The sequence below is a fragment of the Larus michahellis genome, chromosome 4, assembly GCF_964199755.1.
Source record: "Larus michahellis chromosome 4, bLarMic1.1, whole genome shotgun sequence".
In the NCBI taxonomy this organism is placed as follows: Eukaryota; Metazoa; Chordata; class Aves; order Charadriiformes; family Laridae; genus Larus; species Larus michahellis.
In genome coordinates, this window is record NC_133899.1 from 52,628,015 (window position 1) to 52,847,473 (window position 219,459).

The 219,459-nt window shown below is 43.2% G+C and overlaps 5 protein-coding genes and 1 long non-coding RNA gene across 8 annotated transcripts; 4 read left to right on the plus strand and 2 right to left on the minus strand.

Moving 5' to 3' along the window:
* The first annotated feature begins 17,185 nt into the window (after window positions 1-17,185).
* Window positions 17,186-81,439, plus strand: MAP3K9 (mitogen-activated protein kinase kinase kinase 9). 3 transcript variants are annotated; one of them, XR_012586717.1, is made up of 12 exons: window positions 17,186-17,742; window positions 23,317-23,730; window positions 46,610-46,790; window positions 54,214-54,362; window positions 57,861-58,036; window positions 60,537-60,777; window positions 61,948-62,070; window positions 62,926-63,079; window positions 67,876-67,988; window positions 68,612-69,427; window positions 70,698-71,493; window positions 73,865-81,439. XR_012586717.1 is itself a non-coding variant. In XM_074584812.1 (11 exons), the coding sequence occupies exons 1-11, from the start codon at window positions 17,442-17,444 to the stop codon at window positions 71,177-71,179; spliced, it is 3,150 nt and encodes a 1,049-aa protein (XP_074440913.1). In that variant the 5' UTR covers window positions 17,186-17,441; the 3' UTR covers window positions 71,180-81,439. The 3 variants fall into 3 exon arrangements, 2 of the variants coding, with proteins under 2 accessions (XP_074440913.1, XP_074440915.1); XM_074584812.1 differs by having other exon boundaries at window positions 70,698-81,439; XM_074584814.1 differs by lacking the exons at window positions 23,317-23,730; window positions 46,610-46,790 and having other exon boundaries at window positions 70,698-81,439.
* A 30,865-nt stretch (window positions 81,440-112,304) lies between these two features.
* TTC9 (tetratricopeptide repeat domain 9) lies at window positions 112,305-142,200 on the minus strand. Its single transcript, XM_074584815.1, has 3 exons — window positions 141,705-142,200; window positions 118,658-118,840; window positions 112,305-113,465 (listed from the first exon to the last, which is right to left on the minus strand). Exons 1-3 carry the CDS (start codon window positions 142,072-142,074, stop codon window positions 113,386-113,388), a joined length of 633 nt encoding a protein of 210 aa, XP_074440916.1. The 5' UTR covers window positions 142,075-142,200; the 3' UTR covers window positions 112,305-113,385.
* A 20,688-nt stretch (window positions 142,201-162,888) lies between these two features.
* Window positions 162,889-174,599, plus strand: MED6 (mediator complex subunit 6). The gene is made up of 8 exons (XM_074584817.1): window positions 162,889-163,078; window positions 166,907-167,066; window positions 168,094-168,185; window positions 170,764-170,846; window positions 171,550-171,658; window positions 172,129-172,244; window positions 173,021-173,048; window positions 173,654-174,599. The coding sequence occupies exons 1-8, from the start codon at window positions 163,057-163,059 to the stop codon at window positions 173,782-173,784; spliced, it is 741 nt and encodes a 246-aa protein (XP_074440918.1). The 5' UTR covers window positions 162,889-163,056; the 3' UTR covers window positions 173,785-174,599.
* Window positions 174,600-180,174: 5,575 nt separating this feature from the next.
* LOC141742458 (disintegrin and metalloproteinase domain-containing protein 20-like) lies at window positions 180,175-182,871 on the plus strand. Its single transcript, XM_074584816.1, is given in 2 exon segments — window positions 180,175-182,664; window positions 182,666-182,871. Coding segments are annotated over 2 exon segments (2,439 nt in total). The 5' UTR covers window positions 180,175-180,306; the 3' UTR covers window positions 182,747-182,871.
* Window positions 182,872-183,816: 945 nt separating this feature from the next.
* LOC141742463 (uncharacterized) lies at window positions 183,817-187,211 on the minus strand. Its single transcript, XR_012586718.1, has 3 exons — window positions 186,939-187,211; window positions 186,268-186,402; window positions 183,817-186,179 (listed from the first exon to the last, which is right to left on the minus strand). It is a non-coding gene; the product is annotated as an uncharacterized LOC141742463 (long non-coding RNA).
* Window positions 186,981-195,640, plus strand: SYNJ2BP (synaptojanin 2 binding protein). Its single transcript, XM_074584820.1, has 4 exons — window positions 186,981-187,419; window positions 191,405-191,541; window positions 193,071-193,166; window positions 194,152-195,640. Exons 1-4 carry the CDS (start codon window positions 187,350-187,352, stop codon window positions 194,290-194,292), a joined length of 444 nt encoding a protein of 147 aa, XP_074440921.1. The 5' UTR covers window positions 186,981-187,349; the 3' UTR covers window positions 194,293-195,640.
* Window positions 195,641-219,459: the final 23,819 nt, after the last annotated feature.

The following is a 219,459-nucleotide window of genomic DNA, read 5'->3' on the forward strand; positions in this document are numbered from 1 at the left end:
GATACCCAAAATTACCATTTTTAAATTAGTTATCAAGAGAATTCCTAAGTTTTATGAGAACATAACTTAGATAATTAGGACAAGACACGAAACAAAGTTAAAAAGAATAAATTTCACCCAATTTAGGCAAAATATTATGTCCAGAAGGAGGCTTATGACTGGCACTTCCTTGTTTTTTTTCGTTACAGTAATCATCACAGTATGATACCAAGCTGTAAGTAACTAATAAAACAATCAGCAGAAAATAAGAAAAACACTGATTTACTGACTTTACAATTATGAAGGCTAGCACTTCTCTCTCCACGCTGGATACGGCGTTTGTTTTCAGATGAAGATTGACAAACTAGGCCTCGGTGGCTCACTACCAGCTTTTATTTACTTCTTCCTATTGATTCCTTGTCTCAGGATCTATAGTTAGACAGCAGCATTTCAGCCCCAATTTTTAAGATCCTGCTGACACATACTACTTACTGTGGATTGGATACAGTATCCTAAGCAGCAACTTTGGCTCCAACAAGAAAGAAAGAAAAAGACAAAAAGCAATTTTCTATGCAATTGATCAGCCTATGAGAGAAGTACACCTGCTTTTTGATTTCCTGAAGCAGCAATAGTTAAAATACGTACTTGGTACTTGGGCATTAAGAGCCTTTGCATAATTTTAAGTCTTGACTTTTTTTTTTTCCACCATTCCCCTGTAATTGCAACAGGCTTAAAACAGGGTTTAACTGAATTCAGAACATTTTTGTAAGTAGCGATAAATGTGTTTTATTCTCTCATATGAGAATTAAGAAGTAGACTTATTTACAAGGGTGGTAGAAAGCAGAAATTCATTCTACAATAATATTTGTTAGCCTAGTTTCACTGTAAGATAGCTAATTTTCTTATAAAACCTGTCAGGTGGTTGTTCTGGATTTGTTTTTAATTACTGTAGAGTGGTTTTTGACGACTGCAGGACTCCGCTGAACATGTTGCCATCAAGTTAACATCTGACGGCAGCTTATCTGCTTATTCACACAGTTTTTAAACAAACATCTAAACAAAAGCCAGATCCTCTCACAGGCCACACTCCCTCTTCTAGCAGGGAAGTCACACCAGATTCAGCCTCACACACTACAAGATTGCTATGAAATTGCTCTGTAAAATTCATTCCTGCCTTTTACCCCTACTTCCAACTAGAACACAGCCTTTACGGACAATGAGAAAAACAAGCCTGTTCTCTTGTGCTTCAGTACGGACCAGGCATGGCTTTACCAGCAGGAAGGTTACATGGCAGGAGACCTCCTCTCCCTGCTGTACTGGTATGTTCACTGCTCACAGCACATGATGCAGCCCCAGCTGTGTGCCAGGATACAGCCCACATCCACCTTTTATCACTGCCTTTATCACTGCCACGGCACCAAACACGCTCCCAGATCCACCTGCCCTTTTGGGATACACCCTGCTCGTGGGGCAGGCCAAACTATTCCCTGTCTCTCATCATGGGACAACATAGTTCTTGGCCTCACACTCCAAGGAAAGGGGAAGAAAGGTTTGGGTTGTTGGGGTTTTTTGTTTGTTTTGTTTTTTCTTTTTTTTTTTTAACTATCCCTTTGACTGATAAAGCTCTCCATATTACTTTATAGTGCTGCTTAGGGAGAGATCAATTCACTGGGTGGAGGATGCTAATTACTGATCTGCAAACAGCTGAACCATGAAGCTCACAGTCCCATTAATCCTGCCGTTGCAGTTTGTCTCAGCTGCCTGCTGCACCTCTTGAGTGTGTAAGCTCTTTTCTTATGCTCTCAGAGCCCTGTGGTTTTCTCAAGACAAAATAAGCAGACCAAAGCAAGATTCTCCCCGAAGAAGAGCACTTACATAAGTTTCTTATTATCAGGGAGTGCTGAAAGGGGAAAACTGTTTAAAATAGATCCGTGCAGACAAAGATGTCCCATGACAGCTAGGAAAAAAGAATTCTTACCAACTTGTTGATAGCAACCTTCTGTAACTTGCCACTAGAGCAACAGCATCTTCAACTCCCCTCGTTTTCTTTGTTGTCTAGAAGTTGTCTCTATACAGCTTTCTGCGCTACATTTTTAGCAGCTACATGGGCCCTGGTCTCCCTATCCTAACCTCTTGTAGCTGTTTCAGCATGGCTGAAAAATCAATTGGAATGGCTTAATGGTCCCATTGCTCAAGACAGAGTGCAGTTTTAAGATGAACTTTCCTCCTAAAGATTGTTCTGTTAGTGTTTCTTGCAAGAAAATTGCGACGGCATCATCCACTTCCACATTACAGGACCTAATTGTCTGGACGTGTCCATACAGAAATCACACAGAGAAGTGTCATCGGTGTCCCGGTGACCACAAGGTCTCTGTGATAAGGAGGAATTTGCTAGCATTGCTGGTACAAGCATTGCCTAAAACCACCATGGAGATGAAACATAATAAACAAGGCTAAAATTAGAATATCCAAACACCAAGCTGACAGTATTTTAGCAGCATTTATACCACATTCTTTAAAGCACAGCACAGTGGTGCCTTACTGTAAGAAATTTCTGCCAGACAATGATTCACGCTGCCAATGGGATAAATTCCTATTGAAGATCTTTGTTCTCTGTTAAAACTCTGTCTGAAGTAGAAAGCTCCCGTAGCTTGCAAATGAGTCCCCAGGACCCTCTTCTCCATTTTGAAGGATTTCCTCTCTCTTATGGCTCTTTTTAGCCATTTTTCTAAGAAAGTTAAGCCTTTTCAATTGGTTAGCCACTGTGTGGGAGAGAGTTTCAGTTTCAAGTACGTTGTCAGAGGTGGAATTTTAACAAATATTCAACGCCTGCCAATTTCCAGGTAATGAGAAAAGGCCAACATTAGGAGGCCCAAAGGGGAAATGAACGCAGAATCTGGAGAATAGTCTTAAACTGGCTGGCTTATCAACAGGCATGTAACGTCATGTTATCCACAGCATGTGCCATGTCTTGCACAGTTAGCAGGCCAAAAATGTGTAGACAAGGAACGTGGGTCGGGGAGATTATCATGGGGATCTGTGGAGGAAGCTATGACATTGTGGTGAGGGCCTGGGAAGAAGCTGAGTGTAATGTATGTATGCAGGGACCGCGGGAATCTGTGGAATAACTAGTGGCATTGCAAAGCAACAGCGTTGTAGGGGATGTCAGTTGCAATTTCATGCAGTTGGAGTTCATACGAGAGTCTGCTTGGGCAGATGAGTTCAGAGGCCCTGCTGCCTTGGCAGTTTCCTTAGATCTCTCTTGGATTTCAGCTTCATTCTGAATAAACAGAAGACTAACTTTATATTTCTGTCTGATTTCAACTCCTTTGCTAACTGTGTATGTAAGACTCCTCACTGAATACAGCCTTGTCTGAAGTGGAATATGGCAGTGACTGTGTGCTTTAGTAGGAGGTGTGAAGAATAATTTTGACATTCAAGACTATTGGAAACAGTATGTAATTCATTGCCTTGAGATGGAATGTGGCCATAGTTAACAACCTGAATTTGAGAAAAGAACTGCAGAATCTCAGTTTTAAATCCCTTTTGGAAGATAGCATCTCTAGTCACACCCTGCTTCAGCAGCAATATAGGTCGGTCGCAGCAGAAGTAGTGCTATTTTTTAAACAACCAAGGTTTAAATTCCTAGAGATGTTCTATGATTTATACTGGCAAGAAATCTCAGCTGCCTCACAAGATCTGCCCCTTCCTGTATCCTTTCTGTTCTCTGGAGGTCTCACGGATAAATATTGAGCAGGTCAGACCTGCTTAGTGTAGAAGATCTGATGAAATCATGCCCTGAGGTGTTGTGACTACTATTTTTGTATTTGCTTGAATTGGCAGTGCCTGAAGGTACAGTTGACAGATTTCAGAATGTGAAAATGATTAATCTGGGGGGAGTGCCCTGAAACACTGCCACTTTATGGCAGATCTAAAGTAACTTGGATTCCAGCAGCCCTTTAAAGAGCTATTTAAAAAGAAAACCCATATGAGCTACCCAGTGAGTAACATTCCAGGAATCACAGAGGCACAGACCCAGGCTGTCCCAGACAATCTTTCCTTTTCTCTAGGCCGTGTTTTTTCTAAGCACTGGTTTAAGAAAGCCATCGTCCTACAGCCATACCACTGCATGAACCAAATGAAATCAGGCACAAGTACAGCAGAATGAGGGAAGCCTGAAGGAGGTGTGATGCGAGCTTTATTAGAGAGGACATATGGCTTTTAAAGAAAGGGTCTTTGGCAGCCAGCTGGAGGTGGCATAATTATTTGTCAGGAAAACAAATGTACAAAACCAAACTTTTTTGTACAGCTACAAAGATCTTCTTCCTCCCCTGCCGGCTGAATGGATTTGTTGCAGCCATTCAATGGGCAACTGGTTTTAACCTACCCTCCCTAAACAGCATTGCATGTTAAGCTGATTTAGGAGGAAGCTCTTACTGTAAAAGAAACCCATAGCTGTACAGTAACACATATGCACATTCAACTCAGCCTCTCCTTGCAGCCCCTGCTTTCAGCTAGCTCTTTGCTATAACCCAGTGAGACAATTCCTGTGAACACAGAGCACGCATATGGATGCATACAGACCCATGTGTTCGTGCACACATATAGATACACCACAGGTTCTGAAACTGCATAATTTTTCATGCAAATATTCTTTCAGCTGCATTAGCTGATAGTCTTCAGCCTGATTTTACATCAGACCATGTTCCACTTTTTATATTTATCCTTGTGTCCATGAGGTGTGTTGTCAGAATTCTTTGCCCTCATCCATATGGGTAAGGCCTGATGACTCTCATCAACAGCAGGGGCAGGGTGGCACCTGAGTAGGGAACTATATGCAGCCATGATAAGTGGACTTAAAAATAGATTCGGTTCACTTTTTGCAACTCCATATTATCTGTTAAGTGGCACTGATACCAATGCATGTGTTGGATATAGTTTTTTCATCTGTGGATGAAAGCAACTTGCAAAGGAGTTATCCTTAATTCCTTTGTACAGGTGTTAACAGCATTACAAAGTGAGTGATTTACTCTGGTTCATGAGGTAAACCATTGACAAAGCCAGCACCCAGATCTCCCAGGTCCTGAACCATTAAACAGAGTGATGTTTAACACAAAGAGCATCTGTACGAACTGTCACAGCTTCTGCAGAGTCGGTACTAGACAAGTGAGCTTTTTCTTGGTTCAGAGACAAGGCAGTGGGATGAAGCTAAGGCTATTCATTCCTCCATATTTATTTATCACATGAGATTGTTCCCTGTTTCATTTGAAGAGCAGATACTGAACAGCACGGTAGCAGTGGAGTTCTCAGATCAGAGAACTGCAGGCAGGTTCATTCCAACTCTCAGCCAGCCTAAAGGTTTTTCTTTAAACACTGCTTGTTGATCCATCCTTTCTGCGGAAAAACCCACAGGAGACGCTCTGAGAGGGTGGATCCGTTAGCAACCCTTTGCAGAGTTTCTTCCTGATCTTTTGCTCAGGAATGAAGGATTTTGCCCACCATGGAGCAGCCTGTAAATCCCTCATGTCAGATTCTTAGGGATCTTGAGGCATCCAGAGGCATCTGCGTTTCCCAAGGCCACTTGTGTGGATGCCATGTGCAGCTCCTAGGTTCTTGGCTCCAGGTTTGGCTCCAGATCACTGTCCATATTAACAGCATTAGTCTATTTATTTTGTTGGTGCATTCTTTATCAGTCCGCAGCATGGAAAAATATATTCAGCCCCTTGGGAAATCTTTAGCGGATTAGGCAATGAAAATGAACAGGGAGGAAACTGTTAGAGAGCAAAGGAATTAGATATAGGTGTCTGATGCTGATGACAGACATATATTTCTGACCACATCTGCCAGAGAAACATATAACCTTCACCTTTTCTTAGGCCTTCCCAGAACAGGGATGACAGCAAAATGGCCTGGAAGCACTTTTCTGGAGATAAACAATGGAAATGATCTAACATTAAAAATAATCCTAAAGGCAAAAAATCAGAAATGACTTTGAAACAAAGGAAGGGTGGAGTAAGCAACCCTTTTGGAGAGATTTATACTCTGCTTCATGCTGCTTATAGAACCCAGAAATGCCAGCGAAGATTGCATCAGAAATCTGTAAGCTATATGCCTATAGCTCTTATATAGTGTTATAAGCACTATAGAAATTGGTTGAACCTATTGCAAAATTTGCAGCATTTAAAATTAGATTGGAGTGATTTATCTTTTTTCCATTGTTTCAGCATGTGACGTGACATGAAAAGAGGAGGTTTTGTTGCAAACAGTATTTTAACCACAAAAAGCTATTTTGCAGTAGAAAATGTACTTCCAAGATTTAATTCAATACGGAGTGTTACACAAATCATATGAAAAACAGTCTCGCTGTGGTAACAGCAGAATTAAGCACAGGTGGCCAAAGTATTTTGACTCTTGGACTGAATTTTGAATTTCTGGTACACACTACTGCTTCGCAGTTATGTTGGTAGCAATGCAACTAAATGCTTTCTTGTAAGTCTTTAAATGGCATATCACGGAAACCAAGCAAAACATTTTAAATTTTTAAAAAAGATATATAAGTCAAAGCTTTAGGCATAATTTTGCAAGCTACGTATTGAAAAGCATCTTTATTCACAACTATTACTTCCACTGACATCAGGAAAACCGCACACAACTTAGGGTTTTTTTAAGGCAGAAAGTCTGTAGGATCTGGATCTTAGAAGTGAACAGTTCAGAGCTTATAATAATCCAACTTTTCACTAGCCTGCCTTCTGCCTTACTCCTAACAACAGATCTAAACAACACATACTTTCTCAGAAAGATTTCTATGTGATTGGTGGGCCTGGTAGGAACTTCTGTTGGATGCTATTCTCACTAGCTAATTGCATCTCCTGGTTCTATGAACCTCATCATCTCATAAACTTTAAGAAAAGTGCTTAAATTGTCAGATTTGCTCATAAATACAACAGAGAAATTATGAGAGACTGAGTTTAATGGCGTGATGGGAGAACATCAGCTCCAGGCTGAAAGTGTTTAGTAGGAGTGAGAGTGGTGTCTCCAGAAAATCCATCAAATTCAGTTAGCTGGAGTGACCTTCAAGCAAATTCAGTAGGAGGTGGCTGCACAAGCAATGTGTGTGGCCTTGTGTAGTCTACAGGAAAAAGAGAGATTTCATTACTGAAAGCTTATCCTTTATAATAACAGCTCGTCTTCTTCCCACTGATGAGATAGCAACAGCCATTGTCTTTGCAATCCAGCTGTCTTTCTAACACTCTCTATCCAAAATAAGGGTAAAAGTGTGCTGAGAGTTAGTCAGTCTCCGTGGGTAAAAACCTGGAAACTGTCACGTTCGCTGAATCGGTCGGTAGCAGAGCTGAGGAAGAAGCCTGGAGTCCTAGATGTGCATGTACAGTTACATTTGAATTAAGACTAATTCAAACTTTAAGTGAAAATTAGTTAACCTGCCTCACCCTTCTGGACAGTTTTTAAGAAAAAGGAACAAGATTACATCCGAAAAGCACGTTTCTTTTTTCTCACTCTTACAGCACCCTCGGGATTTGTAATGGCACACGTTAACTCCCATAGAAGATTAAAAAGAGTAAACTGGAGGGCAAACAAGAAAGAACTGAAATCAGCCCCGGGTTCAGAGAATAAAAGGAGCTGTTCTGAGGGGGAATCTGGAGGAAAAGTATGGTAAGAGTAGTATGAAGCATGGACCATGAGAAGGGGCCATCCAAGGAGGAACCGGGTGTTTAGAGGAGCCTTTGGACCTAAGTCTCCCAAACCTCGAGGACGTAGATGAGGCTGGGTTCAGTGGTGTCGGCCGTAATAAAACGCAGGTAAAGAGAGTTTATGCCTCTGCTGAGGGCAACCATGAGATCATTTCTCGTATATGCTAGGAGATGAACTATTCTATGATTCTATGACTATACAAATTTCTATTTTCGGTGCTATACCCCTGGCTGGGCTCACTGGCTGTGGGATGTAAATGGCAAACTCCCTCCTGGATGGGTGAGAACTCAGAGCAGATGAAGTGCTCATGGGCGAGATGACTCACACTACCTCATTCCTTCACTATTACGCAACTTGCTTTTTTTCCAGAGTAAGGTTTTCTTCCACATTCTTGCTGTGATTTTTTTTTTGAAAAAAAATTTTTTTTTTTTTTTCCTTTCAGTAAAAGCGCCTGCCTTTGTCATGATTTCACCCTGAAACGGGCAGGGGATTCAATAACGCGCCCTGGCAGGGTATCAAAGGCCCGTTTTCTCAAGAAGAACAGGAAAAGGTAATAATGGTTGGAGGAACTGGGGAACCGATCTGCCCCGCGCGGACTACAATGGTTTCACCTCGCTGAATAAAAACAATGGGCTTTGTGAGCCCGCAGGAAACCGCGCGCGGCTCCAGGCGGGACCAAAAATAAACCCCGGCGAGAATTTCTTCATTGTCGACCGCAGAATGGAAAAATAAAGCCGCTTTTTACAAGGCGGCGCTGGCGCGGCGGAGGCGGGAGGGGGGAGATGGGGGGGTGGTGGGCGGGGGGGGTGGGAGGACTGTCAGCAGCGCGGCGCCCCCTGGCGGCGCGGCGGGCCCTTCCCCCACCGCGACCCCGCTGCTTCCCCCCGACCCCATCCTCCCCATCGCGGGGGGCATCCGCGACGCCCGCCCCAGGGAGGCGGGATTCGTACCCTCCTCGGGTCAAAGGGTTCGTCCTTCTGCTGTGTTAATTGAGAGCGATGAGAATATCAGTGCCAATTAGTTCCGGCTCCTGCTGGCGTGAGGTCATCTCCCTTCTCCTTCCCCGGGAAGAAGGAGCAAAATTAAGCGCTGGAAGGTTACTGTAAATGTCATGTTGTGGGTTGTATCTCCGGAGCGGGCCTGAGGAGAAGAGAGACTGCCCAGGGCTGACACCGCAGCTCCTCAGCATGGGTGACATTCCCCTGGCATAGCCATAATGAGACCTGCCTCGTTAGAGGTCCTCCTCCCCAGACAGCTCTGGATTTGTTAACCTTTCCTTTTTTTTTAATTAAATTATAGAATCATAGAATGGTTAGAGCTGGAAGAGACCTTGAAGGTCATCTAGTTCCAAGCCCCCTGCCATGGGCAGAGACACCTCCCACTAGACCAGGCTGCTCAAAGCCCCATCCAGCCTGGTCTTGAACACCTTCAGGGATGGGGCATCCACAGCTTCCCTGGGCAACCTGTGCCAGTGTCTCACCACCCTCACAGTGAAAAAATTCTTCCTAATATCCACATAAAGAAATTCTGGCACAGTATTGGCAATTCAAGGATGGATACCTTCTACTAGGGTTAAGTAGGCAAAACAATTTGTACACTAAAATTGGATAGAAGGAAGCATATTTCTTTCCTGGTAGTGAAGCAGCTATGCTATACTAGAAAGGATAACTGTGTGAAAATGGGGAAATGAACTTTTTTGTAGCCATCAAAATAGTCTCACTGTAACACGTTTTACATATGCATTCAAAATAATGTAGGCAAATAGCGTGCTAGCTTTTCCTGGAGCTTGTTAGCAAATGGTGGGTTCTGTTCAGTGCTTCAGTCCCACTAGGTCCCACCTCCCTGCAGTCCCAGAGAGGTGCTCGCTTGTGTTACAGGCTTCGGCCCTTTAGACTCCTGTAAGAGCACCATGGAGTCTAAGGAGAGTAGGTATTGTTGTGGAGTAGTGGAATGGCTCTGCTGGTGTGAATTAGAGGTGAACGTTTAATGAGCTGTCAGTGAATTATGTAGCTCACTCTGTTGAGTGCTGGTTCATCGTTACCCCATTCCTCATTAGCTTGAGGCAAGGTAGAGAAAAATAGATGTAAAAAATATCTGAAAATTGCAAAACCTTTTATTGTGACTTTTTTTCAAATCCCCTCTTCCTGCAAAGCCAAGCGTCTTTCTTGTTTTGAATACAAGGGTCAAAACTGACTTAAAGAAAGATCTGATTATTACTTGTCTGTCCATAAACGTTGTAGGTAGACTCTTACCTGAGACCTTTTGGGATCAAAGCTGAGGCTCTCCACTTCCCAGTGATAAAAAATTTCAGATTCTACCAACAGTGGAGCAGGAAGACTTACTCTAAAGCAATATATATGTGCAGAAAAGACTGTTACTCACACACTAACATATATTGCTCTTACAGGCCCTTTCAGCAGCGTACTTTGGAGGGAAAATACCATACCATGAGAAAGAAGGAGGCATGTATCCTTCAGAAGTTAATTATGTTTAATATTATCTTTTGAAAACATCTCAGGTACCAATTAGAGTCAAAGACACTCCACAGTCTGCAGTCTGGGGCTGTTCTGTGTAGGCTCACTCCATGAATCACACTTCCCTCTTTCTACAAAAGCTTCAGCTGCACAGTGAACTGTACGGTGCCTTGACGGTGCACAGGACCAGAGCTCACCAATTAAGACCGCCAATTAGGGAAAGAAAAAAAAGTAAATAGATAATGCAAATTAATTCTGGAGTGTAAAGGCAGACTCCTTGAGATGGTTGCAACAGCGTAATATGAAATCCCTCCTCAATGGCTCGGTGTCTCTGGCTGTCGGTGGATCTGGTGCTGCCAGTACTGGGAGATGGCATCACAGTAACAACATGATGTGTCTCTCTGCCCACACTTAACTAAAAGATCAAAACAGAGTTAGGTCCGTTTCCACGTAAGTACAAGGAAATCCACCTTCCAGTTGCCTTATGAAATATCGAATGAATACAGTATCATATTTGAGCTTAGTCACCAGGCATAGAGTAGATGCTATATGGGAAAATCAAGACAGAATATTTTCCAGTAGAGAGTCATGCATTTTTTGAAAGAGGCTCCTCTAACTAATTCTGGTAAGGATTTAAACTGTGATCGCAAATAAAAGGAGACAGCAGGCAAATGTTGCCTATTCCCTGAAGACAACATGGAAAAAAACAATTATTACTGCACTGACCTAGTTGGTCTTATTTTAGATTGAGGTTTATTATTCTGAATAGTAAGTTAACTTACTAAATACAAATTAGAGAAAAAAGACATCAGCCTCAATCAACAAAAGGATTATTTTATTCCAAATGAAAAATCTATCTATTCTATGTCCTTAACTTTGTATTGACAGATTCAGCAGAGTTGTGATTTGGGTATAAAGCTATGATTTGGATGTGAATGCTGGTATCCAATGGATGTTGTATGTCTCTGTATGTTGTAGGAATAAAGTTTGTGTCTGCCTCCTGTGGCTGGAGTTCAGATGCAGGATTCTTCATTTTTGGGTTGTATTTCTGAAGGTATTCAAGTGTGGCTTCAGTGACATGAAAACTGGCCCAAAAGCTTTGTTTGACAAACTTAACACCTAAACAAAACCATGAACTACCTAGTATCTTGTTTTCCATCTTGCTTTTGTTATTTCCAAACAAAACCTCATCGCCCTCACCAACAAGGGCAACTTGGTCATTCCTCGGGCAGAGGCCTCAAAGGGAAGCCGAGGTGCTGCAGGCGATGCAGAACACTGAGCAAGTGCTGCGCCATATGATGGCTCTTGCACTGAAGGATACGGTGCTGCTGCTTCATTTTTTTCACATGAAACATAAAAAGGAAGACTGAAACTACCAGCACCTATAAAGATTTCAGAAACCCAAGAGGTCTTTGCTAAACTCTGGTGGGAGCATTTGCATTGAACTAATCTCAGTTCCTCTATTCAAATAAGTTAAATTTTTGTTCCACAGACTTACAAAACTATGGCACAATGTTGCCGGTATGGCAGTGAGGTTCTGGTGTTCCTCTACGGGAGCAGCAACTCAACCAATGACAAATTAAACAAGAGCTATAAATGTGGCTTGGATTGAGATAATACACAGTATGCAAATGGAAGTCATTACTAAGACAAAGATAAACATTATTTCTGTTAGCTGTATATCTTTCAGTGTAGGTGGGAATCTCATTTGAAGGTCTTCCTTTTTTAATTTTCTTATACAGTTGCTGATAAATGTATGAATGCTTCATGTTACATGTGAAATTATACTATGATCTGTAATAATAGTTATGTAATCACTGTTATATTTTATTATCAGAACAAATTAAAACTAAATTTAAAAGCCAAATCTGTCTGTAATCTACTGGAGGCTCTCAGATTTTGGCCCAGGATTTCCACTCTCCAGTGTTTTTAGTCTTCTTTTATTTTCCAGGTCATCTGTTCTACGGAGAAAAAAAGATCTAGCCATCTGGGAGATTAGCATATATATTTTATGAAGCGGAGTAGAGCTCTCTCTTTTACTGACTCAGATGCTAAAGACCCAGATTCGCAGCCTGCCTCCTAGCTAGTACAGCACAGTTCATAAAGCTTCTGTTGCCGGTGGCTTACCTCTCTCCCCTGCATGAGGAACAAACCTACACTAAAGTGATGTTGGCAATGCAGTCTGTTCTGAAGTGGGGAAAAAAAAAACCACAATCCAGCTTTACAGCCATGCAGAGAGGCAATTTGTAAAGACAGAAGAACGCATTTGTCAGTAAAGTTTACATTGTTTGAGGAGAGATTATCAGCAATTGATGAAACAAATCTGTCTACTGGCACGAGATACATCTCCAGAGTGGTATATATGGTTATATCTGTGGGTATAACCACGGAACACAGCTGAGAGATCTCCTCTGAAATGTATAAAAGCCAAATGAGAGCATTAGTGCCGGGTTAATTTGAGATGCAATATAAATTACCATGGGATGTAAAAGGAGTGAGCTGCACTAAGCAGATCTGCCAAGGAGCATCTCCTTAATCTTTTATACTTTCTTACTGTGCTGGTAGAGATGTGCTTTCATCGTAGCTATAGTTGGAAGTACAGTGGTTTTCTAGTACTGCAGTGTAGTTGCACTGTGCTGGTACTTTTTCTTCTTTCTGTATGTTCCTCTTCCTTTTTTTTTTTTTTCCTTTTTTCCCCAGTATTCTGTTTTTTCCCCCCACAGAGCCCAGACACTAGGAGCACCACAGAATCACAGAATGGTAGGGGTTGGAAGGGACCTCTGGAGATCATCTAGTCCAACCCCCCTGCCAGAGCAGGTTGACCTAGAGCAGGTTGCACAGGAATGCGTCCAGGCGGGTTTTGAACGTCTCCAGAGACGGAGACTCCACGACCTCTCTGGGCAGTCTGTTCCAGAGCTCTGCCACCCTCAAAGTAAAGAAGTTCCTCCTCGTGTTTAGGTGGAACTTCTTATGCTCAAGTTTGTGTCCATTATCTCTTGTCCTGTCACTGGACACCACTGAAAAGAGCCTGGCCCCATCCTCCTGACACCCACCCTTTAGATATTTATAAGCATTGATAAGATCCCCCCTCAGTCGTCTTTTTTCCAGACTGAAGAGACCCAAATCCCTCAGCCTTTCTTCATAAGAGAGGTGTTCCAGTCCCCTAATCATCTTGGTAGCCCTTTGCTGTACCCTCTCCAGCAGTTCCCTGTCCTTCTTGAACCAGGGAGCCCAGAACGGGACACAGTACTCCAGGTGCCAACATTTTGATATCCAGTGTAGATTTATAACTATGGACTGCCACAGTGGTAACATGTTGTTATAGAACTGCTAAGTCCAGTGGAAAGATAGGAAAGGCAGCCATTGAAAGAGAGAGTACTAGTTTAGTAGTCTGTACAAACACCTAGAAAAGACAGGGCAAAAGCTGAGATTATCAGCCTGAATTTATATGAATAGTAGAATTGAATAAACAGAGTACTTTCCATAGCTTCTTAAAACAAGGGCTGGGGATAGACTGGCCTTTTTGTTTATCCTCTAATAATTTGTTAGGTTTTTTTTTAAATGTAGATACAAAAATGAGCCTGGATTAAAAATCCTTGGTCCAAAGTTCCCAGTTTGGAGGAAGTTTGAACTAAATTCAGAATATCATCTGCATTTTGCAGATTAGACTCTCCTTTTAAGACATGTTATAACAAAATCTGTATCCAAACTTCGGGAAGCATTGAGTGTGTATTCAGATACAGACTTCAAGAACCAGATATGTTATATCTAGAATCTAATTCCCATTATTCAAATCTGCTGAATAATAATGGGAACATATACATACGTATTAGAAAATGCATAAGGAAAAAACCTCCAGTGCAGCATTTAGGCTATATGTTCACCAGAAAGACATGCACCATTTCAAAAGTCTTTCTGTATCTTGCAAAGGCTAAAATGTCACCTTTCACAGACTGCACACAGAGAGTCTTTAACGTGCTTTTCTTCTGTCTTTTGCCAGTTACTGAAATATGAACTTAACATGTACCGAAGCTTCTATTTACCTTGATCCTAAGAACAGCCTTCCCAATCTGGCCAAATCTTTTCATTCAGAAACCAGTCTCTGACATGGCTGGTAAAAGATGCCAAGAGAAGTCTGTGAGAATGGGAAAATCCTACCATGGCTTTTCAAAGCATTTCCCTGGACGCTCTCCCAGCTCCAGGCACTGGCTGCTCTGGGCTTCCTGAGCCAGTAACGCCCTGGATCAGGTGATTTCACACATCATCGGTGAAAAAAAAAAAAAAAAGGAAGAACAGAAAAAAGCAAGATATCTTTGAGAAGCAAAGCTGACTGTGTACTTCAATATCAAGGCCTTCCACAAGATGGCAGGGTTCTGTTTTGGCAGGTCACCACAGCAGGCAACCTGAGCCTCTACAGAAGTCATTTTTCTCCTATCAGAGTTTTCACTATTGGTAATACAACTTTGTACTTTAAAACTCAGTGCTTTACAGCAGTGGTCAAAATAAGTGCCAAACAGCTGAAAGACAGGAGGCCTCTATTTTCTTATGTCTCAGTCAAATGTTTTTATATTTACAACTTTTAAAGCACAATATTCACATAAAGCCTAGTAATTCCCCACTCTGTGAATGAAAGCATTTTTTTCCTAAATAAAATTGGACAGAAAAGTATTGCATGCAACTGAGGCTGTTTTGACTAGGGACGTTAACATCAGCCCTTCAGATTCCATCTCAGTCATCTATTATTTGAACTACAAAAATCATGAATACAGCTATTTGCTACCCCTCAGCTTCGTGATCAAGACAAGGTAACCTAACTATGGGCGTTTGCTGAAAGACCTGGGTCTGCTGTCCCTTTCACCTCTCTTGCTTCCTTACCTTGTGCTGGCTTTAACGACTGTGCGTACAGTCCTAACACAAGTCAGATCAACCTAAAAAGCTGATTGAACTAGCTGCTTTTACTTGGCGGCTTAGCTTTCAGTTAGATAAATGAGCTGAAATGACTCTCCAGCCATGCAGTCACTACTGCTGCAATCAGGAAAGCGGGTCAAGCATGTGACAAGGAGCAGGAAAGTCCCTTTCAGCAACAGAGTAACATTGGATAAGCCTACGCTAATTGTGAAAACACACCCTTAAGTAACAAAAGAGAGGATGGAGAGGATGCATCCTCAGCTCTGCCCTCACTGGGAAGAGGACATGGAGGTACAGGAGGAAATCTAAAGCTCATTTCTTAGACAAGTTCAATTGAAAAGTAGTGCTGCAGCATGCCTAAATCCTGCGTGTGTCACATTGAAATATTAGTTCTGACCTCAACTAGACATATTTTCCTCTTTTTTTGTAAAACAAGGATATTCATATACCAGCTCTAGACAAGGTATTTTTGGTTTCCGTAAGAAGTAAAGGCTGTGGAGTTTGTGGGCGAAAAAAAGAGAAAGGAACTAGAAAAAATTAATTTCCCTGTAGGGTTCGCTGCAATACTTGTTACTGTGTTTCAGTTGGGCGGAGGTGTGTTCCCAGAAAACAGACAAGCAAATTCAAATATTTCACAAACAACGATAAGGATTTTGAATGACATCTTCAACGCAGAGCACACTATTCTTAAGGTCTTAATCATTCTTTTTAAAGTCTAAATCCTGGTGTTCCCTAAGTGCAGCAGCATAGTGCTAACACAAGGATAGACAGATCAATAGACAACACCCCACTGTACAAAATTTAAGAACTATTAGCAGTTACTCTGTACATAAAACAAAACAAATGCCTCACTAGGGAATGGAGAATTTTTTAAAAAAATCATCAATGTGTAACCCCATTTACAAAACACTAAAGAAAAACCAAGCACAAGATTTTATGTAAGCGGGAAGACAGCATGTGTGGTCAGGGCACCTGTGATTCTCCTTTAGCACCAGTGGGCTTTGTTATGATGTTTCCAGTTTTACCACTGAAAATCGAATGAGGATTTTAAAGGTAACAACTGAAGTGAAATGGAAAGAAAATTTCCCTTTTATATCACTAAGTATGAACAGATTCTGTTCACGAGATCTGGTATCTTCACAAGCTGTAAAAAACGTTGGTAGCGGGGAGAAGGAATTTGTACTTTCAGGACCAAGAAGCTATACGCTGATTGCAAGAGTGAGAAGTAAATTCTGTTGTCTTAACTTTTAATAAAGGCATTCAGCAGGGATGCATCCATAGTAACCTTATACGAAAATCACCTCACAGCGTAGACTGAACATGGAAGGAGTAACTGAAAACAAAGACTTTCCTGGCCCCTTGCTTTCATCTGGTTTCCGGCCTGAGCCCCTGTTCCAGGCTACTGCACCGGCGCTGTGCCTGTGCCCCAGGGAGCGGGAGGGACGGCGGGGCGGGGGCCCGCTCCGGTGGCCCAGGAAGGGCGGAAGGCACGCCAGGACAGGCAGCTCCGGCTTCACACCGCCATCGCCCTAAACCCCAGCCGCTGGCCCCCGCAAGAGGCCCGGCCTGGCTCGGCACACCTCGGGAGGCGCGAACGGGACCTCGGCGGGGCGCAGGGCGGCGGAGCAGCCCTCGATGCCAAGGGACGGCGGTGTTAAGAAGTGTTTCCGCCGGGACAGCGGAGATACTCGGCGCTGTGGAGGGAGTAGGGGCGGGGGGGGTGGCGGCGGCAGGCCAGGCCCGGCCCGCCCTCAGGTGCGCCACCTCAGCGCAACGGGCCAGCGCCACCCCGCCGCCCCACCCTCTCCCGTGTCATGCCCCTTCCCCCAGCCAATGACAAGCGGGGGAGAGGCGGAGCTTGGTGACAAGCGCCGCGAGGCCCAATGGGAAGCCAAGGCTGACGAGGCGGGGGCCAATTGGGGGGCACACCGGTGTGTGCGCGACTCCGGGGCCGGGGCGGGGGCGTGGCCAAGGGGTGAGGGCCCTCAATCAGGTGAGGGCGGCGCTGACGGGCGGTAGCGGCGGCCAATGGCGACGAAGGGGCGGAGCCTCCCCTTCCCCTCCCGCCGCCGAAGCTGCCAGAGAGTCAGGTGGCCTCCGGGATGCGCGGCAGCGGCAGGCGGAGGCGGGCGCCGAGGAGGTGGGGGGAGATGCGGCGGCAGCAGCTCGGCGGCACCCGCTGCCTGCCCGCGCCTTTTCCCGCGCTGGGCTGAGGCGGCTCGGCTCCGGCCCCCCCCCCACTCCGGGCGGCGGCGGCACCTGCTGCCGGCAGGCGCCGGGCCGCATGAACAATAGGCGGCGGTACCGGCCCCGCCGCCCCCCGCAGCGCCCGGCTGCCGCGGGCGCCTCCCCCTATGGAGCAGCCTCGCCATGGAGCCCCTCACAGAGCTCAGCCAGGAGGGCGCAGGCGGCGGGGAGCCGCCGGGCGGCGGGCCGCTCTGGACCGCCGTCTTCGAGTACGAGGCGTGCGGCGAGGACGAGCTGAGCCTGCGGCCGGGCGACGTGGTGCAGGTGCTGTCCCGGGACTCGCACGTGTCCGGCGACGAGGGCTGGTGGACGGGCAAGATCGACCAGCGCGTCGGCATCTTCCCCAGCAACTACGTGAGCAGCGGCGTGCAGGGGGGGGGCCCGGAGCTGCGGGCCCGCTACCCGCCGCCCCCCGCCATACAGCGTAAGGCCACGGGGCAGGGGGCTCGGCGCGGCCCATCGCCATCACCCAGCGGGAGGGAGCCGGGGGGAGAAGCTCGGTCCGGCCCTCGCGTGGGCCTGGGGGTGCTGGGACGGCCATGGGCGGGGGGGTGACCGGACCGGCGGGTGGGGTGGGGGGAGCCCTAGCCCGGCCCTACCCAGGTCCCTGAGATGAGGCCTGGTCCGGTGCAGTCCGGCCCAGCTCTATCCGTTGTCCCTGAGGGGAGCCGGGACCGCCGCGGCTGGGGAGCGGCGGTGGGAGGCGGCGGGGCCCGGCCGGCGGCGGTCAGGGGCGAGTGGGCCCGCGGTGGCCCTTGGCTGCGGCGGCCCGGCCTCTCACGCCCTGGGGCTGTCCCAGGCCGGCGGCCCTGCTCGGCTGGGCCAGGGCCGCCCCGGCCCCGTTGGCCGGCCCGTTCTCTCTCCCACCCGCAGCCGCATTCCTGCTGCTCCGGTGCCCTTCTGTCTTGCAGGCTGTCGCTCCTCGCCAGGCAGGCCGAACCCGGCTCAGCGTGTTCGCGTTTCACTGGCGCCGGGAGCAGTTTCCCGTTGTTAAGTGCAGTGTTTCCAGGAGCTGATAAATTTTCACCAAACGGCCGAAGCTTGGTGGCTTGTCAGTGGTGGGGTCACGGAGGCTTCGATGACTCTCCCTTTAAGAATATCCCTAAGGAGAGGTTGCTGGATAGGCAGCAGTTGCTTTCTGCGGTGTTTATTCACTGCTAATACTTGTTCACTATCTTCCTTTCTCCTAACCAAAAGCTTATTATTTCTGACTTGAAAATTCCTAAGTTTACTTGTGTTACCATGTTCTTCCATAGGCTTTGCCTTCTTAAAAATTCTGTTCTAAAATACCTGTGAAGGAGTTTTATACAAGTTTGGATATCTGGGCCTACCTGAGGGTTTTTTGACTAAGTTGTGATGCTGAAGGCACGAAGGGATTGGTCTGTTTCTGTGAATGTCAGTGCAGTTTTGAAGCCTTTGTTGGAGCCAGAGAATAGAGCCATTTCACCTCTACGTCTTTTTTTTTAGTCACTATGTACAATTGTGGAAAGAGAAACTGTGGAATGACTGTTTCTAGATCCTGTTATCTATCACTATTGACAATTCAGGCATGAATAAAGCTTTTTTTGGAGGGGCAGAGAAAAATCTTCAGACTAGTAGACCTTTCTGGAAAGTAAAAGGAGCGAAAAGATGCTTTGTCCTATCTAGGACGTACCTCCAAGGAATACAACTAATAGCTTTTTTTCTTATTCCATGTTCTGCCTGAAAGCATTTAGGTAAAACCTCTGTAATTCATAGTATTGCCCTTGGGATTGTGAAGGGACTAGGTTGGGCAGTGGTGGTGCTTTCTTTCCTGCTGGAACAGTATAGATAACTCCCTGCCCAATGCAGAAAATACTGTGAATGCTTACTAGGTTTTGCCTTTGAGATAGTTAAGAGAACCATTTCTACAGAACTTCTTGAAGCCTCAGCTCCCCACCTTTTTTGACTGTTCAAGTGCAGCCTTTGTAACTATGGATTCTCCTCTCTCATTGCACTTTCTATGGTTTGATAGTTCAGGAACAGTTGTGGAGTTGCACCTTCCCCCTCTATCCTTGTCTTACCCTTGTAGTGCCACAATGGGACTATACTACTTCTGTTCTTTCAAGTCATTAACAGTGTGTTCATGACAGTAGAATTTATTGCCCTCTGATACGTTTTTAATATGCTAAAGGAGTATATTTCTCTTTGTAAAGGAATAATGCAGTTTGGACAGGGGGTAAAGTTGGTTGCTGTTGAATTGGATTTTAAAGTTTAATGTTAGAATGATACCCACTTTTAGAGCTGGTGATGTTAGTTTAATAGCTGTTTGCAATAATAGTCTACTGTTAACTTATTGGACTGTGAAGTATTACACTTTTGCAGGAGTAATGCAAGGTGTCATTCCAGATGTGCACTTTGGCACAGGAGCTATTTTTAGTTTTTTTCCTAAACTTTGTCTTCATGTCTGATGAAGGTTTTGGAGTGTAAGTCCTAGAGATTCTGCTTCCACTGAGTGCTGTAGTAGTATAGCTAGTAATTGCATGCTCTCTTTCTGCCATCCACAAAGTGTGCTTGAATCTTAACTCAGTGGGGGTACCATGAATGATAAAAGTAGCCTATTGAGGCTGTCAGCAGTGGGTCAGCTTGAAGGACCCTCATCTGCGCTATGGGCTCTTACACACTATGGGCTGGATTAAATAGCTTAATTGTATGGTATAATAAATGCTGATTAAACAGCAACTACTTTGCAGTTGTCAACATGGCCACTGGTCCATGGTATACAGGCTCTATAATTCCTCTGGTCCCCAGAGGAATGACAGCACTTAAGTTTTTAAATTCTAAGGCGAAAAATGCATGTTAAACCTTTCCGTTGCCCTTGCAGTCCAGTACAGCATGTCTGCTAAATTAAACTGGAGTCTAGAAAAGGGAGTTAGTATGTTTGTAAAGGTGAAGAAAAGCAAATATTTTGTGCACTTATGTAGCTGTATAACTAAGTCTGTGAAAATGAATAAACTAATTCAACACAAACACCTTAAAAAAAAAAAAACCACACAAAAAAAAAACACAAACAAAACCAAAACCCTTTTCTAAAGATGAGTTGTTTTGGTTTTTTTTTTCTGATTAAGCTACCCACGAGGGTCAGCTGGCCAGTCTGCCTTAAAGAAACATACACTTTTAAAGTAAAGCTAAGGTGACACCTGCAAATAAAAGAAAACTTTCTTTGCGAAAGAACTTGCAGTGTGACATCTTAACGTTCACCTGGAAGCATAAATCTCACAGTTTTACGTCCCAAACTCTTAATTTGTGCATCCGGCAGAGGCATGTTTTGTTGTTTTTTCTGAAGTAAAATGTGTGAGAGCACACAGAAAGAGTTTTGCTTTCTGCGCCCTTGGTTTTCCTTTGCCCATCTCCTTCATCTGCCTGCCACCTTCCTGTCGCATGTCTCTCCTGCACCAGCAACTCCTGGGCGAAGCTGGGGCGGGCTGCCCGGTGGCTGCCCGGTGGCTGCCCGGTGGCTGCCCGGTGGCTGCCCGGTGGCTGCCCGGTGGCTGCCCGGTGGCTGCCCGGTGGCTGCCCGGTGGCTGCCCGGTGGCTGCCCGGTGGCTGCCCGGGTCCGTCCCGCTGCCGTCCCGCTGCCGCCGCCGGCGGAGCTGTCCCTTCAGCACCGCGCCGCGGCGGGCCGGACCGGCGGGGCGTGCTCGTTCTAATGCCTTCTGCATCCTTGAAATGCCCGAGGAAGGAAGACGCCTGCCCGTGAATGCCACCAGAAATGGTGCGTGTCGTGAGTTTCCGGGACGGTCTGTCGATCTTGCTTTGTGGCTTTTGTGTTGGTTCGTTTTAATTGACCTTGTCCCGAGGAGCAGGTTAAGTGAGCGTTCTACCAGTGCTGAAATTCTACTGACTGAAAGTGGTAGGACGCAGCATCTGATTTCTTTCTCTCTTTTATCATTGAGAAATACCAGAGAAGCTCCTCTTGTGTATTCTCAGTGTCAGGGTAGTCTCATATCTGAAGTTATTGTCGTTACAGCCTTGCTCTAAAATTTCAGCGTTCCTGGTCAGATTCTACTCCATCATTTTTTTTTTTTCTTCTAATCTGTAGTTCATGAGCATTTGAACACTGAGGCTGCTACTGTAGGAGTGAAACCTTCTCTGTTGTGTAGGTCCTGTGTTACCCGAAAGATGTACTCACAATAACAGACAAATTCTTTTTGTGTTCTGGACTGGAAAGGGCCTTTCCTCCTTTTGGAAGACTTTCCTGGTCAGTTTTCTATCTTGCTTCCCATTAATCTTTTGTCTACGTAACACTAGGAAAAAGAGCATAGGTGTCCTTATTACACTAACGAAGGTTTTAAAGGTATTGGCTGTACTGCATGGGACAGTGGTTGATGTGATCCCTATATGTAGTCAACTCCTAGCACATAGGTTTGACTGACTCACAAAAGTAAGCCAGACTTTTAAAAATCACATTCAGGGAAGACAGAGCTCAGCCAAAAAAAAAAAAAAAAATTCTGCAGCTGTGGACAGCGGAGCTCATAATAAGTCCATACGGTTTTGTGACAACTTCTTGTACTATAGGCTTATACTTATAAAAGATACTTGATTGGAATAAGTAAAATACTTTACTTAAGTGGTATCTAACCTGCTCCCTTGCCTTGTATGACTATGTAATTTCTTTTAAAAACAGTGGAGAGCTTTATGTATACAATCAATAACTACAAAACCCAGTAATATGATATGGTACTCTGGATTAATACCTACCTCAAGCAAGTCCATTACAGACTTAATTTCCTTTCTACTAGACAAAGCAGGGGAACCATGTCAAATTTGGGATTTCAAATGCAGGAAAGTATTAAAGTCTTGGTGAATTTCTCCTTAAATTCTTGCATTGTGATATTTTTCATTTAAAACTTTTAAAAATTTCTTTGACTGCAATTGGTAACCACCAAAACATCAGACAGGATAGCATCAGTGGTATCCCACCAGTGACCTACCACTACTGTAAATTTAGCCACTTTAGCATGTTTTCATTGGTCAGTATGTTGGTTTTCCATTCTACATGAGTCAGTATTGGATGGGTTCTTTTGGCCATCTGTGAGCATAAGCTATGTTTAGTGTATAGTTGTACAGGATACATTGTCTGGCCGCTTTTGCTCCAGATGCAATTTATATGCTGAATTAAGGCATCTGTAGATTTTTACTATATAATGCCAAGTACCCACCAGTTCCTGGGGCAGCCTGTAGAGTATAGTTGTGAGTGCACGGGAATGGAAAATGATGATTCTGTTAATTCATATAGTTTCTGCAATAAAAGTGCGTTATGTCTTAGTAAAAAAAAAGTAAATGTTTTTCTTATTGCTAGCTCTGTATATTCAGTATGTGGTCTGATCCATCTGTTTGTCACACTATTATCAGTAGTGTCAGAATTGGTTAATAGATCTCTTGTGGGGAACGAATCTGCAAAGCTTGTAGAGATGTGGAAGAATAAGTGTGATTTGGGAAGGACTAAAAGATTGTTAGTAGCGGTTGAATAAAAGTCATTCAAATAAGGGACAAATGCAGGAGTAGACGTATTTTCTGTTGAATTTTAGCTATGTCACATTAAGCACTGTATAGCAAAGTCAGTGAAGAGTAGCCTCTGGGTGCATTTTCTTTTTTGGAATCTTGTACTGTCATTGAAGACAGGAAATGAGGGTTTGTCCTTAAGGGTGTGTCAGTGTTATAAGGGTTTAAGTTTGTTAAGAGACGGCTGTTTTATTAAGTGTGTCATTCACCACTGTTAGGTCAAATGCATCGCTGTTCACAGTGAGTACTTCATACAGGTCTTATGATACTGCAAGATCTGTTTTACCACACTATTTGGGAATGAAGGGTTGTCAGAAGGGGCTACCGCTTTAATTTGTATTGCTTAGGAATGAAAATTGGTCCTTTCTCCAAGGGTAAGGGTGAGGTTGGCCACCACGGACCTTTGGCTAATGTAAATGGCTGTGTAGTTGCTAAATGTTTACATCTTTTTTTTTTTTTCCCCCTCTTTCCCTAGTTCTGGAGATCGACTTTTCAGAGCTTGTTCTGGAGGAAATCATTGGCATAGGGGGCTTCGGAAAAGTATATCGAGCTGTGTGGATAGGAGATGAGGTTGCTGTCAAGGCAGCTCGCTATGACCCTGATGAGGACATCAGCCAGACCATTGAGAATGTCCGTCAAGAGGCCAAGCTCTTTGCAATGTTAAAGCATCCCAACATCATTGCCCTCAGGGGTGTGTGTTTGAAGGAACCTAATCTTTGCTTGATCATGGAGTTTGCCCGTGGAGGATCGCTAAATAGAGTTTTGTCTGGTAAAAGGATACCTCCTGACATATTAGTGAACTGGGCAGTACAGATCGCAAGGGGAATGAACTACCTGCACGAGGAAGCGATTGTTCCCATAATTCACCGTGACCTGAAGTCCAGCAACAGTAAGTGCTACACAGAGAACAGCTGAGGTGTTGGGATATGGTTTTGGAAAGAAATCATACAAAGAAAAGAGGAGAGAAATGTTAACTTAGGAATCCTTTCTCTTGTGAACCACTGTATCCTCTAATTCAATCCCAGAGGGGTTTATTTTTCTACACTATGGTGTTACAGACCACAGGAAATACGTAAATGCTTTCACTTTGTAGAAGCAACTTAAATGATTGGATGCAAAAGCAACTGTAAATGGAGCAGGCTTCTCTAGTAGCTCATGCATATACAGTGTCTCAGTTTTATTAGCATTTCAGCAGCATCCTGCATGTTGGAAAGTCTTGTTGAACTTAAAATGTGTAATCTCTGTCCACTTGTTGTCAGGATAAATGCTCCTTTGGAAAGATGAAAGCTTGGGAGCATTTATTTTACTTGCTAAATTTTGCTGTGTAGATGAGATGCAAGCCTGTTTTCCTTATGGGAGATTTAAGCCATCCCTGCTGATTGGATCTTCTCTCTATCCCTCATAGAGCTGGTGTTGACAGAAACATTACTCAGGTAAATTAAATATCCCAGTGGGTGCCCATGTACACCCAGGACTTCTGCTGATGTTTCTGGTGCTTTACATGGGATGCAGCTGACCCATTAGAGCATGGGGACTGAAGTTTTCGTAGTTGTGATGCTGGAAATCATGGTGAATAGCTACTCTGTAATACTAATAGCATTATTGTCTGCCTCCTGGATATTGTTTTTGTAGCGTGTCTGTTTTCCCAAACTTGAAATTGCCTTTAAGTCAAACGCATGCATAGAACATTATTTATGAGTATGGTAGCAAACTGCTGCAATAGTTTACAGATCATCATCTCCTTTCCTGATGCCTGCATGCAGCTGTTTAGCCTTTCTCTCTGCTTGTCTATGTCTAGATGGCAAGAGCAAACACGTATGTGCATGTTGGCTGCGGTGGTTTAGATAGGTGTGTTACTATGAACTCATTTTCAGTTATGGCTTGAGTTAAAAAGCGCTATGAACTCAGTGGCTGGGATGCAGGCATGTGTCCTCTTTTGCTTTGAGGGCAGTAACATCTAGCAAAGAGGTCTGACAGATGGGAATTTTAATATCTTAAATAGCTTCACTAGAGCTAGCATTAACTATTACAATGCTGTAAATTTCCAGGCCTTGCAGAATCTTCCTGTGTTTTTTTGGCCTCAAATCTTGTGGCTGTGAATTTACATATTTTGTTGGGGGGCGGAAGGGGGGGAAGTATTATTAACTCTTGTTTGTGAGTTTGAAAATAGGAAGTATGAGTGCTTTCAAATTAGTTTCTATAATATTATTCTTGTACTATTCAAGTTTCCCTTTTTGTTAGAGTAAGGCAATCTTAATGCCTACAAAGATTTCTTAATATCTAAACCCTTCCCTTACAGATGGCAGTATACCTGGGCATATTGATAAGTGCTGTAAAATGAAGGATTGGCTTGATTAATGGATGACTGGCTGCATCTGTGAATAAGACATAGTTGCCTTTAAATATTGTGCCTTTCCTCCTTACCTAAAAAACCATTTACTTTCTTATTTTGCTAACAGGCCATTAAGACTTTATTGCCTAATGCTATTTGAACATTTTTGACGTTTAGAATGAAAGTTATTTTTAAGATAAAAAGCTGCTAGCTCGTGGTATTTCACTGTTTTATTCAGACTACAGCCTGCTAGTTGTTAAAGTGAAGCTTGTCAACCAGAGAACCAGACCAACTGGAGGGACACCCGTGCATGGTGTCACAAACCAATCACAGATACGGATGCTGGAAAACATCTGTACTGTCAGCAGCAAGAGTAAATGACTCTTGTCACAGTGAATCAGCAGTACTTAATTGTGCTGCACTGTAAACTGTCAGTGAGAAGCTGAGGGTTTTGCTAACTATATTACTAGAACTTTCCTTATTTGTGCGGAAGCAATAGTAAAGGAAGAGGAAGGATGAGTGCTAATGCCTGTGGAAGGATTCAAAGACGCCCTGTGTTTGGAGGGGAGAGGTACAGAATTTGCGTGGTGATTTTGACCAAAGATACTGTCAGATTTAGTACAGAAATGATGGCTATAGGAAAATTCTAGCCCAGCTAAGTCTGCAGAAAGCAGTATTACATTCGTGAAACTAAATAAATGTAGGAGCTGGTACTGGAGGGAATGACTTCAGATATTTTAAGGAAAACTCATTGTTTTGTAACTCTGTTTTGAAATAAGATGAATTGGCAGCCTCAGGTATGGGCTTGACATATTACAACAGCTGTTTGCTTTAGTTTGGCAATACAGAGTTCTTCAGTCTGTGCTGTGTGGTGGTAGAGAAATTTTTTTAAAAGTATATAGTATGTTAAACATTGGAAAATACATGTTCTTTTCTGGGTGTATCTATAAAGCAAGTATAAATATTAGATTATGGCAAGGGAGGGGGGACTGTTGGTCTTTCTTGTTCGTGGTTGTGTGTGTCCCGTCCCCCCCACCCCCCCCAAAAAAAAGTGCATATACATGCAGGCAGGCTTAACTCATGGCTATCTGCAGGACAAACAGCTTTGGACTGCCAAAGTCATGTCTTTCCTGAATACTCTGTCGCTGCATTGCTGAAACAGCTTTTCCATTATATGTAATAAGCATCTTGGAAATGTCTCTGCTCAGTTTTCTATAGAAAGCTTTTTACGAGTTTTGTAACTATTAGTGGACTAAGTATGTTATTGCATCCTGAATTTATGTATGGCTTGCGTTTTCTGTGTTCTTCTGATGTACTTGGTTTTCTCAATTACTGTGGGTAACTGAGAACAGACTATTTTGTTAGCTTTGTGCCTGTAGAATTACAAGCTTGTACCATTTTCTTTGCACAAGTTACCACCCACCAACTGATAGGCAGTAATGTGTCTCTGGAGAAGGAATAGCTTCTGCTTGCAAGAACTTGGAAAAGACTCTTGCAGATGCATTTCTTTCATGTACTAAACATCTACAAGTACCGTAGAGCTGTCATGGGAGCATCAGCTGTATTGATCTACTGATTGGTACTGCCTACGCTTAGTAATAGACAGTGATTCTCATACATCTCATCTTGCCTTCGAGCACCAGCTGGGACCTGCACTATCCATCTGAAGCTGCAGGATGAGTTAGTTGGGGAATTAGGGAACAAGATGGGGGAAGTGGGAAAGAACACAGTTGCCTTATTTAAAACCAAATTTTCTACTAAAATAGAAGAAAATCAGAGAATGCCTTGCTTTCAGATGTCTGCCTATATTTAGGCATAAAGACATTACTTCATGATGAACCTTCTTAGAAGGTCACGTTACATTTTGAACAGTAAAATAAGTGGGCCCCTTAATACAAGTCTGAGAAATTATCCCATTATAGATGTATAATGATTTTTAAAAAATCCTGTTTTAATCTAAACTACTGCAGCTTTGTGGACTCAAGTAGTAGGTACCAAACCAATGCTCAATGTAGTTCTTAACATTTTTGATGGCATAGTAAAACACATTAGGTTTTGATTACTTCAGGAGGTAACTTCATCTTATATAGGGACTGAACTTCAGGGGGTTATTTGAAGATTCCAGGAGGTGTCTGTTTCCTGAGATTCTCCTTGTCAAAAAGCACTCTCCAAACTAATTGTCTGTTTTCCTTCTTTTATCCAAAAAGATAGACATTTTTCTGTTCCATCATTTTTCTTCTTTTTTTTCTCCTTTTCATTCTCGTAACTTTACATTTAATGCTAAAACAGTTAGAGTGTAGGAAAAGTGTCCTCTATGTTTTAAGTACCGTGTGTGTTTGAGGCAGATTTGTATTGTAAATCTTGGAGGTTCTGAGGGCTGCTGGTTTCATTGCTATCAGGAAGTGAGTACATAAAGATCTTTACAGAACAAATTGCACACCTGTGATTTATTTTTAGAGACCCTGAAATTCATTTTCTGAGTGTTAGTTCAGTTGGCAGTGAGTCTGGTAGGCGAGTATTCCAGTGGCATTAACAACTCTTGTGTTAGTTGTATAGCTACACAAGAGAAAGAAGATAACTGAGGAAAGCTATTTGTTCTTCTATGTGAGGAGATAGGTATTTATATTTTTTTGGCATTTGATTCAAGAGATTTAATTTATTCCATATGAAAATTAATCTTATTAATGTGACTGAATCCTCTTTGGCTTCTTTTTCTTCTCTTCATCTGGTGATATTACTAACTTTTCCCTCTTCAGCTGCATATTGGTGCTCCACTGAGCATATGTTACAGAATTGGTAGTAGGCCTCTCCCAATGCGAAGGCTCCTAAATAATCAAAATGCTGAGCTATAGAAAAAAAGCAACTATGGATGCTTACTGAAGTCAACTGTGTTTAGGACAGGTCTTTGAGTTTTCCTTTCTCTTATCTGTGATCTGAGTCTCGTTTCCGGCCACAGAAAGATGCTTGGGATCGAAAAGAGCAGTCCTGTTGGTTTTAGCAAAGTATTGTAAATAATGAAGCTGGTCCTGTTTGTTTCTATTTGTCTGTCAAGTTAGATATGCCAGCACTACTGTAGGAATAATGCCAGTTAACTAATGCTGCAGAGAACTAGCAAAAGCATATTTGCTCTTTTTTTTTTTTGGACTGGCTCAGCAAAATACGTTTGTTATTTGCACTACATTGAAAGATTTTGCTGAGGGTGTTCGTGCCAGTTAGCAAAGTGCTTTATAAAAAGTCACCGTGTTTGTGTTCCACAAAGTGGCACAGAAGATCAGCAGCAAAGTCACCTTGTCCAAGGTCAAAAAAAGAGGTAAGGACAGAGCTCAAAATAAACCCCAGTAATTCTGATTCAGTTGTCAGTACTCCTTCCTTTCTAGTTCTTTGAAGGTGTTCAGCTGTCTTACTTTTTGGACCACCAAGGTAAGCTTGTGGTATCCCGAGATTCAAAAGCTTTAGCTTTCTAAAGAATTCCAAATTCTGCTATAGCTTTGCTTATTTATTTTATGCGGTTAAGACTCTTTCTTTCGTGAAGATGCTAATAGAGCTGACTTTCACATGGTCTCTGGACAGTTGTTGTAGGACTTATGATATTCTTTGCTTTTTTTTTTTTTTAAAGTATAGGCAGAACTTAGAAGCAGGGTTCCTTGTGACTAGTTCAAATCCAACCCAAGAACAACAGGACTTGAATGTTACATATCTTGATAACATGTGATTAGTTATCTCGTTCCTTGTTGCAGTATTCACATCCCAATCTGTTCATAATTGACACTCTTCTGTTGGCCTCTTCAGAGAAGGAAAAGTACTTAATGTAAACCTCTTCCTCCATGTTGTAGAGGAGAGCTCTTCCAGGGTCTGCTTAAAGTGGGTTGGAAGTCTGTCAGTTTGGAAGTCTGCACTGTTATTGCTGCTTCAGGTAATTCAGGGTAATTTGCTGACTAACTCTCCAATGTTGTACCTTCTATCAGAATGGATTTCCTTTGTCTGTGCAATTAAATGAGTGTGAGTAATGCTTCATGTTAAGTATAGTGAAACTATTTCAATGGCATCTGATTGCTTTACATTGGGTGAATAATTGATCTGGCCTTCGTTGGCCCTTTAAGAAGAAAGTGATACAAATATGAGATTTGGGGTGGGGGTGCGTGTAAACAGACGGACACAACAGCTGTGAGATTAGTCTTATGCAGATGTTCTCCACTTCAGTTCAAGGAGTGAAAATCAGTAAACCCCTATTTTTATTTTTTTAGATGTAGAAGTGTGTACAGTAGAAATCAAGCCTTTCAAACAGCCTGAATATATTCCTAAGGGTGATTAAAGATGACTTTTCAGGTTCTGCCCTTAAGGAATTAACTGATTCTATGTGATATTGCTAACGGCGCATAACTCCTCGTTCTGGTTACTGTGCTTATACGCTGTCTCCCTAGAGTATCAGCCTTTGTGCTGATATCCTGGTCACTTGTATTGTGGCTTAAAAAAATTCCAAATAGCTGTAACTTTTTGCATGTGGCAATTTGACGATGAAATTCTTGACAGTAATACTACAACTGTTTGTTGAACAGAATGAAAAAGAAAATTAAATTCATGTGTTATTAGTTTAGAAGATAAAAATTAGCATCGCTTTCAGGTATAATTTACAAGTTGCTGAGGCACCAGGGATTTACAGAAGTACGGTGACAGTTTACTTTGTGTTGTGGTTGTTTTTTTTTTTTTCTTTAGCTTATCTAAATTAGTACGACTACTTTCCTCTCTGAGAAGTTTGACAGATGCTTTCATGTTGCAGTCTTATTTTTCACTACATTTTAGTAGACTTCTGAGAGATTCAAAATGAAAATACATCTCCTGTAAATGGTTTGTTTTAGTTCAATGTGAATTGATGTCTTCCCTGTTAATTGCAAGTCAAAAATAGAAAGACTTTATGAAATAAATCTGATGTCCATAAGAACACTTTGCTATTCTCCTGTCCACACCAAGTAGCAAAAGGGCAATTTCACAAATGGATTCCCTTATCCTTGTAGACAAGAATAGGAAGAGTTCCTCTCATTTTTAAGAAGTGGATTTGTGTCTATTACTTTTAAAAACCCAGCTAATATCCTTTTCATGTCTTTGTACCACTACATATATTTTTCTGCAGGGTTCTTTCTGCTCCTAAGAAAAAAAAAAAATAACCAAGTGCTTATGACACTAAGCACTTTGTCCAAGTTGTGCATATGGAATTGTAGAACAGATACAAGCAGACCTGAGCACCATCATGCAAGAGGTGTACCTGGGCATCTGTGTGCCACTTCCATGAATTCACTGTCTGGTCATCTGTGACAGAGTTGGGATAAATCTGTGTTTTTCCTGAAATTTGTAAGTAGCAAGTCAAGAGTGAGAACAGCCTTGTTGTGGCATTTCCAGGAAGCTAGAATAACTTTGAGCTCCACATTGTTGGGGTTATTTTTTTTGGTGTTGCTCCCACATCAATAACCTTAATTTGAATTTTGAGAGATTTCTGTCAGCATCTTCACTCTTGCTTTTTTCATCAAACACTTCCTTTCAGAATTTAAATGTATCTGAAACAAACAAACTCACTCTTGAAGCATCAGAAGTTAAGCAGTCTTGCTCTTTGAAGTGATGATTCATCACCCAAGATGATTCCTTAATTTTAAGTAATATCCCATTTCGAAGATGGTGCATATTCCCTTATAACAAGACAAGGAAAGCCTTAAGCTGTTGGAAAGAATACAGGATATAGCATGTGACTAGCTGCTTTTTGGTACATATTTACTTTCTGATTCTAGGATAGTTTCAGTTAGATTGGTATGACTTTGATTTCCAAAAGGTTGCCAAAGTTGACTGGCATATCTGATAATTGCTTCTTAATTGTCTGACTGCTAATGGAAAGGTAAATTCAGCCTTCCTCAGACCTGAACTTTTTCTAGATATGAAAAAGAAATGTGAAAAAAAAATGAACCTCATGCACTAAGAAGAGAAACTACCACAATGTATAAGGATTTATAACTGTGCTGTTTGGTTTCATCAGTGTTTCTTAAAATCAGGGAGAAGAGGGCCTACTTGCGTGATAGTAAATCTTTGGGTACCAGCCTGTAGAACAGTCATTATGGTGGTGATGACAGGATGGTGCTGTGTCATTCAGGGTTTTCTTCAGAGGGAAGCAGCCAGGGGATAGACAGCCCTCCCATGAGCTCTTAGTGTTACTACCACACACAGCCCTTCCACTCCGCTTTCTAAAAGCATTGTTATATTACTCAAGCATTTATTATAATTCCATTTTTTGTTAAAAACAAAGCTACCCTCCCAATCCACCAAACTTTATCTAATGCACACATAGATTCCAAATTATTGCTGTAATCCTGTATGTGCTTTGAATGCTGTGCTGCTTAAGTCCTGGATGACTTTCAGAGCTACAAGCCAAGCTCCTAGTTACCACTACAGTATCTTCCTCTGATGCTTCATCAAACAGGCTTCTGGAATTTGCTTTGGCAAATCCTAAGTTTTGCTGCTTGTATTACAACTGGAAACCTTCATTTAAAATGTGAGCATGCCTTCAACCTTGCTGATTTATAGACCTGTTGTTCAGAGGTGTAGCAAATAATAGTGTGCCAACAGCTCCATTTACTAATAACAGGTAAATAGTTCTGCCACTAATATTTTGCTTATTGCAACAATTGATGTGCTTAAAGTGGGGGTTCCTTGGGGGTTCTTGGGGTATTAAGAAGTGCTAGTATGGATAATTGCTGTAAAGATAGTATGTGTGAGGGCAGTGGGGTGTATGTGGATCAGGCCATGTGGTCCACCTGCCACAAACATATTACACATTTTCCTGTTGTTTCTCTTCTTTGAGTATGGGCCTAGGAAAAGATATTAGAGAGAATGGTCTTTAGTTGCTTTTGACTTGTCATTGTTCAAGGATTCTGAAAATAACAACCACATAACTTTGATTAATAGCACTTGATATGCCTAATTCTGCTTGTTGAAGTGTTGTCAATCTTGCCCTTGGATTTATTGATTTGGTTTTTCTTGTCTGATATGATCAGTCACATAGTCTGTGGCTTTGATGTGACTATGGTCATCTGGTAACTGGGGGATACTCCTAATGCTTCATCAGGGTACTGTGTAGTCTCTCTGATCACAGAGTAAGATGGGTCAGAAAACTAACAGAAATTTAACACATCAAAAAGTGAACAGCTTTGTGATAGCTTCACTGCACGAGCTGTTAGCTTGGATGGACTTTCATGTGCAACAGTGCAGGACTACCCTCTCTCAGCAGCTGGCAACTTGTTCTGCTCAGCTTGGGGTAAAACTCTGCAGTATTCAATAAAGTCTAAATTTCACTGTTGTCAGCTGCAACTTGGGTGTTGATTGTGCATCTCAGAGCCTTTTAACATTTGTTCTGATGAATGGAATTGCACTTCTCTTCCTTTTCTTAAGGTATTTCTAATTAAATCTCATTTTAAAAAAAAACAAAACAAACAAAAAAAAAACCAAAACCAGAAACCACCAAAAACCCCAGCTTCTAGTGTGAAGTTTCTATGTTTTCCTTACCTTCTAGATTATGGAGTACCAGCCTGTTCCAGAAACGAATAGTACTTCGTGTTATTGACTGTTTCATAGAGATGTCTTAATTGAAGCCGGAGCAAAACAATTCTGCGCTACTTTTTTCATCATGAATTTCATGTTTCTATTTGCCTGGAAATGGCTCCCACCAGCAGCATTATTAAATCCCTTTTCAGATAGTCTCTTGAGTGACGATAAATGAATGCCATTCATGTGATTCTACTCTTCCCTTCCCTTTTTTTGTTGTTGCCTAATACAGTTCTTGATTTGGTGCAAGCTTTCAAACGGATATGATTTGGTGAAGCATTGTGTTGGACACAGATGTAATTAGTTTTTTCCTTGGAGCATTTAACTGATTATGAAGAGTACAATAATCCATGCCTGAGCTAGAAGGTTGTTCCAATGTAATCAGTATGGGAGGATTTAGTCTGAAATGAGAGCTGCCTAGCTCCATTTATTTATTTATTAGGAAACTCATCAGAATGTTCTCCAGGAGTGTTCAAAGTGTTTTGTACCGGATCACTAAAGCAACAAGACTTTTTTTCAGCTCGGTTAGGTGAAAGGATCGATTCTAAATATATTGCGGCTCTGGAGGCCTTTCCTGTCCCCTCCCCCATTATGCATTAGCTCTTTAGAGTTACTGTACTGCACGGCTTAAAATCCAAGAACTGCTGTGCTGTCACATCCATCACCTCCTCTAGCTTGATCGAAGAGGACAGTCGGCCAGCTTTATGGATTTGCTGAACCCTCACGTGTACCCAATAATTAAAAAGCTTTTGCTTCCAAGGCATATATATTTTTTTGAACGTGTTGTTGCTGGATGGTTAATAACAAGAGATAAAATATTTGCTCATTACTGAAAACAATATTTGTATTCCTTGTGGGTTTTTTTTTTGTTCTAAGGTGTGAAATTTTGAGTGAGTCTTAAATTCTGTGCTCTACAGGATCCTAGGCAACATTTAGCCTTCTGCACAACAAATATTAGAATAAAGATGCAGTCCTACTGAAATGAACAGCAGAATACTCAACAGAAGGTAGGTAAAGGCTGCATGTGGAAAGCCCGGTCTCGGTCCATGTGCAGATCTGTTAATCACTTTAAGTACTTTGAATGCAGGATCAAGAGCAGATTGCTCATTATCTGGATACTTGTGAAGCAAAGCTGTGCAGGCTGACTATGGAAGGTAGAGCTAAAATTGCAAATTAGATTTTTGGCAAACTGCTACAATATGAGGTCTCATTTTGGAGTGACTTTTTGAAATCCTTTCCCAAAAGCTTAGTTCTGTCCTCGAGACAGTGTGTCTGTGTACTGCCAATAGGAACTAATGATTAAAAAAAAGGAACACCTGGCAAGCTCAGTCCCTTGTCCCCTTTGCAATAATGTTGCTTTTTTGACTTTAGGCAAACTGCAGACTTACTAGCTAGCTTCTGACTCTGAGACCATGACTCATGCAGCAGCATGAAGCAATATATTAAGACTATCTTTATATCTAACAACCAGTATTTCCCACCACCACCATCTGAGCTGAAATGTATCTTGGGAAGTTTTGCTTATTCATGGGGGGGGGGAAAATGGGATTGGAACAATCATAGTAAGTTCAGTGAAGCCACCTCCTATGTAAGAACATTTTTGTTTGATCTATGGAGACTTTTCTCCTTCAAATAAGGACAGCTTAAAAACTATAGGACTATCGTTAATATTTGTTATTACTACAGTACCTTATAAATAAGAACCCTGAAGATGTCAGTATGCATAGTGTTTCTTCAGAGTACAGTGGGAGTTTTTATTCATGTTTCAGATAAAAGCAAGTATAAAAAGTAGTAATTGGCCCATGAAAGAGGCAAAAGATGCTTATCTCATTTTTCTGAATTAGTCTCCATTTAAAAAAAAAAATGAATCCACATTTGCATGAATTTCACAGCCTCCTAGTAGTTGAAAGTGTTTGGGCTGGAAATAGATCTAGAAGGCAGTCAAAGGGAACTGGACAAAGTGAAGATTATACCTAGATTGTGGGGAGCTAAGTACAAAAGAATACTGTGAACTGAAATCGGCTGGCCCAATTGTGAAATTCCAGGGTGTGTGTGGCAGGGAAGAAATTCAAATTTAAGTGTAGTACTAATATTTCAGTGTTCATGGACCTGCTGGCTAGGAGTACAAGTTCTCAGAAAGTGCCTTCAGAGCTGTACTAGCTCGGATAAGTTTATTCTGTGGTCTGAAAAACAAACCCTTAGAAAACATATGGGGTTGAGTGAGGAGATTCTTTGATCAAGACAAGTTGAACAGATTGGCTTGATTTTGGACACATTCTGCCATGGGTGGGTGGGAGAGTCTGGATCCTGTGATATTAATCAGACTTTTTTCCGCTCTGGCACACCTTCAGTTTCAGGAAGCCTTTAGCTGACTTCTGAAACTTGTGTGAAGCAATTTTTTTTATAAATTTGGAATTGTTCAGAAATATTCTCTGTTTCCTTCAACTCTTCCACTCGAGACTTCTGCTGTATGGCTGGCAGGGAGAAGTTTAATGGTAACACCTCCTCATACAGGTCTGGATTGCTCTTAAATCCTACTGTGGAAAAGACTTGCAGCTTTTAGAACTGCAACCCTGCTCATGTTTTGCATTTAGGGGTCTAATAGTGAAAAAATACTGGTTTTCATAAAGGTTTTACTCTGTTCTTTTCTTTGTAAAGCTCTTAACACCTGGGATTTGATGGACTTGGTATCTGCTACATCTCCTTAAAGTACTTGAATTATCTAAATGGAGGAAGTGGATGGGCTGATGCTTATCCACTATCTGACAAAACTTTTGCCACTTTGCTTTTTGGTAAGCGGAGTCACAGTAAGTTGTTCTGTTTGCAGGATGGAAGAAGAAATAAAATGTGTCCAATATTCCCACTCACAATGAGTACTCAACAGTAGCAGTGGTCTTTCACATTCCAGGTATGACAGGGTAAGCATTAGTTCCCCTCTTTGTACCTGCCTGTTGACCTTACTGCTGTTGAAAACAGTGATTGTACAGTAACAGATGAGCAAAAGCCTATGGGTAAACAAATCTGGTACTTTGCAGTTGTAGCCATAGGTGGTTGAGTTGGTCTGGAGTGATCTGCCAAAAACACTCAACTGTAGCAAAAATGCATGTTATTATTCTGGGAAAGAAAAGTTAAGTTAGGTGTTACTACATGTGAGTTTGAGTTCCTTTGCCATTTTTCAGCCTCCGACATCTTAAGTAGTGGTCTTCACAATTCTCTTCCATCTAACAAAATAAAAATAGATATGGTGAAGCACTGGGACCAAAGGAGTAATCTAGTTGAGAGTCCAGGTAAGAATATGGAAGACTGGTGGAGAAACTTGACGTTAAGTCTGCACAGGTAGTTAAATGGCTACTAATGATTTAAATACTAGAATTAAATGTTTCTACACCAAGTAAAATAACAAAGATGACGTATTTATCCTATTTATAGTCCTTCCTCTTCTCATTCTCACCCACCCATTGCTGCTGCCACCATCTAGCTTTTGGACTGTGTGGAATCATAGAATTGTTAGGGTTTGGAAGGAACCTTAAAGATCATCTAGTTCCAACCCCCCTGCCATGGGCAGGGACACCTCCCACTAGACCAGGCTGCTCAAAGCCCCATCCAGCCTGGCCTTGAACACTTCCAGGGATGGGGCATCCACAGCTTCTCTGTGCAACCTGTTCAGTGCCTCACCACCGCCACAGTGAAGAACTTCTTCCTAATATCTAATCTAGATCTCCCCTCTTTCAGTTTAAAACCGTTACCCCTTGTCCTATTACTACATTCCCTGAGAAAGAGTCCCTCCCCATCCTTCCTGTAGGCCCCCTTCAGGTACTGGAAGGCTGCTATAAGGTCTCCCTGGAGCCTTCTTTTCTCCAGGCTGAACAACCCCAACTCTCTCAGCCTGTCCTCATAGGAGAGGTGTTCCTCTGCTGGACCCATTCCAACAGGTCCATGTCCCTCTTGTGCTGAGGACTTCAGAGCTGGATGCAGTACTCCAGGTGGGGTCTTACTAGAGCAGAGTAGAGGGGTAGGATCACCTCCCTCAACCTGCTGGCCATACTTTTGATGCAGCCCCGGATGCGGTTGGCTTTTTGGGCTGCAAGTTTGCATTGCTGGCCCAGCTGATGTGGCTCTAAGGAGACAGAGTACAGCACAAAATAATGAGAAGGGGCTCTTGTGAATGGGTGTGAGTGGGATGTCCTTGCAGGCTAAAACCTTTTGCTGGAGTTTTTCCTCATGTGGCTGCTTTCCTCATTCCTGGAGTCTTGGATGGCAAAGCATTCGACCCACAGTAGTGTGCTAATGTTGGTGAAGACTGAAATAGAACTGAAGTGTGCTGAGACTTACAAGTATTCAGATATTTTCACCACCTTTGGGTTTTTCAGGCCTTCTCAACTCTACATCATCAAGTTGCTGTGTCTGTTTAGTAGTTTGTTATCAGGGCCTCACCTGGGACCACCACCACCTGTGTCTCTAGGTCTAGGGGTTCCCTTTAAGCTCAGGCTAACTTGAAGTACCTTCACAATCAGATTTTCTTACGTTTCTGACAAACAAGCTTCTGATACTTTCTTAAGATTGTTCTCCTAACTCTCCAAAGTGTTTCAAAGCACGACTATCCACCCTAGCACACTAGAAACACTGTTAACAGTAGGTGACTCTGAAGAATTGATAAAGGTTCAAAATATAACAATAGAACACATGAGTTAACGTTGCTTTATCACTAGGTAGTAGCCCTCTTGTTTCACGGTCTGCCTAGAACTTAAGTATTTAACTAAAAGAATGGCAGGTATTTTGACACTAAAATACTGACTGTATTCTCTCAGTTGGTGAAAAATTATATGGAAGTTAAATGTAAAGCCAGCAGTCATCGATCAAGTCAGAGATATATCCTGGTGTACCACAGGCAACAAAATCCATCTTTTTCCCCTATAGTAGGGATCCTTGTCTTCTAGCCTGCTCCCTCTCCATATTTCTTCCTGTATACTTTCAGTTCTCATTGCACTCAGTGCCTCTTATTTCTTTTTTATTCTTCCTTTACTTAATGATTGTAATCATTTCCATCAGGCTTAGTGTTCATTAGCTAATAGATTTCTTTTACTGCGTGCCAGACTTACTGAGTAGCATCATGCGCAGGTAAATGACTTGGCATGAACTGTAAGCTGGACCATACAAGAGACTGTCTTGTATGTTTTTTTTTTTTTAGATTTCTTTTGTGTTTCTTAATATACAAACTCATACTCTGGACTGGGAAAGGGAGCACGAAGTTGCTGATACAGTTGCTGTAATGAAATATAGGGGTGATGGGCAGTTTGGTGGTTAACTGTTGTGGTGGTATTGCAAGGTAATCTTGCTTTCCTTGGTGTTCTGTTGTTATCAATTTTTGCCTCTTAAAGTCAGGAAGTTCTTTATTTTCTTGGTGTGCTGTCTGCTAAATAATTTGGGAATACAACAGCAGAGTGGTTGAAGAAGCTGAAGCCAGTACAGCCAGAAAATTTTGGTATGCCTGGCTGTTCATACTATTTTGTGCATCAGACAGCAGCCCCTTTCCTGCTATAAAAAAATACAAAAATGGGCTATTTTTGCTGTGGGTGATCATGCTGTAGTAGTCCCTTCTTGAATGTTGTTCTGCCTCTGAAGTGATGAGTCAGCTTTTAGCACAAACAAAGGAGTATTCTGTTCAGCACTACACTATGCAGATAAACCTAATCCTTTCTCTAGGCTGAGAAACAAGGAAAAGGCAATTATATGACCATATTTTGCTGCTTTGTCAATTAATTTGACAGTGAGATGAAATGAGGAGCCGCTTCCTACCAGTTCTTTGATGTTAGTAGCAGCTGAATCAGCATGGGTTAAAGCGTTTACATTTCCCTACTTGCTCTTTCCCACTACTTTGGCCCACTGGAGATTAAGAATGCTGTCCTAACTGTCCAAAAATGTAGCTGAAAACTAAAACAACCCCACCAAAAGAAACAATCAAAAAATCTGATGGTGTTACTGGCTTCTAGGGGAAGTTTGTGAGAGGAAGTTATAATGTATTTTCTGTCTCTGGTGGTGTAATACAAGCCAAAAGGAGGATTAAACCAGCGGCTGTTAATTTTGTTGCCAAAACAAATTTCTTGATTTCCTTTGTGAAAACTTGCATTCTGTGAGAGTAATCTACCTCTTTTAAACTATCTTTTAATGCATACTGGTTATAGTATGGTACTGGATGAAAAACAGGAGGTGTATTACTGAGGTTTTATAAAGTGACCAACTTAAAACTTAAATGTGATAAAGTTTTACTTTAGTGATTGGATTGAAAGATTCAGTGCATATGGTTTATCTGTGTAGGGTAGTGGAGTGTGTTTGGAAGAAGAGTAGGTGGGTTTGAGAAGAAAATTAGATGAAAGGGATCCACACCAATTAGTGCTTCTAGCATAATTGGAAAGAGGAAAAATCATGTAATAGAAATAAGTTGAGTTAAACAGAATGAAAAATATATCAACAATGCAGTTATTTGCATTGGAACACTATAATAAAGGTGAGGATATTCCCAAAACAACGTTTGTTCAGCAGTTTTAAACTTCTACTGCAATGGCTAAGAAGCAGGAGTGATACTGGCACATTAGATGTGGGTTACACAGCTCTCCTAGGGTGTATTAAAATGTAGATACAAGTAGATCAAAGGATGTGCAGCTTTGTACCCCTATCTTGTCATGGTGTATTTGTAGGTCTGGTCTCATGTTTTTCTGGTAGATGCATGAGTAATGAAAATACAGCTGTTTAATATCTGGAAATGAGGCCTTCCTTGCAGTAGGGCTTTGGGTGTTAGTCAAAGATATTCACCATTGACTTTTCAATTGATTCAGTGATCATTAAGGTGAGTGGTGCAAGACATAATAAAGTATGACCTCCAGCTGCCTTGGTGGGCCAAGGGACAGTTTTATTTAAGACTGATTTAACAGTAGTACCAGTTTGACTTACATTAGTTGTCCCACTAATAGAACAATATATTTCTGAAAACTTAATTTAAAAAAAGGTTCAGAACACTGAGATAATCTTGCAACTATGGCTAAACTGATTTTCACCAGATGGCTCTCTAACATCTGGTGTGTTGGGGAACATCTCTAATTGAAATTTCTTACTTATACCAGACCACAGAGATTCACGTGGTTTGAGTACTTAGCACAGATGTGCCTCTAGTCAAGTGGGGCTCCTGTAGAGAGTGATTCAGAGGATATTAGACTTATGCTTGGAATCCCCTTCTCGAGCGGCTTTGTCTTTTCTGGCTATGTTTGGAGTCTAGGAAGACTGCCTTCCGAGATGCTGTGAGTTTGTTTCGTCCAATCCAGCTTTCACTGCAATGATCCATGAGGATGGAGGAGTGGGAAGGGGAAGATACCTTTTGAACATGTGAATCTGTGGTAGGTGTGCATGTATTTAATGCATGCAAGGCAGAATTTCATCTCTATAGAAATATGTATCACTTGTATCACCTGCCTCCAGGGCAACCCTTCTATAGTTTTTTCTTGTAGTTTGTGGCAGAATTGAAACTTGGCTAACATTTAATCTGTTAATTTTTTTTCCTCTGGTCTGTATTCCCTCAGAATTAATTTGGTCCTCTGTTTTGCCTGACTAGAAATAACCAGTAGCTTTGGGTACTGGATGTCTGCAGTAAGAAAACTTTAAAGCTGCAGGTTTCAGTATTTTCACTGCATAGATTATTTTTTTTTTTCCTTCTGAAAGGACATAGGTATAGTCCTTCTGAATAGTCCTAGGTATCTATAGTCCTAATCCTACACATGCAAGTTCATAAGTTGCTTGTGAAAGTTAAGTGTTCTAACCTGAAGCTCCACCTCTGGAACCATCCTTAAAGGTAAACCAAACAGCAGCCTTAAATCTGTCCTTTTATTACATAATTCTGCACTGTTTAGTGCCCCACAGTTCAGGCATCTCCATAATGACTATTGATGACAGGACAGAACTGAAGATCCAGTAGTAGCAACTACATGAAGGCTGAAGGATGTAACGGTATCTTAGAAATCTTAATCAGGTTGCATTTTGTATTGCTTTAAATACTAAGGCAGATGTTTTTGTCTTTCTAGTAAAGCATAATAATGTGGAATAGGGTGGAGCAGGAGGAAGCGCTGACTCAGTATCAGATACCATTGTGTCAGTCATACTTCAGTGGGTCTGTTTCTGTGAGATTTATTTTCACAGCAAATCTTTGTTTAAAGAACAAAAGCATCTGAGTTGGCCCTGTCTCTAGAAAAAAACCCTCATTCTTCTTGATGTCACTGATATACAACTGTGACTCATGAAACTGAGAATCCATCCTCTTTGGGATCTGTTATCACTGGGATCTGTATACTTCTAAAGACTTGATTACTTTCAGTAAGACTGACATGGGATTCTGTCAAAAGCCTGCCAGCTATTGATACACACAGAGTGATACTTAAACTGGAGAAGGTAAACTGGCTTCACCTGACCTCAAGAAGTTGACTTCCATCACTTCCAGCTCTGCTAGAAAAGCTGCTAGCTCAAATCACAAACAAGGATAAGAGGTTCTTGGGTACATCATCAGTTCTTTTCCCCCCACCCATACTAACTAAGAAGCCATCTTTAAATGGTACCAGCATTGACTGAGTTAACTCCCCATCACTCTTTATGCAGATTGAGGCTGGAATGAGAAAATCCAGTTGTATCAGGAAAGTCTCTAATGAGACTTCTGTTTCAGCATCTGGTGTTGCCTACTAACTGAAGATCTGGTTAATCGCCAGCATTCAATGATGTGCAGAATGTACTGAAGATGCTCTTTGTAAACTTTATCAGTCTCTTTGTCTCTGGCCTCTTAACTATTGTTTGAATAGTCAAAACAACTAAATCAAACCACATCTTAAGCAACTGAGCTTGTTCTCATGGAAAATTATACTGTTCCACATTACTGTGATTCTGAAGGGGTAAATGCCAGCACTTGTTGACTAAGGATAATTCTCTGAAAATATGGATCTTGACTGCTGAGTTCACTCATGGCAACAAAGACAAATTAAAGGACACAATTAAGAAAGGCTGTTTAGTAGCTGGGATGGCCTTACGGTCCTGTGTGCTGCAGTTACTGCTGTGAGCATGATGGTAATTGTCCATGAAGTATCAAAGTCCCAAGCATAGGGTATCCTAAATCTTCAGAGACCGGGCTAACAGCTGCTACCTGTAGCTCTGAACTAGTCGGAGACGACTGAAAAGGCTGTGAAATTAGTGATGAAAGTAAGCCACTCCGTGCTTCCTTTCCTCTTTGTTACTGCAACTTGTTTTGCCCTGAGCAGAAGCCAAAGCATCACATAAATGGAAATGTGTTAAAAAGTACTGAAAATATAATGATGACAAGTTTTCTCATCTCTAGCAATACACAGTTGTTAGTTTACTTGCTGTAATGTCAGACAGTATGACTAAGGACTGCACCAGACTGAGTCTTGTCAAATGATCTTTGAATTCTGCCTTATACTTTTCTGCTAGTTATTCTATCTCATCATCAAACCATACGTGTTGACCTATTGCCTTTGGTTACCTAACCCACCCCTTTGTTTATGTGGTGCCTACTTTCTCTGTACTTCAGGAAGCTTTCTCACAAGAGTCTGATATGAAAATATCCTCGATGCTTGTTGTAAGGCACCAAAGATGTTCTCAAAGAATTCGGAGGAACCTCAATAGACACTTTCACTTCAAAGAAAAAAGACTGGTCTTTATCATAACCTAGGTAACAGGAGGCCCAGTGTTTAATTTCTGCCTCTGTATCTCTAATCTCAGACCTAATGTCTTGATTGACTGTTGTTTTTCAGCACTTGCAATCTACTTGGCTCTCAAGAAATTAAACAATGAGGCTGAATCATTACCAGAGTCCTTGTGGTAATAAAGTTCTTGGTAAATTCTTAGTAGTTGAAATTACACATCTAAATCATATGTACCTATATCTGGATCACTGCCTGATCCAGGGAAGGTCTTGCTAGGAGATACCAAGGTCTATGAGGATCATATCCCTTTCTTGTTATCTCAGCTGGGACATCTTGAGATATGGAAGAGCTGTCTTGCTAGACAGAATTCATCTGAGCTGCAATTAATTTCTCATTGTCAAATGCTTCTCTTCTGGAGTACAAGGAAATGTATGTGAGTACTTCTGGGTTATTACTCCTGTATGCTCATCTGTTTGTGATACCGTTCACCTAAAGTTGCTAACAATTTTTAATGCTAGTTTAAGCCACTATGCTTTGCTTTGCACTTGCAGTATGCAAAGAACATGGTACTGGTGACTTGCTATATTAAACTGTCTTACTGTAGCAGTTGGATCCTCAAAGCTGTCTGAATGTGCTTATAATCCTTGGTTTGCTTCATTGGTCCCTTTTACACACCGTCAGTTGGCCCCTACCCATGCTACTTAAGATCAACTTCTAGCCTGTGCTACAGACAAAAAAAAAGATGGTTTAGAGTTGATAGGAGCAGTGGTGCATAGCACACCTTCATCTACAACTTGGCTGGCTCTGTGTGTGCACACAGGAAGAGACTTCTTGTATGGGCCCTGCTGGAATGAGGAAATAGTGACCCACCACTAACAAGCTGATGCACATTCTGCATGTTCCTGCTGATTCAGCTCTCATTTTTCCCTGCTTACTTGAAAACTAGGCCTAGTATCTTTGCTGCCAAATAAATTCTCTTTTTGAGGCTAGGAATGTGAAAGATCTTCAATTCAGTTTTCTACCTTTTTTAAACCTCTTCATCTCTTGCAGATCTTTTAAATCAACAGACCAGATTGAGAAGACTTACTGCCTTGGTAGATTAGTTGTGGTTTTGGTGTAGGTGCTCTGTATTTGTGTCTGAATTTTTTTTGTTAGGCTGATCATCTGGCCTCTGTTAGCTCTCTCTTGAATGATCGTATCTATGCAAAGATGGAAAGGTATGTTAACTCTGTAAGTGTAGGAAGTTTGTTGCTTGGTTGGTTTGTATTCTGGTAGACTGCAGAAGAAATAGCACTTGCAGAAGAGAGCTTGCACTCGAAGTATTAAACAAGAGGCAATGACTCGTTGTACACAAAGCAAGTGAGACCGTGTTGACTAGCATGAGTAAAATACATTTGCAGTGTCCTAGCAACCTGGCATATGTTCTCCATAGAAGAGATTTTTAAGGAGGAAACTGAAAGGAATTTACAATTCGCCTATTTACAAGATTATTAATTGAAATCTGAGTAAATGTAAGAGGGAGAGTCAAGGTTTCCAGTGTGAAAATCTGGCAGATGGTCTAGGGAGACTCCTAGCAGTGACAAGTGAGCCTGTTGATACTGACCAAGATAAGCAGAACTGAAAGAGATGATGGAGAGAGTTACGATTCTTAAAAATTAATTTTTATAATTTTGGGTTGCAGGATTATTATCCCAAGCAGTTATTACAAGGAAATAGGAGGGGAGCCAAGGATGTAACTAAGGAATCAAGGACTTGCAATAAATCCAGCTCTTTCATTGTTCGTCTCTGTGGTCTTTTGTCATGGTAATTTATCTTACTTAGCCTACATCTGACAAAAGAACAAGTTCATGGATACAAAAGATCTGTGTAAGTACTAATTATTTTGTTAGAACTTAATACAAATCAAGGTAATTAGATTTAAATAACCTCTCGCCAGGAAGGTATGTACAACCAAACTGTGATATCGGGCACTCTGTCCCGCTGTTGAGCTCATTCAGACAGAATATGATCTACCTTGTGAACAACAAATTTGCTTGTTGCTAGTTGTACTTGCAGACAGAAGCAAAAAAAACCCCAAACGCATACTTTCTTGTATATCTATATATAACTGCATTTAAACTTAAAAATAGATTTTATTATTCTGCCAGTTTTAGGCAGAGTGGGTGCATGCTGAAAGAAGAAAGTTAGTATGTATATTCTAGGAAGTTTTTCACTCTTGCAATCAAAAAGCGACTTGTTAGCAATTTCTCTTAGCAGTTCATCTGCTAGAAAGAAGGGAAAAAAGTTAGGCTTGCTAGAAGAAGAGGGACAAAGGAAGCCTTCTTCCGTACCTTTGTTTCTTGTGGTGGTTCTGTTCTGCACTGAAGTGTGGCTCTAAAAATACATACACTTTTGCCCAAATGAAGAGAATAGTAACTTTAGGCCTCAAACTACTCCTTCCTCTGCAATTAGGAAAATGGAGTATTCAGTAATGTTAGAAAGGAATTTTACAAAAGAAACAAGAACCAAGAGCTTAACCGTAAGTCTAGTTCACTCACAATTTGAGTTGGCCCCTAAAAATCTTTAACAAAGAAGTATTTTGTGAATTCTGAAGCATTGTAGAAAGGGTAGCTGATTATTTTTTTTTAAATTTTCAGAGAACAGGCTGTTTGTTTAATAAAAGTAAATGCAGTATTTTAACATTTAGATGTGTATTACTTATTATGCAGAAGGGTTCAAATAACACTTTTGGCTTTTATTTCATGGGAAATCCCATTTTGAATACTGGAGGGAAGTATAAGAATGAATGTAAGATTCTTTTTTTTTTTTTTTCCAAAAAACCCCAGTGTTAGCTTGAGACTGATACTTGAGTCTTTTCCTGGACTGCTAAAAATGATCCTGAAGACTATTTTTAAATGTACTGTGATTTTTGCAATGCTTTTGGCGTTTATAGGTTTCATTATGATCCATGATTGTTTCATTGTGAGTTTGGGTATTTTGTTTGGTGTGTTTTTTTTTTTTAAATTCACACACACATACATAAAAAGGGGAAAAAAACCCATCTTGTTTTCTAAGAACCCGTAATGACATTAAAAACAGAGTAGCTGCATAATGATGGTGTATTAATGGCTTGATGCCTGTTGCTGTGAAGTCATTGGACTAACGATAATACAAATATTTTTTTCTTTGTGGCTCTCTACAAAGGGGCTGAAAAATCATTTCACAGGCTTATGGCTATGTTAGTTATGGCATTTTAGTGGCCTGTTGTATTCTGTTGCTTGACACTACATTGCTGCTGCAACTTGTGTGGTCACTTTACATTAAGGTAAAGAAAGAGGATAATGAGGTGCTGCTAAAGCATAGTGGATGCTTCTGGCATCTGGTTTACACTCATTTCACAGTGGTGTGACAGTACAGCTTTCTGGGTAAAGAGGCATATGTGCCTTATACCAAAGCATTCTTGAATTCTGCCTCAAGGGTTTTTTAAGTTCTTCAGTATAGACTCCTTTGCCACCGAAACATGGTAGAAAATTTGGCAGCTTAACTAAAAAAAAATAATAATAGTTTCATAATGCTGGGGAGGGAATCTGAAACGTGGTGGTGAATGTGAAGTCTTGAATTGGGTATGTTGGTATGGATCGTCAATCTTTTTTTTTTTAATTGTGACTTAAAAAAAAAATAATAAAAATCCATGTACATAGAGCTTCCACTCCTAACACATTTACATGAAGGGTGTATCCAGCCTCTGTGTATATCTGGATTTAAAAAAAAGTCCTCTAAGCAGTTCAAGAAAAAGATGCTATTACTGGCTTGCTGAGAGAGGATTAATTAGGAAATGTCTTCCCTTATCTGGATTTCTAGAAGTTACAGTGGTTCACTTCCTCTTAGCAGAGAATTATTATACAGAATGACAGTAGGCACTATATTAAATAATTATGTTATTATCTATTTGTTCTCTGGGGCTCAGCATTTTGGTTAAATTTGAAGTTATTTGCTAGACAGCTGCTCACTTGTCAGAGGAAGGATCAGCTTGAAATAACTTGTAACAGAGTGTGGTATGTTTGAATAACTAAAAGTTAGGGACAATCTTGAAATTTGGGAGATCTCCAGGAGAATCTCTTTTGCAAATACTAGCTTTACTCTGCATACCTTTTATTCCCCCCCCCCCCTTCCCTTTTCTCTAGTACTGATTCTCGAAAAGGTGGAAAATGGAGATCTGAGCAACAAGATATTGAAGATCACGGATTTCGGCTTGGCCAGGGAATGGCATAAAACTACCAAAATGAGCGCAGCTGGGACATATGCCTGGATGGCTCCTGAGGTCATCCGCTCCTCCATGTTCTCCAAAGGCAGCGATGTGTGGAGGTATTGATTTGGCGTTAAGTGGTTGGATACTAAAGAGTAACTAGATGTGCCAGGAAACCTCTTTTACGTTTAAGAATGATTAATGGTGAACCAAATATTAAAATTCAGGTCTTAAGAAAACTTTACCCACCAGCTTTCCATCTGTCAGACTCTCAGACTACTTTGTATTAATTGTAATTTTTTTTTTTACTGCAGAAGTGGTGGACCAGCTCCTGCATGCCTCTAAATTTTTGCTGTTCTGTAAATTTACGTTCAGGTTATCCTGGGATTCATAATCCTGATTCCTTCTGCTTAATCTAAAGCAATCTTTTTCTGCCTATTTAGCTATTGGCTGACATAATCAAAGTCCATAAGGCCATAAAACAATCTGTGAGGTAGTTAAAAGTACTACTTATTTTTACTGTTTTACCAACACTAAGATCACTTTATATTTTATTAGTAATCTGTCACTGATGTATATGTACAGAAACGCACTGTGCCTAATTGAATTCTATGTGCGCTTTCACCCTGAATACAATGTTTTTCACTTTCATAATAATATTATGAATTATTTCCTCCCTTCTAGTCTTTCACATAAAATAATCTCTTCTTTAGGTCCATCTGAGTATGTAATCCATAAGTAGTATTTGTATACTTATATTATTTATTCCATTCATGCACTGGGATTTTTGATAATAGGAGCTACTTTGATGGGGAGGAGTGTAAGGGTTGTCCCACAGACTTCAGAAATTGAGTTTGAATGCTACCACTAAGTGAATTGGTAAATCCAGAATTCAGTAAATAGCTCTAAGACAGTGACTTCTCTGGATGCTGTGGGATGTATAATTAGTACTGAACATCTGAAACAGATGAAGGAAACGTAATTTTGTTTTTCCTGTGGGGAGAGAGGTATTGAAATGTCAGGGTGACTTTGTCTTTAGAGCAGTAAGATTCTGTTGCTGGCCAGTAATGCTCCCACACAAGTGCGTGCATGCTGTGAAATCTGTCAGGATAAAGAAATATCCCAGCTGGCAGAATTTTCTGGCTGTTATGGCAGAGATTTGGTGTGGGGATTTTAATTTTCCTTATCCAGTTTTGCTGAATAGATAATGTATTGCTTTGTGATAAGCCTGTGAACTTGTATTTTGCACACTAATGGTGTGGATAAAATTCTGACTCTAATTAAATGTGGTAGCCTCTGTAGTTTATCTGAGCAAGATGAGCAGGCTTTTATTCTGGGCGAAGTCTGGCAGAAATGAAAACCTCAAGGCTGTGCACCTTTTCTGGGCACATGATGACAGTACTGGTTTGTACACAGCTTGTCAAGCTCAAACTTCAATTTTCTCTTCTCTGAAACACTGCCAGGAATGGCCTTTAAGGGTAACCTGAGGGAGAAGGGAAGAGGGGAACAATTTCCCTGTGATTGTAACTCTGCTAATCCACGCACACTGTGAACAGATCAGTAGGTGTTCTGCACCGGTATGACCTCATTTTAAAAAAGACTTAATAGCTCAGTTAATGATTTTCATGAAGGTGGCTCAAGTGCCTCTATACCTGTGCAAAAATACTAGTTTAGTCATTGATTTAAGGACTGTGAATCGCTTCAGGACTTAAGGATTGTAAATAACTTAAATGATTTGTTAGTTTTTCAGAATACTTCATTTCTATTTTTAAGATTCCCTCATCGCTTTCTCTTCATATAGTTACCGGTCTTCCCCTGAAAACAGGTTGAGTTCTTCTCAGTGCTCTTCCTTAAACAGAGGGTTATCACCATTAAGAGACCTGTTACACTGACTCTGAACAAGCCTTCTCTCTCTGGTGGCCAAACCTTTGAGTCCCAGTTAAATAAGCTGAAAAGAATACGGTGTTTGAGGCATGTATGCAGAGGAGAAATACTTCCCAGTGCGGTCACTACGAGTGTGTCAATGACTGTAAGCACTGCATTTTACAAAAGCAGTCACGGACATGTGTAATAAATCCTGTCCCCACCCAAGGATGCAACTTGAAATTCTTAACAGGATGAACGTTTTTATCCTATTAGACTCGCCCCTCCTCTTGCCCACTTCAACCTCTTGGTTAATCGCTGGAGTTGAGGGAGTTTTTTGCCTGACAACTTCCAGTTAGCCTGTGCGGCATCAACAAAATCGGCTGTCTCTGTCTCTAACATTCACAAACCCCTTTTATTTCAACAACTTTTTCTTTAGAGCTTATTAGAATAATACTGCTGGCTGAATTGTTGCCCTGCCTTTTAACAAGAATCTTGTTCTGCTTATGTTCTCGCCACACAAACAGGCGAAGAAGATGCTTGCCAGGACTGAAATTTCCTGAGTCAGTCTTATCTTGTCATAAATAACTGCTTCATGCAATTCCTATCAAAACATGCATCAAGCTCCCTTTTTAAAAACTCAAATCTGTTTGTATGTTTGGTTGGTTGGGTTTTTTTGTTCCCCAGTCTAAAGGAGGGTTGGCAAAGAACTAAAAGGCTGAGGAATGCCCCCACACGCTGGTGTCTGTCACCAGTGTCTGTGCCACTGTAAAGCTTGTTGATAATAACAGTACTTAGTACATCTTGCTAGTGAAAATTTGTTGCTATGAATTTTGCTGTGCTGCTCCTGTAAGCTTTAGATATACAGCAGAAACATTGTGCTTATATTGCAGAGAGGACAAAGAAGCCATGGTTTTATTTAAGTATGTCAGTTCCTGTAAATCTGTTTATGTGTTTGAGAGGAGAGTTACGTATTTGCTTTGGATTTACAGGGCTGAAGTTGAAGCACAGCTATTGCAGCTTATCCAGTACTGTACAGCAAGCTAATGTTAGTAGGCATATAATTCAAATTTCCCTGACACTTTAACTGCTTAGATGTATTTCTTGTTTGCTGCACACTTCATTTTTGACTTGTGCTGCTTAAAAGACAATCATGTTGTCAATATGATTGATAGGCATAATATAAAGCCAACATACAATCTTCATCTGATTCCCTGTGTTCCTTATTTTAGGTGCTTTTAAGATGTATCTACTCTGAGAATTTAATTTTCATTTAGGAATGGAATACCAGAACTACCTAAAACCATCTGATTAGCAGATCAGGATGTTTCAGGCATTCAGTGGTGGGTGTAGGAACTTCAGTCATTTGAATATTTCATTTGAATTAAGTGTTGGCAAGCACTTCCATCCACAACTGACTGCTTGCAGGCTTCTGTAGTCTTCTGTGTGTAATGAAGCACTGGCAAGACTTCAGTACCTGGCAGATAAGTGTTGACTAGCAATATTGGTAGAAGCTCACATGGGAGAAACATAAGCTTCTGACTGTTGTGAAATAAGCAGGAAATGTCATCTCTGGAACTGCCAGTCTGATAACATGCAAAATGCTAGCCGTTAATAGCCATTAAAACGTAATTAAGTTTGTTTTCTTAACAAAAGTAATATTCTAGTTTCTGTTTCTGGAATCTCCTTGTTGTGCTGAAGCTAGGGAGATGGATAAGATGAGCCAATGGTACAAATGCCATTGGAAAATAGCAGTGAGAAGAAATTACTGGTTTTTTTCTAACTTCACAGACTTAGAAGGGAGGTGGCAAAATCACATGTGAAATCCTGCAGACCTCCAGCCTCCCTCTCCCTGAAATGAAAATCCAGTGTGTAGGATTGAACCTGATGTTAAATGGCTTAAGGGATTACTGGATCACTGGGAGATGGTTAATTATTCATACAAGTGTCAGTTGATTTGGACGCATGGTCTGTATCACATGGTTCATTTTGTAATTAAAGTCCAAAAATTACTATTGGGTGCTGGAAAAATAAATGAACTTGATCAGCTTTCCTTCCTCCCTGTTGAGAATGATGAGAGGCCCTTGATTCTTTCTGCCTTTTTTGTATAAATCTCTTCTGTCTCTGGCTTTTTCTTTTGTAATTCTCAATTCCCTGCCTGAGAGTTAATGGAAAGCACTCTGTTCATCACCTCTCTTGCTGTTTAATCACTTGGGATGATTGTTGTTCAAATGCCACAAAGCAGTGTTTCCGTAGTTCTGTGGAAGCAGTATTCTCAGCAAAGAACTGTAAGCATGTGAGGAAGAGGTAGCATTCAGTTATGTCAGAAACTGACCTTTCCTGCAATGTATACTTCCAGTGTCACTTTAGAAGAAACACCAGTCTGTCCATCTGTTTGTCTTTTAAAAATTACCCTGTGGAAGAAGTGTTTGAGATGTGTTTGAGCACATCAATAGTGCTTTTCCTAACCATTCCATTAAGAGAATATTCCTGATACATATTTTACCCAGCACAAGTGGTAAAGTAATAACACAACTCTTTGGTAGTTTTTCCTACCTTTTGATATCAACACTTCCATCCAAACTGAAGAGTAACGTGAATGATCGATCAGATTTAGACAGGCTAAATATATATTCAGTGAAGTACTCATTTTCTTTGAGTGTCTTATGAATCCTAGGAGGCCAAAAAGAAAATGGGAAATCCTTAAACTTTATTTTTTTCAAACGAGGCTCTTGAGACAGCAAGAAATTGAGAACCTTGATGGGAATAAATAATCAATTATAATTATCATTATAATATCAAGAGTATGAATTGCATAGGAAAAATGCAAAATATTATATAGGTGAAGAGATACAATATTTTGCTTAATAAAGTAAACTAGCTGTGTTAGCAGCAAAGGTGAAATCTCAAGTGACTGAAACTCCATATCTAAATAGGAAAAGTAGTAGTGAGACTTGCCCAACTAAGGTGGCAGCAGTTGCAATGAATGTTAAAGACTTGATGAGGTGGAGAGGAGATTGCAAGAGTACAGGTTGTGATAATGGAAGTTTTGATTACTCCCAAATGGATAGGGCAATTCTTGCTTTGAAACAAGAAGAGATTAATCTTCTAGCTTCAGAAATGACTGCTTTGTGGAGCAGGGAGCTTTTAGGAGGAGAAGCAGTTTTTCATTTGGTCTTCAAGTGTGCTTAGGAGGCTTTCAGAATTGTATGATAAGACCATGGTCAAACTGTATGTATACTTAGATTCAATATCTTTGGAAGAGCAATTAAGAAAAGTTAGTCCATTACAGTAGTGCTTAATCTGAAGGAGATTAATGACATCATTGAGGAATTTTGTGTAAAACAACAAAAGGGGACCATGCAACATAGATATCTTTTAAGAACACTATGTTATAGTTCAGAGTGAATGCATAGGAAAGACTTTAAATGAATGAAAAAGATGATGTAGAAGAGACTACTGGAAGACACCCTTCAAAAAGTTGAACCTGTATTCAAATGAGGAAAATTAGGCATGGAGTTAAGTGCTGGCAAGTTGAACGTAAAAAACTCAAGAAGATTAAAAGGGTTTTGAGGAGGGTCTTGCAAAAAGCATAAAACCAAATAAATTGCTTTCAAATGCAGCACAGGTGAGAACCCTGCAGGCGAACATACAGCCCAGAGGTGACCAAGATGTAAAAGGGCAAAGAAGATAAGGCTATAGCAGAAAAGACTTAGTAAGTGACTTCTGGCTGCTAGGATGGAGCAAAGAGAGGCTTCTTAAGCTGAAAATTTCTCTTTAAGGGAGCCAAGCTGGAGGACATCTCATACTGAAGTACTGTCCACAGACGTGTTAAAATTGACTGATAAAATGAAAATTGCTAGGATTTACAGTAACACCCAAGATTTCTATAGGAACATGAGAGAGCCAGCTGAGTTAACAGCTGTGCTTTGTAATCTGTTGCTTAAAGCTGCCCTGATACCAGAGAAATGGAAGACAGCAAACATGATGAAAGAGCTTCCCGAGGATCAGCAAGTCTGATTTTCAGTTCTACTAAATGGCAGAAACAGCGCTAAAGGGCAGGGAGCTGGTGGACATATGAGCATATCTTGGGAAGAGTCAGCTTTTGTAGAAGGAAATCATATCTTGTGGAAAAAATGAAAATTCTTGAAGGAGTTACTGAGCACATGAACAAGTAGTAAGATTGCTTTATACCATGTTTGGATTTAAAAAAAAAACTTTCAACAAAATCTTTCATCAAAAGCTTTTAAAGACAGTAAATTGGTGTGGGAAAAGCGAACCAATCTGTTTCCCATCACTTAGTCAATTCTTAATTACTAAAAGAATAAATCAGTTTTCTTGGAGGGGAATTGTGTGCTCAACATAATCATAAGTGATTTGAAAAAGCAATCAATGTTTAGGTAACATTTGTTGATGATACCAAGTTACTTGGGATAAGAAAAATTAATCTACTGCAGAGAGCTGAGGAAAAGTTTTACTATACTGAATGATGAAATGGTAATAAATACAAAGTAGTACCCATGGGAGAATTTCACGGGTACAGTGATAGGCTCTAAATTTAACTATTATGATTCAGGAAAGATATTGGAGTTTCTGTGGGTAACCTAGCTCATTTTGTAGGGAGTCAGAAAGGCAAGTGGCAAATTAAAATTTAATAGGAAAGAAATAAAGAAGAAAACAGGAAATACTGTGCCTCTCCCATATCTTTAAAATTTTATGTGGTTTTGGTCATTTGAACATAAAAGGCTTAAATAGAATGAGATTGTACAAACGATGTCAAGGTCAGTGAAAGATATGAAATGGCTTCTGTTCAGGAGAGTAACTAGATCAGGATTTAGCTAGATTAGGATTTTGGGGTCTGGAAAGAAGATGATTTAGATAGGATGTAGTGGGAGCCTGTGAAATCATGGATCGCATGGAAGGAGCTAATAGGGAACATATGTTCATTCTTCCTTGTATGGAAGGGAGCTACAAGGAAGCAAATGAAATTACCAAGTGACAAGCTCAAAACACACACGGAAGTATTTTTTGGCAATGCATCATTAAATTTGTGGGACTCACTACCACAGAACTTAGCAGACAGTAAATGGGTTCAGAAGAGATTAATGGAAGAAAAAACTGTCAGGTCACTAAGTATGAAGAAGCTAACTCTGGCTCAGGCTTCCTAGAAGCAGAGGGAATATTCTGAGGATATATTGTTTGTCGTATACCTGGGAGGATAATGGTCTTGGAACTGTTTCTATAACTTCATAGTTAGCATTTCATAGAATGTCTTAAGAACAACTTAATTCTGAAGGAGTATTTTTCATTTACTTCTAAAAACCACAACCCACCAAACAACCCTCCTTCGCATTTCTGAGAGTTTCACTGGGTTCTGGTTTGAAAATTGCCGAATTAGTTTGAAGCTGCACGTTAATGTTTTTCAGATTGTTGCCAGTTTCCAGAGAGGAAATTTTTTGCCTAAAAGGCAAAAATGGCATCTTATTTCAATCTAATTTAAAAAAAGCAGGTAAAATAAAACACTTCACCAGCTTGGCAACCATGATGAGATTGTCCAGAAAACTGGAATTTCTTCAGAGTACCAGACTCAGCCTGATAGGTTCAGGTACTTTCTTGTTGCTTAACGAAGAATGTGTTAAAGTCAAACACCTATTCTCTTTTCTCTTTTCTTCCTGGTAGTTATGGCGTACTGCTTTGGGAACTGTTAACAGGAGAAGTACCATTCCGAGGAATTGATGGTCTTGCAGTAGCATACGGTGTTGCCATGAATAAACTTGCCCTTCCAATCCCTTCCACGTGTCCAGAGCCTTTTGCCAAACTCATGGAAGGTAAGCCAGCTGTGGTGTGAGTATGGTTTGTGCTGTTTCTAGAGTGCTGTTGAGCATTGCTTCCTGGTGTTGGAGCACAGATTTCTCAAATGGCTTGATTCAATGGTGCAAGTTATTATGGGAGCTAGGCTTGGCTGTTAGTGTGCTTTGACAGTTACTCTATTAAAAGAGTAGTATGTGAAAGAAATTTCCCTGCCATTTTTTTAATCAATTGGCTTTATAGGAAAATGGGGGCTATTGCTGTTATCATCTAGCTTGTTGTTTTCTAGTAGTGAAGACTCGCTAACACAAAAACTTCACCTATTTTGGTCTCGTTTGAAGTCTTCAACTTGTTTTGAAATTCATAGCTTGAACATTTTGCTAGGTAGTGTCAGATTGATTTGGAATGAAACGTTATCCTACTGACATTTCAGGGAGAGGGTTTATATGTGTCTTTGACACTTGAAAACAACACAAATTATCAGTCAGAATGATGTGACTTTCTGCTTTGTGTGTGGAAATAGTTCATGCCCAAGGTGGGATACATATGGAGGAAAGGAATGTAGGAGTTTGTCTTCAGAGCTGCAGTAACATTAAAAAGGATTCCATGAGGTAGCTTTTGGGTTGCACCAGTGTGACCTGCTCTGCTGGCTATTGCAAGTACTTACATATCTCCTAAGCTTCAATTGTTCTTCTCTCCCTCTCTCACGGTAGTACCTTTAGTGTTTTATTCGGTGCCACTATTCCCAAGGATTTCCAGGTGTTTATATGTAGTAAACATTTTTCTACCTATCTGGTGGAAAGAAAAACAGGTAACAAAAAAATCAAACAGGTTTTATAGTCTTAGTGAGCAAAGAATGAGTCTGAACATAGAACTGACATTTTGTGGCCTCTGGTGGTGTTTTTAGCCCCAAGAAAGAAATTTGATTCATCGTAAGAAAATGTTTCTGATGGATTTCTCTGCTTTTAGAATACTTTTGCGTTTCTCTGGTCTTTTCTGTAGGTTACAGGCTTCAGTTAAGTTAAAGTAGAAAATTTCACGTACTGTTGTGCTAAAAAAGAAATATTCTACAGGATAGTAAATAGAAGCAGAGTTGCAGGTATAGTAGCTTGGAAGTAATGTAAAGCAAGAAACTGCATCTGAAAGACTTAATGGAACTACCAGCTCAGTGCTGTGCCAGAGCAGTTTATTTTGACATGGTTCCCTAAAACAAGGACCCTGGATTTCTTAAATGTGAGGTATTTGCTGCTTGGATTAAAAATAATGCCCTCTATTGGGGAAGTCAGGTAGAGGCATATGGCCTGTGCTTGAACCCGGCAGCGCAGGGGTGAGCACCCACATGGCTTTGGAACGCTTGGCTTCTCCATGTGCAGGGGGAAGAAGAGAACAAGAAAACAATTACTTTCTGCCCCTTCACCAAAACTGTTTTTCAAGCAGGCTGTTTCTTGTCTGGGGTGAACTCTTGTTCAGCTGATGCTGCTTTTACGTTTGAATTACTGCCCTGGTGGTCTTCACTGAGACAACAAAGCTGAACTTTCCCTCTTCACAGAAAAGACTTGTATGTTACAACTGTCCTCATTAGTGCAAATAATGGCAGATCTAGGCCTGGGAAAATAAAAGCCACGGGCCACCTGCATAGTTATCCTGTTCACTCACTCATGCGTTTGGCTGGCTGCAGCATTTTGTTTTACTTTGGGTCATGTTTGCTTTGCCATGCTTAAAACCTGGGCTAAAGAGGCAGGGATTATGGCACTGACGGTCCAGCTGTATCACCCATTGCTGCTAATTGGTCAGCAGCAGGGGACCTTCAGAGCACTCTTTAACATCCTCAGTTCTCTATTTTGAGAAGAGAAGCAATTTGAAATCCATAAACACAAATGTGTTCCAGCTTATGCCTCCTGGAACCTGATCAGATGCTTAAATACCAGCATCTTGATACCAGCAGTTTTGAAACCAAAGCTCCCAAAAGCAAAATCTCAGTAACGCGAAAATCAATGAAAAGACTTGCAAAACCAAGCCTCAGCAGTTGCACAGATTTTGGGAAGTGTTATTTATCTTTAATTACAGCTGCTCTTTGATGTATTTCAGTCCACAAAACTGGTGAATGAATGTCTTTTAGGACATCACCACAATTTTTTTAAGACTGTTTTCTTTTTTCCAACTGTAAGGTCTAGGAAACTTTAGAATATTTTTATAACTCTTGCCTCATGATGCAGTAATATGTGTCTTAAATTCCGTGACCATTTAGAGGAATGATCATGTGAGCATATTGAGAGAGACCCCTGTGTTAGTTTCTTCCATTCATGCACGAAAGCTGTATGCCCTAGAAATATACTTGAATGCTAAGTTTTTCTGTTTGGTTCTTCTCAAATTTTGGCAAGCAGGACTCTAGCAATACTAAACAGAATAAGGATACTTGTTGAACAAGAACCTGTATAAGTGGTAGTATGGGACAATATAGAATGAGAAAGTGATGTTTTCTGTGGGAGTAGAAATAAGGATGAAGTAAGAAGAAGGACTGAATGAGTAAGAATTTCCTATTCAAAAGTGTTAAGTCAAACATTTCGACTTAATTGCTTTTTAAAAACATGTTCTTAATGATTTCGAGGCTTGAGGTGTTACTTCATACCATTTTCTATTTCCATTTCTGTTTTCAATGTTCGATTCCCATCACTGTAAAAGGAGTACCTTTTTGTACTATTGATAGTTGAGTTGCCTTGTGGTAAGATGAGTACCTTAAATTCTGCGTTTTTAGAGCTCTGTAATTGGGTAAGTCGTTGCATTAGACTAAATGAAAAAGCTTGTTTATCTGTGGCTTCTCTTAAAAGCAAAAGAAAAAAGCCTGATCAAACAATTGTGTCTCAAATAATAAAAAAAAAACCCTTAAAAATAAGGAAACTCCAAATGTGCTGCTTCTTGTCATTATTTACTTGAATCTCCTATTTTCAGTCAAATTATGCCTAGTCGTCTTTGCAGGAAAGATTTTTTCAGTTCTGTGGAAGACATTCATAATGATTCAGCTTAGTATTAGAGTTTGGTGTTAGAAAGAACTCGTAGATGTCCTTCTGCTGTATGGCTGTTAACTCTGCAGTGTAAGTGTGATAAAGAACTGTTTGCAAGAGTCTTAGCATAGTATCTCCATTCTGTGAGCGCATACAACTTAAAGTAAATAATTTAAGTTAGTTATTTATGATGTTTTAATATTTGCTTGAAAATGTAACTTTCTGTGAAATTAGCAAGCCTCTATTTTACTTGGCATATTATTGCAGTAGAACTTAAGAACTTGAACTACCTGGTCTCTAAGTGATGTTGGATATCGTATAAGCATGAAAGCATGAATTCCATGCTTGAGTTATGATCAGACAATAGTCAATGCAAGTGGGAAATGGGAAAGATGGGGTAACACAGATAGTGTGTATACCACTCTTAGCCACTGGGGATCAGTAAAGTACTACTCATCCTCCCAAACCCCCATACTAAGAGATGCTTAACAGTTGCTTGTCTTTGCCCTGTTCTAGATTGTTGGAACCCTGACCCACACTCACGACCTTCCTTTGCCAGTATCCTAGACCATCTCACCGCCATAGAAGAGTCTGGTTTCTTTGAAATGCCCAAAGATTCCTTCCACTCCCTGCAGGAAGACTGGAAACAAGAGATCCAGGAGATGTTTGATCAGCTCAGAGCCAAAGAAAAGGTAAGTAGAGAAAAACACTCCATGCTTGTGCTCTCTGGGTTACAATTTTCCCATTTCGTAATTCAAACAGGGATAATCGTTCAGTGCATCCCAGAGTTAATTTTGTATGTGCTTTACTGGAGCTTATAATAAGTCCCCAAATCAATGGCAGGTGATGATACACATAAGGGCAGAATCATGAGTAAATATCTGCATCCTGAGCTGTTACTCTTTCTAATGTTTTATGGAGCTTCCATTATACACTGTGTAAACTGATATGATGAGTTGTCTTCATTGTTTAATGCATCTGATAACTATTTCACTGTTAGCATCTTAATTGAGAAGCTCAATGGTAACTGTTATTAGTAAAAGCAGGAGGGATAGTTTCAGCATATATGTACTCTAGCAGTCATTGCAGCTTTCTTTCTGTCAGGTCTGTTTACCAGGTTTTGCGCACAGCCAAATTGGATAGACTATATTAAACATGAGTGCTACCAGGGGAATGGTCCAATAACTGTTATAATTGAAGTCCATCTGGGTAAATATCAGGAAACAAAAATGCTATCAGGAATAAAAGGAAATTGTGACTATCAGTCTCAAAGAGAAGTGAAAAACCTGAACTTTTCTTCAAGCATACTTGCAGAAATCACAGCTTGCTGGATTTATGTTAAGGTCCTTACAGAAATAGTCTTTACAGTTGTTGGTATGAAATACTGCAGTGGCGTCACTAAAGTAATAATATTTTTTCTAAATTCACTGTCTCTTGCCTAAAAATAAATCCGTGATAAGCAGGCAACTTGATTTGGGCTCAGAAGTTGGGTTTAGGAGGCAGAGAGAAAGAAAAGGAGACCTTGGGGCAGGGGAGAGAAGTCCTACAACAATACTAACAATACTTAAAACACTTAAAACGCTTCTATTCATGTATTATAATAGCTTTTGGGAAAAACAAAATAGCTAATATGCATTTCCCTGCTGCTGTTGTCCTGTGGTGTAACTGTTGGAACAGTTTTTGAAAAACAGAAACTTCAACAGACAAGCAGAAGACCAACCAGTAGTAGCTAGACTGCCCTCAGGTTTTGAGTACTGTATTCCTCTGTAGAAATGAGAAAAGAGAATTTTATATCCTACTCACCACATGAGTGGAACGTATCAAACCTCCATGGGGATGGGACAGGTAACAATAATATTATTTAAAAAAATAAAAATCTGAACTAAAATCTGTCTGATAATCTATCTGAAGTTTAACTTGAATTCTTCAGTTTTTACCTTCTGCAATGGAATTAGCCAGCTGGAGATAATTATTCTGAGTGCCGAATTCTTTTGTCCTTGTGGTGAGAGGAGAGGAGTGCAGTGAGAAGACATTTTAAGATCTCAAGGACAATTTCAGTTGATTCATTTTGTCAACAAGGGAAAGATTGAAAAGTTTGCATTATGCATCTTTATGCCTAAGGAGCAGCCATGCTTGGTGGAAAATGATGGGAATGACCTCTTGTTGATGTTTTCTTCATTCATTTTTATGTTAGAGCTCTGTGGTTTGCTATTTTATGATGCATGAGATGGCAAGGTTATTTTTAAACAGTTGAAGTCAATAATGAAGTTAACATATGTACTTACTGAACAGGAAAGCAAGGATTAATTCTTTCAATATTATGAATAAATATTCCAAAATGGATTCCATATGCATGGTACTCTCCAATGGCTCTTGTAAACATATTCGTGTCAGATATCCAGCGTATTTTCTCATGACACTGAATTTAGGATTCGGCATCTTTTCACGGACTCGCAGAATAGCTGAAGTTGGAGGGACCTCTGGAGGTTGGACCATGTGGTCCAACTCCCATACTCAATCAGGACCACCTAGAACCAGTTGCCCAGGACCATGTCCAGATGGCTTCTGAATATCTCCAAGAATGGAGACTCCACAACCTGTCTGGGCAACTTGTGCCAGTGCTTAGTAATGCTCACAGTAAAAAAAGTGTTCAGAGGGAATCTCCTGGGTTTCAGCGTGGCCCATTATCTCTTGTCCTGTCACTTGGCACTGCTGAAAATAGACTGGCTTTATGTTCTTTGCACCCTTCCTTCAGGTTTTTATATACACTGATAAGATCCTCCTTCCCCCCACCCAAGCTTTCTCTTTGATAGGATAAACAGTCTCATTTCTCGCAACCCTTCCTCATAGGAGAGACATTCCAGTCTCTTAATCATCTTTGTGGCTCTTTGTTGGACTCTCTCCAGTATGCCCATGTCTTTCTTCTACTGGAGAGCCCAGAACTGGACAAGGATTCCAGGTGTGGCCTCACAAGTACTGGTGTCCAAATTTTAATACTGATATGAAGGGCGTTGAGTGGCAAGCACAGAAGTTCTTAAGGATTGTTTTAGGCTTTTGGCTTTCATCTGAGCCTTTAAACTGTGGCGCTAGCAGTGCTGTGAGCACAAGTCATTGCTGTCTGCCTTCAGAATAGGTAATCTTAATATTAATCCACAGGTCACAAGGTACTTCTCCTTTCTTATCTCCCTCTAGGAGCTGCGCACGTGGGAAGAAGAGCTGACTCGTGCTGCTGTTGAACAGAAGAACCACGAGGAGTTGCTACGAAGGCGGGAACAGGAGCTGGCAGAACGCGAGATTGACATCCTGGAAAGGGAGCTCAATATCATCATCCACCAGCTGTGTCAGGAGAAGCCTCGGGTGAAGAAACGCATGGGGAAGTTCAAGAGGAGCCGGCTCAAGTTAAAAGATGGCAATCATATCAGCCTGCCTTCAGGTTGGTGACATGTTAGGCTGTGTCAGGTGAAATGGAACAGGTGAACCTGTAGCTTTAGTAGCTCCTTTCTACTTAGGCATTAGAAAGTATTGGTTGTACTTTGGGAAAAACATGCCTCTTTGGGATCAAGAAACTAAATTTGATGCTCCTGTGGCTAGCGTTCCCCAGAGGTCCGAGTATGAAGGCCAGAAATAAATTTGAGATACTACATGTTTGTTGGTCTACAGCTGTATATGGTTCAGAAAAATGTTGGTATTGCAGTTTAACATGTTAATACTCAAAATGATCAATTTAATAAAAGATGTACATAAAAAAAATATGGATGTTCTTGCTCTGGGAATATTTTACATAATGCTGCAGCAGAACCCATAATCTACTGGATTTCTTGGTGCAGGAATCTAAAAATTATCAAAAATACATTGATAGCTGCAAGAGTACAAGTGCAAGAGTTCACATATATGAACTCATACTAACACACAAGTGATTTCTAATACCACCCTTCTGGAAGAAATGTTGAATATTGGTGAGGTGTCACAGAAGCCACTCTTAAGAGCGAAGACAGTGACTTTCAGAAATACTGAATCCTTAGCATTTCTGCTGTGGATTCTGTATGGAGATTCAAATTTGTGAAAGAACAAAAGTGTGGGTTTTATAAATCGCCTAAGGCTCATCATTACTTCAAGGATGATGGCTTACATTATGTTGTCTGTTTTCTGAGAGAGATTGGCTGTTCAGAAGAGCAATGATGATAAAATGTGCATGTTAACTATGCCTTTGTTTAGGTCTGTAAACACCTATTGCTGGTGGTCTTGCTTAGCTTAAGAAACTGAGAGATAAGGTGAAAGGAATTTATACAGGGATATACTTTGGCATAAATGTCAGTCAACACATGAGAATCCATGTGTGTATGAATCTCACATACACTAAGAAGATATATCTTCCTGAGTGTGAGCTCACATCTTTGTGCTGAAGTAACTGCATGTACAAGTGCAGTTACAAGAAGGGGATTAGCTGATTAATTAATTAGCTGATTAACTTCATTTCTACATAGGTCCTGTAAATTGCCCTCTTTGAAAGTTACCATAAACTATTATTTCTTTTTCCTATATTAAAAAAAGAATTTTAACTGTGTCTTTCTGCTTTTGTTTTGTTTTTTCTTTTGGTAAACAGATTTCCAGCATAAATTCACTGTGCAGGCTTCTCCAACAATGGATAAAAGGAAAAGCTTGATCAGTAGCTGCTCCAGCCCTCCTGCAAGTCCTACCATTATTCCCAGACTCAGGGCCATACAGTGTAAGGAGCTCAATGTAGTATTGAATTTGGGAAATGTGCAGTCTGTCAGCGTGGTAAGATGCCAAGATTCCATATTTAGGACAGGACTGTAAAACAAACAAACAAAAAAACCCAAACAAACAAAAACCCCAACCAAAAAAAAAAAAAAAACAAAAAAAACCCCAACCAACCAAACAAAAAACAACCAAAAGAAACCCTCACCAAAACCACCAAAAAACCCCAAACCTAGAATGTTTGCCTTATGCCCTGTACGTATGCATTTAGAGAGGAAAAATGGAGTGTGGTGGTGATGGGAGGCAATATCACCTTCTTTGGAGTCCAAACCAAGTTCTTGAAATACTGCTATTTGATTGTATAGAAAATGTGTGTGCAGGTTAATTTTTAAAAATACTAGTTTGCAGAATAGATCTGTGAAACATTATTGAAGTGGGTTAAGTTACTTTTGGAAGGAAAGGAAAACAAAAGTGCTTGTCATGAAAATAGCGTTCGCATAATAAGAGAGAATTAGGCAGACAGGCGCGTTTTAGAAGTATGAAAAGAATGTTAATAAATGTGTAGTGTTTGTATTGGATGTCATGACATTTGTGTGTCTGGTATCAAACTGGTGGTTCTAAAAGAGAAACCAGTGATGGAATAAAGCTGTGAAGTCCATCTATACTAATTTTGAAGGGATACAGTTGTTAGATCTGTGTTGATAAATAGCCAGAATTATGAGAAAGAAGCCTAAATGGATGTTTTCATTGCTATTTCTGTTCCAGCCTATGTTTTATTCTTTATGTTGCTGTGGAACCAATTCTCTAATTTGCGTATCTGTTTTTTCTTTCCTGTTTTCCACTGTTCTTCCCACTTGTGAAGTGACTCCTGCTGAAAGCAGTAAAACATGGGGACGAAGCTCAGTCCTTCCAAAGGAGGAAGGAGAGGAAGAAGAGAAGAGAGGCCAGAAGAAAAAGGGACGCACTTGGGGACCGAGCTCACTTTGTCACAAGGAACTAGGTGCAGGAGAAGATAGGTAAGAGAGGACCTGGAACCAGACTGGTTTCCAGGTTATAAAACTGGTTATGAGTTGGCTCACAGGAGATTTGCCTGTCCTCTTGCAAACACTTTTCTGCTTCCAAACTTATTTGCTGTACCAGAGATGTCAGAGATTCAGAACAGATTACAAAACTGCATTGCATTCAGTCCTGTGCTAGAGTGATGCTTTCACTCTCTGCTTTACCTTGTTATGTGTATTTGTAAGGAGTATAACTTCTTATCTGTGCTAAATTATTTCTCTAGTAGCTTTTCTTTATTTTCAGGCTCAGCTTTCTGTAGCTTCGTATCATATCTGAAACTACTTCTCTTTTATGATTCTCAGCTATGCTTTTTCTTGTCTTCAATGCTATTATTTAAAAAGTATCTGGTAGAACCAGGCAAGTATCTTTTCTTCAGGCTTTTGAAAAGGACATGTACATTGAGTGAATACATCCTGAAAGTGATTTTTGCAGACATACAGGTTGTACCTCTATTTTTATAGATTCTTGTTCTGTGGCCTTTTTTTGCGTGTGTGTGAATTATTTATACCAGGACTCTAGTGGATCATCGCCAAAATGTTGCTTTAAACATAGAACTATTCTGATCTAAGAGGTTTGAATGCCTTGTGATTTTTATTGGAGTTTGAAGCTTTTTCCCCTGCTAAATTGATACTTTGACTCTTGCCATGTTTTTTAGCAGGGAAAATAAAATAACGGGTTATAATTATCTCGAGTATTATGTGCTCAGGTGTGAAATTCCTGGAAATTAGATGTTTACATAATGCATCGCTATTGCAGTACTCTGCAAAAGGGCCTGGATCCAAGTGTTCTAATGAAATTAAAATATGTTCTCCCTTAAAGGTACTCTTGACAGGCTAACACAGCGATGTGGAGGAAGCTTCTTTGACTACTGCCTATGCTTTGCCTGTTCTATAGATGAAGTATGTCATTCTATAGAATTAAAATAGTTGTCACACTTTCCAGTCATTAATTATATAAAAGGGCAGGAGATCACTCAAGCTGGTAGAAAAACACTTCTACTTTGAAATCATGTTCTTGGAACCCTGGGAATAAAGCTCTTCAGTTTTCTGTTCATTACTGTATAGTCTGAAGCACTAAATTGCTTCTGGGCACAGACAGCTGGAAAGGAGTTGCTTGCTAATCATACTTGCTCTTAAAACTATCTTGTTTTCTCTACAACTGAGATGTTCTATAGTATCCATCACCTTTTCCAGGGAGACTCAATACAGCTGTGGCATTTTGCAGAGTATCTGAAACATGATAGTGTTGCTGAAAAGGCAGTGTGGTTAACACACAATGAAGTACTGCTTTTTGCTGAGATCCTGCCAGACTGCAGACTTCAATTTAAAGGGAGCAGAGTTGCAGTAAACATTACTGACTCAAAAGGTGGAGTGCTTGATATTTTTAGTATTTTTTAATTGTAGTTTTAGAGGTAGGGGGATAAAAATTGGGGTAAAGTTAAGACCTAAACTTTAGATGGAAAAGTTCAGTTTAAGTTTTCTCCATTACATTGTTCTGGTAGCAGCAGTGCTGCTATTCCAGTTACTTACATGACTCTGATCAAGGGAACTTGAAGATTCATCTTTTTTATCACTTTCCATGTGTTCTGCACAGGAGGTAATTCCAAATTTAGGCAAGACATACAGTGGGAATTGCAGTGAAATTCTCTAGCATGAGTAAACTGACCTATAATTAATATCAAGTAAAGGCAGTCATGAAAAGATTATACAGTGATTATTCACCCTTCTGCATTTATCTTTGAGCATAAGGAATGAGGACAGCAGCAGAAGGTTGCTGTGCTGAATTGAAGAGACTGGATGAAGCTTTATGTTGGACTAGTGTTGTGACAGTTCCATTGTGATCTTATGGTGTGTTCTGAAGGATATATGGTGAAATCTTAATTGTCTTTAAACTTGGCATTGATTAATCTCAGAGTGTTACTATGGTATGGGTTATGGTGTTATTGATTTTCCAGAAGGTGACACTGGATGTGGGATAAGCATAGTCCTTTAGCAGTTATCTCTTAAAATCTTGCAAGCTAAATAGGGGGTGAGCCTGGGAACAGACACTTTTTATTCCTGACAGTATTGTATCAATGCCTCAGCATGGCATTACAGAACGGTATTGAGACACCGGAGATGCTGTCTTAGAGTTTTAGTGAAGTTTTCTGCAATTTGCTGAGCCTTGTCACCTTATCACTTGTAAAGAGAGAGGTGCTTTTGACTTCCCAATAGGAAAAGGCAACAGAGAAGTAATTCAACCATAATACAACACAGTAATAGCCGCCTTATTATTTAATCTAAGTAGATTACAGGTAAGAAGTCTTCAGGGTCCTGAATTGTCGTGCTGGTGACTGAAATACATAGTTTTGCTGCTAGTGCTTTCAAATCGTTCCAGTTGCACTTTCTTTGGAGCAGTAACAGACAATACTGCTGTAGTAGGAATGTACTTTTAAGTTGGCATGTTCTGAATTGTTTTCAAATGAACAGTAGTGTCTAACTAAGAGGTTGTGCAGCTATCCTCTGCACAGGTCTTTGAGGTCTGCTTGTAATTTGTGGGAGAGAGGGAGAAGAGGAGTGAAAAATAAAAGGTAAGGATGAGTATTTTATAACCTTGAGGTAGACGTAGCGGGTCTTGAAATTATTCTGGTAGCTATTTATCTTTCTGTCCAGATTGAGCTGTGCTTTTTCAGTAACAGCAAATCTTTAGTCTGTTTTTTGCAAGGGGTGATTGCTCTGAGAAGTCATAAGGAAGCAAACTAAGTTGATGTGTCCTGCTGTACAATAAAGGGCAATTCCCAAGACCCTTCAGATAATTGTGACTGTAAAGTGAAGGCTAAACTGAAGATTACTGCTGCCAGTCACTTACAACTTTGCTATCTCTGCATGTAGAGAACATAGTATATGTTTTTCTAGCTCCATGGAAATCTCCCCTTCCTCAATAGTTGTCTGCCCACATTGTAAGAGCTTTGACACTTATTTTTGGAGGTAATAGCACTGCTAACAGGATTCATTTTCACCCAGGAGTTTTCCCTTAACTTGCTGCTCTACTTATAGTATTTATCCTAACTATGCATGTTGTACACATGAATAACTTAAATATAACATACATTATTTGGTGGGTTGTGTTACCTAGCTGAGTATAGTATGGAGGGAGTAAATCAGAACAGACCCACACACTGAATTGCATCTCGGTTGTAAAACCATCTGGTTGTCTGTCTTGACAAGTAGCATTAAGCATTGTGCTGTCCAGATTCAGGTTCATAGCAGAGTACTGCATGTGCTGGAATGATTAATGGGGGGAAAATGATGGACTTTCAAGACAGCTGAGAACTGCACGGGATACTTTTAGTGTAATGCCTATAGCACGGTCATCAACTAACCTAGACCTTGTGGCCTTGCTATAGCAGCATACTTTGGTGACAAGCAGGGAGTCCCAGTTAGGTAGAGAATAGAGGAAAAATACAGACCAAGGCAAAAAAAATCTTGATACGATAAAACGTAGAAATCCTGCAATGGAAGCCATTTCAGAAATGCGGAGTGATTCTGGTGGAAATTAAGAATCATGAGAGACAACTTCTATATGCTCATATCCTTCTTTCTCTGTGAGGGAAGGGTTATAATGAATTGCACATCGTATCAAAGAAAAATGCAAGTTAATAACAGAGCTGGAAGATGTCTCCTAACGTCTCCTAACATCTCCTAAGTTTTCTTTTCTTTCAATAACAAGTCGATGCTCTTGTGTGTCCAGTTAAGATCGTTCAGAGTATCCACAGATCTTTTTACCCCTTTCATTCAATTTCTGTCTATCCTAAGTGTGTATTAACTTTTCACCAACACTACCACATGTTTCATGTTGGAGTTTGGAGAAAGGCACCAGAAATCTCCAAGTTCAGGTTTTATTGTTAAGTTATCAATACAGCTTTTCTGAGTGTTGATGTGTCAGAAGGTTGTGCTGCTTACTAAAGTTGTTTCTGATGTCATGAAAGTGCTGTGGGGAACAAACAGGATGAGGGTAGTGAATACCTATGAACAGGGACTACTAATAAGCTCAGGTGCCTGGTGACATACCTTTAAACGCAGGTGACATCAAAGCAGGGACTTGGTTTTGGGTTTTTGACTTGTTTGTTTTTGTGGGTTTTGGGGTTTTTTTTTGTCTGTAAGTAAAAGAGACAATGACATGATTTATGATTTAGTTACCTATCTTTCCATAATCTAGAATTTACGCTTCTAACTGTCTGTACTTCAATGAAGTGTTTTCTTTAGAGGAGAAATATTGGGCTTTATAATATAGAGGCATGACTTTGCTCCTACAATGACTTTAGCATATTATTGTCCCAGTGAATGATCTTTGACTTTTGTTGTTTGTTTGTATTTCACATGGAAATGCTTTTGAAGATATTTTTCCCCTCCTCCTACTGAACACTTTTATTTTTTACCTGCCATGGTACATTTCTCTTGGTTTATAAAGAAAACTTTTCATCTGATTTTTGTAGTGGTGCTTTTTGTTATTCTGCGTCATAGCTGTTGGTTATCAGCAGAGGTCTTTTGACTGCCACAGTGTAATAAATGAGGGAGTGACTTTTTGACTTTTTTTAAATATTTTAAGGTGCTGTAAAGATGTTGCAAAATGTCTGGCTATGGGAGGACTTCAAATCTATGTAATTAAGATGGATACACACATATCCTAAGTAGAACAATAGAGAATATAGACGAGGGGAATGGAAATTTGTTGTAAGCATGGTACATTTTCTCCCATCTTTCTACTATTTCAGTCTGAAAGCTCTCGTTGAAGGATACAAACAGTGGTCATCCAGTGCACCGAACCTTGGGAAGATCCAGAGAACTGCGCCTGCTTTTCCAGGATTCACCAGCTTAGCAGAGATCGGTAAAGGAATTCCCTGGACTTTACACTCTCATCCCTATTTTCATTCACATTTGAATTAACATCTCCTTCACCTGGTACCTTACAGCAGTGTTTTCATTTTGGTGGTATCCATTTTTCTTTTATTCTTTGTGAAGTAACTTCTCCGTCAGGATTTTCTTTTTGTTCACCTCTCTGTGCTTCTCTTAATTTCCCTCTAGCTCTATGCTACCTCTCAGCTCCTTGCCTGTTAATAATATTTAGATGTGCAGCATGGTTACATCTTCACTTGCAAGGAGAGATCCTTCTAATTTTCCTCCTTTTGCTTCTTACTTCCAAACATATAAATTTACTCTAGAAGTAACTGAAGTGTAGATAGCTTCTGAAATGCTGTTTTGCAATTGATCCCAAATAGATTAAAGTGTCACTAATTTCTTCCACTTTGATAGTGTTTCCAGTTACTTGCATCAGCCTATCTGCTTTGGAGACAATAGCCTGTGAGTATTTGGCAGTTGGTGATTGATGCTTGCGATGAGGACAGCTGCATCTTCTGAGGAAAAGCTTATTTTCATTTATATTTGTAAGACAGCTAAATTTGTCAGCAGAAATGTTACACCCATGCAAAATCTGTTTCACTTGCTTTCCAGATGATGAAGACAGCGAATGTCTTAATGGGGAGGGCAAAGTGCACCCTTCACCTGGGCACAATCAGTCATACCTCTGCATCCCATTTCAGAAGAATGAAGACTGGGATGGCCCTTCTAGTGATGCCAATGAGGAGTCCACCCCTGTGAACTCTGCTACTAGTACCCCACAGCTGACACCCACCAACAGCCTCAAACGTAGTGGCTCCCACCACAAGCGATGTGAGGTTGCATTGCTTGGCTGTGGAGCAGTGCTGGCTGCTGCAGGCCTGGGTTTTGATCTGTTAGAAGCAGGGAAGTGTCAGCTGCTGATTGAGGAGGAGCCAGAGGCACCCAAGGAAGAGAAGAAGAAGCGTGACAGCATTTTCCAGCGAGCTGGACGCCCGCGCAGGAGCACTAGTCCACCTTCCCGCAAGATCTTCAAGAAAGAGGACCCTATGTTGTTGCTAGGCGAGCCATCCACATCCCTCACCCTTCTTTCCCTGTCTTCCATTTCCGAATGTAATTCCACCCGGTCCCTGCTGCGCTCAGACAGTGATGAGATTGTGGTGTATGAAATGCCTGTCAGCCCAGTGACAGTCAAGGCTCCCTTGCCAGCCATTACCAACCCACTAGTCAATGTCCAGATTGAGAGATTCAAACAAGACCCCAACCAGTCCCTGACTCCCACACATGTGACGGTCTCTTCCCACACCCAGCAAAGCGGGCACAGGCGCACACCTTCTGATGGGGCCATCAAAGGGAGTGGACTAGTTGTCAATGGGTGCCCAACCAGTGGATGCCCTTCCAGTAGCTGTTTAACTGGAGCACTGGGAGCAGGTAGGTTTTCAGCCTTCTTCCTTTTCCTCTTCAGAATAAAGACCCAAACAATGTAATTACTTGTTAGGAAGTAAACATGTTACTTATACAGCATCCATTGTGATGGCCAGCCAACAAGAAGATTTATGGATGCTGTCTTTACACAAAACACGAACAGAATAATGCAGTAATGGTCTCTGTTCCAGCGTCTTGGCACTAAGGAACTGTCTCTGCTCCCCTGAGCTGTGAGCCAGAACATAATATTGTTTCTTAGGAAAAGATGGTACCAAATACAAATATTGTGCATTTTTAGCAGTTCCTTGGGGATTCCATCTCCATTGCCTTTATACACTTTTTGGTATTGCTGTTACAATTTCAAAGTAAATCTTGATCTTTAAGGCAGTGAAAACTGTATCTTTAATATTCCTTTGCAAGCAAGAGGGATCTTCCTGGGTAGGTAGTGTTCTCACTGTTGCAGTCTTTAGGAGTGGCTGTGACTTGATAAATTCAAAAATGCTTTCCTGTTTTCTTGCCCTAATAATTCAGAGGAAAAAGAACATAAAAAGGACTAGAATAATAAGTTAAAATCTGATTTTAATGAGACTTTTCCCAGTGGTAAAACAAAATGTGAGGTTGTCTGTTGAATGGCAGTCTGCAGTAAAATGTGGGTTAATGCAGCTGAGAATACTCATTAAAATGGTATTCATGAAAACTTAAAAGTTATGTTGTGTTTATAAAAAAAAAAAAAGTCAAAACAAAAAAACCCAAACCAAAACCCCCACTGTCTCCCACTCCTAAACGAAAATAAACCAGGAAGCATCCACAGTAGGTAGTGTTAAATGGCTCTTCCAGAAGTTTGTCCTGCTCACTGCAAACGGGTGTCACATGTTCTGCTGTGCAAGTGTCTCCCTGATCCAGTCAGGCTGTTAACAGGTCATGTGCCCTCTGAAGGATTTGGAGAGTCCTCACCTCTGGTAGGAGGTCAAATCCATGCTTTCCAGTCTGAAAACTGAAGAAAGCAAATGAGAGAGAATGAAATTTGCTGCTTGTGCTAGGTCATTGAAACAGGTGTCTTGCAATGTGTGGAGAACAGTGTAGGGATAAAGAAGCCGGTTATTCACTTCAGACTGGCGTAATCTTGAAGATATGGAGTTTGTAGATTCTGAATGGAAACTTTCTGCTTTAAAAATATTTTCACAGTATACATACAATAAACTAAGATCTGTTGGAACCATTTAGCGGTGACATCTAACATGTTTCCCTCTTCTCTTACATTCTCTCTTTTGGATAGGTGTATTAAAAACACCTAGTCCAAGTAGAGATCCCAATGAGGTCCCTCGCCTGCCAGACCCCAACCTTGTTTTTCCTCCAACCCCGAGACGATGGAATGCACAGCAGGACCCCACACTGGAAAGACCCAAGACATTGGAGTTCCTGCCCCGGCCACGTCCTGCAGCCAGTCGGCAGCGGCTTGATCCCTGGTGGTTTGTGTCACCCAGCAATGCCAAGGGTGAATCTTCTGCCAACAGTTCAAGTACTGATACACCAAGCAATCTGGACTCCTGTTTTGCTAGTAGCAGCAGCACTGTAGAAGAGAGACCTGGACTGCCTGCATTGCTTCCTTTCCAGGTGGGTCTTCCTGTAGAGGAGCGGACACTGTTGGACATAGATGCTGAGGGGCAGAGCCAGGACAGCACCATTCCGCTATGCAGAAGTGAACTTAACACACACAAAGCTGCAGCATATGAACTCAAGCAAGAATTCTGGTCTTAGTATGAAATCCACTGGGGATAGCAAGCCCCTCTAAATTCAATCCTACTTTTTGCACTGAGAATGCACTTTGAAGACAGATGAGACGGAGGGATGCTACAGAGATCATATGGTGCTGCCTCTGCTGAAAATGTGGTGTTCGACTGTCTGATTTTTGTCTGCAGTTGGATGAAACTTGGCAACTCTGAGCTGCTGACTTTTGCTGTGGGGTTTTCCTGTAGTCTTCCCTGCCCTCTTGTTGCAATTTGAATCTGCAATGAGCTAAAATTACCATATCAAAGTCTTTGTTACTGACCTTGTAGGATTTGGCACTTGCAGTAAGTATATTGGTATCTATCCTGATATTAATCAGTATTTTCAAAACTCAAATATTACACTACAGCGGACACCAGTGTTTGATGTTTTCCCAAGGAATCCAGGACAGAAACAAGTAAATATCTGGAGACTACCTTCTCTGAAATGTATTCAGATCATTAGACAGGCCTGGGAATCATGGTACCCCCACTGGAGGAGCAGAAGTATCTGTCTTACACTCACTTGTCCTCTTTTGCTCACGTGATAGTGCAAGGTGGAACAGATTGCAGAGGAAGGGCATGGCATCTCCACTGATGGAGGTCTTTGAGAACAGGCCAACTAGACTGTTGGGAACGAGTAGGTGGTGTTGATCCTGGCTTCAAGGCAGGTTGGATGGACTTCAATGATCTCTTGAGGTCCCTCTCAGCCCTATTTTTCTATGACCCTGCGCTTTCAAAAAGATGAGGGCTTTATGGTATGGCTGTTTATTCTAGCTTGCTTTTTTGTTTCAAACTTTGTTTCCATCAGCCTCCTTTTCCCACCCCGTGCATCCCAGGCTCGTAGCCAAGCTGCCTCAGCTTTGGGAAGGGAATTAGCAGGAACTCTTTCTTTGAAGCTGTGTTAGCTTCCAGCAGTAAGTAAGTTATGTGTCCCCTCACTTTTTTTTTCTTCCTGTTTTTCCTCCTTTCTTATGCTTTTTAGGAGTGGCCCTTGGAACCCAAGACTGTTCTTATGCACACCGATAATTGTTTAAGGCTCTTTTGAAATTGAGGCTTGTGTTGTTAGTAGTTGGATTGTGCAAACAGGAATCGCAACATCTGGATTCTGTTTTATTTTGTCACTTACTCACTGTGTGACCTTGGGCAAATAATGTAACCTCTGTGCCTGAATTTCCCCATCTGTAAATAATAGGGATAATACCTACCTCACAGGGGGAGGGGTTGGGACATATGTAATAGGTATAAAGTCCTTTGAGATCTTTGAGTGAAAGGCACTATAGACATTTAAAACTTTTATTCTCGTTCAAATATGTAAAAACTCCTAACTCTGGAGCAAGAACAGACCCCTGTCTTGAAGGAGGAAGTCACACAAATCAGGTGTGCCTGTGCTCACAGTTTTCTGTACAGAGACTGCAAGTGTATCTGTGCCTCTGCAGGTACATCTTATTGGCTTTAATGAGAGCTTCACTCTTCACCAGTTTTGGCATGATAAATAAGGTGTGTGGCCTTTATGTGAGTGTAATAGGGTAGACTGCTTTATTGCAGGGTACAGCATATATGTTCACCGTTTTTATACAGATTTGTGCTCATTTTGCTAATCTACTGACCATTTGGGTGCAAATAAATGATTTGAAAGTGCTGTCGATGCAGTGCTCAGCCTGTTAGGGAAGTCCAGTCCTGCTGTGAAGGCAATGTAGATGAATACTTTCTTGCAGCTGTCAGCACAGAGAACCTGAGTGTTTATATGTTTGTAACCTGATGTTAAAAACCAGCATGTGTGGGGAGGTACTGTACTTAAGGGGTTTTTTTTAATTCTTTTTGAGGGCTAGAACCAGCATGTTGCCATTAGTCAAGTGCACCCTTTTGTCAAGCAGTTACATTATGTTTTTGTCTAGAAAGGTCACACATTTCTTGTTTATCATGTTCCATGAAATGCGTTTAGTGGCAGAAGTACTTTTTTGCTTTGCTATTGAATGCTCTGGAGCTAGCCTTAATAATGCTATGCTAGCTGCTGAAGCTGAATAAGACTGTTGACTGTGTAGACAAGGTGTTCTGGTGTGGGGCTAAAATACTTATGTTTCTGATGCTTTTGTTAAATGTCTTTAACATTCTTGATTTCTTAAGCATTTGTCCTCTTGCTTTCCACTTCTGAAAACTCAGTTTGTGATCCTGAAAATTAAATAAGGCAAACCCCATCCAAACAGATGGTTCATTTCAATTGTGCTATAGAAGTAAACGCAATGAAAGCCCAGTCAGAGACTGTCAGAAAGACATGAAGCAGGAGATTAAAATTATCTATTTTTCCTAGTCTGCTTTACTATTCTAAAAAGTCTGAAACAAAACTGGATCAGCTGTTACGAAATGTAATGCTTTCTATGCAAAAAGTATCATCACAAAAGTCATAGGAAGCATCGTCTGGAATAGCTCCATTCAAACAGAAATCTTTCAACACCCATTTACTTCTGTGGAATGGGAGGTTACATTTCTAGGTCACATTGGTTTAACTCAGACCACTAAGCTTTCTCATAGTTGACCAGTTGCTTTCACCAAGTAAGGTTTCTGTCAAGTTTCCAGCAGGCAAGGCAGTTCTAAAGCCAAGTTGTTCTGTCACCTCTTTTGCTTAGGGAAGTTGAGGATGAAGTATCAAAACCTGTTCTCCCTATCTCCCTTTTAGGTCATCACTTGGTGAAGGTGGAGTGTAGCTGATCTATTAGAAGTATTATGCTCCAACGAGCATCTTCCCTAACACAAAATGGACATTGCTACACCAAAGGAACTGGGTAGGATCAATGACAAGGAGTCAAGGCTCCACATCAGGGTTTCCAACCTAGGTATTCCCTATTACAAAGCTGCCAGTTTTTTGGTATGGTTTTTTTGTGTTTTTTTTTTTTTTAAACAGTCCTTGGATGCAATTATCTGCATCGAATCTAGCATGTGAAATACAACGAGGTAGTCTTTGAGTGTCAGCCCATAACTGTCTTCCAGTTGGGAGCCCTGTGATTATCCTGAGGTATCAGGCAAGAGCAGTCTGTTGTAGAAACAAAGCTTTTTAGCTGGTGGTGGGGTATTCTCTGACAGGCAGAGTGGGGCTCTCAAGGCAAAGCATTGTCAGGTGTTTTACCTTATGCATCTCAAAAGCTGTCGCAGCTGGTGTCCTAAGGCCAGAGGCTATGTGCATGATTAAGATAGCTTGTAACCTCATCCATTTCTCCCATCTTGGCTTGATTTCTCTCCTTTCTTAATCTGTTGTGTTTTTTCCTTCCCAGTTTTGGGAGCTGAGGTGCTCCAAATCTCCAAAGGAGTGCTTCACTGTAGTCCACAAGATACTGAGAAGATATGAGCCAGTCAGCTCACAAATCTTTTTTTCTACTGGCTACTGGTATTCCCATTTGTCAGTGAGACAAAAGTTTCATAATTATGTTGATTGACATACCTTTCTAGCAGTGTTCTTGAGGAAGATGGTGAAAATCTTACTATAAAAAAATTAATAAATATATTGTTTCTTAAATATCTGAATAAGTTGCACCTTTTTTTTTTTCCAAGAAAATGGGAAGAAGATAATAGGAGAGCACAAAATCACTGAGCAGTCTAAAATGTAATGACAAAAGACTGGGGTAAAATGTGTTTTAAGTAATTACAGGGCTCACAAAGAGAAAGCGACGAATTTTTTAACTGATAGTAATAAGATTGTTGCTGAGAGTTTTCTGGTCTGGAAATAGATATGTATTTTCTTTCAAATAGTCAGCTGACAGTATGTATCACTAATTTATGTAATTGATGTGCTGATTTAAGAAATAGAAAAAATTTGCCAGCCCTTCAAAATATGCTGTCCTTGTAGCCTGTTTGTTTTTTCCTGTAAAGTTGGAGGGAAAGCACAGACATAGCAACCAGTGCAAAAATGACAATTTTTTTGATACACTTCTACTGGTTTCACAGAAATTGAGTGTGAGACAGGTAGAGAGAAGAAAGCTTTTGTGTCAAAACTAAGGTGATAATAGTTACGGAATTTTTTCTAAAACCGTTGCATCCTATGGACTGCACAATGCTCTGTTTTGCCAGCAAGTAGTCTTATCTCCTTTCAGTACCCTTTAGAGGTGCAAATATAACTTTTTATAGGTTTGTGGTGTTATTTTTTTTTCCCCTCATATTATTATTGCAGTGGGTTGATACTCAGTATGGGGCAGGGAACCTCAGTGAAAATATTCTTTTTGTAGTGGTTTTCTAACAAAATGAGTATTTTCAAAGTGAGTTTTTCCTTACTGATGTGGAAAGACCAGTTCTGATTTGGCATGCTCTTATGATGTATTCTTCTGTACCTCTAGAAATGGGAGCAGTTGCCTTCCTCTCCATAGCATGCTGCTATCTGAAGACTTTGTGGACGATACTGCATAGAGGTGTTACTTTGATTTGTCATGAAACTGGATACCTCTCTTTCTGTTGAAGGTGAGGCAGTAATGGTCAAGTAAAGAAAGGTCTTTGTCATCTGGAGTGTTCTGTTAAATAGAAAATGACAGGAAACCTCCAATCTTGAGTCACCTTTCTACCTTGAGCTTAACTTTTATTTGAAACTTAGTTCATCTCTGTGGGATGAATATGGGAGCTGGAGTCCCATTAGATGTATGGACCCAAACCTAATACTATATGTCAAAATCCAATTATTACTTTTGTAGGTAATTTTAAGCTAATATTACTGGGTTTTTTTCTTTTTGGTTTTTTGAAACCTTTCTTCTTGGAAAAGACACTTATTGCTTTCTAACCTTTTCCGTGTGTTTTAGGTATATTCTCAAGAACTCTTTACCAACTCTATGGCAAATAAGAAGGCTTATTATCTTGCATGGTGATACAGGTTTTCCTTTTGGCTTTGCCTTTGCCTTTTTCAGTATGAAACAAGGATGCCTATATTTGGAAATGAAATTTTCTGATCCTTATCCTATCACTGCGGAACAGTTTCTTAGCTTTCATATTTATAACTCACTTAAGGCTATAATTTGGGTAAAACTGGACATTAGAGTGAGTGGATAGGCATGCGTTAAAACACTTGCAAACAAGCAATAAATGCAGCATGTGTGTACAGAGAGACCTAAAACATACTCCTGCTGTCAGAGGCGATAACTTTCAGACTTCATAAGCCTTTGGTTGATCATATAATTAAGATACCTTTAGGAAAGAATGCCTTCCTGTGTTATTCTGTCAAATTTCCTATTGTAAGATTAGAATACGGTGGTTTGTACAACCAGTGGTACTGTGTCTAGCTGGACAGGTCTTTAACCACATTTTTGTCTTTTTCTATTTCCAATCCAGATTGTGGTTTAGGTTTTCCTCCTTTGTTTTTTTTGTGGTTAACAAACAAAAGAATTTGTTAACTCTTGTTAGTTAAACAAACTTGTTTGTTTATTGTTTCCTCAGCCCTACTTTCAGTTTGACGAGACAGTATGGAAATGCATTTATGGCTTATTCTGCTGCTCCCTCTATTGAACATGCTTTGACAGAAAGTCACATGCTGCAGTTAAAATGTGCATTTGCTTTTGTTTTTTTCTCATGATCGGCTTTTTTAAGCAGCTTTGCCGTTGATCAGAGATGAATACAGTTTCTGAAATGACCTACATCAGCTTTGTTTTTGTATCTTAAAAATAGTCATTACCAGGCTAAGAGGTGTCTGTGTTTAATTACAAGGTAACTTCCCACTGGTGACTGGGTGGTGGGTCTGATGTGTAGCTACTGGAATTATTATTGTTCCTCTCTAACAAGGATCTCCCTTTTTTTGCAACTGGAAGGTCTTCAGCATTTCATCAGTTTGTATGCAAGAAACACGTTTAAGCTCCTTCCTTATGTGAGTGAAAAATCTTTTTTTTTTTTTTTTTTCTTTGGTTCTAAAAGCTAGGAACATAGTTCTCCTACCGAGAATGGTTTCTTGAACTGTTTGGTTTTTGGCTTGGACTTTTAAGCCTGTGAAATACCTATGTACGTGTTGTGTGCATCCTGTATTCCTAGGTGCCTTCTATCTCACATGCCTCCTTGCCAGGGCCTGAGGTTGTTTTTTGGAGGGAACTCCTGGTTTGTAGTTTTCAGTTGTGTAGTGTTATTCATCGCACATCAGGACAACAAACATTTCATGTCCTCCCACTTACGGATGTGCGTACTCACCTGTGGAAAGAAGTGCACTATCACTGGCTCTCCTTATGTCTCAATTAGAATTCTGCCCCTATCCCATCTTTATCGGTTATTAATTCTTGTTACCATAGTACTTGGGGGCCTAAGACAGAAACCAATACGTGTTTTTGGTGCTCTTTGACCTAAAATGTTTCCAAGCTAGAAGTATAAGACTCAACTGGGAGAAGTTAAAGCAGAGGTTGGCAGGAAATAGCAAATAAAAGAGTAAAATTATCCTTCTTAATGCAGTCAGAGGACAGAGGGATACTAGCTGCTTGGTACTATCTTGGCATCATAGGTAAATAATTTGAGGAATGTGTAGTTACTTAATTTCTGGTTGGTTTGTTTTATTTTACCCTGAACTACCTCATTTGTAGAGATGGAATTGGGAGAACACATAAGTTTTGGTAAGAATTGCTCTAGTAGGCAATTGAAGCTGGAACAATGGGAGGACAGAGGCAAGCACTTGTATTTGGCTCTGACATGCAAGTTCCTGGTGGAAAAATAAAGCCAGCAATTCAGTTTTATAAGATTATAGTTGCTTTTACTATGTATATCTCCAAAATACACAGTAAATGACAAGGCAGGGCATTTTTCTTGATGGTTTCTGACCCTTGGAAGAGGGGATTGTCCACAGACCGAAAGGTGGTGATTTCATATTGGTCACTGCTGCTTTTAAAAGTGAAGGTCTGTTTTTTTGAAAATAGATTACTTTTTTTAAAATAATATTACGTGCTCTTAAAGTGAACCTACATGCAATCCTGATTGTTTCCCTGTATTTACAGTATTGTTTTCCTAACGTATCAGCTCCTAATACAGTCCTTATTGTATCTGAATGCTAATAATATGCAGACAGCCCAATGTAGCTAATATTAAGAAATCATGATACGTTTTTAGTGTGTAGTGGATTTATAAGCTCAGTTTGAAGTGGGCTACTGTTTGACCTGTAGCTGATGGGTCACATAAATGCACAGCTGGCAAAAGGGTGCTTAGAACACATTTGCAGGAGGAATGCCAAAGTTTTATTTGCTTAAAAAAAATTATTTGAAAAATGATCATGGAGGGGGGGGCTTCATTATTCAGAAATACTTTTCTACAATCTTGTCCATGCTCAGAATTTAGCTGCCAGGATAGCTAGTGAGAACCTACATTGTGTTCAAAAGTTGTTGGCTGAAACTCCAACATAAGACCAGAATAATGCATTTTATATATGCTATTTCAGAGTGATTGTCACTGTCTCCCTTTACTACCGTGATTGTTCCAGTTTAGCACTTTCTCAAGAACAGATGTTGAGGTGGGTAACGCTAACCTCCGTGTCTTGAAGAGAGATATATGGGTCTGAGAAAGAAGAAACATTGTTCTAGCCATGTCCTGATTCTTTTGTGTCTTGCTCTCTTAGCAGTAGAGGTTATAATGCAGCAGGAAGACAGGCTGGTGTTTTTCCAAGCTTCATTGATAAGAATGCTGCTAACAGCAGATTTCAGTATATAAATGAACAAGTTGGTTGGGAACGGTTGTACTTAGTTTCTCCTCATTGAGTTTCAAAACAAACCTGGCCTCTGATTGCTGTTTGGTATAGCTCAGTTGCACACTGAGCTGCTTGAGTTTAACTGCATCTGCAGGAGAACTGAGCTGCTTCTTTGGGTTCTTCTGGAATTTGTGGATGTGGCCACTTCTTCTCAACCTGGGTTACTTGGATGTGGCCACTTCCCAGCTTGGGTAATGTGTTTTCTCCCAGGCCCAATCTGTGTCACGAAAAGGCTGGACTGATCGCCCAGATATTCATAGTAGGCTTGTTCTTCTGTCTTGCATGCTTTAGTGAGCACCTCTTACAGTGTCAACAGGGTTAGCATTTGTATCTGAATAGGGCAGCTAATACCTCTGAGCTGACTTTTTCACACTGCATCTCAAGCAGGTGTTACTGCATCAGTTCTGCCATTGCTTTATTTTCAAGGTTATCTTGACAACCATAACATCCAGAAATCCTAGACTGTAAAGAATAAAGCCACAGCAAAAAAAAAAAAAAGAGAAAAGAAAGCATAGGAGTATTTGCTAATTGAACAGTTTGAGTTTGGCCAGTGGTCTTTGCAGAGAGTAAAATCCATTCTTGTGCAACATAGATCTCTTTGGGGGATGGCTAAATTTGAAGTAGAGAATATACCTAGATCCACTTAAAGTCAGTAGGCACTAGTGCCCCTCGTATTTGGCAGTTACAGTAAGAAACCATATATAAAGCCAGGAACATCTAGAAGTAAAAGTTTATATTTAGGGTAATTATCTTTCAAGTTAAAAGGGAAGAGGCCTCAATTCAAAAAGCTCTTCATCACATCCTTGAACATCACTGAAGTCAGTGGAATGTATCTGTGGGTGAAAACGTACAAGACCCCAGTTCAGCAAAGCTCTTTTAATCTAAACTGGGGGATTGTCCTGTCAAGATTACTGGTGAAAAAACAGGCTCTGTGGATTGTCAGAAGAGTCAATTTACCTGAGGAAAGAGTTCCTTCACAAGCCTCTGAGTAAATGCTGGTTTTATTGCTGACTCATGTGGCCTTTCCATGACTGCACATGCCATGCCTATTTGACCGCTAATTCTTACCATAAACAGGGTAAGCTTTGAGAATGTTTTCTGTCACAGGAGGAAAGATCAATGACTTCTGCATTAGCAGATTGCTAGCTGTAAAGGGGCCGTAAGTGGTGTGTGGAGGTTGTCTGTGCAAATGTCAGTTTAACCTGAGGCCTTTTCTCAGGTGTTTTCTTCTCATTTCAAAAATGCATCCCTCCAGGCTGGTGAGCAGACCTGACAAGTTCAGCGGTGATCAACATCCACCTCTGTTACTAGAGTTCATGGGTTCTTGTTTGTCAGCTGTTGGCGCAGCGCTTCGTGCTGGTATATATTTCTTTGTCATAAATTCAGGACAAGCTGGAAATATCTGAGATATTTTGCCTGACTTAAGTTGAGAGGCTTCTGTGGAGTGGGCAGGGCAACAGTGGTGGAAAAATCAGGGAAAATACCTGTGCTTTTAAAATGTCTCTTCTGTGGCTTTGAAAGTCTAAGAATTTCTCAGCCAGAGAATGTATTTCCTCCTCCTTTTTATAAGCTACTTCTTTCTTTTGCCTTATTAATTGTGGATCTGTTCCTGCTTCTATTTAAAGCCAGATGCAAAAATCAGTGACCTGACTTTCCTAGGTACAACGTTGTAAATCTGAAGAACCAGGTGAGTAGATTAGTCTAGTGTAAGAACATGCCCCCATGTCTGTTCTTTTGAAATATGGGATAGTTCCCGCTTGTGTTGAAATCACTGTGTGGAGGGCGTTGGGTACTTTATAAGGAACTCCAAACTCTGCAGGACTGGGATTCATCTTACAACTTAAGTATTTCAGTCCGGTTTTGGAGACCTCTGTATGTCTTCTCTTCTGTTTGTGGTGTTCAAAAAAAAAAAGTCTGTTGCTATGGAAATAGCACCTGAAGGTATGTTTTGCCCGAAGAACCTGCAATGAAGCAGTTACATTAGCAAACGGTAATGTATCCCAGAGTTGAGTAAAATAACAGAGGCCACCGAGTTTTTCTTGTTTGTGTGATGAAATGTTGTCAAATTAAGTGATTTGTTGGAGCCTTCCTTTAACTTCTGTACAGCAGTAAGCTTAGAGGAAAAGAAGATTGCATTATTTTTTAAAAAGCTTTATTTGTGACCCGGACTTGTTGCCTCTGACCCTCTTGGGCTTAAATAGTTAAATTATATTAATGTCCAGTTTGTTTCACTGTAGGTAACACATCAAATGAATACTCTTGTGCATAATCTACTGTATCTTTCCTCTGTTCTGTGTCAATGTATTATGTGTATTTGGATTACAGTTCTTTTTTGTATTAAATTATTTTATGTTATAGAACAATATTTAAGTGAAGCAAAGAGCTAATGAAAGTTGTTGGCGTTTTGGGATTTCTTTTCTCTTTGCTCTTTTTTTTGGATGTACTGTAAATTGTAAACCAAGGATGCCAAGCAGGCTTGGTTCAATGGCTAAAATTATTGTATTACAGTGTAATGCTGATCTAGGCCTTGTCTCAACACTAGAGCACACAGACTTGAATAAAACTGTTATAAAAGTGGTCGTCTTTAGGCCTTGAGTTCTTGGGTTTGTGCTTCAAATAATTTTGAGCAGGTATTTAGAATAGCAATGGCATTACCTTGCTCTGGGGAACTCAGAATTTTTCGCAGTGCCACAAGAAGTTTATTTTTCTTTGGTAGTCATTTTGGTCCTGATCAGCTGTTCCAGCTCTGGGTCCACCATAGGGTTTTTGAAACCTGTTTTTGCAAAACCCCAGAAGACAGCTTAGTATCAGTCTTGGCACACAGTACCTGTCTGCAAACCCCCTTCTGGCTTTTCTCTTAACAGGGTAATTAATTGCATACTTTTTTTATTAAGGTTAATATTTCTGTTCTGTTAGCTTAAGAGTTATCTGCTCTTTATTTAGTATCCCAGCCAGAATGTGGATCTGAATGCCTGTATCTGGAGCTAATGCAGTAACACATTTTGTGCATGATGACATTTAACAGATGGTTTTACATTCACTTCTGATGCTGTGCCTTTGTTCCTGCCACATCATTCAGTGAGACACAGTTGCTTGAACAAGGATCTTTCCAAGCTGGCTTTCATCTACTGTTGGTGTAGAAGCCAGAACACCATGGTTTTGATTCCTAAGTTGTGTGTTTCATTCCTAGGTTGTGCCTTTGCTCTTCTCTGCCACCAGGCCATCATTTCACATTGCTCTGCTTTAAGAAATGTAGCTGCACTGCTGAAGGACTATGTACTACAAGAACTTCAGTTTCGTAATTTCCATTGAAAAGAAATTTTTCTCTAATGTGGTTACATGCAAGAAATGCTACCTCCTTCCAGAAGATAAGGAGACTGAACAATGCATAGGTAGAGTATCATTAGTCATATATTCCATTCAAACTGTGGTAAAGATGGGGGTGTTTTTTTGTGATAGGCTGGGAGGAGAGTGGACAGGCAGTCAATTAAGTTTAGTTAGAAATAATGGCATGCAAATGAGTGACCTTTTCACTTGTTTTAACAAAAGGTGTCTTGCAATGGGTTATCTTTCAGACTCTTTCCCCCTCCTCCCCCCCAAATCCCAAATGCCTCAAACTAAACCAAATATTTTATTTCTACCTTCTGTAATGTTTTACAGGGAAGGATTCTGTTCTAAAAGAATCAGGTTTTCTATGTCAATTTACATGCCTGTCACAACCAGCAGGTTACCATAATGTTCAAGCTGGCCTCATCAGGAACAAAAATCTAGATGCATGGCGGCAGATAAATTTCTGGCAGCAAATGCAGCCTGTGTAGGAAATGGCAGGAACACAAGGCGCTAGGGCTGAAAATAAAAATAAAGCTAGAGGTTTTCTAAGCAAGGGAATCTAACCGCTTCTAGCAGAGACAGAGCATCCTAAGTGAAAGCTGCCAGGGTCAGCATGGCTACAGAATAAACACTTCAGCAGATGTTTTAGGTTTTGTAGTTTTTCAATTACTGACGTGTAAGCAAGGGTTGGGTGTACAAATTATACAGCACAAACCTTAGCAGAGGCCTTCAGCTGTAAATACGCTCAAATGTTAACATTATCGTGTTCCTCAGGTGGCACAGCCTGGAATAGTACATGTAAGTGGTGCTCTGAAAGCCCCCTGCATACCTTGATGTAATTTCTGATAGCCTTCCAAGGCTAAACAGATAAAGAGGAAAGAGCGTGGACTTTCCTATATGATGCAGTTGCAGCTCATATGATAAATTAATCTGTTGTTTCTAGTGAAATGTTGACATGCTTGGCCCTTCTTATGTGGAAGAAAAGGGAGAGGCTGTCCCACTAAAGGTAGGCTTTGCAACAACCTAATTAACTGTAACATGAGAGGTTTGCAGGCAAATTGGTATCAGGCTCAAGGAGACTAAGCTTTAGGAAAAAATGCTGGGGTGAACATGGCAACAACAAACATCGGAGTATCTTGACAAGGGTTAACAAGCTTAATCTTCATGCTGGGACACAAATGACACTGCAGTTTGCTCTGAAAACAATTGTGACTAAGGATGAGCAAAGTTGCGGGGCTTTCAAGTAGACTTCAATATGTTTGTGGCTTTTTAGTACTTAATCTGAAACCTTATTAAATTGCATGTGATTTACTTTCTGTTAAGTCCTTATTAATTTAACAAAGAACAAATCCAAGTGGAATGAAAAGGCAGGATCAACTGATAGCACTCCAACACAAAGTAGAACAAAACTATAGTCACATTACTAAATATAACCAAAGCTCGTACACTTCATGCCTGCAAAAGTTGCTCTGAAGTTTATTCCTTTCTACAAAAGTCATGCTTTAATATCTTTAATAATAAAACATGGATTTGAATACTCAAAAAAGCATGAATGGGGTTACCTGTCACAGATTACAGACAATATTAAAAGAACCATCTCTGATGGATGTGAATGTCTTGTGCCATTTAGTTCTCCAGTGGGACCCTGAATAAGTAGTTGGAGAACCGATCATTGTACAAAGAGCTTGCTATTTTTTGCAGCAGTCTGGCATTTTTGGTGATCTTCCTGCAGTTGTATCTGGCTCTTTAGTTTTTTTTTCTACAGGTACCCCCATTTCTATGACTAGATCTTGCAGGACCCAGTTAGAGGTAAGATCTTCTAAGCTGGTGTGTGTTCTAAAGGGGAATTGATATGACTTGTGATGATGACTTGTGACTGGAGAAACTGGGGCAAAGGAAGAGTTCTGAGGTTGAGGAGGGAGGGGGAGGATGGTTTCCTTATGCTCATCTACCCACAGAAGAGAAAGGATGGGAGGAACAGGAACCAGCACCGAGGAGAAGGTGGGTCAGAGCTTTCCTGGGATGCTACAGGAAATAAGGAGAAACCAGCAGAGTTGCTACAGAAGAAGAAATACCCTGGCTGAGTTCTGATCGTGCAGCTGGTTTCCACCAAAAAAACAGAACTTGGGGTCCTAAGTTCCAATTGCTCTTGTCCCAAAGACCTGCACATTCAGCACAATCTCCTTTTCATCCTTATCCTAAGGCAGAGTCCTCATTCTTCATAGGGGCTGCTTCTCTGCCCTTCTCCAGGACTACCGTCACTCAGTTCAAATTTCTTATCTTCCACCCTGTCCAAAGCTTCTACTCCCAGAGCCCTCCTCAATGAGCCTTCTAGGTCCCTTGCCTTAAAGTCTCTGTCCTTGCCTCTGTGCCAGCCTCTTCTCATGGGTGACTGCTTGGATGTTAACATGTTGCAGCATCTGTAGAGGAGAGTCCAGTTCCTGCTCTGCTGGAGTAGAAAAGCAAGCCATCCCTGAAATAATCTGCTCAGGGTTATTCTGAAGCCAGGGAAAAGGTTTCCAAGAAAGACCAAACCTAGGATTTTCACACCCTATATTGTGAGAGAGAGAGAGGGGTAGAATTTGCATTTCTCTGTTTTTGAGGGTAGAAAGAGCAGGGTAAATGACAAGAAGCAGGTACGGCAGCAGAGAGGTGCCCCATCAGCAGCTTCAGGTCTCAGCCCCTGCCAAACTGAGCAAGAACCTTGTCTCTATAGGCCCAGTTATCTCACTGCATCTTCTTTCAAACGAGCAAATGTCAGTGGTGTCTCTGGGCAGGAAGAGCCTTTCAGGCAGGCTCTGTAGCACAGCTGTAATTTCTGCTACTTTTGCATTTGTTATTTCTGGGGAAGTTTCAGGACTATCTCAAGTCAGCACTGAAAGGATTTTAAATTCAGACCTCCTCCAGGCAAAACCAAATTCCTTCCTTAGGGGGTATTGCACCAGTAATGGTGCTAATACATGAGCAAAACTGCTAGGTGTACATATAAGCAAAACTTCTAGGTTTACATATATAGTTTTATTAATTTAAAAACTTTATTCTACTCATCTAGTAAAACCATCCGTAAGTGAAGGTTTTCTGAAGAGCCTGTCTATGCCATTGCTGCTGGTGGCAATTATCTTTAGTGGTATCAAGGTTATATGTGTAATGTTTTGGTTTCTGTAATTAAGTTTTTGTGTCAAGGAGCGGCAATGTCAGGTGCTGCTCTGTAAGGGAAGATGAGCTGGAGCGAAGGGTGACAGCAGGGCAGTGGCCTCAGCGATGCAGTCCCAGTGTAATTGAGCAAAGCGAGCAGAGCAAGTCCAGCGACAGTAACCAGGGCCAGTCACAGTCCAGTGGTCGCCAGGCAAGTCCATAGGAAAAAGGTCCAAGGTCAAGCCAGAAAAGCAAATTGGGTCTGGGTCAGCAAGGTACCTGGGCAGGCATAGCCATAGTCATAATTTAGCTGAGGCAAGGACCACGGGCAAGAAAATGCAGCTACTTGATGAAACAGGAGGATGTGATGAGGATCCTCACAGCTCTTTTCCCAGCAGCAGCATCCAGGGCCACGTAGTTGCATCTGTCTGGGCTGGCCTCGAGCCCAAGCAGCCAAGCCTGTAGAAGGGACAAAAGAAGTTACAGAGGCTGTTGGGTGGCTGGGGGAGCAGACACCTATTCTATGACAAATCCATTAGAGTTCGTAATTATCTTAGTTTGTGTTTCTCTACCTCTGTAATTCATCTTTGTAATCAAGTGCAGTTAGAGGAAGAGAGGAGGGCCAGGACCCAGGAGCTTTCACTGCCGCTGGGGGTTTCAGAACATCAGCTTTTGCTGAGTCTGGTGGAAGAAGCAGCTCCCTACAGCCTCAGTGCTTAATGTCTCCAGTACAAACAGCTGAGATTAACCATTCTCTGCTGGCTTTCTCCTCCTCTGTGCCATGTACTCTTCGCTGGGTAAAAAACTGGCTGGATGGCTGTGCCCAGAGAGTGGTGGTAAATGGAGTTAAATCTAGTTGGTGTCCAGTCACAAGTGGTGTCCCCCAGGGCTCCGTGCTGGGGCCGGTTCTCTTTAATATCTTTATCAATGATCTGGACAAAGGGATCGAATGCACCCTCGGTAAGTTCGTAGATGACACTAAACTGGGCGGGCGTGTTGATCTGCTTGAGGGTAGGTTGGCTCTGCAGAGGGATCTGGACAGGCTGGACCGATGGGCTGAGACCAATGGTACGAGGTTCAACGAGGCCAAGTGCCGGGTCCTGCACTTGGGTCACAACAACCCCATGCAGCGCTACAGGATTGGGGCGGAGTGGCTCGAAAGCAGCCCAGCAGAAAAGGACCTGGGGGTGTTGGTGGACAGCCGGCTGAATATGAGCCAGCAGTGTGCCCAGGTGGCCGAGAAGGCCAACAACATCCTGGCCTGTATCAGGAATAGTGTGGTGAGCCGGACTAGGGAAGTGATCATCCCCCTGTACTCGGCACTGGTGAGGCCCCACCTCGAGTACTGCGTTCAGTTTTGGGCCCCTCGCTACAAGGGGGACATTGAGGTGTTGGAGCGTGTCCAGAGAAGGGCTACAAAGCTGGTGAGGGGCCTGGAGGACAAACCTCATGAAGAACGACTGAGGGAGCTGGGCGTGTTTAGCTTGGAGAAGAGGAGGCTGAGGGGAGACCTTATCACCCTCTACAACTACCTGAAAGGAGGTTGTAGAGAGATGGGGGCTGACCTCTTCTCCCTGGTGACAAGTGATAGGACAAGGGGAAACGGGTCCAAGTTACGTCAGGGGAGGTTTAGATTAGATATTAGGAGACATTTTTTCACTGAAAGGGTTATTAAACATTGGAATAGGCTGCCCAGGGAGGTGGTGGATTCACCATCCCTGGAGGTGTTTAAAAAAAGGGTAGATGGGGCACTTAGGGACATGGTTTAGAAGTGGCTTTTGTCAGGGTAGGTTAAAGGTTGGACTTGATGATCTTAAAGGTCCCTTCCAACCTCAGCAATTCTATGATTCTATGATTTTCCACCTTTATAATCCAAGCTCCTTTTCTGCAATCAGAAAGCTTTCTCTGGAGCAGCCTATTGTAACTGTGTTTGCCAACTGATTTCTCACCTGCATGCAGCTCTGACATTAGGACCATGCTGTTCTTGCAGCCACATGTCAGCTCTTCTGGGTTAGCCTGAAGTATTTTTCCCTTCACAAATTACACGCAAGGTAAAGCAGCCTCTTTTTTGCTCCCTGATTATACACATACCTTCGAGCAGTGTTCTTTCAAGCAATGTCCATCATTCTCCTCCTGCCCAGAGATATGGAGGAGGAATCAACATTATCTGTTCTTAGTTCTGAAATGGCATCATAGCGACATAGTCTTCAGGGTTTCTCAGCTTAAACAGCCATCACAAAAAATGTTGCCTACCACTTGATCACAAATTCTTTCCCATCCAACTAAACATGGAATAGATTTTTTTTAAAAAAATGTTGTTGGACATTGCAAAACTGAAAGTGTCTGGAAACCCTAGGAATGTGCTGTAATAACCTGCTACTTATGCAAGTCCTTTCTGGACTTGTACCTACGCAGTCTTTGGGATGCAGGTGCTATCTAGTGTCTCTCCAGAACAACAGGCCCTTTGGGACTGGGGAGGGCCAAGGCAGAAGCTGCCATCAGAGCCTTTGAGCACCAATAATGTTAAGTATTGCAGGAGCAACCGGCAAGGCTGTCGGAAAAGGTTTTTTCCTCATCTGACCCGTGCAGTGGCAGGGGAACAGTTGGCAAGCTTGCACACAAACTTTCTAGAATAAGAGCAGAGCTTTGGGACCACGTGCGTAAGGAAATCTGAGGACCTGAGCAGCTCTGTGCAGCTCCTGTTTTTTCTCATCCGACAGAAAATTCCCCTTGGGGCTGTATGACGCGTCTGAACCGCCTCATTTTGATGCAGTTCTTACCACTGTAGGCTTCACCTCGGCCTGGCAGTCTTAACCTTGTGGGTGACCCTTTGTAAACTTATTCTTCTTCAAAGGTTTGAGTATGGGTATTTCCTGTATATATTCTAAACAAAAGCAGCGGAGAGCAAGGCGGGCTGGTCAGCGGGCTGGTCACCCCCCTCAGCCTCTCTTTCGCGGCTGAAGCACTTTGCAAACCATCGCTTTAAGTGCCATCACCTAGTCCCATAACTCATACTGTCATTTTCTTGGCCAACAGGTCTGCTTCAGTTTGCTAGCATTGACTGCCAAGATCCACTGTAGGAAGGCAGACTGAAGCTGAGAGACCTTAGACCTGGATGAGCACTTGGATTCATCTTCCTGATGTTTTCTCCATGGCTCATTACACCCCTCCTTTAACCACTTTTAGAATGGGGATGTTTATTATACACGTACTTCTCAGTAGGCCATGGTGCACAATATACCAGGTAGTTTTTTATTTACTCTGTGTGTGGGAGCAAATGGGATTTAGATTATGCAAGGTGCTCACCTTTATTCAGTTTGTTTTATCTAAAGTGACCCTTTGCTAAATTGACTGAGATGATGATTGAGTGTTTCTCTCAACGGGTAGTTAAAACAGAAGCTGTTTGGGTTTGTGCCCTGTGGTGAGTGTGCCTGCGGGGAGGGAGACCTCTCTGCTGGCATCCCAAAAGCTTTTGCAGGTGCTACTGTCTGCGAACCACAGTGGGTTTATTTGCATCCTGCCCAAGGCTTTGGTGGGACATCGGGTGAAGCTGCCGTGGGGCATCCCTTGGGTGGGCTGTGCTGCCAGATGGCCAAGGGAGGGAGGAAGCATGGGTGCACGGTGGGGGGGATGCACTCACCCCGTCCCTCAGGAAGGGCATCACTTTTGTCATTCAAGGGCATTTTCCTGGCACCTGCTACCATTATACCCAGGTCCCTGGTGGACATGTCCAAGCTTTCCAGCGTGGTCAGGGGAGCAGAAAAGCAGCAGGACTTGGCCAGAGGCACTTGGTGACCCTGAAGCAGAGCCCTTGTCTTAATCACTCTTCTCAGGTACATGTGCACATCACCAAGCTTGCAAGCAGTGCAGAGCCCTCGGTAAGTGCATCACACCTGAGTCTTTCCTTTGCTTGCTCCCGTCTATGAGCAGGATAGCACACGTGTGCGTCTAGTGCTCTTACGGCATGGGATGTACTCCCGGGGTGTCACTGTTAGCCACAGTTTGACCCCATAGCATCAGTGCTCCCTCTGTGTATGCCTGGAGCTCTCTACCCTGACCTCAATTCTAATCAGTAAAACAATAAAGTCAGAAATCACTCTGAAGCCCACAGCTGTGTCCCTGTAGATGTGCAGGGGGGCTGGCTACCTAGCCACAGGTGAATCAGAAATGCACAAATTTTTCTTGGCGTTCTGCTCTGTGTCAGTCTGACACCGACCTCCTCTCCCTTGAAGACCTCATTCATCATCACTTACAGGTGGGTCCCTACCTTTGGCTTTTAATACAGCTCAGTGACTGTGCCACATGTTTGTTCTGTGGTAGGAATGAACAAAATATTCATCTAGGTCCTGGCATCGGGCTGGAGTTTGAGGGACGTGTATTAAATTTGGAGTTAAACGGACAGCCAAAATAAATACATGCATTTGAGCATACAAGGTGCATAGGTTCCTTCACCTGTCTGTGCTAAAGCGTGGATTAATTTTATCCTCATGACATGCTGGGAAAGAGTCAACACTTAGTCTCCCTGAAAGTCACCATACGTTCTGGCTAGTTTTCTTCCTTTCTAGAAGGAAGGGTTTTGGCGAACACAGTGCTGCTGCAGCTGGGAACAGTGCTTAAAATAACACTGAGGCTCCAGCTCAGATTGGTGGCCTCTGGCAGCTGCACCGTGGATTGCCAGGAAGAACTGTTTGCATCTTCAAACTGTAGGGGATGTTCTTACTGGTGCAGCAATATTAATTGCTAAAAGCTTTGTGCCATGACAGGCTGGTAAGGAGGTAGATTTACCGTAAAAAGGCAACCCAGGGTATAGGCAGCAAGTTTGTGCTGCTGTGAGGCCGGGTGACTCAGGCTCTGATGGTCTGTGTCCTGCTTAAGGACTTGAAGGACAAAATTTGCTGCAATGACTCTTTCATTTCAGCGCTTTAATGCCCGAGAAGATTTACCACATCTGCGTCTCAGTGCTATGCTGTGTCAGTGAGAGGCTAAAAATAAAACAGTTCCTTTTATTGCATGGGCAGTAGGCAATGTGGCAAAGAAGCCTTGCTTATAAAGGTCATCGGGTTTAATTAGCTTCAGGTCATGCGGTAACCAGCATCCGCTGTCGGGCACCAGGCCCCGGGTGGCTTTGTGCTGTACAGGCTTTGGTTGCCCTTGTCGGTCACAACACAGGAGCCACTGCCCCATTCAAAATGTGTTGTACACCTGAAGGATGTTTTATCTGGGCATTACAAATGGGGCATTGCACACACCTGCGCCCAGCCATGCAATTGCTGGGTAACCCTTTGGTAACATGCGTGACCCTCAGCTTTCCTCCCTGCAAGAAAAGGGCTCCTGTTCGCTCCCAGGAGGCTTATGAGGACAGAGACTTCTCTGTGGGAGCAGGGGACATCTTGTGTGAAGCCTTTCCCTTCGCTGTGATGGTGGGTTTTAATTACAGCTGATTGCAGGCTCTTTTTACTGCTAGTTGCCATGCTCCTGGGCAGAAGTGAAGGACACTGCCCAGACAGGCTGAAGGCATCTATCCCAGGGCTGAAAGCTCCTTATCTCCAGGACTGCGCAGCAGCTCTGAACAGCAGCAGAAACTGGATGTGAATACCAAAGTGCTCATCCTGCATAACCTTTCTGGAGCTTGTATTGGAAGACCCTGGGAATATCTGTGTATTTTCTTTCCCTGTTCTGTGTTTTTAGTTATGTTCCTTGCCCTGGTCCCTCATTTTTCAGAGTACTCAGCCTTTATTTAAAAATAGATTAAGGGTTTCTTGCATGAATGTTAGCCAAGAAGCAGTCTCTGATGTGGCTCACGTGGTGCCAGTTCAGTGCAGATGAAGGGGAAATGGGAAGAACAGTGCAAGCAGGTGACAAGTCACCAGGGGCTCCACTGGTGTCACAACTCCTTTTCTCTTCAACACCCCTTGTCACCTGTCCAAGGTGGTTGGCAAAAGGTAACACCCTGGGAACAGCCCTGACGCCAGACAGGGGCCTCGCAGCAGATCTGGGCAGTTCTCTGCTCCTCACCCTGGACATAGCACAGGGTGAGGGGGCAGCTTGTGCTCTTCAGTGGGTCACACAGCTGCAATGGGGCAGATAAGGGCTGGGAGCAGGAGTGAGGCTTACACATGTCTGTGTCCGTGATGTCTCTGGCTGATAGAGAGACTTGGTGGTTGTTTTCCTGTTGGGATCAACGTGGCAGCTGAAAGATAAAAGGGCTTCTGTGAATAGGAAGGAAAACATCCAGAGCTCCCATCTGGGTTTGGCAGCCTGAACTGCACTGGAGCAGGGCTCCATGGAGAAGAGATGAGGCTATAAAGGATCCATGGGAGGAACTGGCTGGGCTCCAGCCTGTGTCGCCTGGGCAGGGTGTGGAGCTGCGGATCTGTGCTCGGTCCCTGCACCTTGCTGCCCTCTCCTCAGCCGGCGTGCGGCTCGTGTGGAAATTGCAGTTCACCAAGGGCTTGAATTTCACAGCAGGCATTCGGTGGCTCGCCAGCATGCACCTACTGCCTTCAAAAGCTGCAGAATGCTGGCTTTTTCAGGTGCCACCAGGCTTTTGGTGTCCCCTGTTCTCACGTCCAAAGGAGCCTTACGCGTAGGTCAAGAGCGAGTGGTCAGACAGAAGGATGTCTGGACATCCCAGTCTGGTGACTGGACTCCATGAAACTCTATGTAATGTTGCTAATTCTGGGAGTGATGAGCTCCCCGAGTGCTCCCTATATACCTTCCTGTGCTTTTGCTTCCATGTGTACCCATTTAGTTTCCTGATTCCCACCCACCCTTCTCAGGTGCATTTCCAGAGCCTCAATCTGCTAGCACTCAGTTTTGCAGCTTATGTGGCTGTGCCTTTTTCTGTATTTTCTAGTGGATGAGATACTAATTAGTGTGGATCACATCTATTTCCAGCTGAGCTGACTTTCTGTATTTATAGGTGTCAATCGCAGGCTGGTAACTAGGTACAAAATAATAACCAAGGTGAGCATATGACTGTCACAGAACTGGGCTTTGTTCTTGCAGCTGCTTACATTTGATTCTGTAACAGCTTTTCCTTTCTGATTTTTATTCTTCTGTTTTTCTCTATTAAAGCTCAGCCTTTTGTCGGTTTTGTCCCAGACACAGGCTAAGGCTTATGGTGATTTTTATCTGGCAGTGAGCATCAGGATTCAAATGCAAAATTATGTGCAGTTTATGTGCTTCCAGCCACCCAGAATGTATTCCTGGCCCTTCTGGTTGCTGTAAGTTGCTCACTGGCTAAATTACCTTGGTGATCTGTGAATTGTGTTTTGGCTACCCTTACACGTCTTTGAGGTAGTTAAAGCCATGATATATCTCAAAACCGAGAACTTGCTTTCTCCAGATTCGAGGAGATGGCTGAAACGAGTTGCGTTCCTCCGTGGAAGGGAACCGCACACACATCTACGTGAGGATGGTGTCTCTGACTCAGCAGGTCGCCATTCCTGGCCTTGGGTGAAGGAGCCGGTGGAGGCAAAGCAAAGCCACGTGCTGAAAGGATGAGGGGTAAGCGGCCTGTGCTGCAGGCAGGAAGGCTGAGAGACAGCAACGAAGCGACTCTGACAGTAAGGAGATGAAACCATGTCAGTGGGCTGCCGTGACCTCCTTCCCAGCCGCGTGGCCTGGGCATCTTGGCAACTCCACAGAGCAATTGTGGGCAGGCATTCCTACATGCTTATTTCCTTTCCTTATAATATGTGATGGGGAAAATGATCATCACCTTGCTGTCTTTCCTGTTAGAATTGCTTTCCTAACATCCACTACAGATGTCTCCGGCTGCAATTTAAATAAGTGCACATAACGACCAAAAAAGGAGGAAAAACTCCTAAGAAGAATAATTTGAGGAGGAGGGTGGGAGAAGGAAATGGGTAGAATCGCTATTTTTGGGATGAAAGTGTTGTGATTAAGGGGCATAGGAAGTACAGACCAACTTTTTTGTGTGTGCACTTAGCATCTTGAATCCAGGATCTTTGCAAACACTATTTACTATTCCAAACAAGCCTCTTCTGTGCGTCATTCTACAGTTCGGAAACTGAGGCAAAAGGAGGTTAAAAAATCTTTCCCAGGGTGCAAGCTCTAAAAGCAGGACTGAAAGTAGAGCCTGGGAGTCCTGCTTCTTAATTCCCTTTTCTGGCCACAGCTCTCTCCTTTGATTTTCTACAAGTGTTTTTCGCTTGAGGTATGCATTAGCTTGCTCTCTTGGACAATTGCATTTGGTTGTTAGCGAGGATAATGATATTAAAACAAAATGGCTGGATATCTCTAGAGGTCCACAGGGAAGCACAGGATGCTCCAGTAAGAGCAGCACTACCAGGAAGGTGATGAATGCTATAGCTAGGTCCTGAGTAATGTAGCGTGAGAACCAGCCTTTTAATGGCCCATTAAGAAGAAAAATGACATACAGAAGTTGAGGTTATTTTTGATTTTCGATAATCGTTTCCGAAGAAAATGTTGCATTCTACCCAGAGGATCAGTCAAACGTCTTGTTGTGAGTTTCGTGGGCTTTAGCTAATAAAAGCTGTGTGAGTAGAGAACGGTGGAGCATTTCTCTTGGTCAAAGCTTAAAATATCCAGAGAGTGTCAGCATCCCTCAGTGGTGCTGTACGTTACACGTAGCATCTCTGAACCGGAGTGCTGAGCCCACAAAACCCGAGCCGTGGGTTTCCTTGTGCACGCCACCGGAGATGATCTCTGCTCTGTGTTTACCATCCCCTGCCCCATGTTGGGGGCGGCAGGGTCTCCTTGCCCTTTGGAGAAGTGCATTGGGCCTCCTGAGCCCAGCAGACCCGGGGATTCAGCCGGGTACTGGTAATCTGTGGCAGGTGGTGGTTATCTGCCGCACAATCTGGTGGGCAGGGCGAGCAACCCGTCCTTAACATCAGTGAGTCCTGAGGGGACCCACGTTATTTTGGGATCAGAGTACGTGAGGTCTTTCCTTCTAGTTTTCACCGCACGTGCTAGTGCTTTTTAATCCTTGTTCTCACACACTCTGGTCATATAAAAATAACTGAAACTTAATGCCAGATGCCCTTCTTCCCATTTTGCCCTTTATTTTGCTCGCATTGCAGGGGAACAATCCTCACCATCCAGGAGCTGCCTTTGGACATCGGCAGAGACAGGAAGCAGGGGCTAGGAGGTTGCCATAAGGTGTACAGGGAAAGGATATAGGTGGGTCTGAACCTTTGCTGACGAAGAACCACCATTTTTCCTTTCAGTGCCCTCCAGGAGCCTTTCATCCTCTTCCTACTACAGTTTGGCCATTTGCCTGATGTTACTGACTGGGAAGACTAGACAAGTCTGGGCTTAAAGTGTCTTTTTTGGGGCAGGTACTAGTCCTTCTGTGTACGTACTGGTACTTCTTACAGTAGCATATTACACACGTCAGTGCTGATATCCTGGGGTCAATGCTCAGAACCTCTTCTGAATAAGCAATACTTTAGATAAATTAGGTGGAACTAATGAAATGGGATATACTGGGAGGTAGAGAGCTATCTAGCTGGGCATCTCAAATGCCCATTGCAAATACAGGCTGGGCACATATTTTAATTAAGAGCATCTTCCTTCCTCAGGTTTTCATGCAGCTGTAAGCAGACCTGCATAAAGGACAAAGCTGGGTAACACCAGCATTTGAGGGGAGAGGAAAACTATGCTGATATGACATCTATGAGCTGCAGAAAAGATAAGAAATCAATAACGTGAGGTTTAGTGAAACAAATATAGCATGACTGAATGTTTTCAATCCATACAATATTTACTGCTTGTAGTAATTTGTCCCAGAATACAGGCTGTGATCTGGAGTTATTCGCAGGCATTTGAGGATGCAGTTTCTATGAAAGATACCATCCTAAATAAAGCTGTATTGATTCAAAGGAAAGGATTAAGCTTTACAGACATGAAAGGAGTAGGGAAACACTGGTTGAGAAACAGAAGCCCGGAAAAGGATCTGAGTCTGGAAATAGAGTTGCCTCTGGATTGACGTTGAATGCTAATATAAAAGCAAAAATGGCAAAATGCCATTTGGTGGAGGAAGGGGCAGGGCTCTCCTCATAACCTGGGGAACAAAAGTCGCGCTCAGCTCTACAGCTCAACACAAGTTAGGGCTCAGCATAGCAGCTAAAGGAGGTGAATGATACAGGACAGATGGACTTAGGTGGCAAGCTGTAATTATAAGTTAATGTGTCCTCCACTGAAGGGCAAATGAGTGAGGGGACAGGAGCCCAGAGAACAAAAGGTGCTTTTGCCTTTGCGTGTGGTATATCCTAGAACTGCCCTTACCCTGGAAGCTGGTCTTTGATGCTCTTCTGCACATTGGAGATGGGCTTCACTTTGTGAAGTACCAGGTGTTCCTAACAGCTACTCTGTGCTGATTTTTGAGCCCTGATCACTTTTAGTACCCCTCTGATTGACATTATGGGGTGAATACATAGTTTTCGTACCCAGTCTTTTTGCCATTCTAGCTCCAGCTGGGGACAAGGATAAGAAAATAATTTCCGACCTCCCCTAACCGGTAGATGGTTGGCGTGCTAGATAACATCCTCTCCTATAGATAAGAAAGAGGCAAGTCAAGACCCTGGCAGAACTTCAAATTAAAGGGGAGGAGAGAATTACCTCACCTTGAATGGCAAAGGGAGGAAGAGAGTCCTGTTTTCCTGGGCATGTCTTTCTCTCCCTGTGCCCTTGTCCTCTCTTACCTATGTGCCTTCAACAAAGACAGATGATATTCTGGGCAACCTTGGGCCCGTACCAAACAACAACAAAATATAAAAGGTTTGGCACCCCAGTCATATTGCCTAGGGGTAGACCTGAGGGCAGAGTGGGAATAGCTGAGCTGGTGAAAAGTGGCTGAGGAGAGATGTGCATCTCTGAGATGAAGAGCAGAGGCCATGCGAGAGACAAGGGATCTGTTGGTGTCGTTGGGTTCTCCAGGTCAAAACAAAAATTGATGAACTTAATCCACATGAGGGGAAGTCTGATGTAGAACTAAACTCAGTTTAAGCAAGGGAGGAAATAGCTAAGGAAACTCTGGAATAGCTGTGCACCATGCCTCAGGGGTCAGGATTCAACAATCTCCTTTTGCAGATGGGATAAGATTGAGGGAAATGTAAAACACCTCTAAAGTGTGTATGTGCCTGTGCATTCACATCCTTTCCCACGCGTGCACCCAGGCATGTGTTGGGGAGGCATCTGCACCCAGCTCAGAACAGCACATCCGTGATTTATAGTTTCCAAGAGGGAGTTATAGCTGGTGTCACAGCAGCCACTAGAGAACAACCTAGAACAACTGTGGCGCGCTTCTCAGCAGCATGAAATTGTTAATTCAAACCAAATTAAAATTCTCTCCGTACTCCTAATGATATTAGCGCTCCTAGTAACACTTGCTTATTATAGAATACAGTTCTAAAAAAGGCAGTTTACTTCTGCTGATTTTTCTACGCTTCTGGAGAATATCTGTTTACAGGCTTACTGTAAGACTTGATTTAGATTAAATGTGATGACAAATGAAAAAATAGAAGTAAAGCATTTAGCTGCTTTCTGGATCGTGCTGCAGTATTTTGCTTCCATACGATGGTGGGTCCTCCTACAGCTAAAAAGGTGGACTGCAGAGATGATACAAGCTAAGATGAATTCACCACATCTCCCCCACTCCTGCTAAGTCAGTAGGGCTCAGGCTGAACTCTGGAAGTCAAAAATGCCATCTATTTTTGTAACTGATTGTGGATATAATATGGAGCATGAAATCTGGGGAGGGGGTTACAAACCTAATAGAAAGCCCAAAGTACCCCTGTAAGAAATACTCTGACAGTGGAAGCAGAGCTTGAAGACTTTTATTTTAGGAAGGGAAGGGCTCTGGCACCATAGGCAAAACCTGCAAGGGGACCAAAACGTTTCTGTATGGGTGAGGGGTGCTCTGAGAAGGGAGTTGGTCAGGCTTTCTGCCCTCGAGGCCGTGGGCTGCAGCATTTCGGCAAGCACAGCCAAGCTATGATCAAACATTTTCTTTTTATTGCAACAGATGACAAGACGGTTTTTCAGCAGACATTCAATTATTGTATGAAATAGATGGTTGAGCATAAGGCGAAAGTTCTCTTTTTAGATAAAGCTGCTCTTCACTTGCGACTCCTGTAATTAGAAAATGTATTTGTAGCTGCTGGATACTCCTGCCTCTGCAAGCTTTTTGGGTCTACATCAGAATTTCAAAGGTACAGGCTTCTTAAAATATCTCTGAGATCACTGGACTCGAGTGTCAGACTAAAGTACTAAAGTAACATACTGCAGTGTAGGTAAATAATAAATATCACCTTTCCAATGCTGTCACCTTCTTAATAGGAACAGTAAAAAAAAATGGTCCTCCTTTTCTGCTAAATTTGTCATCTGTCAGTGACTGCTGGGTGAAATCCAGTAGTTACACAAGGAGTGAGAATTTATACTCCCACCATCTCTTCCTCCTCGCCCTCTGCCCCTCCAGCAGTCACAGCCAGTTTGCCCTGGGAGCAGCCACCAGCCTGGGGGGACGTCTCTCAAAGGCCAGAGCTGCCTGTGGCAGAGCGGTACACCCACTGCAGCTCTCTGCCACCTTGGCACGGGCTGCAGGCTTGACAGCTGCTTTCAGGCTTCTCTTAAAATTTGGCAGTGGCTCTTCCTGCCACGCTGAAGTTATCTTTGGTTCAGAGAGAGATGTTCCTCTGCTTTGAAGGCCACGTTGGGATTGCCTGCCTGCACTGATCCAAGCAGATACCCTGCTTGCCTGCTAACCCACCTCTGCCATGGAAGAAGGTTCCTTACTGTTAGAAAATGAAAGGATTAACTGCTTCTTGGTCATTTGGTTTTGTGCACATGAAGGATGTGGACCTGTTGGAGCGGGTCTAGAGGAGGGCCATTAAGTTGATCAGAGGGCTGGAGCACCTCTGCTATGAGGACAGGCTCAGAGAGCTGGGGTTGTTCAGCCTGGAGAAGAGAAGGCTCCAGGGAGACCTTAAAGTGGCCTTCCAGTAATTGAAGGGGGCCTACAGGAGAGATGGGGAGGGACTTTTTATAAGGGCAGGTAGTGATAGAACAAGGGGTAATGGCTTCAAAATGAAAGAGGGGAGATTTAGATTAGATATCAGGGAAAACATTTTTCACTATGAGGGTGGTGAGACACTGGCACAGGTTGCCCAGGGAAGCTGTGGATGCCCCATCCCTGGAAGTGTTCAAGGCCAGGCTGGATGGGGCTTTGAGCAGCCTGGTCTAGTGGGAGGTGTCCCTGCCCATGGCAGGGGGGTTGGAACTAGATGATCTTTAAGGTCCCTTCCAATGTAAACTATTCTATGGTTCCTTTCCTCATATATGTGCTTTGGACACAGGGGCTGTCCAAAACCTCCAGGACCCAAATAATGTTCCATTATCTTCTCTGCAAACCTGCCAAGGCAATGGCAAACTCACAACTAAGTGCAAGTGGGGATCAGGATGAAGGAGTACAATGGCAGTGCTGATAAAGGTAGATCAGTATTGGTCCAAGAAAGCAAGCCATCTGCAAGCCGCCTATATTAAATAGTGAGATGTTTTAAGTAAAAGTCTCCAAAAAGAAGTACATGAAAGAAAACTAATGAGAAATACTTCCAGTGATGGGAAATAAAGAGGCTCTTGAATTCCCTCTGTTGTTTGTGGGATTCAGCAGTAGAAATTGGTGTAGATTTTGCATGGAATTGGATTAGCTGTTTAATGTATCTCCCGCAAACCAAATTGGTAGTTATCCTGCAAGTATATGTGTGTGTGCTTATCCCGGAATATACTGAGAATTTCTGAGATGTTAAAAAAAATTCTCACTCCAAAGTCACTGTTTATGTCCAACATGAAATATTTTGCTCACTGCTGGTAGAGCCAACTCATGTTGAGTAGCCAATTCTCCAGCCTCTACGCCATGTCAGCATGGCTTCAGTACTGTCGCAACACAGACACGAAGCCATCCGTCTCATCTGCAGCCACCCTGAAAGACAGATGGGGGAGTTATGGCATCAAGTGTCAAGGAAATGAAACTATTCAGTGTTTCCTGAGAGGGCATTACAGGCAACAGTGCGATAAGCCAATTTTCTATTGTCTCAGAGGTGACTATAAAAATGGCATCAGGGGGTTTCTGGTTTATTCTTTCTCTGTGTCACTTCCCAGTCAGATGTGTTCAGCCTGCAAGTAAACAATGCTTTGTATCTCACTAGCAGGAAGGCACCTCAGAAGGTGGAAACTGAATTCCTGGTAACAGTCAGAGACAGATGGAACCAATCTCTACTGTTAATGCTTAGGTGGCCAGATTACGGAGCTAAATCAGGGTGTTGAAAAGCTAAGAGCCGGTTTGCTGTGTTGCTGAGTCTACCTCTGTTTATTGCTGCTGTATTAATTCCTCCAGGCAGAATCTCATGGAGAGTTGTTTGGATCCTTTCCCATTTAAATACATATAAGGGTAAGAGTAAATGAATGGTTTTTCATCCCGCAGAGCAAACCCGTGCCTGCTGAAGGGCCTTTTCTTTCTCTGATAGCTAATCCTTTCCTTTGGCAAAGTATATAATGAGACACTTCTACAGATCTGATTAAGCTCAGAGTCCCTTTTTAAATGACAGAAGATCAATACTATTACTAAATCCATTATACAGTTCTTCACACTTCAGCTGTGCTCTCTCTAGGATATGTGAGAAAGAACAGAAGGGTATTTTGGCTATTACAAAGAAAATGCATGATAAAGCCTCTTCTCGTGTTCCACTTTCTCTTCCTGGCTCCAGGCCACCCGTATCTTCCAGGCTCCCCATCCCTTGGATCTGGCTCACAGGCCAGAATTAGCTGGAGACCTGGGATGCGGGACTTCTGTCTTTCAGCCTCTTAAGCCAGGCTTGAATCCGCCAGTAGTATCTGGAAGTTCTGGTTTTTGTTTAACTCTGATGACAAGTGAGCTGAAGTAGGTCTCAGTTTCTGGTTTAGTTTTTGGTTTAGTGCCTGTTTTTTGATGGCACACTGAAAACTTTCACAGTCCCTGGATGAGAATCAGGGCACCACAGCTCTGTGCACATAAATGAGAATAGAGTTTTGCAGCAGTTTTTTGAGGTCTCATATCCCTTTTCAAGCCAGTGATTGACCATGTGTGAGGAAAGGATATAACCTGAGGGGCAGGAATGTGTTTTCTTCTCAAGCCAGAGCAGAAGGAGGTTTTCTGTGTGATTTGATGAAGAACAGAGACTTGGCTCTAGAGCTCTCACTCTGCAGGCTGGGCTTTGCGCATGCTGGTATCTTTTTTCAAACAGCTCTCTGAAGTAGGAAATCTCCTCGGCATTTTAAAAAATTGCCACAGAAAGCTTTGGTGTCCACAACATGGGATGTTTGTTGGGAATGAGCAGCTCTCCCCATTCCTCCTGTCAAGAAAAACAGTATTGCTGTGGCAGGTCAGTACCTCCCGGTCAGCACTGGTTACTGCTTCTTCACTCTTACCAGAAAGGTCAAGTACCAAAAATGTTGGGATCATTGAATTCCCTTTCTCCACTAGAGGTGGTCCCTCCAAAGCAGATAGTCCTTTAATATCTCAAAGGTTAAAGGCAAAGAGTTAGAATAATTCAGAAAATGAAGTATGCGGCCCAACACACATCTGAGCTTGTCTGTGGCCTGACATCACCGCCAGTCAACCTGAGAGCTCCATCTGCGTCCCGCTCCCTGTAACCACTCGGTAATTATGCCTCATTGTACAGCATTTTTGTTCAACAACTCGCTGGCTGTTTTTTGCATCAAATGAATTATTCAGCAGCAGACTCTGTTCTTGTTTCTAACAACAGCAGAAACAATGCTTCATGCTCATAAAATCCCTTCAAAAGCATGATGGAAACATTATTTGCTGAATGCTTCCCTACCCAGCAATAGAAGATGGGTCTAGTTCAATGCAGTGGGAGATGAGGCTCAGCACAGCTCTCTGCCATGGGCCAAGTAAAAGAGAGAGCTGCAGAACTCGGAGGGAAGTCCAGCTCCTAGTGCTCTACGCAACTTTTCTTCCCCTCTGAGCTACTTTTCAGCAATGTAGCCATGTGCCAGATCCTCAGCTTCTTTAACCAGCATTATTTCCTTCAGTGCTTTGGGGAGATGCCAACATTTGTCTGGATCCAGCTCACATTTTCAGGCTAAATTCCCATGGATTTCTCATGGTTACTTAGCATTTTTTTAATATGTCTTTAGCTCACTGCTGCCATCAAGAGTGGTGAGTCTTTGGTTTATTTCCTCTCTGGACAGAAGTGGAACCCCACCAAGCTGGGTTATGAGGACAGGCTGAGTTTGTATGTGCAACGCACTACTCAGTGAAGGTGGATGCTGCGTGTTTGTGCCTGGCCACTTCTCCTGCACGTCAAAGGTACGCTTGGAACCGATGCTTCCTGAAGATCTTATATAGCAGCATATGTAACAGGCTTTATGCCATCACTGATAGTCTTGGAGGGTGAGGCACCTACCTACTCTGCAAGCAATGACCTGGTCACAGCAATTAACAACTTTTAACATAAGCCTAGGAGCGGAGCTCGCAATGGGTAGGGAGTTCTAGCAGCGTCCTACAGCCTGGTTTGACATAACAAGCAGCTACGGATTTGACTCCACTCTTGCCACAAGTTTCCCATAGAGTATCAGATCAAATTCAAAGCTGTCTTTGCCCTGGAATTAGATGTTCAGTGATGTTAGATCACTAACATCACTTCAACGCCTTCAGAAGTTTCATACTTCTTGCAACTTGTGTGGGACACGTTTCTTCAGTGTTCATTAGAGAAAGAAACATTGGAATGTGTGCATTCAAATCCCATGACCTACCAAACCAAGTCCTCTGTTGCACATCCTTTCTACTGTTGGGAAAGAGCAAACAGCAAGCAAATGTCCTTCTGGATGACACTGAGCTACTCACTACCTGTGAGTACAGGATAAAACACTATGAGGAAGAGTATCCAAAGCACAGTCTTCCCTGGAATCTGGACATAGTTTAACAATTTCTTTTTTTCTTTTATTTTTTAAATTTCTGTTTAGCATTTTCTGGTTTTCTGTTCATGGTCAGGTGCGTGAGCTTCTAAAAAACCAAGACACCCAGGAGAGCTGGGGATTCAAATCTATGGGTTGCATTGCCTGTGTCCTCTGCTTAGAAAGTTTTGAAAGAAACATCTTATCTTCTGTCTGACTGGGGGATGCTGGGGAAAAAAATTGCAGGGTGTGGTGAACAACACACTAGCTATTGATATTTGTGCCATTGTTCTTGAATGCTTCCATCTTGCTCAGGCATTATTAATCCTGCTTGTGTTGGATGACCTGAATGTGCCTGACTCTGCAAGGTAATCTAAAAAAGCAGAAGGAATTGCTTTGCCTGGTGAAAGAAAAGTGTGACTGATGCTCCCAACGGACTGTGACTCTCAACTGTCAAGTAGTGTTTTTCTTAGCTACTAAAGCACTGCAGAGCTTGCGCAGCTGTAGAACTTGTTAGCAATACTACAAAATTAGAACAGGTATATCGATTTCCCCCCACCCAAAAGCTGGTACTTCATGGTGAGTCTTACTCTTGCTTTGTCTTAAAATCTGACCACATGTATCCTTTAAGAAGCACAGAGATGTAGATCTGCTCTTTCTGTGGAAAAAGAATTGTGATTTCTGATTTCCTGGAATCTAATAATTTCTCAATCAAATAGGATGTAACTCAGTAAGGCGTGTTGGCTGCACAGATACAAAAGGACCTGATGGCACCACACCAGAAAAAAACCTGGGACGAGTCAAAGCAGTCTGGGGCGAGACTTGAATGTGAGTCAACAATGTCTTGCTAGTGCAAAGAATATGTCAGTAGGCCTATCATATATAGGACTTCTGAAATAATGCTTCTGCTCTAGCTTGTGCTGGAAGGCCACACCTGGAAAACTGTCCTGCTTTCAGCACTGCATTCCAATAAGGGTGTAAAACCACCTGGAAGAAATCCAGAGGAGGGTGAGCAGAACAAGCAAGGATCTGGAAAACTTGCTGAGTTGCAGAAATGTTGGTGGAAGCTGAAAGGTTAGAGTCCTAGCGAAGAGCCTTTCACAAAGATCAGGAATTGCTGCAAAGCAAGAGAATAATTTTTTGGTCATATCTACTGTAGCTGAAACAAGGAGTAATTGGTTTCAATCACTGCAAAGGAGACTTAGTTTAAGCTTTAGTAAAAAGTCTCTTAACTTTCCATCTATGAAGGCAGTGGCATTCTGTCATAAGAGACTTTTAAGAACAGGTTAGATACACTTATCTCAGGAGCAGTTTAACTCAATCTGACCTGATTGCCTTAAGGCAATAGGGTGATGTAGAGGCTCTCTTGAGGATCTTTTCCAGTCCTGTTTTCAGAGTTGGTACTTCTTCAGATTCGTGGTGTGAGATGACATGATGTGACTTGGCTTGGTCATCAGGAACAGAGCTGTGAAGTTGCTGCAGGGAATCTGTATTTATACTGGTGATGAGTGAAAAGGAGAGATCCCATCTTTTATTAGAGAGCCTTCTTTCATTAGTTACCTGAGTCCATCTGACATTGGATCACAGAAATGTAAACATTTGGGATCCCTAGAGCTCCACATCAGTCTCTAGACTAATAACAGGTGCAGTGGAAAATGGCTGACCCAAAACACTGAAAATACGAGCGATGTCTCTCAACAACATACGTCTTAGAAGATGCATTGCTTGAGAAGAAAAATGGAGCTCTTTTTATAATGGGCACCCCTACCAATGATGCTGTACCTGTACCAGTTTTTCTGTTGATTTGAATTCTGACCGTGTGTGCTAGAAATTACAGGGTTTTCCTAACTGACGGTTTTGTATTCCCAGCCACTGATCTGAGAGTCAAGCTGTGCAGTTACCTGTAATCTTCAGATTCAGACCCTATTTCCGTGTACAGCTTTTCATCTTCTTCTCTCATATGGAAATAATTTTGCAGAAGTCACTCAAATCTCCCAGACTGACAGCCTTATGTCTGCTGAACAGCAAGTTGAGCTTGCCAGGTTGAGGTAGAAACTTAAGTTTAGGGTGCTGCTGTGACATGTTGGTTTGGTGATGTTCAAGGCAGGCTTTTCTCTTGCTCAGCCCTTCCATTTTGGTGGGCCACTGACTAGGTAACTGTTTTTGCATGCTTATATGAAAGCCCAGGCTCGTGTGATGCATCAGCAGGCAGTATTGCCTGCCACAAAGATTAAGAAGGGATGAGCTGAGCCCCTCCAAATCATGACAGCTTAAAACTCATGGATTTTTGTAGTTTGCCTGTTTGTAGTCCTTACTACTGAGGTTTTAAAAGGCTTTTAGAAACAGGAACCTACCTCTACCTCAGGATGACGGTGCAGTCCCAGCACCAAAGACAGGGAGAGTCAAGAACCATGCGAGCTGTTAGCAATGGGGATGTGCCACTCAGAGGTCAGCCCTGGCTTCATGAGCCACCCCTGCAGCTTGCGGAGCTGATGTGAGAACCTGGCCTCTGGGCCACAAATGGGTCACACAAGACCTGGCTTTTTGTGAGCGTCCTGCCTCAGCCCCCATATCTTGCTCAGTCAGAGGCCATCTAAAGGACCCCATGAAAGGGCTTACATCTTGGCTTGCCAAGCTTATTTCAGGGAATGGGCTTAAGTGCTCTTCCTGAGTCAATGCTCAGAGCTTGCCAACAGGCAGCAGAGCCTCAGAGATAACCTACTGAATTCAGCAAGCTGCTGGTTGGATCTAATTCAGCCCCAGCAAGATGCAGGAGGCCAGCTCTGAGTGAAGGAATATGCCATTTGCATGTGGCCATTTTTCTAACCAGAAGTTTGTAGGAGGTAATATGAAACAGCTGGGTTTTATCTGATGCCAAAAGATTTGCTGTAACCCAGTTATTGCTGCTGTGTGAAGTGGAGAAAGTCTGCAGAGTCTGTAGCTCTATCACCAGCTCTTTTCAGGGAGCTGATACCACAGTCCATCCAGCCTGTGACTTTCCCCTGGGGCTCTTCCAGGCCATACTAAGCTGCTTTCTTTGGGCTGCCATCATGAAATGAAAGTAATGCTGGCAGCCAGAGTGGCTGCAAACCATCCATTATGGGTTAAGAAAGTGAAAATCCTTGTGTTCCCAACTGTAAATCCCCCAGCTGTCTTTGCTAAGCACAATCAGAGAAATGCTTAGTCCATCTGTTTTATTCTATGTAATCTGAATATGTATTTTTTTTTCCTAGTGCCTATTAAAATACATTTTAATTGTAGAATCACATGCTCAGCAACAGTTTCTGTCTAGAACAAGAGTTCAAGATGCCACTGCAGGAGAGGAGCAAGGTGGGACTGCCACTGCTGAAGCAGGGGCATTGACAACAAAAATCCCCACCCCCAACCAAACTGGAAAAGCAGCCTGCTTTATGGACAACTTTAGCAGAAGGGCTGGAATCTGAAGTGATCAAGAAAATCAAACTCTCTTATCAGCCTTGGAAAAAACCTCTCATTTGCTTTGTTTCAGGTCTCAAAAAAACTCTGTCCCCAAAACACACAATGACTTGCTAATGCAGGTCTTAAAATGATGACCCTGTGCATGTAGTCCCTGTCCCCCCTGCTCCGATGCTGCTGTCATGTGTTGAAAAATACATTAAGACAAGGCAGTTATCTGACTCTTGGTTCACCATATGGAAAGTAATACAAAGGCAAAAGAAAAGGGTCAGCAGTTAAAGGTCCAGCAGACAGCCACTGCCTGAGGTTTCCTCCTTGTGTCCTTAAGGAAGATATCAGTCTCACTCTTCCTGCCCCCATCTCCAGGGTCAGAACTATGGTAGGGTCTGGTCACCCAGGTGCCCAAGACCTACTTGACACTAGTCCTACTTGTATCACAGATGGGAATACTTGCTACGAGCTCCATCAATTTTCCTACCGTATCCCATCTCTCTATTCCCTCTTTCTCTTGTGTTGCACTCCTTGTTGCGTCTCCCATTCCAAAAACCCCTCCTCTGCCCTGGAGTCAGAGCTCCTGCCAGACCCTTCAGACTTTCAGCTACGGATATCTGTGTCTCTTTCTCCTCTGTTCCTTTTCCCACCTAAACTCTCCTTTGAGATACTCATTCTCCTCTCTCACCCGAACAGGATCCCAGGCTGTGAATTGGGTCTGCTTTGATTGATTTGTCGTGAGACTTTTCACTCAGGCTGGTTTTCACATTCAACGAAGGTCTCACTTCCCTGTGGATATCTTCTGCCTCCACAGGGAGTGTGTGTAAGCAGTCACGTTCACTGCAGATTCATGGCCAGATGAAAGCCTGCAGAACTGGGAACTCATAAAAACAGTAATCGGTAACCAAACTCAAATGAGTCGAGTAGTCAGTAAAAAGGCGTCAGGACTGGTTGAGCTAGAGCCATGGGATGGACTGGACAGCAGGACAAGGTCTGCCCTAGCTCTGCCTTGTACATTTCTACCTTCAGGGCTGTGCCCCACACACATAGACCTCTGTAAATGCTGGAAACAAAGTCACTGGTCGAGATGATTTAATATTGCATCTAGCCTCTGTTACTAGTAACCATGTCTTTTTCCTGTCAAAGTGTTTTTTTTCTTTTTTTTTTCTCTTGGCAGAGTTCTTTGTATAAAGCTTTTCTGTCATCTTCAGTGTTCATATTTTGCATTTTGGATGTCAGCATTTCACAGTAGTTAACACCAAACCTTTACAGTACTGAGGTAAGTTGGGGTCTAATACGGAAAATGTAGAGTTTCACATGAATCACAGTTTTGATTTGTAGCTCTGACAATAGACAAGAGAACATATGCTCATATGGTTTTGTTAGCTCAGCTCTGGGGAGAAAATAGTATAATGAAGAGAGTACAGTGGTGATTCACCCTTCCTCTGAGCTCATCTCCCATCGCCTCTGTGGGCTGTGGTGGGCAACAGGGAGAGCTCTCGTGAGTGCTGTGTATAACAGGAGTCTGGGCACGTGTAGTCACTGCAGATCTGGTGGCACTACTTGTATGAGGATCCCTGTTGGCCCCAAAGCACCAGCCAAATTGCTCTTCTTATTCCCTAATGCCTTTGCCAGTTCCACCTGGCTTCATTACAGGCTATTTCCTCACCAGTGGTGGGGAGTTGCCAGCGGTAGCTCCGAGCTGGCACAGGTTCACGTTCCCCAGCAGGCAAAACGGAGTGAAGGGGAGCCCTCTGGAAGGAAACAAAAGTTGTGGAAGTTAGTTGTTGCACAGCTGCTGCTATTTATAGAACTTGGCTGGCAATGAAGGAAGGAGAAAGGCTATGGGTAGGGCCTGCGAAGCCAGCCTCTCTCGTAGAGCAGCTTCATTCACCGCTGCCGTGGTTGAATGGTGCTGTACACAGGGCTCACAGCCACAGCTGGACCACTTTCCCCCACCGAACACAAATAGTAATTTTGCTACTTAAGAAATAAAATCCATCTGCTTGTTTGGCCCGCGTGCCTGCACTACAGCACAGCAGTAGCAGGCAAGAAGCAGATCTGGAGCTTGTCGGAAGCAGGCAGCGGGGAAGGCAGGAGGTGCCGGGGTAAGGGAGATGCTGGGTGCTGGCTGCGGCGCCCGGCAGAGGCAGCCCCGGCACTCGCTGCTCGTTGCAAAGCGGAGGAGGGAAATTCAGGAGCACAGACAGCCTCCTGCTCCCAGTTGGTGATGGACATGTCAGCTTGCTAAGCGGGTCCTCATATTAGCAAGTGAAAAAGATTTGGAGGCCACTCAGTGAATTTGCTCCTGTATAGTTGTGCTGGGAAGAGGGGGAGAAAAGGTGTATTTTGTGTTTCTTTCCATCCTGCCTCATTTCCTCTTCTCCCCCTTGTCCTCGTAACACAACAGGTGCTTCCCATAGGATAAGGAGTGAGCATGAAACTAGGGTAACAAGGTAATTTCCTGGGCACTAACACAGTCTATTTATTTCCCGATTCCCCACCACAACTGCTACTGGAAACAGTTGCTGTAGGCACAGCTCTCCCAGCTGAACAGAGTTTGACCCTTGCTGTGACAGAGGCAGCATCTGTCTCTGAGAAGCAGAAAAGAGGGCTTTTTTCTCCTCCTTACACCTGTGGGACCACTTACACCCCCTTCCGCCTCATGGGCTGCTAAAGTCATGTATTGCCACAAGTTGCCTCTCATCTTCTTATCAAGTACCTATGAATTTACCTTCCTTAAATCGTAGCTGTGAGAGGAGCCAGGAGAGTGTCTTGGCTTTTCATCATCACCCTCACTGAGGCAGCATGGAGGCTGTTGGTGGTGTGGTAGTTTAGCCCGCAGCATTTAGTAACCTAGGAACCCCTAAGAAGATGAAGTCAGAACAATCTCTGGAAACCATCTCACAGCAGCTGCAGCGATACAAAGTCCTACTAATTGGTTATGCAAACCCATGGATAGTATTAAGGAATGTGATAATTTACTGCACCGTCTCATCTGGGTGGCACATTGGCCCACCACTGTTCCTCCTTATGTGCTTCAGGGAGGGGAGAGGGAGGGGAGGGGAGTCGTCAGCAGGTCCTGTGTGAATTTGGTTTGATTTCCCCTTTGCCCAGGGCATACCCTCCACCTTCCCATCTCCTGCCCCTTGGAAAATGAGAAAGGGTATCATCAAGGGATTGATTATAAAGAAAACAATGCAGACGAAGCCTCTGGAGATCTCACGTGAAGCATCACAAGGACATAGCTGCTCCTGGACCTGTTGGGCTGTAGTCTGGGGAGAATATTTACACAGGCGAAACTTGCAGAAAAATTCTGTGAAAGCAAAATAGAGATGCACGGCTAAGGGAGTTGCTCTGCACTCAAGATACTCCTCTTCATCTTATGGGCTCCTGGGTTAACTAGCAAGCAAGAATACCCAGACCTTTGTCTTCCTGTCAGTTCTGGAAACCAGTCATACCCTCTTCTTAGTTTAAACATAGACTTCTCCGCCCTATCCAGGCCACTTTTACAAACTGCAATGGTTAACACATATTTGGAAAAATTCTGCGGCCAGCGTGTGTTTGTCTTCTCTTCACACTTTCAAAAATGATTGTGCTGGAGGAAGGAAGCCTCCCCCTCTTTTGCTCCCTCCAGCTGGAAAATCACCTCTAATCTTACTGCCCTTTTTCCTGCTGTGTATCCTGCCAATTAAAACTGGGTCTTGTTATGAACTGCAAATAATGTGGCCTTTGGCCAGGTTTTTTTCTAGTTCAATTCTCATTCTGCCCATGAACCTGGGTTTGGCCTGTATTTTGTATCCTGTGATCAGCTCATCCCTCTCTCATTTCAACCTCAGTTCTTGCTTGCTGTCAGCTTTCCTACTGCTCTGCCTGGCATCTGCCATGCCATTTTGTTCCTCCTGTTTTCACATGTGATGGGCGAATGGGCTCACTTCCCATTGCACTGGAGACATTTTAGCCCTGCTGGGTACCTGGAGAAGCCTGTGTTCGTTCCCCTGTGTACCCCATGTTGAGTACATACGCATATACCACCTGGCTAAGCTAAAGCCTTGTTTGCTTGTTTTGGCTTCCAGGATGTGTATTTTCACGTTGCCATTTGACTGCTCCACAGAAAAATACCGTCAACTTGTAGCGGACATGATCACCTCCAACAATGGCCTTCTCTGTCTCTCTGACTCCCTACAGCAAAGGCTGGGTAACTTAGGTGGGACTGGGTGGCCTCTGCCCACACCTCCACATCTGGCTGTTGAGGATGACTCACTGGAAAAGGTGTGTAACTCTATTTAACTATGGACTCTGGAGGGTCTTCTTGTAAACATGGTGGCTTGATAATAGGTTCTCCCCTTTACAGCCAATCCTTATTTCATTCTTCTGCTTCCTGTTAAGGCAGTTCTTGGACAAAACCACGTTTCTCCCTTGGGTATTCTGAAATTCATCAGTGGCCAAGAGATAAACTTGCCCATGGTCTTTTAGGGCCTTACTCCTCTAGAGCTGAAGAGCCCCTTCATGTTTTGGAAGTCAAATATGCCTTCTCTTTCTTTCTGCAGAAGATAAAGCTTTTAGGAAGTTTTGAAGGCTCTTCCCTATTCCCCTGACACACGCAGGAGAAGTTGTGATGTGTCTGCACATCCTTCTAATTAGACTGCAAACTCTACCGATATGTTTGATACTGCAAGGCAGAGCTGGATACTATGGGGAGAGTGCTCCTCAACGGGCGCTCTGTTGACATTGGTGGCACTGCTGCTGTCTCCCTCCTTGACATGTGGAAGGCCCCCACCTGGAGTTTTGTCCATGTTTCATTCAAGCTCTGTGTCACTGCAGAACCATACAGATGCTACATAGCTGGCAAAACAGTTCCTAACTCTGTTTTCTCTTTGGTGACATCCTTCTTCCAGCTCCTGATGTGCTTGCACTGCTTGCAGGTACCCTGAGTGTCAAGCTACGTAAGGACAACCATTTCTGCAGAAAGTAGGTTTTTATGTAGCACCTGGAGGCTCTCTGAGATATTTTTCATATGCATATTCACAAACTTCCCACTTCCCCCCTCTCCCCGCCACCCCGGCCCCCATTTTGCAGTGTTCTTGGAGGGAAAGAGGCTGAGAACTCTATTTCGGAGTCTGCTGTGTCCTTTTTATATTAATGTCTACATGGGACTGATGCAGTGACAGGACGTCAGTGGAGCCATTGAGAGAGCTAAAATTGCTTCCAGACAAAGTGACAGTCCATGGACCTACATCTCCAGTGACTGGAAAATTCACTTTCTCTTACATTAAGGTCATGACTAACAAGCCTGCCTCTGCTTGCCTGAGCTTTCCTGGGGCAGAGACTGTTTGTGTAGGTGGTGTCTTCTCCTGCATGGCCTGCAGGATAAATCCTCATTTCACTCCTAGTGAAGAGACACACGCAGCTGTGGGATGAACTGTCATGAGCAACATGAAGCAGGGGGGAGTCACCTCTATTTGAATTTGCTGTGTGCTGTGATGTATTTAGGATATGGAGGACTGCATGTGCCCGAGAACCAGAATCTTATTAGCGCTGTGTTTTATACAGTACCAGATACACCTTACATGCATTTTGGCACACCTCTGCCTAACCTTTTTTTCTGGTCTAGTTAACAATTACCTACAAAATTCCCCTTGTTTGTCCTCTTTGTCTTTAACTCAATTGTTGTCCTAGCAGCAGCTGTAGCCTCATTTACTGCTTAGACATGCGTAGTGGTGGGCAGAGGTGCGTGCTATTTCTGGCGCAGATTTTCGAAGCATGGGCCATCTGAAGAAGGTGACTGTGCTGCATCCAGGACACAGCCCTTTCCTTCACAGTAGCTGCACACAGTGTTCCCAATTTTGGGAAGCCCCTGCTTTCCACTACCCACCTGAGGAACATTAACTTCTGGTGCCATGACAGGTAATACAAGTTCACACAAGTGGTGTAGGTCCACCTTATCTCAGAAACTTATATACCACTTTAAGATGGTCTCTTTACCACCTCCAAATGTGGGCTAGATGTGTCCCTGAACTAAAGAATATGACTTCATTTTTTTCAGAGACAATGATAGTGATAGCGGTTTGCCTTTTTTCTTGGTATTTCTCTATCAACTCTTTCAAATTTTGGATAGAGACAAATGTGGTGAGATACCACAGCTGGAATGTGGGATGCCACAGCCAACTGTCTGCAGACACCATATCTGCTGGGACCAAAGCACGCAGCACTTGGCTGAACTTTGTCTGTTTGTTTCAGTTTCCGAGTTTCAGCTGAGGGCTGAGTGAAGTACCTCTGGGTACACTCACTTCACGCTCACCACCATGGGATGAGACCACTCATCTATATGCTGCAACTGGGAGTGGGTCCCTGTGGACCACTGATGGGGCAGTTGTACTGGAAACGTGTTTGTGGCACTTACTGATCCCATTACTGTCAGTTTCAGAAAAGGACAGTTGAGCCAAGGAGCATGAGCTCTTAGAAGTGCTCAGGCTGCGGGAGGAGGTCTAAACAGGCCCTGTGGGCTGCTGAAATAGGCTACAAAGCTGCTGGTCCTGCCCTGTTCGTCAGCACCATGTTCTCCTACAAAAGAAAAAAACAGGACACAGGAAGCACCAACACAAGGTGGGAGAATCAAGACCTCAATCCAATGTACTAATAATACTTATCACTGTACATCACTGTACTGTTACTTACAAACATTAACTAACACATCCTCACAACACCCCTGCGAGGTAGGGAAGTATTATTATCCCCAGTGTACAGATGGGGAAACCGAGGCACAGAGAGGCTAAGTGACTTGCCCGAGATCACACAGCAAGGCACTGGCAGAGCCAAGATAAGAATGGAGACGTCCCTTGTTCCCCACCCTATGCTGCCCCCCACTAGACAATGTTGCCTGTCTGGACACGGGGAACCCAAGTGGTCCCTTCGAAAAGCAATGCCTGGACTTGTTGCCTATTAATAATTTTTATTTGCCTTTAATGAATTATTTCACAGTTTTTCCCTCACACTGTACACCACGCTTTCACAGTCCATTCAGCGTTCTGTGGTAGACCACAGCCTTCTCCTCCGGCACTGGGACAGCTCTGTGGGGGGGTCATAGGGGGTGCTCTGTGCTTTCATTAAGAGGATGTTTAGAAACAGTTCTCACTGGCATTAGACTGGGAGCATGTGAGCTCTCACTGGAGACCGATAACACACACTGGAGAAGCAGGCAGAGGGAACTGATGGTGAAAGGCATTTGCTATCCCCCGTGAAATGACCAGCGTCTCTCTTGGCTTCTTGTCTCTTCCAAGCTCCAGCCATTGCTCAGAGCAGAAACTGTTTGTCTCCAACTTGCCTGGTCAGGAATTCGTTGTTCTGGGGGTTGCTTCCCTAAGGGTAATAGGCAGTCAGCTCAGGATCAGAAAGGTCCCTCAGCATTGCCTACTCCAGGTGTGTGACACTGTCTTGGAACAAGGCTGGCTGTAGCCGTTGTGCTCTCCTGCCACGGGGAAGGGGTATTACCATGGTTGGCAAGCAGCCGTATCCAGTGTCTAAGTCTCTTTTTTTTTCAAAACTGGGATTCAATGAAGAGCAAGGGAGAGTGGATGGATGAGGAGATGAGGATGAGGCAGAGCAAACAGGAAAATCCACCAAATGAGCTTCTAGGAAGGAAATGTTCCCCCTTGGGCACTTCAGCTGAGGCGGCTTCATTTTCACAAGGCTTCTTTCTCTCTCTGGGAACATCTGCTGAGCTTCATCTCTGTCAGCTGGATGTATCGTATGACATTGGTATCTGCGGGGAAAGAGCACACGCATACATGTACGGTGGTTACAACTCCCTGTGGAAGACAGACACACTGCACCTTCATCCTTGGTGCATCACCCGGGGAGCAACATGGCTCCAGCGCTGCCTGCAGGAACAGCATCAGCTGGAAGGGGCTCTGAACCAAACCCTGCAGGTTTGGTTTTGGCAAACCTGATCTGGTTTGTGGTCTCCATCCCCGTTGCTCACGATCTTGCCTCAGCTAGTTTTTACCTTCTCTCTGATTACTCTTGGTCAGCACAGTTGAATTCACACAGTTGAAACTATCCAGGTCATCCTTGCCTGTTCTTGTGGAACAGCACCTCCACTGCCTTCCCTTCCCTCAGGGCTTGCACGCAAGCCCCAAAAGGCATTGTGCGTACAGTTATGCTCTGCCTTTTCGCCCTCCTATTCCTTTTACAGCCTATTTCACTCTTCTCACTTTTTTCCACGATGAGTTGAATTGGGAATAGCATCCTTCACATTCTCTTTGTACCCCTACTTTCCTTCATATTTGGAAGCCCTTCCACCATGACACTCTATCTGCATTTTTGTCATACGCTGTATGCTGCATACTGCCTTGTCTGTCCTGTCTAACGAAGCTCCTAGGGGCAGAGAACCACTGATTCATCCCTGTAGAGAGCTGTGAGATCCCAGCACTGTGCGGGTGGTGAGCTGAGCCCTTTTTTTCCTCCCAGTATTTCAGTGCATCAACACAGCACACACAACCTGAGTTTTGTTTTACGTCCTGGCCTCAGCAGCGAGGGAACCTGTTCACCCTGAAGCACAGGTTGATCTAAACAAGTATGTGTCTCCAGACAGACCCCATGATTCTGCAGTCATGGTCAATCCTTTCTCAAATCATGTCGATTTACTATCATGAGGGTGACTTCCCATGCACATGGCACCCACGTAGCGGCAAAAGCCATGTGGTATCAAGAAGCAAGGGAGCAAAAAAATAGCCACTTTCACTTATGTATTGATTGAAAAATGGTTCTTTGCTCACAGCCTTGCTCAGACAGCCAACCAGGGCCAGCTTAGTCCGTTTAAGTTATTAGACCCTCAGAAATCAATTAGAAGTGCACTGCAGTCCACAGTCAGAGGCCAATCTTGTCTCCTCATCCAAACAGCAATGTGCCCCACACCAGCTAGGGAAATGAGAAGTGCTTGAGCTTTCAAAGAGACGAACAAATTACTGGGAACGCGTCCAGCACTAACAAGTGTGGGTATTGCAGCCACCAAAGCAGTTGTGGGTGCAAAGTTGCCTTTAAACATGAAAAAGGGACATCTCTGTTGTGCCCTCAGCCAGAGCTGAAACAGTGGGAGATGGATGGGTTTCCCCTCACACAGAGATCTCCACAAGCATGCCATGGGGTAGCAGTGAGCTATGGCAATGCTGTTGTAACTTCTCAAGCTGTCTCTGGTGGGGTGGGTCTCCCTACTCAGCCTTCTGCAGGTTCAACTGCATCATCCTAGTCAGTCCAGAAGGTGGGATTCAGTGATTAATTTACTCGCCCCATTTGGGGCATTCTTAATGAGCCAAGAAGTTCTGCTGTTGCTTGTGCTGGGCAAGGTGCACCGGCACCCTGGGCTGCTCATGCATTAGCACTTCATTCCAGCCCAGCGAATTCTAAAGCAGCTTTTTTAAAACCAGAATTGGTTTTAGTTACGCAGCCTCCTGGGGTGAAGAAATTCAGCTGAGGGGGTAGCCCTGAATTTTAGGCCCAAAATAAAATGAGTGCACGTGGCGGGCGGGTGGCTGGCTAACTCACTGCTCGCAGTGCAAAGGCAGGGCTCGTAGCCCGGCCAAGGGCCCTGCTCTGCTGCCTACACCTCCCTGCCATCTCTCTGCTCTGTGCCCTTCCAGGCTGTGATGGGCTACCATCAGGGTACACGTCCCTGCTGCGGAGGTTCGCACTTTGAACACCTGCCTGCTGCAGGTGACAAACGATAACTGCGTAGGCACGTTGGGAAACCACGCCTGCCTGGGCCTGCAGGGACTCGACGGCTGGCTGGGGGGCGCAGGTGGGTTCAGTGCATAATTGGGCAATGAAAGGTTGCCAACTCCCTTTGGCTCATGGGTAAGGCAGTTAGCTGCTCATGGCACAGCTTCACTCACCTGGGAGATTTCCACACGCCTGGAAAGCCAGGGGCAAAATAGGGTGTAGCCTGATAGAGGGCAGGAGATACTCCCATTGCAAGCTAGTTATAAATCTCCTGGGCAGGTTTTGGCATGTTTTGCTTCCTTTTTGAGGGCCACTATTTTGACAGAAATAATGAGCAGCACTCTGTTTATAGAAGAAGTAGAGCCTTATCTTTGTCAGGTCTTTTCCATCAAATAATAGAATTGCACCATACTAGCTCTGCCTGCCGAAGTATTTCAAAGCTAAAAATAAATGTTAATGAAGAGAAGACTCTCATCTCTCAGTAAGGAAGAAGTGATCCCCTTCTGCTGATGTGGGAATGACAGGTGAGGACAATTCAGATGAGGGGTCAGACCCATACAAAGAGGTGCTGGCAAAGCTGCAATAGGAACAGGTCTCCTGGCTCTTAGGACCATGCCTGTGTTCTTGTGCAGAGTGACCTCTTGCCACTGTAAAGGTCATTTCTGCTTCTCCCTGTAGCTTCAAAGACCAGTTGCTTATCTGCTGTGCAGAGGCCAGGACCTGGGTTTTGCCACCAGGACTTCTGAGTTGCAGGTGTTCAGGAAGGCAGCTCCTGAGCTCAGACGTGAGCCCGCTCCGTGCCTCATGGGGAATCCGGCTTGTACGTGCAGTCTGTGTGATGTCCGAACGTGAGCTTTCAGCGCGGGGCCAGCAGAGGCTAACTGCAGGTGTTTGATATTACCAGGTCAGCTGATGGTCTGGTCTCAATTCCAGTCAGTACCTACTTCCACCATGTGGCCGCACCACTGGGAAAGAGCTGAACAAGGCTTGAAGGTAAGGTGTATGTTTGGCCGCCTGTGCGGCGCTAGCCCCTGGACACAGGGTTCATGGAGGGCCAGCTTCGCACAACTTAACAGCGGCTTCCCTCTCCCTTAGTAAGGAGGATTATACAATTATCTTGTGTTATTTCCATCTGCTTTTGTGAGTTTTGTTTGGAGGTAGCATAAAAAATCAGGCCAAACCCAACCTTCACCCTTGACAGGCAGTAAATAGCCATAAGGGGTTTGCTGTGCTGACAGACCTTTAGAACAGCAAAACCCTCTTAGCTAATTCCTCTACCACTTAAAATCTCCCCCACCAAAGAGAATAACTGATGGTGATTTGTGCCAAAAACATTCCTTATTAGAAAAAAAAAAAAGAATGCACAGAACATGACTGTAATAATAACCAAGTGCTTTTACCAGTGAGCCTAGTGAAACCTCAGATAAAGGAAAACAATCACATTTTGTAGATGCAGACACTGAAAGTGGAGACACTGACTTATTCCAGGTCACACAATAATTCGTGATAGTGTTACCTGATGCCTACTGCTGTGTTTTAACTGCTACATCCTTTCTTACTGTATGTATTCACTTCTTCCCCTCTGAATACCCTTCAAGTTTTCCATAATCATAAATAAACCAGTGGAACAATGGCCTTGAATGGCCTAACAATAACAGGGAAGAGTCGCTGATGCAGAGCTGAAGGCCAGAACTGGGTTTTGTATACATTAAGGGCCTTTGGGGACACTTTCTGGTATGCTTTTGTAGCAAGCTGTGGTATTTGAAGCTGTTGCTGTTGAATAAATTATTATTTATTTCAAGAAGCAATGAAGGATACCAAATAGTATCGTGGAGGGGGGGCGGGGAGAGGGGGCACAGAAATACATATTTAGAAAATGGAAGCAAAGTGGTTCACCTAAAAGGACTTTTTCACATTTGGGCCTAGTCAGAACCTCAAGGTTAGGATAACTTCTTATTTTCCACTGACTGTTTTTGCTCTTGCATAGGCTTCTCCATTTCCTGGTTCTGGCAAGGGCTGAAAGCAGAAGGGCACGCTGCAAACTAAAATAGGCTAAACTGAGCTTTTAAGCACATTTGCTCGGGGAGTGTGGGGTGCACAGCTGTGCTGTCAGACTGCCCGGAGCCCATGGCCAAGCGTGGCAGATGGGACCAGGCACCCTTATGGGAGGCGGAAGAGGAAGGAGAAGCCAGCACGCTCCTAAGAGCACCCTCCCTGGTGTTCCTCTGGGGCACAGCCACCACAGGAGCCCTGCAGGCCCAGTGCCTGTAGGACACCAAGCATGGCCAGCTCAGCCTCCCCTGCCTCCTCTAGTTCAACAAACATCAGCTCCACCGTGCTCTGCCAGGGCCCAGGCTCACTCCTCTTTCATGCCCAGTTCTCTCTCTTCCCTCTCAGGTTCAGGTGGAAGAGCTGCTCTGCGGGGTTTTCTTTGCACGTGGCTTCCATTCTGCTTTCTCGTCATCCTTCAGTTTTTCTTTGAGTATTACAAAATTCCTTTCTTTTAACAGAAATGGTTTATACTATAGTGTGGTTTTATCTCTCTATTAGGCGGTTCTTTGGAAAATAAAAGCACTATCTCTGCATCGTGGCCTTCTACCTGTCTTCCGGGGGTGGGTGGGTCAGCATAAAGGTTGTTCCTCTGGCAAGGCTGAGTTGTTTGAGTATATAACTTCTTTGCCGTCCCAAAATGAATTGTTGGGTTTTTGACACGTGCATGGCAGATACTTGGCCAATTTCATGGCAAAAGTTGAAGCATCCCTGATGAATGTTTTGTGAGTCTGTCTCTTTGGTCAAACTTAAATATTAACCCTTTACTGCGATAGAGAAAAGCATGGCTATTGGGGATCACAAATAGTGTCCTGACTTTGCTAAGGGGAAAAAGCTTTTTCTCAGAGTCAGAAAATGTAATGTTCGGGATACACTCTTCCCATTCCTGCTTTCTTCTTCAAAAATAAACTGGGAAGGGAAAGAGAGGCAGGATCCCCTCCACACAGACAGCATTCCAGCAATACTGTCATCTTCCAGGTTGCGCTGCAGCCTCAGCAGTGGTTAATTTTTGGGCACTGCAACCTTGCTGCACTAGGAGAGAGTGCTTGAAGGGGAGTACAGCTAAGGATACAGTGAGTCATGCTCATCCCTGTGGAAATCAAGGCAATCAAGTCAGGGACAGACTGTCTCCTGAAAAGAAATGCAGAAGTGCTCAGTGCAAAGCCACGTCCCCGCTCCCCCCCATACCTGTCGGCTGGCGGGATCTTGCCTCTTTCAGGTAGTAGAGGGCCTTGTTGAAGTCACCCAGGTGGTAAAACGCCACTCCCGAGCGATAGAGTGCCTTGAAGTTCTCGCCTTCTTTCTGAAGCACTTTGAGGCAGTACTCCTTGACTCGCTCATAATTCACCAGCTCGGCCTGGAGCAGGCAGGCTGCAGGGGATGGGGGGAAAGAACGACAGACAGACAGACAGGAGAACATTAGTGCCGTATTTCTCCCTGCTCCTGCAATCTGCATGGGGGAAGAGAGCAGCTTAGGTGAGGGAAATGACTCAGACCCATGATTCAGAGAGGGTGCAGTCATACGGATTGTTTGCCAACCCCGATTGTTCGCGTTTTAAATACCAGCGCTACTATTTTTGGCATTGCAAAGTGAAGGGATTGTATTTGCTCCGGGGGGCTGGGGGGAGAGAGCAAGAATGTAAACATCCCTCTGCAGAGCAGGAATGCCGTACGGTCTCGTGGCAGCGACTGGCTTCATTCGTAGTAAAATACAAAAAAACTGCTCACACTGAGAGCTGGAGCTCAGGCAAGTACAAAAAGGCAGTCAAGCTAATAGTCATCTTACAAGGGGAAAAAGGACTACATTGGATCAAATTTTGTATTTGGCTTAATCCAAGGCTGTTAGATTTACAAATAATATGTAATCGCCTTTTATCCGGGAGGTCCTGTATGTAGTCTTGCTATAGGAGGCAACCAGGGAATGTGCTGCGAGCAAACCAGAGACAGCTGGAGCTGCGGCACAGGGAACACATGTGCTAGGCTGTGTGCTTTCTGCAAAGCGTTGCAACACAAGTTCGTCCCGAGAGGTCAGTTCTTCTGCCTTCCTAAAGGAGAAGGTAAATACGGAGAAGAAACAGCATGCTGAAGTACAATTGTTGCACAAATGTCAAGGAGCTGAAGAAAAATCCCCATTGTGAGTTTCCCACAACTAGGAGTGAAATAAAGAGGAAAGAGGGAGATCCTTGAGATGTATTTTACAGCCCTGTTTGTGGCGCACTGTAGTGCTTACTCTGGTGGGCTAAACTTCATTAGGTGTATTGGGCATTAAGAAAGGTTTGAGGAATACTGGCAAGAATAGGACATGGTGCAGTCACAGTCTTTGGGGAAATGAAGAAAGTTGTGCTGTCAGCTGGTGCTGCAACCCACGGCAACTCTGGAAATGACAGATTTGGGGAAGGGGGAAGGAGGGCAGGATGCCGCTGCAAGGATCGGTTCAGAGGCTGGCAATGTCAAGTGCCAGGGCATGGAGAGAAATTTCCCATGGCAGGTGGTGTTACTCAGTGTGTCTCTGGCAAGGAGGAGACTCACTGCTCGTGGAAATCCAAGTCGTCACAGTTCAGGTGTCACCAATGAGCAGCCAGACTTCATTTTTTGCATGGTAACTGCAGCCTGCAGCTGAGAGGATACGATGCTGGGTGAGGAATATGATACAGTTCTTGATCCCCTTCCCCTGCACCCCTAAAGTAAGCCCTGCACTCTCTCTGGAGCTCGCTTCACATTTCGTGAGCAGGAGGTTGGCTAGATGGCCACCAGAGATTCCTTCCAACCTAAATTAGTCTGAGCCTACGATCGCTTAACATGGACAGAATACGTTCCTAACCCAAGTATGTGTTTCAAGCTTAGATAGCTAACTGGAAACAATCATAAACAGGCTTTTACCAGTAGAGCATTAATGCTACAGATGTGTTGAGCAAGGACTGCAGAACTAGCCCCACTGCTGGTATGTTTGTTTGAGTGACACAGAAATTGCTAACGAGAGCTTTGTCCCATTTGCTTTAGTGATGGACTCACAATATATATTTTAACAGCTCCTACCATTAAAGTGCGCAGGTATTTCAAAGGCATGGGCTCACTCGCTATTTGATTGCCAGTTAAAAAGCACGTATATTTCTAAAAGCTTAGCAGTATTTGCTTATCTAGAATTTGTCCCTTCCTATTTGTCAAACATTGATTTTTCTCACTGTGTTTCAAATGGAGCTTGAAATGACTGTGCCTTGTTTTCCTTTATTTTTCAAAGCTATTAAAAAGATGGCTGTGCAAATTTACTGTTGGCTTCACAGCCCTGGAAACAGGATTGCTTTATTCATCTGCTGACCAGTAGCATGCACATCAGTGGCAGTAGCTTTCTGCACGCTGCCAATCTGATCCAGCCTTTCACGTTCTGTGAAACTGCCTTTCACAGACACTAGCGGGGGGGGGGGGGGGGGGGGCGTGTTTCGGTCTCTCTGTTCATTTACTACTCAGTATTTCCAGTTAGAGCCATAGAAAGGACCCTGTGAAAAATGACAGGCAGTCTATTCATGGATATTAACCCAGTAATTCCATATTGGACGTGCTTCGTGGGTTGGTTTAAAAGAAAAGGAAAAAGTCTCTCACATCCTGCTTAATTCATAAACCCAAATGGGCTTTCAGATATCCAGCTGGGTTCTTTCTGTGACTCACACCCCCGGTAAAGCTTCTGCAGGGCATCCCCACTAGCCGCGCACGTGGCAGAGGGAAGTCAGTACCACATGGCTCGCAGGAGAGACGCGTGTTTATCTGAACAAAGCGAGCAGATGGATGTGCAGGAAACAGTTCTGCTGGAAGAGTTGGCCATTTGGAGAGCCAGCGTTGGAAGCAGCCGATGGAAATGAACCTGGAGGGAGTATCTCCCTTATAAATATTTGGAGGTGCGTGCTTTCTGTTCTTGGTGGACTGAAGTGATCTTAATGGACTGTGAGTCAATGCAAATACGAGTGTGTTAGTAATTCAGCTTTCAGAAATGGAAGAGACATGGAATCCTTGTACTTCCTACCTAATTCAGTCAGGGGAGAATTGTTTCGAAAACGTGTTGCTTTCCTAAATAGGCATGTGCATCTCTGGCTGGGACGGTTTGTTTACTGCATCAAACACCTCATCACCCTCCTTCTCGGTTCATAATAGGCCCCCAGTGAATCCTGAGGAACAGAGCTCTGTCAAAGAGACAGAATCACGCGGACTGAATCGGCTCCTCCTCCTGCTTTCTTGAAACTGAATGGGCTTCATCCTGCACAGCACCATCTCTAGTAGCTCTTTGGCGATTAGAAGCCCTTTACTTGCAGATGCAAGCCTATAGTCACCCGTTCCCTGCAGGTCTCCCTGTCATTGTAATACAGCATCCAGTGGCTACATCTCTCCAGCTCAGAATGTAGGGAGCCCCGCTTCCCCGCAGCATGCGACGGTGATCCATCATACTTGGTTATCATTCTCAATTTGGCAGCTGATTTATTGTGTCAGCCTAAGCAATAAGTAACTCCTAATTTTTAAAAGCTAGTATGTCACATTGTGATGAAGAGTCCCCATATGCTATAAAATAAGCCTGGATGAAACTACTGAGTGAAATGTGCCATGGGAAAAAGCTTAATGCTATTAGCTCCAATGGAGGGGCCCTTCCCATCACGCTTCCCAACTGACTGTTGACGTTTAAGCAAGGAAATTAGAAGTTCGGCTGTTTTTCCTCAGAAGAGGAGTGTTAAGCCTATATTTCTAAGTTTTAATTTTTGGATTCAATCTGTGCCAGCCAGTTCCATGAGTTGCAACAATTTGAGAGGTGCAGTATAGATCTGGTACCAGTAGGTAACTGTACTGTTAGAGCTAATTTGTGTGGCCCTGCTCAGCACGAAGTTAGGCAAAAAAAAAAAAAAAAAAGAGATTAAAGCACCCGTAGAGCAAAAATACATCTACAACTTTAACCTTTACCAGTAGCTGTGGTTAGCGATGGTGGGAAGTTGTAACTAAAATCCTGGCAGTTGAGGGGTTTGAATTCTACTTTATTGCACCCTGAATTAATTTTGAATTCCGGATCATCTTTCAGGAAGATATCTAGGCTTGACAGGTGACAGCAAGAAAGGATCCATGACATCCCTTCTCTCCCAAAGGTTAATTACTTGCATTGTTTAAGAAACGTCACTATCTTTCTATACTGATATTTTGTTTAGCTGCAATTGCTAGCCACTGGTGCAATTACTAGCCACACCTTTTCTACCCTGAAAAGCTTGTGTTTGCTTATTGCATTGTTACTCTGAGACTCTGATCAAGTCACTCCTTCATCTTGTCTGCATAAAGAAGTGCCTGGAGTCTCTTACTAAAAAAACCCTTATTTTCTAGCTTTCCTCGCTTGTATAACTGTTCTCTGAGCCCTCAAAATGAAGTTCAACTGGAAGTGCCGTCAGTTAGCATCTTACCAGAGAAACCCTTCTGTGTGCGTAACTCTGCAGGTTATGCAAGTAGCTCAGTTTGTCCCGAACTTTTGGCTTCTAATTTTGGCTGAGCTAAGAACTAAGTCTGGAAGTTGGATGTACGGGTTTTAACATGGAGAATTTGCACAACAATATCAAGAGCCTTGCCTACCTGGCAATTTTCAGCAAAGGGTAAATTTGCATGCCAGAACAATCCTCCAGACACAGTTTATACCAGTGGCTAAATTCCCACTGTAGGCAAGGCTCAAGACCTATCCATGTTAGAGAACACTTGAGAGGGTGGGCCAAATTACTGCGCAAACAATGTTAGCATAACCCTACCCTGTGGCATGTTCCTTGGGCTCGTCCCGTTGTGTTAGTCGTAACAGGAATTCCATTTGCTGCTGTTCTGGGAGATGAAAATGCCCTTGCCCTACAGGAATACTGTGGGTTGCAAGTTCATATTTCACAAACTCCTGTCTTGTTTGCAGTTCGCTGTCACACAGGTAACCTGGTAGCACTGCCTATTTTTAAGGTTGCCTTGTGCCTTCCACTGTAGGAGAGAGTCATCTGCTTATAACTTTGTTGAGTTGAGTCTTTTAAGTTTTTGGACTAAAATATTCCATGTGCAATGTCTGCCTTTGATGTATGCTTTTGGAAAATGTCAGCCAAGACTGTTTAGGTATTTTTGAAAAACAGGCTAAGGAAACATATCTTATTTTTCCCTTGTTAAAGATCCCTGGTGACTGTCTCTTCGGATTTGTCTCATGCCCTCTCATCGTTTGGCTTTGCAAACTGAAATCTGGCACATGTCATTTGTGTCAAGCAGGTGCCTTCTGTTATTCCTGGGGTAATCTATAGCTGGCCAACTGATAACCTTCTGAAAATAAAACCACTATAGTACTGCATATAGGAATCAGTAGAGATGCCTTAGAATTTGGTACCCAAATCCACTGAATATTTGGTCCACCCTGGGCACAATCTGATCTAGGAAAAAGCAGGGATTTGCAAACTTAGAGAGCAAGAAAATTCTCTTACTGGCTCACTGGTTACAGGAAGAAAGAAGAGCAGAAAGTGGAAACCAAGTTGTCTTAGTTGTGACAGAAAGATGGGGAGACAGGTGTCTGCAAGGGGAGGAGAACGGGGCTGAAACACACATGGGGACAGAGGCACAGAACTGTTGGGGTGGTGAAAGGGGTGTATGAGTAGGGAGTTGGGGTCTATTGAGGAGGCAAAGTCTGGGGGGAGAAGTGGAGTTAAGAGTTTGGGACAAGGTGCTAAAGGCATAGAGACACAGTGCAGCTAGCCTGAGGACCAAGAGGAGCACTGAGAGCAGTGAAATATAAGCAGAGGAAACTAGTCTACCTCGGTGTGTATGAGAGCAGCTCCTCGAGCAGATCACTTAACCACAACCATATCCCTGCTCTGAATCATCTTTTTCTCTGCTGAGTATAATCACCAAGGGATACTAACCTGCAATGCTTAAAGCTAGCCCTTGCAAATATCCCCTGGACACTGGAGCAGGCATCCTCTGCAAGAGCTAATAGTAAGTCACGTGGTTGAACCGCTCTCATATACCCATGGAAAAGGGTCTGAATCCAAATGACCTTTGCTTTCCACCCCTTAGACTGAAAATCTAGGGGATATTAGATTTGCATTCAAAAAATGTATTAGTACATTTGACCTGCTTTCACTGAGGAGTTTACTGTGAGGTGGGCAAGGCTAACGAGACTGTTCCAGACAACGAGAGGGTTTAAAAAAAAAAAACCCAAACCAGCCTGTATTGATTTGTTTGGTTGCAAAGCAGAGAGAAGTAACTAAACCCATTATTGCTTAAACCTGAAGTGGGTATTCCCTCTTCACTGTACTTATTCTTGACTCTACCATTGCAGTTTAACAGCCTATGCAGATTATTACTTCTTAGTAACTGCTAGGTACTCCAACCACTACAAACTCAATGTTTATTTCACAAACTGGCGGTGTAATTCCCAGAAATAAACTCTGCAACACAATTAAACTCTGCAAAATCCTTTGCTTTCTGATATGATCTCATCTTAAGTACACTGGGGTGCATTGAAAAAAGGGTGGCCAGCAGGTTCAGGGAGATCATCCTCCCCCTCTACTCTGCCCTGGTGAGGCCACATCTGGAGTACTGTGTCCAGTTCTGGGCTCCTCAGTTCAAGAAAGACAGGGAACTACTGGAAACAGTCCAGCGGAGGGCTACAAAAATGATCAAGGGACTGGAGCATCTCTCTTATGAGGAAAGGCCTGCGTCTGTTTATCCTGGAGAAGGCTGAGAGGGGATCTCATCAATGCTTATACATTTCTAAAGGGCAGGTGGCAAGAGGATGGGGCCAGGCTCTTTTCAGTGGTGCCCAGAGACAGGACAAGGGGCAATGGGCACAAACTGGACACAGGAAGTTATATCTGAACAGGAGGAAAAACTTCTTTACAGGGTGGCAGAGCACTGGAACAGGCTGCCCAGAGAGGTGGTGAAGTCTCCTTCTCTGGAGACATTCAAAACCTGCCTGGACACGATCCTGTGCAACCTGCTCTAGGTGAACCTGCTTTGGCAGAGGGGTTGGACTAGATGTTCTCTAGAGTCCCTTCCAACCCCTACCATTCTGCGATTCTGCGATTGTAGCCAGCAGCTCACTTTAAATCCATTTAAATCGCAGGAAGATGGTGCATGTTCTTCCTCTGGTTCTATTTTGGAAAACACATCATTGATGCTTTGATATAACTGCTTCAGGGTTTTGCTTAGACATTTGATTAAGACCTTTATATATCATTGAACAGGCTTTATTCTCATAACTCTTTAAGACTCGAAATAATAGGGCAGACTAGGAGAGCCTCATACTTCTGTTACTTCAGAGGCTTGGCAGCCTTCATGGTGATGCTTGTTCTCAAACAAGAGAAAACATGATAGTGATAAGTTCTGGTTTGATTTAAGTGTTTGGGAAGAAAAAATATTGCAATATAACAAAAAAAAAAAAGAGGAAAAAAAAAAAGGAAAAATGTTTGCCTTGGAATAGACAGTGATCTTCTAACCACGCCACTAATGGATGTATTGCTAATCTCTGCATGCTGCAATCTGTGTAAATGGTGTTTACAGCAAGCACATGGAGCTTATGGTGTCCACTGGAGGAACTAAAGGCAATACCGTTACTACATGAAATTGAGAATTTCAGCCTTATGTTAGTAATTTAAATCATAATTAACATTGAAAATGAATCAGGTAAAATGTTTCATAAGGTGATGACGAAAATGTAAAGGGTTGTCTTAGAATAAAAGTCACCTTGGACTTGAACTACTGCAATTTTAACATACAGCATAAAAAACTCTGGACTACTGGAATGCTTTTATCCAAATTTCTCTGAAGCTGAAGTTATTGATCCTGAGTGTGCAGACTGCACAGGTTACATGTGGATGGCACAGCCCGATTTTTGACCTATGTTAAACCTGTGTTAAATTTTCAATCCTGATTGATACTAAAAGAAGTCCCATAACATGCACGAATGTAAGAAGCCTACACCAAGGGAACAGAGCAGAGGTGGTAAAGCATCCATAGAGCATCCACTGAGCTCCATGTGTGCTGTGCCTTTCAAGAATGCAACACGCATTCCTCAAAAGAAGATGTTTAAAGCATCTTTTTTGCAGAGAAATGCCGCATGCAGTTTCACTACAAGCCTGAGACACTAATTAGGATCTGCAGTTTCCAAACAATCTCTTCCATGAAATATTTCTCTTCTTCTTCTATAGTCCAAGCTTGCAAACAAAGAGGATTTTCTGGCTTCTCACCAATAAAAAGCTAATTATAGGCAGCTTGATAATGTCTGGTAATAATCTGATCAGCTGACTCCTCATTCCTGGACAACCTTAATGGGATGAAAAGGGAATATCAGAATGACAGTATAACTTTCTGGCCAGTGGCTCTCATTTATTCCCCTCCAGGTACCAAAAAGGCCTAAATATGCCCGTATGTTTCTGCTTGCAGGGAAACGTGTGGAAAATTACAATCCAAACTGTATGACAGGTTGTCTCTCTCTGTAGGGAGGGATTAATGCTAAATGAGGTGTGGATCCACAAATGTTTGGAGAGCACAAAGACATCCACCTCTTCCAAGCTGCCTTCCCCTTCTTCCCACCCTGCCTTCTTGGCCATGCCTTCCTCCCAGTACATACAGCATGGTCTCCTTCAGTTCTCCACTGCTCTTGCATCCTTCATACTTCTTCCAGAAGAAAGACCCTGACTTCACCATTCCAATTAGCTTGTCCAGGAGAGAGAGACAGTAGTAATGACTAAAGTACGCTGATGCTTCCACCATCATGCATGTTAAGAGGCATCTAGCCGTTCTCAAAGGAGCTGCTAAGCCTGTGTGTCAGGCTTCGCGTGGCTGGCAGCCCACCCTAGGACTCTGCCTGTTGCCATCCCTTGGAGTGCTCAGGGCTGATAACAAGGAGATAAGTAATGGCTAATGTGAGCTGTCAGAACAAATCAGTTTGACTTCAGTCTGTGATAGAGTGATCAATCTTGAAGATAAAGGAGAAACAGTAGATGTTACATATCTTGGCTTTTACACCAGTCAAACGACAAATTCTAGTGACATTTTCTTAAGCAAATTGAAGGAGGACAGTCTAAATGAATAGACTTAAGTCTGTTAACAAAGGGAAAGACAATACTAAGTAGGGTTCTGTGCTGATCTGTCCTAGGCCCCATGGTATTTGGTATTGTCAATAAAGACCTAAATGACAGACTGCCTCATCAACTTGCAGATAACACCAAGATGTGAGGAGGTGGTGTATGTTGGAAGACAGGGGTAGAATTCCAAAGGATCCCCGCAAACTGGTGGTGTCCTGATAAAAACAGGATGCAATTTGACAGGGGCAAGTGAAAGGTCCTACAGTTAGGCAGGAAAAAAACCCCACTGTGTAAGTACAGCAGGGGAACAGCTGGTTGGAGAGCAGTTCTGCTGAAAAAGCTCTGGGGAGTGAAGTGACCAGGTAAAGTCAACAAGGCCATACTGTTAATGAAGAAAAATGCACAACAGCATGTATGAAAAGCAGCAGTTTGCAAGACGTGAAAGTACCGTGTCTCATTTTGGATGCCAATCTTGAAAGAAAATGTGGATGTAATCCACAGGAGGACCCTGACAATGACAAGTGGTCCAGAGAAGACAGAATGTAAACCCTCAAGAAGACCATGATGGAAGATAGGCTAACAGTGTTCATATATGTACCATGAAAAAAAAAACCACAAACCACCTGTAATGCAAGGAAGGGTATAACCAGAATACAATCTGTTCTTCTTGTACTCGGGAAGTAAGAAGAGGGCTTACATTTCAGCTAGGAAGAACTTTCTAGCAGTGAAGAGAATGAAGCGTTGAAAGAGAATGCTTGGGAAAGTTGTGAACGATCCTAGCTTTGGAAGAGTTTCAGAACTGCTTAAGCAAACGTTACCTGGGATATGTCTTATCTATGCCCTTGTACCATGCATGGGTATGGACAGAAGACTCTTGGAACTGCTGTTCAGCTCTGCAGTCCCATTATTGATCGTCCTGTTAACAGAGCACGAACAGTCCTCAGTTCTCCTTGACGGCTGCCATTTAGTGCTAATTCCTATCAGAAGGTCCTGTTGGAGGATGCCAGAGCAACATCCTAGCCAGATATGTGAGTATGTAAGCACTTAAGTAAGAGCAGGCATAAATGATTTTTGCCTTTGCTGTGTGTTTATGTTCCCATATTTCAAACTTTTCTAACTTTCAAAAGCGTAGTTCTTCAGAAGTGTTCGTTATTTCTAAATGATTCTTAAGCTACTTTAAGGCAAGTTTGTGGTGGTCTATGTTTCTTTTTTGTCACAAATCCAGTGAAATAATACTGCAGTCTTCCTTCAAAGGGCCAAAGCTTTGAAAAGCAAGGAATTTCAGCAAACTTTTCATCTGATCCTCATAGCTTCTGTTTTGAAAGAGTATTTTGACCTACTGGTTCCTGTAGTAACTGGTCCTTCAAATCAAAACCAGAGGCTTACTGAAAATTCTTAGCTTTGGTAATATTAAAGAAGTAATTAAAACCTAGATGTCAAGCAAACAAGAATTGTTTTCTGAAGCCAAAATCTGCCCTCAGCTGGGTACCAGTCAATCTTTATTCTACTAAAATAAAGAGCTTAAGGTGGAGATGATCTTTATACTGCATCTTCTAATCTCCATGCCTTTGATTTTCCCAGCCAGAAGAGGTAGGAGCAAAATCCTAGCAAAGCACTGGTAGAGCAAGGGCTTCACTGAGCTTTTAACTGCTAGAACATTTTGATTCTATAATATCCATAAATACTAGCTCTTCCTGCAGCCACGTTAGAGGAGATGGAAGTCCCTTCTGTTTGTTCCTGCCAAGGCTGTTATTGTTGATCTGCCAGGTTAAATTCCCAGGAGGTTTTCTCCTCTCTGACTTTATATTTACCTAGTAATATTTATATTTATCTAATAATCTTTGACCTGTCTTTATCTTTTAAAATCAGTATTCATCTAGTCCAGTCAATATGACTTTAGATAGGTTTGGCCTTCAGATCTACCGTTCCAGTTGCTATTTATTTCACCACCCCTTCCTTGCTGTTTGCTTTTGTTCACCTTGTGTTGCTTTACTCTCTCACTGTGGCACCTTCTCTACATTGTACGCTTTCCTCCTCTGGCCTCCTGTTGCTATTGACACCCACTGGAGGAATCTGGTCTCTTGAGTTGTTTTCACAAGGGAAAAGTGTGCAGAATTTTATCAGAGATCAGCAACATCAGATGGTGACAACCATCTGGTAAGCGCCCGGAGTTCAACAGCAGCCCAGCTCCAACAAGTGCTATCAAATATTTTATGATTCTTACCAGAGTATGCTGGTAATTCTACACTGTGGAATTAAGGTCTTAATGGAATGATGGTGTGTTTTTAAACCCATCTGAGACAAGGAGGGGATTCCTGTAAGTAGGGAGGCGCTTTGGAGGCAGCGATGGATTTCAAGCTGCCTTCTCTACTGAAGGGTAAAGCATCCTTGGCTCATAGTGGTTCAAACAACTGACAGCAGTACTGTGAAATGCAGCTGGAACAGCTTGAAGGCTCTCAAATGAAGTCACTGACAGTGGTGCATACCACGATTGCCTCAAGCCTGGCTTACTGCAGCATGGTCTATTTGGGGTGAAAGCTAGCACTTTATTCTGTACCACAAACAGGGCAGGATGACGTGGCTGTGTAACATCTGTGTGCTGCGCCCTGTGGTGGCTCACAGTTCACCTCCCAGGACACGTGGAAGACCTGACAAATGCAGAGTCCGCTAAGGGGTGGAGAGCAGGCTGGCTGTGGGGCCACCTCCCTGTGTATTCATGCCATGTATAATTGATAGGGACTGAAATGCTTTTGGTTTTTCCTTGAACTCTTCCTAGCTGAAAAGACTCATCTGGCAAGACAGAGAGGTCAGATGGGGAGGAACATTTCCTTCATTAAAATAACAACCCATGCACATGTTTTATCCAGGTCCAGTGTAGCCCAAAGCCTTTCCATTTTAATGATGTTTTGAAACAGAGAGAAACCTTTATGGCCTCTGTGGGAGGGATGGAGAGGAGAACAACTGACAGAATCAAAGAGGCAGAGGGTGCCTGAGTCAACTGTTTTCTAACTAACTGCAGAGAGGCAGGTATAAAACAAAGCTCTTGAAACCTTATTTTCCTTAATATGCACTAAAACTTACATGGAGGAGTGATTTCTCAGCAACAGAGCCAACTAACCCTGGCTGTGTCAGGCTGTGTCACCTGGCTGTGCTTTGATAGCTTTGATGTAAAGTAAGCTGAAGTGTTACCCTCTTGTCTAGTTTGGCCCCTAGTGTCCTTGCCTCTTCCCTGCTCTCCATGTATACCGTATAAACTTAGTACCATTGAGACTTCTGTCCATCCATCAAATCTCGCTGGCCAACAGGTTGGAAAGTTATTAAGAGAGGACTGACAGGCAGACCACAGAACACATACTTGATTATGACTCATTTCCTTTGGAAATCGGGCTGAAAACAAATAAACTAAAGACCAGAGGATATTATTTGCTTCAGAAAGTCAGGGTTTGAACTATGCAGGAGCATATAAAACAGCCCTCTAATAAGATGTCTTCTCTTTAATATAAACTGTGGCAAAGCGCTGCAGGTGAAGACCTCAGATCGTTCCCAAACCCTTCATAGACTACCTCTGTGCGATGCATTGCTGGCAGTGGAGGAACGAGGCAGGAGTGCGTGTCTGATTTGGAGCACGAGGAAGGTAACTTCCACCCCAAGCAGGGAGCTTGTTTTCCGGCACCAGGAACACCCAAATCATTGTACTGGATCAGGCCAGTAATACAATTCTCTGTCTCGACTGTGCCTTTTCGGTTAAGGTAGGGAAGATGAAGACACAGTACAAGAATTATGTGGTGGATAAGCTGAAATGGGTTCTGCTAATAAGCATATTGGTCTGTAAGTAGAGATCACTAGTAGAATACATCAGGAGTTAACTTCAGAATTGAGCTCATTTAGTGTTTTTGTTAATGCCCCGATGTAAAAGCGCTGTGCTGACAGTGTGAAGTTGGAAGGTGCTGTTAAAAGGGATGAGGATGACAATGTCACATAATGACCTGGTGGACAGCACTATATTTCTTTGGGATGGAAGTCGATAATACAAAATTTAAGGTCATGCTCTTTGGGACTAATAGGAATTTCTGGTAGAATTTGTGAGCTCATGAGCTGGAAACAGCCAAAGAGGAAAAGGATGTGAATATGCTAGCTGATCACAGCATGACTGAGTCATTTATGTGACATGGCTGCAGACAGGGAAATGAAAATCTCAGTGAAGTTTATTCATAAATCTAAACCAGTTAGCAGTGGTTCTCAAGCATGAAAATGTAATATTTGCTTTACAGTTTTTATCCTATCTAATACAGCACTGAATGTTCTGATTAGTTATGTGCCTAAGCCTTCTTTTCTAACCTTATTAGGTTCTTTAACTCCATGATACCTTCTGGCACTGTACTGCAAGCTAATCAGCCCTGCGTTTTAAAAATTATTTTGTATTAATCTATTAATTTAATTTACTCCCCCACCCCACGAGGAAAGCTCCTGAGCTGCCTCAGTTTGAGCTCCACCACAGTAGTTAGAGAACGCATAGAGGAAAATGAATACTTTTGCTTTGTAGTTCCATATAGGTGAGGATCTTACGCTGCCCTGGTTTCCTTGCAACTTGAACGCACTACTGTGTCTTAAGCAATTAATCACTGCAAAGCATTTAAGAGGATAGTGATTTAGGATTTGAATTATGCTAGTATTAAAAAAATACAGTGACTGAAGGAGTTGAGGCTTAACTTTGCACCACGCTGGTGAGAGAATCACTGATACAGACATGGGGCCGAGATTCTGATTTGGTTCTTTTTGAAGCACTAGGCAAGAAAAAAGGCACCTTTGCAGAGCAATGGCTAGGGCTGACTTATGATGGTTTTCCAGAGCATCATAACAGACTCCTTCCCTCATCATTCTGCTTCTGCAAGATCAACTGGTTGGGGTGATGACCTCCCTGGGCAGCTCCTGTTTGGGAGAGGCTACAGCCGTTCCATGGAGCCCATTTATCCTCTGGAAGAGTGGACAAAACATAAAGCTTTCCGCCCTCTTCCTCTCTGGGAGCAGGCATTGAGCAGAGGAACATGAATTCTCACAGCTTCTTCCCTGCAGTTAATTGAAAGATCATTCTTTATATCATAAAGATGCTTTTCATATCAGGGTGAATTTGTGGATTAGATGGTGACTGTAGGGACAGCACAGCACACCGGAGGTAGATGTTTGTTAGTCACACCAGCCCAGGAATACCCAAAGGAAGCACTAAAGGTCTGACATAAATTTTCAAGTCCCAGACACTTCCTCTGCTTTTAATTTGCTTCCAGGAGTAAATTTCCTTTCCCACACACTGCATTGGGGAATGTGCAGGACAAAGATACCCCACTGCTTGTTTTGTATTCTCCCCTCCATCTGCTTCAGATAGCAGTAAACAGCTCTGCTGCCTGGAGTCAAGAGCTAAGTCTTTCAAGCTAGAAAAGACCTAAGATAAGCAGCATCCAACTTGGCTGATCTGAAATCAGTCTTTGCATGTTAGGCTCAGCCTTACAGACACACATCAGATGAGTAGCAAATTTCCACCGCTGTCTGATTAGGTTCTACCAAGAGGGCCCTCAAACCTCTTGCTTTACAGAATAAGGTGACTTACAGAAAGGTAGATACCTCACTTGAGTTTCCTCAGGTAGGAAATGAGCTGTTTAGCTGTCCCTGATGTGGCCAGAGCAGAGTAACACCAGAGGCATGAAAACTGACAGTTGTAATCAGAGCATCACAGGGGCTTTGGAATCAAAATCTGAGGAACGCTAGTTTGGTGGCTCTTTGCTGGCTGACCCAGCTGCTCCTTTCCAGCAGCTCCCAGGCAACTAGATCGATGGCTAGATTAGCAGAGCTTTGCTGCCTGCCACTCTGATATGAAAGGAGCTGCTGCTGCCACCGATGCAGAACAATCTACGTGACAGCCCCCTAAACTGGAACCAAGTAAATGCAATGGGCAGTGCTCCTACTAAAGAAATGAAGGGAACACTGAGCAGTGGCTAGAAAAGTATTTGCTTTAGTAGGCCTGAAGGAAAAATGCTGTAGCCTTGCAACCAACGATTGGTGTCGTGCACCCTGAAAGGCTTATGCAGCAACCTAAGGATGGTTGCTCTCTCCACCTAGGGACATGTGCAGAGTTGCAGTTCCTGTCTTGTTGATGGTACCTATGATGGTGAATAGGACTGAGATGGCATGAGAAAGTCAAGAACTTGGGACACAGGACCTGTCAGGCAATTCTGTGTTCTTTGGCAAACAGATCCGCAGCTGCTAGAGTTGCAAACAGCACGAGACGGCTTTTTACTCTGACTCCTGTGGGGAGGCTGTTGCAGAACCATTCTGGGCTGGTGACTTACACAGCCTGGGGGTTTAAAGATGAGGGCACGCTGCTGTGACAGGTGAAGTTGTGATCATGGCTACACACAGGACAAGCCTGTGTTAAAATTCACAATCCCGATCGGAAGAGTTGGTAATCTATAAAGGTGAATGACAAAGGGTGTGAAGATATGGAATATAGTCACAAGCTTGCATAGTACACACTGTTGTGGAGAGGTGCTGTGCCTTGTTGTACATAAATAGGTAACCAGCACCAAACGACTGGCTTTCCTATAGATGTTGCAGCAGAGATGCCCCTTGAGGAGTGCCAGGAAGGGAGAGAAGGTTCAGCCTGAATTAATATACTGTGGGCAAAATCAGCTCAAAGGAATCAGGCACACCAAGGTGCTGTGGGGCAAAGTATGAGAACAAAGGGGATGAGAAGACCTCACCAGCAGAACAGAGATGGGGGAAGCCTGGAAAAGAACAAAGCTTTGTTTGTCTGGGAGGTCAAAAAGTCTTGACACGGCTGAACTGCAACTGGGAGAGTGAGTAGAGAAATTCAAAGAGGGAAAGGCACAGACTGCGTAAGCAGCCCTGAGTCCTGAGCTGAGAAACGTGATGGGAGAACTGAGTACACAGGACAAAGCCAAGGAGAAGCAGATGGTGCTATCCGGCCTATGAGCCTCAAGGGGATGGTGTGTCAAGAATTTTGGAGACTGGGGAGAACACAGTAGATTTTGAAGTAAAGATCATGACATTAGCTTTTGCCTATGGATAGTAACAGATGAGCTCTGGCACATCAAGCTATGACAGCTAAAGATCATTGCTCCCAGCTGTCACTTCTGCCATGGGTAATCATAGACAGAAAACGTGACTGTGCCTAATTCATTTCCATGAATTGTCTTAGTATTGTTTCTAGCAGTGTCCTAAACTCCGAATAGCTATTCTGAGACAGACTGTCTACTCCAGCCCCACCTCCAATGGCTGCCAATGCCTAGGCAAGCGTATAAGAACAGGGCAAGCTACAGCGTCCTACCACTACCTCCCAGCCTCACACAAGTCAGAGTGCCCCAGCCGAAGCTACCTTTGGCAGTTCCCAATTCCGTCAAAGCTTCCAGAAACTGCACTGACTCTCCGGCCTTTGTTAAAGAGAACAGAATAGTAACGCTCCACACCACTACAAGATTTACCTGCAATCATCGATCAATGTCCTAAGTTTACTGTTTCCCATCCAAGATGCAGTGCAGGAACGAACAAAGATTCCTGAGCAGCCATTAGTAACAACTTTCTAGTTAATGGTAGTTAACATTGACTCTTTTTCAAAGCATTTTTAACCCTCAGTATTAGTCACTGGTACGGTTGCCTGAGTAAACTGAAAAAAAGATTAATAAACAGTTGTCTTCCTTCTACATCAGTTTCTCATCCTTGAAGTGAGAGAACAAAGCAGAAAATTAATAGCCATTAAATTTTCTCAGAACTTCTTTTGTATTTTCTCCCGTTCTTCATTTTGTTTCCTCAATTTCATAGTCCTTTATATGTTATTTTCTGTGAGATGGCACAATGTCAAGAAGAAACTGGGACCTGGCAACATTTAAACCTTCCCATTTATTTATACTGTTAACTTTTACTATTCATTTCCTCATGGCAACCTCCTTTATCAGGTGTGCATTAGATCTCATGCTACAATCCTAATGTGAAAACTTCTGATGACCCTCCATTCTTGAAGCATCAGTTGCATTGCTCAGAGGACACCAATGAGGAACTGGGGATGTGCTGCAGCACTTCTAGGAGAAAGGCTGGAGAAACAGGTCTGGAGTTGGGTTAGAAATTCCTGGGTCTGAGCCTAAGTGAACAGGAGGAAGAGAAGGATGCTCCACCTGCTGAACCATGCAGAGGTGGCCCAGCTCCCAGAAATGGAGGTAACCATGGAGCCCATGGGTGTATTTAGCAATAGACTGGGAACCAGCTTTGATTTTGACACTAGGTTTTATGGAACCAGCTGAACCATCTTCGGCACAGCACTGATGGAAACCTGTGGAGGTGTAAGAGGCTGTGACTCATTGCGGGACTTTTGCTGGAGGAAACTCCAGGACAGCATTTCAGAAGAGGATAGAGTAAAGCTGGCAGGACATGCTACTACAGAACCCTCAGAAAACATATCAGTACTCTCAAGGTGGAGAACAACCAGTACTCTTTAGGTAAACAAATGAACCACCACTCTGTTCTTGAGGAAGCTTTTTGATTTTTGGCATCTCCTGCTTTATCTCTCACAGTGAGCTGTAGCTAGACCTGGACGGATCTCAACTCACCAAGACTGCAGCTCCTCGGGGCAGTCTGGCAAGGGCCTCTGTACCTTCCTAATAATCTCTCTCTCAGGCAAATGGTGACAAGGTCATCTGGATAGGCTTCTCCTCATGCAAAGGGAAATAAACATGTGGTAGAGGTTGTTGCAAAAAAAACCCTCCAGAGCCTGAAGTTTTGAAAAGGCTTGGGAAGAATAGTGACATATATAGAGGAAAATGCATCTCCTGCCTCAGCAAGAGATGCTGTCAGACAGGTATCACTTAAACCAAGTTTGGAGGCAGCCTGCCATCCTTTCTCTTCCTCCCTCCCTTCCGCCTCCCCCAGCATCTGGATGTATTTCCTATCCCATCCTCTCAATGCACAAGAAACTCCTCCCTGAACAGGAAGAATTTTGTCCTCCAAAATTAAAAGGGAACAGGTAAACACAGAGTCTTTCTAAAGAGTAATTCATGACAATGGCTTCAAATACCACTTCTTTCTTAAATACGCGTCAGAGTTTGGGCCTATCACTGAAAAAAACACACATGGTCCATCTGTGCTTGTTCTCTGCTGCAATTGCACCTACCTGTAAAACAGGATATTCCCATGCACTCTGCCTGGGTACGCAAATCTAAACCGAGAGTGTCGGGAAACTCCCACCTCCGTCAGCGAAAGTGCAGACTGTGTCCTGCTCTGTTTGCTGATGTCTCTCTTTCCCATTGCACGGCATCCTTACAGAGGGTGGTTTTTGTTGATGCAGCACATAAAAAAAAAGCTTCGCATCAAGCAACAATCCAAGACTGCTTTAACACCCACAGCACCATGTGTCCTGGTAGAGTCTGTACTTGTTAACGGCTATATACTGGGATGGGATTTTAGCAGAGACTCCTTGTGAGGAGTCCTAGTGGGTGGTCAGTGGAGACAAGTTTTACCAGCTTTTCTCATGTTTAGTTCTATTTTTGCTTGGATTAAGTATTGTAAGTATTTTTACTTGGATTTCTCAGTGGGACTACTCACCGATGACTGTGCAACTGGTGATGGTTGGGAGTAGCACCCCCAGCCCGGTCTGGAGCCTGAGGGTCCTAGGAGGTTCCTGCACTGCTGAAGTCCCATGTTTTGTGGGACCGTCGTTGTGACCTTCGCATAGTCATGAATGGTACCGGTGCATGTTTCTGCCAGCGTAGGAGGACAAACCTCACTATCCCGGCTGAGATGTATCTTGGATGGCTACATTTTGTAATACTCTGTGCAGGTATGTGTGTCCTCCTGCCGAGGCTCCTAGACTAAGCTAAACACACTTGAAGAGGTATATAAATGCATTACACTTAATTTGCATTCATGTAATTAACAAAGCCTTCCTGTACTCCCAAGAGGTCATAAACGCAGATGGATAAACTGAGGTTCAAAGAATGAAAAGATGTGGTGAAGATCATACAACTGGTTAGCGCAGAGAGCAAGAACCTGAAACCCCGGTCCCGCAGTGCCGCTCCTCGTCCCCAGTTCTCTCTCTGGTTCCGTTTCTCCTGCCAGGATTAGCTCTAGCATTTCTGCGTGCTTAGGAAAACCAACAAAGGTTTGCTTATCACACTGCAACATTCCCTCACCAGAATAGCTTAAAACTATGCTTACCCTTAGCATTTTGCTGCTTTGGAATGACTAGGACTTGTTTCTCTCTGTAGAGCAGACACAGCCCTTTTGATCCCGTGAACTTTTAGGCAGTAATGCTGGAATACAATGTTCATTGCATTTAACGAGAGGAATGGTTGCATTTGTAGTAGGTAAATGGTCCCTACCTGCACGCAGTACATAAAGCATTTAAGCTTCTTCTAGACCAAAGATGTAGGAGTGGAAAGGAGACTGAGACCTGAGGGATATTTGGCCGGTTTGCTCTTCCACAGGCATTCTTCATGTGTTCATCTTTTTAAAAAAGAACACAAACCACTGACTTGGGGGAAACTCAGTTGAATGCATCATCAGGATGAGATTGTGGTCCCTGTTCTTTATTTTTCAATAGGGCTGAGAGAGGCAAAAAGAGGTCAACTGACTTCCTCAAGGTCAGAGACCGCCAGTGAGTCATAAAGAAAGGACTGTTTGCCTTACAGCCCTGCATTCATTCCGCCAGGCTCCCTGGTCTTGGTAGGCTTTTTCTTTGCCTACCCTAGCAAATTCTGAGAGCCTCGACCATGCTGCTGCTCTTGCGTCTGGTGACATTTATCAAAAAGGCTTGTGGTAAAAGGAAGGGGTATCGGCAGGTCCGTGTAAGAACTGGATTTGGCAGATGGGAGGGGGAGTCCCTTTAAGGCAAAACTTTCAGAGCCCAGCGAGTAGCTTAGTGAAAGAAAGGCGAGCAGCACTGCCAATGGCAAGCGGTGAAAATTCTAGGCCGATTTAAAATACACAAAAAAAACCCCCACAAGAATTTAGAAACCAGCAGATTTTGGACCTTTTGAAACAGACTAAATGGTTTAGGTCATGGGGGTGCCACACAGCTCCACAACAGGGAACTTGAGAAAACAGACCGAATATTGCGAGGCTCTGATCAAACACAAGAGTTGGCCACCCCACCTTGCAGTATGAGAATTGCCTGTTGAAGGCGCTCTACAAAAGAAGCGGAGCTAAACAAGAATCTGTGTGCACATTTGTGCCTAAATTTACATTCTGCAAGGCAATACAGGCACTGACAACAGTTTAGTGTTTGCCCACATGTTCTTACTCATGTAATCAGTCAGATTAAAAAAAAAAACCAACCAACCCCAGCCTTCACCCATGAGATTGCCCCAAATTCCCTTTGGGTGTATATTTCTCACCTGCTTATTTGGCTAAGTGCATATTTATCTACAGTTGATGCTCTCCTCTGACTGGTATGCTGCACCTAGACAAGTAATTGTGTGTGCCTGCATCTATGTTTGTGATGCAAAACATCTCTGACAGGTGGATGTGTGGTGGCCACATGAAAAAATGACAGTGCAAAAGCAAGGTGGGCTTCTTAAATGCTAAGCTTAGAGAGTAAGCGGAGGTGCTAAAAGAACTCGATAATAAGGACACTCAGATGACAGCTGCTAATGCTAGCGGGTATACATCAGAGCTAAGTGAAAAACTGCCCTCTCTCGAATTAAGATGTACTGCTGTTACGCTTTCTGCGCTATGCAGATTTATTTATCTTAAAAATGGCTCTAGGCACCCATTCAGTGCTCACAAGCAAAACTCCCTGCATCTCCTCTCCTCCCCACGTCGAGTAACGCTGACTTCAACTGTAAAAGCATGCGCTGGTGCCTCTGCTAGAGCCCACTGTGTAAAGAAACTGGTGGCTTCTGCTGCTCCACGCTTAGATAATAAAGTCCCACTGCTACACCTCTTGAAGTTGCTATTAGAAAGATATACTAATTATTATGACAGTTCTGGGGAAAGTCCCTCCCCCATCTTCCCTTCAGACAGCAATTCACAGATCCTCCTGCTGGAATGGGAGCTCTGGGACTGGGCTAGGTGTAGCAACACTGCAATTCCAGTTTAACTGCACACTTCCCTCTCCAACGTGCAGGGCATTTCTTTAAAATTGCTTGCAGACAGCCCAGCAGAGACACATGAAGCTACGCATTTCCGAGACAAATGCTGCTCTGTGCGTGCCATCTACCGAAAACATGTGACAACCGGCTGTGCAAAATGACACCTTGACCTGCTGTGAGGTTATCCCAGGAAAAGCACTGCTTGCAACTCCAGGGTTAATTATACTCCTCTCCTCCTGTGTTCACACTGGTTAAATTTAGGAAAAAATCTGTTCAAATCTAGGTTAAAGATGGAGTACATTTCTCACACTGATTGCTACTGCTGACAAGATCAAATACAACCAACAGTGAAAAAAATTCCTCGCAAAACCCCAAAAAAGTAAATAAACAAGCTGGACAATGACCATTAGGCAGGACAACTCTGCCAGCAGGAGTGGACAAATTTCTAGCAAGTGGAACTTGTGCACTCAGCAGAAAGCACCACAGAAGCAAATCCCATCCCTCCCTCCCACTTCATTTACCTTCTACCTACCACGTCTAATTTGTGTCTAGCAGAGATATTTCCTGTGAGTACTTTTTCAAGCCCAGGAACTCACCAAGTTATACTGTTCAGAGTATTATGGGCTCTTTGTATAACCCTGCCAATCTCAATGATCCTTGCCAAAGACAATGGATTTTAATAAACCTGTGAACAGAAATTTGGAGAGAGGCACAATTACAGCTGTGCAATTATGGTATCATTCTGTAATCTAACCTGCCTCTCCCTCTATGCAATTTCAACAGGCTTTTGGAGGAAGAGAAGAAAACATGATTAAAGGGGGCTAAATTGTGCCCCTCATTACGTCCCAAAAGGCATACTGAGTATAACAGATTGGCATGGATTTAAGACAAGAGGAGATTCTGGCTTGGTGTTTCAAACCGTTTGCTTTATTCTGCATCTCTTTTAGCACTAGACAGCAGGAAACAAACCTAACCAACTCTGTCTAGAAAGCCAAAAGCCAAGTGATGGTGACAGCTGACACACTAAGGTCCTGATTTTTGCCACTTCCCCTCCCCCAGGAATATAAAGGGTAACGAGTAACTCCTCATCCTTCTGGAAAACACCAGTGCTTTATTAATCTTGCCATTTTGTGCACTTTGTTCAGGTTATGAACGCTCACTTCCCTGTATGTACCTAGGCACAAGTTTTTGTTTTAGAGATGCTTTCAGGCTTGGGAATCAAAAATCCACGCCCTAATAGGGACCAAAAATAACCTCTGATCCTGCAGTTCTCACTTAGGTAAAGCTCCTTGAAGTCAATGGGAGTTCTGTCTCTGTAAGGACTTCAGAATCCGACTACAAAGTAGTTAAAGTCCCCCCTCCCCTCCATCTTCCTGCAGCACTTCCAAACCGATGGCAGGGAGCAAAGGGAGTGATGATCAAATGTCGACTGACCACAGTGGTGCCGGGCGGCTAGCGAAAAGACAGTACTATATTTGCTTTCCATTTCCATCGCTGAGAGGCCAAAATATTCTTTTTATATCTAGCACTATTCGGAGCTATTGCAGCAGCGCCCAAACCCTTCTCCTTCCTTCCATCAAGTGTGGTAGGAGTCTGTCTCTGTAATACTGTTAATTACAGGCACCAGAACGGGAGCTGTGGGGAAGGGACTGAAGGACACCTCGGGCTGAGGGAAAGACGCAGCATGCAGTCTTGGCCAGTTCGCCAGCCACAATCCCTCTAAGTCTGAGCATCCCACGTAGGCACCGCTGCCTTGTCACCTGTCTCCCGTGGGAAGAGGACACGGGGATTAACCCGCGGCGGCTGGAGCAGCCCCGGCGAAGGGCCGGGGGCTGCGGCCGAGCCCCAGCGCAAGGAGCGGCCGGGCCCCTGCGCCCCTTCCCCAAGGCGGGCGGGCACCCAGCCGCGCACCGGCAGCGCTTCCGTGCCAAACGTGGGAAGACACGTAAAAAAATGGATGACAAGGGAAGGAAAGGGGATGACACGGGCAAGAGCAGCGAGGCAGCGCTGTTCTGCGGAGGGGAAGGGAGGTGTGCGCGGCGAAGGTGGTGGGGGGGGGGGACCCCGGCGCCCCGCGGCCCCGCTGACCTGCCAGGCTGTTGTAGCAGTCAACCTCGATGGCCTCCACCGCCTGCCGCTGCTCCTCGCTGAGCCCGGCGGCGGCGGCGGCGGCGGCGGCGGGAGGGCGCTGCCCGGCCGGCTCCTGGCTCAGCAGCAGCAGCAGCGCCTTCAGCTCCAGCAAGGCGCGGTGGTACTTGCCGATGGCCTCCCGGAATTTCTTGTCCTTGTAGCACTGCGCCCCTTCGCTCTTGAAATCCAGCGCCCGCCCGATGAGCTCGCCCGGCTCCGCGCTGCCCACCGCCGCCCGCGGCTGGGCTCCCCCCGCCGGGCCGTGCCCATCGCCCGCCCCGCGGCCGCCGGCGTTCAGCTTCCCCGCCGCCGGGCTCGCCCTCTCCATGGCCGCGGCGCCGCCCGGCTCCCGCGCCGCCCTACGCGGGCGATGCCGCGGCCGCCGCCGCCGCGCTGCCGGCCTTGCCCCCGCGCCGCTCCCCGGCTCCGCCGCTCGCTCCCATCCTCCGGCGGCCGCCGCTCCTCCTCCCCCGCCCCGCAGCCCGCGGGGCGCCCGCCTCCGCCCGCCCCCGCCACCAGCCGCCCGCCGCGGGCACCGCCGCCCCCCGCACCGCCGCGACCCCCCTCCCCGCAAAGCCCGGGCTCCGCGCTTTGCTCTCCGCGCCGGCCCGGCGAGGGGCGAGTGCGTGCTCAGACCCTCTGCTCCCCAAACCGGCCGTCCCCAAGCAGACCCCCCCACCTACCCTCCGACAGGGGTCCCTCCGGCCCCAAGTAGCCGAGTCCCTTCCCCTCCTGCACCTTAGGGTCTCATGTCCCTGTCCGCAGGCTGGGATCCCATCTCCCCCTCCTCCTTTCCCCTTCTCACCCCAGTTTTCCTTCTCCATCGCCTCTCCCGGATCCCACCAGTGGCCACCCACCACCTACACCTGCTCAGGGACCCTCAAAGGTGTTTTGGTGACTGTACTCCGCATCTCCGGGCAAACAAGTGCCAGGGAAAAAAGGCTGCTGTGTCCTCTGCATCAGGACAGCCAAAGTGAAGGCCTGGCAACTGCCCTGGCACTGGCCATTCAGGGACTTTGATTTTCTTGAACCAGGTTTTCCCATGTGTTGCTGAAAAATGGGTCGATGCTCACTGATGCCTGGAACATTGCCTGGTTTGGGGGTATCAGTGGGGAGTGGCTCTCCTCTTGCAGACAAACAGCGGAAGAACTGCTCTCAGCAGCAGGCTTTGCTTTGTTAGGCCAAACACCATGTCTGCATTGTGTATTACAGCAGTTTGACGTATTTTGGGTGCAGTGTTGTGGCAAGATATTTTGTAGGTCGTACCTCATGCTTAAAAATTAGAGGATAGAAGAAAATATAGTGAGATTTTTTTTTTCTCAGTAATATTTTGGGAGGCATCTTTTCATTACCCATCTAACTTTTACATGGTAAAGCTGCCACTGTGGTGCAATATGTTCAAGCTTCCCTCTGCAACCAGGAGGACATTTTGGAGATGTCTCAGATGGAGATCTGAGTTTCTCTTTGGTCCAGCCTAGTGTGATGGCATGTGGTGGTTCAGTGCTGGGCAAACTGGGATAGCTGTGCAGTGCAGCTCCATGTAAAGGTATTAATACAGCTCTGGAACTGGTGCCTGGATAATTCCTTGTTAGCAGGGCTAATAAGTTGGGCTTTATGCATCGGTAACGTGAGTCTGCTGCTGCTAGGTTTCTGGACCTTGCAGAGGTTGTGGTCACAGTGTGGCACAGACATACATCTACTCACTTGAATCCAAGAGCCAGAGCCTCAAGGAGAAGCAAATAGCATCATACTTGTGATAAAAGTATAATTTTGAAAATACTTGCATGAGAGAAATTAGAGCTAAGACATTCAGCAATGATTACATGATTTCAAGTGCTTTGATTTCCAGGTGTGCTACTAGACGTATCTTCACGAAATGTTACTTTATGAAAATGGATGCTCAGCATCTTCAGGTACCTCAAGCCAAGAATAAGATAAATTACTTACAAATCTTGCTCAAAGTATGCGTGATCTAGAATCCAGGAAATCCTGGGGGGGCGGGTGTGGTGGTGGGTATTAGTCACAGTAGCTAGAGTGGAATTGATGTGTGGAACCTAAAAATTAAGGAAGAAAAATTCCTGCTGGGTCATTTTTTATTCTGTCTGCTAGTCATACTGCACAAAGTAAGTTTAAGGAACTTCAGAGGTTTCGTCGTACCATTATCGATTGCTGTGCAGGAGAATGCACAAGGACAATGTATGTCTCTTGTGCTGGAACGCTGACTTTGCCAGAGGAAAGGAGATTGCCACAGAGGTTTAATTCCTCAGATCTGAGCAGCTGCAGAAGCAATCAAAGAAAGGAATGGTTTCTTGGAGAGTGGTACGGCAAAGTGACATTGGGGGTTGATGTTGCTTCCCTCTTTCAGAGTTTGCCTGAGCCCATGGACATACATGGTATAGGGGGCACTGAGACATGGGTGACTTTTCCTTCTCTCCCCCTCTATACATTAGCCTTAAGGAAATCTTTGAGGTTTTTTCCTTTGGTTACTGGCCAACAGTGGATGCCTGAAACAAGCTATGCAACACTGAAGTTTTCTTACAGAAGAGTCTGGCAGTGGTCACTGCCAATCTGGGCGCAGATGTGGTCAGAAAAGGTCACAAAAGATTGACGAACCTGGGTACTCCTCGCATTACGAACTATACTGAATATACCAAACTGTGGCTTAGTCCCGAATGTTGCCTAAGCACCCAAATGAGTTTTCCATCTTGAAGTTCTTCCAGAAATGTCCAAGCTCTCTTCCTGACAGATTGCTGGTGAATATGAAGAGGAATGTCACAACTGTGTAAATCCCAAAATAGACCGTAACAGAAGTGTCTGAATGATTGCTGTTTGTTGGCCAACTTAGACTCTATGTTGATACCAAACAGTATCCCTCAGCTGAGAGCTAGATCTCTCAGCCAGCCAATTTAAAGCTGCCATAGGATTTGTGCAGAATGACTGGGAAAGGTCAGTTTAGCCCATCAGCTTCTTGCTCCTAGAGAGAAGCTAAGTAATGTGTTGGCTGCACTGAAATATTTAGGAAACATCACAAGGTCAGTCATAGGGTTACCACATTGACTGTTCTTGCAAGGGACTGCTTTTGTTTGTTTCTTTTGCAAGGGGAACATGGTGCTTGAGGGAGAACATGAGAAGCCATTGCCTTTCCAAGTCAGACAAGACTTGTACTTGAGAGGTACCTCACATTTCATTTAACATATGACGTGATGTCCAGATCTAGATTTTAGCTGCCCAGGGCCCACTAGACTCTCCCTACAGCCTTGCAGATGGTCAACATGTCTAACGATATCCATCTTGAAAACCTGACAGGAACCTGAAAGCCTCAGAAAGAGTAGGTTTATGTGTTATATAGTTACATTGGATTGTGAAATAAGCCATACATTCAGATAAAATGAAGGCAGTTTGCAGTCATTATCTGTATGCCATGAGATGAGGTCATGGTATTGGTCAGTATTAGCTGTCGTGCCTGTCTTTTGTCAAACTGGTGAGGGTTTTTTTTTTTGTCCGTAGAAGCAGAACGTGCTTATCTGTCTCACTCTGTAATAGACGGGGCGTGCCTGTCTGTCTGGATGCCCCTAGGTGCCGTGAGTGTCTAAAACTGCCTGGGTGTGCCTGTCTCTCCTCCACACTGAGATTTCCTTAGCACGTTCCAGAAGCGTACGCTTGCATTGCTCAATTATTACTATTATTATTATGCAGCGGTCACATGCTTCATAGGGATATTTTAGGATCTGTGACTCACTAAACCATAATTTCCTGCTCACAGCTTACCTGAAGAAAATTGTCTTTGTGGACTCCTGTTCAGAGTGGGGAGATGTGTTCTTGGGTGAAACTGTAAATATCGAGAAAGATACTGGACACATATCTGTGAGACCTTCAGACCTTCCTCTAGCTGTGATCGTTCGCATCTGCCCAATGGAATGATGAATTTATAGACAGATGTAGGACAGATTCCTTGCGTTTCAGGACAGCGCGATAAGGGAACTGGAAAGGCTTCTGAGGAGAGCTAAGGAGGTTGGGCACCTAGGCTCTGGTGATCTATTTTTCTATCTGGATGTGAATTTACTGTAGCGTTTATGCCGTTGTGTGAGATTTTTTACAAATTGAAACTTTAAAGGCAGCCGTGAGGAAGCAAGTCCATATACATTCAAAACCAGGTATCAATTTGGAAAGCAGTATAGGCTGTAAGGCCTCAGTCCAGCTCTCCTTGTGCAGTCATTGGCATTGACGGGGCTGTTGTCCACATGAGAATTGTTTCATCAAGTCCTTTATGAACAGTTATAGGGGCAAACCAGAAGCCTCACCCCTTTCCAAATGGCCCAAAACCAGATTGTGATGAAAATGGTGTCAAGCCCTTGTGAATGGGAGAGGAGATCCCTCACTGCCTCCGTTCACCTGGAAAGAGAATTCCCAAGTTGCAGCAAGCTTCCAGCATACACAGCTGCTGCTGCTACAGTCTGTCACCAGGTTAGTCAATCATCCATTATTTATTTCCAAATTGTATGTACAGCTCTGCACCATAGCCTTTAGTCCATGTACAGGGAAAACAAGAGATAGAGCTTGTGAAAGGCTTGGGAAAACAAAAGCGGAGAAGCCTTGAAATCCTTTGCTTGGGAGATTGTCTTATGTAGTTATACCCAAAGAAGAGAGAAGAGGGAAGTAAAATCGTATGCAACAAAAAGTTGCCACCTTGGTGCAAATTCCTTTGGTCTCTTCCATATAATTTACTGCAGTCAACAATTTCTTTTAGCACAAGAGGTGCTTTGTTTACAAGGGTTTGTCAAAAGCAACACACTACACTCAGAGAGTATTGTGCATGTGTTTTCTTCCTGCGTTGCGTGATGGGTCAGTTGATCCTGCTGGGCTGTTTGATGCCTGCTGATTGCCTGGTTGAGAATGGTTAATCAGGACTTCAATGAATTTCCAGGAATAGTATACAATCAAGGAAGAATAGTGAACAGAAACGTTTGCAGGCAAATAAGAGTGTCTCTGTGAGAAGCCATTCCTTGAGCATGTATATGAGCAGTGTCTTTGTCATGGAAATGTTTGCTGATAAAGAATATTAAGAGGTAGATGGCTAAACAGAACAGCTGTTCATAATTAAAATGACTGTTCCAAATTCTGTTTTTAACATACTGGATTCTTTCTTTCTTTCTTTCTGATAGAGATGATGGCAAATTGCTGACTAAGAGGCTTGGCCATGGAGGCTAAAGGAGCCAGGACAGGGCAACTCAAAACCATTTATCATCGTTCACAGTGTTTCTTTTCCACTTTAATTAAAAATGAGTACTCTGATTTGCAGAACGGTCACACTGGAAGGGAATGTTGCCAACAAAGTTTTAGAAACATTTTTAATCTCTTAAAATCAGTTGTTGATAGCCCATCTTCAGGCTGCAGCTATAATCTCTCAAGTGAACCCCAGTATTCTGGGAAAGCTCTTGCATTTTACTCAGGCAGGACTGAAGAGCGGTGAGGTTGATTCCTCTGGTGTGTGAGAAAAGACTAGATTTGGAAAAAAAACCCACCCACATCTCTCTTATCAGATGGGTAGTGAGAATTGCAAAGTTGACGCTCTTGTATCTTTCAGCCCTCGTGTTTCCTCTATCTTATCTACCAGCATCCAAGGCTGTCCTAATTCTGAAGGCCCATCTACACCAGGCGAAGGAGCATGGTGTGAGGCTTTTGAGTTAGCAGTGACCTAGATCTGACTTAAGAATGATGCTTTTACTGAGACCCTAATGAAGCAGACCCTCGCTCCATCGTCCCAGTTACGACTGCCCCAGGGAGACCAGCAGAACCGCTTAATGCTGTGCCACAGCAGTACGGGCTTGGGTTACTCTGCATCAGCTGCTCCGCCACGACTGGCAGGGTGCCTGCTCTGGCCTTTCATGAAGGTGAAGACACTCATTCCTGTAATGCTGAAAGGCTGCATATTATGCAGCACAGAAGACTGCACAGAAGTAGTTACTGCAGGGTGGCTCATGTCTGCCATCCTCGTACTGCCCAGGTACACGGCAGGCAGTTCAAGGTTAGGAAAGATTACCTAACTCCAAGAAGTGCACCAGCTGACACTTGGCTGAAACTTGACAGAAGGAGGTCACTTGAGTTTGAGTCTAATCAGGCAGTGTGGGAGCGTAACTGGAAACTGAATTACTGAACAGCATAAAAAGAATACTAAAATGTACTGACTCCCCATAAATCTTGAATTGCTGGCACTCAGATGAGAAACGCCATCCAGTGACCACCAGCAGTAAAGCCTGCTCAGTTTATGTGTCCACATTAGGACTGTTACCTAGTCTTTACGTCGTGCTTACACCTTCAGGATCAAGCTGTGATTGCAACTGCACTCCAGGATAAGTGCATATTTATCATTACTTGCCCATAACCTACATAACTAGCACCCGCACCACTGGGTTGAGCTCACAAGGGTGGCTCTGACTCCCATTCAGCTGCATTCTTCCATGGTAACACATAGACACACATCAAATGTGCATCTAACTACTCCTAAGCTTAAAAAAAAGCATCTCCCTCTCTCAGTTTTGAGGCTCAATCTCTGTTTATGAGATTAAAAATGAAGCGTGGGAGCAAATGGGGCCGCTTGCACTTCTAATTGCTTGCTTTATGCGACAGCCAGATAGTGCGAGGCACAGCTATTCCCAACCCCTCTTACAGCTGAACTGCAAGAGGAAAACTGTGAGCGCTAATTTTACAGAGCAAGCAGACCTGCTAGAGAAGCGGCTGCCTTTTTAATATCTGCTCCAGTGATGTGCAAAGGAGTTAAGATCTCACAACAAGCAGAGCTGTCTAGAAAGTTCCTAGTTTGGTGATGTCTCTGAAAACCAGGGCTTACCTGAATTGTCTCACACATGGCATCCATTTTTATTGTCTTAGGTCATGGGGAAATCTTTGCTACGGTGAAGACTCAATGCCTACCAACTCTGTCGTGCCTGATGGGTACCAAACCCCGGCCTCTGGGAAGGCTCTTGCTGTGCTAGATGTACCTGACTGGGCTGATGTCAAAGGGAAAGTTTCTACTGATTTCCTGTCTGGTCTCACGGTGCCCGCAAGTTGAAGATGGTGATCAGATGAGTGGCCTCCAAGGAGAAACAGACTATTTCAGGAAGTGTGGCTGATGATGCAGTGAATGGTACTCTCCCCTAAGAGTGTATTTAACCACCCTGTCGGCAGACTGGCAGGCCCTGCAGCTCAGTTAGCTGTGCTATCTTTGGAAGAGAGGTGAGATGAAGGTGTTTTACGCTCCTGACCTTTAACACGCCCGTGCTGTTATTGAGTTTGAAGTGTAAGCTGCAGGGCCTGGGTCAAATTTCAGTGTAAATGCATTCCCACTTGCTTTTCCAGTTGGATATAGTTATTCTGCTTGCTTTTCTCTCTCTCTTGTAACGTGCTGAGGGTGCTGCAGTGCACAGCTAAGCAGATGGCTCGCTTCATCCTAGAGACATATCCATTTCAGAGCATGGGGATTCTTGTATCTAAAGAAGTGCTTGAGTGAAACCACTTGAGTGAAAGCTGCAGGGGGACCCAGAGATCTTTAAGGTCATTAGTCACGTGTATGAGGGTGATCTGCTCACAAGGAAGCAGAAAAAGGGAGAAAAGCTCTGCAAGAGGAATGCTGCTTACAGCATCCCCAACATTGATCATCCTGCAGCATGTGGGGTTTTCCTGAGGACACGCAATCCCAGATTTGCTAGAAACAAATTTGTGAGGTCTGGCGAGCGCAAAGCCCCAGGCAGCATGGTCAGAGGGTTACCATCTGTGCGTGATCCTGGTAGCATCAGGCCTGCAGTTCACATGTGAGTTCTTGGCTTTCTCTTTTGTTGCCAAAATGGTTCTGTTCCCCATCCAGGCAGCTTTCCAGGCCAGACCTCATCTCCCAGGACACTGCAGTGATGGAAGCTGGCCAGTACAGCGTGCTATCAGTATAACTCTGTGTATACCAGGAGCTTAAGTGACCCTTAAGTGAGGAAACATCATTGCTTCATCCTGCAAAGAGAAGAGAAATTCTAATGGACCTTGATCTATGAAAGCCTTTCAAACTCATTTAGAGGGGCCACGTGATACTGCAAATGTAAGGTCCCAAGTGTGGGCACGTAGAGATTAGCACTATCACTATTTAATCAAAGCTCACTGAGGATTTCACTGCAGAAACTTAGTATTTATTTAGTGGCTCCTGCAACACACTGTTGAGGCATTGTTACAGTGCTTGAAAAGGTTTTTCTTTCCCCATGAACTGTTGGGCACAGCCTGCATTAGCAGGATTGCCCTGAGGAGAGTCCGAAGAGCAGCCTTTGTGGCCCTACTTGTCCGTGTACAGCTGTCACAGTAATTTTTTAGCAGCTCAGGAAAGGAAGGCTTCCTGGTGTTGAGGAGATTTTGGCTACTATCTTGGCATTTGAGTTTTCTCTAGCATTTTGAGATTTTTTTTCCTTGTTGCTGCCTGCCTTGGGCATTTTCTGTGCCTTTTCTATGATTTCCTAATTCACTTCTGCATTTTGTGTGACAGTGAAATGATCCTTGGCCTGGCGGCTTGGCTCCTAAGTATCATTGACTGGCAATATGTGAAGATTTTTGGTGAAATGTCCTTTTTGAATGCAAAAATGTAAGTCCTGCATACATATCTATGTACTTGTACGTACACACACATAAATTAGAGTTCTTAGCTAAACTGGCAGCAATGGGAATAGAATCCAAAGACTTTGGTTCTTAAAATAAACAGTTGCCATTATAAAGTATCATTTTCAGCGTTACTCTCTATTTATTTGTGCTATTTCTAAATTAGGGCGCATACAAAGGCTGTCTAAAATGTGGGCAATTTTGCTCTGGAGAAAGTATCTTGTACGAGTTGTGTCCCTCGGATAACACAAGGTTAAATGACACAAAGTTCAAAATATTTTTTGTACAACTCTTAGGGCAACATAAAATACATTTCATCAGAATAACCAGGTAAAAAAGAGGTAGTTTCAATGCAGTGCTCCCAAATTTCTCAAAACAGAGGACTACTGTAAGCTATATTCATCATCCTTTTTCCTCACCCTGTGTTTTCCTTAGAGGATTGGAGCACGAAAATCATTTAAAAATATAGCACATGTTGTCAGAGAGCTACAGGAACTTGCTGCTTTGAGCTTCTGAAGCGGGGAATTCCTGTGTCTTGGACTGCAGCTATGAGCTTCCTGTCTTGATACATCAATAATGTGTTTCCTCCTTCTTAATGTCTTATTTTAAAACTTTAGTATATACAATATATAGTGTTTACTAAAAACAGAGCTATAGTCCTGATTAATGTTGGATGTGGGGGCTGGAAGTAATTTTTTATTTCAATCCAATGTTTCTTTAAAATGCTGTGTGCTTTCAAGGCGGATAGCAGTTAAATACTAGGTAGGGAAAGGAGGAAATATATTTCTGTCAGGGATTTGAAAAATGGAGAATCAGTGGTCTAGAGAGCATGGGCTGCATGCTCCAGAGAAGGAGCAGAACAGGAGCTTAGAAATTGGAGGTAGTGAGAATATGAAAGAACAAAGACGGAGTGTAAAGAGGAAAAGATCAAGTAAAAGGATGCCATGGATGAGGAAGAAAATGGAAAACGTTACAATAAAAACAGTACCTTTGCACTTCAGTGGGGAAGCAATGGACGTTTGAAGCTGGAGCTGGGGACTGGAACAACTGTATGAATCAGGATTTCTAGAGCAAGGAAAAAGAGAGGCCACAGCAGCCCAGGAGTGAGGAAGCAAAGCTCAATGTCAGTGGCAGTGAAAAATCCATCCTGAGGCATAAACGGGCAAAATGTTCAAACCCCTTTTGTCTGTCATCACCCTACAGGTAGCATTTGCTATCCAGATGACTGTTCTCTGGAGAAGCCAATTTAATCCTAAATTAATTGGAAAACTGGCCAGCCCTTTTTTAGTAATCCTTGTGACAGGAATGGTAAGCAGAATTTGTCTGAGCCCCGACTCACTGTTTTCTGCGGACAAATCTGTGAGATGCCACGCATTGATTGTTTTCCAGATTGTACCAGAGGTGGACTGTAGTCAAGACTCCAAAGGCGTGGATCTCTACCGATAAAAAAAGTAGGCACTATTCCCAAATGGGTAACCAAACTTTCCAAGATGAGCGGCATAGATAAAGGTGGTTATGGAGAAAACTAATTTTCTAAACAGGGACAAAAAGTTGTAGGCTTGATCTGGTCCAGCTAAAGTCAGTAGGACACCCTTTCTACAAAAGATGGACTTGCAAAATCCCTGTTGTATAAATTCGGAGGTCTGTGCATATACCAGTGAAGTACATGGGCATATGGCACAGACTTTCTGAGATCCTGTCTGCAAACCTGCCAAATCTGCAGTAGATAACAGACTTTGCATCTCTCTAGGATTTTCTCATGTCCAGGTCAGGTGCAGTGTATGAGGAATTAATCTGAAACCAGGCTTTTCTTGCCCTCATTATTCTCATAATTTATATTAACCAAATCTACGCTGGCTGAACAGAAAGAAAATGGACACTTTTCCTCTAAAATGAAAATATCTGTATTAATATAGATTTATGAAATTACTCATTGACCACCTCTGTTTGCTTCTCTGATTGGATCTCCCCTGAACTACCAACTGACTTCACTGTCCAGATTTCATTTAATTCTTAGTCCATTGGTTTTCAATTAAGGACGGTTTGCTCATGGGGATCAGCTTAGAAAAATCTCTCACTGGGCTGTTGCCTTCCTTTATGGAGCCGCACAATTATTTGACTGTTCTCATCACAGTGCTAGGCTTAGAAATACCAGTACTGAAAAATGCAGAGCAGTTAGAAGAATAAGCTATGCTTGACCTTATTAGCAAGATCGCTCATTCTGAATTGGGAAGCTTTGGGGATGGTGGGAATTGGGCCAGTCTTTTGGCAGTAATGGGCTATGTTGCAATTGCCCTCGTGTTGTTTACTTGCTAACCCATTTAATATTTGGTTCAGGTTATTGATGATTCTTTTTCCTTTGTGTTTAAGGGTTCCTCCTACAGTAACTCACCTATATATCTTACATTACTAAATGTGAAGGCTTCCGTGCAAACCACATGGTTTACTCAGATTACTCTTAGGTGATGCCATCTGTAGATAGGTACCTATGAGAAGAGGAGACACTACCACAGACCCATCAGCTGATCACACAAAATGGGTGACCACATGCTCACGAGCAGCCCAGAGCTCTCCGAGCTGCGGATTTCGGACACTGACCCCTGCGACATGCCAGGGCATTAACCTTTGGGAGCACGATCCAGGGCAGGTGACAGGGGCCTGAGGTTAAAGTCCAACCTCTTAGCAACACCTTTGTGCATCTCAGCGCAATTACCTTCCCACCTCTCTCTCCCCTGGGTCTCTGCATCAGGAAGAGTGTGATGAGTAGGACTAGGGAAGTGATCGTCCCCCTGTACTCAGCACTGGTGAGTGGAGGATACACCACCTCGAGTACTGTGTCCAGTTTTGGGCCCCTCACCACAAAAAAGACATTAAGAGCGTGTCCAGAGAAGGGCAGCAAAGCTGGTGAGGGATTTGGAGAATAAGTCTTATGAGGAACGGCTGAGGGAGCTGGGGTTGTTCAGCCTGGAGAAAAGGAGGCTGAGGGGAGACCTTATTGCTCTCTACAACTACCTGAAAGGAGGTTGTAGAGAGGTGGGGATCGGTCTCTTCTCCCAGGTAACAGGTGATAGGAGAAGAGGAAATAGCCTCAAGTTGCACCAGGGCAGGTTTAGACTGGTTATTAGGAAAAATTATCACACTGAAAGGGTTATTAAGCATTGGAACAGGCTGCCCAGGGAAGTGGTTGAGTCACCATCCCTGGAGGTTTTTAAAAGATGGGTAGACATAGTGCTTAGAGATATGGTTTAGGGATGGTTTTTGTCAGAGTTAGGTTGATGGTTGGACTAGATGATCTGAAAGGTCCCTTCCAACCTCGGAAATTCTATGATTCTATGATTCTCCCACTTCTCCCAGCAGACCAGCCCCTCTGACATGTCCCACAGCACCAGCTGCTGATATGGGGCTTCTCAGCTGCGTCTCTTACAGGGGATTGGGGATTAGGTCCAGTATCGGTGTACGTATCACCACTTCATCAACGTATGATGTGTTTTTAGCATTTTCCTAGTAAATGAAGGAATGAAGAAATGACAGGCATGGACAATGTACTTAGAAACTTGCTTCTAAATATTTGCCATATGCATTAAGAGTGCTTTAAAATTAGGATGGATGCTGACATGAGATATTTGAGCTGTGTTAAAGATATAGGAGTTGATATAATCACCTAGTGTCATGCTCATGTCACAAATCAGATCATCGTGTGACACACAGTCTTCCATAGATTGAAAGCAAGCAGGTCACTTTCATATTGCAGCAAATATTTTATGAAAAGGTTGGTGTGTGTGGACAGACTGGATAAGCAGCAACATCTCTGTCGCTTCATTTTAACAAAATGAGACTCAAAGACAGAGAGAAACATATGATGAATACAGCTTTCCACATCCACATTTGTAAATGTCCAAAGACAGGGGAGACATTTGATCTGCCATAAAAGCCACTGCGTGTAAGAAAGTAGAAAACCCATGAGCATACAAAAATTCAGGCTACAGCTTCTGTATCCTTGATACTCACCTGAGATACAGTTTGAAATGACCAGTTACTCTCCCCAGGGTGGAGTCCAGGGATTTGTCTCAAAGGCTAGTAAGTCAGAAGCCATAAAATGTTCCTCTCCGCTCACCTTTCCCTTTTAGGAAGGAACAACCATCCTGAGTTGCATAGATGGATAATATGGATGGAAAAGATACTCCAATCAACCTGGAGCTTAAGTCGGAAGGATATTGCTTTTGCCACAGCTCTGACAGTGGATTTACAAAGGCAAGGAAACTCATTCAGCTCAACCTTCCTTAAATCCAAATCTTGTTATAACTTGGAATAATAATAACAAAAAATTAATGTGATTGAGAGATTTGGTAAAGCAGCAGAGACTAAACAAGGTTTAATGACACATTTTGGGGCTGGGTGAACCGTATAGCTTGGTAAGGCTCATGATGTCCTTTGTCAGTATGTAGCCCAGGCTCATTATGTAAAGGCATTTTCTGCTGGGCAGAAATGCAATTTCTTACAGATGCAATTTTTTGCAGATATAGTGCTCAGTATGTGAATCAATCACTTTGCTGCTGATTTGCCCCATACTGGGAAAGGCCTGTCCTGGAGAAACAGCCCTATTGACGGAGGGTGCTCATTGCCCTGCCTTACCTTCTCTTCCCTCAGACAACAGTCTACCCTTCATGGCACTGACTCAAGCTATGAAGGTCAGTCACGTGGTGTATTGCTGATGGTAAATGTTAATTTTTGACAGATTTGTAGGACATGTAGCTTGTCTGTATTCATTTCCTGATGTTCCTATTATCATTATTTATCACTGGATCATGATAGCTTCTGCGTCCCTGTGGAGCCCCACTGTGCTAAGTGCTATAGAAACACGGGCCTGGCTTTGCTGTTTTGGCTTCTCTCCAGTAGATCAGCTATGTTTGTGCATCTCCTGCCTTGCTACCCTGAATTTTTCCTGTTCAACAAGGGGGATATTTAAAACACTGGGGAGAGGGGAGCGGGGGGAATGATCAAATAAGATCTTTTGCATGTTAATCCACGAATGTCCTTGCTCCACTCTCCATTGCACTGATAGAAAAACATGACTAGTTCTCTGCTGGATGTGCAGCTGTCCCAGCCTGTTCTGTAAGTTGCCACGTAGCTACTGACTTCAGTACGATCTGCAAAGCAGAGAGGTGCTGTCGCACTTTCAGTTACGAAGGTGAAGCTCTGGTATCAGTGCAGGTTTGTTTGAAGCACATGCTGAATCTCTGTGATGTGAGCTTAATTCATTTAACCTACTCTTTCCTATCAAAATCTGATGTAAAATACTCACAACTGGCCCACTCTTGGCTGATTTGGTCGAGAGAATATCCCCAGGTGGAGATTTCTCTCATGTGCAAAATGTACTGGAAAGTGTCCTCTTGCCAAGCTAGATTGTTTCCAGCTTTGTACAGCGTGAGGGCAGGGTGACAACTACTGCCTCTTTAGGTTTCTGTGAAGTGCCGTAGCAACTTCTGATGATGGACAGTGCAGCGCCAGCACGATGGTCTGATATCTTTCTGATACCCAAAGGATCAGCCTTGCTTCTTTGGGATCATACTGAAGCCAAAGATGGGGTACTCTGTATTTGGGGAGTAAAACCCATCATTTTTTTAATGCAGTTTGTGATAAGAATTTTGCTGCTCCTGCAGGAGAAAGGAAGATGCCCCTGAGAATGGGATTCCTCTGCAAATTGTAGTCCGGAATGAACTATTTGAGCAGACTTATGCACTTGTATTTGTTCACAGAGCCCATGCTGAGCATGGATTCACTAGTAGTTTCCTGCCTTGTAGAGGACCTTGTAGCTTAGCGGCTACAGGGCAACAAGGTCAATCCTCTAGTGATGCTCTCTGCAGCAGCTTCTCAATGAAAAGGAAGAGGAACCAATACCTTCTCAGCCACACTTGCAGTGACCGAGTAAATCCCCTCTCTGAAAATATCTTGTGCAGGCTAAGCAGGCAAAAGCCCCATGTAGCTGTTGAGCTGAAAAGACCCCATAAACTCATGGCACCCATACCAAACTGGAACTTTCCTCTGCCCAAAAGAGCATCCAATTGCCTTACAAATAACCCTCAAAAATGCAGTATTACTCAGCAGGGAGGGACCACTTTGCTACAGCTCATTTTTCACAGGCCCAGCAAATGCACCAAGTTCCCCACCTTAGGTTAGCTTGGTCGTTAGCGTTAATTCTCTGTCTCTGGGCCTGGGGATGAGCAGCCCTGTCTGTGCAGAGATGGCTAGCCTGGGGTCAGTGCTTGGGTGACTTGTCTGCCTTCAACATTGCCTAGTGCGGAGGCACACATGAAGAAGGGACAGAGCAGTCAGGATGGAAAGAATGTATTTTTGTCACTACCTGTTGGGGGGAAACATGTAAAATTCCTGGGAAGGAAGCGGAGGTGTTAGGGTTACCAGGCAACCACCACTAGGAAAAAATAATGTGAAAGGAGAGCGGGGAAGAAGGGATCCAATCAAGAACCTGCCTGGCCAGTTAAGCACCTGAGACAGTGATGGAGTGAGCACACTAAGATTTCATAGTAGGTGAGGAAATCTGTTTTAAGTAGACAGAAGGTGCAGAAAAAAACGGTGTGAAAAAAGGTGTGTGCCTAAATGGACAGAGCAGAGATGAAAATTCTTCACTGAAATTAAATAAACCCCTTTATTTTAAGCATTATAAGGCCTGGGGTTGTTCAAGCAGAAAGGTTATTGGAGGTTTCATTCTTGTTCTGCCACCGATGCTGCTTGTTGGATTTTGCAGGTCTCTCCAATCTTGACACACAGAAATCAAGCATTGCTTTTCACTTCCTGATCTGGTCAGCCCCTCCATGTTTTGCATCCTCCCGCTGGGGAGCAGAGGGCTTACTGCCAAACCAAAGCCCTGCTTTTTAATAGAAATGCAGTAAACTAGGAAAACAAATCCTGATTTCATTCATCAGGCCAGAAAGACTCTATTTTATTAAAACCTTCTTTCAGACCAGCCAAGTGCCTGACTAAGGGCATAAAAATCAAGGACTTCGCAATTTGGCCATATTAGGGTTTATAATGCACAGTAAAATGACGGCATTCAAGGCTTACTGAGAGGTATTCTACCAACACTAAGTCCGTGGTGCGGTCCGGAGGCTGGTATCATCACATTCTTAGGCATGTATAGCACAGAGGATGGATGGGGAAGTGATTACTTTGCTTTTCTTCCCTTCCCTCTCCCAGGCAAGCCCTGGCTGTCAGTGGCCACTCACTGCCTGCCTGTGGGCAGCGTGCGGCGCCAGGGCTCTGCTCCAGGGCCCTGAGACGCCCTTTGGAAACCGGGTGGAAATAAAACACCAGTTGACTCCCAGCCCAGCAAACAAATGCAGACAAGTAGAGCTGTGCGGGATGGAGGCCGTGCTCTGGGGTTACCTGACAGCTCAATCTGCCTCTTCCCAGACTGTCTGACCCCTCTCGGGACACGGGGCAGCTTCTGCTTCTCCCACCAGTGCCCCCTGGGTGATCCAACACCTGCAGATTGGACTTGTTGCATCCTCCTCTGCCGTGGGTGTTTGCACTGGTAATGCCAACGCAGCAGCAGAGGTTCTCCAGTCAGAGATATCTGCAGGAACACAAAAGCCAGCACCCCCAGCTTCTGTGTGGCTTTAATACCTGATCACGCGCGAGGCGACATAGCTGGTGCTTCTTTGCTTGGGAGCTCATGTCCCCTCCTGCCTGCAGCCCTGTGGCATCCTGACATTTCGTCTTTATTAACTTCTTGACAGATAGCCTTTTGGGATTTATTAGGAGATTAACTGTTTTCTGGAAGCTTTTAGACTCTTAGCAAGGTTTTGATTTTTTTTCCCCATCCCTTCAGATAGGTGACTGTAATAAGGCACCACGAAGTGTGTTAAAATGCTTTGAGGATGCCAGGAGCATTGCTTTTCTCGCTGTCCCCCAGCTTCTCTGCTTTTTGCAGCCCGGAGCTGGGAGCAACGAGGGGGGACCCAGTTTTGAAGAGGGCACCAGCTGCAGCCGTCGTTGCAGCCACTTTAGTTAGATCTTCCCTGTGGCATTTCTCCAGGAGAAAAAAAAGGGCACGCAAGCCTGGCTATTTTTTTTTCCTATAGTCAATGCGTGTGATTAGCGGTATTTATAAAAACTGTGCAGAAAACAGCATCTCAGGAAAAGGAAAAGTACAGGCAGATGCACTGAACCAAAGGGGAAATTAACAGACTTTGAAGTCAGCGAAAGTGCCTCATTAAGGATTTAAAAACCAGAATTTTGCAATTTGGCCGTACTATGGGTTTCTAAAGCATGATTCAGCGATGGCTTTTGAGGCCTCCTGGAAGCTATTCTGTAAATGATTGCATGTGTAGTGCCATCTGAAGATACTGGTAACATTGTCATTGTTTCCAGGGTGGGGAGAAGGAAACTTCACCAGCAAAAATGTTAAAACAAAATAAGGGGGATGAACTCATAGTAGCCCACTCAAACCTTCCCTTTCCTCCCTTTAAAATTTTGTGATTTCATCATTTCCCTTGCATTGCCCATTGATTTTCTGTCACTGGTTTGTTCATTTTTTGATGTGTTTCCCCCAGACCAGAAGAGAAGCACTTGAACGAACATTTCCCCATTCCTATTTACTATAAATCCAATAGCAAATAGCTCACTTCATAAGTAAATCAAGCCCAGAAATTTTGCATTGTCATAGGAATTTAGATGTCCCTTGCGGTTCACTGCAGAACTAGATTTGCCCAGGGAATGGGACTTGGAGCTTCTTATTATCAAACTGCGAGTTCAAACGCAGGTTGGCAGAACCCAAGGCTCCGTGATGATCTCCTTGTTCAGCAGCCTCTAATATGTTTTCAAAACTGCCCAGAGTATAATGACAAGGATAAATACACAGTACTTTTCACCTGGTGGCATATAGCTGGCTTATTTGTTCCATCTCTGTGGACTGCTAGAGATGTGCACAGAGATGATTTTCCCCCCATTTGTAGATGTAGTCCTCTCAATTTAGCTGTGTTTATTTGAGACTATAAAGGGAGTCCTTGCTAGCGTCCCCACTGTACCAATAACCTGATTGGAGTGCTCAGCACTTCCATTCCTGCATCCACCGGAGATAACAAACATTGTAAATTAGGGGCAGTCTCTTATGGTATATGCACGTGTAGTACCCATCAGGGGGTGGCATAGTAGGATGAGATTTCTCATTAACTCTGATCAGAGCAATACATAAAAATAATTCCACCGGGCGGAGGGTGACACTAAATGACGTCCAAACACTGGGGCATGAAAAGGTGCCAGTTTTTATCCAAGTATTTTATGCATTTTTAAGACACACGAATGGTATATGTCTAAATAGGCAACGCTTAGGGTGACATTAAAAGCAGCGTGCATAAATTCCTCATTTTACCTGACAGCTTTTGTTAGCTCTCCATCTATAATCCACACCTCCTGCTAACAAGGACAGAACCGCAATACTCATTAGATCTCTGCCTTTGGAGGAAGCCAAGTGAAAAAGCCCTAGACTTTTATGCTGCAGTAGAAGGTGAAAATGTTACCGGATGAACCATTCTTTCCAGCAGTGCTTCAGCTAGTCTCACCATGTAATTGAAGATTTATTGTGAGCCATCAAACCCCATTATTTCCCATCCAGGAGCCTTTGCTTTTCAGCCCCTCACTCATCCAAAGGCATACTTGCTGAGGGGAGGTGCAGAGTCAGCAGGAAAGATGGACAACGTGAATAATTTAAATGGAGGTTGAGTTTCCATTTGCTACTGAAGAAAAATGGTTTGCACAGATATAGAACGTGACAGGCCATCAGAGATGCTCCAAAAGGGCGGCTGTTATGTCTTATGGCATTTCTGCTCCCCGGGACTTCATGATGGGCATATTTAAATGCTTCGTTTCAAATGGCAACCTATCATAATATTATTTGGAAACACTCTGCTATGGGTAATGCTAGAGAGATATGTTTGGCAAAGACAGAAACTTCTAACAAGTAGCAGTTAACTAATGAATGGGGATCTGCAGCGTGCGCGCATGTGAATTACCCGGTGGAAAGGTATGTTATACAGAATATCATTGAGTAGCAAAGACAAGCACTCAGAAATAAGAAAACTGAAAAATTAAGGTTAGCTTCGATTTTTAATGTAGTTGTGCCATTAAAGACTATCAAGTGCCATTTTTCATGGCTTTCTTCTGTACTCAGCATTAAGGATGGATGGTGCTCACCTTTTCAATTCTTTGTTTTCTTCTACTGTTCAATCTTAATTATTTTTTGCTCATTAAGCAAATCCTATTTTGAAGCAGGGATTATTAATTTCCTCATGACACTAGCCACCATCATTATATTTTGGCAGATATTATAGCATTTATTTTCACAAACCACTCTGAGTTAAGGAACTTGTTAATCACCACCCTTTTGCGGCACAGAGATTACAAAAATCTTATTTCGGGTGCTTAATCTGAGAGGGATTTCAGACATCTCGACTTTTCAGAGTGCAGAGAATTATAAAACACACAAAGCATGACCACCTAACTCCATTTGCAGTGAAGGCTCGGCACATCTATAAATCAGATCCGTGATGTCAGTCTGCAACAAATGAGGGACTGAAATTACTGGACAACTGTGAAACTGTGTTAGTTGAAAAAACTCAATTAATATAATGTATATCTATATCACTGGCAAGAATAGAGTCCAATTCTCCAAAGCAGCATTCTTCCGCCTTAACAATTTGATCTTGTCATTTTCTGTAACCTTCACTTGATACCTTGACATCTTTTAACATCTGGAACACGTAAAGCAAGTGTTCTGCAGGCAGCTCTCCTTCACAGAAAACAAACCCAGTATATCTGCAAGTCGTATCCTGACTCTAATGTATTGAACGAGACAGGAGTCCTGGAGGTAAGAATAAAGAAAAGTATGTGGTTATGCAATTAAAGTCCATCTCCTAATGTATCAGTACAAGAGGACGGAATGAAGAGCAAATAAGCAGTGTCAGCTCTGGTTTGACCTAACTTTATGACTGCTCTCATATAATAATTATATCCCTTTCCTGTACTTCATACACACTGTACACATCTCTCTAACAGAAGGGGGAGAAATTCCATCACCAGTTACCACCCTGACGTGCCATCAGTGAGGTGATAACCTCCAGGCTCTCTCCACAGCCCCTGCTGCTCCCAGTGAGGGAACGGCTGACCCCAGCAGCCCTCCACAAAGGCTCAGGCGAGATGGGCACATGGAGCTGCGCTAGTGGGACATGGGGATATCGGGCACTCTGTATGGCAGATTGGGGGATTCTGGTTGTCAGTCTAGATAAAAAGCTTGTAAATCTTCAGTGTGTGTATTTCCTTACACCCACCGAACGTTGTTCTTCACCCTATAAATGATCAGTGATACCACTTAAGAGTCAAAATGCCAAGGACCAAACCTCAGGACAGGAACCATGCAGTGTTCTGATAGTGCGATCTCAAACATCCAGTATTATTCCCACATATAATCTAAATCAGGGCTGCCCCAGCCAGCTTGACCAAGATGGGTGTGATGCTCAGCAGGAACCTGCAGTCCATGTCTCTTTCACTTTGAAAGTGACTGGCAACTACCAGAGGGCCAACACAAGGTGAAAACAATTGTAAAATGCCCGTATCTCTGTTTTTGAATGCAGAGCTCAGAATTAGCATTAAAAATGCATTTAGTTTTCGTCATTAATGCCGCCATTCTGGTTAGGCATAACTCACGGGTGATGAGCAGGTCACCTTGTGGTTGTGGTGGGAGGCTGGTGTAGCACAACCTTTTGCTTCACACTTGTTTCCCTGGCCAGCATCAGCATGCTGGGACAAGGGACATTCTCCCATCCTACTCCACCCCATCCCACCCCATTGCACGTCATCCCATCCCATCGCACCTCACCCCACGCCATCTCATCCCACTCCACTCCATCCCATTCTATCCCATTGCATTCCACCCCATCCCATCCCACTTCACCCCACTGCACCTCATCCCACCCCATCTCTCCCCATCCTACCCCATCCCATTCCTTCCCACCTCACCCCATCCCATTCCACTCCGCCCCATCCTCTTCCACCCCATCCCACCACACCCCATCCCACTCCATCCCATCCCACTCCACTCCACCCTACCACACTCCATCCCATCCCACTCCGCTCCACTCCACACCATCCCATCACACCTCATCCCACCCCATTGCACGCCATCCCATCCCATCGCACTCTATCCCATCCTACCCCATCCCATGCCATGCCATGCCATGCCATCCCACTTCACCCCACTTCACCCCACCTCATCCCACCCCATTTCCCCCCATCCTACCCCATCTCATCTCATCCCATCCCACACCATTCCATCTCATCTCACTCTATCCCATCCCATATCACCCCATCCCACCTCACCCCATCCCATCCCACTCCATCCCATCTCACCCTATCGTACCCCACCCCATTCCGCTCCACTTCACCCCATCCCACCCCGCTCCGTGCCATCCGACTCTATCCCACCCCATCCCACGCCAGGGCCGGCCGAGGACGGCCTTCGTCGCGGCTGCCCCCGCCCCTCCTCCGGCCGCTCCGCCCCGGGTGGCGCCGCTCTGCTCTCCCGTCTCTCTTGCCGGCGCCGCTCTACCCCGCTTCCGCTCCTCGCCGCCTCCCGCCGTCAGGCCGCCGGGCGGAAGTGCGCGGCGCGGCCATGGCGGCTGTGGATATCCGAGGTAGGGCCGGGCTGGCTCTGGGCGCTCGGGGCGGCTCCAGGCTGTGTGTGTGTGGGGGTCGCTTTCGTGTCAAGCTGGGCGGGCGCGAAGGGGTGAGCTCCCTCCGTGAGGGAGCGCGGCGGGACTGTCAGCCCCGGGGTGGCTGCGGCTGAAGGAGGAGGTTGGTGTCATGGCCACTGTCCTGGCTGGAGGCCGCTGTGCTAGTAGCGGTCGCTGCAAGGAGCGTCCAGGTTCCTGGACGATGAGGTGTGGCCAAAGGTGCGAGGATTATAGAGCTGCTTCCTTTGTTAGTGCTCTGTAGGGGCAATGGAGCTGCTAAGTTTGTTCGTATGTCTTTGAAAACTCCATGCAAGAGAGTTCCATCATGTTGCTAATGCGGCTATGTCACGGGAAGGAACTGGGAGGAAAAACTGTCCAAAAATCAGTTTTCTTGGGCATGAGGCAGGCCAGGAGGGTGTGCTCAGGGCCACCTGGGACAAACAAGTCTCCCTTCTGGTATGCCACTGCCTTTTCACGTGGAACGTGGAGGTCCTTGGGTGAGATGGTAACAGCTCAGGGAGGGAACAGCTTACGTTAAAGAGCTTAAAGAGAATTTTAGCTCTGGACTGTGGAGGAAAGCAGGGAACACTGGCACGTGTGGGATTTGCATGAGACCAAAGCAGTGGGTTGGGCTGGTTATCCTAACAGTGCGTTGGGTGGATGTGGTGAGGCAGACCGGGTGTTAGAGAAGCCAGAAAGAAAGATGAAGTAACTGAGAACAAGAAAGGTTTGCGTGAGAATTCAGGGACATGAATAGAAAGAGAGAATGTTTTGAAGAAGAAGGGGTGATACTTGAATGAAATATTAAAGGAGGTTTACATTGTAAACAAAATACAGGTTAGATTACTGTGAAGAGTTTGAACTTTGAGAGAGGAAGGAGGGGGTTGAGACAGCAAGAGAATTATTTTTCTCCATAAGAGTATCTGAATGGAATCACATTGAAAGCCTGTGTGGTGAAGTCTCAGAGAATGACCAAGAGCAGGTATTCAGGGAAAGCTCATGAGGGATTAATTTTGAAAATGCCACAGAAGTTTTCTCCTTTTTATTTTTCTTCAAATTCTTAACGATGTCTGTGGTCCTGTTTGCTTTTCTGACTGCCTTGTTTTGGATTGCAGCAAGGAGCTGTGTGGACAATTAATGGCAGGAGTGCTGTATTAAGTTATTAGTTGGTGTGAGAACCTTCTGACTTTATCCTGATCATTTAAGCTCCCTCAAAATCTTGTATCTAATATGGTTCATGATATTCAGTTGAATTTGAAGTGTACTTCTATTTTTAAGCGATCAAACTGATTTACTGTTCCTCTTGGTTTGTCAAAGCCTGGTGTTGGGCTGTCCAGCCAGCAAGGCCAGGTACAGCACATTGTGCGACTTGCTCCCCTCTCGTTTTTTGCCATGGTTTGCTGGCTTGTCTCCCAAATTGTCTTGACATTCATGGCAGACTGGCAGTATCGTTACAAGCACTTTACTCTTGCATCTGTGATGCAAATTCCACAAAAAACGCTTTGAACAAGATGTCCTGGTTTTGAAAGGAACAGGGAAGCAGGAACACCATCCTTTCTTCCTCATACCCAAAATAAACATGAGTACTCCCTTCTTATTGGGAATAACAGGCATGTCAGGTTCATGGTTGATTTTGTTTGTCCTCCCCTTTTTTCCAGGAGTAGTTTAAGAGAACAATCTTGCTAGTTATAAAGGCAATTATAAATATTGGTACTAAGCAGCTATGGATAATTGTCCTCAGCTTTATAGTCAGTTTTATGATACGTTTATCGGTCCATGTACAGCATTATAACTATATATATATATGAAGCTTGTCTGACATTCTTCCTGAGAAATCTAGTTACTGGTAATCATACAAGCAAGAGAAGTTTGTATTTGAAATGTAATATGAGAATTTATTATGGCAAGAATGCATGTTGGGAAGGAAAGCTTGTCTTTTGGTTTTGAAAGGCATTTAGGAAAATAAGCTCTACCACAACTTAAGTACTTAATAGTGGATCTTAGTGCTGTGTTTCTGAGATTTCCTTTTTTATAGCGAGGAGAGAGAATAGTGTATGTGAAATAATATTAATGTCTCTAGACATTCCCCCAAGCCCCCACCCTGGGCTCTATGAAAGAGTTAGGCTGGCAGTTCTGAGATTAACAAGGCAAAATGATTTACACGTGACTATTTATGCTGTGTTTTTCCGGGTTTACTGGGCAGCTATTGTTTCTTTATTAACCATTCCTCAGAGAAGCTGCCAGTAGTATATGAGCTGACACTTTTGGAACTGATCCAGTCATCCTTGAGCTTGCAGAGTTGTCACAGAAGTAAAATATTCACAGTGGAATGATGAGTGGGAGTTCTGGGTATGTATATAATGCGTAAATGTAAGGGAATGGTTCCTGCAAGGAGGGAATTTCAGTTCTTCATTCTTTAGTGACTTCCCATCGCTTCTGTTTTTTGATTCTAAACAACGCATGCACATGCCTTCGTTTCCTGCTTTCTTGTGTCTTGAAAATTTTATTTGCTGCTGCTACAATTTAAAATGGATGAATTTCAGGGTGCTTTTCAAAGTACCTCATGGGTGTTCAATGTTAGCAGATTTGTTGATTGTGGAACCAATTCTTGACACTGGTTTCTGTGGTCTGTTTGAGGAACATCATTTTGCTGTAGTGTGATAATAAAATCCAGGGATTTTAATTCAAATGTCCCCCAATCTGTAGGAATTTAACTGGCATATAATGATTTGCAGGTTATAGAGTATGTTTCATTTTAAAAACTTGCTCTTTTATATAATTGCTAATACTCTGTAGTTAGATTTCTGTAACATCCACTGAGTTATGGAATAAGTAATTTGCTGCAGGCAATTTGGCAGATTAATTGTGGAGTCAGGAGCAGAATCTCTTGTTCAAGAGTACTGGGAAACATCTGCCCAAAGATAGCATCTTTGTGTCTGCCATTTCGGGGTTTTTTGTTTATTATAGATTTCACCCACATAAAAAATAATAATCTTTGAAACATAACAGTATCAGCTGCTGGGATAGCATAATGATATGCATTTTAATAACAGAACATCTTAGAAATGTTACCGATGCCACTATTTTGTTTCATTCAGTAGCTTACTCCTTGGCTTTAGCAAAAGAAAACTCTCGGTTTAATTAATAGATCTCTAGTCTTTTGCCTATTTTTCAGCATCGTAGTTTACAGTTCGGAAACTATTTTTGTAAGAAATAGCCTGGTTATGTTTAAAACAGTTTCAGATTTAGTGTGGGGTGTATCACTTCCCCCCCTGCCCCCGGTAATTCTATCTTTAGTTTAGTAAATTCAACTTACTTGCCAGAGACCAAGCTTTCAAAAGGAGCCATGCTTTGGATTGTCTTTCTACTCAGCTAATGCCGTGGTTCATAAAATAAACTGTATATAATACTACTGGGTAGATGTACTATGATAATATTATATGCTAGCTAATTAGCTCCCACGAACACAGCACATACACGTGTGCACGCAGACCCTGTTCACGTTCTTGAGGCATAAAGGTATGCCAGCAGCTACTGGTCAAGGAAAGAAAAGTGCAATAATAAAAAAAGGCTATATTTCTATCATGTTCCTGCAACAGAACTGCAGAACGTTAAAGGATATCAATTATTATTTGAACTCTACGAAACACATTTTTAATTAGAACTGGTTTATGTGAGGCTGTGTTCCACATTCCCCTGCTATAATCATTCACTGGTGGCAATTTACTCCTGGAGGTATTTGTAGTGTTTCTGGCTGCTTTGGTACTCAGTGTAGATTTCTCTTCCCAGATAATCTCTTGGGAATTTCCTGGGTTGACAGCTCCTGGATTCCAATATTAAACAATGGGAGTGTGCTGGACTATTTCTCAGAGCGAAGTAACCCATTCTATGACCGAACATGTAACAATGAAGTTGTCAAAATGCAGCGGATGACCTTGGACCATTTGAAGTAAGTTATAATTTGGAACTGCTTCCTGTGCAATGTGCTTTATCCCTCCATCCAGAGGCTTTGATGGTTGAATGGAAGCATGTTGGAAACCTCCTTCTATTCTGTGCTTTTTAGTCCCACTGCTTGCCAGGGAGCCCAGATTTTTTTTTGGTGTTTGTGTATCTTCTACTTCCTCTTATGCCATTTCAAGGAGGTGTTAAACATGAAGGATTCTATGTATGTTCTGAGATTCCAGTAAATCACCTTTTAGATGCTTGTCTGAATTAAAAAAGCTGTCTTCTCATCCTCCCAGCTCAACAGAACCCGAGTATTGGTAATGCAGTTAAATGTTTTTCTACGGTGAATAGGGTTTATGTTAGGGGATACTTTGAGTTCATAAATAGTTTGTGTTTCCATATCCTGCTGGCTGTGTGCCATAATTAGTACATAATTCCTCTGAAGAGCTGGCTTTTTAATATGGATAATAAAAGTAGTGAGTGTTGTAAATAAACTGATCACAGATGGTTGTGTAATGAGATTGCAGCATGTGCAAGTTAACTTTTTTGCAGTTCTTCATCTGCTACACTGAGCACAAGTGAGATGTTTGAGAACTATTTAAAGGCTCCGCAGTATGATAGGGAATGTGGAAACTGAGCTTAAAGTTCATCGGTAAAGTCACTTGTGCTCAGATGTGGTTGCAGACAGGCTTTCTCATCAGACGCACCGATGATCACATCATACACCTGTCCTTTGTTTCTGTGTTTATGTGACATCTCTGTGATGATAGATTATCTTTCTTGCTATTTATTTGTTTGCTAACATATTCTACTTAGATGTTGTGTCAGGTTGTTGTAACTCCCTTTGTATATGCGGCTAGGTTTTCGTAGCCAGCTCAGGAAATTCTATGCCTTTATTTATTGCACGTTATATGGAAGAGCTTCGAAAGCATCAGAACTTCATCCCTTTACTGCGAGGCGCTTCGGTAGCTCTTCACATCCTACAGATTTCACTTTGAGGAAGATACTTATTCTGGTTGCTTCATTTTCAGCCAGATGGTTGGAGTGGAGTACATCCTTCTTCACGCTCAGGAGCCCATTCTCTTCATTATCCGAAAGCAGCAAAGGCAGTCTCCAACGCAAGGTAGGGTCACTCAGTTCTTGTCCCTGTTGAGAAGGCCGATCAGTTAGTTGCTTTCGTCTGCTCCCAGTTTGTGTTTAAGCTCTTCTGGTTCCCCTTCTCTGCCTTTATCTTAAATCCAAATAAAAGGGTACGTGGCTTTGTGGTGGGGTGGAGATATTTTATCTAGCAGTGACCTCTAGTGTGCTAATAGCGGGGATTGCCATCTTGTGGTGAAATGTGAAGAGTGCAACGAGAAAGTGCTGCCCTATGGCATATTTTGCCATGGGAAACTGGTAATAGCATTCGTGCCATGTCGTATTTATCTGTTAGGCTATGCAAGAGTTTTAATTTTAATTATTTGAGTAAAAGGCTAACGATATCTTTGCTTGGGCTGATGAGCTTAGTTTAATTAGAGCTAATCATCTGAAGTGGCTAGTATGTAATTTATTTATTTGAGAACCACAATTTCCCTTAGTTAGGAAGAGGGATCATTCATACTCTGTTTCTGTCACGTCACTCTCTTGCTCTGCGTTATTTCCGCCTTCAGCTGTGGATTGGTTGTACTCCTGAGTAGGGTCTTGTCAGTGGAAGATGATGACCTATGTGAAAAATGACTATGAGAAAAAGCAAATGCTTGTTGTTTTGGTTATTCCTCTTGAGAACTGAGTATTTTGAAGCTTGGAGGGAATCTTGTGGCAACAGCACCACTCCTTCTTACAGTGTCACTGATGACCTTTCTAAGTTTTAAATGATATACCTTAGCTTTTTTTTTCATTTTCATGCGACTGGCTTCATTATTCCTTTTAAACCTTAAATTTGTTTGCATGTGTGTGATTAATTAAAAAAAGTAACCACATTTCAATAGTTACTGGACTGTCTTTTGTGTTTACTGCATGTATGTGTAAAATAATTTAGGTTATTTCAGAGTAAGCTTTACAGAAAAGAAAGGCAGGGTTAATGCTAGTTGTTTCTTAACTTTTTTTTTTAGTGACTTAGGCTCTGCTTATGCATTTTGGTCTTGTACAGGACTTTGCCTTTTCTAGCAATGCTTTGTATTTGCTTATGTCAGGTCATGGCCTCTTTATATTGCAGTTCCATACTGAAAAAAACATACGATTCCTCCTTTAACAGATTTTTTGGGTTGTTTCTTTATCAAAGGTATTGAATCTAGTTTTCAAAAGGTGAGCGTGAAAATACCACGAAGCCCTCAATTTCCTATTTTGAGGCTTTTTAGTTCAAGGGTAGAATTGAGGCTTCAACAATACATGCGTTCAGACTTTTGCTATAATGCAAATGTATGTTTGGTGGAACTGAACCGGGACTTGTTTGGTAACATTTTTCCCATTGTGGCTGTACAGTTTGTGCTAGGTACCTTGATTGAGTTGCATAGTTCCCTAGATCAGATTTACCCAAGTGTTTCCTTTTATCATGGTATAAATATTAGTGTATTTGGACATGAGAATGGGGATAGAAAACTAAAATTTAATGAGTTCACAGCTAGTGTTGAGTACCCGGGTAGAACTGCTGCAGGCCTGTCTTATGACTTCTGTGTGTTTTTTAAAAAAGTGTATTTATATTTTAAATTCTTTAAGCTGAGTTTTTGCCAATTTGAAATGATTTTGGAAAAATGTTTAGATCAATGACTAGGGAGAGTTACTTGTCTAGAAAAGTAGGCCGCTCTGGTACAGAGCAGTGAGACAGTAAAGCTGCTGTTCCCTATCTTGCTCCACTTCTAAGGAAACATTGAGAATCCTCTTTTTTTTGAGGAGAAGTGGGTACTGGCTGTAATATGCATCCAGCTGTCTTGGTCTGTTAATTTAGGCAGGTGTCCAAGCTCCATAAATTGCAAGTACTGCATGAATTGGGTCCTGTCAGTAAAAAGGTTCAGACAGAATGTGTTAATACAGATGGAGGAACTGGAACAAATGTGTGCGCAGGTGAGATCTGTAGGAGTCTGAAGCTGTTAGCATTGCTATACTTTCTCAATTGAAGAATGTTTGGCAGAGGAGGCAATTGTGATGTTCATTAGAGCTGCAGTGCAGAGGAATGTCAATTTGTGATCGGTCAGCAGAGGTTCCAAATCTGACTTAGCGAATGCCTTTGGAAGGTAGTCTTTTTTTTGGCAGAATATTATTAATTTAGAAAGGCACGCTCTATGTGTGCTTAGCTGCCATTGGGTCTGGGAAATCTAGCTAAGAGGACTGTACAAGTTGGAGAAAGTTTGGCCGGAAGAATCAGATCGTATGATGTTGTGAGTTTCTACTGGTAGCAAAGGCAAGTGAAACTACTTCCAGTGCAATTCATTTGACTCCTGTTACGTAGCTCTGAAAACCCCACCTCTTGTAAGGTCAACTATTTGTTTGCTGTAGGACAGGACTTTAAGCTGATGCTTTTCTATCTCTAAAGCAGACCCTATTCTTTTTTCCACTTATCAGTCTGTGGCTAAGGTGCAAATAAAGCACCTTGAAGGAAAACGTTAGAAAATCTGGTGATGAGATTAATGTTGCAATTTCTGCTGTTACTACTGAAATTCAGCAACAAATACACAGTCTTCAGCTAGAGTTTTAAATTGATTCTGCCTTTTTTTTCCTCTCCACAGTTATTCCATTGGCCGACTACTATATTATTGCTGGAGTGATTTATCAGGCACCTGACTTAGGGTCTGTCATTAACTCCAGAGTTGTAAGTGTTCTGTGCATTTGATGTATACCAGTTTGTATCTGCTTTTACTTTTAGTTGTTCCCCAGGCTGTTTAAATCCCTCCTTCACTGTTTTGAGGAAAGATCTTGTATAGTATACAGTAAATTAAAACAAATACCACTGGTTAATATGGTGTGCATCCCACATGGAAATGGAAGATTTTGGGAGAGTGCAGTATGGTCCAAAAAGTAGGATCCATTGTTGAAGGATGAAGAATCAGAATAACTGAAGCTACACAATTAGCAGAACAGCATGAGGTTCAAATAATCAAAAGAAAAATTACATGACAGATCCATGTGAAATAGTAATTAAATACATATTCAGTGAAGCTTGCTTTGGAATGTTAAGGTAACATGATGTTTCTCTTTAAATGAGACTTATTTTTTTAAGTTGATGTGATACTTCTTTTTAAATTGGATACTCAGGTTTGTTTTGATTTCTTCTGTTCTAGTAAACTACTGCTTTTGTAAATTTTTCTCTGTCATTTTAGAAAAGCACTTCAGAAAAGGTCTTGTAAGAGCCTGTTAAAGAGATAACATTCTTGGTCCAAAAATAGATGTCCCAAGTTCCCTTCCCAGAACAAAAATGAATATAGAATACTAGTTTTAAAATCCCTGCTTTCAAAAACTTATACTATACTTTCTCCTTAATTTCTGAACACTTGTGTTCTTTCTTGTTCCAAAAGCTCACTGCAGTGCATGGAATTCAGTCTGCTTTTGAAGAAGCAATGTCCTACTGTCGCTATCACCCATCCAAGGGCTATTGGTGGCACTTCAAAGATCAAGAAGAACGAGGTATGGTTCCTAGTTGCTCCTGCGTACTTTGGGAGAGGAAAGGTAATGTAGGCAAAAGCTTGAGGCAATGAACAGTGATGAGGTTAAGTGTCTGTCTGTGTGACGTGTAAGTTAGTGCTCCCTGTCAGGTGGAAGGGATCTTGCTCTTCTATGCTGGTGGGGATGAACATCGATGCATGGGTGGGAGGCGAAAATGGTGAGCTGTGCGTCAACAAAGTGGGCAAGTCTTCAACCCACTGGAGACCAAAGTACATTTTCAGAAGCCACACCAGTTTGTCAGGAGGGAAGAATTGTCATTAATCTGTCTTCCACAAAAAAAAAACACAAACAAAAACCAACAAACTGATGTCAAAGGGAAAATGTAGGTGAAATTTAGAGGAGAGAGGAATAACAACTTGTCGTACTACAAAGAGCTGCTACGAGAATAGAACTTTTAATATAGCTTTCTCTTACACTTCTGTGACTTGCAGAGAAAGCTAAACCAAAAGCCAAGAAGAAAGAAGAACCAAGTTCTATTTTCCAAAGGCAACGGGTAGATGCTTTGCTTTTGGACCTAAGACAAAAGTTTCCACCCAGATTTGTTCAGGTATGACACTTATAAGTCATAGTATTACCGTAACTTACTTGGAACTTAAGGCAGTCGTAAGTACTTGAACAGATGAAACTGCATGGGAATTTTCTGTGCTTTCTGTAATGGTAACATGGATTAGATAATAAATTTGAAATGGAAGGCTCTGATTGGAGTGTAGGATTCCCCTTTGTAATTGCAGGAGTTATTAAGACCTTGGCAAAACTATGATGGTGATTTTTTTTTTTTTTAATACAAATTCCTTATCTAATCACAGAGGATCTGTTCTTGTCAGCTATCAGATTTTGCTGCCGCTTCCAGTTTCCTGCTTTGTGAGTTCAATCAAGCCACCACAGCTGTTTTGATTTTAGTTACTCCATTGTTCTGGGGGCTCATTAATTCACGTGGAAATTCTTGGCATTCTGTGAAGTTGTTGTGATTACCTCTAATTGTCTCTAGTAGTCATTTGTTCCACCAGGTCTTCTGCTTGGGAGAAAAGGAAATTATGTTTACAGCATCTCACAAAACTATTTGCTGCTCAGATATGGGAAAGACTGGCTAACTCCGTATTTTTTGCTGTAGTGCTTTTCACTTGTCAGAGGAAAAACTGGATGTTATAAAATGTTAATTTTATTTTGTTTGAAGTGTATTTAGTGATCCCTTCTACCCTCAACTCTTATGTATAAGGGTGCATTGCTTGGTTTATATTCCTAAGTGAATAGTAGGAAGGGTTAAGAATTATGACTTTGGTTCCACTGATGTGTTATTGTATCTTTTTTCTTCCTCCTCTACAGCAAAAGCCTGGAGAAAAGCCTATCCCAGGTAAAACTCTAATATTCTCACAAGACTTAAAAAATAGGCTCTATATAGCAGTATCTTTCAGTTGCCATATAAGTTCCTCGCTGCGGCTACTGAGGTGGTTAGGAATTCTGGCATTACCTAATTGCGTAAAGTATTAGGTAAGAGCAAAGTACTAGGTAAGGGCTCTCTGTGACAGCCAGAGTAACGTGGAAAAAATGTGTATTCTACTCTCGTCCTTTCTATCTGTAAAACAGTGTTGCCTGAAGGTCTGAATGCAGGAAATGGTCTTTGAAAGTAGGAGGAGGGTAAAAGGGTGAACGAGGGAACAGTTTAGTCAGTCCAGCTTCTTAGTGATTTTTTTGTATGGTGTTACAAGCTCAAGGAAGCATGTGAAGACTTTGAGTTGATCATAAGCAACCTCAAAACAGCAAGAGCATGAACTGTATGTCTCCAATCCATGCCACTTTTTTTTTTACCTGTACAGGTATGAATTTAATCCGTGGTTATTCCTATACCTTTGAAATTAATTTTGCCCCTTTGACATCAATAATGTTTTCTAAGTACTCTGAACAGTAATTTAGGAATAAGATTGGAGGTTTAACTTTCTTTTGCTGTTATTTCTTAAGTGGATCAAATCAAGAAGGAACCAGAACCAGTCCCTGAAGCTGTCAAGCCAGAGGAAAAAGAGACTGTAAAGAACGCTCAGCAGAGTGCTGGTGCTAAAGGACCACCTGAAAAACGGACAAGACTCCAGTGAAGGCAGTTGTTGTTACACATCTGGATTAGTCAGTACGTGGAAAACAAGAGATTCTTGCTCCCCTTTTTCTATATTTAAGTTCTTCAACTGAGACTGACAATTCAGGGACTGAAGTCCCTGTAACAGCTTTTTCTGTAGAAACTTCTCATGCAAATGTTAATGTCAAGATGTGAGCTGCCTCAAAAAAGGTGTTTTCAGTCTTCATCTTGTTTTGAATGTTGGCTTCTGGGAATGTTTTTTACATGAACATATTTTGCAGCCTCCTGAAATCTTTACAAACTCTTGCATCCCTTGTGTCTTTGTTTCTTATGTAAAAAGAAAACCTTTTATATAACCTCCCCCCTCCCTGAACTCTTGGCAAATAAAAGTCCTGGCTGCTGGAATACCTTTCTTAAATGCTTACTTTGTTAGTAGCAAATATGCCGTATGTGTTGGCAGCATTTTTTTTGCTTGGGTATCAGAATATATCATGTGCTATTTTGAGGAAGAAAAGTTCATCTGAAGGATTTAGGCTGCCTGCTATAAATTGCTGTGCCTTTAGTATGCTTGGGGTACAGATAAGAGATTTGATAACTGGAGGCTCAAATCCATGCAATTAGATGTCAGACTGCTCTCAGTCTCTAAATGGTCTTGGGCATTCATTTTACTTAATGGCTAAGCTGGTCTTTTGTTATAAAAGCTTGTGTTCTGTGAGCAAGATTTATGATGGCATAAACCAAGCTAAAATATCTTGCTGTTGCACACTTGGTGTAGCTGTTTATATTTCTCCTTTTTTTTTTTTTTCTTCTGAAACTCAAATATACCAATTGCATCTCTTCCTTTGTGCTTCTAGCACTTTCTTGCTGCATCTGATCACCTGGGTTAGTCATCTACCTTTTAGACCTGAGGAGGTAGGGTGCTGGAAGAGAAGCGTCATTGACAGCTATACACTTTGCTATTTAAGCACGCTGCTTACACAAACCATTTTTTCTGCAGTAAAATTAGAAGTCATCCATTGCAAAGAAATGACTACTGGTTTGGTTTTGTTTTTTTCAGTGAAGTAATGGAGCAGTGCTTGAAATAGTTTGATTTATTTTCACAGCTGTTACCTGCTTTCTTGTAGTAAACTGTAGTAAGCAAGGAAAAGGTCTGTATAGCAGACAAAATGTGGATAGGAAGGAAGACTAAGACATGCTTAGATTGCTGTGTCAAAATTATTTTGAGGTTAAGAGATTTTTTCCTGTTTCAGCAACTAATGAACAGCTCTGACTGGGTAGCTTATGAATGATGGAAAGATCCATGTAATTTTTGCCCTGTAATGTTAAATATGTAGATAAGCCAATAGGTGTTTGTTGTTGATGCAGGTACAGACCTAAAATTGATGTATTGGAGTACTTAAGTGTGAATTAGCTTCATTTCATACCATGTAGGTCAAGTTTGAACAGCTGTTTCTCCAAAAGTCGATATAAGTAGATAATAAACTAGTGTGAACTTTTAACTCAAGTGAAGATATAGAAAACAGTTACTCTAGGGTGCTCAAAACAAGACAGAGCTAATTATTCAGCATTGAATAATTACAAGGTAATGTGAATATGCTTAGAACAAAAGGGTGTTGATTCTTTCTTGTATTAAAGAAATTCCTCTGAAAGCAAGGAGCTCAAGAAGCACCAAAGCTGTCATCTCATCCACCCCCATGATGGAAAGAAGGATCTCCAGAAATGAGGCATGAGTGGTGAGGAACCTCAAGCGTCCTTGCTGGATTTTTGATATTCAGAATAAAGTCCTTGGAAATGACCATTAAAGGAGCTGAATTTCTCTCTAGTTATTCATATTACTAAAAAACTGATTGTCATTTGGAAAAACTTAAGCAAGAAAGATGACTTAGGCTGCACTGCAATGAAGATCTAGGTTTGATGGGGTTTTTTTGAGGGAGAAAAATTTACTTACACACGAAGGAAAGATTTAGCAGTACTAGCAGAAGAAAGATATCTTGCTTGTTGCTAAAGTCAGCTGTGGTCAAAAATGGAAGCTAGCACACATAGTATGAGCAAAGTATTCTATCAGTCACTGGACTTCACCTGAAATAAAGTGTGTTATACAGCTCTGTGCCTGAAAAAGAATTCCGCTAAAGCACAGGGATTTGAAGAACGGCAATAAAGTGAGTAGGAGAAAAATTCTCCTATGAAGCTATTGGGAGGACCAAGACTTTAGTTCCTTAGGAAAGGAAAGACAAATGCTGAATCTTTATAAAACTGAGTACTGTGAAGCAAGTAGGAAAGTAGAGAACTCTTGTTCTGTCTTGTTGTATAAGAATAGAGGGACAAGTTACTGAAGGTTTATTGGAGTTACATTTAGAATGAATCGTTATAATCCATGCTCAGAATTTGAGATGATTCAGAGGTGAGGGTGGACCTTGAAGAGCTGACTGTCCTCACATCTGCATCTCTCAGCAGTGTTTTTGGTTTCTGCAGAAGTGTCTGGTATTGGTTAGTGTCAGAGGGCATTAAAAAGGATGGACTTCTAGTCTGATCCAATCTGAGTTAAAGTTCCAGCATCTAAGCTCTTGGGAGGATAGAAAATGGCTTCCATGCATGAAACTGCATTTGAATGTGATAAGGCTCTTCCAGGGGAATGATGTTTTCCTGAGAGAATTGTAGTACAAAGCAGTAAGGGATGTTACCAATGAGTGTGTCGATTTCTTAGTAGGTCTCCTTCAATGTTGAAGGTTTGCTGAATGAGGGACTGAAGTATCTTCTGATCCTGTTACCTGCTGACAAGATATTCTAAAATAATTTTATCAGTTATGTAAGCTTTGATATTAACTTACTTAAGTGACATTACGTCACTTACTTAAGTGACATTACTGTTAAATTCCAAGTAATTTACTGCCAAAAAGCTGTTAAGCAGCTATCTTCTAGTCAGTAATATTTTTCAGTGTATGGGAATCTAAGCCTTTTTCTTCCGGTATTTATGCACCATCTCTTGGTTTGGAGCCTGAGCGCCAAAGTCCAAAGTCCTTCAAAGGACTTTCAATATTTGTAAAGCTTATAGATGAAAGGGAAATAAGCAACCAGTTCTGAAATTTGCCCTGTGAGTCACTTTCTTTTGCATAAAGGAGAAATTTGGTTGTACAGGAGAGCTAGCTCTACTTTTGCTCCAAAATAATAACCATTCAGACTTTAAAAGGGCTTTTCTTGGCCTAAATCATAGGGTAGTGGGATCTAAAAATGACCTAGAAGCATTCCCCTGAGAGCCTGAAAGTGCATGTAAATGTGTGTATACACATGAACAGATACACATATATGTATATACATGTGCATCTGTACACATATATGCAAAAATCCAGCCAAATTGTAGGATGAGGGGCTGTCTAGCTACCTCAGTTCACTATGTAAAGCTAATGGTGTCTCAGATGCAGTAGAAATACTGGGTTTTGAAGGTCTGACCAGGCTACGTGTTATTCTCGCCCATTCCCCTTTGCCACACTGTCCCCATACTTTGTATTTTGGTAACCTTTTCCTAGCAAAGAAAGTTAGATGCCATTTGCACAGTCAGTATATGTTGTTTGCCAAAGCAAGCTGTACTTGGAGCAAGGTTAAAAGGGTATAGACAATAGGAGGGACAAGGCAAAGGGGAGAGATTAGCTTTATTTTGAGACATGGAGGTTCCCTGTGAGAAAAATCGTGAAGATGTTATGCAAATAGATTGTGGTTTCACTGAACCGACAGATGGCTTCTGAACAAAAGGTGATGTGATACACTTTTTCAGGGTTTTTTTGTATTTTATCAATGGCAAAGCAAATTATGATAACTAGGCATTCAAGGTTCAAGATAGTTTTTCTTTTTTCTTGGAGAGGAAGACGAATTTTTCATAAAGTGTTGCTTTGGTCCTGCAGTCATGCACAGAATGAACAAATGGTCACTTAATGCAACAAATGTCCTTCTGTAGCCTAATTTGTATCATAATTGGGTGGATGGATTGGTGGGGAGAAATTTTCCCAGTGGGATTAGCTACGATGTATTATTGATCTCTCAGCAATCAGAAGGCTTCATTTCTTTCTGCCAGGACAGTGGATTTCAACCTGTGGTCCACGAGGCTGCTGGTGTTTTGTGACTTGTTCCTAAAGACTCAACAGAAGGTAAGTGAGAAAAGTAAACCTCTTGCTGGTAGAATTCAATTCCATAGGAGCTTGCACCTTCACTGGAAATTTTAGGGGGCTACAAGATTGAAAAAAAAATAAAAATGAAAAACACTAATGAATCATGAGAAAGCCAGTTACACCTGCCAAACAAATGTTTCTGCAATTGAAGTAGCTACTGATTGCTGTGATATTCTTTCCCTGCTCTACTGTAAGGTCAGTCATTTTTTTTTCCAAACTGTTCATTGTCTCGTAATGGGAATCTTTCCCTCCCTCCTCTTTGGTCTTTACCTGATCAGCGTACAGAAGTGCAAGGCTCTGATAGCCTGAACACAACAGTGTCGTCCCTTTTTATGTAATCTCGATGCTGAAGGGCTTGCTTGGGTGCTTAACAGTGTGTTGCAAACTTACGTGAATGCTTTCCCTCAGGAGTAACCTGCCATGAATGGAACCACAGTATTTTGTAGTCCTAACTATATAGTTATGTTTATATTAAAAGAGAAGGTAAGTTGTAGATAACTTCGGGGGGCGGGGGGTAAGACATGTCTCTGCTCTAGCAAGTTGGCAGAGTGCTTTAGTAGGGCCTTTTCTATAACTTAAGGAGTGGTCAGAAACAGAAGTATGCATTTAAATGCTACAGACGCTGCACACAAAGATTATGTAACAGGATTTTTCTATTATAGTTATTGTGGTCCGAGTTGTATGTATTTCAAAAGAGTAATCTGATGTAGTTCACAGCCCTGGAATGCAAACCTGATACTTTAAAAGTAGCGAAAAGTCATTCAACAACTAACTGCACGTAAAAGGTTTTACAGAAAATAGTTCCTATAATTTTAAAACTAAAACTAATACGAAAAAAATATCTAAGTTAACACAGGTAATGAGTTTGTTCACTTTTAGGTAAAGCAGTAATCAATTTCAAACAATATACAATTGTGGATATCTAGCAAGATCCTTCTAGATGGATATCTAGGCAGATAGTTCTAGAAGCAGGTGTCCTCCTGTTTTCATTCCTGTAATCTGAGGTACTGCATTACACGCTGTACACTACTCATGCTGGCCACGCTTGCAATGAATGATCAAAGTGCCGATTCACAGAATCTGAAGCCCCTTTGAACAACTATTGGTACACTCCACAGCTGTTAGTGAGGCCTGCCATGGGCTGAGCTCAAGGTACCAGCCCACTTGGGACCCTGGGGCATGAGGCAGCTGAGGGAAGCTCTGAGCACTCTGCCAGCTGCTTCTGTCACTGCTCGGCCTCCTGAGGGGCAGTGCCTCTCTCGGGCAGTTTGAAATGTTAAGTGTTGCCACGTGTGCCAGGGTGATGGTCAGTGCCGAAAGGCAGGATCCTTGAGATGGAGATGGGGTGGTGTAAGGGTGCACCTCCTGCAGCTGAGAAAGTTAAGGGTTGTAGCAGGTTGGACTTTATCCCAGACATGCTTTCAGTGCTGAAAAGAAAGTTGTGAAGAATTGCCAAAAGATAACAGCTGTGGCTATGTCAAATCCCAGCACTATGTGCCAAAAACCCAGTGTGGATAGCTGTGCTGCACAGGATGTCCTGTTTTACCACAATCCAGATTAGTGTTTTATAGCCGTGTCCTGATAGAGCTCTTCCCTAGAACAGGGATGGCAGCCAAGTGGTAGATGTACCTGTAAGCCCACTCGCTCTCTTCCCTGTGGTCTGCAGGCACAAACCTTTAGAAAGACCATGATGTGGGAAAATGGCTGTTGCGTCAGTGATGTGTGTAAATTTAGGCACGTTGTTGTAGGCATGTAGCAGCTGTGGCATAGATAGGCTTTATGCTTTTATACTTGGTGCCTATTAGTTTGCCTCTGTATTATTGAACATAGTGGAAGTGAATTCCTCTCTGGTTTTATCTTTTTTTCTTGGTGTATGTGTGTGTATAGCTGTAGTAGTTGTAGTGAGGCACATGCTAAGAAAGGGCACCAAGGAGTGCTGTGTCCTAGTAACCAGCTAGGAGATGAGTATTTCTGTACTTCTCAATTTCAGACCCTAAGATTTTCCAAATACTCTTTTGAGCTGAAATAGTCTGTTCCTGATCTCCACTCACAAATTATCCTTTAATAAAAAGAGTAAACAAAGCAAAAGCAGGCCTTTGAGCTGTTAAGACAGATTTCCCCCGCTGTGGTCTAATCAAATGATCCCTTTGCTCAGCACAAACATCCATGACAAGGAGTGTGAAGCTGAGCTGGAGCCCCTCCTCACTATGTCCGCTCAGAAGGAGAAGTGCCCATTAATTTGAAAAAGGAGATGATAAAAAGCTAGGAACTACACAAAGAAAGCTTGTGGTAGGCTAATTTATTTGTTTCTTCCCACAAGAGCCTCTGTTCATGCCCAAAGGGCAGGGGCTGGATGTCCCAAGGCGGCCTCGCGGTCCTCCGAGATGTACGTCCAGGCAGCAGGGTCCCATTTCCACAGGGGAAAGGCGAAGGGGGCCACCATGCTGCTGCTCCTGCCCAGCTGCAGGGCGGTTGGAGGCCTGGGAGAGCTGCAGCCCTCCCGACCGAGCGGCCGTTGGAGGCCTGAGGGTGGTTGCCCCGGGCAGGGCCCTGTCGGGCTCCATCCCCTCACAGAGCGGGTCATGGGGTGGCACCGGGCAGCGGCCGTGGGGGCACTGCTGGGGCTGCTGCTGGGCCTGGCGGAGTGTCCCACTGCCCTGGGGGACGTGTCCGGGGACCTGCGTGTCACTGCCAGATGGGTGACGGTGCCACGGCAGTTGAGCCCCCGGGCAGACACCAATGCCCTGACCGTCTCCTACTGGCTGGAGGTGGCGGGGCGGCCGTGGGTGCTGCGCCTGCAGCCCCGGCGGGGCCTGGTCTCCCGCCCCTTCACCTTGGTCACCTACGGCAAGGATGGGGCCCGCTGGGAGGAGCACCCCTTCGTGCAGGACAACTGCTTCTTCCAGGGTGAGGTGCAGGGGAGCCCCGGCTCCCTGGTGGCCCTCGGCACCTGCGGCAGGGGCCTCCATGGCGTCCTCTGGGTGGAGGATGGCACCTATGAGATTGAGCCCATCCCCAATGATCCGGCCTTCCGGCACATCCTCTACCGCATGGAGGAGGCCAGCAACCCCGTGGGTCCCACCTGTGGGCTGACCCTGGAGGAGCTGAAGCACCAAAAGACTTTGCTGCCCTGGTTCAAGGCCCCCCAGACAGAGGAGGAGGAGGAGATGGTGAAGGACTGGTGGACACACATCAGGTATGTGAAGATAGTAGTGGTCGTGGACAATGTGCGGTTTGTGAAGTCGGGCAGGAACGAATCCGAAGTCTTGAGGCAAGTCATAGAAATCATCAACATTGGGGACTCCCTGTATGAACAGCTTTCCGTTCGGCTGTTTCTGGTGGGATTGGAGATCTGGACCAAAAGCAACCTTATAAACATTACTAACTCTATCAACAAGGCACTTGGTGACTTTAACAAGTGGCGGAAGTCAAACCTGTCTCCACGGATGCGCCATGATACCGCTCATTTATTTGCATTTCAGAGCTTTGGAAGCAGCCTGGGATTGGCGTTTGTAGGGTCCGTCTGCGATAACCAGTGGTCATCAGCAGTCGATTCTTTCACTGATAGGAAGTTGTCCTCATTCATTAACACCTTTGTCCATGAGTTGGGCCATAATCTTGGGATGCGCCACGATAAGCCGGGCTGTAAATGCAGACGAAAGAAATGCATTATGCATGAAAGCAGTGTTGCCACTGATGCATTCAGTGACTGCAGTTACCGAGACTACTTTGACCTGCTGGGGCGTGGCGCCAACTGCCTTCGCCAGCCACCAGAACCTGGCACTTTCTACACCATGAAGCGTGAATACTGTGGGAATAAGATAGTAGAAGGCGAAGAGCAATGTGACTGTGGTTCAGAATCAAACTGCAGAAAGGATCCTTGTTGTCACCCAAACTGTACATTTACTGCAGCTTCCGTCTGTGCTTCTGGAAAATGCTGCAAAAGATGTCGGGTCCTTCCAGCAGGAACGCTCTGCAGAGCAAGCATTGGCAACTGTGACCTGCCAGAGTATTGCAGTGGGACTTCCCCTCAGTGCCCGCCGGATGTGTACATGCAAGATGGAACCCCTTGCAAAGATGGTGCTTATTGCTATCGAGGAAAATGTTCTTCCCACAGTAAACAGTGCCGGCATCTCTTTGGCAAAAAAGCAAAGGCCGCTCATTTAGATTGCTTCAAAGCAGTGAATACTCGAGGTGACCGGTTTGGAAATTGTGGTATTCGTAACAATATCCATTTTACAAAATGCAGTATTGAGAATGTCTTATGTGGTAGGATCCAGTGTGAAAACATAAAAAAATTGCCTTTCTTGCGGAACCACGAAACGCTAGTCCAAACCCCTGTTGGAGATAAAAAGTGTTGGGGTCTCGACTATCATGTCGGGATGCCAATAGCTGACAAGGGGGCTGTGGAAGATGGCACGCCATGCAGTAGTGACAAGCTGTGTATCAACAGGACATGTACCAACGTATCAGTGCTGAACTACGACTGTAACCTGACAGTGTGTCACAACAGAGGAGTGTGTAACAATCGTAAGAACTGTCACTGCAGGTACGGCTGGGCTCCTCCGTATTGTGAATGGAAAGGATTTGGAGGGAGTGTTGACAGTGGACCCCCTCCAGTCAGGGAGATTTTTTGGAGAGCACAAATAGGACTAAAACTAATTGGTCTTTTTTTAATCTGTATCCTCGGAGTAATCCTCACCATACATTATAAACAGAAAATAGTGGAATGGCTTAGGAGGAAAAAGACCCAATTCCACAGAAGAAGATAGTTGTTTTAAGTACTGGAAAGGCCAGCAGTTCCTAAAGAACACCTGCTGGTGAGTCAAAATCCCCCACAAAGCACTTGCCAAAGACCAACAAGCGATAGCTTTGGATGCTCCTGGGGAAATCTCCCTTGAGAAGAGCCAGCTGATAACTCATCAAAATAATTCAACATGTTCTGAATAGTTCTGCTATCATTAAATGCAGAGTAAATGTTACCTTCGTTTCTTTTAAGTTAATAAATGCAGGCAGTAAGGCATGCTTTTCTTTTTTTGTCTTTGCACCTTGAGCTCTTTGTTAGGCAAACTGTAGGTATAGGTTTTTATGCTTCATAGCAATAGTTTGCAAATGTAAACTTCTTAAAAACAGGTAAATAAATTATTTGCTCCAATTTACTCCTTCACCCAATGCTTTCTCTAATTCAGGGGGAGAGATGTTTGTGAACATCTTGCTTCTGTCATTCATTAAAAATAATAAAGAGAAAAAAATTGCACTTGCAGTCTTCATTTAATTCACATCTGTGCCACGCAGGCAGGCAAGAAATGGGTATTGCAGTGAGATACAGGTGTCTGTGGGATAAGCCCTTCCACCTGTTTCCAGAGAGTGGTCCTGTGGGAGGGAGGGGGATCACAGGGAACAGGGTCTTCATTTTGTGAGACAGTAGAGAAGTATTTTCCAGATCACGCCAGTAAGCATTACATTTCCGAACCATCAGATAGATATACGTCAAGAGTATAGTGACACCAAACCTGATGTTTCACAAGAAAAATTGTCTTTCTTTTCTGGAAAATTTCCAGTGCCTTGACTGTTGGGTTCTTCTAGAGAAGTGCTATGTATTTTATTGTTGCTAAGAAGAGCTGTATATGAGGTTGCACAAGTTAACTGGATCTCTAAAATATTTGGAACTATTCTGTGAGTCTTCCCCCCCCCAAATTCCTGCAATATGTGATAGATGTTTTATCTAGCTATCTTGGAGGCTTTCTCTTGGTTTACTATGTCGTTGCTTCTTAAGCTATTACTGAATGTGTCCTTGCAGCTCTATGGAGTGCCACACAGAAGCATTGTATCTTTCATTTTTAACAGGAAATAAAATGTGTCGAACTTACGGAAAAGCACGAGGGATGCGGAAACACCGTTCAATAAGTGGTTTATTTTTTATTGTTATACCAGTGACTAGATCTTTCAACCAGATCAGCATAACAAGGAGTCTGTAGTCCAGATTTACAGTTAAAACTTTATTTTAAAGGACTAGTGTTTCTGGATGAGGGCTCTAATGTTCTGGTCTGCTACCAAAAGAATTATTTGTGTTTGGAAAGCCAAGACCGTATTTTTAGCAAACATTCTGTGAAGGCAGGGTAAGTACCCTAATACTTGCAACATTTCAGAAGAAAAATGTTGGTGATTCCACAAATGATGATGGTAAACTCTTGTAGCCTCCCAAGTATGACATTTATGGTTTTAGAATACACATGTTCCTGTACCCTTTTTAAAAAAAAAAAAGATTGTGTTCTGCATCCAAAAAGGGCTGGTTACATTAGGATTGGATGTGAAATACAAAGGATGTGATTCACAGTTCTTCAGGGCTTTTTGTCTAAAGCAAATGGGTCCTTAAATTGTTATCTATATTTCTCTGGGGAAATGAGGTAACAGGTTGTTTGTTCAGCAGGCTACACTTGTTATCTTGATGCAACATGGATAGTCTTGATTAGATGAAGAAAAATTAATCCTGCATTTATGTCAAAAGATGAGATAACTGCCCCTTGACTAACACCCCAAATTTATTCCTGACAACCAGAGACCTGTTTTTTTTTGAGGGGGATGTGGGTGATACATTTTTTTTCCTCAGAGAAATAACAGTCTTAATTCAGGTGTGAGAAGCAAGGGATATGTGACAAGCAAGGGGGGTGTGGATTAGGTGAAAAATGGGAGATAAAAGTAACACAAGCGCTACACCCAGCACCTTCCAGCTAGCTATGCCTAGTTTGTAAGTACTGTCAGACTTTTCTATTTTGCTTTTTAAATACATCAACATCAGTGGCACAAGTCTCAGGGCGCCACCTTGATGGCCTGCTGTTGCTGATGTATAGTATACCATAAGTGGCTGAGTATAGATCTACGTTGAGACTGGAGAGACACTTAACAGTCAGTGTTCTTATTTACAGGCATGCATACTGAAGAGACAGAAAGCACAATTTAGGCTAGAAAGATTACTTGCAAATGCAGTTTTGGAAGAGACAGAGCAATAAACTGCTGTCATTTCCATTTTTCTCTGTGCTTAAAGATTGATCTGAAACACCATGACTGTTAATTGGTAGGAGGCTTTTCAGCAAGCTTTGGACAGGAGTATTTCTGTATGCTTTTCTTCTATTTCTGCTTAGGCCATATGAGCCAGAAAAACATGTATTCCAACAAACCTAGTCTATGTTTTGTAAAGTGTCTGACTCCCCTTGCTGAGGTTTTGTCCTTGACGATAGTGTTGTTTCTGATTTCACTATAGTGATGAATAACTTGATGTTTCTGGTGGTTTGTTAGAAATGTCCCACTATTCCTGTTGTGGTATGAAGGCGCAAGTCTAAATTCAGTACTAATCTTTCTGGTTCCCTGCCTCCCCCCCCTCCCCCCGCTTTTTTTTTTCCCCTCCTAGTTTTAATTGTCTTTTTCAACATTTTAAATGGATGTGAGAACTTGGCTAATGTATAAGTCAGTTGAACATGGAAGAGGCAGCCTGCAAATGCTGCTGTACCATCCCCCAAGAGATCTTGGTCAGTCCAGTATGTGAAATGGTGCTGGAGGGAAGTGTCTGACTGTGAAGACCCATGAAAAGGTTTGTGCCAGAGCAGCAAGGTATGTTGTCTTAGGTAGCTGTTAATATGTGGTGGGTGAAGCCTGGAGCTGCCTAGGAGTAAGTAAAAATGATTTACCCATGTTTCTTGTTTGACACATCTTCCTGGCTAAACACGATTTAAAAAAAACCTCTCAATATTGCAGTTAGATCAAGATAAAATTGTTTTTGTCTTAAGCCAAGACTGTAAACTCTAAAATACATTAAAACTGGTGCTAAGGAACAGTATGTATCTTCAAGGGGTGTGCCAAGTATGGTATTAGTAAAGCCTGAATTTGGAGGAAAAAATAGTTGATGGCCATTGTACAAGTTTTGCTTTCCAGTGTTCTTAACCATTGGCAAAAATTAAGTATAGATATCGAGGACAACATAACTGGAAAACTGGACTGAAACAGGTATGACCGCTGGGCTTAATGGTTTAAGAAGTCCCCCTGTGACAGACAACTCATGGTTTTGCTTGTCATTGCAGGTGTAATTGGGCCTTGAATGCCTGTCTCCCACCTGTGAGGCAGGTGTTCTAACACTCAGTTGAGGACTAAGCATTACTGTTGTAGCATTAAGGCATGTGGCACACTCTTCCTCTAATCCAGAGATCCAGCATGCAGGCTGCTTCTTCCTATTGACGTCAGGAATCCAAAAGTGCAGATAATCCTGGAATGAATGCAGTCAAAAATATTTGTTACCTGTACTGCAATGCCAAACAAACACATTGGTAGTGTAACGCTGAAGACCAGAGCACCTGGTCCTTGTTTTCATCAGAAAGGTTCCTGCAGTACGTTGACATGCATGTCCCAACAGTGCCAAGCAGTTAGGTGATTAAATTGCACCAGGCCATGTTCATTGTTCCCTGTTGTCATTGTCTGTATTGTGACACCTGTAGCACAAGGATAAAGTTTAATGAGGAAACAAATAGGGATAAATTTTCCCTTGCTACTTTTTCCCGATAATGTATTGGTTCGAGAACTCCCTGAGGTACAGGAGTCCCGGGTTCAAGTGGCCCCTCTCTTAGAAAGTTGAACTCCTTTGCTTTTTACTGCGAGGTAATTATCTGTTCTGCAGAGTTTTGAGGAAATTTCCCAAATCCTCAAACTGAACACCTTCTGCAGGACGTAGTTAAGTATTTATTGTTCCCAGTGGTGGTCGGCATGGCGGTTCCATGTGCTATTTGTGGTTCTGAGTCTAAGGCAGTGGTACTGTATTCATCGTAGCATAACCAGCAGCTGGCATGGATGCTCTCTGACACCTGCCTGCATCTGGCTTTTGCTTCTGCCCATCGCTGTCTGATCTGATTTTCAGCTTGCTGTGTGGCCAGTTAAAAGGGCTGGCAGCGGGTCACATATCTGCATATTTCTCTGCTACGTCCACCCTAGAAAAATATCACCTGCGCTTTAACCTTCATGAGAAACCCACCTGCAGGCTGAGGAGTAACGCAGGGCCAGGGCAAGGATGCTCCGCGGGGGCAGGGAAGGTGCCCGTGGGCAGGAGGATGCATCGCAGGCGGCGTTAGGGGACTAGAGGGAGCGGCCCCGTCCCGCGGGCTGAGTCCGGTGCCCGCAGCCCGAAGGACGCGCCGCTCTCCGGACGCGAACCGGTACCACCGGCTGCGAGGGCCAGGCCCCGCGGGCAGAGGCCGGTGCTGGGCCTCGGCGCTCCTCCCCGGGCGCGGCCTCGCCCGCCGCCCGCAGGCCCGCTGGCAGCGGAGCCCCGTCCCCGGCCGGCCGCGGACTACAACTCCCAGCGCTCCGCGGCGCGGCCCTCCGGCGGCGGCCGAGGAAACGAAAGCGGCTGCCCCGAGAGCCGACTTCACCTTCAGGCCGCAGCATGAACGGCAGCGTGGCGGGCGGCGGTGGCTTTTCCGAGGAGGTCATCAGCCTCACCCGCAGACCCTCAGGTAAGGCGGGGGCGGCCGCCCCTCGCCGGGCCCTCGGCGCCTCCCGCGCCGGGGCAGCCGCCCCGAGGCCTGCGCGGCCCCCGGCGGGGCGGGGAGGCCGGAGCGGTGGCGGGGGCTGGCCGGGGGTGGGGGGGGTCTTACCGGCCGTGGGGCGGCAGCGGCAGGGTCCCGGCGCTAAGGACGGTGGCCGCTGCCGGGCTGTGGCCGCAGCGGCCTCTCCAGCCGCGGTGGGCCCGTGGAAACGCCCGGTGGCGGGTGCGCTGCTGCGGGGGGAAGCCTGTGACCTGCGTGGGAGAGAGGGAGCGGGGTCACGGTCCGTGTTTCAGGTGGAACAACTCGCATCTGGTTTTCCCCGGGAGCTGCCGTCGCCGCTGCAGCTCCCGTTGCTTTCAAGTGAGGCGGCAGGTGCCCAGCACTCAGCCGGGTTGGATACCCCAAAATTAAGGGGGCGTTTTGAAAAAACACGACTGTGCCCTGTACTGTCAGCTTCGTGTTAACTGTTCGGGGTAGGGTTAGAGAGGGCTTCGTGGTAGTGAGGGAGAGGAGCCCAGGCTGGAAGGGAGAGGGAGCGGGGCAGTTGGTGGGACACATTTTTGGCTTTGCTTTTCCTGTCACAGCAGCAGCATGTGTCATCATGGAAGCCTGCGGATGCCCAGCCGCCCTCATATTTTTACAGGATTTACGATCCCATTCAACTCACACTTCCAGAAGCGTGGCACGTTAGCACCAAACATAGGGCTCTGGAGCAAAATCCTGGCTCCAAAGAACCACAGGTTTCAGGGAGGTTTTGGAACGAGAGCTGTACTTTGGTGCGCAAGGCCTTCTCTTTAATTAAAACGAGCGTGAAAGAAAACGTGGCAGCCCTTCTGTCTGCACAACTGCTGGGTGTGGCTGCTGGCTGGCCTTGGCTCCGTGGGCCCACCAAGGACCCGCAGCACCCACATGGTTGGTGTAAGTGCCACTTTCCTTTCTCCAGGGTGAAGGTAGTTGTCCTGCGGGGCTGGGGTTGGCCCTGGCCCCTCCAGGCCAGTGATTGCAACCCAAAGGGTCAGCCCAGCGGGCAGCCCTCTGCCTCCCCGGCTCACCGGAGCAGCCACTGCTCTGGAAGCTGCGTAGCCCTACCTGCACGGTCACAAGCTCAAGCTAATGAAGCCACGCTTGTCAGGGAAAACTATTTGCTAAATGAAGCTGGCTCTGATGGGAAAGCTGTTTCCATACAGAAGCTAAAATCCTGCGGGAGGTGGAAGGGGATGTTGAAGGGTAGAGTTGAGAAGTCTTGAAGGTGGAGTGGACACGGTAATTCACATCTGATTACCACAAGCAGGGTTTGTCCCGTCATTAAGATGGGCTGTGTGTTTTCAGAGTTAAGTTTCTAACTATGTCACTTGATTTGAAGGTCCCAAAGCCCCCTATGACCTTAATGTATTTACCATGTGAATCATTATTCATTTCTGTGGAAGGAACAAAATGGTGTTATCTGTAAAGCAGAGTATAATCCTGTAATCTCTCTAATCGGAGTTTTGACTGCAACTTTTAAAAATAGGTCTGATGCTAAACATCTCTAGCAAAAGTTTGCTGAGGAGGTGAATGAATTTACAGTGGCAAAACTGTGCGTATGTCTCTCTTTCAAATTTCCTGATGAAGTACTGGGCTGAAAAGTGTCAGAAAAATCTGGTTTTATGGAAAAGTAAATAACTTCTTCACTTCGATTTGCAGTATTATTCAATCTCTTTTCCTAATCCTGCCAATCATGATGGTTTTTAATGTCTTTTTGAGGGACTTTTTAAGTTTCAGCAGTGTAAATGAGGCATAGGGAGGTCTGCAGCCTCAGGGAGGGCCAGGAGTTTAGCCCGGAGCCTGCTTTTAAAGCTCTGCCATTCCACTTCTGGTCCCTTGTAGACAAGCCATTTAGTGCCATGTGCGCTCTCTTCTTCCCCTTGCTCCTTTTCTCCCGGTTGTGCTGTGTCTCTTTCTATGGCCTCGTGAGCTGGAAGGGGAGAATAGCAGAGAGCTCAAGGAATGATAGGAAGATATTTTTAGCCAGAGTGGAAGTTTAAGTGCTGGAAAGGAATGACACAGTGAAAAAGCCCTGTGAATACTTAACTTGGTCTAGCACGAATTGCTGCCTTTTTGTGTCACAAAGATCTGCTCCTATCTCATGTTGCCTCTGCTGTTGAAAGCTGTGACTTTTGATTATTTTTCAAATCGTGGGTGAAAACTACTATATATCTATCTATATGTATATATATAGGGATTTTTATGTATGTGAGAGAGAATCAAAGTACTCTGGAACTCTTATTCCTTCTTTATGGCTTTTTAATAAATGTTGATTAAACCCTATACTTTCTGTAGTATTGATTCCCCGTTCCCAGGTTATTGGCTTTATGGCAAATAATTTTTAGTTTTGTGGGGCTTTTTTATTTGTTAATTCCCATTGAAGGGTGTGTTATTGTGCATAACTGTCCCTTCTTGAAATAGGTATTAATCTGGATGAAATGTCAGTGTTTCTTCAGTCTGCTGCTGCTTCCATTTTCCTCTCGTTTGTCTGAAGCTGCCAGAAAGAAAAGGGGGGGAAAAAAAAAGGTGCGGCAAGATTGCTGTTAATATTTCTTTACTTCCCAGCTGTGGATGCACACCTAAAATAGCGTGACTCATCTTGTATGTCCTTTGATCTGCTATGACTGATTTAAAATGCTGCTTCCCAACAGGCAGAAGGTGGTTTTACTTTCATTTGCAACTCTCCCTCTCAAAGTTTCTAGTCCCAACTTTGAGAGAAAGTAAGAAAGAAAGAGAAAATAAATAAATCAGCCTGGCTGAACATGGGGAGAATTTGCCTTCAGCTGTTCTTGACAATAGGTTTTGGATGACTGGTTTATGTCAGAAAAAGAAGTGTTGTGTTTTTTTTTTCCGTCCATTTACTTTGGTTCTATATTTCTGTTGTTTTTTTTTTTCTTGACTTTTCTTTCTTTTTTCGTTGCAAGCCTCTTGTTAGCGAATATTTCCCATCCTTTGTCGTGCATTATTATTTACAGAGAAACTTAGCTGCATGTGCAATGGGAAATTGGCTCTTATAACCTGTGGTTTTCCAGATTTTGAGTTCAATTTGTTCTTATGGATTTCAGTGAAACAAGAAGTCTTAATCTTTAACTGCACTTTAATCCAGCAGCTAGTTCCAGCTAGAGATCTGTAATCGAGGCTTACTTTGAAGAACAATACAAAACATAATAAAAAATGTTCTGTTTAATGTATATGTATTCCTTTTTGTTTTGTTTTAAATCCCAGAACTTTGTCTCTATTTCCTGTTGTGTTTTGAATTCCCAAAACAGAACAAAGTGATTACATACAATTTAAAGTAGCTGCATCTCAGCTAATCTTATTCTTGGAGGCCAAGGATGCCAGTTCCAACTCCTTAGATGTGGAAGGGGAGCATTCTGAGCTCTAGGTGCCCACGAGCCAGTAGCACGGCTCCTCTTGCCTGTTTCCTCATCTGTAGACAGGGTCTAAAGCTCCTTGCCTTTCCTAACTCTGTTTCTCAGCTCATGAAATGCTAGTCAAGCATGATTTCTTGTTGCTCAAAGGTAATGATTTAGTATAGCCTCCTGTGAAATGCAGAATGCTTTCTTTCTCTTTCATCCTGTGCCGAAGAGGCATATTCCTGCTGAGGGCTGAATTGGCATCTCAGAAACAATGGCATGTCCCTCAGTATTCCCCAACACCCACCTGAGAACAGCTCATGGATGCTTTATGGAATGAAGCATCTGGGCCCTCAGGCATTCGGGGTCTCTCCTCTGCTTTCAAGACCAGTTTCGTGAGAATAACTTCTCTAGACAGTGATGGTTGGAAAGTATGATGCAGATTTGTGTGTTGTGAGTTTTAGTATGGTGGAGAAAACAGGATGACATGGTAGGGTACAGTCCCCAACAACAGCAAGAATGTCTGAAGCTTTGAGCTTTTCCTCATCAGCTTTCTGTTTGGCTTACCTTAGGGCTGGGCTTCAACATTGTTGGTGGGACAGATCAGCAGTACATTTCCAATGACAGCAGCATCTATGTCAGCCGGATCAAAAAGGATGGGGCAGCTTACCTTGATGGCCGATTACAAGAAGGAGATAAAATTTTAGCGGTAAGCCCTTTCTTCTGTCGCCCCGTGTGTTCCTGAAATGCTATGATCAGTAATGTGATATGAGATGCAAGTTTGCCATCGCAGTGCACAGAGAGGAAGGATGTGGTGAATGCAATTAGATGATGCTGCGCAAACTCCATGGAGGAGCTATCTGGGGGGTCTGGGGAGAGCTTTGAGCACTAGGGAGATGAGTGCCTCTACACATGGACTCATCTCTTCTGCTTTCTTGATTTGCCTCAGAAGCACTCCATGGTACTGTGTTTGTATTTCCTCTGTGACTTGCCTCACTAAGGTTTTAGAATCCATCAGACCTTCTCTTGCTCACAATGAATCGTCATTTACACGTGTGTAAATAAAGGTCTTCCACCTCTAAGTTTCCATTTTTTGACAGGTAATCTGTGATTATTGATCCTTTCGCTTAGGGGGATTTTTAGGCTATAAGACTTCCTGGCCATAAGACTTCATTTCAGCTCATCAGGAATAATACAGGTGGCTTCTCCTTTTAGAAAAATGTTTTCAAGTGACTGAGGTTCAGTCCCGCTGGTTCTTCAGACAGTTGGCAATCATACGAGACAATATGCTTTACAAAGTGATGAGTGAAGAAGTAGCCTCTCCTAGTGTGATACGTGATCTTTCAATACTCCTTAATTTTATTTTGTACTTGCTTATTATGTTCCACATATAATCTTTTTAGCCTCTATAGAGTGCTTTGCACTAGTTGGAGCCTATTATTGATCCAGAAAATTATATGAAGATAAATGGAGAGTATTGTCCTATCTTTTCTTGACAGTTTAATGTTTATGTGCTTGTGTTTGAGGAGTCTAAATATCAAGAGAAAGGAGGCACTGGATGTGATCCCAGAGGATACAATTAGGGGTAACAGGGATGAAAAAGAGAAATCAGGTTGAATATCATCAGTTAGTGAATGAAATAAAGTAGGTTATAAAACCTTCTGCCATGAGATATTATTTTAAATTAAGAAAAACGCTAACACATTCAAGCGGATGCCAATATGTATGTAAGTCTTTTGTTTGTTTGTTTTTTGTTATATCAATATGCTTTTAAATGTATGTTTACAACAGTCTTTCAAACAGAAGGGTTTCAAAGGTAGACCAGTAGAGGGAACAATGTGGGAAAGAGACTTATAATAATTTTGCTGTAGCTGCTCTTTGACTTTCATTAGCTGTCAGAATTACACCTTTGATTTGTTTCCAGTAAAGCAACAGCATAAGAAGCTGCTATTGACACAACTGTCATCTTATATTCTGATTTTGCTTCTAGGTATTTTTTTTTTTTAGTACCTCTGTGTTTTGGCTTGGAGTTCCTCATGTTACCTCTCAACATATAAAAATACATCTGTAATATGAATGGATGAATATGGATCTTGCTGATTATATTATCATGCTCCAAATGCAGAATTTTGTGAAAGAGGAAGATTTTTATCTCCTGTCCTTCCTGTGTTAGCCTGCATCATTAAAAATTTGCTTTTTGCCCTTCAGCAACTTGTTCTCCTTTTCCTTTTTTGCTAGGTCAATGGCAGAGACTTGAAGGATTTGCGGCACAAGGATGCGGTGGAACTGTTCAGGAATGCAGGCTATGACGTGTCTCTGAAAATTCAGCGCAGGGTATGTTTAACCTGTTCCTTAGGGTTACTTCTCGCTCAGTTTAGACTGGTTTCTATGATGGATAGCTCTCTATTTCATGAGGTAGAAGGATTTTGTTAGAACTATGGCCTTCTCTAGTCCACCACAGCTGTAGTCATCCATGCATTACTTGTTTGTAACAGTATCAGTGAAGAGGTGAGTTTGGAGAAGTGTTTGTTTTGCTGGACTTCGGTGTGTTTTCTCACGGATCTCCTTTCTGAGAGGCAAAGGTTTGTCTGTGAAGACGGAATCTCAAGTTCTCCAGTTTTGTTTCGGAGGCCAAAATCTTACCGGAGACAAAAGTCCCCTGTTGTTTCAGAGGTCATCACTCATGTTAGTGTTGAGGTGTGCGTGCAGCCCGCCACAAAGGAACAAATGTGGGCTGCTATGGTTTGAATATACTGGTGACATTTTGGATATAGAAAGAGAGGAATCCTTAACCCACTGTTGTAACTTGAACATCCCTGGCTAGCACTGAAGTCGACAAAGGAAATACTGATCAGCCTGTGGCATGCTGGTGGGAGAGGTGTGTTGAGGCCCCTATTTTACTCCCTTAGTAAAGGAGTAAATCTTCTGGACCAGTGTACAGGGCAGGTAAGAAAAACGGAGAGAATTAGTGACACCCTTTTCCTGGTAAAGACACTAGGAAATGGTGTGGTGGGAAGTGCACCAAGGGATGCCCTGGGTATGTGTGTGTCACTGCTTCTGCTGTATGAGACATACCCTGTTCCAGCTGTTAGAGTCCTAGTTCACAATGTGTCAGAGAAACGTGAGGGTGCCTGGTAGTGACTAGGTACCCTGCAGTAAAGCTCAGTCCATTCAAAGCCATTCTAACCCTCCCATGTGTGGAGTGTACGCCTGGGGAAACCATCTTGCACATCCTTACAGAACCACCTGGTCCTGACATAGAACTGGGGGGCTCTCCTGTAGTGGGCTCTGACACAAATACTTTTTTTTTCCCTTGTAGCTGCAGCCACAAAATGGCCCTGTGGGTCATCGAGACGATGGAGAATCAGGTGGGCTTCCTCTAGCAGCCTTTCTTGTGCCAGGCCTGGCGCTTGCTGCGGCAGCGGTCTGGATCTTGCTGAGGTATCGACAGCGGATGTGAAGAGTTCACGTTTTGGATTTCACTGCGTATTTTACACAGCTATGATGTAATTTAAAGAGAGAATCAACGATCTTATCACAGACTGATGTCAAAAAGGATCATTGCCTACCGTAAAGCTGCTGATAATGTTCTTTATATATTGATTTTTTTGCAGAGTGGATGGAAGCAGAGAAGAAGAGGGGAAGGGAGATGACTGTGTTCATGTATAGAGTGGGATAGCTGTTTTTTTGACTATCTGAGGAGGTTTTGCCACCCTCCTCTATTTTGCACCATGAACTTTCAAACACACTCATCTATTCCACGTTTTAAGATGGGACTTTTGGATAAAGGGGGTGGGGGTTGGGGTGGTTTTAAATCAAAAACATTTACTAGAGGCTTTGCCTTGTTTCCGCTGAATTGGTCTTGAAACTAATCATCCCTGTCTGAACCATGAATAAAGAGAAGCAATGTGGAGGGTATATTATTTTTTCCATTGAATTTTTGTTGGTTGTTGCTAAATAAATGCCTTAAGAAAAATGTATAAAATCTAATCTGTGGTTTCACAGATAAAATCATCAGTGTAGCTGCTGATTTAATAGTAATATGCAGTATCGGTGAGCTATTCTACCAGTTCTGGAAAGACAGAAGATGGCCTGCTGCTAGAAAGAGACTTTGATTGTCAGAATTCTTGGGTCAGAGTTGTAAGGGAAATCTTTCCACAAAATGCTAGCATACCGGAGAGAGGCGGGCAGACAATTGAATCACAAGGATAAGCAGTGGCAAGAGATTTGGGCATGCTGAAGTTGCAGAAGAGTCTTTAAATTAGTAATGAAGCAATAGTCCCTCCATCTGTCAAGTGGGTTGAAGTCTGCATCTCTCAGGTTAAAGGTCTGGTTTGGGGTTATTTTTCGCATGGGGAGTACATAGATAAAATTTTTCTGTAGCAGCTAACTTGCTTCTTGCAGTCAGAAAATCTTAGGAAGATTGAAAGGGAGAAGCGGAGAGCAGGCTGGGATCATCCTGTCTGTTGCTCGTTTGTGAAGACTGATGTGACGTTCAGGAGATAGACTGGCAGGTGTAAGCCAGGGTAAGGCTTAGCGAGTAATACCAAAGGAAGAGACCCTTGCCCTGGAAAGCATGTTGCTGAATTTACCTGCAGGGTCTCATCTCCTCACTGTGATTTCAATGGTTTTAAATGCCCCAGCTGACATGAGCTCTATGGGGTAAGACCTGTTTCTATTGTCTTCAAGAAATCAATGTATTTTGTTGTTTTTGTAAAAGAAAAGCCAAATGCATGGTCTGGTCTGTATGATGCCAAAAAAAAAAAAAGAAATCACATATGCAATATATGTTTTCAAACAAAGGAAAACTGGTGTGTTGGTGCTTTACTTATCTCTATTCTTTATTATTCTAGCAGGACATTGCTGCTGTATTTGAAATTATTGTGTGTTTGTGCAGGGCTATATTCCTGCCATCTGCTGGAGATAGAAATGGTATGTTGTTGTACGTGACATTCCCAAATCACTGCAGAGTTTCAGAGCAACTAGACCATATGAAATCTTGCTTTGGCCTATAAACTACTCTAGTCTAAGGGGAAGAGGGAACCGGAGGAATATCACTCAATGTTCTTAGGAGGCTTTGGGAAAAGACTTGAGGTTTGGTGAATGTATATTGGTGTTGGACGGCCTGGGCCGATGCGTATAGTGACTTGCCTTGGCCTGCAAACCAGTTATGGTTGATACGAGAAGGGCTGCTGTTGGGACAGCTCTTTGCAGATGCAGCATGAACCATCTTGCTTGTCTGTGACCTGCTCTGAATATTTGGCTGTGGTGTGGTGTGTGCTCCACGTGGAGCACGTGCGTGTATTTAGACAGGTGATTAGAAGTTAATGCTGTATCACAGCCATCAGAATAAAGATGCAGGCAGTAAGAAAAAGGTCTGTCTGGGACAAACCTCTTGTTAGCTCTTCCCTGAGTCGAGTGTCTGTGAGAGGGAATATGTGGAACACAGGCTAGGAGGATGAGGATTTGCGGGAGTGGTTAGTTTTACTCATTTCCCATTGAAGTAAGCAGAGAACGCAAAGCCTTTGGGTTTTTTTGTTTGGTTTGTTTTTTTTACCTTTCAGCTTTGGGATTTTGATACTGTTCAGACGTGATTGCCATCTGTGTTGCAGGCAGTTTATTACAGGGGGAGGGTTATATCCAATGCCCAGATAATTGATGTGGCTTACGGAGCAAGAAAAGGCTTTTCTGGTGCATAGTGTTCCTTTGGATTTCTTTTCACAATTGCTGAATAATTTTAATACCACAGCATTAACTCAGTGGCTTTTCCAGAAGTCTCAATAGTAGTTTTTACTCAGAATTTAAACTTTCCAGTCTAACCCTCAGGAGCACCTTTATGTGTCTGTGGCCTTCAAACCAGTGCCTGAGGAGCACCAAACAATCTCTTTTCCAATCCCCAGCCACCCCTTGTCCTATTTATTGACAAAGTCCTTGTGGAAAAGTACAGCTCGGCCCCAACATCTCCTGTGAGATGTGGCTTATGTTACTTTCTTTAAGCAGCTGTGCTGTCTCACCTAAACTTTGTGTGTTTTCCAAAGTCTTTTCCACCATGTGATTTCTGTAGCCTTGAGTTTCATCTTTGCACTTAATGCTCTATATAAATTTTCTGTCATTGTGGAAGAAGTGAATTAAAAGAACATCTAATGAGGACAGTTTGTAAATGCAAGCGATCAGAGAGAGTTTTAGCTTTCGTTACAACTCAGATCTCTGGGTTTTGAAAGAAAGATAAGCTGAAATCTTGAAGACAAACATAAAAAGCATCCTAACTGTAATTTATGTTTGGGGTTTTTTTTAAGACTTAATTTGCCAGTAATACTGAGGGCAGTTGAAACTCTTAAATCCCCATGTTTCTCTCCTATTCTCATCTGTTCCCTCAGCCTTATTGTGAACTTACTGACCAGCTGAAGCCTGGATTTTCATATTCATAGTTTAAAGACAAATCCATCTAGTTTGACTCCTGTGTATTCTGGGCATTTGTGTCTCACAGAGTCTCCTGAATTGTATGTGCTAATAATATGTATTTGGCTTGGACGTAACAGTGAGAGAGAGCAGCCAGACTTCCTCTGAAGATAGGAAGATGCACTACTTCTGGCACTTTTTAATTAAAACAAACTAGAAAGGAGTGTGTGGGAGGGAAAGGTGCCTTGCTTTCGGTTTGCCTTTAGGTTCCAACAACTGGTTTGTTAGGTTGTTCTGTGCTAGATTAAAGAGGCCTCTAATAACTGATAGTCCCTCCCTGTGAAGGGATTTGTGTGTTGTAATTGTGTTATGCCTCATGTTATTTTTAAGAAATGAAGCCAGCTGAGCCCTTTAAGGTTCTCAGTGTAAGACACTTTCTCTCTTGGAGTAGTTTCTGTGGCTTTCTCCACCTTTTCCAGTGTTTCTGTATTGCTTTGTAAAATCCAGACACCCCAACCACGTGTGGAATCTCAGTATTGAGCATGCCAATGCCATATACTAGGGGTTTTCCATATCATTTTTATCTGCAAACCATAAAATTTTTTTTGGTGAAGATACAGATATGTGCAAAGCAAATTTAAGCCAAGTCCTAAGAGCTGGCTTTCCTTAAATAGCTTTTACAAATCTCTTAGAAGTTGTATACAGCTTTCCCCTTCTTCATTTGCTAACCCACAGAATAAACACCATTGCCATGTGAGAGGTAAATTCTCTTAGTTCCAGTTTGTAGATCATAGTGTGACACTAGAAACGAGCGTTAAGTACCTGTGTGTTCTGGCTTCTAAATCCTCATCCATACCCAGATGTGACCTGCATGGTATGGGTGAAGGTGTCTGACTTCGTGTTTTGTGGAGTGACTGCATCTCCTATTTGAATTGGCTGCGCACACTGACAGGCCAAATAACTCTCTCTCTGCCTTGTCTGCTGCATTATTTACCAGTCCACTATCTTTAGTAGGACTGGTTTTGTCTTCTGCCAGATCATTGGTGAAAATACCAAATGGAGTTTGGTACAGAGGAAGCTTCCCTCTGCGGTTGTGGTTTTTCAGTAACTGTTGGTATCCCATGATTGTTGGATTCTTTCTATGATGGATGCATTTTGATAGTGTATAGCATTAATTTCTTAAAAATACATGTATCAGCATGTTGCATAGTACTAAGTAGATTACATCTGAATGGTCAGTAAACTTCATCTGTTCTGTTGCAGGCAGAAGCTGATACAAGGGTGATAATCAGGCCAGGTGAGCTTTATGAGCCAGTCTCCCTCCCCTCCTCTTTCCTGATTTAGTGATGTAGGTTTTACCTTTGGAAGTCATTTTCCTCTGCTTAGGTTGAAGAGCAGATAATTTACTAATGGGACAGTGTCTCCCAGGCTGGGGGCCAAGGAAGGGGTTATGTGGAGAAGCCTGAAGGAGGGCCTTAACTATACCCTTGTCCTCAGGGTTTTCTTCAAGACTAGCTTTAGGCAGACTCATGCCTCATCCCTCCTGCCATGCTTGGTACATGTCCTCTCTGGAGCTCTGCTCTGTCTCTCCACATGTGCAGCTGAGGGGGACTCCAGGCCTTTCAAAGCTTCCTTAAAGAAAGATCCATGTACAATGAGAACATACGCTGGTTTAAATGAAGAGCAATGTTGTGCAGACTCAAAATTGCTTTGCTTGTCAAACTTGAAAGCTTTTGTCCTTGCTGCTTCAGCTGTAACTGATTGCAGGCAAACTTCACTGTAGAGCGAGCTGTGTCTCTCTTACCTGGCTGCCAAAACCGCCTTTCCTAGACTGGCACTCTTAGTAAAGAGTAACTGTGCTAAGTATGCAGGGTAATTATTCAAAGTGGCTTGTGAATGATTGGAGATCATTCACCAAGCTTTCACGTTTGTGTTTGTGTCCAAGTCTTCCAGCCACGTTTCCCTTCAGTAAAGTTCCTTTCCCTCCCATCCCTCTTCACCACCTCTCAGCAGCCTAGCATTTGTGCCTGCCTTGCATTTTTTGCCATGACATAAAAGCAATTGTCATAGAAAAATTGCTGCTTTTGCTCTCTGTCAGCAGATACTGATATTTGTTAATTCAACTGTGTCCCCTTAGTTGCTCTGAACTAGCTATCAGGCTTGCTGTTACTCTTTTTCTTTTTCTTTTTCTTTTTCTTTTTCTTTTTCTTTTTCTTTTTCTTTTTCTTTTTCTTTTTCTTTTTCTTTTTCTTTTTCTTTTTCTTTTTCTTTTTCTTTTTCTTTTTCTTTTTCTTTTCTCTTCCCTTTAAAAATTAATGTTGGCACTTAGTTCTGCGACTGCTCTCGTTCTGGCTGGCTTGTCAAGTGTTGGAGGACAAGTCACCAGAACATCAGGCAGGAGCGTGTTCTCCTCTGAGACAGTGGAAGCTGTAGAGTTAGGGCAGTAAGAGACTCTGATCAGCTCTGAACTGAGCCCAAAAAAGCCCTAAGAGTTTCACTGTGTGATTACGTGGACACTAGACGCTTTTGCGGAGTATCAGTATTTTAAGCAGGATGGCCCAGTCTCTACAGCAATAAAAGCTGTGTTCCAGTTTTGGGAATGCCTCTGAAGCTCTGTGTTGGTGTCATGAGAACTCCCAGTTCCAGGCTTGCCATTTTTGCTCTTACGATGTCTCTCTCTCACCTTTCCAAGTTTCTGGTCATGGTGGTGCTGGGAGAATAGATGTTTCCAGTTGTTAGAGTATGGCAGTCCATGCTAGACCTGTACCCCATCTCGTGGGTTGGGTGGGCAGGATAGGCAGATCTTAGGGCTCACCAGCTAGACAACTATGTATCCGCTACTTGGGAAAGTGCAGCAGAATTGCAGTTTATGCGAAGCATGTCATTCTTCTGCTGGGACTGAGTATTTCCAGAGAAAGAGAGAAAGTTTAGCAAAGGCAAGCAGAGTTTTGGAAAGACAGCTGTACTTGTGCTTGGGAGCAGGGTTGTCTATATATCCATGGCTAACAACATCTCTGGGAAAAATTTTTGGGAGAAGCTTAGAGTGGATGAGGAAAGAAGGGCTGAAGAAAACCTGTCTGTTCTTATTCATAGGGAGCGTGTGAGGGAAGTGTGCTCCTAAAGAAAGGAAATGAGATTTAAAAGCAACGAGGGCTGAACCTGATTCAGTAGGACTGCTTGGGCTGGGGGAAGTCAGGGAACACAGCTGGGGGTGGCTGATTTAAATGCAACATTTTCTAGGAATGGAGAAGGAGCAGTGTAAGGTGTATAAGCCGTGCTATTTTTTCATCTTTGACACAGCCACCTGCTTCAGCTACTTCAGTCTAACTAGTAATAAACACGAACCATTAGAGCTGCTCTGGGTGTTAATAACATTGATCCAAATAGACTCGAAGCTCTGTTTCACTGAATTATTTAAAATTCAGAGTTCATAGATAGTTTTCAAGGTAGATTGCTGACATTAATTGAAGGACATCAAGCTGTTAAATGGGAAATACTCTAAGTTAGATAGTTCTGTGGTTATTTAACATGTATTAGTGCAGGAAAATGCTTGGGTTCTTAAAGACGTTTTTTAAATCTAGAATGATTGAGGTACTAGCAATCTGGTGTTACAAGTTGTTAGCATGGGCGTTCCCAGGTGGAACTGGAGACTCTGTATGAGAGAAATTACTCACTTAACTGGTGAAATATTTGCTGTCTCACTTAGGTACATAGGCTGTATGGGAGCCAAAATGCAACACATGAAATAGTGGGTTCACAGTTATCCCAAATGGTCTTTTGCATTCATTGCTTCTCACCATGTTTTAGTAAACTTCTAAATCACAGAAACAATAAAGCATGGAAGGAAAGGGGATACAAGAATTGTAATATTTAGGGCTTCTTTCACTTCCTTCTTTCTAAATATAACAAGCATAGTCCAAAGTTGGGAAATGCAGTTCAAAATTTTAATTTTAAAAGGTGAGTAGTAATCCATGATTGTGTGGATTTTTTTCTTCTTTCGTTGTGTAAATAATACTCTTCAGAAGGGTTTCTAGTGAATTTAGAGAAGACTTTATGCAGCTCAGCTTATGCTCTTTCACAGACTGTTGTCAGCTGGTGCACAAAAAGGGACGCTAGTCACGCACTCTAATGGCAAAGATAATACCTTCAGCTGTAAAGAGCTCTTACACAAGGGAAGTATTCACATATTCTTGGCTTTGCCATGTTGGGGGCGCATGGGAAGGGAGCACAAATCAGGTAGGAAGTAAGGCCAGAAAAGGTCGTGCAGAAGCAGGGTGGGTATCAGCGGGACACATGGCAGAGATGCAGTCTGCCTGGCATGGCCGTCCCCCTCTGCACAGGGAACTTCCCTGCAGAAACCGAGCTCCTCGGCCCCTTTGTCCAAGTCCCTGCTCAGAAGCAGGGGCTTCTGAGTCCCAGCCGGGGCGTCACACGCCACGGGGCTGAATTGCAGCAAGAGTGCCGCAAACAGCCAGTTTGTTTGCCAGCCCAGCACTTCAAGATCATCGTTCTGCAAAGAAATTTCAGTCTGAAGTCCTGTCTCTTAATTTGCTTGAATTTTTCCCTAGCAGTGCTACCAGCTTTGCCAGTTAACTATAAACCACTGAGGAAGTGTTGCGTAGACATTGTCAGGGAATCTGATCAAACTGTTACCTTTCTTCTAATGGCAATTAAAAGGGAGTATTTTAATCTGTACCAAAATTATACAGCACAGTGGTTTATGAGCTCAGAGGGTGAAACAGGACTTCAGATGTTCTTGTGTGAGCATTTAGACATGCTGGGATGAGGAGGAAAAAGTCTCCCCATTCCGTATTCAAGTTCTCCCTGCTTGGCAAGCTTTAATTAATTTCTCCTTGAACTGCTGGTATGTCCCATTTTGGCTATTGAATTTGTTTGTAGTGTATAAATACTTGCAAAAATCCTAAACAGGGATGATGTAAGAGCACTGATCAGATGAATGAGAACATGCGGTTCTGAAGCCGTGGTATGAAGCTGGAAAACAAAACTAAACACAATCCATCATACGGAGTTCTGTGGCTGCGGTTAAAAAAAAAAAAGCGTGGTTGAAATGCTGCTTCGGGGAAATCCCTGTACTCTGCTACTGCTGTCTATAAGGGGTATTTTAAGTGTTGGCATCAGAATGTGTATGGTGGTGTTCAAGGTGAACACCGCAGTATGGAGATGTGGGCTGGATGTGAAAGGCACTGATTATAAAAGATCAGCTGGAGAGGGAGAAGGGTTTGGGCAACCTGGAGGACTGAACGGTTGTTGCTGAAGGATGAGGTCAGGGCCACCTTGTGGCACTGTTTGAGTGTGCCTCGGTCAACGTCTTGTGAGTATCTGTGCTGATTCTTTGAGAAGCAGACCCCACTTTATAAAAATGCAGTCTTATTTTTTGCATAAAGCCAACACGCCCTTGATTTTAAAGTGGTTAAAGTTAAAGGGATTTGCTCTCAGCAGCTCCAACTGACTGAAATAGGCTCTGACAGTCATGATATTTAACATTTTAGAGGTGAGATCGTAGGCTGTCCTTTAATAAGGCCAACCATTTCTGATTCAGAGCTTAACAACAGGGGTTACAGAGGATGAACATGTTGCGTTGAGAAAAGAAAAGTAACGTTAGGCCAGCGTTCCCACCACACATCTCACAGAATCACAGAGTGGTCGGGATTAGAAGGGACCTCTGGAGACCATCTAGTCCAACCCCCCGCCAGAGCAGGGTCACCCAGAGCAGGTTGCGCAGGAATGCGTCCAGGCGGGTTTTGAATGTCTCCAGAGTTGGAGACTCCACCACCTCTCTGGGCAGCCTGTGCCAGTGCTCTGCCACCCTCAAAGTAAAGAAGTTCCTCCTCATGTTTAGGTGGAACTTCCTATGTTCAAGTTTGTGCCCGTTACCTCTTGTCCTGTCGCTGGGCACCACTGAGAAGAGCCTGGCCCCATCCTCCTAACACCCAGCCTTTAAGTATTTATAAGCATTGATAAGATTCCCCCTCAGCTGTCTTTTTTCCAGACTGAAGAGACTCAAATCCCTCAGCCTCTCTTCATAAGAGAGGTGTTCCAGTGGGGGTGGCAGTCGCGGTGTGGGAGGAGAAGGGGGATGGCAGAGAGTTGTCTCTCTTGCTTGTCAAATGCTGATATATTTTAAGAGCACCAGACTGGAAACTGTTCTCTAACACTTTGCTTTGCTATGGCCTTCTAGTGATTTTTTTCCGTGCCTGAAATGCATTGCTTTTTTGCTGGCCCATCAGCAAAAAATGTGTGACCTTTCTTCAAAGTTTTCTGCCCGTCACCAGCTCCTCCATGCACTGGAGGGACACAAGAACTTTTTCAAGCCTGAAATGGAAACCACAAACTTGAGGCTAAATACAGGCCGATGCTTTTTCTCTGAATTTAACTTTATTACGTTAATCAGATGATAGACAACTTGAGAGAGAAAAGTGTTCTTTTCCCTGTGGGGAAGAGATGTCTGTTTGCCCTTACTGAAAGGGAGAGAGGTAATTATCACCTGTGGGACAGGGGTGGGTTAGCAGGAGGGAAATCCGAGTGTGCCCCAAAGCTGTCCTCTTGAGATTCGGATTCAGAGATTAATTCAAATTGCTTGACTTGCCTTTTAAAGGTATTCTGTACATCTCCCATATGGATTAAATCTAAGGTGTTGAAAGTAGGATGCTTATTTTGTGAAACTACCAGTAATGGCGTATTTCTGTCATGTAACAATTTCCCTGGTAAATTCTTTCTGATGCATAGTGTTTTGTGTGGTTTAGCCCCCATGCTGTTCATGAGGGCACCCGATATGCTTTCTCTACCTGAACATATTTTTAAGTGTGTAGTAGAGCAGGAATGAAAAAAATGAAGTAACGCTGTGTACACACAGAAATGACCCACCTATACAATCACTGCCTGTTGAAGATGTAATTACTGAGCGTTAGCGATTCGTTAGCAGTTCTCAATTCATTGTTTTCCAAGATGGCAATATCAAATCAGTGCGGTGTTCTTGATTATGATCACTGGCTCATCTAAATACATGTGTTGACGGTTATTGTTTTATGGAGAAGGGTCAGACAAATGTTCCTGCAAGTTGGGAAGCATGAATGCTAAGAAGAAATGTGGTGCAAAGAAAATGAAGGATTAATGCAAATGACATGTTGTCGCAGATGGTGAAAGAGTTGAATCAGACTCGGATGTGCTAATAGCTGTTATTGATGAAGGAACTCTGTCTCAAACAGTTGTTAGTATGGTTTAAGCTTATCATTTGTGGGCCTGTGTGTTTATCCCCAGGCTTTAACAACACAGACTGTTCAAGAGCTGACGGTCATAGCTACTTGTACACAGCTGCTTGCACACATGGCTGCATGGAGAAGGTCTCCAGCAGGATGATCTGTGCCAGAATCAGTGACTGGCTGTATTGCTTTCCCTTGGCTAAGAGGATACATGTCGATTATTGAAATAATCTTAAAAGAGCATGAAGAGGGCAGAAGAATGGAGAGCTCTAATATTATACCCAACACATCTTCAGCTTTGCAAACCAAAGTGAGTGGCACATTAGAAGTGTCTAGTTATACACATCAGGAGGAAAATCTGCCCATCTGTTGAAGAGAGGGGATGGTGTTCTTGCCTTTCACTTCTTTCACTGTCTAAACTGCAGTTCTCCTCTTCTAAAAGAGGCTGCATTGATTGTGCTTCTTTCAGGATGATAATAATGAACTTTTCATAGGAGGGACAACTCCAAACTAGGGAACTGGGTCCAAACATCATACAAATTCAAATAGACATAGCTGGACCAAGTGTTTGTTCAGGGTGAAGACTTTGAAAAACTTACATCTAAGTGGACAGTGCCACAGGTCTCTAAGCAATAATTCATAGGCACCGACTATACTCTAGGACTCCAATCTTTATCCAAATCCCTGCTGTTTTTTTGATTTGCAGAGCTTCCATTGAAGTCCTGCCCTGTCTCTGAATGGAAGGGACCTTCACGCAGATAACTTTGTCTCTAGTAAGCTGTTGCAAAAGGTGCCTCAGGTGCTTATAGGAGCTCAGGGAAAGGCACAGCAGCCCTGCAGCAAAGAACATCTGCTCCCAAGTGCAATGAGAAGTTTGCTTTTCTATGTAATGGTATTGCTTGGATACTGTTATTGTATTGCTTGTCTTCTCTTCCAGTTCACTAGCCTGTATTTTAAACAAAATACATCCAAGGGTTGAAAGTTGATGGATCCTGCTGTTGACCTTCTGTCATTGAGGAAAATTGTTTGTCTATTCCCATTTTTCTGCCCTCAATCATAGATCACAGTGGTCAAATTGTACTTCTTGCAGCTCAAACAATAATTATTCATTACTGCGCCATGAGGAGCATTGATAGATGCCTTCCGAAAATAGAAGATGGTCCCTAGTTCTCTCCTGCTAACTGTTCTATTGATACAAACTAAGGATTACAATAGAGGATGCTTTTTCTTTGCACCGTAATCCTGCAGGGGTGTCTTTAGGATTCTGCTTTCTAGGAGGTATTCAGCTGATTTATTAAGAAGGCGAGCAAGGTCTAACTCGCCCAGATTACCATCTGAGCCTTTTAAAATCAGGTAAAACTTGTTTTCCAGTTCTCTGGAAGAGATGCTGTTCTTAATAAGGCTGCATGTTTTTACTGTGTATCTAGTCACTTGAAGTTCAATATCTAGGCCTCATCCTTTGCTGCTCGTCGTCCAAATCTCTTTGGGTTGTTTCTGCTAAAGAAATTGATGGTAGAATTTGGAATCTTTGATGTTACCTTCCAATTTACAAAAATATTCAAGGTCCTTTTCTCATCTACTACAGCAGGTAGCGTCTGTGCTCTCTCCTTGTCTCTTTCAAGGAGATATCCAGATCTCACCCCAAAACTCCCTTGCTGAATTGTTCTCTGAAGCCAGGTTCTGCTTGTTCTGTCAGATTTCCTTGCTTTTTTGTCCTACTCTGTGCTGGTTCCTGTGGTGTTTCTCCGGGCTCCTCTCTTGCTCTCCTGCAACTGTGTATGCACAGCCCTTTACCAAAAGTAATGTACACCTTAGCCCCTCTTATAGAGTCCCTGGGCAGCCCCAGAAGTATTAGGCTCTTAACTTTATTGTCAAGCTTCAAGTCAGCTAAACTTCCACACATGGAGATATGCTTTGGGATGCTGATGTGACTGGCAATGTGTCATTGAATGCAAAGGTTGTTCCAAAGAGAAAGCTCCAGTCCCGCCTCCTGCAGGTGAGCTCTAGGGATAGGCTCTTAGTTGCATCACTCCTCCATGAACTTCAGTATTTCCTCTTCTCTCGCCACTCAAATTTACCAGGAGGAAATGTTTCTTTCTGCTCACAGTTCTCTAGATTCCTCTTTGTGCCTTTTTGGAACATCATCCAGTGTTTTCTACACTCCTGTCCTCTGGAGCAGATGCTGATCTTAAGAGATAGTATGATTTTTGGTTGAGATGCCAAAGGAAAGCTGCACTAACTCACTGTTGTTTTTGCTGATGTTTTGCAGGTCAGAAGAGAGCCAAGCCAAAAGGCTCCCTCTGGAAGGCATCGTGTTTCTTTTTAAGGGCCTCTTCTGGGCAGCTGTCAGCGCTCAGCTCATTGAAAAGTCACTGGCTGGGTTTTTGTGACTCCCACAAGCTCTGAAATTGAATAGCAGTCAAAGCCAGCCCTTTACAGATGGCAGCACACAGAAAGATTCAGGAAGGAATGAACTAATAATATTCCAGTGAAGTAAGTGGAATAGTTCCCAACAGGTAGTGCTTTGTCTTCTGGGACAATTTAATAAAGCTGTAGTGACCCTGTAGCGTTGGGGGAGTAATACATGCATCCCTTAGAGGTAGTTATCTTATTTCTGTGGGGAACCAAATAATTAGCGGTGTTCTAACAGCTCCTTTCCATTTCCACTTGTTCCAGTCTTGTGTCTTGTTCAGAATTGGAGATCACTTAAGAATATTGGTAGATAAGGCTCTTTTATCCACAAAATGCCCTCTCCTTTCCTTGTCTTTATCTTTCCCTCTTTCAAACATCAACAGTTACAGCAACAGTTTGCCTACAACCAACAGGAAGGTTGGAGGCAAATAAGCAGCTGGCAGTCTTCCTAATGGGCAGAAACACAGGCTGGAGTCTCTCCGCAGTTCAGCAGCGCAGTGGTGGAACCACGGTAGCATTGCTAACAGTAGCACAGAGCGCATTTCGAGCTCGCAGGGTAGCTGGATTTAATGAGGTGAGATATTGCTCATGCTAAACCTTCTACCAGAGCTGAACAACACAATGCATACAAATGCAGAAAACATGGTCTAAGGTTTTAAAATGGCTTTCCTTATTTGTTTATTTATTTGTTTATTTATTTTCCAGAACAAAACGGTAAAGGATGGTCTGGGTTGCAAAACTAGGACTGAAAGAGCTGCTTAGTTGCTGATTCTGGATTACTTCAAGAAGAAAAAAAGAGGGACAACATGGCTGCCTCTTTTATCTAGCTTTAATGCAATGTCCTTCTTTTAGCCTAGCAAGTTTTCCAAAACTGAGAGAGAGTGAGAGGGGAAAAAAAGTAGGTTTGACAACTATGGAGTTAGATACTTGTTTTCCAGGGTTTGATTTCCAATATACTTGTATCTAATCCCTCTTACTCTTGGTGTCTTTTGTTGTAACCTTATTTTGCAGACTGTTTTTCTGACTTATCTATATTATGCTTCATTCTTTTTTTTTTTTTTTTTTGTCTGCTGAGAGTTTCCTTAGCTCTGTTCCCGGTTATAGAACAAAAAAAGATAATTTACAATGGCTATGCCAATAAGCTGAAAATGTTTGGTAACTGTTACCTATATTTAGCCCCAGATTTAAATTGTGCAGATTTACCAGGTTTAATGGGACAAATTTATTCTTCATGTGATTGAAAGGCATTGAAAGGCTGAATATGTCCTTAGTTATCTGTGAATGGAGGTGAATACTCCAAATTTCAGATCTCAGTCCTACTTTCCTGAACTTTAAAGAAGTTTTGATTGGAGTTGTAATCCAAATGCCATAGCTTGGCTTTATCTGCCTCCTGGTTTGAAATGAACCCAGAGTTGAAACACCCTCCACGCTTCAGGGTGGTTCAAATTTGAATTTCAAGGATGGGGAGGATCAGGAGGGATGGAGGAGGGAAGACAGTAGGGTTCCCTAGTTACTAGTAATGTTTTAATTAACTAGAGCTACATGAGTTTGATAATCTGAGTTCCTCTTTAGAATATTGCTGTCTATTAGGAGATACCTACACTGGAAGTGCTTCCTTCTCGTAGCATCACAGTTGAGTGAGAGCCATTTTATCCCATCATTATTAATCGAACTTAAACCAGGAGTGATAGTCTTTGAAGGCTGTCACTTCTGGCTGACAACTGCTTCATCTCCATTTTCATGCACTCAGCTTTATGTTTATAAGCATTCCCTGCAAAGGTACAGCTTAAATGTATGGACTTCTGCAAGCCTGTACTATATATGGACTACCTACAAAATCCATTTGTCTGAGAACTATTCAAAAGTCAATGTTGGGATGTGCAAGGTACGAGAGTGTGTGTCCGTGTCTGAGTTTGGTGACAAACCTTTGATTAAATCCTAAAATACCTCCCAGGTTGCAGCTATAACCACGACTGTTGTAAGCAGTAGTGGGTGAGGCCAGCTCAGCATGTGTCAAGTTTTATGGTGGCACGTGTGAACAAAACAGCTCTTCTACAGTCACAACTATTTTTGGTGCTGGGGCATCCCAGAATACTGCAGCTGCTGCTGCCTGCGCTGAGATGCTAGCTTTACTTTGGCCCCTGTTAGCTTCTGCTTCTGCTCCTGTTCCTGGGATCTCTTATTCCTCCCCTGTGATGGAGTGGCCGTGCAATGACAATCCTGTGTGTGACGCCTACTGCCCCTGTGTTTTGGTACCCAGCCATCTAGAAGCAGAGCAAAAGCAATTGGAGCCTTTACAGCGCTCTGGGGTTGGAAGGGCAGAGGAAGTGGAGACGGGGGCTGTCTGGACCCGTGTGCCAGTGAAATTTTACTGAACAGACTTTCTGCAGTTCTCAGAGCAAGCTGTCACCATGCTCCAGGTTTTCAGGACATGGAAAGGAATTACAGTCTTTACAAGCTCATCTAAAAGGTGTAGTAGCACTGTTCACTTACAGCCTGTGAGTCAAAGCCTCACGGGAAGCATGTTTGCCGTTTGGGGATCAGTAGAGGCACTGACAGGGATCATTTCTATGTAGCAGCATGCACACGGTAATGCTGTCTGTGTTGCACGACAGAGGGGCTGCTGCCCAGGGTAGGGTCTATACTGTCCAGCCCTCCAGAATGATGGCCACATCCAGCCTTTGCTACTGTCTATAAACAGCGTGGTGAGTTCAGCTAGGCTAAGCGGGCATCAGCCAGTGGGCACATGCTGAAAACTGCAAGAAAGCCCAGTAGCAGGGAGAATAAGGGCATTCTTTCATCTTTCCTGGGGGGAAATAATTTGCAATTCCTTTTTAAGAGCATTATATTACAGAGGCGTTTAGGCGTCAGTGACCAGAGACTTGGCACCGTGAGATGTTCTTATCGCTGTCCGAGAGGCCCTCGGCACCTTGCAGAATTGGACTGCACCTCATCACCCACATTAGACTGGCACGTGGGCTCTTCCTTCTTCCCCTACACCTTGTGTTGCTCTACTGGTGTGGTAGGATACTTCATCTTTCCCCCATGCCATGTTTCCCAGACCCGTGAAATTGGTACTGTTTCTTAGCACTAAAATCTGTTCTGCTCCTCGTGTCTTTTAGGTATGCTTTTGTTTCTGAATTCAGGGGGGCTTCTGTCCATAGTTTCAATATATTAGGAGGGGGACATTGTTTTTAAAAATCAAAGCAAAGAACACGAATTGTGAGCAGGAAAGCACTTTTAAGGTGTAATTCATTTTATGGCAAAGTGCTTTCAAGCTGTATATAAAATAAACAAAAATCCTATAAAAGTCCTTCAACTATGCAAAGCAAAACGAACTTGGCACATTAAATAATGTGTTAATAAGCATGTATAAAATAGGGGCTGGTTTCAATCTGATTTATTTTTCAGTCCTGTGGAGACAGCTGATGGATTGTACATGGTTATGGCACTTGTGAATCGTAAGTCTCCTCACGATTGAAGGTAAATGTCAAAGACACCGTGTGTTAGAACAAGATATTTTGCTTGGCAGGTATGGCTTATTCAGGAGATAGGCTTCTGTTTTATACGTACACACTCTACATTGCTCAACTGAGTGTATCTGTTCCTCGAGCACCCATCTTGTAGCTGTCTTGCGTGGTTGAATACCTCCTCCTCATTTAGGTAAATAGCATTTTCTTTGGTAGTGGAGAAGGGAGAGGGTATGATCAGCGAATCCTTTCTCTTTGGCATTCTTCTAGTAAGCAATAAGCAGAACACATCTGTCACCTGTGCAGTTCAGAGGCACAACGTGAGCTGTGTTAGAACTCAGTTACCAGAAGGCAAAGCGTTTGTGACCGTGTCCTCCACTCTTGCTGACTTTCACTTCTTACCTGAGTGGGAGCGGGCTTCTCCTGTCAGTGCTCAGAGCTCTGGCCTGGCCTTTTTCCAGCAAACAGAAGAGGCTTCAGACATTCAGGCTCAGCAAAAGACATCTGATGCAAAGCTTTTATCTCCTGGCCTTCTAGGGCTTCTCTGAGAGACACGAAAGCTTTCCTAGAGGACCTGGCTCTGAAATGGTTCCCTGGAGAATTTTCTCATCTCCTGGTCTCTTTTAGCTTCTCGCTGCTATCGACACAGAGCTTATCCAGGGGATAAATCCAGCAGCCCTGATGCTGACTTTTGAGAGAGGAGCAGAAAGGAGTGCTGCCCCCTCCCCCCTTTATGGGCAGCAACAGTTGCAGTCTGCAAACTTTGCCCAAAAGTGAGTACTGTTCTTTTCGGGCAGTGTCTATGTAATGTGAGCTGGTCAAAGGGGAAATGGGAAGATGATGGAAAATGGCATCACGCTTGCAGCTCTGCTAGTGGAGCACCCTTCAGAGAATACGCTATATCCTCCAGAAACACAGCACAGAATGTTTCCTGCTGACTCTATGCATTTTCTCCCTTCACCTGAGAAACTAGTGTAACTCAAGGAGGGTGGGAGGCACCAGGTACATGGACCATCATAACTCTAAGACCTGCATGTTCCTGGTGTTTTTGCTGACTCTGCAAAGTATGCTTTGGGCCAGGCATGATGGGAGGACAGCATTGGTATGAATGAGAGCAAAGGTATTGGTTTCCTTATTGCTTGGCCTCAGCAAGTCAGACATTGGTCTGACCCTTGTTGAGTACATCTAAAGATGAGATTACCAAAGTATTTTGACTGTAACTGTTAGAGTAGAACACACATCAAGGACAAGTAGAGGTTGAAGATGTGTCCCTAGCAGTCCCAAGTGGATGGAGGTGTCATTGTGCACATGTGAAACATGCCTCTGATGGCTGCACCTTGGTTCCTGTAGCTCTGTATTTTCTCTTTCTCCTAGATCCTCGCCTCTTGCCTGCTATCTGTCTGCTCTACTTGCAGCCATTGATTACCATTGATTGCTCTGCTGCTGCATCCTGAGCCAATCTCTGTAACCTCGGGCACTCTGCTGGATGGTATTTTTGAACTATCGTGCTTTCTTCTTTCTGGATGCTGCCTCCCTCACAGATTGCTACAGCTGTGATGAGGCAACATAGGGAAGTTTATAGGGAACTCTCCAGATTAGATTCTGTTGCGGATTCTTTAGTTCCCATAGAAATGATTGATCCCTTGTTCTCGTGTAGTCCCGGGGGAGGTAAGCTCATCTTTGGCCAGTGTTGAGTAGTGGAGTGGGTACAAGGGAGATGGGGATGTAGCCCTGATGAAAACCTTGTTGTAATGGAAAGTAGGGTTATTCCTGTACTGTTACACGCTCTACACATATCTAAAAAGGCCTCATACGTGAAAGTCTCCTTAATGCTAGTAGTGAGTTTCATAGATGGAAAATTCAGGTGTTCTGAGTTGTTACAGGTGTATCTTGGCAGAAAGATAGTTCAAGTGGTGCAAAGGATATTGTTGACTGTCCCTCAGCTGTGGGGGTCAGGATACCTTTCAGGTTGGATGAGTTTAACTGAGTGGCAGGGACAGGGGATGTCACTAAGCAGATTTTAAGAAATTTCCTTTAACCAACATTTTTTGGAATCTGGCATCTGAATCTCTCTTCTCATACAATGTGAGAGATGTGATTAGCAGAGATTTCAAAAGCAATGCAATTCAATAGAATGGAAAACACCTGACCTGTATCTGATTCCATTTGGGATCTCAGTAACAGCTGCAAATGAGGCCAAGCTGAATTCCATCAGCATAGTGAGATCTCAAGAGCCCCTTTGGAGTATGCCCGGAATACAAAATGCAGCTAACCCCCTTGCATTTATTAGCATGACAGCTCCCTGAGCGGGAGAGAGGGGATGTGTATGTGTGTGACTTGGTGGCTAAAGATGGAGTTGTGCTGCTTAAATTTCTGAGGATGAATTCGTTGAGGCCTTGATGCTTGATGAGGCTGGGATGCTTTTAAGCTGGGGTTGAGAAAGGTTGAGCGCCTGCTGGGATTCCATTTTGCAAGCAGTTCCTTTCTTTATAATGACAGGAGTTCTGCTGCTGCAATGTGTTTTTAGTAAAAACTGGCTTTTTCATCCAAAAGGCTAGGGTGATTTTTTTTCAGGAAACATTGATTTCCCAGTCAGTCTCAGTGGCACTTACCAAAAGAAGCAAATTCCCTTCTTCTCCGTTGTCCATGGAGAGACTCTGGGGAGTGGGTAAATGGATTTTAGCAAAGTGAGAATAATAATGCACTGAACTCTTGTCAAAAGTTGAGGGGTTTTTATATGAATATGTGTGTACATAAGAATATACACCCACGTGCATATATATTTAATGAAACCCTGAACACCTTTGTGGAAAAACGTCCATGCCAATATTTTCAGTTTCATCAGACATTCCTTTTCAGTTCTAATAATCCAGGTTCCTTTGGGGATAGTTAAAATCTGCACCTGTGACTTTACTCTTTGGTTGGTTTCAGTCTGTGTGTTGGATCAAACTCGCTCATTGTCTAGCCTCCCTCTGCCTCGTTCTCTGATGATGTGTTGGGCGTATAGCCTCTGCATCCTTGTGTGCTAAAATTGGTGATCTCCTGCGTCCCCCTGGGGCCTCCAGATGGTCATTGCGGGGCAGGATGGAGAGGCCTGATGAATTCAAATCATGTGTTTCTCCTTCATTACCCTCCACCCACCCAATTCAACACAGCAGATCTTCCCATTGTATCTTTAAAAATTAGTTTCCTTTTCTTTCTTTTTTCTTTTTTTTTTTTTTTTCCCTGGCTATTTAGGCTGTACCCTTGGCTGAGTCACTCCGTGGTGCTTTCAATGTCAGGGGCGTGCCCTTGTGTTCCAGCAGAGCTTTGCACGGCTGAGCTTTGGCACTGGGAGGTTTATCTCTGCTTTTTCACCCAAATAGCAACATTGCCCCTTGGTATAAATACATTAATTGCAGTCTTTGTTGATTCCCACTTAAAGAGTTGTGTCCCAGGCACTAGTGGGCTGTTGTGTCTGCAAGCCAGGGCTCTCTGCTGGTAGCGCTAAGGTGGCACTGTTCTCATCTGCTGCTTTGGGACGTCTTAGCCAACAAAGGGTTTGCACTGGTTTGTTACTGCCTGTGAGCCATTTTCATCTGTCTTGCGTAGTGGTGAGCAGAAAATTATACAGGACACACTGTTTGGGTCTATGTATCCCATAAGGCTTTATTTTCATGAAAAATACAGGATGGGGTTTGCTGTGGTGCTATAACTGAGCTTTTTAGCTGTTGAAGAGTACCAGAAGCAGTTGCCATTTCCACAGCTGCTTTGTTCTAGATCAGGAAGGAATGCTCATTCAACTCAATTGATTTGCAACCCAATTGATTTATTTTCCCACCAGTTTTTTATCACATCTAAAAATAAAAAGAAACTCCGCCAGCAGCCAAATCAGTTCCCTGCCCTTCACCAAATAATAGATAACAAGAACTAACTGGAGTTCTTAGTGGGCATCAAGAGAGGCTGGGAACAGACCAGAAGCTAAGCCTGGTGTCTCCTCATCTCTGAAAAATCTGAGACGCGTGTGTGCCAAGACTCTGATAAGGTGGGTTCAAAAAGGGTCAGTTTTTAGCTGCTGCCTCCCCCTTTTTCTCCTCCCCTTCCCCTTCTCCCACCAGCTTCTCTGTAAATCATCTCCCTCTTCTGCCCGTCCCAGGATTACAGAAGCAGAGGAGCTGCTGAGATCTGACCCAGGTCAGCATGAGCTCCCTGCTAGGGTTTCCTCTTAGACTCAAAGACGACTTCTATGGCAAGAGGAACCTGGGAGGAAAATGGATAAGACTAGAAAGCAGAAGAGCTGAAGGATATTGTCTTGTCCTGTTGGTGAGAAGGGAGGGTGGTGCTGGCTGGGGGGAAAGGGTGGTATGTAGAGGCTATTTCTTCCTGCACGCTTCTTACCCAGGGCTCTGTTATAGACCCGGTGGGATCCACACCAGCCTGTCTCCTACTCAGCAAATTCTGCCCAACAAGTGTGTTTTGCTCATCTCCTTTTCTCCTGCCACAGCACTGTCACAGTTTTCTGCTATTCCCCACATCTGTTGGGTGAGATAGATTAGGAAAAAAGGTGATGGTCTGGGAACTCACAGCCCCCTGGCAGGAGAAAAGGAGAGGGCAGAGTGGGGGTTAAGACCCTTCTGCTCTATTAAGCCCACAGCCGTACGAAGTACGCAAGTGCAGTCTGGGTATAACTGGTACCTTTGGAGCCTTAGCGTAAGGACAACCATTTTGTCTCTTGACTTAAGTACAATGATGCTAAGGTTTTGCTATATATTCTGTAGTGCTAGTGTCACCGCAACAAAAGTGTGTGTGAAATCAAGGTAGCAGGTGTGACATGCTTTAAGGATCACAGGGTTATCCTATTTGAACAGATGAAAGAGCAGATGTTGTGATTTAAGTCCCCAAGTTCTTTAGACAAGATCTATTGGAGACTGAAAGGTTCAATCCTCATATCTTTGTAAGGCATGTCATAATCTTAGGTTTAACACATGACAATCAAAGTGTAAGTCGTAAAGCATGGAAGAAAAATTACACTATACAAGTAGGAGTGTCACATTTGAGAAGATGGAAGATTTTGCTATCTCATTCTATTGTTGTCCTCCCAAGTGCTGTGTCTTGTACTTACCCTGCCTCTGTTAAAATACTGCTAAGGGTGTATTTTGCTTTTCAATAAGGAGTCATTTTCTAAGTAATAATCATGCAGGAGCTTTTATTCTAGAAACGCCTGTCTTTCAAAAGAACATCTTCGTCCTAATTCAGAGCTAGAGATCCTTCCCTGCAGTTATTTTATACATGAGAATTATTGTTGTTATAGAAGGTGATTGTGATTACTGCTGTGCAAAGATGCAAGTAAGGGCAAGGCAGGCACTATGTACTTTTTCAAGGCATGCGTAAAGACAAATGAAATTTCTTTGTAGAATAAAATAACCAGAGACAGTGGGGATGGTCAACAGGCAGTAGACTCTAAGATGGGGCCTGAGCAAAGCTAAAGCATGTGGTCTGAGGGTGTTTGAAAATGCAGAGAACCAGAGATGCACGTGTGTGACGTGTGTGTGTGCATGGGGGGATATAAGCCTGAGAGAGAAGGTGTCAGCAGTGATGCTGATGGAGCAAGGCACAGAGTTCACTGGAAAGAGCAAGCCTGCTATGGGTTTTTGCTTTGCTGGCGGAAATAGGACCTTGTGTGTATTTTTGTGAACGCGCAGGACTGTACCTGCATAACACCTTTACTGATACCATAATTTTTTCCTAATAGGAACCTAGATAGGCCTCTGATACTGGCGTACTGCTTAGGCGGAGTAGATAACACAGGAAGAATGATGCTATTTTATTTTATTATTTTATTTTTAACTTTATTTCAGGGCTTCAACCAGAAAGAAGCAGATATGACTGTCTCTGTTAGGCTAGGTTATGGCTGTAGGTGGGAATTTGTATGCTTTAGTGTTCATGATGCCTACGGTGAGGAACTGGCGAAACAGGCAAACTCTGATATATGTCTCAAGCAATATTTTTTTATATATATACTTAATCCATTACTTCAGGCAAAGTTATGAGGATGAGCAGTACTTCAGGAAAAGTAGACTCCTATTGGCTATTCATTCCAGGACTGAGCTTGCAAAATTACATACTTAGGTCTGTTGACTTCACTTTTTCAGTGATTAAGGGTTGAAGAAATCCATATTAGCCATGGAGCTTGTTGATAAGATCACCAAATTCACTTAATTAATTCCTATAATAATAAGCTAGTCCACTAGCCTGCAGTGCCACCTAGCCTTCTCATCCTTTGGAGAGTAGGAAGTATGGTGTGAATATTTAGAAAGATAAAAACTATTTGAGAAACATTCATGTCATGATCTTTCCCCCCCTCCCTTTGTTTAAAGATACAATAATTCAATCTCATCAGAAGATTTTCATCAGCAGTCTGAAAATCTTTGCCCTGGTATTACCCAGTGGGGGAAAAAATAGAGTGGAGAAACAGAGATTATTTTTTCTTCAAAATTTTAGTTCCTCGTTCAATGCAAGTATTACTCATAATTTGTAAGGTCTGAGCCTGGTAAGGAAGCAGCCAAGCTGGTGCATGACTATTAAATATTTTAACAGTCTGATTCATCTCAAAGTGATTCAGAGACTATTGATAGTAGTCCTGTCAGGAGTTGCCATCTCTGTGGTGAAGTTGGAGCGGTTAGTGACATACCACTGGTGCTTTGTGGCATTTCATAGCATTCACGAGTTAAAAGTAGGTGGGGAAATGAAGGCAGCAAATGTAGTTCTGCTGGAATGCTGATATTAGCATCTCTGCTACCTGAAATCATGTAGAATTGGCTTCTATCCGTGGGTAGGTCCCAGGACAGACTGCTGAGGGGAAAAAGGGCCCTGGGAAAGGGGAACCAAGGCTCTGGTGCCTACCCTGCCCATGCGTGCCTTGGGGAGCCAGGTCTGCTGCTCTCCCATTCCTCCTTTTTCCCTGATTCTTTATTGGGTGAGAAGTAGTTGGTGTACTTGGGTCTGGAGAGTAGCTACCACAGGATAGCCGTTTGGCTGTGTTTCACGGGGAGCCGTGGTCCTGGAATTGGAGGAAGAGATTGAGACATTAGCAAGGATGCAGGGTTGGGAACAGCATCCCAAAATCAGGTTGGATGCAGGAGGTTAGTGAAGGGTAAGAAACACGTCCTTACATCCATGAACTCCACCAACTTTACAAGAGGCCTTTGTGCCTTTCCCAACCTCTCTGCCCTACCTGCCAGTTGAACCTTCTCCATCACTGTTGCAAGACAGATTTGTTTTTTCCTCACCCTTTCGGTGGCTGGGTTCACATTTTTTGCTTGCTGTTCAGATCATGATCTGACTTCTGTATTACAGGATTGTTAATAACTGATGGGGAAAATAAATTCAAATAATCCATTTCTGACCAATACACTTCCAAGACATCTGTGATAGCTTCTGCCTTCCTAAATAACAAATGTATTTAATCTGAAGCTTTGGGTTTCAGCAGCTCTGTAGAGACAAACACACAGCTTTTTGCTTTGGCACCATTAACCAGAATCTCCCTGCTCTTAGACTTGAAAGAAATTAGCACATTGGTCCTTTGTGAAAGACTGCAAAGGGTGACTAAACCTGGGGCCACTTTCACAATGTCAACAAAAATAGGCAGAAAATGGAAAATGTGCACTGCCACAGGCTGCTGTTGCGCAGTGGGCTCTTTCAATTACTTTGCTATTGCCAAGTAATACCTCAAACTAAGCTCAACAAATGTGGGTGAGGTGGGACACTGTTACTGTTTTTCTTTGGCATAGATTTCAGCTTACGTTTTGGCAGTATTCAAAAACATTGGTAGCCAGATTATGCCATGTGTACCCCAGCAGGCTTATGAAAATTTATGAATGGAAGGAATGAGGGGAAAAAATATCTATTGAGTTCCATCTCCAAATCCTGCTAGATTTTCTTATCAGCAGATGTTCCTTGGCTGTTTGATGATTTTATATATGATTGATTTTGTTTGAGAAGGCACTGCAGTGGGTTTTGGCTTGACTCAATAAAGAATCGTCTGGGTAGTGTACACATCTAATGGTTAGCCACAGTCAGGTTGCTCATACAGATTACATGCAAGGGCCTGTTAGAGCCCTCTAGGTATGTCTTACAGAATATATCGGGTTAAACAAAACCCATCACTAAGCCTTGTAAAGATGTAAAATGATGTCCGTGTTCAGAGATCCAATGAATCAACAAAGAGGGCCTGATACCCTCTTGTTGTCCCGAGGGAATGAGCTGCCTGCTTTCTGTATCTAACCAAAGGACCAGGTACTTCTGGGGAGTTAGAGAGCTACCATCTTTGCTTAGGCATAGATCGATATGTCACTTATTAAAATTAACAGAGGTTTTTGTGTGACAGGGGTTAAAACTAGTTAAAAAAATGAACCAACTAAAGGTGACATGGCAGTACCTATAGGTGGTGCTGGTCAGTAGAGCATAGTAGTCCTGAACCTATCAGGAGGCACTTGTGGATGCACATGCCATCAGATGTCGTGTTTGGTTTGTTACTCTAGAAACTAAAAGGTTCCTTGTGTTGTCTGGATGCTCCAGAGAAGCTCAGCATGCCATTGTATCTGCTGGCTAATCAGCCAACACGAACAGCAAGTAAAATAAGAAAAGGGAATTAAGTTTAGTATTCTGAAAAAAACAACGAACTACAGTGATTTGTAAAGAAGTTAATACAAGCAAAGTAAAGACAATGGAGCACTTGTGATTACTAACACCGTTACCAAGCTGTAACACTAGCTTGCAAGCTGCATTTTACCCTACTTTGCACATACAATTAAAAAACTCAATGGAAAAATTGAAAATTAGGACCAGTTTTGAGAGACCTTTCGATATTTTGTGATTTTTTTTTTAATTTCCTTTACGTTCAGGTTCTATGAAAGTGCTGCAAAAAGAGCTTAGGTATAGAATAAGGATAATACTTAAATTCTGTGAATAAGTTATGATGCATATATGCATCTTTTTAATCAATATCCTGTACCACTAGCTTTGATACCTTTTCTAGAATGACTGGAATGTACCTATGATGCAGCGCAGAATATGATACTCAGCTTGACTGAAAAAGAGGCCTAATACCTGGGCATCTAATGCCTGGACACTAATCAAGAGGCATCT

Bases quoted from the DNA above. Each gene is read 5' to 3' on its own strand.
- MAP3K9 (XM_074584812.1), top strand. From the start codon at position 17,442: ATGGAGCCCCTCACAGAGCTCAGCCAGGAGGGCGCAGGCGGCGGGGAG. The intron at 62,071-62,925 runs GTAAGGAGCTCA...CCACTTGTGAAG, and splicing joins CAGACTCAGGGCCATACAGT to TGACTCCTGCTGAAAGCAGT. The intron at 67,989-68,611 runs GTAAAGGAATTC...CTTGCTTTCCAG, and splicing joins CACCAGCTTAGCAGAGATCG to ATGATGAAGACAGCGAATGT.
- TTC9 (XM_074584815.1), bottom strand. From the start codon at position 142,074: ATGGAGAGGGCGAGCCCGGCGGCGGGGAAGCTGAACGCCGGCGGCCGC. The intron at 118,841-141,704 runs GTCAGCGGGGCC...CATCCCCTGCAG, and splicing joins CTGCTACAACAGCCTGGCAG to CCTGCCTGCTCCAGGCCGAG. The intron at 113,466-118,657 runs GTATGGGGGGGA...CTTTCCCCGCAG, and splicing joins AAGATCCCGCCAGCCGACAG to ATACCAATGTCATACGATAC.
- MED6 (XM_074584817.1), top strand. From the start codon at position 163,057: ATGGCGGCTGTGGATATCCGAG. The intron at 167,067-168,093 runs GTAAGTTATAAT...CTTCATTTTCAG, and splicing joins ATGACCTTGGACCATTTGAA to CCAGATGGTTGGAGTGGAGT. The intron at 173,049-173,653 runs GTAAAACTCTAA...TTATTTCTTAAG, and splicing joins TGGAGAAAAGCCTATCCCAG to TGGATCAAATCAAGAAGGAA.
- SYNJ2BP (XM_074584820.1), top strand. From the start codon at position 187,350: ATGAACGGCAGCGTGGCGGGCGGCGGTGGCTTTTCCGAGGAGGTCATC. The intron at 187,420-191,404 runs GTAAGGCGGGGG...GGCTTACCTTAG, and splicing joins CCTCACCCGCAGACCCTCAG to GGCTGGGCTTCAACATTGTT. The intron at 191,542-193,070 runs GTAAGCCCTTTC...CTTTTTTGCTAG, and splicing joins AAGGAGATAAAATTTTAGCG to GTCAATGGCAGAGACTTGAA.